At 42.2% G+C, this 236,254-nt stretch overlaps 10 protein-coding genes and 3 long non-coding RNA genes across 31 annotated transcripts; 7 read left to right on the top strand and 6 right to left on the bottom strand.

Annotated features, from left to right (window-relative positions):
* Positions 1-1,193: 1,193 nt before the first annotated feature.
* Positions 1,194-9,849, bottom strand: LOC111840376 (coenzyme Q-binding protein COQ10 homolog A, mitochondrial-like). Of its 2 annotated transcripts, none has more exons than XM_023805132.2 (5): positions 9,762-9,849; positions 6,295-6,441; positions 4,903-5,095; positions 4,257-4,358; positions 1,194-4,160 (listed from the first exon to the last, which is right to left on the bottom strand). In XM_023805132.2, coding segments are annotated over exons 1-5 (612 nt in total). In that variant the 5' UTR covers positions 9,764-9,849; the 3' UTR covers positions 1,194-3,992. The 2 variants fall into 2 exon arrangements, with proteins under 2 accessions (XP_023660900.1, XP_023660899.1); XM_023805131.1 differs by having other exon boundaries at positions 9,188-9,836.
* Positions 9,850-14,069: 4,220 nt separating this feature from the next.
* On the top strand, positions 14,070-45,884 carry ankrd52a (ankyrin repeat domain 52a). The gene is made up of 28 exons (XM_023804979.2): positions 14,070-14,227; positions 16,245-16,328; positions 23,862-23,940; positions 24,019-24,089; positions 24,400-24,600; positions 24,800-24,887; positions 25,339-25,481; positions 26,658-26,870; positions 26,970-27,048; positions 27,259-27,373; positions 27,536-27,618; positions 28,291-28,408; positions 28,504-28,572; positions 28,863-29,003; positions 29,142-29,204; positions 29,417-29,528; positions 30,064-30,135; positions 30,218-30,419; positions 30,518-30,605; positions 30,701-30,818; positions 30,952-31,171; positions 31,539-31,626; positions 31,730-31,813; positions 31,951-32,096; positions 32,239-32,321; positions 32,499-32,581; positions 32,691-32,782; positions 33,007-45,884. Exons 1-28 carry the CDS (start codon positions 14,201-14,203, stop codon positions 33,261-33,263), a joined length of 3,219 nt encoding a protein of 1,072 aa, XP_023660747.1. The 5' UTR covers positions 14,070-14,200; the 3' UTR covers positions 33,264-45,884.
* A 796-nt stretch (positions 45,885-46,680) lies between these two features.
* Positions 46,681-56,065, bottom strand: slc39a5 (solute carrier family 39 member 5). 8 transcript variants are annotated; one of them, XM_072713803.1, is made up of 12 exons: positions 55,607-56,064; positions 54,417-54,639; positions 53,553-53,767; positions 52,343-52,415; positions 51,784-51,961; positions 51,512-51,681; positions 50,635-50,760; positions 50,271-50,340; positions 49,952-50,116; positions 49,495-49,575; positions 47,408-47,598; positions 46,681-47,170 (listed from the first exon to the last, which is right to left on the bottom strand). In XM_072713803.1, the coding sequence occupies exons 2-12, from the start codon at positions 54,633-54,635 to the stop codon at positions 47,021-47,023; spliced, it is 1,638 nt and encodes a 545-aa protein (XP_072569904.1). In that variant the 5' UTR covers positions 54,636-54,639; positions 55,607-56,064; the 3' UTR covers positions 46,681-47,020. The 8 variants fall into 8 exon arrangements, with proteins under 8 accessions (XP_072569904.1, XP_023660852.1, XP_023660853.1 ...); XM_023805084.2 differs by having other exon boundaries at positions 52,343-52,547; positions 55,607-56,063; XM_023805085.2 differs by having other exon boundaries at positions 52,343-52,547; positions 55,780-56,063.
* Positions 56,066-61,450: 5,385 nt separating this feature from the next.
* rnf41 (ring finger protein 41) lies at positions 61,451-90,265 on the top strand. 2 transcript variants are annotated; one of them, XM_023805062.2, is made up of 7 exons: positions 61,451-61,600; positions 68,119-68,200; positions 81,728-81,826; positions 84,256-84,527; positions 84,674-84,809; positions 84,910-85,013; positions 85,141-90,265. In XM_023805062.2, the coding sequence occupies exons 3-7, from the start codon at positions 81,737-81,739 to the stop codon at positions 85,493-85,495; spliced, it is 957 nt and encodes a 318-aa protein (XP_023660830.1). In that variant the 5' UTR covers positions 61,451-61,600; positions 68,119-68,200; positions 81,728-81,736; the 3' UTR covers positions 85,496-90,265. The 2 variants fall into 2 exon arrangements, with proteins under 2 accessions (XP_023660830.1, XP_023660831.1); XM_023805063.2 differs by lacking the exon at positions 68,119-68,200.
* A 1,597-nt stretch (positions 90,266-91,862) lies between these two features.
* dgkaa (diacylglycerol kinase, alpha a) lies at positions 91,863-118,697 on the top strand. Of its 2 annotated transcripts, XM_023805072.2 has the most exons (24): positions 91,863-92,135; positions 100,894-100,974; positions 101,324-101,400; positions 103,747-103,891; positions 104,203-104,277; positions 104,483-104,532; positions 106,719-106,793; positions 106,916-107,032; positions 109,625-109,742; positions 109,847-109,935; positions 110,155-110,274; positions 110,556-110,654; positions 111,671-111,745; positions 111,878-111,951; positions 112,234-112,308; positions 112,947-113,032; positions 114,451-114,540; positions 114,683-114,843; positions 114,921-114,985; positions 116,145-116,235; positions 116,487-116,673; positions 116,757-116,877; positions 117,743-117,803; positions 117,923-118,697. In XM_023805072.2, exons 2-24 carry the CDS (start codon positions 100,899-100,901, stop codon positions 118,001-118,003), a joined length of 2,208 nt encoding a protein of 735 aa, XP_023660840.1. In that variant the 5' UTR covers positions 91,863-92,135; positions 100,894-100,898; the 3' UTR covers positions 118,004-118,697. The 2 variants fall into 2 exon arrangements, with proteins under 2 accessions (XP_023660840.1, XP_023660841.1); XM_023805073.2 differs by lacking the exons at positions 91,863-92,135; positions 100,894-100,974; positions 101,324-101,400; ... (3 more) ...; positions 106,719-106,793; positions 106,916-107,032 and adding an exon at positions 107,891-109,544.
* Positions 118,698-122,977: 4,280 nt separating this feature from the next.
* tamalin (trafficking regulator and scaffold protein tamalin) lies at positions 122,978-135,721 on the top strand. Its single transcript, XM_023805133.2, has 8 exons — positions 122,978-123,354; positions 126,278-126,327; positions 127,642-127,696; positions 129,786-129,888; positions 133,290-133,383; positions 134,241-134,307; positions 134,706-134,772; positions 134,886-135,721. Exons 1-8 carry the CDS (start codon positions 123,148-123,150, stop codon positions 135,401-135,403), a joined length of 1,161 nt encoding a protein of 386 aa, XP_023660901.2. The 5' UTR covers positions 122,978-123,147; the 3' UTR covers positions 135,404-135,721.
* A 2,122-nt stretch (positions 135,722-137,843) lies between these two features.
* LOC111840371 (uncharacterized) lies at positions 137,844-152,204 on the bottom strand. The gene is made up of 3 exons (XR_002837395.2): positions 151,924-152,204; positions 151,482-151,560; positions 137,844-138,377 (listed from the first exon to the last, which is right to left on the bottom strand). It is a non-coding gene; the product is annotated as an uncharacterized lncRNA (long non-coding RNA).
* A 42-nt stretch (positions 152,205-152,246) lies between these two features.
* On the top strand, positions 152,247-156,399 carry LOC111840370 (uncharacterized). 2 transcript variants are annotated; one of them, XR_002837394.2, is made up of 3 exons: positions 152,247-153,030; positions 153,500-153,588; positions 154,172-156,399. It is a non-coding gene; the product is annotated as an uncharacterized lncRNA (long non-coding RNA). The 2 variants fall into 2 exon arrangements; XR_002837393.2 differs by having other exon boundaries at positions 152,254-152,483.
* Positions 156,400-156,915: 516 nt separating this feature from the next.
* On the top strand, positions 156,916-163,869 carry nr4a1 (nuclear receptor subfamily 4, group A, member 1). Its single transcript, XM_023805142.2, has 7 exons — positions 156,916-157,021; positions 159,100-159,884; positions 160,142-160,271; positions 160,431-160,594; positions 160,728-160,930; positions 161,296-161,474; positions 161,793-163,869. Exons 2-7 carry the CDS (start codon positions 159,102-159,104, stop codon positions 162,047-162,049), a joined length of 1,716 nt encoding a protein of 571 aa, XP_023660910.1. The 5' UTR covers positions 156,916-157,021; positions 159,100-159,101; the 3' UTR covers positions 162,050-163,869.
* A 12,276-nt stretch (positions 163,870-176,145) lies between these two features.
* Positions 176,146-180,128, bottom strand: gtsf1 (gametocyte specific factor 1). Of its 5 annotated transcripts, none has more exons than XM_023804995.2 (8): positions 179,500-180,128; positions 178,052-178,153; positions 177,353-177,459; positions 177,106-177,232; positions 176,893-176,976; positions 176,581-176,641; positions 176,421-176,494; positions 176,146-176,329 (listed from the first exon to the last, which is right to left on the bottom strand). In XM_023804995.2, coding segments are annotated over exons 2-8 (540 nt in total). In that variant the 5' UTR covers positions 178,137-178,153; positions 179,500-180,128; the 3' UTR covers positions 176,146-176,327. The 5 variants fall into 5 exon arrangements, with proteins under 5 accessions (XP_023660763.1, XP_023660761.1, XP_023660762.1 ...); XM_023804993.2 differs by having other exon boundaries at positions 178,052-178,164; positions 179,500-180,103; XM_023804994.2 differs by lacking the exon at positions 179,500-180,128 and adding an exon at positions 178,489-179,452.
* A 2,860-nt stretch (positions 180,129-182,988) lies between these two features.
* LOC111840350 (5-aminolevulinate synthase, non-specific, mitochondrial-like) lies at positions 182,989-192,548 on the top strand. Of its 3 annotated transcripts, none has more exons than XM_023805076.2 (11): positions 182,989-183,173; positions 185,113-185,327; positions 185,524-185,700; positions 188,239-188,379; positions 188,689-188,911; positions 189,580-189,764; positions 189,841-190,020; positions 190,228-190,392; positions 190,813-191,081; positions 191,402-191,564; positions 191,647-192,548. In XM_023805076.2, the coding sequence occupies exons 2-11, from the start codon at positions 185,117-185,119 to the stop codon at positions 191,805-191,807; spliced, it is 1,875 nt and encodes a 624-aa protein (XP_023660844.2). In that variant the 5' UTR covers positions 182,989-183,173; positions 185,113-185,116; the 3' UTR covers positions 191,808-192,548. The 3 variants fall into 3 exon arrangements, with proteins under 3 accessions (XP_023660844.2, XP_023660845.2, XP_072569900.1); XM_023805077.2 differs by having other exon boundaries at positions 182,989-183,400; XM_072713799.1 differs by lacking the exon at positions 182,989-183,173 and having other exon boundaries at positions 184,716-185,365; positions 185,547-185,700.
* Positions 191,646-218,455, bottom strand: LOC111840351 (uncharacterized). The gene is made up of 3 exons (XR_002837389.2): positions 218,070-218,455; positions 217,604-217,686; positions 191,646-191,735 (listed from the first exon to the last, which is right to left on the bottom strand). It is a non-coding gene; the product is annotated as an uncharacterized lncRNA (long non-coding RNA).
* A 4,666-nt stretch (positions 218,456-223,121) lies between these two features.
* LOC111840358 (dual specificity protein phosphatase 7-like) lies at positions 223,122-233,186 on the bottom strand. Of its 2 annotated transcripts, XM_023805093.2 has the most exons (4): positions 232,819-233,186; positions 232,351-232,628; positions 229,762-230,190; positions 223,122-225,547 (listed from the first exon to the last, which is right to left on the bottom strand). In XM_023805093.2, exons 2-4 carry the CDS (start codon positions 232,562-232,564, stop codon positions 225,246-225,248), a joined length of 945 nt encoding a protein of 314 aa, XP_023660861.1. In that variant the 5' UTR covers positions 232,565-232,628; positions 232,819-233,186; the 3' UTR covers positions 223,122-225,245. The 2 variants fall into 2 exon arrangements, with proteins under 2 accessions (XP_023660861.1, XP_023660860.1); XM_023805092.2 differs by having other exon boundaries at positions 232,351-233,186.
* Between the last annotated feature and the right edge of the window lie 3,068 nt (positions 233,187-236,254).

Raw genomic sequence — 236,254 nt, 5'->3', positions numbered from 1 at the left:
GAGAACAGTAGTGTGTGTTCCAGCTCTGTCTTTCACAGACATACAGCACAGGCAGGTACAAATTCCCAGGGACCCTCCAACACTGTATTTGCTCTACACCTCCCAAGTACATCTGCTCTTTGTCACACTTAGCTATTTGTATACAGTTCTTGTCATCCGACCAAGCAAAACAATGTGAAAGCCACTGGCCAGAGGTCCGCAGAAGCTCCTTGCAGTCGCCCTCTTTCCATGGGTTCTGTTCGGCTCCCTCCAGCACCACAGCACTGTCAGATTCACGAGCGTCGTTCCCTTTTACAGGTACACCAACTTCACAACAATAGGCCTGACGTACCTCATAAAAGTGCCCATTTATTAATTGGAGGTATCCTAATGAGGTGTCGGGTATGTTAAAGGCTGCTATGTACACATATCCAGTACAAAGCAGCTTTTCATGGACCGCTCCCCTGTTATAAATAGCCCTGGATGCCGTTACTCTACTCCGGTTTCTCATTCCGCCGGTCTGCAAAGACCATTTTATACTTCCAGTCCCAGCCCTTGCTGTAGCACTGCTTTCCAGGGGATTGGAGTCTGAACCACCAACTGATATTGACAAGAAGCGGGGCTGATCTGGTGTGTCTAGGTCAATGAGAGATCACAAAGGCGGCAGACGTTCTGTCTTTAATCGTGATCATTGAGACTGTTAGGGGACTTTTCTGCATGGAGCAAGAGGAATGAAAAAATTTAAATCAGATTACCTGGTGTATTTTTTTTACGGAAGAGATTTAGGGCCGCCATGAAAATATTATTTGAATTCTGACTTTAATGTCAGAATTCTGAGTTTAGAAAAAAAGTCAGAATTCTGACAAAGTCAGAATTCAAATAATATTTTCACGGTGGCCCTAATCCTCTTCCGTATTTTTTTTTTTTCTTTTTACCTTGAACACTATATTTAAATGCACACTACAGTAGCTGCCCCTTCAAAACCTATAGAAAACCAACATTAACAAAATGTTGTTTTGTCTTATAGTTACACGTAGACCACATATTCAAAACAATACAGTCTGGGAGAAAAACAGGTGACGATAAAGGAGACATTTTAACTTGAAAATGAGTGAAATGATCCTGATTCTGGATACTGCCATCAGTCTGGGTTACATATTTATCCACGCGATAGTTTCCTGATGATCAGTGCACACAGCAACCAAAGTCTGTCCCACTTTTTCAGATTATTTTTTTATTGGTGACTTTCCTTGTACAGGACCTTCTCATGAAATTCATTTCTGAAACACCTGTCCCCTAAAACAATATAGTTTACAAGATGATAAAAGTAATGTCAATGTTCAATAACCATTTATTATTTTAACAAACTTTTAAAGAGAGTGTTCCCTCAGTCTTCCTGCTGTAACTGGTATGTCACAGCCCTGGATACTCTACATACTGTTACTGCAGAATCGCACCTCGTGGTAATAATCTGGCAGCCTGCTCACTGGGACCTGCACAGCAAGGTCAAGTCTTATTGGGCAAACAGTGGTAATAAGTTTAACAAATCCAGATAACATACACAAGTCCAAATGCCTAGTGGCACGTTAACAGAGGGGAGAATAAATAAATTAATTATATATATTTTTTGTGTGTGTGAATAGCCACAAACCATAGCATTTTCATTTGTTTTTAATCTTTGGGAGAATGACAGCAAGTGAACAAACACTGTTAAACGGGGACAAGCTGAATTTCCACAGGAGTGCAAATTAAATAGCTCTTAAAACCCTACATTTCATTAGCACCCCAAAGGCAAAACGCTTCAAACCTTCATTTTCGCCAACACAAAAATTACCTTGAAACTCCACCGAATAATTTAATAAATGTGTAACTGCAATAAAATGTATTTGTCGCCGAAGGAGGCAAATCAAAGTGTCGTGTATGACAAAGCAGTAAGTGGTCATTTCCACGTTAAATGTGAAAGCAACCAAATCTGCTGCCTTAGCAAACTCTGAATATCATCCTCAAATACTTCACAGTAAGCAAAACGGCGTTTGTTTAGTTTATCTGCAGACTGGTTACGCGGCCGCCCAGCATTACAAGCCCAAGATTCTCAATTTTTCCCTCTAAATACTGACACAGACATCAGGGATCCTGTGTCAGTAGGACTTGCGAGTTGCCGTTCAACCAGGAGCTTAACCTACACCTGGAGGATGAGGTCAGATGCTTAACAATGGAATAAAATAAAAGAGGTGAGGTAGATGGACAAGCAGAACACCCTGTCAGCGCCAAGACCCTCTCACACTAAGATCTTAACAAAAAGGACAGACTGGACAGTAATTCTGCTGAAAGCCTATATTGTGATTTAACTAAATTATTAGTGTAACTTTCAACACAAACCTGCTTGCAGTACGAAACTCTTATCTCGAGTAGTGAACCACAACAAAATAGCTACTAAGATGCTTCAAACGTACTTGCGCAAGCATCTTTTCAAGGCTTGGAGATTTTTAAAAAGTGGCTGGATTAAAATCCAATGCAAGCTAATGAAGAACAGCACACAGAGAAGCACGGCTCACGTTTCACTGATTTCAGTCTTTTTTGTGTCTCATTGGGGAAATGGACCAATAAACAAAACACTAGAGGCAAGACTCACCATTAAAAACAAGGCATGAACTAACGACTCCTTTCCATCTCACTATCAAACTCAGTAGCAATCTAGATAACATATTACATAAACAAAATTAGCAGAACCTTTTCTATGACATGACCTGTTCAAGGGCACATGAAGGTACCCAGGGATTTTTGTTTAGAAAACATCCAGGTTGCCAGAGGGCAAAGGTGAATTGGGAACTTCCCTGTCAGAACTTCACATCTCTGACCTCAAGGTGGTTGCTGGTTCCCATCCCTTTGACCAAAAGCTGCCGGTATAGTATAGAATGTGTATGAATTGGACTGGTGGAGCCTCAGGCCTGACTGCCTGCGACCCGAGAACATGACCTTGATAATACTTGTTTTTTCAGTCCAACTTTCCCGTGGTAGATTAGAATGTCAAATCTTGATTTAACAAGGAGCTATAGTATTAGCCAGCCAAGTAGCAATGAAAACAGAAATTCTCAAATCTAATTAATTGAAACTCATAGTATGGATAAAAAAATACCTTATGATAATGTGTATTACTGATAAAATAAAATATCAGATCATTCAGTTATTAACCTTAAACCAGGGACCTGAAATCCAATTAGTGACCGACATACAAAAACTGTTTTAACAGTACGGCCAGCATGATTTGAAGACAGTGGTTATGGATAAGAACAGAACTGACATCAAATATTACAAACTGAAGTGCTAGTGGGGATGCAAGGAGAAAGATATTCTTCAAACAAATACCTAAGAATTACACTGCATAACAGTGTAACATTAAAAACATTTTAAAAATAAATAAAACCTGTAGATTCTGACAGAGAAGAATAGATGAAAAGGTGCCAACAGAAGATACAGGAACAGAAAATAACAGATCAGCAGCCACATACATAGCTGTTGAACAAAAGCACCACCAACGGAAAACTCTCCCCCCCCCCAACCCCCACTAAACCCCCACTAAATGCCACAGGAATAACTACGGTTACAGCAGTTTGTTTCAAAATAGTAATCTGAGAGGTTTTCCCTTTTCCCCCATATTCATAATCATTGGAAGACCCCCAGATTAAAATCCATTCAGATAAATTTTCACTCTCTCCTGAGAGATTATTTATGTCACGATATGGAGTTCCTCTCCCTACGGCGAAGGAACCCCACACAGAGGTAGACGGCAGTAATTTATTCAGGAAATGCTACAGGGAGACCCTAGAACATCCAGTGCCATGAAGGAGAGCGCCAGGCTGGTCCACATTCAAGTTGTAACAGTGTAGCTGCTGGAGTTGTGGGTGGTATATGGCAGCTGGGAGCTGGAGGGGGGGTATTGTCCCATGGATAAAATGCAGGCAGTTCATCCTAGGGGTGCCAGAAGGATGGTGGGGGTACAAACGAATCCAGGATTACATCTGATGCACCTCATGGAACATGTGCTCCCGCGGTATTCGCGTCTCGGGGCCGTACAGCTTGCAAGCACGGCGCCCAAAGGCCGCTACCATCTGCTTGACCACCTCATCGAAGAAGACCGTGGCCAGCTGGGAGTGCAGCAGGGAGCGGAACTCGAAGGAGATCTGGAGGGGAGAGGAAGATGAAGCGGAGAGGTGAGTCAGCAAGCACCTGCCCGATGGGCCCTTTTCGGGGCGGCGGAACCGGACGCAGAAACATACTGAAAAGTCGACTGTGCAGGTCCTGGGATGGCCGGGGATACCAGGGCTGAAGCGCCATATTGTCTCCAGGTGGTTGAAGAGCTTGCCGTCGGTGCACACAGCCTAGGGCAAATGGGCCAAGCAGGAGACAGCACAGTAATAATCCTGGTCCCAGCTTGGAGGAGGGAGATCCAATGGTCGCCCAAAGTTTGTGCATTTAGGCGAACTGTGGTTTCTAAATCGCCCTCTATGCGTAACTGTAGCTCATGGGAGTTCAGGGGTTCAGGGAGTTAACCAATCAGATTGTAGAGTAGGTGGGTCCAACCTCTTCTACGATCTGATTGGTTCTCTCTCTGAACCGATCATTTTTCCTACTGCCCTCAGAACATGTTTGTGTAAGTAAAACTCCCACGAGTGTAACTATGTGTGACTATGTGCTCTTCGATGGACTGGCATCCTATCCAGGGTGACCTGTCCTTCCTGGCTTAGGTCCCAGGATCATCATGACCTTACAGATCTTACTTAAAACAACATCAGTATCAGCTGGATGGTCAATGTCCTTTTGAGCATATAAATTCACATTGCTGCCTGTTGTGTATAATTGTGACTGGAAGCCTTGTAATTGTATATCACAGGCAGTTGGAAGTGGGGTTGTGTCTCCTGTTACCTTAACAAGATGAGGACGCACGCTGGTGATCATCGATGTGTATCGCTCCACCACTGGTGGGAAGCCCACCTCAAGCTGGGCTTTGGAGTGACCTGTCCTCTTCATGACGGTCTGTGATTTCTTACACCAGGGCACGAACAGCTTGTAGTCATCAATGTTGGACACCACGTCATACATCTCCTGCATGGAGTACCTGATAATGTCCAGTGAAACAACCTTCAATCAACCATAACCCTGAGTTTGAGTCACTTTAATTATGACATTTCGCAAATCGAACCTGGAAAGGCTGGAAAATAGGGACGGGCCTATCCGTGTTTTCAGTTCCAATTCGATTCCAATACACAACTGCCGATACTGATTACAGATTCCGATACAAGAGCTCTTTTTATTTTTATATATTAGTATCATAAATGTATATAATATATAAATATTTATACATTCATATTTTTTTAAACTAGTAAATACAAATTTTAAAATCAATGCCAAAAAATTCTTTAATTAGGCTACTAGAAACATACATAACCTACTGTTCTACATCGTTTGTATATCTTGTTTTAAGCATTTTTGAGGCATTTGCAGTTCAGCTTGAATATATTCCTAGAGAGTATACGCAAGTGGCAAATGCCCCACAGTTTCTCTCCCACTGGCAGTAGCATCATAAGAGATGCTTGCACAGTCTTGTGGGAAGCCTTCCCAAAAGATTGGCAGCTGTTACAGAAGCGAAGAGGGAGACCAACTACATATTGACACTTATGGATTTAGAACGGAACGTCACAGAAGTTCCAGTAGTTGTAATGGCCAGGTGTCCCAATACTTTTGACCATACAGTGTGTCTTTTGTAATATAAACGCTAATATGTCCTGATGCATCCCCAACAAGGACATCATGATAACTATGTGTGGGGCCATTAAATCTTCTACCATAAGTGACATAGGCAGTAACGAAATCTTAACACAAGAGCTCAGCTGAATGCATGGCAGACACAGGTGTAAACAGCAATGTGTCTCAGCTGCCCACTTGTGATCCAGTCACCTAAGATGCATTTTAAAACCAAGTGTTAACAGAGCCATAGTCATATTCCTGAACATGTCAGTGAAATTAAAAATAAGTTTTGAATTTAATTCATCAAAACAACCCAATAATCGATTAATGAAATTAGATCAAGGTAAAAGTTAAATATTTTTCATGCATTGGATTGTAAATTGCAAAATAATAAATAATTGCAATAGAATCAAAAGGCCTTAAGGTCACTGACTTACACCCATGTCAGATACGACAAAAAAGTCAGAAACCAGGAAATCAACTCAGGTCTCATTCCACACATTCCTACACAAAGTGCTTCACGGCAAGTTTTGCAGGTTTCATCACAAAGAGCCCGGGCTCCACTCTTACCCCAGTATCCTGCGCTCGGAATACTCCTTCCGTTTGTTGGTGAGGCTAATGAAGCTGCGACTGCCGGTAATGGTCACATGCTCACTGCTCGTGTACTGAAGCATTCTGGGTGTCCGAGTCATCAGAATGCCACATGACGACAAGTACCTACCAAGGAAGGCAAAATAGTACGATGAAGTATGAAGACCATAGAAACTAAAGAGTACAATACCTCATTTTCACTATTTTCTAGTTCCATTATAGGCTATGCCGATTACACAAACTACCCCCCCCCCCCAACCGACAGCAGAAGGCACTTCTCAACACTAATTAACTCCATCCATTGATTAGTATTGACCAGCATCAGACACTTATGTCATTACAGGGTCTGGCATGCATGAAGAATGAGGACTTTTCATTGGCTGACCCGTTTCGGCTCATTATTCCCACTTCACAGAGGCAGTTCATACACACAAGAGTAGGGCTGCAAAAAATGATTTTTTTGCTAATCGGTTAATCATGTGATCAAGCGATCAATGGATCGATTAGTTAGACCAAAAAGTGCAAATGCTTTGTTTAAAATCATCAAGAGGAATTTTTTAAGTCACAGCTGTAATAAAAAAATCTATTTAAAGATTAAAATCAAATGTCTGCTGTCTGCGCTATAGTAAGCTTGCTATCGATAGCATTTTATCAAGGGCCACAACTTTACAAAGTAAATAAAATCAAATCTGATGCAAGCTAAATGTAACCTGCTGAGCTACGTCATATCAGATTATAATTAATCCCATAATACAATGGCCATTCATTCAAAACCTATTATTTCAACCTCTGGCAGAGTTATCCGACAAGAACAATTAATGCACATATGTTGCTATTTAAATATAGAAATGGTGTCTTATACACTTCAGTTGACAGCCAGTTTTCATACACAAGTGAGGCAGATCACAAGACCTGCGTATTTAGAGGGATAGTTGGCAGATCAGATGTCTGGCGGATGGGTCCTTTGGGAAGTCAACACAGGAAATTCACCCATCATATACTGAACACTTGGGACGTGGCAGCATTATCACTGCACTCTTGTGGGGAAGTCCCAAATGCTAACAGCAAGGGTTCTCAACAGCAGAATGAAGCTTGCATGAAAGGGCTATTACAGTGACTCCCCTTTGTCACTGTTAACATATGGAATCAAAGATGACAATTTTAATGTGTTCAGATAAGACATGAGTTGAATTTGTCAGCCACATTTAAAACATTTCCACCTGGAGTGGAAATATCAGAATATTTACTTTTCGATTTAAAGTTCCTGGGGTGAGGGGAGGGCCTGTACCGGGTAATGGATAATCAGCAGCTTATCAGTCTTAATAAGGAACAAACCAAACAGGCTGTCGTTTCCCTGGCATATAGGCATGCTGCCACCTTTATACCAGGAAGAAAGAAAGATTATCCTATAATATGTTGGGAAATGTATGTCTAACTCTCAATATCACCAATAATACTCACCCACTCCTGCCTATATGTATACCCCATGCACATAAAATCATATGAAAATCATAAAATCATATCACTCAACAGGCAGGCAGCACATGTAAAATGAGCAACGTGCAAATGTAGAAAATCTCAGTGCGTGCAAAAACCATCACCCTTACACATCCCCTGTTTTGATAAAGAGCACAAGGGTGACAATGAGAGTAATTGCCAGATAGACATCTACTCAAATTACCAAATGCGGCCTTAAACAGCAAAGAGGGACCAGATATTTCAGAATTCAGTGACTGCAGCTATACATTTTAAATTAAGCAAAAAATAAATGTGAAACATGCACAAACCCTATACACTACTGAATACTTATTGTCACAAACTGTTTTTGACGTAAATTTCTAATCATACCAGGTTCCTTTGCTTTCAGCAGTTAATTACCAATCAAACTCTACATAATAAAGCAATTTCAGATTAAAAAAAAAGTGGATTTTTTTTCCATTAATCACTCAGTGAACTCCCTGCTTTTCTTAAAAAAAGAGGACAGTTTTATCAAATGTAACCCAGCTGTAAGATGTACACCTCTGCAAGCCCAAACACATTCAATACAGCTAACAGAGGTAGGTACGGCTGTGCAAATAAATTTTGTCCAGTTTCTGGTCATAATGCGCTCGTTTTCTCTTAAGTTAAAATTAGCTAATTAAAACGAATCTACATGATTTCGTTAAAACGACAAATGTTCCTCGTTGTGACTTTACGTGTGTTATGTTATAAGGGGAAAAGAGCCAAACTGACGAGTCCTGACGACTCGCTTGCACGATTTTCACTTTGCCGGGTGACCCCACGTAGTCTGCCAGTGCGCGAATACTCCGTGAATTTTACGGTAACAGGTCCATCAATGTCCTTCTGTATCTGACAAGCAGCTACATTAAAATTCATCCAATTCTGCGGTGGAATTTAGGGGTTATGGTCATTCAAACCTATATACTGTAATAACAAATGCATGTGCAGTATATACCACTGAGCCTTATAAGGAGAAAATGGACAAATTTTATTTTGTCCTGGTAAGAAGGAGATTGAACCAGATAAAATTAAATGGTAACAGAACATGGTAATAGAAAAGAAGATTCCGGTATGTTATGCTAAATTTCTGCTGTTATTTTAATAAACGAATAACTTAGAGAAGTATATAAACCTAATATACTGTATTTCCTACGTATAGGACCCCGAGGACCAGAGTCTGGCTCCCCCTTATAGCATATGTTATGTAACTTATGTACATGTATTACTAATACTCAGTTGCACCTAAACATGTTGCCAATGGAAGGCTATAGTTTTAGTCACAGATACATACAGTTTGGCAGTCAGATCAAATGGTGTATCTATGCATCGCACCGTGGCCTTGGGAAGCTTCATTCCGACCGGTGTCGCTTACCTGATGCACGGTCTCGGCCGGACAGCGCACCGCGTATCGCGGCAGGCCTGCTCGGTGCCCAAGGTGGCCATCTCTAAAAAGGCGCTTAAGGTGCGCACGCCCATGGGCAGCGGCCGGGGCCCCGCAGAGACCGCCATCGTCTTCTGTACCACAACTTACTGCGCCGAGGACCTAATTAAAATTGTCATGCGCCTTGCTATTCCCTTCGGACCTAGAAAAATGGTGTCGGGTAAAACAGCCGACACCACTATAATTATATTCTACTTAACAATCTTAACCATCAAAAAACAACTTGTCCGTTCCTGTAGTCGATATCTTATCGCCAGTAACTTTTTATAGTTTTAAAATTCCGCTTTTTATTCCTGAGTCAACGCACTCCTGCCCGAACTGCAGGATATCTTCCAATACCGGTTCGAGGACACGCTGTTCCTACGTTTGGACTGCGATCCGATTCGAGCCACCAGCTGTATCGGAGGCCAGTAATTTGGTTGATTTTAAATTTGTACAATACCAAGACATTTCCAAATATTTAATTTAAGCTCATCCTGTATGCACGCAATGGTTAATCTATTACATCACATCATGCGACGCCAGGACTCTTCCAGGATGGGATGCTCCAGCCGCCGTGCGGAACTCCCACTACCCCCGTAAAGGCTCCAGTTGGTTCGCTCTCCCTGCTTATTGGTCAGTTATCCTACTTTTAAGGCTCCTAAACCAATCAAAAGCCGTATAGTCTTCCATTCTGACGAAACAGTGTACATGTAGCGCTTTAAACGGGGTGTTTCGCATTATTATCCCAGTAGTAGGAAGATAACCGCTTCTAGGTAATATAAGAAGTGATACATGTTTAAAGTGATGCTGTACATGAACACGCGTCAACATAATGGTGTATTTGTTTTGAAACCGCTTTAGTTTAATCATAAGATGTGCCTTTGCGCTGCGAGGAAATACAGTACAAAAACTAATCTTGACCTGAAGAGGGCATGCAAAATCTACATCAGAAGGGGCATATTCGGACACTAGATGTGTGTGGCCTGCGTCGCTACATCAGCAACATCTGTAGTGTTTATTTTTAAAACGTTGTTACTATGATATGTATTGTAAAGTCCCTGAAAATTTAGAGAATAAATCCTTTTACATGTAATTTTGATCATTTTATTAAGTAATATTCGAATTGATAGTTATATCACATTTATCTAGGCTTGAAGAAGCAGACCAGCTCATTTGTTACAAGGTCATTGTGATCTGTGTCTTTGAAGGGGATTTGTGGAATATGTTGATTTTTGTGTGTTATTACAAGGCTTATTACTGTGTGAGTGTAATCATTCTTATAAGCTTCAGCTAGGAATGCCAGACTAATTTTATTTTTCTAGTAATGTTGAAGGCTACCTGTACAAGAGTACTTTTTAAACACTATGTGTAATTGTTTTTAATTGGCATTGCTTAATTACTTTGGAAGTTTTGTTCAATAAATTTGAACGATATGTGTAAATTTTATGGCAAAGTGTATTACAGAAGAATGAAAGGTTGTTATTATGAGATAGATAATTATGGTGCCAATAAACTGGAACAGCTGATGGGTTGAAAATGTCTGGTCCTACCTAAGACTCCACTTCTGACCAACAAATCTTATGCAGCTGAACCAACTGTGACATTCATGTCAAATTGCAAAATCAACGCGGCCACCTGTCAAGAAAAAAAAATCAATGCAGGACTTTTGCTACTCATCTTTTTTTGTCCCATGACACTGACTCATTGCCTTTTTAAGGGGGAATTGTAATTTTAAAGCCTTAGGCTTTTAATATCACATATAATGAACGTCATCATGATGACCATCTGTATTTCAGGGAAAGGTCACACTTTCTTTTCAGACAACATATTCCAGCAACCACTTCATCATAATGTTTCCTTTCCGCTAAGTCTATCCAGGTTCAGAATGGTTCATTACAATGAACCATATTCATGTCCTTTACTGCCAATGCTTAAAAGGAAAGGGAGCCAAAAAAGCTTTTGGATAAAGTGTATTGAATGAGTTCCAATGACTGTACACTATAGTTTGATCACAGATTCCTGTTTAAGTGTCAAGTCAATAATATATGGGAAAAATGGCAGATAGCCAGGAACAGATTCAGGATGAACTTTTCAGTAAAACATATTGCTTTCCAGAAGCAAAAACTTTTAAGTGTTACTCTGAATGACAAAAGTATATCTCAGTCTGAATCATTTGCTTTATTTTTAATCAGAATGCTGTGAAGCTCAAAGTTTAAACAGCCAGAACTTCATAAATGCCCATTTTAAAATGGCAAAATACAAAAATGTTGCACAGTACAATGTCTTGTAATGAGTTTTTTTTTTTGTTTTCAGTCCCTACAAGACATAGCTGAGTTTTTTTGTGATTGCTGAGGCCAAAAACGCTTGATTTTGCAGCAGCTTTTCCAAAAATGATGACTCCTATGTGTTTCTTTTTTGCATCAATTGCATAAAAAAAAAGTTCAGGATTTTTTAAAGCTACTACCGGTGAAGAAAGAGATGTGTGTATTTCATTTTAAATCACACAATCTACGGATCCCACAAAGTCCCCAACCCTGTTACTGAAGATCTACTCTGTTCAACACCTTAGGTCTACTACCTGCTGCTTTGACACTCTGTCAAAGGTCTTTAAAGATGTTTTTAACTGTATGATATCATATGTGCTACAAATACATCAAGAGTCTTCTTCAATCAGGCCATTTTCCAATGGCTCTGAAGACCATTTATCAAACTTCTTTTTAAAGACGTCTCAGTAATAAGTAACTATAGGCTTATATCAAACTCATCCTTTTTAGGAAAGATTATGGAAAGGTTGTTTTTCTGCAACTTAGGTCTTTCATGGTCCAGAACCATGAACCAATATCTGGTTACAACTGAACTTTTCAGCCAATTTTCACAGCTAATCACAAAGTCAAACACAAGCAGTGAAGGAGATTCGACTGCTCAATCAAGACATGCCACTCTCCCGGTCATAGTGTTATGGTTATTAGTTCAACCTTACACTGCTGTGCTGACACTGCACACTGCACTTTAACTGGCTATAAACATTTTTTGCACAGTATTTCATTTCATCCTGTAAATTGTTCATCCTTTGTAAATTCATAGGTTTTCTTTTTTCTGCTTTGCACTCTCTATAATTTATTCACAGTATATTTTACAAATTATTTTCTAGTTTTCTTTATTTGCACAAAGTATGAGCGGTTCAGGATACATTTCACTGCATGTTGTACCTGTATAACTATGCATGTGACACATAAAGAACCTTGAATCTTCAAAGGGCTTGAATAGCAAAAATGATCGGTGTGCATTGCCGTCTGTGCACTGGATATCAAGAACCGCCTGGCTTGTTTTTCCGCTGGGGCGGATCTTGCCACCCCAAGTAAATGCACGGATACCCCTGCTGCCACACCACGTCAAAATAATAAACAACGGAAACATTAATTATTTTTTAAGCCAAATCATGTAATATGTACGATGCAGTGCGGCCACCGACAAAAATAAAACTGACCCCTGATGCCCCCCTTAATCAAAATGTTCTGCTAGCACCACTGGTTACAAGATATTACAGCCTGAAAGCTGAGCATCGAATATACCAGGCTTACTTTATCGCTGTGTAACAAAAATGTCTTTGTAAGACATTCCAAGATTGAAGTAGAATTGTATGTGCTGTGTTCGCCGCTCACGTGTTCACATAAGTGTGCTCAATTGGTTATCTAGCGTGCACAATACAATTTATTGTGCGCTGACCATAATATGTGTGCATAAGTTCAGTTTATTGATTACTTAAGATAATATCTAGTACACACAATATAATTTCGTCTGCACACAAGATAAAAATATTATTTTCGGGACTTAGTTTGCTCCATAACAATTATATTTCATTCCTCATTTTTATTTCTTCTTTCTTCTGAATTCAAGAACCATAGCCTACGTACACTGTTGTTAGGTTGTTTACGGTACAGATAACGCACCGCGGCACTTCCGCCTGCTCTCGCCTGGTATTTTTCCCCGAGCTATGAATATGTACGTGTCTGTGGTTAATGTCCTCGGCTATGAGTTAATTCCATTATCTGGCGCAGTCAAATACCTTGACAAAGTGCCAATTATTTGTTTTATGGCAGCTATGCTGATCTCTGCTCTATGTAATGCCTCAACAACTTAGAATGCCTCAACTTTTTGGTCAATGATTTGTTCTCTGCCATCATCTTCGCGCAGCCCAGCAAGAACACATAAATGCGCACCTGAAATGGGCTCATAAGGACGCGTCATGGTCTAAATGCAAGCTGTCGATTTGGCAATTTCTTAACGATAACATATGGCCAATTTGGAAAAAAATGGAAGCTCTTGGAAATATTGCGGAGTTTTCTTGATTTGGGTCAATATCTGGAATCAGAGAATCGCGAAGTCGTGATGAAGGGACTGATTGTTTTCATCCATTTCCAGTACTAAGTGGAGGCTCTAGATTAGAACATTGGTTGATTAAACAATTTTGCAGGAATTTTTAAACCCTCGGGATTAATATGTGTCATACGTTTTATCTTTAAATTAAACAAACAATCGAGAAACTTGTGATTAGAAAATACCTTTTTATGGATATCATACCGTCAAAATACATTTAAACCCGTGTGCCAGTGGTATTTACACAGATTCAGGCACAAATTAAATCTTTCCACAGGCCTTTCCATAACACAAAGATAAGAAAAGCAACAACGTTATCGACAGATGACTAACGCATCGATGGCGCTACGCACGCCGCCGCTAGATGGCAGTGGTGGGGGCGGCGCGCAGCTGCCGTAAGCCCGCCGCTCCTGTAGGGGGCCACCGTCTTTTCTCCGACAGTCTGCCACAGCAATAAACAACGACGAGCACAGTCAGACGCTAAGCGACTCAGTCCTTTAATAATAATCACAATAAAACACATCTACCGCCGGTTACCTCTGTCCTATCCTAATGAAGGACTTTCGCCCTGACTGACTTTGGGAGATGGGGATACTCAACATAACAGACCAGGTAACGAAACGATGCGGGGGATTTTATTTGAGCCGCGAAAACGAAAGACGGTCTCCGTCTTTCTCTTTTTATTCTTTTTTAATGGAGGAAATGGAGGCTTGGGCCGGGTTCGCTGGGAGAGGCTGGCGGTCTACGGCCTCTCTTTAACTGAATGGCTTGTGTACAATATATATCACGTATCATTAAAATATAGGCCTTAATTTTTATTTTGGATTTCGACCGTATATACATTGAAATATTTTCTTGCAAATGTCACAGTTATCCGTGTTGGGGCTGCAAGGAAGGCAAATACGACGCACCTCTGTGGAGGGTTAACTGCCTTGCAGGTTGTTTAACCTAAACGTCTTTGCTTTTTAAAAGCAATTTCTGACAGGCTTCCCATTTGCATTGTCAAGCATTTATATTTCACGCTTTGTGAAGTGGTATTTAGCTTATTAGCCCCAATGCTGACAAGGCTGCTGCACATCCAGCCCTGTACTGGCGTTAAAATGGTGTTCAGTTTCCTGCCGCCGAGTTGGTATTTTGCACATGCTTTTACAAACGCGTGAAGTTAATACTGCAGCTTCTTTTCTAAGAAATTGTAATTGAGCGTTAAAATCCTCCTACGGCTGGGCGGGGAGCTGCGCAGTTTCATTACAAGGCGCAACATACGCTCACTAGTAACCTAGCTAGTTGGGTAGTTAACTAGCTGTTAAATGACAGAATAGCCGTGCCCAATATGGGTGTACTATAGATGCTTTTTATGTTAACTTAGTCATCCGGGTGTTCGCGGCTGCGGTCTGTCATGCTGCATAATCGAAGTCCAGTGACCGTATAGTACGTAGTTAAAACATTATTCTAATGCCTCCATGTATGCATGTGCTAGTCTGTTTTTAACATTTTTAGTTTTATATCGCAGATGGTCGAATGTGTTAAGATTAGAAGTTATTTATTGCTGCAGCAATTTCGTTCGAAACGGCATACAGTTTTATACCCGTCCGGCTTCTTGAGGTTCGGTGCCTTTCAGAGGAGCACAGCATCCCGGTCCCCTTCTGCAAGATGCTTAACCCCAGTCGCTCCGGTGTATGTGCGCATCACTCGGGTGGAGTCAGGCAAATAAAATAGCCCTTCTGCTGTTTTTGAAGTTCTAAATTGTTCATATATATAGGTCCGATATGTACTGTGTGCCAGTAAACTTGTTCTTTAGGGAAAGAATATGGTTACCAGTAACTTGGGTTTCTGCTAATTCTCATGTGCATGTGCACCTGTTATGTTGCGTGTATATAATGTATATATTTATTTAGGTTTTGGAGACTATGAATGAATGTCACCACGTGCTGCCTGGAGACAGAAGAGCTTTTCAGTGCCGTTTGTGACTGTTAAATGGAGAAGAAAGCTTTAGTTTGTATTTGTTCAGCTGCAGTAATTAGTCATCTGTGGTTGTATTAAAACAAAGGGGTTAGCTGTTTGCCACGGCCCCCATGGCGCAAAAAATGCAACCGGGCAGCCCCTCCCTCATATTGTTTTATTTCATTCATCAGAACGCTCTGAGGACAGTCTGCCTAGTGTTTCTCATTCCAGTTTGGTGCCAGATTTGAGAATGTGTCTACTGTATTTTTCATTGCATCAGAGCATTTGGCTTCCTGTTCTGCTTATGTCAGGCTTTGATCTGTGACTGACTTAAGACTACATGCTAAGTTGCTAAGTCCTACAGCTATTTCCAAAAGGGTGATATTTCAGATTGGCGACTAAATCTGCTGAGCTGACCATCTTATCATGATTGCATTAATAACAGAATGCTATCCAATATGTACTGTGTGCCAGAGATGTCGTAAGTTTCATAAGGGGGATTAATGCACAGTCTAACTGAAAAGTGTGTGTGTGCGCGCCTAATGGTTGTTTCCTTAGTTCATTTGGCGTGTTAAGTGCTGGATGTGTATATTTTATAGGTGTGTTTTTATGAAGACCAAATGTGGGTGAACTACTAGCTAATACATCTGTCTCTGCATGCTCTTTAAACATCTCATCTTCTCCTCAGCCTCCACTGGTCCAGGCCATATTTAACCGAAATGCAGAAGAAGTTCAATTGTTGTTGCACAAAAAGGAAGAAGTCAATGCACTGGTGAGTAACAGAGCTGCATTTCCCTCAGCACCCATGTATGTTAACAGGCTGGAAAAGCAGGAACTGTTTGGATGCTGGTGAATTACCAGAAATTGGGCAAAGAACTCGAATCGTTGAATATCTTAGGAAAAAAAATCCCAGTAAAGCCCTGAATGAGTAGTTTTTTTAATCTTATTTTTTAAACTTAGGATTCCAGCTCTAGCCTCTGTGAAACATATCGGCAAACCCATACTGTATGTAATGTTGAGGGTGACAGCATGGAGTTGATACTCTAGCGCTGTGGTCAGACATGTGGGGTGTTACCAAAGGACAATTCTTATGTTAATGATCTTTTCCCTTGGTCTTCAAGAATCTTTCTTTCTTTCGTGATACCATTTATTCATTTTTTACACAGTAGCCAAAGCCTTCACGTCACATACTGTGTTTTTTTTAGGCCTGCCATGATTTCCTGCCTTACCTGTTCTTAGTAAGTCTGACAGTAGCTTTGCATTAGTCTTTCTCCCTTACTGGAACAGCTGATCACGTTACCACCTCGCATATCTGGGACTGTGTTGGGGGGTGTGTGTATGTATGTATGTATGTGTCAGAGCAGGGTTTGGAACCAGCCCAAACGGCTGGTAGCGTGATTCTGCTTTCTGTTTTGAACCCAGTGAGAATTTTAAAAGGCAGGAGTTTCCAGTTGTCTGAGCTAAACCTTGGTCATCAGTACCAAAGGGTCGTGAGTCAGTGTCATTGTCCTCTGTTAGGCCTTCCCCTCTGACCCCTGTCTGACCTTCCAGCCCCCAGCAGAGCAGCTTTTAGAGACTCACAAGCTGGTACAATTACCCAAAAGTGCACCTTCCATGCACTCTGTGCTTTGACAATGAATACTTCATGCTTAAGTGAAAATCTCAAGCTGTTACTGTATTTGGACTTTAACGTGTGTGTCGGTTTGCTTATGCATAGCTAAAAGCAGGCCTGGCCTGCCCTATAGGCCACATAGGCGATCGCCTAGGGTGCCGTTTGATAGGGGGTGCAAAAGGGCAAGTGGGAAACATCAGCAGAAGAACCTGTGGTTGCATTCCGTGACATTAGTTCTTTACCCTAGTTTTAATTTTTCACTGCTTGTCTTTGGAAATGGTAACTGGCTAGCTGGTTAGCAGCCAGATACCCTGTGCCACTGAAATGTTTTTAATATGAATAAACTGACAAAATTTTTCAGGTTGGGGGAGGGGTGCTCAGCATAATCTCGCATAGGGAGCCAGAAAACCCAGGGCCACCTCTGGCTAAAACTCCGTAATCGTTTGATGGCATGCTCCAGGAAGACATTTGTTAGGGAATATTAAGTAAAGTCTGATAGCCTTGATCAGCTGTTCCTTTTAAGGAGGTAATGGGGGAAATGAGAGAACCAGACTCTTCCTTCAACAGAAGACATTTGGTCAGGTTTGTGAGAAACTGGATGGTTGGGAAAAAGGCTGCAAAGGATTATCTGGGTACTGCGGAGAGAGAGAGAAATGGATATGGTTTGACGTCTCAGGCTGAGAACCTTCATAATATCAGCCGCAGTTGCGGCTGACGTTGCTGGACAGCACTGGGGATTTGGTCTTGATATTTGCTGCCTTTTTTGTTAAGATGTGACACTTTTTTTACCTTCTGTTTGTGGTGCACAGATATGGAAATTTTGTCTGATGCCGATATGTTTTAGTCTAATGTTAACCGGTGACGTTACTACTTAAGGTCTTGTGAATGTGTGTGTCGGCCTCGTCAGATAATGCAAGCAGTGAGACATCAGCAGAGTACTGCTGACTTAGGAGACTGGTGTGGTTCTAAATGGTGAATGAGCCACCAAAATCCTTAGTCCTCCACTGTGGAAAATGGCTGATTGCCCAGTGCAATCAGTTCCATAATATTAGTAGTTATCTATTTTGCTCTGGTGCTGCTAACATTGAATATTAACTAAAGTCTGAACATGAACTGGCAATGTCGACCAAGGTTGACACATGAGAACGACCCGGATGTCTTGATTTTTTAACAACTATCGGCTGATAGCTATATGATAACTGATGTATCAGGCTCAGAATCGCTCAGTAAAATTGTCTGCCTGTTTGTTCTGGCATGTTCTTAAGTGCCATTACGTTTGGGGCATGTTGGTGGAAACGTATTACATGCCCCCCTCCCCCCCAAAAAAAAATCCACCACTTTTGAGAGTCAGAGCATGCTGAGTAAATGTCATATTTAGCGGTGGCTGTTCGTCAGTTGTGACGTTGCAAACGTTTCCCCTGGCATTTTACTGCACTCTATGAACAACCTTTTTAAAGAACAGGGTTTTTGTACATTTCTTCAAGTCTGCTTTCTTTTCTTCCATTTTCCTCCCTCCTTACCCCAAGCACCACCTTTTTACGTAACATGGATATCTGACATTCTGACCAAGCCTTGTCAGTCTGGGAGGCAGGATCGTCACTTATCGCACCCTGTACTGCAGAGCCAGGGTGTTTGCTGGCCTGGATCTCATTCCTGGTAAAGCCTGGTGATCACTGGGCTGGGATAATGGATTTTTTTTTGCCAACTTCTTAATTTCTAGAATGACAAGTATCTAAGTCCAGTAAAATCCACTTATAACGGACTTCAAGGGACCTGGCAAAACAGTCCGTTATATCCAGAGTTGCCGTATGGCCGTAACACAACTACAGGACACCATTTACTCATGCCATACCCCAGCAGACACACTTGTGGTATAGATTATTATATTGTACATGTAGTAATCGAACTTTACCTGACCAGATGCGTGACTATTAATAATCCGACTACGTATCTGCACTGGATATCACCGGCACGCCATGCGCCTTGTAGGCGGAGCTGCATGTCTGTTATACAAAACTACAGCTAAAAGTGGCCCTGGGGACCAAATTGTTTGTCTGTTATAAGCGAAATTCCTTTATATGTGAGTCCGCTATATCCGATGCTTTTTCTGCATGTTCTTAAAGGCCCGTGGCCGGGACCAGCGGACCTCGTCCGTTCTAGACGATATTCCGTTGTAAGCTAGTCCACTTTAATGGGATTTTACTGTAGTAGCATATGTTATTTTAGGTTTCCTTTTGCTGTAGGAGTATAATGGTACATGTAATCATACCGAAAATTTTAGGTACAGCTCTTTTGGTTCAGTGCGCATATGTAGCTAATGAATGCAGCAAACGTGGAACCTTTGTATGTTTTATCAACTGTAGTTTACTCGAACGCTCTAAACAACAGTGTTTTTCATGGTATCGTCATCTTTTGTATGTTTCTTTTTTCAAGGTCAAAGTTCATCTCAAACTGCATTTTTCTTTTTTTCTTTACTACTTTTGGCTATTAAAAACAGTGAAGAGCTTGGAGTAAAATCTAAAATTTTATATATATATATATATTAGTGCTGTCAAACGATTAAAATTTTTAATCAGATTAATCACAGGGTTGCTGTGGATTAATTTCGATTAATCATGATTAAATATCATTCATTTTTAATCTATATTAATCACATTTAATTTTGCATGAGCAAACCGACTCAAGAAAAAGGGGAATATATATGCACTTAACATGTTTATTGAACATCTTGAACATGAGTCGGATGTATTCCATCTGCCACAGAAGTGCAATACCATGGACCCATATCAAAAAGCAAGATTTTTTGCTTAGCCGGTCAACTTGTAGGATTTAAGGTACCTCAGTTTAAATGGTCTTTATCTTCGTTCGCTTACAATTAGCACGAACTACCGTAAATCCGACAAATAATCCAACTACCGTATTTTTCGGACCATAAGACGCACCTTTTCCTCCCCCAAAAGAGGGGAGAAAAAGTCACTGCGTCTTATGGTCCGAATATTGCTCTGTTCACATGCTTTAACCCTCTGGGGTCGAGTGCATAGTTGGCGATGCAGCGTACTTCTCGCGTCTATTTCAGTTTATATCTCGCTGAAATCTTAATGTATAATCATGAAAAAACGCTGGCTAAATCCGTAATGTGTCTTCTTTTCAAAACGTCCATTGTCGGAAGTATTACAGTTTTTAAAATTAGGTTAAATCGGCAAAAAATTAAACTATGTCCCCTTACTTTGTTTTACCTGCATCGGGGGCGTGTAGTACCGCTGTCACCCGAAGATCGCTATTCACATTCTAAATAGCCGCATTAGTGCGTATTCAAATCGCATTCGCATGGTAATTTGGTGAACAACGCAACGGTGAAACACGATCCAAATACATCCCCATCAGCGCCATAAAAGGGGGGAGGGATGTGGCCAGGTGTCAATGGATCATTCATACACATGAAAGTTTTTTGTTACTGAAGTGTCTCTTTGTTTCTTTGTACTTTTATTGTTTTTTACTGACTTTATTTGTTAATAACAGTGATAATGGTTCTTAATGCTGCTGTTGACTACTGTTCACTGTACATGGTTGACGTAAAATATTGTAGGACACTATTTGGTTCAGAATCTTTTTTTTCTTCAAGTCCCTCCCCTACAACTAGGTGCGTTTTATGGTCCGGTGCGTCTTATGGTCCGAAAAATACGGTAATCATGAAGTCCAATTCTAGCCCGGTTAATTGCCATTGTTAGCAATATCAGTTGATAACACATTACGTGCGGTGCTTTACATATAAAACTCCGCAGCAACACATCCACAGATAACTTGGACGGTATAGCGTGTGCGACCGATTTAATGAGCCACAAATGAGAAGTAGTGTTTAAACAGTAAAACTACAAGGCGCAGCTATCTTGGATTCTGAACTCGGGATCCTCTGTGTTGCTCCGAGACATTTCTCGGATCTCCGAGAAACGGGAGCGTATGTCGTTACTTCTGGCTTCAAAACTCCGGAATCCGACTCGGAATACGAGTTCCGAGGGCAAATGGAACACACCAAAACTGCCCGAAATGGGTTGACAGAGACATTTCAGGGATTTTTAATCATTCTGCGTTGCACATGGGTTAATTGCGTTAAAAAATTTAATCAGATTAATCACGATGATGGATTAATCCACGTTAACGCGTTAATTTCGACAGCCCTAATATATATATATATATATATATATATATATATATATATATATATATATATATATATATATATATATATATATATATATATATATATATAATATATAAATTTATAAATATAAATAAGACACATTTTTGAGCTCTGAAAGATATGTATAATTCAGTGTTGTGTTCGAATCCACCTTAGTAGAGTCTGAGCCAAGACCGTGTCTGTAACAAATCGAGTCAAAACCATGTACCAGAAGGTGGGTGAGTCCAAGACGAGACGGAGTTCATTTCTGGACCTGGCTGAGTCAGAGACAGGGAAAACACAAGTTCAGTTCTGGACTATGAATTTGAATTTCAAAACTTTGAATTGAAAACTAAAGAAGTACCTCAAAATTTTACATTAAATTTTTTTTATAAATACTTATAAGCAAAGTTTAGAATTTTTTTCAGGTAAGAAATAAATGATTTATCGAACTCAAAAGTAACAAACATACCTCCACTGCATCCTGTAGTAATTATTTTATTGTAACATGACTGTCTTATGGAGAAGACATTTAAAATTGGCCTTTTCGTTTAACTAACTTTCTATTAAACATAGAGCGCTTCTCCACCGCACAAAGTACGGAAGTTTCGTACGGTACTTTCGATACTTTCGCTTTTCCATTGACTTCCGGTCGAGTACCAGTACCGAAATCTCGAGTACCGAAAGTGCCAAACCATTTGGGGTACTTTGGGGTGGGACTTGCAAACGTATTTGTTGGTTATGCAAATAGCCTGCCGCTGAAACACAAAATACAACCGCCATCTTTTGAAACACACAGCGAACAGAGCGATCGCAGCGAGAAACAAAATAAAAAGCAGTAGAAACAAAAATATTAAAGTAAAATGGAAGGATGGACGAACGAAGAAACACAGGCTTTAATCGCCATATGGTCAGATGAACAGATCCAGTGGGATTTGGATGGCATGACTCGAAATAAAAAAGAAACATAGGGAAACTGAATTGCCCGGAACACCGTAATACCAAGCCGCTTGGAAGAAATGGGGCACACGTGAAACACCGAACAATGCCGCTTGAAAATCAAAAAACATAATTAATTTGTAAACGTAATTGATGGCAGCATGATTTGGATTTTACTGAATCTTATACTGTGATAGAAGCTGACATAACAATAAACCGTATTTTCCAGCCTCAAGTGTTAGTTTTAATTTTGGGCTGTCAGTCAGGGGCGGTCACAGATGATGTTATTTGGCGCCGGTACCATTTTTTACGCCAGTGGAAAACCGACATGAAAGAAGTACCGAACTTTTGGAACTTTATGGAACTCTGGTAATTCACATTCCAAATCTCAAATTGATGCAAAAACTTTTTTTTTTAATTTGTTGAAATAAAATGGAACGACCCACCTTGGGCCTGAAGTTACTGGCTTTCAATAGTGAGACCACGTTCTTCCTCTGCAGAGGTTCCAGTGATCAGTATGTGGATATGCAGTCATGTCTCCGTGGTGACGCTGCATTTATTGTATTCCCCATACATATGGTTTTGGGACTGATCTGCCACTGAAGATGGTTTCTTGTTGACTTATTTTGGTCAGTGATGGTGCTAGAAAGAACAAGTCCAGATCAAGTGAGCCTGATTGCATTAATAAGTCAAAGAAAGTCAGGCTTTTATTAAGGATTTTTTTGGAGAGGTGGGAAATGTGTAGGGTATTCTTGGTCCGTGTTAGGATAACTTTGTCTGTATACTGCAGTATTTTGGTGAAATTTAACCCACTGCACCACATGACAAACCACCTCAGGGATGAGAACCTGAGTGCACCTGTGTGGCAGGTGATACTTCAGCACCACACTAGTCTGGATGGAACATTGTGAGTTTTTCCAGCGGCTGGAGTGCCAATTCAATTTTGATAAACACCATTCAAACAGTGTACCACAGATTAATGTACAGACGCTCCTCTACTTACGAACGAGATACGTTCTGAACGGCCGTTCGCAACTTGAAATTTTCGTAAGTGGTTATTCAACGTAATTTTACGAGTATTCGCAAGTACTAAGAACTAGGATGCTGGGAGTACACATGCTACACTGCTGTGCGGCGGGAGTAGCGGCCTGAAGTTGTACTAGGCGGAATTGGTGCGCAGAAAAAAACAAATGATGTTGCAGACAGGAAATGGGAGCCCAACAAACACAATTTGAACTTAGTCCTCTTAGTTCGTATGTCTGAAAGTTCGTAAGTAGAGGAGCGTCTGTATAGACAGTGTGATGGTATGAAAAATTTGATAGTGCCCAAACCTAGTGTAGGGGGGCTATAGATATAGGTTGGGGGTTTGGGAGAAGTAGGGATTCTATGAAGGGGTGGGGTTGATGGGACGGAATGGGGGATACTTGATTTTGTAGCTTGTTTCTGTGTAGCTACTTACTGTTGTGACAGATGATCAGTGTTTTCTAGAGGGATGTTTGATTTTGATGTCAGAGCTGACAGATAATCTTAAAGGAAAAAAGCAATTGACCTGTGACCTCCCCGGATCTCCCTTTTAGGACCATGAACGCCGTACGCCTCTGCACGCCGCTGCTTGTCTGGGCGACGTTCACATAATGGACCTCCTCATCAATTCAGGTATGCTGGGTCCCCCTGTCTGCCTCGGAGCACCCAGGGCTCCTCCGTCTCACTGCGTTTCTGTCTGAACCCTGCCAGGTGCTAGTGTTAATGCAAAGGACCATGTGTGGCTGACACCTCTGCACCGGGCAGCTGCCTCCCGCAATGAAGTAAGTTACAATAGTGTACCACTTACTAATAACACCATTAGCATCAATAATTATATCATTAATATCGGTAATATTCGCAGCAGTTATTATCTACAAGGTAATATTCATATTTTCCTTTGTAAGACTGCTGCTTATATAGTTTGGACTGATTTCCACCTGTTATTCAATGTGTGCGGGTCAAAAGTCTCATGCTTTCCAAGATATCTGAGAAACTGTTTATTAGAAAGATGTGGAGCTTTTACACCTGGCTGTGAAAATGGTTTTTGACGTGGAGATAATGATGCTGATATGGCGTGGTTCCGTTTCCCAGAGGGCTGTGGGGCTGCTGTTGCGGCAGGGTGCGGAGGTGAACGCTCGGGACAAGTACTGGCAGACGGCGCTGCACGTGGCAGCCGCCAACCGCGCCACCAGGTGCGCCGAGGCCCTGCTACCCCAGCTGAGCAGCCTGAACGTGGCGGACCGCATGGGCCGGACAGCGCTGCACCATGCCGCCCACAGCGGCTACCTGGAGGTCAGGCACTGTTCTGCCACACGTCTCGGTGGCTCATGGACACGCGTGTTCAAGATTCTGCCATTGGCTCAAAGTTGTCATTGTAGCTCGGAGCTCGGCTGCCTCTGTTAAATACTCCTGTAGTGAGTCTCGTCTCTGTTTTTCTGTTTAACTTTTGTGTTTGCATTTGTGGTCTCACTCCCGTGTGTTTTGTGCCCAGATGGTGAAGTTGCTGCTGAACAAAGGGGCCAATCTGAGTGCCAGCGATAAGAAAGAGAGGCAGCCCATCCACTGGGCAGCCTATCTGGGTAAAGAGCCATTTGTCATTGAGGCTGGTGTGGTGGGCCTTGCTGTCACCTGCTCAGCCTGTGTGTGTAGCATCGACATTTTATATTTAAATTGACATTTATTTAGCCGGATGTACCTAGTGTCCTTGGGTTAAGGGCCCGACAGTGATGTGATGCCACTCTGTCAGCCGTGCGACTTAAATCCATGACCTTCCAGAGAGAGGCACAGATTCCACGTGTTTGTGAGGGTTTCCTGTCCCATGTCCAAAAGGATGCAGTTTAGGTGTTTATGAATTGCCCGTAGTGTGTCATTCTTAGTGTGTGCCCTGGACTTTCTGGGCTAGGGCTCGGCGCTGACCTGTATTGGGTAAAAGGTTATGGGAAAACTTGGATGTCATTTACGCTATGAAAGCATATGCTTCGGACTCTGAAATAAGCGGAAACCCTGCTGTCTCTTGCCCGCCTCCTGCAGGGCATTTGGAGGTGGTGAAGCTCCTGGTGTCACGGAGTGCGGACACAGCCTGCAAGGACAAGCGGGGCTACACGCCCCTCCATGCCGCCGCTGCCAGCGGCCAGATAGACGTGGTCAAGTACCTCCTCCGACTGGGGGCTGAGGTGAGTCTGTGTGGGAGCTAACATGCACTCACTGACCACGTTATTAGCAACACCTGCTTATTCATGTAATTATCTAATCAGCCAATCATGTAGCAGCAGCACAATGTATAAAATCATGCAGATACAGATCAGGAGCTTCAGTTAATGTTCAAATCAAACACCCGAATGGGGGAAAAATGCAGAGTGAATGGTAGCTGCGTAGATGGAAATGCCTTGTTGATGAGAGAGGTCAGAGGAGAATGGGCAGACTGGTTCAAGCTGACTGAAAGGCTATGGTAACTCAGATAACCAGTCTGTACAACCAGAGTGAGCAGGAAAGCATCTCAGGATACACAACACAACAAACCTTGTGGCGGATGGGCTACAACAGCAGAAGACCTCGTTGGGTTCTTTTCCTCTCAACCAAAACCGGAAGGCTGAGGCTGCACTGGGCACAGGCTCACCAGAACTGGGCAGCTGACAATCAGGAAAACGTAGCCTGCTCTGATGAATCCTGATTTCTGCTGAGGCACACAGATGGTTGGGTCAGAATTTGACATCAACGGTATGAATCCATGGACCCAACCTGCCTTCTGTCAGCGGTCCAGGCTGCTGGTGGTGAAATGGTGTGAGGAATGTTTTCTTGGCACACATTGGACCAGTTCATACCAGTCGATCATCTCTTGAATGCCACAGCCCATTTGAGCATTGTCCTTTCATGACCACAACTTACCCATATTCTGATGGCTGCTTCCAGCAAGGTTTCATGAACATGACAATGAGTTCATTATTCTTCAGTGGCTTTCCCAGTCACCAGATCTGAATCTAATAGGACACCTTTGGGGTGAGGTAGAATTTGCAGGGATATGTAGCTGTCAAATCTGCAGGAATTGTGATGTAATCATGTCAGCACGAACCAGAATCTCAAAGGCATGTTTCCAACATCTTGTGATTAGTGCCATAAAGAATTGAGGCTGTTCTGAGAGCAAAGGGAGGCCCTGCCCAGTATTACTATGGTGTCCCTAAGAAAGTGATCAGTGAGTGTTTGTCTTGTGTGTATATGGTATGCCTACATATGGTAGTATTGAACTCACCTGCTTCCTTTTATAGGTCTGTCTGTCTTTTTCCTCCCATGGTGTCTACCCCCCTTGCTCATTCCCCCATAATCCATTGCCTGTTTTCCCTCTTCCCCCTCAGATTGATGAGCCCAACGCCTTTGGGAACACGGCGCTGCACGTGGCCTGTTACACCGGCCAGGAGGCGGTGGCCAACGAGCTGGTGAACCGCGGCGCCAACGTCAACCAGCCCAACCTGCGCGGATACACCCCGCTGCACCTGGCAGCCGTGTCCACCAACGGGGCGCTCTGCCTGGAGCTGCTGGTCAACAACGGGGCCGACGTCAACATGCAGGTGCGCTGCATACGTGCTTGTGTAGATCCAGCAGGACGTGCCAGGGCCTACTCGCACATTTAGCATATTTTGTCCTTTTTTTTTTCTCTCTCTTTCCAGAGCAAAGACGGGAAGAGCCCCCTGCACATGGCTGCCATTCACGGACGCTTCACTCGCTCCCAGATCCTCATCCAAAATGGTATAATGAGTAGTGAAGTGATGAACACACCCCAAAACAGTGATGTACAAACCAGTTCCCATGGATGCCCCTTCAGCTCTGTCGGAATAAGATGAACTCTCTGAAGGGAGATGTGTTTGTGAAGGACATTAGAATGTCTTCCTGACAGGTGGTACTGTAAACCCAGATATTTCGACACCAAGTCTCAACCCTGTTTCCTCTTGGTCACAGGTGGGGAGATCGACTGTGTGGATAAATATGGCAATACTCCTCTTCACGTTGCTGCTAAGTATGGCCATGAGCTGCTCATCAGCACCCTGATGACCAATGGCGCTGACACGGCCAGGTAGGGGCAACTTCTCAGGGCCGGTGGGGGGTGGGCTAATGAGCTATAACATGGATCATAGGTTCCCCCTTGCTTTTTGGAAAGAGCTGTTGTATGTGTGTGAGGTCCTTGGCTTGTGGTTGGTATCTTCTCGCGTTGATAGTACCTCTTTCCTGTCTTCAGGCAGGGGATCCATGGCATGTTCCCCCTGCACCTGGCAGTGCTCTACGGGTTCTCAGACTGTTGTCGCAAGTTACTCTCCTCAGGTGAGTCTGTTGGCCACCGTGCCCAAGCACACGCCTATGCTGTGATTGGCTCAAACTTAAGATTTTATGCTCTTTGATGCTGGAGTCCCCCTGTCCAGCAGCGCTTCTCAGATCCATATATACGTCATAAGTATAAGAGGACATCTGTGTTTTGCAGTTAGCTATAGAATTCTTTTCTTTGTGTCTACTGTTTGTCACTGGTCCAGCTTTTGTGGTATAGAAAACAAGAGGGCAGAGATTTGTTTTGTTGACTGCCTTTTCCTTTTCTAAATTTTCTATAGAGCAATGTACATGGGAATAATTTTAACAGACAGTCTCTAGGAGTAACATTAATGCAGAGTTTGACATATTTCTGTGCAAAGGATGTCAGGCAGATGGTAGATGTATTCCTTGAACACTAACAACATAAGTCTTGGGTTCAAATCTCAGGGAGCACACACAAATTGTAACCTTTCTTCTGCTGCAAGTCTTTTTGAATAAAAATGTCAGGCAAATGAATAAATTGTGAATGTACACCATGTTCGGTTGTAAATCTGCAGAGGCAGTCAGAACAGGCAGGTCCAGGCCCTGAAGTGTGCACCCCAACATCTTCCCTGACCAACTTTGAAAGTGTTCTAGTAGCTTTCTGGGGTGCTCCGATTTTAAACACCACCCCGCCCCCCTTCTCCTTAGGTCAGCTGTACAGCATTGTGTCGTCTCTGAGCAATGAGCACGTGCTCTCAGCTGGGTTTGACATAAACACCCCGGACAACCAGGGGAGGACCTGTCTACACGCTGCTGCTTCGGGAGGGTGAGTGCTGCTGCGTCTGTCCGTCTCTGTCCGTCTCTGTCCGTCTCTGTCGGTCTGCCTGCTATTTACCCTCCCATCTCCTGTCTGCTTCACAGAAACGTTGAATGTCTTAACCTGCTTTTGAGCAGTGGCGCCGACCTGAGTAAGAAGGACAAATTGGGAAGGTACGAGAGGGCTGGGCCCAAGGAACCTCCCCTTTCAGCGCCCTCCTCCCCGTTTACTAATGATGACTGAAACGATGCTTAATGAACCATTTGCCGTATTTTCTGACCCCACTAGATGGAGCACTCTGTTCAAGAAAGGCTTAAAGCATGTCCCAAAGTAAACCAAGAGCACCATCTAGTGGGGTTAGAAAGAACAGCAAATGGTTCATGGAGCATCATTTTGGCCATCATTACTGTTTAGCGCACCTGCTTTTTATCCACCTTGAATGAGCTTGTATGACCTTCCCCAGGACCCCCTTGCACTATGCGGCAGCCAATGGGGGCTACCAGTGCAGCGTGGCCTTGGTGCGCGCCGGGGCTGAGGTGAATGAGCCCGACGGCAAAGGCTGCTCCCCGCTGCACTACGCTGCTGCCTCCCAAGCCTTCCGCCGGTGAGTGCACATGCTAGTGTACAATAGGCGTGGCTAGTGTGTGCCATTATTGTTAAAATACTTTGCGTGTTCAGAAATGCCTTAATGGCTTTGAATAATAATATAATAATACTTTATTATAAACTGTGGCTCTTCCAGGGTGGACCGACATTACTCTGGGAGCCAGCCAACTGAGGAGGAGAAGGCAAAGGAGGCCTTTCTGTGAGTCTGACTCATACTTGATTAGCAGCTCTTTTGCTGCCGTGTGAGGCGCTGCATGGCTGGGCTGCAGGCAGCACTCCGGTTGTTTCTGCATTTCTCTGGAGGGGGGAGATGAGGTCTCGGCTTTGGCTTGACAGAACCCGAACAGGCCCCGTTTCGCGCAGCCTGGCTTTGGGGCCGCGGTTGATGCCTGTGTCTGTCTGTACGCACAGCTGCCTGGAGCATTTGCTGGACAATGGGGCGGACCCAGCTGTGCGCAACGCCAGTGGCTACACTGCAGTTCACTATGCAGCCGCGCATGGCAACAAGCAGAACCTGGAACTGGTGAGCCCCCCAATCCCGCTGGCTAGATTCAGAATGACTTTATGCAGCCTGGAATTATGGGTCATCTGAAGGCTTTTCAAAATGCGCTATAATCTGGGGGAAAAAAGCAAACTGCTTCTGTGCAGTAGTAGTGATAATAATTAATGACAATTTATTGATCCCCAGTGGGAAATTCTCTTCCTGTCTAGCCCATCTTGCTCTCTGACACACTGACGCACATGTAGGTGAGCGTTAGCTTGGCAGCCTCCTGTAGCAGCGCCCATGGAGCTGGGGGTTAAGGGCCTCGAGGGTCCATAGACATGTGACTATTCTCTCAAGGCCGGGCTCGAACCGGCGACCTTCTTGTCACAGAAGCTTAGTGTCGCCTGGTGTGGTGTATGCTGTCGTTCAGATGACCTGAGTTAGGTGAGCTCTCAGCTGCCGAAGTGCAGAAAGGAGAGTCTTTGTTCCCAGGGGGTGTTCATGGGGAGTCAGTGGAGGCTGACAGTCAGGGCACTGTAGCTCACCTCCCCAACACACCCCCTTCCTTTCTCAGCTCCTGGAAATGTCTTTCAACTGCCTGGGAGACGTGGAGAGCAGCGCCCCCGTCAGCCCGCTACACTTAGCTGTGAGTATGGCCCGGTGTGGGAGGGGGGGGGGGGGTTCTGGCGCAGCTGTAAGTGCCGCGCCTCTGAACCGTGACTCCGCAGGCCTACAACGGCCACTGTGAGGCGCTGCGCGTGCTGGCAGAGACCCTGGTGAACCTGGATGTGCGCGACTCTGGCGGACGCACCGCGCTGTACGTGGCCACACAGAGGGGACACGGCGCCTGCGTGGAGGTGCTGCTCGCCCACGGCGCCTCCCGCCTGCTGAAGGAGCGCCGCCGCAAGTGGAGCCCCGCCCATGTAGCAGGTACTGCCCCCCCCCCCGGCTGCCTGCATTGGAGAGACGCTCGGGTGCCGACTGACCTCAGATCTCATGCTTCACTCTGTGTGCCCTCCCCCCCCCAGCTGCTCACGGCCACATAGACTGTCTGCAGGCACTGATGGACAACGGGGAGCGGGACGACCTCCCTGATGTCATCGATGCCATGGGACAGTAAGTGGAGACCCCCCCCCCCCCGCCCATTTTTCCGGGAACTCCTCCACATTGGGCGTCGGGAGAAATGTCTGGCGGTTCTCCTCCCTCTGCAGAACCCCACTGATGTTGGCCGTCTTGGGTAGCCACACGAGCTGCGTGAGCCTCCTGCTGGAGCGGGACGCCACACCGGACGCGGGCGACAAGTGGGGCAGGACAGCCCTTCATCGGGCGGTGGGTGAATGGCCCCCTGACGGCCTCTGCCTTCCTAACTCGGCACTCGGCATCTGCTGCAGGCCCTGGCACCGTAGGCTTTGCTCGGTTCGTTGAGCTGGCGTGTGACTGGCCTCCTGGCTTGCCCTGACAGGCGGTGGTGGGCTGTGAGGACTGTGTGCTGGCCCTACTGGAGCACGAAGCCTATGTGCTGTGCCGGGACGTCCGGGGCCGTACCCCCCTGCACCTGGCAGCCTCCTGCGGCCACACGGAGCTCCTGAGCTGCCTGCTGCAGGCTGCCGCCCGCACTGACCCCCTGGACCCTCTGCTGGACTACAGCGGGTACAGCCCCCTGCACTGGGCTGCCTACCATGGTGAGCACCTCTGCTGGGCTGCATCTGCTGTCCTCTGTCCTCAGGAGGGAAATGGGTCTAGATGTAAATCCTTTGGCAGCCTTAGTAGCATAATTTGCGGCAAAGATACTTTTCCTTTGCTTGTAAGTCACTGCAAATCGCACATTTTTATATTCTTTATACTTTGTAACAGCACGTTGCAGCACCTGCTTTGTCACACTCATATCCATTATGTAAATATAAACTTACTTAAGTAATGTGGCTTCTCTAGGGTATTCCTGTCTCGCCACTGCTGTGTAAATCCGTGTAAATCCGTATTCCGTTTCATTGTGGCTTCACACTTTGCGGCCCTTTGTTTTATGTGACCTGACCTGTCTCATCTCTTCAGGGCATGAAGACTGTTTGGAAGTTTTACTTGAACACAAACCATTTAGTATCCAGGAAGGCAACCCTTTCACCCCACTGCACTGCGCTCTGTGAGTATCCCGTCTGTCAGCGGCGCCCTCGACGTGCCCCTTAACGACCTTCTCATTAAACACATCGTGCAGTCTGACGGACGTGTTCTCTGTTCTCATGCAGCATCCGTGGTCACGATGGCGTTGCTGAGCTCCTAGTCGAGACCTTGGGCTCCCAGCTGGTCAACATCCGCGATGCCAAAGGAAGGTGGGCTGGCCAAAGCGCTCTCCTCCTCTCTCCTCTCCTCCTCTCTCCTCTCTCCGCTCCCGGGCCGTGCCCTGCTGCCTCACACGCTCGCGCTGCATTACTCATAAGAGCTGCCCTCTGCCTTTGCCCGCCTCCAGATCCCCGCTGCATGCCGCTGCCTTTGCGGAGAGCCTGCCAGGGCTGCAGCTGGTGCTGCGCCGAGGCGCCGAGGTCGACGCCGTGGACCACGCCGGGCGCTCCGCCCTCATGGTGGCTGCCGACCGAGGCCAGACTGCAGCTGTGGGTCAGTTGGAGGCCAGCCAGGCCGTCTCTCCTTACAGGGCTCATATCATCATTAGTGGTTGCCATTCCTAAAATCCGTCATTAAATGCTGGACCCGGTTCTTATTTTTCTGCATCTTTGTATGGTTTTGTGGACTCCTGCAGAGTTTCTGTTGCACCGCGCCAAGGTTGACCTCTCCCTGCTGGACATGAACAAGAATACAGCCCTTCACCTGGCCTGCAGCAAGGTGAGACTGGCCGAGGGCTGCTCTCCCGGTCCAGGGAACTATGCCCTAGGATGGCAGTAATTCATTTTTATGCAGCAGGGTTGCGCCATAATGGAAGTCAGTAGTGTCTGCTTATGTGGGCAGGCGTTACTGCTGGTGCTTCTTTGACCTAGTGATAGCTGTCTCTCCTTGGCCCAGGGTCATGAGACGTGTGCCCTGCTGATCCTGGGCGAGATCCACAATCCGTCTCTCATCAATGCGACGAACAGCGCGCTGCAGATGTGAGTGTGCAGCCGTGGGTGACCCCCCCCCACTCCCGTCTCGCCGCGGTTAGCTGTGCGCGGAGCGTGTTGCCTGCATGTGCCTGACCGCCGCCTCTCTGCATGTCAGGCCCCTGCACATTGCTGCGCGGAATGGGCTCGCCGCTGTGGTGCAGGCGCTGCTCAGCCGCGGGGCCACGGTGCTGGCAGTGGACGGGGAGGGTGAGTCATGCACTTCTGTTAAAACCTTTTGCTGTTGCCTTAATGTCCTCTGGCTCAAAAGGCACTGAGGTCTGTGCATCACAGAAAAATCAGTCTCATTTTTGCCCCATGCAGATCTGGCTGTAATGCAGTTTCGGTTAGTTCTTCCTCATACTCGCCCACTTCTGGCTTGACCGCGAGCTCGCCTGACGGTCTGCCTATGTGTCCCCTGCATGCTCCCGCAGGCCACACCCCAGCCTTGGCCTGTGCCCCCAACAAGGACGTGGCTGACTGCCTGGCCCTGATCCTGTCCACCATGAAGCCTTTTCCTCCCAAAGAGCCCGCCGGCGCCACCATCAGCTTCAACCTGCTGAAGCACTGCGGCATCACTGCAGCCTGCAGTCCCATGCCCAACGGCAACCTGCGCCACGGCAACCTTCGCCACGGTTACGCCAAGGAGCGTCACGGTGCCGTCGGGGTGGACGGCTGCTTCTCCGAGTGAAGCCCTCTGCCCGCTGCCCTGTGCCCGCCGCATCCACCCTCCCGACCCCCGTCTGAAACCCGCCCCCGCCCCCCCCCCCGCCGCCCTTGGTGATGCCTGCTGACACTTGTTAGGTGTGTGTGTGTGTGTGATAGAGAGAGAGAGAGAGAGAGAGCGCAGAACCCTCAGTGGTGCAGCCAACCGGATGCCATTGCAGCCTCCCTCCGTCTCCCCATTCTCCCTTTCTTTGTGGGTCCTGCTCATCACGCAGCACTGTGGTCCCACCCAAAGCTCGGCAATGGGTCGACTCGGGCAGGAGAAGCAAAGGACAGCCCATGGTTCTTCAGCTCTGAGGGAGGTTCCTGGCAAATCCTGCTTTGGGGTTGGCTGCCCTCCTGTGGTCTTTGGGTCTCGAGCGGGCGATGTGTAAAGGGCCACACCCCTCCCGCCCAGCGGCATGTGTGGGGCAGGCAGCCCGCAGCCATGCTGTGAGTGCAGATGTGACCCATCACTGGCGAGGGGGGGGGGGGAGCTGTCACCCATGGGGGGAGGGATCCTGAGGAGCCTAAAAAGACCTGTGGTTTGCCTGCCTGTTAGACCCTTTTTGAAGTGTTGGGGGGGGGGGAGGGTGTGATGTCACATGGGCCACCTCGGTCCAGCTTAGACTGAAAGCGATCCAAAACTGTAAAGAGTTTTTTTCGGGTTTGAGTTGGGTGGGGGAGGGGGGAGGGTGCTCTTTAAGATGGACCCACTGCGTTGAACCACACCTTCTGTAATAATTCCTCTCCAAAAAGCCCCCCAGCCCCGCTCATATTCCCTTTGATAATCCTCCTTTTTTAAAGAGAACAATTCTAGTGTTTAGTACTGAAGCGAGTTGACATGCGTCAGACAGGAAGCGCACACTTTGAAACCAGGCCGGAGCGCAGGGACCCTTGGCTCCAGCGATCCGCAGCAGCACCTCGCAGCACTTGCCGACCATGATATGTTAGCAGTTAGCCTCAAATTTGTCTCTCTTTACGCATGAGACCTTTACAGTCTTGATGGCACTTTTAGAATTTGCACAAATTGTGGATAAGGGTTGTTTTATTTTTTTTTTCTTAAGCTTTTCCATGTAGCTGCTAAATTTCATCTTTCATTTCATAAATTTAAGCGCTTTTGCTCCACATTTTTGAATCGCAGTAACTCATCTTCATATTTTGCTTTTGTGGTGCCTTTTTAAGATATTAATTGATTTTTTTTTTTTTTTTTTTAATAAATTGTTTGCACTTTTTTCTTGTCAGAGGGTAAAACTAATTGTTTTGGTATGAGACTGTCACTTAGTCCGAAATCTAGTTGTTTTTGAAGCTGGATTGCTGATAAGTGTTTACATAACCAAAGGTTGTATTAGTACTAGGAAACTTGTTTTTAACTGGTGTACTGACCAGACAGCCATACTAAACTGAGATCAGCATGTTCTCCAAAGTTGCTTCGGGTAGTTTTATCAGGATAAACGTGTCCTCAGTCATCCATCACCTTGCACAAAACCCTCCACGTTTGCATTGAATTCTTAAACAAGAGTTTGTAAGTGTGATACTGGCCTAGAGCCTGTATTAGCAGCACATACAAGCTGCTTTAACTATATCGCCCTCTGCTGGTGAATGAATTCGGCCAAAGTGGAGTTGTGCCCATGAGGCTGCAGGCCCAAATCCCAGGAGGAATCGTTGACTGAGGTTTGCTGTCTGGCTTGTTCAGTTCATTTAAGAAAATAAGGGCATGTAGCTGCTTGGGAAATACATTCTGCAAAATGAAATGTGCTGCCTGTGGTAGGCAGCTTGAAGAGGAGCAATTAGTTCATATTTCATACCTCAGGGGCAAAGAGTCACTGTGCTATTTGCCCTTTTATTTAGCTATAACCTGCATCATATATACTTGATAGAAATATTTAATGACCTCTGTTACTACCATGCAACCTGTCTGCTGTGCATTCTGATGGCCTGACGCTTATCGATACCTCACAGGTACAGACTGAACTGGGGGAAAAATAAGTTTAAAAAAATATTTAAAAACACCCCCCCACACACACTCAGTCAAACTGGCCCATTGACTGATGCAGAGTGTGCTGTCCTGCCCCATCTTACGAGCTGCTGCTATCAGAACATGGGTCTGTAGATGTCCGCTTATTTTAGCTCTACGGCTCCACCTGCCAGCCGTTGCGCACAATTGTAGCTACATTTTGAAGTTTCTTAATGTAGAAATCTGCCGGTAGCAAAGGTACCATAGCATCTGCTTTGTATTACTTGAATTTTTTTCCCCAGTGTTGTTCATAGTCTTAATGATTGGATCACTGTCTGTCTATCTGTGCAAGCTTGTATCACCTAATTCTAGCTCTAATGAGGTGTTCACTAAAACAATAGGGTTTCCATATGCAATTTTGTTCAAGTCAGCAAATTATTGAAATTAAGTAGTGTTAAAGTACATTGGTATTAAACATCTAATTAGCATTATTAAATTGAATTAGTGTAATTAGCTCACTCAACCTTGTAGCTGTAAACTTTAAACATTTGCACTAAGTCTGCACGGTATATTGAGCCATCTTAAGCTGTATTCTCCATTTCTCAGCATGAATGGTTTTCTTGTATCTCGTCTAGTATGGCTGACCTCTGGCACTGAGCGCAGACAGAAATTTATCGTTAAATTGCTCCTTTGTTCCTGAATTTTGAAGCAGTTTTTTTTAAAAAAAAAAAAAAAAAAAAGAAAGAAAAAAGAAGACAATCAGTACTGTAAGGGCTTTTTGTTTTGTGGTTTTTTTTGTTGTTTGTTCCTATCCAAAAAAAAAAAAAAATCATTACATCATGGTATTCCACAAAAGTAACGGAGTGTTTCAGGCCTGTGATTCAAAGTGACTACGCTTGTTTGTTCCTTTAGCCAAAAACAAAGCAAACCACCTGTCGTAACTGTTTACACTAAAATGCTTTTGTTCAATCTGCTATTCCTTATGCTTAATTGGATTTTATAATCGCTCTTGGTATTCTTCAGTCGCATTACTTATTCAGCTCATACCTAGAATTGTTCTCTCTTAACCCTCGTACTGTTGTGGCAAAGACACAGCAGATGGCTTTTGAAAAAATAAATAAATACATGGTGAAACATGGTAATCACTGGGGAATTAGTGGTAGGTGGGCTGTTCAGGCTCCAATAGCACATGTCTTTGATTCTAAGTAATAAGTAGTAATAAGATGAGAAATCCTTTTTGCATCTTTATTAAAAATTTGTCACTTGACAATTTGGTTCCTAATCAGATTCAGAAGATGGACTGGGAAGGAACTGACTGGCGGGTGGGGGATTAGCAAAGCTTCTCATGCACCCAGGTGTGTGGCCAGTATTGCTGTTTGACGAGCTCTTTATTTAGCAGTTTGAAGCCTTTAAAGACAAGCTTAATATCTTTTACATTTTGGGGAGTAGCCAATGGCAGAAGCGTCATTGTTATTCCCCTTTCTGGATGGTACTACATGTGCTGAAAATGATTGTATTGAGCTACCTGACTTTTTATTTTTATTTTTATTTTTACTGAAGCCCCAACCCCCCCCTCACCGCCATTGTGATGATGACATCACATAATCAAGCCATTAGACAATGCTGATGTTAAGCTTTTCTCAAGCAGAACAAGGGTGATGTCGTCTCCCCCTTAGCTTAGTACCTTTGTAACCTTGCATTCTCAGTGGCTTTTTTTTAAATTTTTATTCTAAGTAATTTCCTCATAGGCTTGTTTGAGTGGAGGGGCAAAGAGCCGGCCTCCCCTTTAAAGAGCTGTTCCCTGTAGATGTTGACCGGGAACACAGGGGGTTGTAACGGGCTATATAGGGAAAGGCCGTCTTTGCCCTCTGCTCACACCCCCCCCCCCACCCCCACCCCCCGATTTCACTGACTTCGTTTACAAGTTTGGAGCATTGATCCATGCAGTTTCTGGGGCTATGGGAAGCCAGAGAGCTTTTTAGAGTAACCTATGAATAATAAAAAAAAATAAAAAATTAAAACACAAAAAAAAAAGTAAAATGCAAAAAAAAAATCTGTAAACATAATACAGTTCCACTCAGCCCTGATCCAAAGCACTTGTTTAAATGATTAAGCACTTTTATATGTTTAATATCTATATATATATTTACATGTACGTGCACACGTGTGCGTGACGTGTGTTACATATGTAGATATTAAAAATAGGAGCTTGAGCTGGTGACTTGTAACCGTTTGCGGGGGAGAAACTGGCGAAACTTACTGCTTCTCTTGTAATCGATCAACAAAGGGAACCGGCATGGACGACGCGCACAGTGGGGTGTGCACGTCCCAGATCGTGCGTGTGCGCACGTGTTTGCGTAGCACAAATACATTACACGGTGTATTTGCACTGCCATTCATTTCATGAGTTGCCAAAAAACAAAAGCAGAAAAGTGAACATGAATTAGATACTGTGGGTGAGACGTATAAATGGACAACTCTGCTGAGCCATGAAGTGAAACTCACTTAAACTGAATGTATAGTCCTTAATTTGTGCGTATTGAGTCGTTGACGGATGATCAGCTTTGTGGCCCCCCCACGGGATTGGCTGACTGGGAAAAGACAGAGATGGGGCTGGGCTTTTCATTATAACCATTCAAAGTTGACTGTCTCATGTGGAATACCGCACCTTGTCAAGCTATGGTGTGCGCGTGTGTGTGCGTGTGTGCTTCTAGATGCACATCCTCTGTGTTGAGTCACTGCAGGCTTTTATCAGAAGTTAGATGAATGAACAGTGTTATGCATGTAAAATATGGTCCAACTCGACCACCCCAATCCTGCGGATGCTGCGGTTTCTTTCCCCATCACTTTACGATCTGTACCAATGAACTATTGGAGGAAGCTACAGACTGGCTTCCTCTGCTGCCATTGTTGAAAATCAGCTTATTGTCCTAATATGGCATTACAATAGTCCCACACCTATCATTGGCTCTGTGAGAACTGGACACCATTTAAATTCTTCTACAAATTAAAGGCACCCTGCTGTAGGAGTTGTAAAATTCTTTTTTAAAGGAACTGCCTTCACAGTTTTAGTCATTGTGTTTGTCATGCCTTAACCTTTCTTGTGTTTTGAAATGCACCTTAAGGATTTGGCATTAATCAGATTATTATATTTGTCTGTAAATGAGTCCTGCATTGACTCAAACAGAATGGACAGTCTTTGTTGCTCCGAAGTGGACCAACAAAAATATGGGTTGGCGATGGACTCTTGGGGTTGGAGGAAGACTAACTGTTAGTGGGTGGTGCAACTTGACAGGTTTTGAATGCGTGTTTGGGGCACAACTGAGCGATTTGTTCATGTGTATTGTTCATGTGTGGGCCAAGGAAGCTTTCTATGAGTAAGGACCATAGAGTCAGAACAGTGCCCAGTGATGCAAGGTGGTAGCTTACGTGTCCAGGTTTTTATTGCACAAATGAATGGAGGACTGGGAATGAGAAGTAAGACCAGTGTCCAAAAGGCAATGCAGGAAAGCAGAAGATGGGAAGAAGCTGCCCTCAGTTAATGCACCCCCTTCAAATGAAGTTTGAGTTGATTCATTAGCACTGCTCACAGGATGTCCAAGCTAGGTATAAGAGGGGGGGGGGGAGGTTCTGCAGCTCACTGTTGTAGGAAAACGGGAACAGGTGGTCAGATGTAAATGAGCTGACATGCTTGGAAGAAGATGAATGTGGTGGAGAGGACAAAGTCTCTGGCACTTGTATGTTTTTATTGTAACTGTGGCTGTAGTATTTGTGTGTTGCTGGTGGCGTATTGATACCGGCCAAGGCGTCGGTCTGCTCGGAGAATGTTCCATTTACCTCCTTGGGCATACGTGTCCCTATTACTTGAAGCATCCATCTAAGGCAATAGTAAAAGTAATCCCATTTACGTTTTCATTCCCAGTGAACCTCTGCCTTAAATCGGGCGACACCGTGGAAGTTTACCACAGGCAGGAATGCCTAAGAGTATTGTTTTGTATGCTGAGTTGGACGTCTGCACTCGGCAGATCATGCATCAAATGGTAATGATCAGACAGTAGTGTCTGCGCTTAAACCTATTTGGTAGCACAGGACTGACAATTGCCTTGTAATATACTATCTGTAATATAATTGTACTCCAGACTTTTGTGAAATGTAAAATTTTAAAAACTCTATATTAACCTTCGGAAATGAGATGTCAGTGTTTCTAAGTGTGTTCAGCCGGTTCAAAACATCTCTCTGCGACATCTTTCCCTTTCCTTTACAACTGGTGCTGTTTTGCTGTGGCTGCCGGGTGGCTTTTAGCCTTCTTGTTATGATCATTTTAATTCTGTTAATCTCTGCGGCACTGCTGGGGTGGTCTCTCGGCTCTGAGGCCGGGTGCCCCTGTAGACGGCACTGCTGAGGTGGTCTCTGGGCTCTGAGGCCCATAGACGGCGTTCTCAGTGGGGCGGCTGGTGGGGTTACGCTCCGTCAGCTGGTGTTTGGGCAGTCAGGCCTCTGTCTACCCGAGCTGCCCACTCCGCCCTGGTCTAGCTTGGTCCAAAGCTCAATCTTTACGCTTACGCTCTTCTTCCTGTTCCTTCGGAATCTCTCTTCAAAAAACACAATCCCCCGAGCAGTTGGTCACCCACGCCGCTCGGGTAAATTGTGCTGGGTTCTACTTAAAGTTAACATGAGGGACAATTTAAAGTGTGTGTGCGCTTTCAAACATGTTCAGATGGCTTCACAATCGGAATGCTTTCATGTCCTTCATAGTTTTTCGGCAAGCAACACTCACTTTTTAACTTAAATTTTTGTGGATTGCTTAGGTAGTTGTATCACCAGTTTAATGATTTCATTGTGGACAGGCATGGTAGACTGGCAATCTTCCACAACCTCAGAGGAATGTCTGCACTGCTACAGCCTGACATAAGAGACCCTGATCTTACCTCAGTAACAGTCCGTTATTGTCAAGGGAGATGTCTCTGCCAGACTGAAAAAATTCACAGATGTTTGTGTGTAAAATGTACATGCGCATATATCTGACATAAATGCTAAAACGCGTATGCAGTAATACAGTACTATATAACTTTTGAGGATGAATCGTGACTAAGTGGATTACTAATGGCCATGTCTGTACCTTTTTGTTAATGCTGTTGAATCAAGGAAAGCCTTATTGGCCACTAAGTGAATAATCCATCGTAGAGTTCTAGTGTATGCCCTTTAAATGTAACCTTTTTAAAGAACTATGCAGGATTTTTTTCTGTTCTTCAAATTATCTAATTGGTTGTAACATCAGAGTTTTAAGAATAATTAGACCAATTAAAAACTAACTCAAATCTAACTGTGAGGTAAGTCCATTTACTAGTTCCCTATTTGACAGCCCCCCCCCCCCACTTGGTACTACATACTGTGTCTTTATAGGAAACGGCGCATCTCCCAGCAGCCTTTAATCCGTCTAAATTGTATTTTTAATACTACGTGAACCCATGTGATGGTGACGAACACATGGATTGGTGCCTTTTTATTTTTTACTCATTTTTGAATACATGCATCAGTGCATGGTCTTCCATTAATACCTCCCAAAAGCCTTATTAAAATAGACACACTTAAAAATGATGAAGGGCACATTTCAGAGTTATTGCTATTAAGAGTTGCGAACGACTGCTGTGAGACATTTCTTGGAAACACCCCCTCCCCTCCCCTCCCCCCCCCCCCCCCCCAAGTCTATGCCACACTGAGTTTAAAAGTGAAATCGAGACAAGCCCTCATTCTGTGATCACACGTTTAGCTTCCCGCTCTCCATTCCAGGCACCACGGTCCGTCGGATCTTGGGTGTCGTCATTCCGGGTGGAGATTTGAAAGCACAAACCCAGAGAGGCTCTCACCCACCTGCTTTCCCTTCAGTTTGTCCCTGATAGATCACTGCTGCTGTAATCCCTGCTGTCCTTTGCCATATCCCTCCTAAGTAGCTACTTATCCTCTCTCAGAACCGAATGACTAGCCTACAATAAGTGCTTTTGATATATTTCGTTTGACATTTCAAGTACACTGACCACACCGGAAGAGCAATATCTAACGGCGTATTACTGCAATGCTACGTGGAGAGGTTCATGATTTCTAAGGAAGGCTCGCCTAACGCCGCACTACTCTTGATAACCTTTCGTATCTTATACGTTATTGTTGGCCTTCATTCTGCGGTGAGGAAGAATATGAAAGCCAGTTACAAATAGGCGTGTGTCATTATCATAATCACTCTCCTTTGGTTGGACTATAGCATCCACAAGAGGGACCTACTGAAGTGAGGAGCAGCTCCTGTAGTACTTATCTGGGCCTGCTGGGCTAGTGAGCCAGTCTTGGGTGGAGTTACAGGGCACTGCCATGGGGGGGGGGGGGGGGGAGTGTAATTTAAGGCTATTTGATATGGGTGTCTGGGTCAGTGTTCCTTTTTTTAAAATTTCATGGTAAATTTCAGATAAGCCTAGCCCTAAGATAAACCTGGGGGGTGTTAATATTTTACGATGCATTTGTGCACTTGCATTGGAAGTGGTGTGTAAAGGTATGGGATGCTTGTTTTAGCCAAAAATATAATTGTAATGAGGATAATTTTGTTTAAGTTATGACTGGGATGCACTCCCGTTGTGAAGTTTGGCGCTGTGTTTGTTCTCGCTTGGTGCTGTAGCTGTGTCCTGTTCTGCATCTGTGTCCTTTGTAGTGTGTATCAGTGTAGTTAAATCTCGCGTCTTCTACAGAGTTGATGGCATGATCCACCACCCCTGTTTCCTCCAGATATCCCTTTGAATGGGTTTGAATGGCTAGTTGTGCAATAATTTCACACACTAACACACTGCGGGGCCCCTACAGATACGTGGCATTGTTTCGAGTGCTGAGAATCCCCTTCAAGAGAGGGCGCTGGGTCTGACGCACTGGAATGTAGGTGGCAGTTTGCAGCTGTCTCGGGTGTCGTAGCAGGATGTGTTAGGTGCCACTAATTTTAACTCTGATTTCATGCAAATGACTTGATTATTTGGTCCCTGTTGAAGCAGACAGTGTGTTGTTTAAACTGTATATTGGCCAGTGCTTAAGTGTTTAAAAGCCCAAGCATTTTGGCTCCAGCTAGGTGAACAAGAATACTCGCAATATATGCCCCCCCCCCCCCCCCAAAGAAGTAGTAGCTCTGATAATTTGTTTACTTAAAACACATGGTTTTGCTAATTCTCAAATGTAGCTGGCCTCTGAGAATAAAGTATAACTTTAGATACTGCTTTTCTCATGAGCCCTACACACACGCATATTTTATCATACCTCGCTTACAGTAGTGATATCACTGCACAGGGCACACGCTCAAGTCCAGGGAACAGTGGTGGCCCGGTGATGCTGTCCAATCAGCTTTGCCATAGCGTTCTGTGGCCCGTGCAGTGATGGCAGAATGTTCTATGCAGGTTCTGATCGCCCTGCCTTTTGCGTGGAATTTCACCTCCGCTCAATACCTCAGAGTGGCTGGGGTCTGTGTTTTTGTCGTTTATCGGGGGACGGGTCGAGGAGGTTGGTTGAGGCTGGAGCACAGAGCCGACCGGCAGAGATGTCGGTCTCGTCCTTTGGTGATCAGTGTTTCCCGTCCTGCCATGGTGTCCTTCACCTTGAGTTTCTGCAGTTAAGTTTCCCCCGTCTAAGCTTGGACTTCAAAGAGCAGGAGCTCCACTGAGGAGGATTGTTTATCATTTAATTGCCTTCCTTCTGTCTGCTCATGTGGCACACAGGGTCAGCAGAACTTCTGCATCTATGTTGTTGTTAACCTCTTGCTCTACTGACCTCAGTCAAGTTCTTTTGCAAATGGAACCATGTGGATTCTCATCAAAGTGGGTTACAATGCAAAGATTGCTGCATCATATATCTGAATAACCATTTTTTTTTGTGTAATTATTGAAAATGGTTTCCCTGTGTCCATTTCAAGTGCTTTAGAACATTGCTGTACTGTGTTGGGGGGTGGGGTGGGGGGGATGTGCGTGAATAATATTTCCTTGTGGAGGTGTGGGTGCATAAGTGTGTGAGTGTAGGGGCAGACGCCCCGTTGATGAAGACATATCATCTGGAACAGGGTGCACATTCAACCAAGGCAACTAAGCTGCTCTCTGAGTAGCGCAGTGACACAAGTCTCTCCCTCTTTCCAGAGGAGTGTCCATGCTTTCCCAGTTTACAGTATTGTCACGTGTCTGTACAGTCCCATGACTGTGGTTTCCATTTGGGAACAGGAACTACATTCCCTTTGAGAGGAAAAAAAAGCATTTGCTGTTTGCTTAGAATTGACAATAGATTAAAATTAGAATATCATTTGGGTTTTAAAATGTTTTAAGAGGTTAGTCAATTATTGCAGTTTTTCGGTGTGATTTTTATGTTGTAGTCTCAATGACCTAGTAATTTAAGTACTAAAACTTTTAGACTGAAGGGCTTTCATTAGCTTGAAACTAGGCAGATTTCCTTTTCAACTTTGTTTTTGCTTGTTCCATATTTGTAGCAGACCCATAAAATGACCTCTGACCTCCAGTGGCTTACTGGTCTGTATCATGAGCTTCATTGTGCACTGTGGCCTACACAACATACCGACTCTAACCAGCCTGCTCTCCTCACTCTACTGTCTCGGTATGGTGGCTTTTCTTCCCCCCCCCACTTTCTCATCTTTCCTCTCAACTTATCGTCTTTGTGTGCAAACAGGGTCGAAGGTCCAAAAAGGGAATTTGAATCGACGTTATGCTGCCTGCACAGTTACAGGGTGCAGTTTTTCATCATTGGCTGCGTAGGAGCCATTTAATTTTAATTGTGCAATGTGCAGGCCAGCCGAGGCCCTGCAGCTCTTACCCGCGCGGGGCTTACATGTGTTACAGTAGCATGTCGGTTTCTGGTCTGTAGTTGGACTGAAGTGAAATACTAGCTTGCATGAGCTGCTGGTTTTAATTGCTATTGGCCAGTAGCAATCCCATCAACCAATGCGGGGGATGAGAGGAATAAGGTCAGTGGCTTGTGTTGAACATCTTACCTGAGACGAGAAACGGACCTCATGTCCGTTTGGAAGAATACTTTCTCGGCTAAGTGCGGTTGGTACCGCCGTCGAGAAAAGGAGAGACGGGAATTTTTGCTTTTATTTTTTAACTCGCTTTATTTTCTTAGCACTAATCATTGTTATATATTTTTTGTAAATAAGAGGTTAAGTTTGGGGACATTGGGTATCTGAGAGCCTGAATTGCTACTGTAGAGCTGGTTAGAGGTAGCACCCAAAGCATATGTGTTTGTATGTTGAAAGCAGGGTGTCCTTTATCTACCCTGAATACCTCATAGACATATCTGCAAATACAAATGGTTTAAGTGTAGGAAATGCCATCACCAGCATGTATTCAGGCCCTGAGCGAACAGCAGGACCAATCACATCTCTCCTTTTCTAAACCACACCCATTAGATAAGATAAACGCCTTTCACTGTTCAGATGCTGTACACTTCATCCTATTAGTGATCATACTGATTATACTTAGTAGTTTTATTCTACCTCCATATATTACAGCTCAATGTATCTAGCAGATATACACCTGTGTGGTGACAAATCTATATATGGAAAGAAGTATATCATTTTACCATCTGCAATGAAAAGGTGTGTGTTTGTGTGTGTGTGAGAGTATATCATTTAAATATTTATAAATACATAAATATAACAATACCACTGGAATGTGAAGCCAAACTGTATTATGATTTCTCTATTATGGTTCAACAGTAGCACATACATAAAACTTACATCCATCTTGCACAATCTTTTGTCGAAACACCTGGTGTTTTCCTAACCTCCCATATTATATTATGTATTGGATAGGTACTAGACATTGGCTGTCTCCCCCCCCCCCCCCCTTTCCCTTAAGAAAAATGGGTGGGGGTAATAGTATGCCCCATAACTACTTCTATTGCACCTGAAAAAGTGTAGATGTGAAGTTGAGCCATACAGTTTGATTCAAGTTTACAACTCTCATGGCATATGACATTGTGTATGTGACACTTTGGCACAAAAGCAGCAAACGTGTGTGTCTGTGGTGCAGGGAGGTGTGCACAGCCGTGCAGTAGGAGGAGAGGTCATCTAATCCAGCCTTACGTCTTCAAAATGCCAGTCCAGCCATCGCGTTCTGTTCATTACAGCCCCAACCTCCTACCATGCCTACTTTGTTGTTGAAGCTAAGAACACTGGTGTTTGGGGGTCAGCGTTACAGGTGGGAGGGGTGGCCAAGACATTATCCTCCCCCCTCCCACCACCCCCAATTTCCTGAGAGAGAAGAGTGGTTTGGGACACCCTTCCCTCCCCATCCCATGGGGGAAAAACACAAACCCTAAAGCCATTCATGACTTTATGTGACAATGCAATCTTGAAAGCACTTTTGCCTTGTTAACTCATTGTGTGAACTAGTGAACGGTTGTTTGTTACAAAAGGATGTTACATACCTGTATTTAAAAAAAAAAAAAAAGTCATGATTTAAGGGAAAAAAATCTGCATTGTTCTTTGACATTAAAAGATACAAACTTACAGGCATTCAACCTTTATCTATTTTATACTCTGTATGCTTCGGCCAATGAGTCTTGTTATTCAGTATTGTGGCTTAGAATTGGTTATGTTTAAATAAAGTGCTATTGCTTAATATCTATTGTTGTCTGGCTTTCTGTTTGTAGTCCAGCCCCCCATCTAAAATTAAGTGAACACTGCGCATTAAGGGGAGAACCCTAAATTTCAGAGCACCTTCGCTGAAAAGTCAAGTGACCCCATAGCACCGGCCAAAGAGCATCTCTGGTGCTGTTCCCTGTGTTTCTAACCCAGGCATGCATGTTGTCGCGACCGGTGCGTGTGGACGGTAATAATATTCCACCAGACCAGTGCTGTGCAGATGTATTGCAACAAACAGAAACACAAATATTGTATCGTTAAACTTTTATGGGCAGTTTTAAGTTACTAGGCTTGGGTGGTAATACAGGAGCCCATCCAGTAATAATTGTAGTTCCCTATAGCCCTAAAACTAGTTCATGTATCCTACAGCAAGACAATTTATAAAATGCACCTCTGGAAAAAAAACAGGTGCTGGAAGTCAACTGTGTGAAGTACTGGGAAAACAAGCATCGGTTTCAAAAGATACAATTAAACTCTGGTAATAAAGTACTTGTAATTACAAAAATAAAATGAGGACAACATCTCTTATGGCCTAAACTGAATGCTTTGAGAGAAAATGATTCACATATTTGTCAGATACCATCAATTCATCTAGCTGCTTGTCACGGGAGGCTGGAGCTTATCCCAGGCAGCATAAGGATTGGGGCGCCTCAAATGGGGCGCCGAACAGAGGACACGCGCACACATACTTATATACTACAGGCAAATTAGAGAATTAAGTAGCATAACTGCTTATCTTTGAACTGCAGGAGAACATGCAAACTTCAGACACAGCAGAAATGTCACTGACGTTTACTGCTAAAACTGGGTGATACACATGGGACCTTCGACTCAAAGTTCAAATTCAACGCCATTCAAACTTGGGTTTCAGCCATGAGAAGGGTGCAGCACGCCTCACTGCAAATGCATGCTTTTAGGGCTCAGGCGTCTTTTCGGCGATTAAAAGTGTCTAAAAAGAGTACCCTGCCGTACAGTAAAAAACCAGCGAAGTTTCACTAGTTGAGTGCCAAGGAAACACAATGTTGTGTAATCCAAGATGATTCCTAGCGCTACCGTTTCCAAGTCCAGATCTCAAGTGTCAACTCGCCTGGCATCTTCGGGTGCAAACTCCTGGCTATCAGCCGTCCCCTAGGCTCAAAGCGATGTCGTCTTCAAAGAGGGCAATGCACAGCATGATGCCCACCCCAGCCACCAGGCCCACATTCTGCAGAAGGAAGCGGGTCAGCGGTGCCACTGGCCCACATTCTCCGTGCAGCATTTCAGGCATCTGCAAAGAAGGTGCTTTTCATAACTGCACACAGTGGCTAGAAGACATCTTCGCAGGTTCAGATTGTTGCCCCCCCCACCCCCACCAGTAAACACTTCTGACCAAATGGGTCTGCCCAAATTGCGTTAGCATGTGCATGCTAAAGTTTCTCTTCCTGTATCCTGAGGGCGGTTTGATAAGGCATCTACAGGCCAGATTCACACCTCAGGGTCCTCATCCCTGCCGCTCTGCACCTACCATGTCAGTGAGGGCCACGTGCAGGAAGATGCCAGCCGTGACTGCTAGGATCCAGGGGGAGAGCTGGGCCAAGTGGTGGCCCAGGACGGTGCCCGCCACCAGGCCCAGGAACCCCAGTGCCGCTGACATCCCACTGAAGAGAAGCAGCCTCCGAATGGGCCAGCCGGCCGCCAGCAGAACCGCAAAGTCTCCTGAGGAGCAGGTGAAAGACCCACCACCGTTCAGACAAACCAAAGAGGTGCTTCAACTGAATAAAATAAGTGAAGTCATTCCACACAGAATGGAATTTGAAATTAAAGTGCAAGCAGACTGAGGATTAGCATGAATGAGGGGGCGTGCATAATAATGCAGCTAAGGTCCCCTGGGCTGCTGTAACTGTAAATGTTATATTATGTAAATGGGTCATTCCATATCAAATCATCCAGTGGGTTCCAGGTCACCCTCTCCGATTCCCATGAAAAGAAAACAATCATAAACTCACGGACAAATCCCAAATATTAGGTCCGTATTAGTGTTGTCAAAAGTATTGAAAGTACCAAAAAGTATGGATTGTATCGTGTATACAATGGTTTCAATACTCATTTTTCATAGTATCGAATCTACAGCCTCCAATTTCCGGTTCACTCTGATCACTGGCCTGGGCTACCAATGCACATTCCTCAGTGCAGTCTCACATACGGCGTGTCAGAGCTTTCACCACTGCGCTTAACCGATAAAGAGCGTAGCTGGGGTGGAGTCTGGGGATACTTTGGCCTTGTGCCAAATGAAGACAGTAAACCACCAGACGTCCGCAAGCCTGTATGCAAGCTGTGCCACTACCAACACTGACAAAGGGGGCAACCACCACAAATATAGGTAAACATTTATAGGGTCAACGTGATGCAGTACAAAGTTTCGAGAGATAGGTATCGTATTTCTGAATTAGTGGAATATTAATCTGTATGAGCCGGTTACAGTTGAAGAGGACATGCGAGTGATGTTTTTCTACGACTTAAAACTTTCTTTGTAGTGTTAAATATTTCCACATTAAGAGAAAGGTCTGCAGCTATTCTTACCTCTGGGTCATGTTGATCAGTGTTGATCCTTCAGATATAAACTTAGTTTGACAGAAAAACTAAATTGTTAGAAGTGTTGGTGCTTTGAAACAGATGAAGATGGCATGTAAAAGTAATGTATATATGTCCTGTTATGCATTGTAATAATACAGTAATAATAATATAAACATCTAATTTTTAATAGTGTGTATTTATGACTAGTGAATATCTCTGAATGTGATTACAATGGCTATTGCTGTACTTAATTTTATTATGCTTTGACAATGCAATGCAGGTTTTTTTTAGATACAGTGACATGTTTACAAAAGGTAAAATTTCTACTGCAAACAATATTGCAATTGAAATAAATTTCGAGTTACATTGTATGCTATGTTGAGTATCAAAAAATGGTATCATGACAAAACTAGTCTCTCTAACAGTACTGAAACTACAGGAAAGAACTGAGTGTTGCACACTATTTTAAGTGACAAGCTGTCAAAGTGGGAGTTGTTTTAATTTTTTGGCCATTTACCGAAACTTGTAGGAGGAACAATACATAATGTATAGCTGACCTAATTATATTTTTAAATTATACAAAGTTAGCCCTATTCACAAAGTTTCAGAGCTGCACATGTCGAAGGAGCTATGAATGTTCAGAATTCGGACCGAAACGTTGGCAAAATCCATAAAGTTAAAAAAAATTTGAAAAGGCTGTAGTTTCAGAACTATTACTTTCAGATTCGCTTATTTTTCAGGAGAATCTGAGAGGGTGACCTGGGAATTTTTTCTCAAACTGTGTGATTTGATATGGAGTGATTCATATGCTGTTTTCACTGAGAGCTTGTGTATGTTACCCCATCAGCGCTCTGTGGGGACTGTAAAACTGACAGAGACTCCAGCTGTAAACATCAGCCTGGATTCTCAGTGCCTGCCTCAGTGAGGCAGCTCGTGGCACAACACGGCCACAGAGAAACGCTCGAGGATGAGTTACCCAGCTCGTGAGGCAGCTCGTGGCAGAACACGGCCACAGAGAAACGCTCGAGGATGAGTTACCCAGCTCGTGAGGCAGCTCGTGGCAGAACACGGCCACAGTGGTGCTGAGGCCCCCAGCCAGACTCCGTGTGAAAGCCGCTCCTGGTAAGAGGACAGCATCACAATGGTTTTTACCCCATAATCTTCACAACGTGATACGTTGTGCTCAGAAAACTTGGGAAAAGGGAGCATTATTCTGACTGGAAAAATAAAAATACTATTTATTGAAGAGGCACATAGTCCTGGAGGTTCTCCACCTAACTTCTCACTAATAAACTAACCTACCTGACTCAATGAGTAGCTAAAGTGGTTAACACAATGTACAACCTACACCTGCACAAGCAGGACTGAGCACCACAGACCTGCAGTCTGTACTGGACAAGGAACTGGATCAAACAGCCCTGATTTTACAAGTATCAAAAATTCATTCAGAAGTGAAGTGAAAAATAAATACATGTCGGAATCTCATTCCACCCACCAATAGCTAGTCCATCGGTAAAGTTGTGAATCCCATCCCCTGTGACCACCATCCACACCAGACTGGCCATCCCAGAATGCCTCGGGGCTGGGTGTTCGTGTCTGTTTTCAAAGTCAGCCTCATTTGAGCTTTCAGGGGGCCGGGATTCTTCCACGGAGCTCTTACCTGTCAGAGACGGATGAAAGGGACCAATAGAGAGTGCCGTGAGAAACGGCCTCCTCCAGAGGAGGAAACGGCCGCATAGGAGGCCAGGGCATGGGAGCCGCTCACTGCGCCGCTCACTGCAGCCAGGTCCTAATTCCCCAATTTAGAGGCTCACCCTGCAGTGGGACCAGCTCTCGTGCCCCTGTCACATTTTGGGCTGAACTATGCGGTTCCTTGTTTTCTTTCTAATTTGGGGAAAAAAAAGTAAAAAAAAAACAGAAGAAAAAGTTAATTTGCCGTTTAAATTACTACTGGTTCCTGCTTTAAAAGAAAATGAACAATTTATTCAATAATCAACATTAAAGGGAAAACAAGTAATGCTCTGACATATGCTGCCTCATTATCGACCATTGGCACTAGATTTCTGAATATTTATTCTATAGGAAAAAATTCACCCCATTCAAGCAATTTTTTAAGTGTGTAAAAAAGGGGGAAAAAAAAACTCTTTCATTTCTCCCACACGCAGTTCCCCATTTTACCTTATGGTGGCGGTGTAGCTCCATAATGCTCTCAACCAGGAAGAGCAGATAGAGCCCGGCCAACACGCACAGGCCCTTCAGTATTGAGTTCTGCATCCCGGAGTCAGAGTGAGACCCGGAGTTTGCCTGCACAGCAGAATGTCATGTTGCTGACAACAGAGCTTGTTTTTTAGGTGTTTTACTCTAAGATAAATGCAACCATTAAGTCAATGAACAACAACAATTCTAGGCAAATGTTACATTTTTTGTCACTAATAAATTCCAACCTGTAAACACTAATAAGGATAACTGAGTATCAGGGATGAAACGGTTCCACTGTAAACGGCAGTAGAATTCCCAACAGGTAGTATCGCCATTTGAAAATTTAATTATCATTAAGATCGTAATTGATTACCACACTTTGAAGAACTCACTGTAAATACCGCCCAACATCAGCCAGACGCAGGTGTGCAGATGGATGTTTTGCCTCAGTGAAAACATGGTGGAAGGCAGTGACAGCATTCCAGAATTTTTTATGTTAAATGTACATTTCATATGGTTTTCATATGTTTACATAAGGTATTACCTATGTTATTTTAATGCTTATGCAAATGAAAAATGCATAGTGCTGCTAATTTTATTTGTGGTTTACAATATAAAGCTTCAGTTATATTTCAGTTTGTGAATCAGTCCCTTTTGAACATCTGCAGCACATTTTAATAACGGCATGATTATAGTGATAACCATAATAATTTTGTTCACTATAATCATGATATTACATTTTCATTCCGTTTCATCTCTACTCTGCATGTGGTGGGAGGGTGTCAGAGGTCATTAGCAGATGACATCTGCCTGAGCCTGCCAATGTACCACTGCAGCATGACCTGAGGCTACTTACATGAGGAAGAAGGTGCAGCAGGGCATCCCCACACAGTGTGCCCACAGCCAAGGCCACCATCGGGCAAAGGAGGCTTTGGAGGAGGCCTGGGGTCAGCAGGGTCACCGTCCCCAGGGCCAGCAGGGACGGCAGACTAATCAGAGTTAGAGCCAGAGAGCCCCACCCCAGAGCTGAGGGAGAACCACAAGAGCAGAGAGATCAAGACCAGAATAATGAGTCTAGAAATCTATTAAGACAGAGGGGATCGATCATGTTTGTCCATGTGTATCTACCTATAAGGAAATGCATGCCACTCTGATCTTCTACAACATCCTCCTCTGTGTGCTGTAGACAGACCCCGCTGTCAATTTGGTACAGGAGAGCGGGGCACAGGAATGTAAAATGCGACGGGGTGATATGCGAGGCTTGTCCGAGGCCAAAATTCCACAGCAGCTGAGTGACATTCAAGCACTGAAACAACAAAGGCAGAGGAAGATGATAAGGTACAAGTGAATGCAAACATGCCGAAATTAATACAAGAGAAAACTCCTCACTAGCCGTGAGATTTTTTTGCTACCTCTGGGGTTTTAAAATTCAGGAAAAAATGTGTGGTGTTCTGAATAACATGTAAATAAAGACGAAATCACTTTGCTAACAAAAATATGCAATAAATAATGGGAATTTCCCACAAGAAACATGGTTGAAGTAAAAGTGGAGCAATCACATCATTTTAGAAAGGCCAGGTTTTTTAGGTTAAAGGTTAACTTGTAATTGTGATTTGGCAAAGGTATCAGTTATGGACTTTGTACATTTGGCATGCTGAAGACTCCCCAGTCTCCCATAGATACGCACATTTCCGTGAAGATGGTTTTTCGTGGGGTGATCTGGGGCAAAGTATGGGGTTTCAGACTGTGATCGTCCAGGGCTGGGAAGGACGACAGAGGACGGCCTAAAATGATCCTTCCTTTCATTTCCACTGTCCAAATGTTTTCCGCCAGTCAGGACATCGGAAGCAGCTCTGCCCTCCTCCTCCCACACAATCCCATCTGGGAAGCTACTTTCCGAGGACAGCAAAGTGATCAGCAGATGTGTTAGAATGGAAATCATTGCTTCAGGGCCGTTTAATTTAATTAACAACTAATACCACACACTGCTTCATCTGTATTAATGTAAATAAGGTCACACAATTTTGCTCAATAGTTCCAACAGCAGTTTTGATTCAAAGTGTCCCTGAACACTAACATATCTTCCTGGGATACATAATATCAATTAAGTGCCACATGAATGACTTTCTTCCCTGTTCAGAAAGATCTAGAACCAAGACACTATTTTGATCAAAACAGCTGAAGGAGTCCTTACATCATGAAAAAAATCTAATAATTAATTAATCCAAGAATACAGTGCACTATGCTGGCTCTTGTGCCAGAAGCCTAGTGTATCATCACCATGCGTCAGTTCTGTTCTGCTCATCATCATGACTGCATGTGAACTTGTGTTATAATGCAGTTGTCTGTAACGTTCCTCAGCTAATTCATGTTCTTGGCAAATGACCTGTTTTATAAACCACCTATATGTTATCTTGTGGTTATGAAAGACAAACTTCATTTAACAATCCAGGAAACTTTTTTTTTCCCCTCTAAATATCAATATCTTACTTGAGCAAAGTGCAGTATGCCTAGATATGCTCCAGTATGATTATGAGCCATTTTCAAATTCACCAGTTTGAAATACTGTTCCATTAAAATCGATGCTCCAGAACAGTATTTCCCAGACCGATCCTCAGGGGCCCCTAGACAGAACAGGTATTTTCTCCCTCTGATGTTTACAGCTGGAGTCTCTGTCAGTTTTACAGTCCCCACAGAGCGCTGATGGGGTAACATACACAAGCTCTCAGTGAAAACAGCATATGAATCACTCCATATCAAATCACACAGTTTGAGAGCAAAAACGTGGACTGTCTAGGGATCCCCGAGGACCGGGTTTGGAAACACCGATCTGGACAATTAAAAGGAGATTCTATTGGAAGTTTCTGGTTCTTACGATGGCCAGTTGCCCCTCTCACCTGTCCCTGTGCGATACTCTGCTGGAAGAGGCAGGTGGATGATGGAGGGAGTGGGCATACGAGGCGGCTGGGGGGGCATCCTTCACACCCTGATGCCTTATTTCCAGCACACTGACCTCCCCCAGGCCTAGGCTGCCCAGCAGCTTCTGGAGGCCCCTGTAGGAGAGGGTGCCGTTCTCGCCATACTGCAGGAACAGTCTCTGTAGGTAGTAGCCCTGGCCAGATAAGAGTGCAGCCAAAAGAAGGATGCTTGATGAAAGCGGACTAATATTCACCCACTTAACATTGCATTTTGATTATAGTAAAAAACTTACATTGAAAAAAGATACAGATGCTCCCCAGGTTATGATGGTCAATGTTACAATATTTCAGCTTTACGATGGGTAAATGTTTTTCATTTTCAGTACATTATTCAATAAATTAGATATTTAACATTTTATTATAAAATAGCCTTTGTGTTAATGATCTCACCCAACTGTAATCTAATGTAAGTGTTCTAAGCATGTTTACGGTAGCTAGGTTAGGCTGTGATGTTTGTTAGCTTAGGTGTACTGTATTAAAATGCATTTTCGCCTTACAATAGGTTTATCAGAATGTAACCGGATCGTAAGCCAGGGAGCGTCTGTATTTAAAGTGTAACTGCTTTGCATTTTGGGGTGCTTATGTGTTCTATATTATCCTGACTATTGTCCTGGAAAGCGTGGTAATGTTAGTAATGATCACAGAATACAAACCCAAACAACATTGTGTACCCTTAGGCAGATCTATTCTTCATGATAATATAATTCAGTTGGAAACAGCTAAGGAGGAACCTGTCTGCCAAACTCATGTTCATCCAACTCTCTAGCTGGCCACTATCCATACCTGCTCTTCAAAAGCTTCATCGAGGTATCCTGTTCCAGAGGCTTCTTCTTTGGTGTCATTAGAAACATAATCATATTCACGGCCGTGGTGTTTTTCTGTTGAAAGCACAGGCCCGCTCCATTCCATGTTCGAGGTAGAATTCACTTTGAAGCAGAAGATTTGTGTGTGTGGAACAACAGCCAGCCAGACACACATCCAGCATCTCAGCAAGAGCAACATTCTCCTTGGAAGAAATTACTATAAATTAAAGTCTTCTACACAAAAGCATAAACTTTTCAGAAAGCAGGTTGTGCACCACACTCTAAGAAAAACGGATAAAAACCTGTACCTTTGCTTGTCACTGGGGCTGTACCCTCAAGGGTCTGCCAATTTTACCCTTAGCTGTAGGTAATATACCATTTAAAGTATAGAAATGGAACACTGATGGTACATTAATGCTGTTTGTACCTTTGAGAAGTTCCTCAGAGTACAGCCTCAGTGACAAGCAAATTTAGGTACAAATTTTTACCCTTTTTTCTGAGAATGCAGGCTGCAGTATTACGACTCAGAGAATGCACTGGCTAAGGTGATTTGATGATGATGATGATGAATTTCCAAAAATAAGAACACATTGATCGGTATTATATTTAGTAGTATCGTATTTCGATACAATACAAACTTGAGAAAACGCACCTAAACATTGCTGCTTAAAATATAACTAGTTGACCCCTTACATTCACATGTAAGCTTTATGAAACGCGACACATTTTGATGTAGTTAACCTAACAAGCCTAATAATATTTTCAGTACCACAAAGTAGTTTACAATAACCATAACACTAAACGTCGCATAGAAAAATACACGTGTTCCACTAAATTGAAAGAAACAAGACAGACCAAGGAGATTTATGGAATACCATAAATATAACCTAAGCAGTACCTGATACCGAATACAGATTGTGCGGTAATTCCTCTTTGCACATTGCCGCAGAATTCAAGGACTCTGTTGTAACCTAGTTTAATTTAACCTGGTAATATTTTGCTACAAACACATGGATATGGCGGAACACCAGATTTCACTTAATTACATACAGAAATCAGGCACCACGTTTAATTTAATTTAATTCATTTCATGCATCTTTTGTCACTACGTCTGACACCCTTTAACTGGTTGCAGTTGCTTAAATGTGACAAAAGTGTACTACATCTTACCCGATGAGTAGATTTTTTTTCCGAGCTGTAAAAAGATTAATGGGTCGTACAGGTATGCTTTTAGACCTCCGTCTGTACGCGTGAGTAAAACCTGCTCCTATAGTTTAGTTAATATTTACACCGATCACTGGGCTAGCAAACATTTCCTCGCTGTTCCTTAAAACATTCAGTACCTTCCTGCCGAATAATTACCGCTGGGCTGCCTTCGCTGAAGTAATCAATTGGTATCACTCTTGCTTTGTATTTGTTGAGAAATTTTAAGTTCGACTGTTTAAACTGCTAGTAGCCTATATGCAAATAGATAAAACCTAAGACTGATGGGTCAGAATAATTTTACGCACAACAATCTAAAATAAAACTGAAAATCATACAGAAGTATAAAATAAATATTTCTAAAAATGCTGTAAAAATAAAGTAACATCGTATTTGGATTTAATGATGCGACGTTACATGCCTTTTTAAAGAATAACCTACTTCCGTAACTCCATGTTTGCCTGCAAGGCAGGTAAGTGTTTAGTAGCAGACTGGACTTAAGGCAAAGATAGGAGACGTAAGTGCTGGATATACATCCTGCGTGTTTTTTTGCAAAGATATGATATGGATAGCTATCCTGAAATTAAGCCTTTACATTTAACAGAATTATGCTCGTGAACTTAGTTCTGACATGGATAATTTAGTGTTTTTATTCCATATATAAATATGTGAATATCATGATAAAAAAAAATGAAATAATGACCCTTAGTTCATGTTTGTTTCTGCAACCTGGACCATCACTTCTACCAAGAGGGAGAAGTAACTACACACTTCAACAGTTTACTCAAGAGGTGTGTTGTGGTGCAAAACAGGTTATTGTGTGTCTCTCTGCTTCTGCAATCCTACAGCAGACGTTTGGAGTTTGGATCTTGTCTCCTTTGACTGTGGCTATGTACCTCACCCCTTGATTGGTAGTTCTTTTACTGGGCCTTTGGTCTGCAGTGCTCACCCCTTCCCTTTTGTAGTTTTTCCAACAATAAAGGGAAAAAAGCAGCACAGGAAAAAGTCAAAAGGTCACATGGCACTTTGGCCTCTCTGTGTCATCATATCTATGCTGATAACTTGCATTTCCATCATGTGACTGACACAAAGACCAGTGCCCAAGTGTAAAACTGATTACTGCTAAAGAGTAGCGTTTGCCTAAATCTTTCCCCCTCCGAATGGAGAGGTCCTGCTAGTTCTTTTACTTTGGAAAAGACCATAAAAGTCAGTAGACATGATAGCTCAAGAGCTGCTAATCTCTTTAAATCAGTGGTATTCAAACTTTTTTTACAGGGTCCCCCTACCATCAAATAATACGTACAGGCAAATAATGTGTTCACATTATTTTTAATATGCCTGAAGGTTGCAATTTCAAAATAAATGCAACACCAGCTCAACCCACCCCCCCTTTATCCCTCATCTACCCCACCAGAGGGCAATGCTCCAAAGTTTTAATAACTTTACTCTAAATCATCTTATTCTGTGAACCCACACAGCGTTTGAATCATGTCGAAATCATTAAAAACCCGCTCCTAAGACCATAAATTATTAGGTATGCCTTCAGTTATAATATATGCCTCAATGAAAATATTTTATAATATTCAGAATGGTTTGGTGGCCTGATGTTGCATTAGGTAAGACTAAGGATTTGTCAGCTGGGATACTAATGAGATTGTTTTTCAGAATCTCTTTCTTATTTGCAAAACTGGGAAGAACAGCACAAGAGTAGCCATACTCAATCTTCTCCTTCATCCAGACCAATTTGAATGCATTATGCAGTTAGTCTTGTGGTACATTAACTGCTAGGGTTTTAATATTGCTGCTATTATTCTTATGTGAAAAATATAACCCTTCACTCCACTGTAGAAAAAAAAAATCACTTGAATAAAGGGAATTTCTGTTTAATTATTTAATATATTATTAAAAGAAATCGAAGATTACAGAATCTGAAATCTCGTGCCACTTTGTCACTGCCGCCTAGAATCGATTCGCACCTGAGCTGTACCGCAAACTGACGTTTTTCCATTGTAAAGAATGCCAGCTGAACCCTTGCTGACATGGCCCTGCTTACTAGCAGGACCGAAAGCGAGACCAAACCAAACTGGCTGTGTCCCTACCATCTGATTGGTTAAAATGCAGGTAGATACTGGTCATCTGTGTCGTTATGTATGGATTATCTAAAGGAAAAAAGGGTATGTTCTATATATTATTGATTATTAGTAGTATGTCTCAGTGTGCTGTATTGGGGATAGCTTGTGGCTCAGCGGGATAAGGCTTTGTGCCTGTGATCTGTAGGTTGCTGGTTCCTGGCTTTGCCATGTCTGTGGGTTCTGGAGTAAGGCCCATAACCCCCAGCTTCCTGGGTGCCATAACAGGTGGCCGCCCTTCGCGGGCAGCTTTCTCTTTCCTGCACAGAGCAAGTCGGGGTGGGGGCATAAAGAGATTTCCCCCATGGGGACCAATAAAGTATCAGTTATTGTCTGATGCATTTGCAGCAACTCGGACCATGAAATTTTTCAACAACCTATTTAATGGAATGGATTCGTAATGCAAATTTACACAAGCGAAGCTAATTCTATTAGCATTTGATGCTAACATGAGACGAGGATTCTCATAGACTTGCTAGCTGGAATTAGCACATAGTAAATCATGATGTACACAGTGTGAACCATAAATAAGCATCTCTTCGGTTTTACATAACTGTCGCTCTCCAAATCTGGCAACACTTTTACCAAGCCGTATGTGAGGCTCTGGAGGAGCTAATGCCCTAAGGCCAGTAGATTATGAAATACCTCTATGAAAGTTATAACGTAACACTTGCACTTTACACATATACCACACACTATATTTAAGTAATGCTGCGCATCTTTTTTTCCTTTCCTTTTCAGTATCATTTTCTGTTCCTTATTGTATTCCCTGGATGGGGAATACATATGGTTTTGCGCCACTAATAACCATTACTTGTTAGAGTGATAACTCAGAATGTACTTGATGGATCTGTTTCATATTCTGCAGATTGTCTGGGTGATGGAACTGATTGAATTTTGAGACAGAAAGCATCAAAACAGAAGCAGCACAGCATAGTGATAGCAAACAAAAAGGCAGTTTTTACACGTGATATTGTTAAATGGGATAACTCAAAAAGTATTTGGCAGATCATTTTCAAACTTCGCGGACATGTTGTAAGCGTGAAGAACTCAAATTTTTAATTTTTTTAAGACAAATCACTCTGAAATTGAGGCAGCGCCACTTAGTGGTAGTAAAGGGAAGTGACTTTAAACAACATTTGACTTTGTCAGTGTGATAAGTCAAAATGTATTTGATGGATCTTATTACTATTTGACAAAACATTATATGAATGGAGATCTACACATGGTCTTATTTTGATACAAATGGCCCCATAACATAAGTAGCATCACTATGTGGCAGCAAAGAAAGGAAAGGGAGGTTATAGAACACAAGACACTTGGTCTTGTAAATGCATTAACCATTAACTATATCACACGAAAATTAAAGCAGTACTACAAATAGATATTAAAGAGAAGGGCAGCTTCAGACTCCTGGTCTTGTTAGCATGATGGGCGTGGGAGGAGTAGGGATTACATGGAGGGAGGGGTAGTGGGAAGGTCCAGGGAATACACTGTTGTTGTGCCGACAGACATCTAGTTTATTATGCATTTATTATATTGTTGTTTTTTATCATTCATTTTTTGATATTACTGTTTTTATTAGGGCAGAATTGATTACCTTTCATTTCTTTGCAGATTGACTGTATACCTATATGTGAATAAAAAAATCATTGAATCCTGGAATCTTCTTGGGGTGGCATAGACCGTCACTGCATAGCTTCACTGCATTTTCTTCCCCTATTGCACAGGTTTCCACTAGGAATTCCATTTTCCTGCCTCAGTCCAAAGTGCAGTTAGGTCAATTGTCTATAGTGTAAATGACCTATTATGTGTGCCCTTTATGACGACCTGTTCTGGGTAATCCCCTGTCATTTCCTCTATGCTGCCTGGAATAGGCTCCGGCTCAGTGGTTTGAAGATAGATGAATAAATAACTTTTAAAGCATAATGACCTCTTCCATGGGTTGGCACCGTATCCTGGGCTATTCCCTGCCTTGCGCCTGTAGCTTCCGGGATAGGCTCTGAACCCCCACAACTCTGCACAAGACAAGTGAAATGGATGATAACCTCATGGAGCTATACATTTAGCTCATTCTGTAAACAAAAATATTATTTTACATCTAAACAAAGAAAGTGTAAATTTGTGTGAGTGTATACACACACATATATATATATGTCCAGCTGACCCTTCTGTCTCCTCCCTGATGTGGCCCGGATCAGCCACGCCTGTTACTCGTTGCTCATCAGTCTTTCTGTTAAAATGCCTGTTTGTCTCGTCAGCCTCAGTTTGATTATTGATGTCTACCTTCCCGTTGACTGTGTCCATCCCAGTGCTTCTCTTCCCATTTGTAGTCTTGGTTTGTTTCCCTGCTCCTGTTTGATTTTCATCCCTTTTCAGTTCTCATTATGCCTGCCCTCAAGTCCTTCACTTGCGCATCGTGACAATGACCAGATTCCTCCAGAACTTCCAGTGGCTTACCCCTCCGCCGCAGTTATCAAGTGGCTCTGAATCCCGCAGACCACATGCCCTGCATCCCTAGCATCCTTGCGGAGGACCCTCACTCTACCAACGAGCGTTATGGACCCTGAAGCACATCTGCTTGCTGCCTCTCCGCAGCGTGAAACTCCTGCTCACCTCCAGGTGCCCCAGTTGTGTCCTACCCACCCAGTGGTTCCTTGGCTCTGTTTGTGCCTGTGGCATAAGACAGAGACACAGGAGACGGGCTAACTGAATCAGGTGGTGACACAAGGCCAGAACCGGCCACCCAGGCTCCCATCCACCTGACGTTGCCTTTCCGGTTCGCTCTCCGGGGACAGAATCAGCAGCACACTCCTCCTCCAGCCCCAGGACGAATCAGACAAAATGCATTTATAAATCAGAATTCAAACAATTAGGTGAGATTGATCTGTTGTGAGTTTGTAATGTAACCAATCAGATGTTATGTTATAATAATGGTTTATTAAATAATAATGGTTGCTGTTATCATTTAAATTGTCATTTAAACAATCAATTAAATAGCAATTAAAATCATTGCTTAAATAATCATATAAATGACATATCAATAGGCATTTAAATGACACTTTAAATTACAATTAATCATACAATTAAGTCGTCTTTTGTTTTCGTTGCATCACATGGCAATGTCTGCTAACAAAATTGGAAGGTGTTTCAATACCAGCCCCTCAAAGGTCTTCGTGATATATGAAGTGAAAGAAACTGGTCTTGTTTTGCACTATATGTTTATTTGTGTGCAGTTTATGTGCCTTGCTGCTGTACGCATAACAATTTCACCCTGGATTGAATGAAGTAATATTTGTACTGCATGCTGGGTGAACGAGGTGGTCTACAAGTGTATTGTAATTAGAATAAAAATCAAATGGAAAAACTGAAGCTAGAAATCCAAGCAAGGTACAACATATTGTAAATTTACTTTGTGTGCCAATAGAATGTTAATTTACTTTAACACACACTACGATGATCGCGCCTGCTCCCGTCCACAAAGCATATTCCCTCCAAGTCAGCTTCCTCGCATTCCTAATTCAGTCTGAGCCAATGACACTCACCAATAGAAGCAACAGATAAAACACTTTCATTGTGATTGGCGTAATTACTCTGTCAATCATATGTTCTCAAACCCGACTGGTGAAACCAACTGTCAATCATTTGCTGTGGGCAGCGCAGCAACTTCGTATTTGTCGTGGCGTAGATCGCAAGGCGGAGGATGGGTTTTAACGTGTGACAGGAACTGGAAGGCGTACAGGCGACCACCTAGCTGGCTCCCTCGGTTAGGGGAATTGGCTAGTTTCAGCTGAGACAGCAAGCTGCGTGTGGAGGTTACTCGTAAATTCAGGTATATACTAACTCAGGTTTACATTCCGTTGATGTGAAAATGTTTTTCTGTGTGAAGAATGAGCTGCTGTTGGATATCGCACGTAGATAGCTAGCCGCCTGTGGTGTGCTGCTGTGTGGTAAGAGTACAGTAGGGTAGCTTGCTGGGGTGGGTTAGCAGACATTTGGAGACTCTCTGGACGTTCGACAGGAGTTGGGCCGTTGTTTTCGTTTGGTAGTGATTTGTCAAAAATTAAATACAGTCTCATTTGCAGTCCAGTGGCTGTTTTGGTAGCAGCCTCTTTAGCTTCCGAGCGGCAGTATTTAGCTAGTAATAGAGAGAGCGTCCATAGCTTCCAGTTAGCATAGTTAGCACAACTGTCCACCAGCGTTTTATCCACATATTCGCCAATAAATATATCATAGCGTGACAGAGTCATATGTCTGTACCTACGTAAAGAACACTCTGAATTAAGTTATCTAGTGTATTAAGTCTAATGTCTAGTGTGTTTTAGGTCCAGTTGCTAAGAAGCTAACAGGCGTAGTTATAAAGTCAGGCGACGCTATACAATAACGAGCCGGCTAGGCTATGAGTGATCATTACAGGTATTACCTGTGTGGTTCGAATTTACAAAATTCTCAGTTTAAAAATGGTAGCTTGGCTTTCTAGAAAAGACTGGAGAATACAATTTCTCTTAAACTGTTTTGTGCTGAATGAGGGGAATTGGTCATGGTTTTTTTTTTTTGGCTGTAACAATTAGCAGACATGCCCTTTGGATTGCGAAGGGAAAGAAACTTGAACTCAAGTTCAACCCCCAAGTTCAGCATAATTTTGGGACATTATTAACTGCATATGTTTTGATAGGTAGTATGTGTACATTGATTCCTATTTGTTGAATATTTGTAGCCAGTAAGTTCAAGTGTCTGTCAGCCAACTCCTTCAAGGGCTTATGCATGCCAAAAGAAACCTTATCTTTATTCTGGGTAACAACATGATTCTTTGGAAAAGACAAACATTTCTTAGCTCAGAACACATTCCAGAAATGAAGTCTTGGGTTGGAGGGCCTACATTGAAATGATAAACACGGTGCTTTTTTTTTGTATTACTGCTTTTAGTGGCAGAGTGGGAAAACTGCTTTAACCCTGTAGTTGCTTAAGTGTGTCTTTCTGCATTGCATCCCAAAGTTTGGTCACTCAGACTGATTGGTCTGACCAAGGTCACTCAGACAGGAAATATCACAAACTGCAGTTATTTGTTGAATATGTCATGTTTTAGGTGGCGTCACAGTTGGCACTGTTGCCTTATGTCTTTAGGACCCAAGTCCATGGCTCCATATGTGTGAAGTCTGCATGTTCTCCTCTTGTCATCATGGGGTTTCCTCCAGGTGTTCCAGTTTTCCCCCACAGTTCAAAAACATGCCAAGGTGTGACTGTGAGTGAATGGTGGGCGTGTTCGTGTGCCCTGCGATGGGTTGGCCCAGTGTAAGAAATTTGAAAAATATTTTGGGGACAACTATTGCCCTCACTGTCTTAAAAAATGGAGCATTTACAAAGACTTGGGGGTACTATTGAAATTAGTAATTCACGCATAAAGTTTGTGTTTAATATGAAATGTGCCCAGATTAAAATGCAAACTACCTTATGCTAACATGAGTAAATGAAAAGCATCCTACAGCTGTTCCAAAGAGAAGTGTGTAATCATCTGTATGTGTGAGAGAAAGCAGGGGACAGTTCTAACTATTTATGCTTTTATTTGGCTCTTGAAAGCCTTATTATATGTATAATGCATTAGTTTATAGATCAAGTGAAAATTTCATCACTTTCGTCGTCTTTCAAATGAACTAGTTTACAGTCTTTTTTTAAACATCCCCTTTATAAACTGTTGAAGGTCCATTTAAAATATTTGGAAAAATAAAAGGCAGTGTTTAACAACTGTAAATGTAAACCGATCCCTTCAACAAAATAAAACAAATATTGCATATTGTGATATTTAACCTATGAGCTGTTCTGCAATGACTTAAAATTAAAGGAAGCAAGTAACAATTTTTCGTTGCCTCCATCAGCTACCCCGAGAAACAAGTGAATGGGGGTGAGTTTCCCAAAGCCGCCTTAATGCTACATCGTTTGTAACTTCTGTCTTTTAACGTAGAACTTACGAACGATGTAGCATTAAGAAGACTTTGGGAAACTCACCCCGGTTTGATTTTTTAGCTGCAAATTCAGGGAGTTTGTGCAACACCATGACTGAAGCTGCTTGTTTACGTCCAGGAAGGAATACTATGGTTTTAACACACAATAAAAGGTATATTGATATAAACGGTATTGTTATCCTATATCTCATTTTGAAAATACAGTGGTACCTCGGTTCCCGAACTCACTAGAACTCGAATTTCTTGAAAGTCGAACAAACCAGTTTGACCTAGAACTCGATCTGAATATCAGAAGTCGAACCGTGAACGCTGACCTAATATAAATTGTACGCGCCAGGAATTAGTCATAGTACAATGCAATTCTTACTTGAATGCCTTCTTCACAGACTGGACGATTAACCAAATAAAGCAGCACAATATTACAGTAACAATAAATAAACCACTAACTTGCGTGTACTATTAGAGTATTTATGTCATTTATTTAAACTTTATGTTACCAGGTAAATTAACTGAAAACCAGTTCTCACTGCTTTACGTGATATTCGAGAGAAATAGCAGATTACGCATCAGAACTGCCTAGGATACAAATGTCATGCGTGTAACTAAACTCTTCAGCCAATAAGGGCAAAGATGTGTTGTCACGGAGGCGGTTCCAGTTTGTGCAGCTGGGTGAGAGGTCGCAATGCATCTAACCGTAATGCATTGCGTCAGGATCAGAATGCGTTGCTTTAAGCTAGTGCTGTAAGCAAGTCGAACGCACCCAATGACCAGACTGGGGAAACAAACTGAAACGCGGACTTAATACAGAGGACTAATGACAACAACCAGAAACAGCTGATCACATGGGGATCCCACATGAGGTTAACGAGGGGGCGTAGCACACGGAAGGAGCGGACAATCGGGGCAGGACAGGGGTAATGTTGGGATAAGATCTTTATCGTTTATTTGGAAGAAAAAAATGCTCTCCTTGTTTTGTCCTGTTCATTTTGTGTTTAAATGCTAAAAAAAAAAAAACATATATAGCTGTAATTTTGGGGGGCCGGGAACCAATTAATTGGTTTTCCATTATTTCTTATGGGAAAAATTCGATCACAACTCGAACTTTCTAGGATTCCATCCGGAGTCTGGAACGGATGAAGTTCGAGGTACCACTGTATATCAATATTAGGGCTGCCACTAACGACTATTTTTCTATGGATTAATCTATTGAGACTTTTACGGATCGGTCGAGTAATCTAAATGAATTCGGTAAGCAAAACATGCCACATGTGACTGTTGTGGTAAATTATGGAAGCAATAAGCACTGAAGTCAAAAAATGGAAATCAAGTGAAATTAATAAAAGATGGCTTAAGGTAACTACATTTTTATTTATTTTTTGAAAACTTGGGGGCAGTTTTGCCCCCACAGTTATGGTTTTTAGGGGCATTTTGAGATTTCTTGAGACATTTTTGCCCTTTGCTCCTTTTAATTTCCAACATGCCCCGTCCTGAGTTATTCCTTTCCTTGCACCTGTACCTTCCAGGATAGGCTCCGTATCCCAGCGAACATGCATAGGTCAAGCAGGTATAGCAAATGGATGGCGGCATGTTTTCCATGGCGGCAGGACAGTCAGGTTGTTTTAATAGATTTAAAAGTCAGAAGTGTTAGCTAGAGCTGCACGGTATCTCGTCACAGTTATATGCCGCATGCGCAATAGTCATCAGGCCGTCAGATGACTGATGTAAGACATTTGTCCGAATGCCGGCTTTTTGGTATTGTACGAACATTTAATTACAGAGGTGGAGATTTCAGGTCCAGATAGTACAAATCCAGACCGGGATTTTGTTAGAGGCGACGAGTTGAGTACTCTGTGACACTTTATACTGGTTGGTTGAAACAAAATCATGGTCTGGATTTGTACTCTCTGGACCTGAAATCTTCACCTCTGTTTAATTACGCCTAAAATTTGGTAAGATTAATAGTGTGCGCAAAACATTAATGAAAGGCATATTGTGACACCCCTAACATGGTAATCTGTATAAATTTGGGGTGTTTTTTTTTTTTTTTTTTTTAAAAAAACCTTGTTTATCCACAATATCTCCTCTTTCAACAGATGATGTGGTTGCTGAGCTGCTTATCTTCAATGCTGATCTCCTCCATGATATACCAAAACACTAGTATGTGGCAAGCTCCGCTAACCAAATTTAATAAGCATAAAGAAATGCTAAACTTGTACAGCTTGCTAACTTATGGGCATATGCCTCTCATTAATGTGGGCAGTGGTGGCTTGATGGTTAAGGAAGCGCACTTGTAATTGAAAGATTGCTGGTTCGAATCCCCGACCAGCAAGGCACCACTGAGGTACCCTGAACAAGGTACCACCCCCAAGCACTGCTCCCCGGGCGCTGAATTAGCTGCCCCCTGCTATGTCACGAAAGTCACATATGGGTTAAATGCAGAGGACACATTTCTTTGTTGCGCACTGTGTGCTGTGGTGTGTTGATAATGACCACTGATCACCTAATTCTAATATTTTAGGTGTCCTGCTAATCTGCTTACCAAATTGTGGGTGTCAGTGAATGTCCGTATAGTACTGAAAAGCTGGCATCCATACAAATGCTTACACCAGCCCTAGTGATTACTGTGATTACCATTTAATTGTGGTGATTGAATGTGATATAATGCACCCAAGTTCGACTATATGGGGTGGGTGATTTTGAGACGTAGGACACAAGTATCAGAGATAGATGAAGCACTGGGGTTGCTGAGGTTTCTTCATGTCAGCCACATGTTCTCATAGGTGAGTGTGTTTCTGTGTATGTTTGTGTGTGTTGATGGTTGTCAGGGACCCTAGATTTGCATGACAAATCCATTCCATTCAGCTGTTCTATAGTACTCTTTTAAATGGGAGCTTGGAAGTTAAGTTCCAAGTTATCAGAATGCGTAAATACATCGCGATGTACGATACATCAAGTAAGGAATAATATATATATAGAATATGCCCTTTTTTCCTTCAGATAATCCATACATATTGATGCAGAACACCAGAATCTCCCTGCATTTCGATCAGTCAGATGATGGTAATGCAACCAGCTTGATTTAGTCACATTTTCAGCCCTCCTAGTAAGCAGGGCCATGTCAGCGTGGTTACGGCTCAGGTACGGCTTGCATAATTTACAATGGAAAACCGTCAGTTTGTGGTACGAGTCAGGTTCAGCTTGGTTCTTGGTGGCAGTGAAAAAGTGCCGTAATGCAACTTGCAGAAGTAACACTGTGGAGTCTCGGGAAATGGTTATTAAGAAGTGGTCTTCTTTAAAAAAAATTTTTATAACTAGGCTACTATGTTTTATTCCAACCTTTACAAATGTTTGTAAATAATTATTGTTAACAAAATGAAACAAAGGTATTTTTTTAATTTAACAAAAGGAATGGGAGGAAACGTTGCATTTTTGGTAATAAAATTTTCTTTTAAGTTTTTTTTTTTTTCCCTCCAAAAAATATCATGGGAAAATGAATCATGAGCCTAATATCACGAATCGAACCAAATCGTGAATTGGGCAAATCGTTACATGCCTGGTTTCCAAAGGTTCTTTCATGCCAAAGGGAGGGAAGGTGTGGAGTACTCTTAGTTTCAGTAGCCTGCTTTCAGTTGATCTGATTTCTGCAGCCCATGTGATGAATAAAGCCTAAAAATGGTGCTCTAAATTCCCTCGCCTATACCAGTGCTTCCAAGCTGGACAAGCCCAGGCCTGATACAGTGGGGCTTTTCTTTAAAAATAAATTTTGTCTCGGCATTCTTTTCAGAGCTCGTACATGTTCTTAATTTGCATAAGGTAGTGGGCAGGCACATATCAGTGCTCTGCTGTTCCATCTGCTGTGTTCTGGCAGCAGTGAGAAGGTGTGACTTGGGAAGTGCATGATACGAACAAAATCCCAAGGAAACTAGCCTGGAGTCATACCCTGAATGATGGTGTTTTTGCGGGATGTCACTGTTGTCATTGTGGATAGAAATTCCAGTCTGGGGTGATGAATACTAACCAGGCAATATCAGTTACTTCATTAATTAATTACCACACTTACTGAGGGGGGAGGGCAGTGTGGGGTGAGCATGACAGATTGGGATTGGACATTGGCAAGTGCTTAGAAAACACTGTAGCGCTTCTCTACCCTTCTTGACTTGTAAGTTGCTTGAGCACACGAGGAAACTGCAAACATCTGAGGCTTTGGTCAACACTGTTTTGTCAGTTTTTAAAGATTTAATCTAGCAGTTGTTCCATGTGTCTCTGAGTTGCTCACCATTTTAAGCTATTGTTTCTTGCCAGGCTTTGTCAGCACCCAAAAGCACATAACCAGTAGCATTTGTGTTTACCTTATCTAATCATTTGTTTGTTCCTACTGTCTGATTCCCAGCCAGAAGAGCTGGTCCATGTGATGTTCAGGAAAGACAGGAGAATTTGGCACAATAAAGAATCTGGAGCCATGTGTGACTGAGGTAAAGTTTAATTTTTCCCAAAGAACAAAGTTTCACATGATTCTTTATTATCCTATAATAAAGTGCATGCTTCATGTATACTTACTGATTTAGCTAACTGTCGTTTTCTAAGTTCAACTTATACAGCCTGAAGAGCTCCTTATTTTTAGCTTTTCTTTTCCAGGTTGTTGTGCATGGATGCTTGAAAATGTTTTCTTGCAGGCTAGGGCTAGGGGTTACGGCAAAGCATTTTATCATTTTTTTTTTTTTTAATTTCATATGAGTTAGTCGATAATTATCACAATATAATTCACTTCATAATATAATTTACTTCAGCGCTCACTTTTTTTTCTTAAAATTCCCTTAGGATTCCTCCCAAGCAGAATCAGAGCGTAAAAAATTGCCACAAATGAATGGGCCACAAGCTGAAATCTCATTTTAATATATTTATATATATTTCAGGTGTAATAATATACAACTGCAAATGTGTGGTTTGTTGCTGAGATTTTTCTCTGCTTGTCTCATAGTATTTCCAGTTTTAGTTGCACAAGTTCTCAGCAGAGTTTACGATTCACATCACCAGTCTGTTGTGTGTCAGACTTTAAATAGCCAAAGTGCCATCGCACCGCCAACGTATTTTTACCTTGTTTATCCACATTATCTCCTTCTTTAAAAATGTTGCCATGCTGTGCTGTCGCTTTCTCCACCAACATTTAAAGTTTCCTCTGAGCGAATGCTCATCTCTCCCATGACTCGCGGCATCATGTGCGGTGTTCCACTAACTCAGCCAACCTTTCTATGTGTTTGTTGGCAATTCCTAAAAGACTACCACGTGATTGGTTGGAATTGCATTCATTTTTGGCAAATGATAGGCTGATGTGTGCTGTCTATTAAAGTTGATAATTTTCTTATAGTTTTTATATTTTATATCACGATAAATGTATGTTGTTTATAGGGATGTTTTTTCAGTTCCTATTTCATTTCAATGTGCAACCACCGATACAGATACAGATTCTGAAACAAAAACTCTTTTTACTTGAATATTTTAATATAATAAAAATATAATATAAATATTTATATTATAATTTTTTTAAACTAGTAAATCCAAATGAAGAAAATGTGTGCCAAAAAATCTTTAATTAGGCTACTAGAAACATGCATAACATTCTGTATACACCTTGGGCCAAAACACAAGGTTTAAATAAAAATGCAAATGCTTTATTTAAAAAACATCGAGGTTTTTTTTTTTTTTTTTTAATCCAGTTGTAATAAAACCTTTCTGCAGTAGTGGATCTCTCTTTAAAGCGATATAGTGATATAGAAACAGAGATCTACTATCTTGCTAAAGATTGTTCTTTATACCATGGTATATAGTATTTTCAGCAGCAATGCTATCCTGGTATTTTGAAATTTGAGCGATTAAAAATTTATTGGGGGGGGGGGGGGGGGCGTGTGGTCCATAGCTGTCAAGTCTCCCGTTTTGGCCGGGAAACTACCGTATTTTACTCTTTCCCGCCGTCCTCCCGTATTAGTATTTTCCCGTAAATCTCCTGTATAAGATCATTTAAAAAAAAAAAAAAAGTCCAAACTGAACTGCCAGTAGGGTTGCAAAGGGGCGGAAAATTTCCGGTAAATTTCCGGAAAGTTTCCGGTAAATTTCCGGAAAGTTTCCGGTAAATTTCCGGAAAGTTTCCGGTAAATTTCCATGGTAAGTTAAGCTTGGGAATTTTGGAAATATTCCATATTGGAAACTTTCCATGGAAATAATGGGAATTATGGAAATTAATGGGAATTTAGGAGAACTAACTGGGAATATATTATTTCCAAGCATAAATATAAACAGAAATCATAAGAAAACCTCCATGCAAAATGTTTTCAACAGATTTATTTGTAAGTACAGTAGAATAGAACACGTTTCAATAACTTGTTTCATGGATGAATAAAAACAGAAATGTTGAGTTCAATATTACCATCCCCTAACCCCGCTCATTCAAAAATGCCCCCTGTCCAAAAATCTCCACAAAGTCCCATTCAAAAGGTTAACTGAGTTAGCGACGTACGAAGAACGAGCCCCTGGAATGATCTTCAAAACAAAACAGCCAAAAGCTAGCATCTTCTTTATGTTATACTAGCTATGGCTTATTTAGCATCTAACAGATGCTAGCATTTTATTTAGCATCTTATCAGATTGCTATCTACCAGATTAATACATTTTATGTGATATTCACAATTTAAACATTTAATGAATATATTTTCCCATAATATCATCAAAACTTACCTCACTTGTTAAGTCCACAGGCTCAAATGTGTGCCTTCAATACTCTTTGTCCTTCAGGCTCAAAAGTGTGGTCCATGTGTACATGTGATGGAGGCATGCACAGTGCCAGTAGGTGGTCTCAATAGCCATGCAGCAAGCATGTGCTCTGTACATGTGATTAAGGAATGGCATGGATATTCAAGTGTATTTGAATTGCATTTGTTTGTTTTTGTCAATATTATGCTAAAATATACTTTGCTCAACTATATTTAAGTTCCCTAAGAAGAGCCAACCTTCAATTTTGAAAATTCCCAGTTTATTCCCATAAATTCCCGTTAATTCCCGTTTATTCCCATTAATTCCCGTTAATTCCCATGGAAAGTTTCCATCTTTGAAAATTCCGGGAATTTTGCAACCCTAACTGCCAGTAGCCTCGCGAGAACTGCCACCTGCAGTAGTCTGCAGGTCATTTACAACATTAACCAGGTCATAAATGCGGAGGTTAAAATGGCAATGCTGTGTGCCAAAAACAACGTTACTTTCACCTTCTGTGATGACTTCAACAAGGATACAAAGTCTGCAACAAATCTGTATAATAAGTCATTAGTGAATGCCAGAGAGCCACATGAGTGAACATGTGAAAATGTGTAATGAAAATAAAATGTAAATGACAAGTGGTTATTTTAGATTTCTTGTACACCTGTCTTAAAATGTAAGGGATACTGGAGCTTGGTTGGGGTGATGGGACGGCTCTTGGTGGGTGCCTGTTATGCCGAAAAAGGCATCCCTGCCGTAGAATGCATGCCTGTCTCTAAATGACCAATTGGTCGCTGATCTGAAACGAGTTGAGCTACTTTGTCGAGTAAGGCTACCGTAGTGCTAATCAATAGCCCCAAAAAATCCGTAAAACTCTAACCCTAACCCCAAAAAAAACCTCTAAAACCCTAACCCCCAAAACCCCCCTAAAACCCTAACCCTAACCCCTAAAAAACTCCTGACCCCCAAAAAACCATTAAAAGCTCAACTCGTCGGAACACCGGCATGCATTCTAAGGCAGGGATGCGTTTTTCGGCATAACACCGGAAAATTTCCCTTATTTTCAAATCCAAAACTTGACAGGTATGGTGCGGTCCTATCTATTTATGTTGCTGAAACTTCAAAATACCATGGTCTACCATATTACTACAATTACCCAAGCCTAATAATGTTTAAACTGTTCATAAAAGTTTACCCATTTGAATACTTTGCTTGTATTTGTTTGTTGCTATACTTCTGCCCTCTGCTGGTCTGGTGGAATATTAATGCTGTACACATGCACCTACCTGCAACCATCTGTGTCCACGGACAAATATGGTACATACACAAGAGACCATGTGTGGACCATAACGGCACATAAAAGTGTAATATGAACTATTTTTAACACACCAGCATTAATGTTGCTAGTTGGTTACGCCACTACACACAATTTTATGCAACAAATTGCAAGAATGCAATCAATCTGACAAAATTCGTTGTCAATTTTGGCCGAACCATCCACATCTTGGGGATTAGGTGTGCAGGCCCCCTAAAATGGCAGAGAAAGATACAAGAACAGTGACATACAAAGATCACTGTGAGATCAACAAAAGACATCACATGAGGGGCTGCAATAAACACACTTGGGGCCTATTTTCCGCCAGTGCAAAGTGGTTTTGCTAGTTATGTACCAGCGCATTTTTTTTCCACACCATGTGTGCACCTCTTCAAAATAGCAAATGATTTTGCACCCACATTCTACTTGTAGGAGTGGTGTTTTTTAAATGGGGCATGGCTGGGCGCATTGTCAGCGCGTTGCTATTTTAAGGCAGCGCAATGTCATTGCGCTTTTAATCAACAAAAACTATGTCTAAAGTCAGTGGCGCATTGTTAAACGGTATTTAAGTGGCGCGTTTTAGAAACGTGTGGGTGCATGATGCTCATTATTGACATTGGTATGCGCTCGAGATGCACTAATGGTTTTTCATCTCATTTTTTCATTTATATATGTTTTTTTATAGAGTACATCTGGTCCTGTCATGTAATCATTCTGTTCAATAAAACACCAAAAGAAAATCAATATACAGACACTCCTCCTCTACTTACGAATGAGTTACGTTCCGAATGGCCGTTCGTAAGTCTTTATTCAACATCTGTTTAAGGGTATACGCAAGTACAAAGAACTAGGATTCTGGGAGTCAAAAAGTCGTGCTACCCGGAATTGGCGCGCAGAAAAAAATAATTGATGTTGCGGACAGGAAACGGGAGCCCAATGAACACAATTTGGACTTACAGTCCTCTTCGTTGGTATGTTTGAAAGTTAATAAGTTGAAAGTTCTTAAGTAGAGGAGCATCTATAGTAAGTAAGGAACAAACCGTATCATTTAAAAATCTTTCGATTTCATTATGAGAATTAAGCACGTACTATAATTGAAAGGACATTTGGATCGCTGAAAATGTGTTTCAGATGTTTAGATAAGTCAGATGGAACATTACTATATAGTCTCAGAAGGTCATGGCATTCTTTGTGGCATGTTGTATGTTGCGTAACATTGCCATGCATGATGGATGTCCGTTGGACGTAAATGAAGACACATTAGAGGACTTTAGAAGGCGTGTTGCTGAACTGCATGTGCCGATACCAACAACAGGGTGTAGCTGGCAGCAGGACGGGCAAGGAGGCACCACTGGCAGAAGAGCTGAATCGTCAAATTTCCAAACACCTTAAGAACTGTAGGTTGTGTTTTGTTTGAACAAAGCTTGCATTTTTATTTATATTTTGCAAACTGCAGACCCAAAACTAAAATAAAAAAACATACAAGCATAATAAAGTCCCTGTTCCCAGTTACATTTTGCACTTTACACTTTGCATTACATCGTTAAAGTAGAACCCTTGGTATTCTCCAAAGCAGCACTATAAATATATTTTACGCATTTATGAGTTACTAAACCATTTTATGTGCCGTCTGTTGCTTTTGCAAAACTCACCAAAAATTCCCATCTAATTTCTTATGCTAACCCCGTGATACTGAAACCGCGATGAGGAAAGTTGCGATGCAGAAGGGTTGGGTGTATTTTTATTACCCATTCGATTATTAACATTATTGATTAGTTCTTGTAGCTCTTGTAATATATAGTTTATGCTGCTCTTTTAACTCACTCAGTGGCCTCGTTATTCATTATATTTGCTCTTTAATGTTATTGCTTAGCATTAGTTCTAGCAGTTGGCTGAAGTGAAGTCACTGATTTTTACAAGACATAGCATTTTCTTATTTTCATTTGGTCAGAAAATGTAATTAAGCTAAAGCAATTCCAGTAATACTCCCTATCCCACATCCCAGCAAAACTGGAGTTTTACATGGTTGTGTCAAACCCAGCAGTTTTTTTTAAACATTTGACTTCAAAGATTTGTGAGAAGGATCTATTTTCTAAAAAGTATGGTAGTCGGTGCCATTTTGTACTCGCTACTTTCTTGGCAGTGGACATTACACACCTGTAGGATTGCAAAGGGATGGAATATTTCTGTAAACTTTTCAGAAATTTTCCATGGGAAGTTAAGATGGGAAATATTGAAATCCGTGGAACTCCATGTAAGCTGGCGGATATGGCAAATAAAGCAAGCTGTATGAATAATGCAACATAGAATATGACTTATAAGCATTGCGTTTTGATGCAGATGCTTATTTTGGGGTGTTTTTACGCATACATAATTATTCACAAGCACTTGGTTACACAATAATATCACTGTTGGTGCCATCAAGATTTTTTTCCCTGTCATAGGCTAACCTGCAGTTTTGCAAATTTTCAGTTTATTCCCATGTATTACCGTAATTTCTCATATATTTCTGTTAATTCTCATGGAAAGTTTCCATGACTTGCAAAATTCCCAGAATTTTGCAGGTCTAGTACAGAGCTTGTCAGATCACCTGAAGTAGGTGTACATTACATTTATAAGTGCGTATTAAGGTAACATCATTGTCAAGATTTTTTGTCAACAGGAGTTTCCTGGTATTGAATTTCTGGCTTCACTTTGGTTTGAAAGGGCATGTTCAATGGTGATCTGGGTAGGTGAAAGGCTTTCTCGTAAGTTTATGCAAGATGTGGTGATACAGGGAATGGTGCTGCATGTTTCTTGGTTTGGCAGTGTAGTTGTAAATAACAAGTAAATGTGAAAGCCTCAAACCCACTGTGAGCTCCCGTCAAGGGCTGCAAAACCAGCCTTCTGGCCTTGGGTTTGACAGGACGAGGCATCTGGGGGAAGCCCAGTACCAGTTGCTTTGATCCATATGTGAGGAGGCAACGGCTTGGGTCCAAGGTATGGCCATTGCTGCCCTGAAGTTTGTTTTGGCTTGGAGTTTGATTTGAAGTCCAGGAACAACTGAGTTTTGCAATTGGTTTTGAGAAACAGAAGTGGCACTATTAAGGGTGTCCTCACACTAGCTGATCCATATCATGCTCGAGCACGTTTGACCTCCAAAGTCCACTTTGGTTGACTAGTGTAATTGCTCCATACTATACCCAGGCATGGTATGCTTATCTGTGAGCATGGTTCGTTGGACTCGGACAAGGTATGTATTGAGTGTGATCGCTAACCGTGCCCTGGTACAGAACACAGACATGACGTCAGTGATGTGCATGTATGCATATCAAGACATTTTGGGCAATTCTGTGATTCCAACTCTGTGGGAATAGTTTGGGAAGGCCCTTTTCTATTCCAGTATGACTTGGCCCCAGTGCACAAAATAAGGTCCCTAAAGCCATAATTGGGTGAGTTTGTTGTGGAAGAACTTGAATGACCCACACAGAGCCCTGACATGAACCCCTTAGAAAGCTTTGGGATGAACCAGAATGGAAATAGAGAATCAGGCCTTCATGTCCAACATCAGTGCCTGACCTCACAAATGTTGTTCTGGATGAATGGGCAAAAATTCCCACAGACACACACTAAAGTCTTATGGGAAGTCTTCCCAGGAGAGTGGCAGCTGTTATAGCTGTAAAGTGGGGACCAACTCCATATTGATGTCTATGGATTTAGAATGGGATGTCATAAGGGTTCCTCTGGGTGTAATGGCCAGGTGTCCCAATGCCTTTGTCCATATGGTGTATCTCGCACATTCTTTGACACCAATGGGTATTCCTGTTAGCCTCCTGTTAGTCTAAAGTTTATTTCCACCGCTTTTGCATGAGCATTGCACGCGATCTCCAAGACAAACAGAATTATTTTCATCCTTGCTATTGGACTGAATGTGTGGCATATTTGTGAGAAATTAAAAAATGAGCGAAGAGAAGAAAAGCAAACAAGAACTGGTCACGAAAATACATTTGTATTGCGCTGAATGGAAGTATTTTGTATTCCATAGGGACAAGCACCTTGTCAGCACTGTTTTGTGTCTGTTGGCGCATCTCAAGGTAACATAAACAGCATATTTGACCCACTTCTGTTGGTAGATGATAAGTTCTATTTGGCTATATAGTTAATTTTCTACTCCTAAATATTGCAATGTAAATTTTTTCTGGTGTCGTTCAGCTCTACTCAAAGCACACAATACCTTAACAAATATTATTTGGTTACTATGTACTGTATTATGTAAAATTATGTGGCTAAGCAACAGGGCTAACCTTCGTTTTAGCAGTGATTATTTTGACATAAAGGAAACATAATAAGCAAAATAATTTCAGTCAAACTAATGACAAAGACAGGCTAGGCTACTTCAAGAAGCTAAATGGGACATGTCTATAGCTAACCTCGCATTATTGAGTCCATCAAACCTGAATGTCTTCTTTTAAGATGTTTTTGCACTGTAGTTGTGCTTTGGTGATATTTAAGTTCTGCTTTGCAATAATGACAGACAACTGCATTCTCATTCACTTTTAATGTGAAGTGCTTCCGCACAAATGATGCTTGCACTCTTTATTTGTACCCTAATCCTGCGTGTGGCGTCTTCCGTCTGCCATGTACTGCCGAGTGATTGGGAAGAAAAACTTATCAGTGCTTTATAATAATAAAGTAATCAAGTTTATTCACATAATTGTGACAGCTCCAGTCGATGTATTGATAATTATCAATTATCATCATTGTTTACATGAAGGCTCCATTTTTGCTTAAATTTCCTTCAGGATTCCCCTTAAATTCAAAGCATGAAAAGAGATGTCATATTGAATTGATTGTTGAGTTACTTGCTGGGTTTTCTTCTCTGATTGCTGGTCAAGTTGCCACCTGTCCCTTATTTTTACAGGGTCATTCCGTATTGGGGGGGGGGGGGGGATGTTTTGTTTTCTTTTGAACCAATCCAGAACATGATGTGTCCCACATTTCGCGATTTGCCCCTTCGATCAGCCCTACAGCAGATGGAACAGCAAATTTGCCCTTGGTAAATTTTATTACCAGGGTCAATAAGTCCATATATTGTTTATATTGCCCAGCACTACGCTACTGTATGCCGTGGGGGTCATCCAAATCAGATAACCCTATTAACTGATGAGCATGTTCCCATACACATAATAAGGCTCTTGTGCCATTTTATCAGAGCATATCATTGCTGTCCAATGAAAAGTGCATATATCCAAAAATTCATTCTTTTAAGGAGTGTGAGAAATGAAACGAACAAACTCCGAAACAGACTGAAATAAACATGAGTAGAAACGAAACTTCTTTCTTTCTGTTTTTGAGTTTAAAACCCTGCTTATAGGCTACTAGCTGCTAGACGTCCCTTCTCTAAATAATTGGTGGTGAACGTAGCCTTTGATAAGCATCTCAAATAGACCACCTTGAGATGTTTGTGTGCCTAGTGTCGCGTTTTGTAAGATATAATAATGTAATGTAATTAATTAAATTCAAAATTATTAAAGCGATCTAGAAATTCACCTGCATTTCAGGTGAAATAATTAGATTAGGAATGGGTGATATCACTGGAAAAGACTTCAGGCCAGATTTACTAACTGCTTGTAGAAGCCCCAATCCTCTTTTGTTACTAAAATAGTACTGTCAGGATTTACTAAAGACATGCAGTGAAAAGTTAGTGATGGAAGGGCATTGACACAGTTAATTTTGCGACTGATCATTTTGCATACGCATTTGTAGGAGTTCCCTTTCAAAGCGCCAAATTTGGGGGAGGACAGACATGAATCACGCAATGTGATTTATTTGGGTTTGCGGTAGGCAACTTTACTGCAAATTGAGCCTTTTTTTAATGCTGGGACACACGGCCAAGTGTACATGAGCATAAACCTTTGTTTAGTAATGGGCGATGTGACCAAAAATTTGTATTATGTTTATTTTTAAAGATTCTGGTGGTTTCATGATATATCATGTTTGTTTTTTCACCCAAGTTCACCCTAACCACAGCAGCAAGTGTTTACACCAATAAATTCTGCTTCCCAATGTTTTTAAACCGACATGTTTTTCTAGATTATTAATGTATATTCAGCTTGATGGCATTTTTTTTCATTTTTTTTAAGCTATTGTTAAACAGGGTTGTACCAGATTATATTGCAACACAGATTAAATGTCAGAGCTGTTGATTTGAAATATCTGCCCTCTGGTGCTCAGCCAATAGCAGCATCACTGCCCCTCATGTGCCATCGCTAGTTAATGTTACACCTGCTCTGTCAGCAGACACCTACCGTTAGCTAGTAGCTACCTTAAACTGTTAAAATGACCTCACCCACAACTATTTAGTACTAATGACAAAATAGCTTAAACCTGTTTTATGGTCACTCATTTGCCAAAAAATAGTAATTAATGCATAATGTTTCAGTTTTTAATGTGAAATGTGCCCAGATTCAAATGCAAACAGTAATCATCCACCTTGTGCCAACATGAGTAAATAAAAAGCATACTACTGCTGTTCCAGTGAGAGAAGTGTGTAATCATCTGTTTGTGAGAGAAAGCAGGAGACAGTTCTAACTATTCAGGCTTTTATTTAGCTGTTAATAGCATTTTTATATGTATCGCGCATCATTTTATAGATAAAGTAAAAGCTTCATCACAGTCTTTCAAATGAACTAGTTTACAGTCTTTTTTTAAACATCCCCTTTAGAAACTGTTGAAGGTCTCTTAAAAATATTTGGGGAAAATAAAGGCAGTGTTTTACAACTGTAAAAGCAAACTGGTCCTTTCAACAAAATATTGCAAATTACAATATCAACAATTAACATGTGAGCTGTTCTGCAGTGTTTTAAAACGAAATGAAACAAGTACAGATGATTCTTTGCCTCCATCAGCTACTCTGTGAGATGCTGTTGATGGGTGAGTGGCAAATCCATGAGTAAGCAGACGATCTACAGCAGGGGTGTCAAACTACAGTACTGGAGGGACGGAGCCCTGCACAGTTTTTGGTTTACCCTCAATTAACACACCTGATTCAACTCCTTGTGCTAATTACCACACAGCTCTTGAGCAGAATCATTTGTGATGGAACAGGGAAAGAACTAAGATACACTGGGCTCCGGCCCTCCTGGGCATTAATACGCCATCTATAGCCATCCCCTTAAGATATCAATTTGTTTTTTGGATAAATGCCTTTATTTAAAAAATTAAATTGGCCTCTGCCAAGCATCATTGCAGCATTACATACAGTAGTATTACGTAATTACCGTTACGTTACCTAAAGTTGTGTACGTATGTAGTGTGATAAACAGCGATATTATATAAGTGTGTTGAGACGAAAATGAAATAAAATGAAATGAATAAAAATAAAATTATTATTTTATTTTTTTTTTCTTTCTTTTTTTGAAAAGAGTTTTTGCCCCTCGATCATGGTGTTTAGGGGCATTCTGAGATTTTTTGAGCCATTTTATCTCTTCCACTGCTTCTCATTCCGCTGCTTCCCATTCTGATGCTGTGATTTATGCAATATCATTTGTATGTGTTTTTTCGATCGGAAAATTATTAAAGATGGATACAAACTATTGTGGTCTTATAATACTAAAATTATTTTAAAAGTATGTCAAATTACATTTGTTAAAGCGTTCTTAATGTTCAGGGAAGGGGTATTCAATAAAAGCGTGCACAGTTATGGTTATTTGTGACTTGAATTTCATATAGGTATGTAATAGTGTTTCCTGAAAGTCCCATGTACACAAGAGTTAAGGCATTAAGCCATATAGTTAACATATGACATATGTGTATAGCCATTTAACAAGACATCACCCAAATGTGCTGGTGCCATCCCTTCTGTCAAAGCATGCATGTGGGCCTTCTCCATGCAAAACAAGTACAAACTCCACTTACTTTATGTCTTGACATGTCTTTAACTTAGTCCTTCTGAGACATGAGTTTTAGGCTTGCCTGTTTTTGTTTTCATCTGTTTTTTTTCTTAGTCCTTTTTGTGTTTTGAAAAAGACAGGTTGGTTTTGTTTTTAAGGAGCTGTAACCCGATGTTCCTCAAAGAAAGATTTTGGTATACAAGCCTTTGGCCTTTTCTTAAGTGTTTTACACAATTTCTTTTCAGTGATTGCAGTTTTAAATTTGTGATCAATTTAGAGCTTTCGAAACATCTCTCATTATATGGAATGCTGCTATATTGTATTTCATATCTTATTCCTGTCGAATTGATACTGAATGGAATCGGATTGAACTGAATTGAATCGTTATCTACTGATTCAGAAGCAAATTGAATCGGGGCATCTGTGCCAATACCCAGCCCTAGTACCTGGCTTGACAGGAATTGTTTGATTAGATTAATATTGACAGCAACATGTTTTATGTTTTTGCTTAAATTTCCTAAATATACACCTGTATATTTAGCGCCATAGAGACATGTCTTATTGATTATTACCGTATATTTAGCTTGGTAACAACATGTTTGCTTAACTGGCATGATTTAAATATTTATTACCATGATTAATTGATAATAATAGGGATTTACCAATATGCATTGAATTGCAGGCCTAATCATAATACACAATTCAAATTATCAGGCACAGACTAGAGCAGTAGCTATAAGTACTATAATGCTGAACAGTTATATGGAAAATTGTTGCCATAAAGTTCTTGGTAAGAAACGTTCCCACAGTTAAGGGTCCACTCTTAATACACTCTACAGTTCTACATAGCACTGCTAGCAGCGAACAATATGATATTATTGGCAGAGACCAATTGAAGTGTTACAGCTGTTGTTTCAGCTATACGGTATGGCGGTTTATGAAAAATTCATACCATACGGGAGCTTAAAACCGGTATATCGGCCAAAATTATCTACGCTTATGTTTGTCTGATTGCAACAAGCTGTGTCTGTGTTGTTAGTAGATCACCAGCATCTTCACCAGATCTGCTTGTTTGCAACCCTACAATAATTTGTGCTGCCCTTGGTAGATTGAGGTGGTCATTATTTAAATGAACTGACTGAGTCTGTGTTTATAAATTTGTGTATTTTCAGTAGATCATTGGCAGAACTGGCCACTCACACTGGCACTTTTTTTTGATTGTGCTCGCATGCCAGTTTACCCTGTTTAGGAAATATGGCCCTTTAGAGATACACAATATATATCAATTAAAATATCGATAACCTGATTCCTAATGGATATCAGCTGATATCAGCATATGTCCGATGTGTCACTCTTGGCTAATATCTAAACTTTATGAATATTCAAAGTTTGCACCACCAGAGCTAAAAGCATAACTATAGTAATGGAGATGATTGCATTGGATGACCAGCCATTTTCAGTAATGGAGCATGAGGGATTATATCGGATCATTCACCACTTAAATGTCACAAGTACTGGCCGGCGGATCGATCTTTTGTTTTCCACAGAATTAAAAAAAAAACGATGTAAAGTCATTTCGTAAGCTCAACTAATTTCATCTCCAGCATTCGTAACCGTTAATACACACACATCTATAATGGGTAAAACACGATTTCTGTATTTATAAGCGCACCCTGCAAAGATCCCCCTTGATATATTTTTTTTACTCTGCCGCTAGGAATGACAAGCAGGTTGTGTAAATTGCTGGCCTTTTATACTGCTGGCTGCTGCTAAAATTAACAGTCTGTTCCTTGAACAGACGGACACTGCTACAACATGACTGAGAGAAGTGTTAGGATAACCGTAAAAATGTATTTCTGTAGGGCAGGGGTACTGAATTGGCATACAGGGCAAAATACAATGTAATCATTGACTGTAGAATGAGTGCACTTTTTCTTTTTGGCAAGAAAATTTGTGTGTAATTTTGCATTAGTTTATCCAATTTTACTGAAATCTTAATATACCTTATTTATAGTAGTTTGTTAATCTGAATATTTAACTTGTTTTTCTGGACACTTCAATCCTGTCAGGGATGTGCCATGGGCTACGACATCACCAGGTTCCAGGGTGAGGTGGATGAGGACCTGCTTTGCCCCATCTGTAGCGGGGTCCTAGAAGAGCCAGTGCAGGTCAGCCTGACTTCACCTTGTCCTTTTCACCTGGGATGAATCCTCTCTGTTGTTATAGCTCAAAATAATCAATAGGGCTGCAGGATAACGCATCCATGATTATGTGGCGCGTGTGCAATAATCCCCAGGGCTTCAGATGATGGGCATAAACATTTGTCCAGATGCCGGCTTTTTGGTATTTTGGTAACGGACGTTTACTTATGCCACAGTAATTTCGTCGGCTCATTCATCACTTAAAAGCTTGCTACAGTCTTCCAAGTTGGTGCTAATTTGCTGATGTCTCATCGCCAGCATTATGTGATGTGGTTGCTACACATATTTATGAGATCTTCAGAAGTAACGTCACCAGCATCAGGTTCACTATAGATTTGTGGAGCTCAAAGGTTATCCCGGTTATCTGTATCAGTAATATTAGTGAAAAATGTATCGTGTATCATATCAGCTTAAGGTGTGCTAAGGTTTTCTTTTGCACATTTTACACTTCTGTGATCATGTCATAGAAAAAGCTTCCTTCTGATTCCTCTGACAGACCAGTATTTTCTAAGTTGCACTGTACTGAGAACCTGTAAACCAACTACATTAATTTTTTGGCAGCTCTGCCAAATATTTATTGGTTCTCCTAATCATTTTAAATGTCCTCGACACTTTAAATGCTAACATTTATTCAGCTATTTTAGTATATTCCTGTTTTATACAAGTGAATTATTTGATCTCGGAGTCTTCATGTGACTGTTTAATTGGTTGAAACTTATTTTATTTAATGGTGCACTGATCTGAAAATTTTGACTGTGGTACTGTTATAGGATTATATTAAGTCAGTTTGTGAAATTTCTTCCCTGCTAGGTATTCCATGGTCAACTGTAAGTGGTATTGTTGCGAAGTGGAAATGTTTAGGAATAACAGAATCTCAGCCACTAAGTGGCAGACCATGTACTTGTGCTAGTAGTGAAGTTTGCTGAGTGGTGGTAGGGGAGCAGCAGATGGACCATCTTGCAGGCTTGATCTTGCCCATGAGCCAGTACTATGAGACCTCTGCTAAGTAATGAGTGAGTCCTCTACTACAGAAAATGGTTGATCATCCAATGAAATAATTCCTTTATTTTAGTAGTTATATTGTTCATGGGGGCTGACAATGATGAAACCATGAGTTGGTTTCTTCATGTCAAGTTTACCGTATTTTCAGTCTCTGATACTTGGTTGGTTATATTTTACTTGCAATTTCCAATTTAGAAAGACTGTTAAAGACTGCATTTTGGGGGTAGGTGGGGTGCCTGTATATGTAACTTTCATGTTCATTTGTGCGTCTGGCTTCCAACCACAAGGGTGACTGCAGTCTTCAGTGTTGTTCAAGGGTTTCGTACAGCGAGTGAGACTGAGCAAGTGCAGGAAGCCGCATGCAGTGTTACTATCGACTTCCTTTTTGTTTAATGTCTACAGACTTTTGTAAGTAGAGTCACGCACAGATCCCTGAATTCACAGAAATTGGCAAATGTCAGCCATCGCTGTAGACAGGAAAAGGGGGTAGTTTCATGAAGGCTCAAAGGCAGAAGAGCTGAGGTTTCGAATGGTAAAAAAATGGAGGAAGTAGGAAAATGGCTGTGAATATTCAATTCCACTCTTGCTTTTACCCCCCTCCCCCTCGGTCCATCTGCCCTTGCATTTCATTGCTGGAGGGGTTACATTCCTTCAGGGCTCCTAACGAACCACCACCCCAGCAAATAAAGGTGCTGAGTAAAGCGTAAGGCTTTGTTCTGGCCTTAGCCCTCTTGTTAGTGTGATTAAGCACTTACATCACTGCTATTTTCAGCCAACTGCCAGCAGGTTTAGCTAAAGCATGCCTCACAGGCTCTCTTCATTTGTTGATGGGTGAAATTAGATCATGCTTACATAAATGTTAGATCGGGAGGGTGCTTTTCTTTCATCATCATCATCATCATCGTCATTTTACGTGTCAGGAAATGACAGAAATCAGAGGGCAAACAAACCAGAACATGACTGTAGCATAAATAGTGCTAAGAAACTACAGTTAAAGAAACAAAAACGGCCTCTCGGCTGAAGTGCCTGAGCTGTGTGTGATTCTATTTTATTAAGTACAGCAGTGGTGTATTCAAGGGTTATTTATAAAGGACCGAACATGGGTCTGAAACTCAGGTCCCGGTGGGTGTGTTTTCTAGGGAGCGAAGTCTGGCAGTACTATTAAAGAGCTGCATTAATAGTACAGATAACTGGACCAGTTAAGCCAGAGGGACGGTTTAGAATGAAAACAAGGCCTGCAAGGAATTGAGTCTGGGGCCCCAGGTATACAGAGGAAGTTGCTGGTTGGGAGGGGACTTTTTGTAACGCTCATAAGGTGCTTTGTTTGGAGGAGTTGCACTCTTGCATGCTTTAAGGCAGAGCCTGCTGCTCCCTTACACCTCTTACTCCCGCAGGCTCCTCACTGCGAGCATGCCTTCTGCAATGCCTGCATCACCCAGTGGTTCACGCAGCAGCAGATCTGTCCTGTGGACCGCACCGTCGTCACATTGGCCCACCTGCGGCCCGTACCGCGCATCATGCGCAACATGCTGTCCAAGTTGCAGATCACCTGCGACAACGCCGGCTTCGGGTGCAAGGCTGTGCTACGGCTCGACCAGCTGCAGTCGCACCTCAAGGATTGCGAGCACAACCCCAAGAGGCCCGTCACCTGCGAAGAGGGTTGTGGGTGAGTTTTTTTCTGGAGGGTTGATGGTTCATGGTACATTTGTTCACAGGGACCTTAAACCCGTTTTAGACCATATATGAAAACACAAGGAACATTCTAGCTGTCTCTGTGAGCTTTCACTTCCACTAGTTTATCGACCCACACAGGCTTGAGATGCCGAAAGACGAGCTGCCCAACCACAACTGCATCAAGCACCTGCTCAGCATGGTGCAGCAGCAGCAGTCTAAGATCGCAGAGCTGGAGAAGACCGCGGCTGAGCACAAGCACCAGCTGGCAGAGCAGGTCAGCGACAAATGTGGCCACATGTGGGCTTGTCGTGATCATGTTGGTCCCCGTCCCTCGTCCTTTTGATGTATGTTTCTCATACTTATCTTTGGGGCAGAAACGGGACATCCAGTTGCTGAAGGCCTACATGAGGGCTATACGCAATGCCAACCCCAACCTGCAGAACCTGGAGGAGACTATAGAGTACAACGAGATCCTGGAGTGAGTAACGCCACTCTCGTAACAGTATATATTAGCGGGTGTTTTTATTCCTAACCCCAATCTGTGTGTGTGCATCCTGGTTCTCTAGCCCTGTTCACCCCGTAACCATCTTTTTTTCCAATCCAAGGTGGGTGAACTCGCTGCAGCCGGCCCGGGTGACACGTTGGGGTGGCATGATCTCCACGCCGGACGCCGTGCTGCAGGCAGTGATCAAGCGCTCCCTGATTGACAGTGGCTGCCCGCTGTCCATCGTCAACGACCTGATTGAGAACGCCCACGAGCGCAGTTGGCCGCAGGGCCTGGCCACGCTGGAGACGCGGCAGATGAACCGGCGCTACTACGAGAACTATGTGGCGAAGCGCATCCCGGGCAAGCAGGCGGTGGTGGTGATGGCCTGCGAGAACCAGCACATGGGCGAGGACATGATCCTGGAGCCAGGCCTGGTCATGATCTTCGCCCACGGGGTGGAGGAGATCCTATAGGGCAGAGAGGAGGAAGGTTTGGGAGAGGCACGTCAAGAACACAATGCTCCTCTCCCTCCTCTCCCCCATCAAACATTAACAGTCTCCCAGGTTCCGAATTTCTGTGGAGGTCAGCCGAATGAAGGATGAGGGTGGCAACTGGACAGCACTGATGGAAGTGCAACATTCCCCCCTCAGCCAGTAAACGTTCATAAAACTGGACTGAATATACAGCAATGTCTCTAGCGTTTGTCTATGCACATGCAATTTTAGTAAATGTGAACCAGAGTAATATGACTGACAGTGAAACCTACACTAAAGCTTGATCTGCTCTCTGTACCTCTCTAGAGCTGTCTCCAGCTACTGTCTACTCAGGCTTGCAATACTTATTTTTATGACCTACTTCCAGTTACATGGACAGGCTACAATAAAACATTACAATAAACGATAAGGGACTAAATGCATAGTACTGCTGTATCTACACTTGATGTTCAATATAATCTAATCGGTCTCTTATTCTGGCGTTGTTGTTTCTGAACACTAGTGCAACAGGACCTCTGGATGCTTTAAGCTGAAGGCTCAGGAGCTCTGTGTTCTCGGCTCGGCTCCACCGTAACGCAGAAACAGGCTGTTCACGGCTGGCAAACTGCAGGGCCTGCAATGCAGCAGAATGACGAGGAAGAGGCAATGAAAATGAGGAAATCGCACCACAGTGTGACCCCTCTCTCCCCAGCCCATTTTTTTATTGACCTGGCCTGTGGTGAGGTCTGTGTTGAACCAATTTCTCAAGAGACCACTGGGATTTTACCCACCTAGATCCGCCAGGAGGAATTTTATAGTAGTAATTCTGATCTCTTTTATCTTTCCTTATTTTTACCACATATCACAGACTCTGCCCCCATGTGTCGTCCGATATTCTATTTATTTCATATCAGAAAATACTTATTTAAGCAGCAGATGGGTAGTATGAACAGGGCTGGGGTCCATCCCCTCCAAGAGTGACTGTAGGGTGAAGAAGATTGCATTGTCACCCATAGCCATTTTGGAATCTTTGTGTTGGAAATGTGAAGCCTTTCAAAGAGAAGATGTGATTCTTGTTTTTTTCTTGTTCTCACCAAAGCTGTTGTGAAGGGTTTGGGAGAATGGCCACTGCATCTCTGTCTGCCACAGTTTGTCTCTCTGAGCCAACATGAAGTCTCTCAACATGTGATGTAAGCCAAGTGGAAAATGAGCCAAACCTAACATGCCTTTTACTCTGAGATGAAGCACTTTCCCCATTGTAATTCATGGTTAAAATGGGGAAACTTGACGTGAACTGAATTGTTAGTATGAAGTCTCTGGGAATCTGGAACCGGTGGACCCCCCCCCCCCCCCCCTCCCACCCCCCACCTCAGTCAGTGGAGTGTAGCTGGTCTTTGTATTGTTGTTCATTAAAATGTTATGGCCATTTGCCATGCTATATTTTTCCATGAACACTTATCAAGGTTGATTTTTGTGTATGAAGTTATTTTGTGTGCAGTTGATTCATCTTGCAGTAAACTAAGGTGTGTTTGTGTTTTTTCTTGGATTTTTCCTTGTAGTTAAGAAGAAATGGGTCAGGTTGCAACTGTTTGTGTTCTTTTGTACATCTTAACTCACATTGCTATTCTCCATTTTGTTTAAGCCTTCAATCAGTGTGGATGTATTCTTAAAGTATAGTACAAAAACATCCAACAGAATTTCCCCCTCTAAGCTAGGCAGGGAATAAGTCTTAAAACATTGTTTTACATTCAGTAAGGCCATGCTGCAGTCAATGTAGATGTTCTAGAGTAGTGGTTCTCAACCTTTTTTGACCCAATTTTTACCATGCCAGCTCGGTCATGGCCCTAAATCCAGTATAAGTTTAAATTAAAGCTATGATCAAGCATGCAGTGCACTCTGCAAATTATGCCAAACAATGCCTATCGCACAGATCTGATTGGTGTACCAGTGAATTTTAAATTAAGCATCTGTGGTTTGGTTTCTTGGATTGGCTGAGTTTTGTGGTAAGCGTTTGCAGATCAATTAATATGGGTTAATTCTAGGATTAGGGCTGGAAAATCTGATCGTGGGTCAGCATAGGAGCTTGGAGTGGTACCGCGGTATACGTCCGCTTTGGAATAAGTCCAACTTGGTATTCGTCCTGTTTGGATGCAAAAAATTTTGCTTGGTATACGACCTTTGTTTGGAATACGACTGCTAGCACTTGTATGGGTCAAAATGAGTCATGACACCATGCGCTACCCTTGTTTACCTCTCTTGAGACAAAGCCAGAACTGCCCACCAGCGTCAGTATGCCAGTTGCTACCATTAAGTGAACAACTCGCGATATAACTCTTTTAACTTATTTCATCTAATTGCTTTTGTATTTACGTATTTTAGTATTAAGCAGTGTTGAAATTATTTTATAAAACCCCATTAAATTATAATATGCCAATAACAATAGGATTTTTTTTTCATGGGAACGGATTAATCATTTTCCCTTTATTTCTTACAGGAAAAATTTGTTTGGTATACATCCTGTTTGGTATAAGTCCAAGGATCTGGAAATGATTAAGGACGTATACTAAGGTACCACTGTATTTACATTGCCAACTCTGCCTGGCAACCCTTTCAGAACTTGTTAAGAATCTCTGTTATAGAGCAGGGGTCCCCAACTATTTCCCCCAAGGGCCAAATTCCATCAACAACACTAAGCCAATTCTACTATGTCCAAAAAAATTTGCTGACTTAGGGTAGGGGGACGATCACATTAATTTCAGGTCAAGTATGATGAATAACAGTTCTTGATGCGGATAAAGCTTTGCTGTATGGTACTGTGGGAGCATCCTGATTCTCAGTCTTATCTCGATTTGGACTGCCACAGGGGCTGCGGCAGTTGATCATATATTTTTTTTTTCTTTGTGGAAACATTAATCGATTAGTAATATGAGTAACATCCTGACAGTTGTACAACCTAAGAGACTTTAAAACATTTGGGACGTGCTGTCTGATTATGCATTCAGTGAAGTGCTTTTCGTTTCCTGATGTTTGCCAGAATTTGGAGTTCTGCCATTGGATATAATCTTCCGATGGATTTAGATATTGGCTCGGAAATGAAAGAAACTGACTGTCATGAGACTGGCGAATCATGTCCATGCATTTGATTTGCCTTTGTGATAAGTTAGGGATAAACTCAGACCGGCCCGTTCTGGTTTTGCTGTCATGGTAGTTGCGTTTGGCAAGGCTGCTTTGGCAGTGACTGAAAGTTACAGCTGTGTGGGTGATGTTCTTATATATATATATTCACCATACCCTTAATCATTGTTCTTGTTGGTGGGAAAACCCAGAACAATTTTCCTATTGTCTGTATTAAGTTTTGTTGTACATAATCATTTTGTATTCAAAAGCACTTATATACATGTACCCATTGTAAAGTGTGTGTGTGTGAGAGAGAGAGTTTGCTTGCCTTTGTTGTGTGTTTCCACGGTTTCAGGTTCCATGCAGTTTCTAACCATACTTCATCATTTTTACCTATAAATTAGTCCTTTCAAATGCCTTTCACATGAAAGCAATAAATATATTGTTAGTGTATGTTTGTGGGTTAGTTAATGGGCATTTTATGGTTGTGTGCATTGACTTTTTCATGTTTGAACTGATCAGTTGGCTGTTATGTTGGTTTTTGAAATTAATATATATTACTGTGTGAAGCTTTGTGTGACCTTGAGTGGGGGGGAGTGTAGTTTTTGTCATAAAGGAGCCCCTCTTTTTCACTGAAATTTGACTTCAGATTTAGGGCTGGTATTTACACTGATGTAAGTCGTTAGTGTGAGGCATCAGAATGCCAATGGAGATGGTGGCGCACACTGGGTTCAGGTAAATATTATTTGGACCACATTTGTCTACATTTTTTTGTAAATTCCTACATGTAAATCTAATACAATTATATTGAAATATTTCCTGACATTATGGCTAAAAATGTGTTCCTTTTGTTTTTCTCGTTGGCAAGGGCAAGGGAATTGTTTACATGAAGCCTGACTCCATGTCAGAGTTAATTCCCTAATACAGTTTTAAGAACTTTATGGGATGCAGTTGTGATCAGAACTTTTGGCAGAGAAATAGCTCACAGATCTGTTAATACTATACTGATATTACATGAAGGTGACATAGACTACAGATAATTTGGTTTACCATTAGAGATGTTCACTCATACTACAAACCACTGTTGGTTTTCTTTTTTTAATTTTCTAATCTTTTATTTTTCTTCAGTATGGCTGTCTATGTGTTTCTCTCCTTATCCTGCTCCCCACACACAGATTTAATCCCTGGTTTGCCCTTTCTGCCAGCCCATGCTGTTTCACAAAGGACTTCCATTTTTATCCAGGCTTTTGTTGTCGGTGAAACGGAATGCACCTTTCTATACCAGCTCGCCATTGCTTTATGTCCCTCTGTAAGTTCTGTCACTTGTATGGAAGTGGTACATTGGTAATTTGAAAACTGCAGTCACTTTGCTTTATGTGTACATACCAGCAGCATGACTGACATAAAGGCCTTTTTTGGCATTTTCAAAATGTTAGTTAAATGAGCACTTAAGTATTTACCAAATTGTACGTTTATTACAAAGCAGATAACACCTCAAATAAAGTGTTTTATACCTAAAATTTGAAAGATCTTGTATTAATATATATTTAGATGTTTATGCAAACTAAAATGCATGTTTACACGGACTTGACTGATACAGACATAAATCTACATCAGTGCATGAAAGCAAGAATAAAGGCTCAATCTGAATCTTCTGTAGTTCTGGTGTTGAAGTTCATATGGTTTATTTTTGTTAATATCAAGGGCGTAGATTTGCGTATGAACGATACGACCATGACACACAACGCTCAACAAAATCTCACCTAGGCTGCCAAAACAGCCAGGGCCAACGCTGTGCTTAAAAATCACACTCAGTGTATTTTTCGTTAGTACACACGTTTATCTGTACTTTGATTTGCATTTTCCGTTTACGCCACGGTTTCCATTTACTTGACCTTTCTTTTGCTATTAATTTTTAAGAGCACGTATGGGCTTTCATTTCCCTGTTTTTAGGACAGTGAAAATCCTTGTTTTATGATATAAGATGAAATAACTTTATTGGCAGAACAAAGTAACTTGACAATCCTCTGATATTATTCCGATCTTCAATGCCGAACACCTTGGGAGCTTTCTTATTGTGTGATGTGAACCACATACAGGGTGAAAAGAATACATAAGGCAGTGAAAGTTTACGCCCTTAACTCCTTAAGGTAGAGTCAGTTTGCAGACTGAGTGGAATATGCGACAGATGGACGCCTGCATCGAAATTAAAAGATGCATATTTTTGGCTACAAAAATATACCGTGTACATAATTCATCGTGCTAGCATCCATATCCTAACCAATTATTAAAATAAACTGAAATCCAAATGCAAGTCTTTCTCCTGGAAAATTAGGTTACCCCCTCAAACTTAGATATTATGATGTATTTTATTTTTTCTTGCCATCACGGACTTCTGCGTCTAATGTTGCTGCTCCGAGCAATTAGCCTACTTTTTAATCGCGTTATCACGTCAAATAGATCATATTACGGAACTGGTTCAGCTATTGGCCTGTTTTTTTCCCTTGACTGATAAAAAAGGAAGAATAGTCTGACCGGGATTGTCCGGTCAATATCAATTTGGGAGGAATTGAGCTTCGCCTCGTACATGAATTTGATTACAAGATGAAGGGTATTTAATCGCTCCAGTTGTTTCAAATTAAACCACCAGAATAGACAAATGCAACTTCAGTTTCTTAGATTAGTTGTTCGAATAGCATGAAGAAGGACCATATACGACCAATTCTTCCTTACGGCAGTTGTTTAGGCTACATTAGAAACAACAAAGCCTAGAAAGTGCATTAAAAGTGATAATTCCTCTCCACTACTTTTAATTACTTAGTCGATTTTTTTTATCACCACTTCATACGACTGGAGTTTTCCTGGAAAAATTCAGGGTAGGTACCTACCTATCGTACAACAGCAGTGACCCCCGTGGAACTTCGCCTGGCAAACTCGCTTACAGTCGGATTATAAATCCGTGTTCTTATCCAGAGTAACTGAATTGGACAGAACTTGACTACACATCGAGTAGGTTAAATTGGCTGCATTATCATTACCACTTCATGCTTTATAAATGCACAAGAGAGAAGGACAAAATTCGCTTGTAAAACACGGAAATTACCCCGCTTCTCACGCACTGACGGGGCAAACGACACACTGACGGCGACATTCCGGAAAGGTCCCCGTGTTTTTCGTCTGCCGTGAGACTGCACGCGCTCCTTAGGGGTGGGGTGGGGGGGGCAATGGCTGGCTGCGCTTCAGATGCGCGCAGGGCTCGAGGCGGCGCTTCGCGGGCTGGGCTGGGCTCCTCGTCTCCGCTGGGCGTGTGCGACTGTCACTTTTTCTCTTCAGTTTCTTTCGGGCTTATAGTCCGACGGCAGCTTCTCACTTCAGCGGGCTGCGCCGCACGGCTGGGTATCAACGACACTTTTCTTTGTGCTGCTCTTTCCCCCACCGTTGTACCTCACATGTAAAAAAATTATCGACGCTCAACGGCGGCATCAGTATCAAGAGACTGCAGACGCACAACAGGAAATCAAAGGTAAATGAACTGTTAACGTTCCTGTCGCGCTCAGTTTGTTTCACTGCTTTGGGTTCGGAGCCGAACCGCATGCAATTGCCTTAAAATTAATTTCTTTCCTGTTTCGCGGCCCTGGTGGCAAGTTTTAGTACAGTGACAGTAGTGTGTTTGGCAGATGGGCACCGTTTAACCCTGCAAGTATCCGCTCTCTGTCTATGTTGTCCTCTTCCCTCAGCAGAGACTTGTTAGAAATTTCATTGAATTTTTAATAACTGTCACCAAGTTCTAAGGTGAGTATCATTTAACTCGTGTTGCCCACCTTAATCCACCGCGATTTACTAAAAGGCCTGTTTTTATTTTTAAAAATGTTCTGAGTATTTAAATGCATACTATTCTGAAGAAAACTGAGGGGAAAGTCTCTTTAAAATTATCAGAAAATAGGTTGAATTTATAATTCATTAGCCACGATCAGCGGGGACGGATGAGTACTTGCACCCCGCAATATTTCATTTGGTTTCATTCCCCCCCCCCCCCCCCCGCCTAAATACATAGACCTTTGTATTTAAATGACTGTGTCCTCCCACTTTCGCACTCCGTACTACACCGCTGTACGTTAGGAATGACAGCGCATCGCAGAGTAAACTCCGCGTAAGAACCTCCATGTGGTCATTTACCATCCGTAGCTTGTTCTTCACAGTTAGTTGTGAGTTACTTGCTGTCTTTAGTAGTTGGGGTTCTGTACTTTATTGGTAAAGGGTCCAATTGCACATGTAGACAGATACTCATACCCCGTCAAAAGAGATAATTATTAAGCTGTTAATCTTTTGTTTTTCACAACATTTACGTCCACTGTACGTTAACACAGCCGAAATCGCATTGTGTTATATCCATAAATGGACATCAAGGTCTTCCATGTATAACACATTTTCCATTGCAAGGAAATACTCATTTTGATGTCAATAACTTGGAGAAAAGTTTTTGAATTAAAAACAGACGATAACATAAGAAATCCTGGACGGATTTAACTAAATTAAGCAATCGATTATTTACTTACAAAGTTGTATTCTGACTTGCATTTCCCCCAAAGAACAATGAAGTGAGTTTTTAATAAAAGCCCACAGGGGTGCAGGCGGCGCCTTTCGGGTGGCTGCCTTCGGTATGACATGAGAAATCTGCCTTTTGACTGGCGTATGGCAGGATGCTCGTTACGGCTGTTAGCTGGCAGTGTGTTGAGGCGTAAAATCCTGCTGCTTTACTCGGAGGTTCGTGTTCCTTATCTTTTATCATTTTTATCTTTTCATAGTTTTACATTTGTGTGTCCTTGTAATTTAATCGAACTGAACTTAAAAGTATAATAAATAGCCGTCATTATTTGCCATAAGATGAAAAGTTCATTATTCAGTCTTATTTTGGGTTTCCATCAATTCGTTCTTTTTGGATGTGTGTAAAATAAACCTTCTCTCCGTGTGTCGTGTGTGATCAGAAAACAAACGACCAACACATCCTCTTTCATGCCATATGTACGAGGCTGCCACGGGTCTTATTGGAATAAACAGATTGATATATGAGTGCAGTAGATGTGTATTTTTCTTAAACCTTAGAAGCAACCTTCTCCGAATCTAACATAGACTGTCAGAGCATGATTTAAAGTGGAGTAGAAGAGCTTTTGAGAACACAAAATACAATTCTAGGTTACACACAACATGATTATGCAGTTGGAGTTAATATGACAGAGTGTGTTTCTTCTCTATCATGAATATACCTAGCATTATATGTTTGGTATCTGACATTGCCCTCTAGCAGGGATGACGTTGCCGCCCCTGTGACCAAGGGCGTAGGTTTGTTTCAAACATTGGTAGGAACCAAATCATCCCTGAACCCCCTAACCCCTATACACACAGGATATACCCAAAATATCGGTAGGGAGATGTCCCTATTGACCATACCCAAGTCTACGGCCTTTCCTGTAACGCGTGTTTTTGTCACAAACCAAGTATATTACCAGAAATGGATCGCTTCTTCTAAAATGGGCTGTATTAAGGTTCCTGTAAGGACAACCTCAGGATGGCTTGCCCAGTTATGTAAACATGACCTCATGTGTTTTGTTACGATGGGGTAGATTTATATTTGTGTGTGTGACTTTTGCCTATAAAGGCCAATGCATACAAAAAAATGCGATGACTTTATTTGGACGGCAGCCGTTTAGCCCAGGCTCTGCGAATGCTCCCTGCTGTCTCTATAAAGGCTGCCGAGAGAGGCCCCCCCCCAGGACACACCTCAAAGGCATGGCCGGTGACACATTAAAGGGCTGCAGCATGTGTTCTGTCTAGACTTCCTTTTGCACCGGTGCCTACTCAGTGCAAATCCGACAGAGTGAGCACTGGCACATAGGAAGGCCCGGGCAGAATTAGCAAGGGCTTCCTGTATAATGGGTGCCTTTGGTTACTGAGCGAACAGGGATTCTCCCTGCATACCCTAGAGTGAAGTAAAAGATTAAGTCTGGCCATTCTGACATTTGGCTAAAGTAGGATTGAGTATTTTGAGTAGGTTGGTCACTACAGTTTAGACTACAGAACTGTGATACGGTGAACTGGCTTAATTCCACTAAGAAAGAGAAGGTTTAAATCGCCAAGGCTGCTTGGCTGGCCTTTCTAAAAATGTTTAGCCTCATGTCAGGTGCTCATAAGTCTCTGGTTGCCAGTGGTGAGCCTTGAGTTGCATTTCCAGTCAGTGCGTTGGTCTTCTGCACCTCACAGTCCCATCACAGCACCTAACAGCACGGTTGCATCACAGAGTGCACGGTGAATTGGTGAGGCTATGCGTCGAAGGGCTGACGCCTGGTGCTTTCTGCCAAGCCAGCAGGGGCGCAAACACCCTCATCTGATACCGAATTGGAAACGGGTGAGAATGAGAGATAAAGGCCCCTTTACTGCAGCACCCTGCCGCTGGGATTGTCTGTGCTTGGAAAATCTCAGTCTGCAAACTTCCGTACAGCTACCTTCTCCTGTGGGCCATAGCCGGATCCTCCTGCTTTTTGCCGCACACTTGGCCTTAAGCCATTTCTCTCGCCGGATCAGTGATGTAACAGAGGACCACGTGGCAAATCGTGCCTCTCCCAGAGTGTCGTATATGTGACCCCCACCGCAGGACGCGCTTCCTGCGGCGGAGGCAGAGGCGCTGCTGTGACTCGGCTCGGCGCTCTACCTGTCCGCCTTCGCTCCCTCGTTTCAGAAACAACAAAGTCTCCTCTGCGTGGGTGGTGTCTGGCTGCAAAAAGAGTTTCCAGATGTGTGTGTATGCGTGCGTGCTCGCATTCAAAGCCCAGCAAGTCGGGGCACCGGGGCGGCGTGGGCCTGCAGAGCAAAAGGAGCACCCTTTGCAAGTGCAAATATGTCTGCTTCACTGCAGTTAGCGTCACGCTTTCCAATATGTTCTACTGCTGATTTCAACCTGAGTACAAGTTGCATAGGTCTGACATGGCGAACGGTATGTTATCAAAGAAATAAAGAGCTCCAGGCTACATAAAAACCTGTTATACTGATGTTGTGGGGACCATGTTTCAGGTCCCCACAAAGATCTGTGAATGCAGTCAAAAAAATAAGAATGCCAGTAGTGTCATATTTAGTTTGGTTACTTATGGTTAAGGTTAGGGCTGGGCAGGGGTTAAGGTCGTCATGTTGGGATTAGAGTTTCCCCCAGAGAAATGAGTGGAGAGTCCCCACAAAGATATTATTACGAACCTGTGTGTGTATGTGTGTCATTGTTCATTGTGTATCCTGCTGAACATGTCATATTACACATATTGCCTGTTTTGCTGACATTTTCCAAGCCCCTATAGCGATACAGAGATGCAACTACGAGTGTTGTGCTACAGCAGTAGTTCTTAAACCGGTTTTTGACTTATGTTCCAGGTGCCCTCTAAAATGAATAAAACAAAGACTTGAGTGGATGTTTTGTCTAGATGTTTGTTTTAAAGCTATGAAACACCAACACTTAAAAGCTACAAATCCTTTATACACATCCAACCATCTCCAAACTTCTTATCCTGGGTTATGACGGTTCGGGAGGGGGTGTGTGCTAGGACCTATCCCTGGCAGGACAATCTGTATACAGTGCACCAGGAGTATACTCCCCCCCAAAAGATAGATATCTGTGCATAGCCAGGTGTATCATGCTATTTGTATAACACATTTAGTGAAAGCACCTCACAGCAAGATAGTATGGGCTGCTGTTTTGACTGTTGACTGTTTTGACTGAAGGATAGGAGCTCATGACACTTGTAGGAATCGCAACCTCTGAATAAGAACAAGTGTCCACTGTTCTTCTGCAGGGTTCAGGACTAGGCTGTTTTCGGAATGTTGTGACATGCAGACCTGAGTGCTGATTAGCATCTGAGCTAAACAAAACATTTGGGGCTCGTTCAGATTCATTCGTGCTTCAGCACACAGTAATTTATTGTCACTTTTTATGTTGCACTGTCTTTGAATTGCACTGTCTTGTCTCTTATTTCACTGTTGCTTGTTCCATTTCCCCCCCCCTCCCGCGCCTGTCCCCTTCTCTGTAACTGTAATTTCACTGCTACTCAGAACAAAGGTGAAAATAAAACATTTGAAATTATTTATTGCCAGTTTATTATTTTATTAAACCATGGGAAAAAAATGTTTTCTTACCTGTATACCCAGACCTTCAGAATTTCCTAAAATAGATAAACCATAAGCAGAATTCAATCAACAGCAACCAGGCCAAATTAATTAAGAGTTTATATGGAACAAAACCCAGCATGCAGAGTTTTCATGCACAGAGTTCAGAAATCACTAGAGGTATTAGAGTTCTAGAATGTTTAGAAGCTGGACACTGTTAGTAACAGTGAGGGAGCTTCAGTCAGAATGCTAGAGGCAAATTAAGTCAGAACCTAAAAATGCAAACCTTATAAAAGAGGCGAATTGATGTTTAGAGAAGCATGTCCAATAACAGACAGCACTCCTTTGCTGCGATGAGTCACAGTAGCATCTGCGAAACTGGAATCTGAATCTCTCTCTCACTGTGTGTGTGTGTGTGTCTCTCTCTCTCTCTCTCTCTCTCACCCACAAGCTTGCTCATAGTGGAAAAGTGGACAGGGGAAGACCTGCAGCTGTAGCTGAGGCAAACCCTTCTGCGCCACACACACACACACACACACACACACACACACACACACACACTCACTCACGTCCATGTCCTCTGCTTCCCTTAGCAACGCTGAGCCAGACGTCATATTCTGGGGGAATCACTTTCTGTGGCGACCATTACATCTGGCCAACGGATGTTACAAACACGGGTTCAAAAGGTTAAACCGAACACAGGATGACTGTGAAATCATAAGAGAGCAGATGACGATGTTTTCCAACCACGGAATGAGGAGGGGGGATCTCCGTTTGTGTATATGCAGTGTTACAAAAGGCAACTTTCCATGACAGAGTACGTGGGCGTTAGAAGTGCCTGGACAAACAGGAGGCACTGTCACGAAAAACAAGCTGACATTCTGCAAACGTAACCTAATAACAGCTCATTTAAATAGCAGGCAGGTGCTGCCCGTCCCTGCTGACCGGCTCACCTGATTGCTAACGAGCTGAACGGGGCAGCTCTCACTTTTCGGCCGATCCCTTTCATGCTCCAGTTCAAACACTGAGATTTCTGCTGAACGCCATCTTGTATCTTATCTCCAGCAAAACAAGTGTGTTTGTATATGTGTGTTTTTGCATGTGGATGAAATAGTAGGGCATGAAAGTGAGACATTTCTAGTCGAGAAGGTCCACGAGAGTTTACAGGGGTTGGGTGAAAGGCGATGAACATTAGTGGGCTGAGTCACATCCACTGAAAGCTAACGAGGACGTTATTATGCGACTCCTGCTGGGCCTGGTGATGTAACCTGCTCAAAGTCCATTGAGCTGTCCGGAACAGAGCAGAACCAGAACAGAACCATGTGACATAGGAGTTGGGCCGTGAATGGCAGGTTTACTGGGGACAAAATATAATAAAAGCAGCAGGTAATGCTGTACATTTATTGTACATTCATAGTGCCTTTATAATGCATTCATAGAACATTTAGTGATAATCATATACGTTTTATTATTAAAATATAATAAAGCTGCAAAAGTATGTTAGGATGTATACTTAGATGCTACTTATGAATGTTCTATGAATGCATTATGCAGGTGCACTCTAATGTTCTATGAATGCGTTATGAAGGTGCAGTTAATGTAAAGCGTTACAAAACAGCCACTTTGGTATAAGGATTGTCAGTGCAGGTGTCAAGCAGGGGGAAGAGTACGCTCCTTAATTTACTGCTGTAAGCGAGAAGCGAGCTGTTTCATCATGACGATCACGGTCACCTGACTCACCCTCCTGAACTGGTCTCTCCTAACACACAGCTCCCGTCCTGCATGCTCTGGGAATATTTTACGAGAAGCAGAGCTGTTGAGCTAACGGTCTGACGTCTCGAATTCTCAGTGACCGGAGAGAACTGTAGCAGTGCGGGGGCTCACCACATGGGTCAACCGGCCCACGCCGGGCCGGCACGGGGCTTTTCGGTACAGAATGTTCCGGCAGACACCGCTGCTCGCATGCCTGGCGTGAAAGGGCCTGTATGCAAATGGACGACGAGGAAGCGGGGGTCAGATTACTCACGATGCATGCTTGTGAAACGGCGACCTAGGGTCTGTCGCCTTCCCCAGCTGCCTGCAGGCACACATGAGTCAGCCAAGGGCCCTCTGAAGCATCGCTGAAGAAAATGTCAAGAGGAAGGGTGGTTTCTCTGAAAAACACCATGGAACATCTAAGAAAAGGAAGAAACTTGCTGTTTATGAGGGATATTCTCCCCACACACACACACACAGATATATATATATATATGCGCATATATGCGCTGCTGAATTTGTTTGCATAGTTTTCATTTTATTGCATTACATTTGAAGGGGTCACTGCATGCAAAACCAGTCCTTGCACCTGCTTGTCTTACCTTCCCCCACTCCCCATCCCCATCCCCACTCTACCCTCTTGGCATGAACATCTGTTTGCATTTTGCCACCTTTCTGCCCATCAAGCCCCCCCCCCCCATCCCCCCCCCCCCCCCCCAAACTCACCCCACCTGCTAGGCTCCATAAACAGCGTAGCTAGGCAACGCTGCTAACCTTTGAAGGGAATTAAGCGGGGGCAGCCCGACCGTTTGTTAGTCCAGTCTGAGCCGGTGGGGGGTGGGGGGGGTTGGCTGGCATAGCAGGGAGTAGGTGGGCGGGTTTCCTTTGCCACGTACATGGCTGAGACCTTCTGCCTATGTGCACAGCATGCTTTTCAGATCTGCAAAATGCCGTGCTCCGCAAAGTTTTTAAGCCAGTAGGGTCTGCTCTTACTTTCTCAGAGGTAGTGTGCTCTGTACCTTAAGCCCACGCACAGCTAAAAAAAAATCAATTTGCTTCATCATGTGATGTGATCATATGACACTAAGCTGCTTGTGGTGTGGTTATTGGCCTGTCCCTAATCACACTGAAAGTAACCAAATGCAAGGCAAAGGGTGGTTTGTAGGCAGAAAGAGAAGCTATTTCACAGTTAATAAGTGCTGGGTTTCCCATAAATACGGGAAAGTGATTTTTCATTCAGAGATTTCCATCATTGTGTCCTGCCATGTTCGATAAGTGCTGGGGCTCCCTTAACAGCCGTCCCAGCAAGTTCTCGGTATCTGCACAGTTACGGGTTTGACTGGCTTCCTGTTCAGGGTGCACCTTGTGTCCCATGCTGCATGAGAGAGGCTCCAGTTTCCCCTACAACTGGGATCAGGATAAGTGGCTGGAAGATGGATGTATGGAGGGATGTACGGATAGATGGATGCATGTTAATGGTTTGCTTCTCCCCGGGGTCAGAATGTGCATGCTAAGCAACATTACCTGCAGGAATCGATCTCCGGTTGGTGCGTCTCGTAGTGATTGTAGTGAAATGCAGGCTGCCCTGCTGCTGCAGGATCAGTCCATAGAACCTCTCTGCAGAGTTGAATGTGCGGGCATCCGCTCTGCACTATGAAACAGGCGAAAACTCTCTCGATGTCAGAGGAGGAGATGGTGGTGAAGAGAGCTCAAGTGTGAAATGTCACTTATAGGTGTGGAAGTCCCAACGCATCACTGACGTGTGGTATAACACGGCCCCTGCCGCTTTCGGCGGCGCGCTCCAGACACGTCCGACACATCAGGGCAAATGAGACATTACAGTAAATTCACCTTCCGCTTCCCGCGTTGAGGGAGGACAGTGGGACACAGTTGGCCGCTTGTTCAAAATAAAACGGTTCTTCAGTTGGCATGGAAGCTGACTTTCTGATGGAGATGGTTCTCTTATTGCTTTTAGTAGCCTGTGTGAGGTAGGTATACTTAAACAAAATGAAGCTGGTTTTATTTATCAAATACACTAGAAGCTTCAGATGTATTTTATATCATGGAATGAAAAAGGTTTGTTGAATTCCCCCCAGTTTTTCTTTCATTTAAACCTGAAAAAAAAACATTTCGTTTTGTCAGTTCCTTTTTTGACCACATGCATTATAGGAAAGCACGTCAGAAATGTAGAACTTTGTGCTACTGTTTGAGCGATTTCCTGTGTCTGACTTGACGTTTGTAGTTTCTATTAGGTTTCCATGTTGCCACTTGTATCCAGGCAGTTGGAATGGATGCCTCACTTATATGCTTCTTTGGACAAATGTGTCTGCCAAATTAATAATTGCGAATGTGATGTAATCCCCCCCACCCCCACCCCCCTTCAGGAAGCATGTCCTCTCCAGCTAACATGGATGAAAAAGAGCTGAGTCCCGTGGACTTCATCCAGCTGCAGCAGTACATCGACTGTGAGTACAGCTCATCAGTACCAGGCGGCAGGATAACGGTTTGCAACCAGAAGTGCCTGGTCAATTTTCGTAAGGGCATGCCAACAGACATTGGGCATACGGTTGACACTTGTGCATTCTGTTGGTTACACAGCCAGATAAGGTTAGCAGTGTGCTACGTCCACAATGAGTTGTCATGCAGACAGGAATTGTTTTTGTTTTTTTCTGTAAAACCATGGGCATTGATGAGAACAGAGTTTGCTGCAGATGTGACCTCGGCCTGTGCTTACAGAAGGCGGCCCAAGCCCCCTGCTGTGTCTCTCTGAAGGCCTTCTTTCTTGATGATGGCGCTCTCTTCCTGTGCACACAGACTGCCGGCTGAAAGTAAAAGACGTGGTGAGGGAATTTGAAGCAGATGGCAGATTGGCCCAGCACAGACGTGGAGATGTGAGTCACGCCAATCTTGCTGCACGGCTCAACTCGTCATAGGGTTAAATGTTAGTTATATATAGTGCTTATTTCCATAAGGTCTGATGTATGTCGTGTCCGAATATTTTTCCCCCTCAACTTTTAATAACTCCTTCTAACTTCTAACAGCTTTTTGCAGACAGGGTCACTGGGGGGCCTAGAGCCTATTCCAGGCAGCCTAAGACACAAAGTTGTGGTGCACCCTGCATGGGATGCCAGCCCAGATGTATGCACTCACTACAGGCCATTTTGAGACACCAGTTAGCTTAATCACGTCACTGGATGGAAACCTGCATGATATAGGGAGAGCAAACTCCACGTGCAAAGCAGCCGTGGGATTTGAACCCCAAATCCTGGAGATGAGAGGCAGCTACCCACTGACCTACTCTATTGTACTTATTTAACCTTTTTAAAACACTGCGTGCCACCATCACAGATAATGAATATTTCTTGTGTCGCTGACCAACTCAACCAACACTAATCAGAGTTTGAACCTGGATGCCATATGTTCTTCTCAATAATGATCCACTATGACACTTTGCCTTTATTTAACCTTACAATATTTAGCAATATTTGTATTAACATATTGTGATTCACTCCAGAAGGAAAGTTCTGAAGATGAAGGAATGGGTTTCTAAAGGTTACTAATCCATACATCCATCTTCCTACCGCTTATACTGGACAGGGTAGTAGAATAACTATATTATTACTAATAGAGAGTATCTTCCATAAAATAAGTTACTGCGATGTCCATTGTTTTGTCTGATGTTTGCCATTAATTTTAATGAGTTAATATTAAGTTAATACACTGTTAATTATTCTGAATTATTCCAACTTAACTTGGTCAGTCACAGGGTACTCAGAATTCATTGATAGTTAATTACTCAAAGTATGTGAAAGACTGATTAATATTATTTAGTAATTTGTAATAACTTAAATGAATCAAACCATCCAGCCATCCATCCATTGTCCAACCTGCTTATCCTACTTGGTCGCGGGGGGTCTGGAGCCTATCCTGGAAGCAACGGGCACGAGGCAGGGAACAACCCTGGACAGGGGGCCAGCCCATCGCAGGGCACACTCACACACCAGTCACTCACACATGCACACCTAAGGGCAATTTAGCAACGCCAATTAGCCTCAGCATGTCTTTGGACTGTGGGGGGAAACCGGAGTACCCGGAGGAAACCCCACGACGACATGGGGAGAACATGCAAACTCCACACACGTGACCCAGGCGGAGACTCAAACCCAGGTCCCAGAGGTGTGAGGCAACAGTGCTAACCACTGCACCACCATGCCACCCCCTGAATCAAACCAAATATTTAAATATGTTAGCATGAATATCCCACTGTTTCACTCAATGAGTAATTCAGAACTTTTCAGGAATATGAAGAGACTGGTGTGAAAAGTCAGCTCTCCCCAGAACCAGGACTGAGAAACGTACTCTTGACGTCTTAGCCAGCAATGAATACTCAAATGGCACAGAAAACTTCACTGGGCAAAGGCATTCATTCTATGTGTTAATCACAAAAAAGAAAAACAGCAGATCTGTCAGACCATCGCACGCTGAAAGACCTGTTGCCATATTGTATTAGGATGAACTGTGTGAAACCTGAGACACTAATCTGATATACTATACTGAATGTATTCATTAAAAAAAAATCACTTTTTCATATGTTTTCCACTCCAAAAGCCAATGATCATTAATTTGATCATTTAAGTCATTTTTTCCTTCCGCTGGATTCTGGTTTTTCATTTAATTGTAATTGTTTTAACTGAAAATGTTCAGTGTTTAGGCCAGAGAGAATCTTTGGTAATACTGACTGCGATGTTCCTGGTGGAGTGGGGTGGTGAATCATCCGTTCTTCTATTGTGCTCTGGATACTCTCAATGGCAGAGAGGTTGTGAAGAGTGCTTTCACGTTCACCAGCACACGGGCCTTGTTCCAGGGCCACTCCATCAACAGGAAAGCTGTAGCCTTTATTGGGCTCGGGGGCAGTTTAGTCTGTCCTCCTGAGAGATGGGAGGATTTTTACCACGATATAGCCATACTGACATACTGGTTTGGACTTATAAGTGTCTTGATCTTATTCTCACTTTGTTTTCCTCCTTAGAGTCCGGTGTACCTAACTGGTGAACATTTGAATAAGAATGTTCTTAACCTAATTTATCGTCTTTCTTTGGTACCTACTAAGTGACATGTCCTGAATGTCATTATTATTCAAAGGAGCCCTGATCTGTATCCACCCGTCACCCAGACCAGAATGGACCTGCATGTGTCTCTCACCTTCTTCCCTCTCCTGGTCCCTCCCTCTCCCGCAGTGCATCACTGAGGAGGGTTTTCGACTCTTCCTCAAAACTCTGCTGGAAGTGGAGGATTTCCCAGCAGACCTCTGCCAGCGCCTCTTCCGCTCCTTTCAGAACGACGAGCATGAGCACCCTGATGGAACCAGGCCTGCCGTCGCCAGTAAGCCTCCTCAGGCCTCCTTTGATGCCTCATTTCAGCAGCTATGGTTGCCCCCTGCCTTACCCTGAGATGGAATCTTCCCAGCATGGTCAAAAGCCTCTATTGAACTTTCTTGTTCTGCTAGTTATATCTGTATTGGGGAGTGTACTGTAGGAAAAAAAAAACAGATAAAAATGGACAGACATTCAGATAACACCTTTAAATATTACCCAATATTGGGAAAAAAAATCTGATTACATAATGTATCACCTGTTCTCTATCTAATATAGAAACATATTTGGTCTTATTCTCATTCTCGCTCTCTCTCTAAGGGGAGGTCTGTCTTAAGGATGTGTCATGCTACTTCTCGTTGCTGGAGGACGGACAGCCTCGTGAAAAACTAGAATGTGAGTCCTGTATTGGCCTGGTTTCAAAGACAGGGCTGTTATCTTACTTGTGTGTGGCAGTATCTCTGTTAATCTCTCATTCGCATACCTGTGTATGCTCTGGTGGATTCCCAGGAGCATTCTGTCTATACTCCAGGCGTCTTTGTTGTTCCGTGGCTTAGCTAAGTGGCATACTTTCAATACACTGTTCCTCTTCCACTTCCAGTTACCTTTAAGCTGTACGACAAAGATGGCAACGGACTTCTGGACAGCTCGGTAATCTGGAAATTACTCGACAAACCAGGCATTTCACTCATTCAGTCATTCTGTTGATAGTCACATGCTAACAGAATTTTTAAAAGCTTAACAGTTTTCACCTTCACATTCTAAAATGCTGGAAATGTATGATACCCAAATTATCATGCACTTGTTTAATAGATTTGCCCAACATAACATTTAACAGTACAGAATATAAATTTTTACATTCATAATCAGTTATTTCTTCTATATTGAAAAGTTTGTTGGTCATTTATTGTTTTGTAGGGTTAGCATAGATTGCTTGGATAGGTTTCCTCACAGTAACCGTACTTACTATACACTATTTGGACAAAAGTATTGGGACACCTGGCCTTTATAAATACTGGAACTTTTATGACATCCCATTCTACATCCATAGGCATAAATATGGAGTTGGTCCCCCCTTTGCAGCTATAACAGCGGTCACTCTTCTGGGAAGGCTTCCCACAAGAGTTTAGAGTGTGTCTGTGGGAATTTTTGCCCGTTCATTAAGAAGAGCATTTGTGAGGTCAGGCATTTGTATTGGATGTGAAGGCCTTGTTCGCAGTCTCTTTTCTAGTTCATCCCAAAGGCGTTTGAAAGGGTTGAGGTCAGTGCTCTGTGGGCAAGGTCAAGTTCTTCCACACCAAACTCACCCAATCATGTCTTTATTGATCTAGTTTTATGAACTGAAGCACAGTCATGCTGGAACAGGCCTTCCTCAAACTGCTCCCACATTCTCTGGAAGCAGAGAATCATCCAAAATGTCTTGGTATGCTGTAGAATTAAGAGTTCCCTTCACTGATACTAAGGGGCCTAACCCAACCTCTGAAAAATAATTCCATACCATTACCCCTCCTCCACAAAACTTTACAGTTGGCAGAATGCAGTCAGGCAGGTAACATTCTCCTGGCACCTGCCAAACCAAGCCAGGCAGAGAAGTGTGATTCGTCACTCTACAGAACATGTTTCCACTGCTCCAGAGTCCAGTGGCAGCATGGTTTATACCACTTCATCCAACACTTGGCATTGTGCTTGATGATGTGAGGCTTGCATGCAGCTGCTCAGCCATGGAAGCCCATTCCTTTAAACTCCCGGCACACAGATTTTGTGCTGGGGTAAAATGCCAGAGGAAGTTTGGAATACTGCAGTTAATGAGTCAATGGAGTGTTGGCGACTTTTACTATCTATGCGCCTCAGCACTCGGCGACCCCACTCTGTTACTCTACATGGCCTGCCACTTTGGGGCTGAGTTTCTGATGTTCCTAAATGTTTCCACATTGCAATAAGACCACTTACAGTAGGCCGTGGAACATCGAGCACGGAAAATAATTCATGAACTGACTTATTGCAAAGGCAGCATCCTATGATAGTACCACACTTAAGAACATAACTATACAAACGAGAGGAGGCCATTCGGCCCATCGAGCTCGCTTGGGGAGAACTTAACTAATAGCTCAGAGTTGTTAAAATCTTATCTAGCTCTGATTTAAAGGAACCCAAGGATTCAGCTTGCACTACGTTATCAGGAAGACTATTCCATACTCTGACTACACGCTGTGTAAAGAAGTGCTTCCTTAAATCCAGTTTGAAATGTTCTCCCGCTAATTTCCACCTATGGCCACGAGTTCTTGTATTTGAACTAATGCTGAAGTAACTATTCGGTTGAACAGCATCCAAACCTGTTAGAATCTTATAGACCTGGATCATGTCCCCCCTCAGTCTCCCTTGAATTCACTGAGCTCTTCAGAATGACCCATTCTTTCACAAATGTTTGTAAACCTGACTGCATGACTAGGTGCTTGATTTTATACACCTGTGGCTATGGGTCTGAATAAAACCCCTGAATTCAATGATTAAGAGGTGCGTCCCAATATTTATGTCCATATAGTATAATTTCCTAAAAATATTTACCACAAACACATTGTGAGCATACTTAACCTCCTTTAATATCTAAAGATAATGCATCAGCTATGTTTACTGACTCGATGACACAAAGACCTTTTCACTCATTTGACATGAAATTCATGTGAATGTCTCTTGGGGAACAGTCCTGTAACCTACAACCTGCTGGTCCACACAGCTTGATTAACACTTCCTTAACATTCGCGGCTGAGGTGGAGGTTGGTAAACGTGTGAAACACTCAGCCAGCGATTCCACCTCATTCCGGTCCCCTGTCCCACAGGAAGTGGACCGGATCATTGCCCAGATGATGCATGCTGCGGACTACCTGGGCTGGGACGTGACTGAGCTCCGGCCGGTGAGTACACGAGCAGCACCCTGTGGACCGTGCTCAGAGAGCTGCGTCCAGGGGGCGCCAGCGAGCAAGCGGCGGAGTGCTGGGCTAAGCACGGCAGGTGACACGGCCTCGGCCTCACTCAGGTGCTGAAGGACATGATGACGGCCATCGACTCAGACGGCAACGGCACGGTCTCGCTGGATGAGTGGATTGAGGGTGGGATGAAGAACGCGCCACTACTGGTTCTGCTGGGCCTGAAGGTGAGCCTGGGAGGACCCCACACCCCACTGCCGCCTCCTTACTCCTGACTGCACCTCACACGCATGCATTCCTACACCCCGCAGTCAGTTTAAATCTGAGGGTTCAGCACAGCCGGTCTTCTGCTCATCAGGTTTGGGAACCATCTCAGGTGCCCTCTCCGGTTCCACATTAGTTGCCTGGTGCTTTATGTCCCTGGTGTCCATTCCTACTGTCTTCCACACAATGGTGCACACTCTATTCTACTTTAACTTCCCCTCCCAGTACAAAGGCACATTTCACTAATGGAACACAAGTAGATTCACTAATGAAGGTGCAGGAGCCGTCAGACTTTTTGCTAAGTATTCTACATTTTATTCCATTTCCGCTGGCACTCTGAGTCCTGGGGAAGGGTTAGATGATCTTTTGGCAGTTAGCCATTAGCAAAGGTAGCATTAGCTGTTAGCTCCCTGGATGATACCCCAAAGGGGGCATTTGCCTATAGCTGCGGTATTTTTTTTTTTTTCTTCACAGCTTCTAAAATGTTTACCACAGCATGTGAAAAATGTGAAATATGCAGATGGGGAACACAAGGGCCAGCTGTCCGTTCGGAGAGATTTCTCTCCATCTGTGCTCAGCCAGCGCAGGGGAGGACGGATTAATCACATCTCCATGACAGACAGAGAGAGTTACCGAAAAAGCGAGGCCTCGTCACTCAGTGCAGTCAGGGAGAAGCGGCCACATCCTCGTCCTGGCCCCCTGCCCCAGCGCCCACTGCGCAACTTGCTAAAATGCCAGGGACTTCCCCCCCCCACCCCTCGCTAAGCTATTTTCGGCTTGTGTGGTGCTGTGGGGGGAAGCAGGACCTGTGGTGGGGTCTCTGCACTCACTGTGGCGGAATAGTGAAGTCTGAGGCAAGGGCCCCCTGCCCCCCAACCCAGGGGCAGCAAAAGCTTGCATGAGGAACATCCAGTACATAGCAGTAAAACTTTGAAAAACAGGTTTTTCCACGATGTAGGTGAGGGTACTGTCCTTAATAGTGACATGTCAGAAAGATGCAGCATGTAATTAAACTGCGTGCCACAAGTCATTTCGTGAAATAAAGTATTGTGAAAAACCAGGTTAGGGATACACGAGATTTTTTAAAAACACAGTAAATGGGTCATTGCAACGCTAGCTGCAGCTTTGTAAGACCAATCCATTACTTCAATTGTATTACATTTATAGTTTTACTCGTCTCGCCCTTCAGGAAAGTTTTATGGAATGCATTTACTGTAACCTAAAAGAAGATCTGGAGCTCACACAGCGAAGCGAGTATACACTTTGCAAGGACGACGAGTTGATATATTAGATTTCGTTGGAACTCATATTTCCCAGGGACTCTAGCAAAACATTACATTTTAAGACGCGATTGAATTATTCGATCTTTCGTTACAGCTTATTCAACTTCTGCTTTCTTACATCAAAGGGCATGCTGAATACCGCAGTTTTATTTTAAAGACTTCGTTTGTTATGCATATAATCTGTTAGTTATAGTTCAGTAAGAACTGTAGTCCGTCATACCTATATTTTTCTGCTAGACAGCGGGCTAGTGTTTCGTTCTTTGTACTCTCCCTTCGTCTAAATTACTACAGGCGAGTGGGCGATTTTCATTTCCAAGACTGCATATAACAACGAAAGGCAGAGCACGAGTAAGCAGAGCAATTAAAATGCAATAGTTGCTTTCAGTCCTTCTGTAAGACAATGTACTATATGCCAATATATAAACTATAAACTATTTGTTTTAACGGAGTAAGTCAACTATAATTGTATTTTTGAGTAATTTGAACTACACAAAATAATCCCCAAGCACTAATTTATCACCTCCAATTTTTATTTATCACGCTAATTAGGGGATCTGGATTACGGAGTTTAGATTCACAGATAATCCCAAAAACATTATTTAGCGACCGATCGACGTATCCCTTTGAAGGGACGATTTTTAAACGCGTTTCGCATTTCACAAAACCACAGTAATATCTTTTCGGGTGCAACACTCCCCCCAGTGCAGTTCATTCCCAGTCCATGTCTTCCTTTATGCTAAAGCCGTCCGGGGGTGCTGATGCGGTCACTGTAAAGCTTTAAGATTTATCTAATCGCGCTACTTAACCCAGATCGAAAGTGATTCTCCTCGATTCTGAATTGCATACTTTGCCGCAGTCTAGAAAATCAGTGGACTTTACCACTGTGTTGTAAAATACAACCCTTGTAAAAAACAGCTGATCTTATCTCTTTAGGTCGTTCAGTTTTTTAATGCGGAGCAAGGGAATAACTGTTACTCAGCTGTAATAGAAATCAAAGGGCGGAAACGATCGTGCAATCGTGAACCGAAACAGCGCAACTAATAATGGCTTGTGAACACCAACAAGCTTAAGATGCATTCATGTGTGTAGATAGTTTGACAAGCAGCTTGACCGTTGAATCGACTAAACTACTCTTTGCAGATAGCTGGGGAGATTCTCAGCTGCTTTAAACAATTTCCTCACAATTTGAATGGTAAGGGTGCCTTCTGAAAAATTGTGTCTGTTTTCAAGCCCTAGTATACTCACTCAGTGTTGCCTTATGCATCATGTCAGATGACCCAGAGGGATGGACAGCACCTGTGGAGGATGAAGCATTTTAACAAGCCAGTTTATTGCAACGTGTGCCAAAGCATGCTGCTCGGACTCCGCAAACAGGGCCTCTGCTGCACTAGTGAGTTTATTTTTTGCCACTAGGTGGCGGACTTTGTAAACTTTGCCTTCGCTTTGTTGTAAATGTGTAAACTTGTTAAATTTTGGAATTCATCCTGTTGTCAGGTTGCAGGTACACTGTCCATGGGCGCTGTGCCAACAAAAATCCTGCCCCTTGCACCCGTACCTATGTCAAATCCAAAAAAGACACGGGGGTAGGTTGACAGAGACTTTTTGGGTTGCCTTTTCCCTGCTGTGATTGATTTAATCTCCATTAAGATGAGGGATAATGTCAGAAGGTGTGCCTTGTGAGTTAAGATGTAGCATTTGTTTATATGCTATTTATGCTTATGTGGTAGTTTCTCCTCGTTGAAATTTGAAATTTGTCACTGTCAATGTGTTTTTGTCTCACTGCGCATCTGTATCTGTCTTAGGTATCCTCTCATGACTGGGTCAGTGGGAACTGCGACTCGGGAAAGTGTGACAAGTGCCAGAAGAAGATTAAGAGCTCCCATGGCCTGACGGCCAAACACTGCGTTTGGTGCCACACTATGGTGAGAGCCACAAGACATGGCCAGTTGGCTTTTGCCTACCAGCCAACTGATTAAATGTCTCTCTGATTTGGGTAGCTGTCAGATGGAAACTTTGGGCTCAGAAAAGTGGGGTGGAAGAAATACATAAACCCAGCAAGCTTTTGTGACTTGGGAGACTCATGAATAGAGGAGTGCGGCAGTCATGCGCTGTTGAGTCTGTGGTCATATGTCTTATATATGGTTTATATGGTATGTGTATCTCCGTAAGTGTAATTCTAACTGACCCCACTGTTTTGTGCCAGCGCCACGGTGAGTGTGTTAACCTGGAGCCACTGGAGTGCAGCTGCGGGCTGCTGAGGGACCACATCCTCCCCCCCTGGGCCATATACCCAGTCATCAAGGTAGCTCAACAGTAGGGAGGATCTGGGTGCCATCACACAGCAGAATTTTAACGCAGGGCTGAGAAACATGGACTCAGTAGTCAATATTTGTGGTACTATATTGAGCTTTGTAGTGTATACCACTATTACCATCCTAGAATGGGCAGTATATTCCACTGGTTCTACCCTGAAATGTGCATTGTACGCCATTAGTACTATCCCGCAATGTGCAGCATATGCTACTGCTTTTATTACCCTGGAATGTGCAGTGTATACCATCTGTACTATTCTGGAACATTCAGTATATACAGCTGGTACTATCCTAGAATATACAGTGTATACCACTGGTACCATTCTGAGATGTGCAGTGTATACCTCTGGTACTATCCCTGATTGTGCAGTATATACCACTGGTACTATTCTAGAATTTCCAGTATATATCACTAGTGCTATGCTGGAGTGTTCAGCGTATAGCTGGTGTACCATCATACAACAGAAATGCTCCACTAGTCAAACATGCCACTGTGTAGATTGGATTGTTCTTCAGTCTTCAATGAAATATTTAATGTATTTAGGCCAAGTAAAACATTTGACAAATGAATAGTGCATTTGTGTGTAATCATTCCTAGTGTGAGATAATATTTACTATGTTGTTCATTGTCATAAGTGTCTTTAAATCTCTGAAGGTTGTTTCATTGCTGGCCAATCAACAGCACAGGGACCTCTGTGTATGATGGTATTTTCATATATGCACATGTTCTTCACTGCATTTCTTAATTGCTAAATTAAACTATGTTCTGATCATTTAAAAAGAGATTTTAAATAGGGACTTTCAAAGAAAATCATAAACTGATTTATTTTCTCTTTTTTAAAAGCGGTATCAATGTTGGCCATGCCTGTTGGTATAATTAATCTGCTTGTGCATCTCTGTTTTTTAGCCCATCTGATTGGTCTTTTTCAGTGATAATTGTCTTTCTTGAGCACTGTCCTACTTAAACCCCATGAGCCCAGACTTTGCTGTCGTTCTCCTTCCCTAGGAGCGGCCAAACGGGTCTGCTGGCATGGTGGATGATTCGGAGCCAAACACCACTCCGGACGGCCAGGTCCTGCAGGTACAGTCTTGGGCAACTTGCTTTGATTAGACAGTTTTATGCAGATGCATGTGTAATGAGTGTGTTTTTCTGACCACCGTCATGCTTGTTATGGGAAACCTTACGGGCCGTTGAATCTCTCTCTGCTGTCAGATCAGCCCCATTCCGGACACACACCCCCTGCTGGTGTTCGTCAATCCGAAAAGTGGGGGAAAGCAGGGCGAGAGGTGAGGTTGTTGTCAGGAACAAGATGGAGGGCAGACTGGCCCTCACATTTCAGTTCCTCTGATTGTGCATGTCCATGGTTAGGGTTTGGGTTTGGTTTGGTTTGACTTTTGGGCAGAATTGTACAAACTGAAAAACAGCCTGTTTTTGTTGCTATATCATGAATTAGTCATATTTGGGGAACCAGAACCAGAAACTCTTCTAAAATGAAGCATTGCTACCTTTGTGTACACAAATTTCACATGTTAATCAATTGATAATTTCCACTTGTTTTTATCCAAAAGGGTCCTCCGCAAATTCCAGTACCTCTTGAACCCACGACAAGTTTATAATCTCTCCAGTGGAGGCCCAGGACCAGGGTAAGATCTGCAGCAATACACCACTTTCACACTGATGTCATAGGAACTACAAGCATTATACCTTGATTTTCCTTCCTGGCTGCTTGCTGATCATAGTTATTCGTATATTCAGAAATTAGCCTACATTCTTACCTTTGCATCTATTTATTTGGCAGATGCTTTTCATCACTGTAGCTTACAGGTCAATGCAAATAATAATTGCATCCAAGAGCATCGTCAGTAGCACATAATATGTGCAGTACATCTGGTACAGTGTTGGTAACGGTGTGAACTACTGAAAATTTACTTTATGTTAGTAGGTTTTATACTAATTACATGGAAAAACACCTGGTGTGACGACAAAAAAAGAGGTACCTCAGAGAAAAGGCCCAAAAACAACCAATAGCTGTACTTTGAGGTTTCTTGGATCTGCCAAACATTCAGTTTTAAAATGGGGAGATGAGAAAATTAAACAAATGGAGCAAACGAATCTGCAGACTTGTTTGCCCTCATTTTGTCTTGGACTTCCTTCCTGAGTTTAACATGGTTTTGCCTGTCCCAGAAAGGGGATGCGAAAAGGTGTAGTAGGTGGTACCTCGTTATGTGACTCATGTAATGTAACCTCGCTGTGGTGTTCATGCTGTCTGTGCTCCTGCCAGTCTACACTTCTTCAGAAACCTGCTGGACTACCGGATTTTGGTGTGTGGAGGGGACGGCACTGTCGGCTGGATCTTGGACGCTATAGGTGTGAGGCTTTCTTCATGTTCCACAGTGACCTTAAAGGTGGCTGTAGACTTCAAATGACATCTGGAAAAAACAAAATTGAACGCATAGTCGCGAACAATGTGTCACATACTTAAAACGACACCTTGTTCATTTTATGGCACACCATAACCCGAGAGGACGCAGAATGTTTTTGATGCAGCAGACCCACATATAGAGCGCAAATAAATGTATCATGGCAAGTGTGTGAGTCATTTTAATAAAGGAGATGACAGCTCTTTTAAAATGGAAGTTGCTCTCTTTATTAACAGCCTCTATTGGTTTAATACTAGCAGCGGCATGGACAGGGAAGCCAAAATTTACACAGCACTCATGCTTACTCACGTTCCACAGCAAACACTGCATGGTTACGATTATTACTATTAACAGAAATACACAAATTAATTTAAATGGCAAAGCATGCCGGTAACTGCATAATCAGTGCTGACCAACCCTGCAGCGTCACATTTACGCTAGCCAATCATGGACAGTGGGTGGGATCTGAACGAATCTTCGGGGATCCTGCGCAGGCAGTGCACTGAAACGATAATCACCACAGTGATTATAGCTCAAACAACATTGTATTGCTAAAACAACGTCAATTCTGTTGATTTTGTTTGAAGTGCATGGCCACCTTAACAGTGTTGATTATCTAATGATTAATTTCTGATACTTCCTTTCTATTCTCTCCAGACTGGAGAATTTACCACATGGATCTGTTTTTTTATAGCATGATTTGTTAAACAGCTCGTGTTGGTTCAGCACTTGCTTTTGATGTATGACTAGTAGGTGTCACTATGTACTGTTTTAAAATTCACAGTAATTATTGTGAAATAATGATAAAAAAAAAAACAAACAACGTCAGCTATTGATGACACATATGTGTTACATTCTTGCCACTCTTCTCATTGTGCCATGGTGATGCTTTATTTGGCAGCTGGGATGGAGAGCAATGGTCTAGTTAGTTATGCCCAGAATGCAAACACAAATGCCATCACCACCATGGCTTATTGCCTTAAGGGTTTAAGCTCTGTAAATATCTATCAAAACCTGAGACAAGACAGACAAGTTCCAGTCTTCAGCAGACATTGGTCTAGCATAAACTTACTTCAAGCGATTACGTACCTCTTTAACATCTGTACCTTTTTGGAGGAGGTCTTAATATTTGCTAGGTAGTGTTACTAAGTAACTGTGGATAAAGAACTGTTAATATAAGTTATGCAAGTCCTGATCATGTGCAGTTAAAGCATTATGTACAGTCATGTATATTTCTTACAGAATGATGGCTTCGTTGGGTACAGCAGGAGAATAAGAGGAGAACATTATGAACGTTGTAGTAATAAGGCATTCTGATATATCTGATATATCCACATGCTCATTTCCTACCCTGGGTGCTTTCAGACAAAGCCAATCTCGTGGTGCGCCCCCCAGTGGCTGTACTACCTCTGGGCACAGGAAATGACCTGGCCCGCTGCCTCCGGTGGGGCGGAGGTAAGACCCAACTTCACCAAAATTCATAAACGACAGCTTGATGATTAAAGTTAACTAGTGAGTGTTTGGATTACACCGGTGTTAGTGTTAAAAAAAATGGTCAGTGTGCCTATCTGTCTGCCATGGTCCCCCCGGTGTGCAGGCTATGATGGAGAGGATCTGGGTCGGATCCTGAAGGAAATTGATGGAAGCTGCCAAGTACTGATGGACCGCTGGAGCGTGCAAGTGATCCCAGAGGATAGCCAGGAGAAGGGGGACCCTGTGCCATATGAAATCATCAATAATTACTTCTCCATCGGCGTGGTTAGTATAGGGCTGGGCTGGCGAGGGGGGCTGCAGCTGTCTGTCTGATGACATCTCTTTCACTGGTGCACGTACAGGACGCTTCCATTGCCCACCGCTTCCACATGATGAGGGAGAAGCATCCTCAGAAATTCAACAGCAGGTGAGGAGAGGCATGCTGACCGCAGCAGACCAGTGGGCAGGGCCATCTCGGTTTCTACATTATGTTCCTCTACAGAAAACTCAGAAGCACATGTTCCCTGGGAGGTAACACCCAGCCATCTTCTGTTCAAGCCTCTAGAACAGGGGTGTCAAACTCCAGTCCTGGGGGGCCGGAGCCCTGCACAGTTTTTGGTTTACCCTCATTTAACACACCTGAATCATTTGTGGTGGAACAGGGAAAGAACTAAGCTACACAGGGCTCTGGCCCCCCAGGACTGGAGATTGACACCCCTGCTTTAGAAATTCAAACAATTATGTAATCAGGGATGGACTGAGATTGAAACTCAGCAGGGGGGCGGGGGGTGTCCCCACCATAATGCCTAGTATGCCAGATGGTCGATCCACCCCTGTATGGAACATATAAAGAATGAATCTGTGGTGGCCTCCCATCTCTAGTGGTGGGGGCCTGAATCCTGCCTCCCCTCTGCATGTGGAATTTGCATGCAGGTTGTTGGTTTGAATGCCAGGAATGACTCTACTCCATTGGGCCCTTGAGCAAAGCCCTTAACCTGCAATTGCTTCATCCTGGGTATGATGTTAATCTACACCCAGCCCTGCATGCAGGTCCTCCAACTTACAGGGAAATTTGGCGGTTAGTGGCAGGATTGGCACTCCAACCACTGGAAAAAACTCACACTGTTCCAGTCGGACTAGTGTGGTGCTGAGGTATCACCCGCCGCATGGCTGCACTCAGGTTCTCGTTGTTGTCTTGTGCTGGGTGCAGCAACGCACTGTAATCAGCGCAAGCTCCTTACCTCCGTCGGGCAGGTTTCTTCCTAGTACTTTGGTTTCTCCCCACAGCTTAGAGACATGCAATAAGAGTAACTGGTGTCTTTAAATTGCTCATTTTTAATGAATATGTAAGTGTCCTATGATGGAGGGACTTCCCAGTCATGACGCAGATGTACCTTGTGCCCTGAGCTGCCAGCTATTGGCAGAAAAAACTAAATTAGTGTTAGTCCAGGTAAATGCAATCAGAAAGATTTACTTTATTTTCCTCCTTGATAATTCAAGTGTAATTATTTCCTTTGAGTTTTACTTCACGTCTGTCCTTTATTCGCTTGGCTTTCTGATGTGTTTTTTTTGTATTATTGTACCAGAATGAAGAATAAGCTGTGGTATTTTGAATTCGCCACCACTGAGACGATTTCAGCTTCCTGTAAGAAGCTGAAAGAGTGTCTCACTATTGAGGTGAGCAACTAAACTTGTAACATTCACTTGGTCCAAGTGTTACATCTCCTACCAGAACACTGTAGGGGCTCTGCAGCCTGCTGCATGTGTAGTATATATCGAGAAGAACTGAGAAGACCAGCCCCAATTGTTAATCACTGAATGATTCTTCTGAACTAATTAATTGCTTGCATTCTGTTGCTTGAAGTGCTATAAGGTCTCATGTCAGGCTGAATGGTAATTCTATTAGTAATTTTTTTTTTGCTTTCTAGTGCTGTGGAACACCTCTTGACTTGAGTAGCCTCTCTTTAGAAGGAATTGCCATCCTTAATATTCCCAGCATGCATGGTGGCTCAAATTTGTGGGGTGACCCCAAAAAGGTCGACAGCAAGAGCTCTGCTGAACGGGAGTTGCCAGAGGTCATCGTTGACCCCGATATCCTTAAAACAAGCCACCAAGGTATGCAGACACCTCTGCAGATCACTTTGAATAAGTCTCATCAACATGGTGCTTCTCTCACAGTATATCCTGCTCTCCCCAAGATCTGAGTGACAAGCGTCTGGAGGTGGTGGGGCTGGAGGGGGCGATGGAGATGGGCCAGATCTATACAGGCCTGAAAAGCGCTGGCCGTAGGCTAGCCAAGACCTCACAGATCACTATCAGGTACACTGTGTAATAAGCTGTACTGATATCCAACCGTGCCGACGCCCACTTGCTGGACCTCAACCACGGAGCCCAGATGGAGCATGTGCGCTCTGCCATTTCGATTTTTGTTATCATTTTTTGAAAATAGTTGTACGAACACCAAGCAAGGAAGAGCAGATAGTGGACTGTCACTTTGTAAGCGCTATTCGAACATTCGTTCGAACATGATGTGACAAATTCATTAACCCATTTGAATTTTAAGTGTCGCTGTAGCCTACAATCGCATTAGACAGTTTGTTGTAATTTTGTTGCTTGCCATCGAAAGTTGCCACTAAAAGGTCAGGGTGGGAAAATATTGTTTGAAATGGTTTTGTGTTCTCTCGCCATACTTTTGCGTTCCCTCGCAATAGATTTGCGATCCCACTAAATTTGGCCATTTGCTATTTGCTGCAACGTGACCGCAGGGATAAACCTAAATAATACAGACATGCCCTGTAAAGTGTGCTTTAAGAATTAAACTGTGGGAACAATGTAAACCATGTAACTTTAATATTATGTGGTTTTATACGTATTTATTAATAACTGCAGTGTGTCCGTTCACCGCCAGTGGCTTTAAGCAAGACAGGTGGGCTATTGAACATGAAGTGCACAAACAAACACTGAAATGTATTACAAACACTGTAAAAACAGCCGGAAAACGACATATAAAGCTAACTTTACCATAGTTTTGGAGTTAAGGTTTAAACTCGAACCCACTTTGCGGAATATTTCAGTATGTATCCTGTATAGATAGTTTGATGACTTCTGATCCATTTTGATGCCTCATATATTCAAGCAGCCGTGTTGCCAGTCGTCTAACTCCAAAGGCCCCCTCCTCTTGCAGGACAAAGAAGGCTTTGCCCATGCAGATTGACGGGGAGCCGTGGATGCAGCCGCCCTGCACGGTGAGTGTCAGGTGCATGGCCGAGCCGCGGCCGTACGCTGCCTGCTCTGACCTACCAAGGGAAGCGGCACAGTGTGTCATTCTCTTTTCAACCCCCCCCCCCCCCCTGCATAATTTCAGATACACATCACACACAAGAACCAGGCCCGCATGCTAATGGCCCCACCTGCCAGATCATCTAGTTTCTTCAACCTCAAGTAGATCTTTCAACAGAAATGGAAGCCTGGGATCATGCCTCAGTTGAGTCTTCACCCTGTACAGTATTGCTGGGATATTAAGCTGCCTCATTTTGTGAAGTCTGTCCTTGTGCATGTGAGACAAACCGCGAGCGGTTGAAATACAAGCAAATAAAAATGTGCCATTAACCAGTCAAGCGCCCCTTCGTCACGGGCTAAGAGACGCCGCGCTTTGGCCAGCCTGGAACTCGCTTCTGAACGCCATATGCAGCCTTCAGCTCAACCTCAAAAGGTTGTCGAGCACCGAGTGCCACTTTATTGCATGTGACGCACATGCTTGTTAGGGCTGTGAGGCTAATTGAGCTCAGTCTTCTGTTTTTAGGGACGGTGTTACAGTCTTAAGCTATGCTGTGTAATGAGCTTTTATGCGGAAGAGGTTTGCAATCCTGCTGACTGTGTATGTAAAACAACTTAATCTTTAGCAATTTCCCATTTACAACAGCAGATGTTTAAAAGTTTTAGTGCATTTTAGTGTTTGATCTTTATCTTAAAATTACACCTGTATGTTTGATCTGGACTGTAGTAGTAAGGCATCCGTTAATTTATTTGCTTTTCTGTATATTTTGGAAAATGGCCCTTTGCAAATCCTGAGAATGATTGTGGTGTAACCTTTCTCACTAAAAGGTCTTCATTTAGAATTAAAGGATTATGAAATGTTTTATTGGTTTGTCGTTTTTCTAGTCCCTTGTGACAATGTTAACACTGAGCTAGGCAAAGCTTTCATAAAGAAGCCTTGTCCATAACATTACCCCTGTTTTCTTTAAATGACCTCCTTCTCAATTATTCTTCAAATATTAAACTGCAAGCACAAAACTATTGTTTTGCTTATTGGAGCTGTGACACATAAACTTTTCACTGGCAGAGCCTTTTACAAAAGTACGAAGAATCATCACAGTCAATACAGTGACTGTGACATCCACATCAGAGACACAATTATTTGATTGAAGTAAAAATATCTTCCAACCTCCTATCCTGATTAGGATTGTTTTGAGTCTGCAGCCTATCCCAAGTACCATAGGCCACAAGCCTGGGGTACAGCCTTGATGGAATCGCAGGGTATCAATACATACAAGGCAGTAGAATTCACTTTTAATAATCTTACATGTAAAATACTCTTGTGGGCTATAATTAGGTATATTTCCATTTATAAATACTAATGAAACAACTAAGGATTTGATACACACCCACTGTGCCAGTGGCCAGTGATCAGTTGCTAGTTGAATCCCCAGGCAGGCACACCGATGCCGCGCTGTGCCCTTCATCAGGGCCTTTAACCTCCGATTGGTACGGGGGCATGGCATGCTGCCGGCTGCCCATGACCCTGCACTGTGTTCCTTCAAGCTTGCTCTCACCCAAGACCGTGCAGAGACTTCTCAAGGGGCAGGCTCAATGAAGGGGTTGGGCTCCCCCACCCCCCCTGTAAATTTGCATGACTGAACAAGGATGCTTAGGACCTCAAAAGGGGGCTTTTTCAATCGCAAAATGGGAAGGTTCTCAGCCGCTCCTCCAAGTCCCTAATCTCACCTGCATATGTGTGTCACATGGAGAACAAGATGGCCAAAAGACAATTTCCCCATGGGGACTTATAAAGTATCTGTGTTCTGTTATTAGAAACACCATTCTAATACTGGGTAGGACCCATCTTTGCTCTCAGAACAGCCAGAATGCGTCATTGTATGGAGACCACAAGGAACTGGATACATTGCTTACAGATTCTGGTCCATGTTGACATAATTTCATCATGTAATTGCTACAGATTTGCTGACTGCGCAGTCATGCTGAGAATCTCCCATTCCATGCCGTTTCAAAGCTGCTCTTTTGGATTCAAATCTGGTGACTGAGGAAGCCAGTGAAGCACAATTAACTCATTGTCATGTTCATGGAATCAGTTTGAAATGGCAAGTTATCCTGCTATGGATTCATGTTGCTTACACCAAATTCAGACCAGCAAAAATCGAGATTTATCAGACCAGGTGACATTTTTCCGGTCTTCAGCTGTGGTGAGCCTGTGCACAGTGTGGTCTCAGTTTCCTGATCTTAGCTGACAGGAGAGCAACCCAGTGTAGTCTTTTGTAACTTATCCACCTCATGGATCAAAGTCTTGTGCATTCTGACACACTTCTCTGTTTACCACTGTTCCAAAGAGTGGTTATTTGACTCGCTGTTGTCTTCTTGGTAGTTCAGACCAGTCTATGCATTCTCTTCTGAGCTCTCTCATCACAAATGAGTTTCTGCCCCCACAGCTGCCGCTCGTTGGATGTTTTTTGTACCATTCTGTGTAAATTCCAGAGACTGTTGTGTATAAAAATCCCAGGAGATATAATCAAACCACCCTGTCTGGCACCAACAACCATGTCACTGTCAAAGTCACTTAGACTACACTGAACATCTGCCACACGATTGAACGATTAGATATGCATGAATGAGCAGCTGTAAAGTAATACAGTATCATATACTTGAAAGTTAACTTCTAACATAGATTTGTCACTGAGTTTTATCAAATACAGTGGTACCTCGGTTCTCGAACTTAATCCGTTCCAGACTCCGGATCGAATCCTAAAAAGTTCGAGTTCTGATCAAATTTGTCCCATAAGAAATAATGGAAAACCAATTAATTGGTTCCCGGCCAACCAAAATTACACCTAAATATGTTTTTTTTTTTTTTTTTAAGCATTTAAACACAAAATGAACAGGATAAAACAAGAAGAGCATTTTTTTCTTAATGACTTCCAAATAAACGATAAAGATCTTATCCCAACATTACCCCTGTCCTGCCCCGATTGTCCGCTCCTTCCGTGTGCTACGCCCCCTCGTTAACCTCGTGTGGGATCCCCATGTGATCAGCTGTTTCTGGTTGTTGTCATTAGTCCTCTGTATTAAGTCAGCGTTTCAGTTTGTTTCCCCAGTCTGGTCGTTGGGTGCGTTCGACTTGCTTACAGCGCTGGCTTAAAGCAACGCATTCTGATCCTGACGCAATGCATTACGGTTAGATGCATTGCGACCTCTCACCCGGCTGCACAAACTGGAACCGCCTCCGTGACGACACACCTTTGCCCTTATTGGCTGAAGAGTTTAGTTACACGCATGATAGCAGATTACACATGCGTAATATGCTATTTCTCCGGAATATCACGTAAGGCAGTGAGAACTAGTTTTCAGTTAATTTACCTGGTAAAATAAAGTTTAAATAAATGACATAAATGCTCTAATAGTACACGTAAGCTAGTGGTTTATTTATTGTTAGTTACTGTAATGTTGCGCTGCTTTATTTGGTTAATCGTCCAGTCTGTGAAGAAGGCATTCAAGTAAGAATTGCATTGTAGTATGACTCATTTCCTGGCGCGTACAATTTATATTAGGTCAGCGTTCACGGTTCGACTTCTGAAATTCAGATCCAGTTCTAGGTCAAACTGGTTTATTCGACTTTCAAGAAATTCAACTTTCAAGTTCGAGAACCGAGGTACCACTCATCAAACTCATCAAAGTATTGAACTGATATGTGGAATTGACATAAATGTAATAAATATTTTTAAAATGCAACAAATTTCCGTTGGCTTTACAGAATGTCGTTTAAAAGTGCCTTTAATTTCCACAATTTTCGGAATTGTTTTACTTACCTACTTATTAGCACGTAATTTAATTTAATTGTCTAAACAACAGATGGCGCTAGCCCAACACAAACCGTACAAGGTAATATAAGTATAGATTGAAAGCGTTATTCCTTTAGGTGAATCGACTGTTTTGAGTTGGTTCAATAAAAGATTCGATGAGGAGTTTTTTATTGATTCGTTCACTTCCGACACGGTAGACCGCTGTTATGGGTTCATCGGTGATCAAGGGTGTTGCTATTTTTCTATCCGTAGTGGTTATTATTATCCGTAGTGTTATATTTTTCATAATGACACATCATATTTTCTACTTACTGTCCGTGCATCACTACACCAGTGGGTGGCGAAAGAGATGGCCTATTGGCCGTGAGCGAATAAAATAATTAATCTCATTCATATAACCCAACGAAAAGAACGAACTTATCAACAAATCAGCGGAGCAACCGAGATCATTTTGTTCACTTAAAATATTAATTTAAAAATAACCGATACAGGATTACAAGTCTAGATTAATTAGGGTCTTACACACTGAAAGCAAAACGGCAAAAGAACTTCAGTATTTATTTTACTTATTTGGCAGACGCCTTTCCTAACGCGACATACAGTTTTGAGAAGGCAATTGGTTAAGGACTGCAACTGGCCCAAGACCCCAGTAGTGAAGCTGGCTTTAGGCTTTGGACCAGTGACCTTTCGATCACAGGCACGCCGCTCCCCAGCCTACGTGGGGAGACCCCAGTAGTTTTCCAGTCCGCATTCAATCATCTTCATGATCTTGCGAGCTGCATTTATCACTTGCGAGCTGCTGCTACACGGTCGACCCATCACCGTAGGGTTTCCTCCAGGTACTCCGTAACCCCCCCACCCACACTCACACTCATACTCACACAAACAATCCAAAATTAGAGCTACCAAACTTATACGGGTGTGAATGGCGTGTGTGCCCCGCCATGGGTTGGCGCCCCATCCTCAGTTGTTCCCTGTCTTGCACTCATAGGCTCCCGGCCCCTTGCGACCCTCAGTACTATAAATGGTTACAGAAAATGGATTGAAATCTATACTTCATCTTTATTCATTTGATCCTCACGGTAAATTGCATCTTTCTTCTCCTAATGATACACGCGGAATTTTCAGTGCAGTTTCCAATTTACTCTTAAATATTAACTATTGTGATAGACGCAATTCATCATGAAGCCTACACGCACGCATTCGTCGGCAGCCATCCAAAAGTGGGCGGTATTACACTAATTCGGACCAATGAGCAAAAAGAATGGGGGAAAAACGCCAATTAAAATGCTTACTCCCTTGGCCCCGCCCACGAGGGTCATTCAATGTCTATCCGCGGCAAGTCACATTTTTAGTAAACTAGTTGTAGCGGTTGGAAGCGAGAGTAAGTTACACGCGAAGCGTGGTCACAGCGATAGCGACGTGCTTGATGTGAGCTGTTTCATTATCAGTGAGTCCGTCCCACGCACATCCTTATCATCTGCTATTTGTGATTAAAATGAAGAATATGACTTTCAGAAAGCTAAAAAAGTTTAGTTCAAATGACACGGACTGTGGAACTGCGCGCTCGGACAGCGGCGAGATCTACTTTTCCTCTTCAAAGTCGGACAGTTTAGTTATGGACCGGCCGACTAGTTCCTCAGATATTTACAACTACAAGACCCTCGCTTATTCTGGAGGAACGTTACCCCGGAATTATAGAAAGGTATTTCGAACATTTCTTTATTATTGAATGTTTATTCAGATGAGTTTGCAACTTTTCTTGTTCTATTATAGTTAATAAGTACCATCGTTAAAATTAGATTTTGTCCAGAATACCGCGAGCTGTATTAAATGTAGAATGTTCATTTAACATTTCGGACTTGTCTATTCCGTTAAACAGTAATTGCTGGCCGTAGATACGGATGACTCCACTGGAGTGCATAACAATGGCAGGCTACAATTTTTAAAAAAATACATCCTCTTTGCTAGAGGTGGCCAGTCGTTTATGGAAAACATTGTTCAGTGAGACCACTTCCTCCCCACTAAATTACTTCGGCGACCAGCGTTTTGGTTTGACTTTGACAGCCGTCAGCGGGTCCGTTCTATACGCGCGTTCTGTCCCGCGAGCTGGACGCACGTGTGAAGCAGCGGCGCGTGCAGCCCGTTATGATTATAGACGATGATCCCGTGGCGAATGCGGTTAGTCTATGTTTAAGATTCTATGACAGATATAATCTGTGCGAGAGCGAGTAACACTGCTGAACTTTTACATTTTTAATTTTACAGCCAAGCCTGGTTGGATTTTGTAAACACGAGAAACAGTTGCAGCAGTGAACCCGGAGCAGGCTAAAGTCAATGTAATTTATAAAATCGCCTTTGAAACGTGTGTTGATGTATGAAATTTGTGCCGATTTTACGTCAAAGGTGGACACGTCCAGCACACACCTCTCGAATCATTTCTCACTTCGTATAAGACGAAGCGGTACCGCCGGGGTGTGAACTGAACGGTCAATAGTGCGATTTGCATGTAGAACAGCAACGCGTTGCATTTGCATGTAACTGCTTTTTTGCATTTACATTTTGGCAGGTGATCGGTGTGCGAACAGACGAGCAGTTGTTAAAGTCTATGACTGACTAATCACACGTCCGCAGTTAGGGCAGTTTGTGACATCTGTGGGTGATGTTACTTTGTAGATGCGTGTGTGTGGTCTGCTGGTAAATATTCTGATAAAAGTACATGAGGTTTATTTCCATTAAAAGGGTTTTGCAGTTAAGTTAGTGCTACCACGGGCTTTTAACATTTATCTTTTAAGATTTTAAAGTAAACTACAGACCACGCACACATTCAGATTTGGGACAGAAGAGCGAATCCCCACTCCGTTCTTTCTGAGCCGTCAACTACGTCGTATGCAAATAATTCATTTTGCAGCTGTTTTAAATGAGACCAATATGTAGGCACTGCATTTTTAAATGAACACACAGCAATGCTTACCGATATTAGCCTGGGGTGACGTCAAATGGATTAACGTATGCACGCTACAGGCTGATTAAGATGTGGAGTTTCTGTTTAATGAGTGTGAATTTAGCAGACGAAGTTCCTGTTTTTTCACACGTCATGTTTTATTTTAAACTGTTTCTTGATGGTACCAAAACCACTATAGTGGTTCAGTTAATAAACATAGAAAACTGTAATTATCAGGGTGCACTCAGGGCAAATTCAGAGACCTTTTAGGTGTCTTTAAAATACGAACAAAGGTTTTGGTGACACTTGTTGGACTCCTGTGGTCCTGTTGGAGTCCTGTGGTCTATGAAGAGTGCTGTCTCAGGAGCCCTGCTACCAGAGGTGGAAATTTCAGGTCCAGAAAGTAAAAATCCAGACCATGATTTTGTTTCAGCCTTCCAGCAAGGTATAAAGAGCCACAGTCACAGAGAACTCATGTGGATTGTGGAAACAACATCTTGATCTGGATTTTTGCTTTCTGAACCTGAAATTTCCACCTTTGCCTGCTACAGAGTGGACAGGGGCAGCCGTCCCATGCAACGTCCTACACTTGCTCCCCCAGTTGAGCCATACGGCCACAAAAGACCATTGTGAGGGGGGCACACTCTCAATTTGCCCGCCCCCGTGGGACTCCAGAGGTATTCGGGAAATAAATGCAGTCATTCAAAGTGCTTTGTGGATAATTTTGTATGTGCAAGTAAGTAGAGAAAGGCAACATTTTATTATGCCTGGCTATGACACAAAGTTCACTTTCAGAGAACAACACTGGAAATCATTGAGGTAGAATTGGATTGAATTGGCTGGTTGTAAAAGGGAAAAAAAAGAAACGTCATAATCTGAACCATGTTGATCGGCAGTGGTGTTTCACTGGGCTCTTCTGTTATGTTCCTCATGGGTTTTCTATTGGGATGGCACGGTGGTGCAGTGGTTAGCACTGTTGCTTCACACCTCTGGGACCCGGGTTTGAGTGTCCGCCTGGGCTCCACATGTGTGTGGAGTTTGCATGTTCTCCCCATGTCATCGTGGGGTTTCCTCCGAAGACTCCGGTATCCCCCCACAGTCCATAGACATGCTGAGACTAATTGCAGTTACAAAAACTGCCCATAGGTGTGCATGTGTGAGTGAATGGTGTATCAGTGTGCCCTGCAACGGAGTGGCCCCCCATCCTGGGTTGTTCCCCACCTCGTGCCTGTAGCTTCCGGGATAGGCTCCAGACCCCCCAGCGACCCAGAAGGATAAGCAATTTGGAAAATGGATGGATGGATGGGTTTTCTATTGATGAAAGAAATATTCAGTGCTTAAAATTGAGATTCCTGGGTCACAGTGTAAAAGGGAAAACTTAGTTTTCACATGTGAGGTGTCATGCAACAGGGACAGAAGGAGATGTCCCTGACGTGCCTCAAACTCACATCAAGGGGACTTGTGTGATGTACCGGCAGCACCCACCCCTGCTAACAGCCCCCTGCTTTGCTGCCCCAGCTCGTGTTTGGCTTGAACCATTTAACCACTACTATGTAAACAACCTTCAGAGTTGTTAGTTGTAGGAGGTGTTGGGCGTAGGGGCGTGAGCCAGGTAGCACAGAGGTGCATTGTGCAGATTTTTTGTGTGCCTATGGCACTAATGTGTGTCTCCTGTCCCCTGTAGGGGGCGCAGCACAAGTGGAAGCCTCAGAATCAGTCACCGGAGCAGTGCAGGTGAGCCTCCTCGTGTCTCTGCATGGCCCCTTCCTATACCCAGCCAGCCCGCTGCTCCTCACCATAACCAGGCCTAACCTAGGTCATGCCTAGGTTTTAAAAACGGGTCTGCAAGAACTCCAGTTGCACCAGCCTTTTCTGCTGAGACCCTCAGAGCAGTGTTTCCTAACGCAGCACTGGGAGACCCCCAGAATGTCGAGCTGGGAGGGAACAAAACGTGGACCATCTGGGGGTTCCTGAAGACCGGGCTGGGAAACATTGGCTTAGGGCACCAAGGAAAGATTCCTATAACGAACCAGACAATACAGTCTTCACCAAAAAGCTTAAGTGATGTGGTCTTTTAAATATAATAAACCAGAGCACATTATGAAGTCCTGTGTGTCTGTTTTCAGTAACAGGACTTTGATCATTTCTCCTGACATGTTTGCAGTATCAGAATGAGATTGACAGTAATTGGACACTGCTACTGTTTTGTATGTTTCTTTGTTGTTTGATAGGGGATTTCTTTTCCTGCTGTGTTTGTGGTGACATAACTATTCATGAATTGTGGCGGCAAAGGAATTACCCTGAGAGGTATTTGCACAGATACATCATTGATGTCAGAGGCTTCTCTGTGCATGTGCCCCACGGGCCTTAGGTGCTGCCTTGTCTTGAAGAAACAATAGTGCAAGAACAACACATGTTGAGGGACACTCCTGTGTTTGGGTTGGTGCACAATAAGTGCCACGCGATGTTGTGTTGAAGCTTGTGGCGGATTATCCCCCCCCCCCCCCCAAGCAGGGTGTGCGGGCAGGCTGCGTGTCTTTCGACTTTCACCTGGTTATTTTTCTGAAATACTGGAACAACTTCTGGAATGTGACAGCATGTGTTTTAGTTCCTTTATTGAAAAGTTGCCCTTTATGCTCCTTTTGTTTCCTAATTTCATTCTATTCAAAGCTTGACCAATTTCCTAATGATGTATTAGGGTTGACTGGTTCATCGGTGACAGGTTTCTATAAATAGTAAATGGCGTGATGACAGTGATTCATTTGTTTCTTTTTTCCAGCTTGATGTAATGAGTTATATCTCACTTTGTGCACAGGGAGGCTCAGTGCTATCACCTCTGAGACATCATTGTTCTTTTGAGTATAACATCCTCATTCTTGAATCAGTCGTACTGGGCACTAATATACTTGACCTGAGCCCAGGGGGCTTCACAGCACACCTGCAAAGACCTAACCCTGCCCTCAGTCATCAGATACTTCACCAGAACCAGGTCTTTGTCATAAGGTCAATTCAATACATTTAGAAGCTAATACGTCACTTTCATTGCAGGAAAGTCATTACCCTGGAGAAAGGACAAGAGGAGAGTTTTGGATTTGAGATTCAGGTAAGAATGTTGCTTCATTAAAGCATGGCCGGGGGTGTTTGCAGACAAATCCTTCAAGGACAAATAATCCTGTGAGGACAAAGTGTATGTTGTGGGGATATTCACCAATTTTCATGATTTTTAAAAATATTTTGGTTTATTATGGGAGTCGGTGTGAAATCCTGACTCGCAATGGTAGGCAAGTGTGTATGTGTGTGTGTGGGGGGGATGTATATGATGTATATATTACATCGTGGGGACCACATGTCGGTTAAGTTTAGGGCTGGGTAGGGGTTAAGGCACCTTAGTTTGAGTTGGGCTGGACCCACAACCTCTCTTTCTGCAACAAGCGACTTATTTCTCTCCATTTATTGAAAAAGCACATATGATGGCAGCAATAACTGTCAGCATTATTGTGTCGTGGGATCGCAAAGCAGTGCTGCTGTACTGGCCAGATAGCTGCTTATTTTTAGGAACAAAGTGTCTCTAAGTAGTGTTTGAAGGGGACCCTTCCTTTCCTGCCCTGTCTGGGCTACAGGACGTGAGATCCGCTGCATGTTCTGGAAAATGTATGACTTTCGGAATCCTGCTCTCCTCCCTGTCTCTCCCCTTGATGTGGTCTTGGCAATTTTCGCCAGTGGTTTGCCAAGCTTCGTTTGCGGCCGTTTTTGTTTTGCCGTGTTGTGGACTTTCCCTTTATGTCAGTATCATTCTAGAGGGTGAGCTCATGAAATGTTCATTGTCATGCTGAGCTTTCATTAAAACGCCAGTGTCCTCGATGACATTGCTTATTATACACACCTGCAGTGACTGGTGTTTGTGGTCCGCAAAGAGAGAATAAATGAAACGGCTGTGGAAACTCGGCAGAGAATCTCAGTAGAGAACAACCCTGGAACACCATATAGCCCATATTCTATGGGCAGGGGGCATGTTTGTAAACACTTTAACATTTTAAAGACATGGGCTGCAGAAATGAGCAAGTGCTAGACAGGGAACTGTAACCCCCCCCACACACACACACACACACACACACACACACACACACACACACACACTCATACCCCTGCTGTCAGAATGTCCTCCTGTCAGACGTGGTTGTGTTCCATTGTGTCATTGTCCTGTATATAGCTGACACACCCACCTGGATTTGCAAGGTATCTTTTCTAAGTCTTCCCAGACCCACGGAGTTCTCTCAGCTCTTGTTTGTCAACCTTCACATGGAAGGAAACACTGACCATGGCAATGATAAATGTAGCTCGCAAACAGGAAGTCCTCTAGCAGTTAATGGGAGGATTCACCTCTTTCACCTGGCTTTTTAAAAGACTCCATAAGCTAATTCAGAACATGTGTAATTCTTTATGCTGTTTTGAGGAAATGTATCAGGAATTTTTGCTCATTTCCACACTAAAGCATAGATGTACAAATCGATAAGGCCAAGCCAAAGTTACATTGTACTGATAATTTCTCTGACAATTGCAGGTAATTTTAGATTTTAATTCTTGTTCATTCTTGCGTCAAAGCTGCCCCCCCCCCATTAAAAATATATAACCTAGTGTTTGAAAATGTGTGAATGACAAAACTGAAGAGAGCAGTAAACCATATCAGTGTGTTTGCGAGGAGTCTTAGGCCTTAATAATGAAAAGTTTCACTGACGTTGTTTGCGTGACCACATTCCTTGCATTCGCTATATTTTTGTCATGTTTTCTAAGCTGACAAAACCTCACTTCCGGCCTGCTTCCAGTTAGAAGGATTTAGGAACACCCAAGATTATATTTCCTTTCGCCAAATCGCACACGTCTGCTGCGACATTCTTTCTATAGACCATCATATGATCCTGTTTCCAAATGCCCCTGAGTGACCTCCTCTGAGAGAGGGTGGGGCTCAGGCAGGTCCTGTTTTTCATGTTTTTCAGCCCCCATCCAGCAAGTCTTGTGTCAAATATGTAGTTTGATCCTAACCAAGAGCTCAGATGTGTTGATCTTGGGTGTAACATCCTCTTTCTTGTGCTGCTAAACAGATAAGGCTGTGCAAACACGAGCCCTTCAGGTTTGTGTTTTGGTGTCTGGTGGTGGAGGTTGGAGGAGCTGATTCCTACGTTTTCCACTTTCAGACCTACGGCCTGCATCATCAGGATGAGAACTCTGTGGAGATGTGCACGTTCATCTGCAAGGTGCATGAAGACAGTCCTGCCCAGCGGGCTGGCCTCAGAGTTGGTAAGACGCAGGGGTCCCCAACTATTTGCTGATGGGGGGGGGTGGGGACAGTTCAAGACCAGTGCTCTAGCACTTCTGGACCTGCTGACTTCGTCGTACTGAATGTTTTTAGTCTCTTGTTCAGAAGCTGGGGGGGGAAGTGACTTAGGACATACTTGCCGATCTAGATCATGAACAGTTAGCCTCATTGTATTCTGGATGCCCTCCAACTACACAGTTTACATAACTTCACTTTAGTCGAATGGCATCGCTGAGCATCCGATGTCAATGAGATCAAGCCACACGCAGCATGAAAGGTACATCTGACAGACAGATACCATGTATCACCGAAGATCTATCTGCAGAAACCAGCCACCTTCAGACAGAAGCTACTGTCTGTCAGCAGAGAGTTCTGCCCTTATTGAGATAACGTACACTATACACTAACATGCACTATACAAACTAGTTTCTGCCGTTGGCGAAACGATGAAAATGAGGACTGTGACTCAGTTTTTGCTGAAATAGTTGTTTTTCAAACTTTCCTGATTGCCTCTTCTGTTGGAGAAAACAGCAGGCATGACTGATAGGGGACTTGCAGTGAAAAAGGGTGACCGTAATTTGCATGGAAACACGTGCTTTATTTAAATCTGCTTCCTGTAACTGCTACCTGAGTCTCTTTATCTGCCAGTTACATGTCAGCATATGAAAAAACATTAACATCTTAAACAAATAGGCCTATTGACTCCACCTGCAAGGATGGCTTCAGTGAGTGTCTGCACGGCAGACTTGTTTTAATGCTCAACACATCACTGGATCTGTTTGATGCAGTTAATTGATGTGTTTGCTTCTCATTTGCCTCTGTGATGTGCTGCTTTTGCCTGCCTTTAGAAACATTCTGCGTATGTAAGATACAGCCCACTTACTGACCACTGAAACATTCACTGTGAGACCAGCTGTGCCTCCTAATTTAATTAAACGGACTCTATACAAGTCCTTTAGAGATTTTATTGGTTGCTTTATTCTTTTATGACCCATTACTTTATTCTGTCCAAATTAAACCTTATTTCCAGTTTTATTATGGCTGGTACCCTTTCCTATTTCTCTTTATTGCATAATGAAATTAATTAAAATGGAAATAATATAGCCTGTGTTATTAAATGTGGTAAATTTCACTTTTCCTGAATTTGACAGCAGAGTGGAGAGTATTTTAGTATTGAAACCTTCCAGTTTGAGCAATGAATGAACTGCTCATACCCTTTGGTGTCAGGCAGATGGAGCCTGGTTTTCCATCTCTGTCATCTCTCTCCATCTCTCCCTCCATCTTTCCCTCAATCTCTCTCTCTCTCTTTCTCGCTCTCTGCATCTGTCATGCATTTGTCAGTTTCACTTCCTGCATTCTTTGCGTGCTTTTTATTTCATTGTGCTCTGCTATGAAACAACATGGCCTCATTCTGTTCTTGTGCCAAGAAGAAAGCATAGAATTCCAGAAAGGGGAGATCGCTTTTTAATTTCAATAAGTAGTCAAAGTGTTTAGTTATATGGTCCTGATGTCATGAGACTACACCTAAAACTGAGGCACACAAAATATACTGGCTAATTGAGCAGCATAGTCTGTGATCTTTGCATTCATTTTTGGGGTATGTGGGTAGGGTAGCAGTGTGTGAACAAGAAGAGGCTAATAGTGGCCGAGTACAGACTGGTACTCTATAAACCACAGTGATCTGAAAGAGAGGCTAATGATGGAGTACAGCCTGTTACTCTATAGACCACAGGGATCTGGAAGAGAGGCTAATGATGATCGAGTACAGCCTGTTACTCTATAAGCCACAGTGATCTGAAAGAGAGGCTAATGATGGAGTACAGCCTGTTACTCTATAGACCACAGGGATCTGGAAGAGAGGCTAATGGTGATCAAGTACATCCTGGTACTCAATAAACCACAGTGATCTGGAAGAGCGGCTAATGATGATCGAGTACAGCCTGGTACTCTACAAACCACAGTGATCTGAAAGAGAGGCTAATGATGATCGAGTACAGCCTGGTACTCTATAAACCACAGTGATCTGAAAGAGAGGCTAATGATGATCGAGTACAGCCTGGTACTCTATAAACCACAGGGATCTGGAAGAGAGGCTAATGATGATCGAGTACAGCCTGGTACTCTATAAACCACAGGGATCTGGAAGAGAGGCTAATGGTGATCGAGTACGGCCTGTTACCCTATAAAACACAGGGGTCTGGAAGAGAGGCTAATGGTGATCGAGTACGGTCTGTTAGCCTATAAACCACCGGGGTCTGGAAGAGAGGCTAATGGTGATCGAGTACGGCCTGTTACCCTATAAACCACAGGGGTCTGGAAGAGAGGCTAATGGTGATCGAGTACGGTCTGTTAGCCTATAAACCACAGGGGTCTGGAAGAGAGGCTAATGGTGATCGAGTACAGCCTGGTACTCTATAAACCACAGTGATCTGAAAGAGAGGCTAATGATGGAGTACAGCCTGTTACTCTATAGACCACAGGGATCTGGAAGAGAGGCTAATGGTGATCAAGTACATCCTGGTACTCAATAAACCACAGTGATCTGGAAGAGCGGCTAATGATGATCGAGTACAGCCTGGTACTCTACAAACCACAGTGATCTGAAAGAGAGGCTAATGATGATCGAGTACAGCCTGGTACTCTATAAACCACAGTGATCTGAAAGAGAGGCTAATGATGATCGAGTACAGCCTGGTACTCTATAAACCACAGGGATCTGGAAGAGAGGCTAATGATGATCGAGTACAGCCTGGTACTCTATAAACCACAGGGATCTGGAAGAGAGGCTAATGGTGATCGAGTACGGCCTGTTACCCTATAAAACACAGGGGTCTGGAAGAGAGGCTAATGGTGATCGAGTACGGTCTGTTAGCCTATAAACCACAGGGGTCTGGAAGAGAGGCTAATGGTGATCGAGTACGGCCTGTTACCCTATAAACCACAGGGGTCTGGAAGAGAGGCTAATGGTGATCGAGTACGGCCTGTTACCCTATAAACTACAGGGGTCTGGAAGAGAGGCTAATGGTGATCGAGTACGGCCTGTTACCCTATAAACTACAGGGGTCTGGAAGAGAGGCTAATGGTGATCGAGTACGGCCTGTTACCCTATAAACTACAGGGGTCTGGAAGAGAGGCTAATGGTGATCGAGTACGGTCTGTTACCCTATAAAACACAGGGGTCTGGAAGAGAGGCTAATGGTGATCGAGTACGGTCTGTTAGCCTATAAAACACAGGGGTCTCGAAATGAGAAAAACCATTAGTACCGGAACTGGAACTGTCTGTGGCTAGCAGTAGCAGCATGAATGGTGGGCACTGGGAAAGCATGAGATCATGGACGTCTGTTTTTCCAGCTTGTCTTCATTTGTGGTCTGCTACCCCTAGGGGATACCATAGCAAGTGTGAACGAGTCCAGCGTGGATAGATGCCGACACAAAGACATCGTTCAGCTCATCAGGTCGTCTGGTAACTGCGTCAGGTGAGTGACCCGAGTACCCGGAATTCGGGGCGGGTGATCAGCCCCCTTTTTCACTTTATCAGACCTTTCCTATAGCTTTGGGGGCACCGTAGCCAGCTGAGGTTTGTGAGCAGGCAGAATTAATTCTTCAGTTAATCTAGCGGCTGCCCTTTCTGCCCAACATGCTGGAATGATTACAAACATACTTTCTCTCCTATTTATTTTCCCCAGTCAGTGACTGTACCCAAGAATACCTCTGATCTCTGGAAAGAGCATAGTCTGTTTCCTGTTCTCTCAGCGCCATGCCATCCGGGGCAGTCACTCGTCTTGTTTTGTGGAACAAACAGTCCCCCCCCCCCCCCCCCCCAGGGACATATTTGTAAATTGTTTACGTTGTTCCAGTATTTCCCAATACCAGCCGGTATGGCTGTGCTTATCCACATGCCGGTGCTCCAGTGAAGCAGGAGAGTGTAAAGACAAACCAGCTGTCAGCTGCAGAATGAGTCTACAGATGCTCCTTTTTTGTCACATGGCAGTGACACAGGGGATGAGAGAGTGTCCATAAACTATAAAGAGCTACCGCTAAAGCTGATTAGCCTTTCGAAGAAGGGAGCAGTGCCCGGCTCGAAATGTTTGCATATGGATGGTGAGGGGGTGCTTCTGCCAAAACCCCTAATTTCTTGAATTCTTAAGATCACACGTCATGTGCCGGGATCCCACACAAAGAGAGCCTTTGTAACGTGGCCCCTGAGGTCAGCAGAATGCCCCCCCCCCCCCGCCCCCACCTCCGCCACCCGTGACAGGTTCCACTGTGGCGTGCCGCATGCGGCTCTGAGAAAGCGTCTCAATGTTCCCCCCATGTATCCCGGCTTCCACAGGCTGGAGACTGTGTACAGTGACGCCATTCGGAAAGCGGAGCTGGAGGCTCGGCTGCAGTACCTGAAGGTAGGACACCCCCCGCCACTCCCTACACAGGCCTGGGCCACAACTGCCCGCACTGAAGTGAGGGATTCAGCTCTCCTTTGGAGTTGTGTGGGGCCCCATTTCGGGGAGCTAACATGCTGATTTCGTCATGTCACACACTGTAAATAAACCCTGCAGTGGGACTTCACTCCGACAGCACAGAACACTCATGTGGCCTGCGGCTGCACACGCAGCATCTTTGGAAGGGAAGGGGTCACGCGTCTTCACAGAAACCATGTCTGTTTCCTGTTTTCTGGCCCGTTGGCACGCATTCTGCGTGGGCAGCTCTCTTGTGGACGCTGCCCAGTGATAAACAAACAGTTCTGCAGAGGGGAAAGGGATCCTCGGTCTGACTGGTTGTCTTTTTTTGCCCTTATCAGCAAACCCTGCATGAAAAATGGGATGAATACCGGTCCCTGATGATGCAGGAACAGAGGCTGGCGCACGGTGAGTTCTTAATTTTTTCAGGTCGTGTTGTGTTTTGAGAGACTTTTGGGCCAGGCCTGTGCGGGTCCCCCTAGAGGTCACGCTCTCACACTGCAACCTCCGGTTTCAATCAGGCCTCATGATGAGCGACGCCGCCATGTACGAGTCACTGGAGTCGGTCAGGGCCCTGGTGTACAGTAGCCTGGGAACCTCCAGCCCCGCCTCTCTGCGTGCCGTCCGCTGCATGAGCAGTGCCAGCAGCAGCACCAGCCAGCTGAGCGGCACCACGGAGGATGACGCGCTTTACCAGACCTGCCTGTACCCAGGGGAGCAGTCGACCAGCATCAACAATACCGCTGCAGGCTCCGGCTCCGCCCAGGAGGAAGATGGAGGGAGGGAGCAGCTGGGAAACAGAGCCCTGCACCGCTGCACCACAGTGGCCTCCAGCCTTCTCTCCACCACCAAGAGCCAGCTGACCCGCAGCGCCAGCACCCGCAGCTACCTGCGCGCGGCTCCTCCGCTCGCCGGGGAAAGGCCGACCGGATCCGGCTCCCTGCCACGGAAACCCAAGCAGATGAGTTTCAGGAGGCGTCTGCTAAAGTTTATCCCGGGACTGAATCGAGCCCTAGAAGAAGAGGAGAGCAAGCTGTGACAGCCACACCAAAGAGGGCGCTAGAGAGTCCGAACCCTGTACATAGCGCTGTTCAGGTTTTGTTAAGGTCGTTTTGTTTAACTTATTTATTTATTTTGTTATTTGTACAGATTTTTTTAACAAAAGTTTGTGACATTGTCTTTTTTCAATCTGTGAGCTAAACAATTCCTTGCCAACTTCCAAAGACTATCCTTATGTCCACTTTGTACTGATATTTTTCATAAATGCATTTTTTAATTTATTTATGAAATGTAACTTCTTTTTCAGTGGACCCTTTTTGCATCTTAAAAAAATTAAAAATAAAACATTGGCAATGTCTGTTTTGTATGGTAGTTTATTTTCATTTTCCTTTTACCCACATGACTCCTCTCCTTTTGTTGAAACTGACAGTGTTTTCAATTATCGGGCACATGGGGGGGGGGGGCACATTGGGGGGGGGGGGGGCTGAGCACCTGCCCATTTTACCCGAACTATTTAAAGTACCCCCAAAGTAATAGAGTGCCCCTTTCAGGTTTATGCCAAAGGCATTGAGCACATGTTCCTCAAGAAGCCCATGCCACAGTGCTGTTAATCCCCCGGGGGGGTTTATAATTAAGTGAAAACAGAATTCTGCATACTTAAAAACACTTTTTCATTATTTTTCACAGCCTTTGTGCCTTTACAAAATGTAAGGGGGGGTGTGGGAGGTGGCAGCTGAATTCCTTTGATTCTGTGGAGCAGGCTCCCATGGGAGCCTGGGAAGGAGACAGTTGTAGGTTGGGCTCTCCTGTTCAGTAAGGTCACCGCTTCTGCCTTTTGGCTGGTGCTTGGAATGTGCAGAGAGAGAGTGGCGTGGCATTCCTCAGGATTCCTCAGCCCCTGCTGCTCTATTTAAGTAGCGTGCAGCACCCGCCGGCTCCACGTGGCGATGCATTCCCATGGTGTGCAGCGATTCCGAAAGGGAAAGCCGGTGCCAAGGCACGTTTTAGTCGGAGTCGGGAGGAATCGGGGAGGTCATTGGAGACCTTTAATCTCGTTCTCAGGAGACAAAATAAGATACTATTTCTAGGATTCAGATCAGGAAGGCCTGAATGACAACTGAGTGGCAAGTGTCAAAGGCTGTGAGCTGAAGATTACATTACTGAGGCCTCATGATTGAAAAGAACAGTTTTTTAAAGGATGGTAAAAAAAATTAAAATGGTGTTTCAAAAAAGGATGCATTGGGCGCATAGCAGTCCTCTTTTGCAGTTCTTGCAGTGACAAAAAATGTGTCTGCGGCCCAATGCAGTGTGTTGCAGATCATGGGTTCAGTCTGGTCTCGGTGCTTTCATGTATAACCCGGAGCTAGAGTCAGAGTCCACCACTTTGTGGGACCATTATGGTATGTAGTGTGGGGGTTGGGGGAGCATTCAAAGAAAGAAAGAGTCCACAATATGCTTGGCACACAAAGGTCTTTGTCTTTGCACTGTCACAATGGTTGATTGAGTCTTTTAAAAGGAACGTCCAGCCTTTGGCTACTCACTGTATCCCTGCTTCAGCTGTATCAGTAGCGGCTGTTCAGTAGTAACCCTTAATCCCATTTCCCAAACACAGCTGAAGAGTATAGGCATGTTAGCTAATTACCAGCTGTCTGAGTTTAAATAATGAGTCTTACATTCAGAAGCCTTGATTCACACTATGGCCTCTTACCCAGAGACAGGATTCAGGTTCACTGTATGCATTGCTATGCCGAATAAGTGGTTATGGAAGGTCAGTGGCTGGTGTCTCCTGTTGTGGTTATGCTAGCAGTTCCTTAAATTGCAATCAGGTCATGTGCATGGTAATGACAGCAATGTGACATTTGGCTACTGAAGCTAGCAGGAAAGAGTTGTACTGCAGTAAACTTTGGTCAGTGGACTGTGACTTTGACTGCTAGGCACTTCTCTTTTTAAGTATTAATAAAGGCGTATTTATTGCATTTGTACTTGTTCTCCATTGTCTCTGTCATCACAAATAGAGCGCAGCGAGTATCGACACTTGGGGAACTGAAAATGGCTGCGCACTCAAAGCTACGGCATCGCAGTATGTCATGGACTGAAAAGAGACAGGGAGGGAGGCCGATTTTGAGAGGAACTGAGCAAATGGCACAAGCAAATGGAAACAGAGTGTTCTTGTGCTTAGGTCTTAATTTGGGAAGTTGAAAATGACACAAGCCCACTCACCACACGTGCATATGTACTGCGAGCACTCTACCCTGAAGTATATAAGTACATGTCAAGTTTTACTCCTTTCTAGTTCAGGAAGAAAATGAGGGCACTCTCAGAGCTGCTAGCGCATAAGAAAGGATGTGTGGGCACCAGTAGGGAGGATGTGGTCATATAATTGTGCTCTGTAAAGGAAATGCATCATGGACCTCCAGCAGAGAATAAGAAAATTACCATGACTTTCTATAACTGACAGAACTCTTATTTCCCCATTTAGATTACCTCATAGGTTACTGTTTATTCGTCTTATAGGATGCTTTTACAATTAGGTTTCAGTTGGGAAAATGATCAACATATTTTTAGACACAGGGTGGGATTACAGTTAAAAATGTCCAAATTACACAGAAGTGTTAATCTTGGCAGAAGAGGCAGTAGGCGATGTTTGGTTTTAGGGTCATAATTATTTTACACTCTCCAGATTAAAAGGTTTTCCAGGTAACACCTGTTCTGCAAGATCATTGTTTACACATAAAAGGGCGGAGTCTATTGTCATTCAGGTCAAAAAAGAACCGAAATGCTACTTGAGTTTGTAATACCCACGAACTGTACTTCCCCATGACTACCCCCACCCCCGCCTTTGCGATTACTGTACTTTTTCAAACAGATATTTCACTACAGAGGGTTCACTGGATGCCAAGCGTGCTTTTGGTTGCCCTCTGTGTTGTGGTGACCCTGTGATCTTTCCTCTGAACGTCGTGTTGTTGCTGTGACCGTGTGCAGAAGGGGAATGCACAGCAGATGCTGGTTGGTGCCTGCGGGTACAGAAAATGACACCAGTGTAATTAATGTAACAGGTGCTGGTGACATGGAGGAAGGGACAAAGATATCCAAAGAAAAAGCACATCGTTCGTCTCATGGGACCACCCACCGAGGGATGTTCCCACAGACGCTCTGTAGTAATGTGCTTCATCCACAATTGCAACAATGTAGCATAAGAAACTATGGATTCCAGAGGTCGTCCAGCAACTTCCCACTATCCACTTTACAATTATGTGTTATTTCTTTTTTCTGTTCTTTGCTCCGTTATTTTACATCTGATTCATTGGCCATCATCTACGCATTTCATTGGTTAGAGACAAAGACAGTTTTGTGCCATCAGATTCAATAATAAAGCCATACACTTGGGAAAAGGCACTTGGGGAATTTTGGCGTGCATCATAACCAACCCTGGGAGACGGAATCACCATTTTCTGGCAATAACAATGAATATTCATTGTTACACACTTGTTACAGGATTGACACTAAGACATAATCACGTCTTATTCTTCAAACTACTAATTGTTTTATTTAACAAGCATGACAATTTTTATGTAAAGGTATTCAAATAAAGTGAGTTCAGATGTCCCATCCATCTCTTGTTATACACATGACAGGTGGAAAGGAGTGAGTTTTTACACTGTTTACCAATGAAATGTTCTAAAACTAGAGGTGTGGAACAGATGTTCATTTGTCTTTTTTACAAGTCCCACCTCCTGGTCGCCACTCAAACGAAACTGTGTATTGTAGCCCACATCTCTGGCCCATGCACCTCCTGGAGACACACACTGCGTGCATATCCTGAGTTGAGTCATCGGGCTGAAGGTACCATGAAAGACAAATATTGACCATCACCAACAAACATAACGACATTTGTTAATGTTCTTACATCTTTGAAACACAAGTGTATGTGTACATTATTCTTTAATTATTACGACATTGCAGCAGGATCTAATCAGACTCATCTGGGCACCTCTCAGTATTAATGTATTATCTGTGTAACAGGGGAGTTTATAGCTATTGAAGAGATCAGGAGCTAAGTTAAGTTTACCTGGGGCTTGAGGTTCTTTTTTTTTGAGTGTAATGTATATTATTTGTTATTAAGCAATTATTCATCAGTAAATGAATGATAGATGAGGGACAATTAACCATGCAGCATGGTAACTATTTCGGAAAAAAAAAAGACTTGATTGAGTATTTTTGGTTACACCTGGATCCATTTAACCGTGCCATTAGCCACATTGTCCTGAAGTGTGCTCTGCGATGACATTTCAGGGTGTCCCTGAGCTTTCCCAAGGTCTCCCTCAGGTGGCACTCAGACGCCTATCCGAGGTCCCTCTGAGTAAAGCAGTCAGAATATTGCTTTATGGTTGCTCCTTTTAACATTAGATCCCGAGAGGTATGTCAGGGCTGGACGCTCGTGAGAAAGTAGGATTTGAGCTGCCAGTTCTGACTCAAACGAGGATTAGGGAGCCTGGACTCCTTTCCATCATGCTGTGTTGGGTCGATCGGCTAAAGCACTGACAGTCCCTCAATATCGCTTCAACAGGAAATTCTTTGTAATATCTCTAGCAGCAGTAATATCTGTAACTCAGCTGTTAACTTTCCTTGACCTTTTGTTTGGGGGGGGGGGGGGGTAAAGGTTTACCTTTCTGATTTTACAGTGTTTGCCGTTGTAACGGCTAACGAACAAGGTGCATGGTTACATATTATTATTCAAATGACGCTTTCCAGCTGTCGGCTTCACAGTCCCCACCCACTCACTTTCCCTCCGATTCCTTGACGCACGTTGGCTTTTTTAAAACGTGCACTTGTCAGGAACCCGATATGAAAATCCCCACAGCTGGCATTCCCCATTCTGGCTGTATCTTACCCGATGTCTTAGTAATATGTTTTACCAGGATCGCTAACCATGTAGCTCCCTCTTGAATTAATGCCTTTGAATTCTGTAATTGAGTCATTCACTAAAAAGCAAGATGCATAAAGAACCTGCTTACAGCTACCGGAAACTGAAAAGGGTAAGCATACGAATGAAATAGGCAAAGTAAACTCAAATGTAACACTGTAAAAACAACCTAGGGGCAGGAATATCCTTGTTTATTTTGTTTCCAGATAATTTTTTTCAGACAAGCTTTTACGTCTATCTATCTATCTATCTATCTATCTATCTATCTATCTATCTATCTATCTATCTGTCTGTCTGTCTGTCTGTCTGTCTGTCTGTCTGTCTGTCTGTCTGTCTGTCTGTCTGTCTGTGTTTGTCATAGAGGAAAGTGACATTTCAGTGAAACTCCACTGTGGGACGTCTTTCCTGCACAGTGAAGGGGCAGACATTTTGCATGAATACGGGAAATACCTAAGGTGCAGCACCTTTCTCACAAACTTCCATGCACAGATGATGAGCAGAAAAACCAAGTTTGTGGCTGAGACAAAAAGGCACGTGAGTAGCTTACATGCCGAAATTGATAACAGTGGGGATCTTTGGTACAGTTTTTATAATGGACAATAGGAGGTTTCTATGTCAATAATTCATCACACGCTGAACACTTCTACCTTTATACAGCAGATAAAAATCTGAGATGAGTGTCTTTCTGTTAAGTCCATGACTGACTGATGTCACGACCTTCCTTCTGGGGGAAAAAGAGGCTTTTCTGAGAACTACCATTGGCAAGGTTGAGTGCTTTAGCAGATGTTTGGTGTCCTTATTGAAATACAAACACTTGAGTAATGATAATGAGGTGATTATTATCAAGGGGATTTCCAGCTCTGACACCAATGCATCTCATTCCAAAAAATACCTAGAACATGGATAAGCAGGCAATGAAATATCCAGGTGCAAGCTGAGGCTCAATCTATGCTTTTCTTGGATTCACGCAATGACATTCATCTGCCAACTATTCATACATCCTTGTTGCTATTAATGGGAGAAAGCTTTGGTTGGTTAGCTTAGGATTGCCATGCTAGTATACAGTACCATTTAACCTAATAGTAATTAATGGGGAGTGGATTCAGCTGACCAGTACTTGACATCAGACCGTAATCACACCCAACTTCAGGTTTGCAGCTTATTTCCATAAGTGCACTGTCTAGTGGACATTCATCACATTGGTTAACAGTTGTGCATATTTGTGGGTGCTTGTTTTTGCTGCTTCCCTGCACCTAGCACAACTGGTGTGTTTGCAGTAGCTGTAGCAGATCTCACTATATGGGTTGGGGTGGTGTGTGGTCCAGCGAGCTAAGCCTGGGCAGAACAGTCACACGTTCCCCCATCCCCCCCAGTCTAAAATAGCTTTTATTTTAAAGACATATTTCTATTTAGTTTTTATATATTTTAGCTAGTAGTAATTTCTATTTAAGTTTTAGTCATTTTATTTCTATGGATAGAGTGAAAGCTGAATGTATCTTTAAATAATCCTATTTGAAAATACACTGCACATTATGTATTAATTAGCAAAATATGTTCCAGATATTATTAATGGTGATTCAAGATAACAAATCAATACTTTAGCTCAATAGTATTAAACATTGCAATGGAAAGTGCTTGACATTTGTTTTTATTTTATTTCAGTTAGTTTCAGAAACAATATGTATTTTTTTTCCGTATGTTGCGTAAATATTTCTTTATAGTTTTAGTTTTTCCTTAACTTTCCGCATTCATTGTCCTCGTATAGCAAAATTAAAATTTTCTCAAAAGCTGTGTATTTATGATACATGTTGTATCGTCCATGAATTGTAAACTAATATTTATAGCACAAGGCACAAGAATGGGAGCAGCCTGTACAGGATACCAGTGAGATATATATGCATGACTAATAAATCCATCATTACTTAGAGATTTATAATGAGACACATTCTTGGATGAAATGTTATAATATTTTCCTCATAATTCCAGGAACTTTTATTGGCTTCATGCCCTTATCCTCATGTGAAATATGGACTGACCAAAATAGAGACAAGACTGCAATGTGACAAACACTGTCCACTGGGCAGAATGTGAGATGCGGACCAGGTAGCATGTCACGAGGGGTGTCCCAATGTGTCCAATGCACAACAGACCATCTGACGGGGGGGGTGTTTGAGTCACTAGCAGGAGTGAGCTGTTGGGGGGTGTTGGGCGCAGTTGTGGCAATGGAAGTGAGAATGACGCAGTTGAAACCAGGCAGAGTGAAGCATGACTAGTGGTCCATCAAGAAATGCGTAAGTCTTTTGCACATGTGGCCAAAGGGGAAGTTAGAGCAGTCTGCACATTTGTGAGAAGTTCAGGCTACATCGTGTTAATTTTAAGAGGTATAGTTGCCATACTGTCATATCTCAGTTTTGTTTTGCGGACTGTTGTTTTAGTAGGTGGCTTTGAAGTTAGGGGGACCTTCAAGTGATGGGCTTACAGTTACAGTTTAAAAGAGGGGTTTAGGAGATGGGGCTACGAGAGTGTAATGACCTGGAGAAAAATCCATTAAATCCAGTAATAAACAAGGCAAAATAATGCCAAGATAAATATAGGGAAGTGATTGTAATTCATGAAAAATGGGGCCAAGCTAATGAAAGATCCCTGATCTCAGTAAAAAAAGAATAGTTCAACAAAGGTGAAAAAAACATATTGCTCAGACCCAAAACTTTTTACCTTATTCAGATGGAAATGTTCAGTGGAACAATTCAAGCAAGTCGTTCAAAAGCGCAATGGCCTGACTTGAACACTACTTGCCCTCACGACCAGCTGAGACTCGATCATACTACATGAATAAAAATAACGGAGACATCCCCCAAACGTCCTGCATAAAAACACTCAGTCCTCAGCACTGCCACGAGTGGTGTGACCTTTTTTTAAAAAAAAAAAACGCAGGAAACTGTGAGACAATGATATCGCTGTGCTGTCCGTGAGCTGTACTTCGGTGGAGGAAAAAGAGGAAATGCCTTGTGAGGCTACAGCCGACAGCCAACACGCATGAGTCAGAGATGGCGTTCGTCCTGACCCTGGATAGAAATCAAACCGAAAGCACAGTGCTGGCCCCTCGAAGGAGCAGCCGTGAGCAGACACCTCTGCAATGCCTTCGCTCCCCAACTCCCGCAGTACTCGGGCCCCTTGTGATATTTCCTGCCTCCCTTCCTGTGGGACCATGGGAAAGGGCTCAAGAAGAGCCCCACACCCTACTTGACACTTCCTGCTCTGAGACGTGGGCACACCACATAGCAACCACTGAAAAGGGAGCCGATGGTGAAATAGCTTCCTAAATCATCTTCCTGTTTAACTACTGTGAGCTCTTACCTCTCACAACATCCATGGAATGTTTTTATAAATAAATTTATATAATATACTATATTGTACTAATATGCATACTGTGCCTCTTATTTCAGGGTATACATTACATTTTTACTGTGGGTATTTCATATCTTGCTTCCTTGCATATTATCATGCTGACTCTCCATTTTGAAATAATGGCAAAAGGAACCATTCTGTTACTATGTGTATTTTTTTTAACAAACCCGGTTTAACCTAAACCTAAAACTAAACCCGAGAGGAAAAAAGGAAACACCACATTTATGGGTAACGCTGCAGCTTTCTAAATAAATACAGGGGCCCTTGAGGACCCCGTTGTTCACTCTTGAACCTCAAATTGTATAAGTCGTGAACAGTTAAGAATGTTCTGGTTCCAAAACCGTTGTCTCGGATTCCCTAGGGTGTTGGCCGCCTGTTGTTGTTGCTGTTTCTTTCGTTTTGACCCTTCCTGTACTCTTAAATGTGCTTCCTAGGTGCACCGGAGGGTTGTGAGGGTTTAAATGGAGCTATTTGCTCTCATGTGACAACAGTGGCAGTGGACTTTTCATGCCCACGTCCCCAAGACCAACCAGAAACAGGAAGAGAGAAGGAGTAGATCTCTAGATCTTCAATGTAGTATTTCATAAAGAAACAAGCTAGTCTTATACATATAATGAACACGGAATGTTACTGGTTTTATCATCTGTGTTACAGCACAAAAAAGCAACCTTCATTTTCTGAAAGCTTTAGAAAAACTGTAAATAGTTTGAGAGAATGAACACAACTGTTGAAACCACACAAAAGTTCTTTATAAAGTACACTACTGAATGACGTCACTCTAGTTCTAAGTCATTAAATGAATATACATTCAAAGTGGGTTCATTCAAAGAATATCATTGTAACATTCCTGCTAACATCCTAACTGGCTGCATATACAATGGATTCCACTGGGTCCATTCCTCAGTTTGTAGAGATGCAGAAATAAGAGGTCATGCTTAACTAAAGACTGCTGACTTTTAAATGGGTCTTTAAATGGCTACTTAAATAGCCAAAGTCCTTCATCTGTTGAACTAAAATGAATAGGAGAAGGAGGCCAGATAAAATTTGACCCCACTCATCACTCAAGGGAACAGCACCACCCCTGGTGAACACCATGCGTCCATCAATTTTTTTTTCTTGAAAAATTGATAGCTACAGTATACCCAGAACCATTGATATATTAATTTAGTTTTTGTTAATGCATGAGTGTCAGATTGAATTCCTGGTAGACTGGGAATCTGCTGGTCTTCATTCCATCCCATGCCCCCAATTTAATTGGTTTGAAAAGTAGACACTTGTGAGCGCTAATTATATTGATGTTTTCCTTCTAAAAATAGAGAATTTAAATTATCTTGAAAAAAGGCAACAAACCCTCATACTCCCTCCAACATGTCTGAGGGTGTTGTTCCATAAGTGCCAGGATTGTCTGAGAAATTTAGAAGAATCTTCTCCAAGCACAATATCCCAGTGCCCTTCAGACCCAGCAACACTCCCAGACAGAGGCTGGTTCATCCCAAGTTCAAAACTCCTAAGTACAAGCTGAGCAATGTGCTGTCTGCTGTGCAATGCAGTGAGGAACGTTCGGCTTATACATAGGAGAGAATAAGCAACCACTCCACAGACGTATGACACAACACAGGAGAGCCAGCATGTCAGGACAAAACTCAGCTGCACATCTGCACTGAAGGAGTAGGGACACTCTTTTGAGGATACAAATGTGCACATTTTGGACAGAGAAGACAGGTGGTTTGAGAGGGGAGTAAAACAGGCCACATGCAGTTGGAACGACCATCACTGAACAGAGGTGGAGGCTTAAGACACCAATTATCAGCCACCTATAACGCAGTCTTGAGATCCCTTCCCTGGTGTTTTAAATGTGAAGGGCAACCGCATTGGCACATTGGCTCAGGTGGAACCAAGGTTTCACATCATGATCCACACCTTGCCCCAAGTGACCCTAACGACCCGTTGGACAGCAGGGTGTATCAACAACCACTTTCAAGGTGACGACCCTACTAGAGGATAAATACCTGGAACTTCCCATCAGACTTTTAGAACTGAATTAGCCTTTCGGATGAGAGGTGGAATGTCGTCAAGAAATTGATAAAGAATTCCAGTTGCCTTAAATTCACCCCGTTAAGATGATCATGTCATGGATGACTGAGAACCTACACAGACTCCAGAGAGACTCCACATAGTCTCTTGTACGCTGTTATGGTCTTTAGACCTTCCGATGTTTCAAAACCAAAAACATGCATTATAACATCTCTCTTGCCTGGTTTTGCAAGAATCCCAAGATTATTTTGCAAGAAAGATGATTCAATCTGTCTAGACTAGTTTCCTTAAATAAAATGTTGCAGTAACATATGTGGAAATTCATTAGTTTATTTATTTATTCAAAATTTATCTATTTGGAAATCAGCATTTGATCCACATTAGAGAGAGAGAGAGAGAGAGAGAGATATAAATAATCTCTAATATTCTCTGGCACAGCCACCACGCATCCACACTTCTTTGCTTATACTGCCCCCTGGTAACAGAAGGTTTCCTCTTTTAAAGAGCCACATTATTCATCCACATTCTACAGCTGTCTATCCAGTAAAGGGTATCAGAATGCCTGGAGTCTACCTTGGAAGCATAGGGGCAATGTGAGAGATCCCCTAAATCAGATCCCAGCCTATTGCAGGGCATTCGTTACAGGAAATTTAGAGACACCAGCAGGAAATGCATCCAAGCCTGGGAGAACATAAAAATGTGATAGCCAGGGGATTCCACTGCCCAGTCCTGAAGCTGTATGGCTGCAGTGACACCCTCCTTCGCTTCAAACTGTGGTGAAATCATTGACTTTTGGCATCACTTTTTAAATTCCAGCACTCTAAATTGCCATTTTCAAATATGCCTAGCATACTATCACGAGGGTAATAAAGTCCTTGTAGATGTCCATGTTTGGGAAAGCAATTTACAAATAAACATGTCTCCTCTTATTGAAAGTAAATATTCAAGAAATATTTAAATAACTTGAAGGTAACACTACTCATACTCAGTTGTCCAGGAATCTCCCGGAATCTCTCGTAAGTTAATACATCTTGAACCTGCATTTTATGTTGTGTATATACTCTAATCGTCTGGTTTAAATACAACAGAATATGCGGTGCTGTGTGTTCAGTGAACCTGAACTGTCATGGTCAGTTTTGGGTGTAAACTATTAATATCAGACATTCAAATGCTCACCCTCAAAAAGCAGCACAACTGCATAAACAGTACCAGCCCAAACCATGCCTATTTACTATTTAAGTATTCCTTGTTTTCTATCATTAGTTTCGGATTGCCCATTTATTTTTGACAAAAAAAAGCTAAGCACAGTATGGGGTCACAGTGACCTGGAAGGCTACCCCGAGACGGATATAAGTACAAGGCAAGATACACTCTAGACACACTTTCATTCACCAAAAGTGATTCAAAGGGTTGTATTTTTAACCGGAGTGCCGAGACGAAATCCATACAAGGATGTGGTGAACATACCAGACGGGGCAGCGCGAGGCAACGACACCACCTGCTGAGTGCTCAGTGTAAAATAAACTGACGGAGTGACAGTGTGACGCTCATCGTCCAAGGCAAAATGAAAGACACCTACATGCGTAAAATACGAAAATAAAGCATCCGGTATTTGCTCATTGTTAAGCGGGGTACTCATCTTATCCCCGCAGGCGGTCAACGCGTTCGCTCCGCGCGGTGCGCGCGTGGGAGGGTGAGAGCGCGTGAGGAGAGGGCAATGATCGTCTGAGCGGAGCCACGTGGGCTGACAGGCTGCTTTCTAAGAGTTACGGTGATTGTGGTAAATCGTGTACGTGTGGCTGTATTTATTTAAGGCGGGAGCTCCTCAAAAGCCAGCAGAGTATATCCTTTATATTTTCAAAATTTTGCTGCATAGTGAACGTGACCGCGGGTGTTAACCAGGAAGCTGCACGTCACTTCGATCCTGGAGGTGCAGAGGAAGCTCCACTGTGCTACCCGACTACGCTGTGGAAGCCGAAGCAGGAAAGGTTAGCGACACGGTAACGGAGCCCGGGGAAGATTCCACAAAGCTGGATTCATTAGCCAGATAACTTAAACCAAATGTAAGGATTGTCCAATAGAAATGTGTCTTGCCTCTCATCCTATTGGACAGTTTTTACGTTTGGCTTAAGTTATCAAACTAATACCCCCCAGGAGTGTAAGGTGACAGCCAGGTCACACGTTTTGGCAAAACATCCTCGTGTACTGGCAAACATTTGCAGCATTTCAAAAAGAAGGCACCAAACATATATTTCGTAAATTATAACACAGTGGAACAAGGGTAGGCAACCCTGAAGTAGAATACATGCTAAGATGTATACGTTCCCGGTAATGTACTTGTTATTCTTTAATTTAATCTATAAATAAGCGCGCGTTATAAAACCGAAACGGCTCGCCTGTAAATAATATCGGTCTGTAATTTAATTTCTTATTTTTCTCTCCACAAGAGTGCGCCAATGTGCTCCTCTAGACTCACATTTGCGTGGACGAGGAATTAAGAAAATGTCAAGGTGATCTAAAGGGTATATTTTAAAAGGTCTTTCTATACTCGAGGTTTGCTAGTACTAAATCATTTCAATGGCAAGCGTTACCTTGACATTCCTGTTCATGACTGTGAGATTTGTGTATGTTATTAATAATAAACTTATTGATTTATGCTTAAAAAAGAAAATTCTATGTACATCCCTGAAACTAATATCTGTTGTTTTAATCTGTTTATGTTATTCAGATCGTTTATGTAAAAGAAATACAACGATTAATATTATTCAAGCACAGTTCTAGTTTGAAGTGTAAACTTGAATAATGTGCATATATTTTAATTTTCAAAAAGACATTTTAGAGGATCTGCCTTCAAAAGCTATAAGTATTACAAGTACATTGCCTGGCTAAAGGATCAATAAAATATTTAGCCAGGGAAAAAAAATCAGTTAATGTTGGAAAACATGCCAGTAAATGTAATAAGGTTATGTAATACTTTGTTATGTAATACCTCTCATTTACATATATTATTATTGACATGCAAAGCAGCTTTGAGACCATATAAGAGGTGTCTAGCTGTTGAATGGCACTGGAAAGGACTGACTGAGTTATTCTGTGTGTGTGTGTAATGAACTGCTTTCAGCGATGCACAAGTTTCCATTAGACCAATTCGCTGAAATTTTGTAGCCGTGACACGGTAGGGGTACCCATGCTGCCATTATAAAATTTAGGCTTTCTAAAATTATGCCACCTATCTGCTTATTATTTCTTAACTGGAGCTCCAAAGGTGAAACTGGAGAAGGACTGTGGTGACTTATCCTCCTGAAGGCATGGGGCAGAAAACACTGCGACACCAGCTCAAGTGTCTGGCAGTCAGATTTGCCAAGATGTCTAGGGGTGGCAGTATGGGGAAATCTTTCAGGCCATCCTGTCTCGCAGGTGGTCCTTCAGATAAGCCTATGCTGTCCCTCCTAACAATATCAGTGCGCGGATGGAAGGTGGACAGTGATCCGTCAATTCAAAATATCTACCTAGATATAGCATAACTTTGCCAGAATATGTTGCATAAGTGAAAGCAGTAATAAAATTATAGTGTATGGTCAAAAATGGAGAGCCTTCAGCTGTCTAAGGAAATGAAAATCATGGACCCATTTAATAATAATAGAAAACCTTACAATGTTTATTATGGCAAAGGCAGTTCTAGGGGGGGGGAGCAGTGGCCCTCCTAAGTACATATGCTACTTGGGTCTGAAATAAATGCATTATTATTATTACTATTATTTACATTCATACACATTCATATTTACATTCAGTTTTGTGCACTGGGAACAGGTGAAACACGAATGTAAACACATTTTTATGATGGCCTCTTAACATAGGTGCGCTGGGTGCATGAGTCACTTCGGTTGGTGAAAAGCGAAGTGAATGACAGAAATAAATAAATCAAGCTTGTGGACGTAAGACAGTCTAAACAAGAAATCGGAGTGTATTACATATTGATAAAAGCTGTAAAATGTGACTCCGAAGCATTACATAAATAACTGGTTGTTAATTGGTTTTCAAAATTGTATTTTGATCCTTAGTGATGGCAATCCAGTGTAAGTAATTCTTTGAGGACATTAAGGTCAAATGTATCTGTCCCCTAACAGAACAACTCTCCCCAGATTGGTCGTCCCCCCCCCACTGAATTGGGCTACACCTCCACTGCTTCTGGCTATGAATCCAAGCTCCTAAATCTGCAAACTGTGTTGGATTCTGGCTCTCAGGGACCAGAACTGGGAAACCCTGTCCTAAAGCCTATTCCTAAGCCCAAGAGTTGTAAACAACAAGGTGGTTCTTTCAACAAACCACCTTTCCCCCCAGACAAAGGGTTTGCACCTGTTATCCAGTGTAAACAGAGTGCCATGCATAGGTTGCAGGCGATTGGCCATCAATAGTCACGGCTCTCTGGGAACTCTGGGGCACCAGCTTGGCCTGGCAGCCCATAAAACTGCTGCCTAGGGGAAGTGGATGAGCCTGTGGCAGAAGATGGTGGTCAGCAGCTGCTGGGTGCAGCAGTAAATCACTCAGGCAGGTCCACAGATGGTGAAGTGTGATGTCCAAAGCGAAACATGTAATGGCTATATGTGCTGGTGCAGGTACATAATGTCATTTTAAATGCACCTTATACATCTTCTGAACTCTTTACCTGAGATAACAAACTATTATAAGGAGGCAAAATTCCTTGGCCTCATGGTACAAATAATATATTTATTGTGTTGTGTGTATGTGTGTGTGCATGTAATGTATGTATGTGAGTGTTTGTGTGTGTGTATATATATATATATATATTGATTAATTAACCTAATTAGTTTTTAAAAGTCAGTGAGATTATTGATCAGCTATACGAGGTGAGCTAGTGGTTGAGTCAAAAAGTACATGGCTGGACTGATGGAAATAATGGGGTGATTTTAGCAGAGGTTTTGAAATGGCTAAGCTAACACACTCTGACAGGCATAATAGTTTTACACCAACATAAAGATCAATTAAACATAATTTTCTTTGGCTGCCTAAGACTTTTGCACAGTACTGTGTGTGTGTGTATATATATATATATATATATATATATATTATATATATGTGTGTGTGTGTGTGTGTGTGTGTGTGTCTGTCTGTGTTTGTTTATATATATATATATATATGGTTTCATGCTAATGGTACTGTCATATCGTATCACAGCTGATAATTTCTTTACTTTGCTAAAACTGCCAAAGGAACTGAAACAGGAAACACCACCCAAGCTAGTTATGGGACCATAACTAAACCAGGAAATAATAGCAGTGTTTTAAAGAATGGATTTTAGATTGTACACATCCTAAATATTGAAACACGATTGGTTGCGGTGTTGCAGTATAAAAATCAATACACTGAGTACACCTGTATCAACTGGAAGAATTAAACGAAACATGAATACACTCAGTCTTTCAGCTTGACATTTGAAGTGAATTTTGTAGGTGACATGGCATGTAAAAAAGTCATATCACACTAGCTGTACTATGCACTTAATCCAAAGAATGTTACCTCTAAGTGTGACAAAGTAAGCAAATCAGTTGTGCACAGGCTTCTACCTGCACTTTGACATATGAAGGAAGAAGAACAGAGTATTATTAATTGCACTGAATACTATGTGTAACTATTTTTCCCATTTAAGACTCTTATGTGACGTATATCACCCCTTGAGAAAATCCCTGAACCCCAACTATTCCAGGAGTGCTGCACACTGGCTTGCGCTCACCTTTGACCCCAGAAAAAGTTGCTCTTTGTCTTCAGCGGAGAGCAGCCGAGTATGCATAAACTAAAGAATGTCTATGTACCTGTAATAGAAAAAAAAGCTTTAAAAATGCAAAAATGTTAATTTCACAGTTAGTTGTTCATTGATGTTTTACTTAATTTCGCCATGATAATTTATCAAATATACACGTTTGGTATTATCCGGTCTAAATATGTAACAAATTGGATTTTACATAAATAGCTCTAGCGATCATACGTACAGCTCAAGTACATGGAACGAATTGTGGTAAGTTTTATTAGGTTCCTATTGCAAACGTGAATTTGCTTGTAGACGTTTTTATCCCTCGAATTTACAGGTTAAAATTTGTTAATTTGTATTTCCATTTTGCCACGCGATAAGGCTAAATTCAACCGGAAATTAAAAATTTAAGTGAAAGTCATACAACCGTGGTTCTCCGAAGCTGCAGTGGCAGACCCCGATCTACCGCGCGTTTCCGACCACGCAGGAAAATCTGAGAATGATGTTAGCCGTAATTATCGCTGTTAACGTTTATTATTGATGTGCAGAAAGAATGGCAGGTTATCCACAGTGAAAGACGCAGGATTACGGCCTCCGCAGCTTTTTATTTCAGGAACTGACTTTTCCCCTTGTTTTACAGGCAGCCTTATGGGCGTACTGACGTCATGCACCGGGATTCCAAAAGCGTCAGTAAGGATCCGTATTGACGTAATCGGAGAGACAACCCCCAGTGTTTTGACCAAGATCAACGTCTCAATGGGTTTTTTCTCTTACGAGGGAGGAAGAGTCGTCCGGTGTAACAGGGTGGAAAAGTGGCGTACTTTCAGAGGAAAAGCGCCAAAGCATTAGGATCAGATTTCAAGTGGAGCGCAGTGTTTATTCCCTCTGCGCTCCGCTCCCTTTTAAGGATGCCAATAACATATAAAGTGAAAAAAAAGAAAGAGGAGTATTCAGGGGAAAAGGATGAGTGATGCGGGGGCTGGTGCGGTAGGTTCCGGTCTCGTCTGCGTTTGCCGTGTTAGTTTTTACAGGCAAGTAAGTTGACTTGCTGTGTATAAACATTTAATCTACAACTTACATGTTATATAAGACCATTATTTTATAATACGACATATATATGGACAAAAGCGTCTGCTAAATAAAAGTAATCTAACAAACGTAGCATGCGGATGTTGTGTGGGGGCGTCATTAGTTCCTCTTTTGAGCAACGATTATTTATTGAATATTAATAATGAATGTTTCTGGATCTATGGTATTTTTAGGAAGCCGTTGTAAAATCTCATAATCCTGACTTCGGATATTTTGGTTCCATCTAGTATTTATATGCCTTGGTAGCTACCGCGCTGCTGTCGGAAACTGGCGTCGGTCTTTGACAGCTGCGTCTGTTCTCGTGCGGCGGAGCCTGTGAGGGCGGCCGCCTCTGCCCCGTCTGGCCGAGCTGATATGCCTGCATGAGCTGCAAACCCCAAAGACCAACCTAGCCCGTAGCTTTGGGAGAAAAAAAGCAGGATTTTGTTCTCCCATTCACTATGGGGTAATTAAAACACTTTAATTTCACCAGACCTATCTTATTTTTTGGTATTTTCACTGAAAAGTGTAGCTTTACTAAACGTGGGCGGTCATACAACGTTTTTAAAATTCACTCGTGTGCCTTTCTGTGTGTGGATTCTTAGTCTCTTGCAGTCCCACTTGCATTTAGTATTGGGTAGTTAACTTGCTTTTCCTTTGTCAGCATCGAAATTCTCCCTAGTTAAGATGAATGTGCTCAATACACAAGTAGGAGCTGGAACCTTGAATTGCATCAGTGATTATGTTTTGCTTGTTTTCCAAGAGTTTAGTTGGCTCAGGGAATCACTGGGAGAGAGGCATTGTCTGGCTTTCTAAACTAATCTGATAAAGGGAGTTAAACTGGGATGTGGCACAGCAGGCTTGAGATTCCCCCGGGGACACAAGTGTGTTGATTGATGCTGTTGCACTCTCTGAAATGTCACCAACAATTGCAGAGCCGATACTGACAGGCGTGGATGACATGGACCCCATGGCCTGGGTGCTGAAGAGTGGACAGCAGTCATGGACAGGAACATGATCGCAGGTCTGTTTACTCTTCATAAAGTAAGATGGGGAGCTTGGGGATCTGTAAATACTGGCTGTAGGATGTCAGGTTTCTGAAGGATCACAAATAAAATGGCAAGTCAAACCTAATAAATAGGCAGGGATCTGTGGGTCAGTAGGTGAAACGCTTCTCCTAATCACTAACCATCCATCTTCTACCAGCTTATCCTGGCTAGGTTTGGGGGGCTGGAGCCTATAGCAGGCAGCTTCAAACTGGGGTACACCCTGTCCAGTCCATGGCAGAGCATATTCTCATAACCACACATTATGGTTAATTCAGAGGCTCCAGTTAGCCTGTTAGCATTTAGCTATGGTGGAAATCCGTGTGATAAGGGAATCATGATGAAAATTCCACGCACACAAAGCGGGGATGGGAATCAAATCCCCAGTCCCTGCGGTGCTGTTCACTGAGTCACCACGCTGCTCCTGCTGATAAGTAAATCAGTTAAAATCAGGTGCATGTTGTGCAGCACTGTAATCATCGTTGCCATAAGTCACATTTTTGTGTACACCAACAATCCACTTTTCTGCAACTCTAACATTATTGCATTTTTTTTTTTCAGGAAATTACTCTTTCATCGCAGTAAGGTGTCAGCCATGTGTCCTACATGCCGTCCCCTGCAAATATGGAGGGTGTATGTAACATTAGACAGGCATGCAGTGTTTCAGTATTCTGGACCTTTTGCACAATTTTAAAGAATGTTGAAAATATTTTCAAATATGCAATGAAATTTTGTCAGTAATTATGAAGTAAACCATGCATTGTATTGGTAAATTTGATTGCAATCGGTGACTGACCTGGGCTTCAAACTTGGTTGTATTTTTTTGAATGTGGATTCTTTAGAAATAAACAAATTTGTATTTGCTTTTTACATGTATATTGAAAAAACGTCACCTGTGTTAGTGCTTTCAAGTGACACTAAACTAATGGCACTAATCACAATACTACTGTTATTACAGACATTACAGACAAAAATCCCCCTATAGCCTACTGTGGAATGTTTCCATCTTTGAAGCTTAATAAACAATGAGCATTAGAATACGTCTAATCTACAGTGTGCATTGTCGATATGGATATTTCTTGTCTGTATATATTTTGAGTATTTATTATTATGTAGTAAAGGTATCATAAAATATACCTTTATTATATATATATATATATATGTATATATATATGTGTATATATATATATGTATATGTATGTATGTATGTATGTATGTATATATATATGTAACCCCAAGTTAAGTTATGTCAAAGTGAATACTGTTGTCTATTTTGTAAAATGTATTAGACAGTATCCTAATGCTCAGAAGTCGTTTTCAACATGTTGAATGCAGAAGTAAGCAGGAATAAAGATCTGATTGGCTCTGATGCGAGATGTGAATGAGGGCTATCCTGTGTGGTACAAACCAATAGAAGAGCTACTATGGCACGAATTGCAGATAATCCTGATCATCATGGGAGTAATGTGCCACAGTCAGACTTGTCGGTCCTGCCCATCCCACAGACACGTATGCAACCGCCCACGTGATGCAACAGAAAACAGGATTTATTGGACCAGGAGACCTTCCCATGCTCTAAGGTTGGCACTTTTGTGCTGATCTCCGCGGTAGACAGGGGTCAGCACAGACATTCTGACTGGCCTGCTCATGCGAATCAGGGCTCTGTGTGTTCATGGTTATCTCCTCCTTGCACCACTTTTAGTAGCTTCTCATCATCATGACCATGAGCACCATAAGCTTCGCCATTTTCTAAATACTCTGGCCCAATTGTCTGGCCATAGTGATTTTGTCCTTGTCAAAGTTACTCAAATCTTAAATCCCTGCCCCATGTCTCCTGCCTTCAACATGTTGACTACGAGTACTGAATATTATTTTACCAGCTAATTTATCCCAGACCATGACACACATCATTTTAACTAGATGGTCGACATTATAGCGATCACCACCAGCACATGGCCAAATATTGACTTCTAATGCTTTTTAAAATATTGGCATAGCCAGTGAGGAAGAAATTCAAATAACTTATATTGCTTAAGTTCCATAGCTCTGCAGTCAGGATATGGATGGGTGAATGTAGCATGTACAAAGAATTATGTGATAATTTGGGGATATTTATGCCGTGTTTTCCCATAGGCAAAGTTTTGAGAGGTTTTCATTCCCAGTTCTCGAACTCTTCACTGTGTACATACTGTCCAGCTCATTTTCACCTGTTAATAATTCTGACTAAGTGCTTAAGCGCTTAGTCAGAAGGAATATATGGACAGACAGCTGACTAGAACTAGGAATGAAGACTTCTGAAACAAATGGTAACTGATGGCATACAAAAATATCAAGCAAAAGAAATTATGAATTCGATCATAACTCTCATAGTGAAGTCAATTTTGACGACTGTATTCTGTTATCAGGAGAGTAAATTGAGTGATTGCGGACTCAGTACGTGGACAAAAGATATGTCCTAACAGAAGTATATATGTCCCCATTTGGACTTCTGTGTTAAATATAATGTTTCAATATTTTTGTTTTAACAGTAAATGAAGGCAGCCTGTAAATGTCAACCATCTCTAGTCAAGCCTTTGATGATACTGAAAGCTAAAACATATACTGTCAATTGAGTTTTGAATGTGCAAGGACAGCATTGTAACTGTGAAATATGGTGTTAATAGATGAGTATTAAAACGGATCTCAGAATTTTGAGACACACTGCCCTCGTCCTCCAGCTTAAGTTGTTGAATATTAAACATATAAATTACGACCATGAAAATGTCCCAGAAATAAAACCTTACCATTTACTCATGTGCCTTTTTGCGTGTGGATTCTTAGTTTCTTGCATTTCCACTTGCATTTATTATTGGGTAGTTAACCTTTATCAGTATTGAAAGGATGTATCCTGTTCCTACTTTGGACGAAACTTTCGTGGTTTAGTTCAAGTACTGTACTTTGAGCTACCTTTGTAATTAAACATATTTTGTATTACTAAGAAACAAGTTACGAACTCTGCACGTGAGGACTGATAATTTAAAAAATATATTTCTGTTAGTTTCAATGTGAACCTATTTTTAACTGATTTGTTGCAGCCTAATACTAGTAGTCGGGAGGCTAATTTTAGAACAGTCTATCGACCGTTCTCTTACGTCAATGGAATCCCACGTTTGCGTCAGCCACGAGGACTTCTGACTGAGAGCGACCCCATTGGCTCGCCACTGGAAACTTCTCCGCCCCGGCACTGCCATCTATGGCTCGTGGAACACCTGACGTCACGGGAAAAATAAATTGACTATAAATTGTCATGAAGCACTGTACTGGGCGCCACTAAACAGGTTGCGTGAAGGAGTTTGCCGACGATCGCATAGATTCTTTGTTATTTGGAATACAGACATATGGCTTAAAATCCGTTCTAAGAGAATAAAGCAGGTGGGTAACTTCGACAGCGTTTCCATGTGTAACTAGCTGCTGCAATCATTCATGCTAGCAATCTGTAAATGCGATGTCATATATATATATATATATATGAATCGCAATGTTTTCAAAGGAAAAGTGAAATGATATAATAATAGTATGGGTTATCAGTATATGTTCTGCAAATTGTCGATTTTTACCGTACTTTTAAACGATGTTTATGTCATTTAACTTTCCATGCACGCCGCATCAGAGTGAATGAATCTCCAGTTTGAATATGTATAGCTTACAAGTGGGAGGCTCACACAACTTACAATTGACTTTAGCAAGTTTGTTACCGAGTTGAATAACCAAAAACATAATTCTGAGTCGGACCATTGAAAATTACGAACTGTCACTGTCACCATGAAAACGATTTCCCTTTACCGAGTTCTAATAATATGTACGTCTTCTTTTGACAAGTGATAGCTTTGTTACATTTTGGATGGATGAATCCCAAGCAACGTAGAAATCCAAACTTGTTTACGTTGTTCTAAGTCAAACAATCAATGAATCGCTCTTACTTTAGTAAACTCAGCTTTAGTTTTCCACCTCAGACCAGCGTCGAACTGTCAGTCTGTTCGCTCCCCTTCACGTTAATGGTTGCAGTGCCTCGCGGATTGTAGTGTGCACGATAAAACGTGCTAATAACTTCCAGCGCTTTGGAAGCAACGCAAAATTCGTTTCTTTAATGAGAGAGTTGTCAACTTTTATGAGTGATGCATCCGAATATTTCATTTTTAAAATACGTATTAAGTAGCGAAATAAATTACACACTTATATCCAGTATTATAAAATCACGTTAAGTTTTAAATTTGCAATTGAACTATTTAATTGAAATGAACGTGCACTGGAGAAATTTGGAACGCTAACATTTGACCTCAGATCGCACATGGATCTGCAGTGGGAAGATCTGCAGGTCCCTCGGTTACTGAGCTTCATGGAATGCGCCCAGAGAATTTCTCGTGTCACATAGTAGGTCATTATATTCGCACCACCTTCCTAGGTCACTGTTATTTTTATCTTTGGGTTGTGTTCAGAACTGGTGTGGATGATCAGATTCAGGTTTAAAATAGCTTCTGTAGTATTGGTAACTGAAAGGGTAGGCGTTCGGATTTTGGATTGTGTGCGCTTTGAGGAAAATGGGAAACAATTAAGTCGTGTAGGTGAGGTGAAAGTAAAATTTCTCGGGATCTCTAGATAAGGGTGTTGCCGAGTAATTTTGTCCTTTAATTTGACTTCTAGGCATGGGGTTTTAACCTGGGTATGTAGAGCAGTTGCAAGGGACATGCTTTTGGGGCAATCATCTGCCGATGTAATAAAAGGGGAGAGAAAATCTTGAGGAGAAAATTTTGAATCTTGAGCCTTAGTTCTTAGTTACTTATGTGATCATGCATTCATGGTAAGGGGTCCTTAACTCTAGTGTATTTACGATTGAAGATCCGCTTAAAATTCAAACATGCATGCATTTCTGAAGTCATATCACCTGCATCTTCAGTTTTTTAAAGGGGAAGCTTTATATTTAGCTATGCTTATGGTGTGCGCAAATTTGAAATTCATATCCACAATTATGAAATTTAGTAAAGAAAACGGCAGATAATTTTAGTGATTTATTGAAATGTCTACTTTTGCAGTTTTGCGGTTTTAAGTTCAGTGGTTAATTAGATTGCTCTGAAACAAAATAATGTGACCAACATTAACTCTTGAATCAAGCGTACAGTTTGTTAAATAATTGAACAGTTTTACAGAAGACTGCTCTTATAACACGTCTGAGAATCAAAAATAAATTTTTGGCTCGGTCATGGATGAGATAAGGATTTTGATTGGGTCATATTAGGTGAAGCACGGAGTTTTGGCCAGAGTGCTGAAGCGGCTGATGCAGCAGACGTCTGCGGGAGGTTCTTTCTGGAGCCTTTAATGTATGGTGCAGTGCTGATCCTCGATTTCCTTGCATTTCATCGCGGTGATGGGAAATGTTGTTGGTAGCGGGGAGTGTTCTTTCTTGTGTAAAAAAATGTGTAAATAAAAACAAAAAACTTCTACTTATTTTGTAGAAATGACCTGTGTTGAAGCTCAGTATGGAACTCTGCCCTATGAGAACAACTACTACATCTCTGAATTCCTGAGTACCGACATCACTGCCAAGCTGGCCATGGACATAGGTGGCCAGCAGGATCAACCTTCCACACCCTCCTTGCCAAGCATTAACTCCTTGGTGGGCAGCTACGCGGGCGAATTTGATGCCTACCCATGCCAAATTTCCTCCCCCGTGGCTTCCACTAATGTTACCGCTAGTCAGCCATCACCATTCAAGATGGATGACTTCCAGGTCTATGGCTGCTACCCTGGCACATTTTCCCTGAGTTACCTGGATGAGACTCACTCCTCCTGTGGTTCAGATTACTATGGCAGCCCTGCCTCCGCACCCTCTCCTTCCACTCCCAGCTTCCAGAGCCAGCCGGTGTCGGCCTGGGATTCTCCTTTTAGTTCTTACTCCCCTGGTGCTGCCTGTTGGGTGCCTGACAAGACGACGCTGACCCAGCCACCATCGTTCTTCACGTTCAGTCCTCCGGTGGAGCAGCCATCCCCTGTGGGCCAGCAGCAGCCTTCTCTAACGGACCGGGAGCCATTCTCCCATCCTCAGCAGCACGCCTCGGCCCTGCCCTTCGCTCCCATGGGTCCAGGTTCCCTGGATGGCTCTGCTCTGATGGAGGAGCCTGTATCCCCGAAAGTGCGCAGCCCCAGTGGGAATGAGGGCCGTTGTGCTGTGTGTGGAGACAGTGCATCCTGCCAGCATTATGGAGTGCGCACTTGTGAAGGCTGCAAGGGATTTTTTAAGGTAAGAAGTCTGACTTCCTTTTTCAAGATCTCTTTTTCATAGATATTCTCAAAAAGTCACTTATTTCTTCTCAAATGTATTTGATACCATACTGAATGTTGGTATATGAAACACATTTGAAGGAATTTTTGCAGTTCACCCACAAAATATCTTTTGAGGCTTCTGTGTGGTGCAACGTTTTGGCAATATTACCATTTTATCGTTGAATAAGGCAGAAACAGCCAATGGTAGATCAAACCCCTCCTCTTTGTTTTTAGCGCACAGTACAGAAAAATGCCAAATATGTGTGCCTTGCCAACAAGGACTGCCCTGTGGACAAACGGCGACGGAATCGCTGTCAGTTCTGCCGTTTCCAGAAGTGCCTGGCTGTAGGCATGGTGAAAGAAGGTACAGATTTTGTATTCTGAGTTAGTTTTTTGACTTTGATATTAACAGTGCACGCTCCTCAACCTGACCTGACCCAATATGGCTTAAGGCACTTTTAGGCACTCTCAGGGATGCTCAATGTTTTCCATTTTCCCCCATTATTGCACCTCTTCTCTACAGTGGTCCGAACAGACAGTTTGAAAGGACGTAGGGGTCGCCTTCCCTCCAAACCGAAGAACGTCAATGACAGTTCATCAGCAGCTCCTACAGTCAATATCATTGCCTCCCTTGTCAAGGCGCACAATGACTCTGATCCTGCCACTGGGAAGCTAGACTACTCCAAGGTGAGATGCATGCTTGTGCTGATGCAGTTAGGTCGTGATGGCTAAGATCTAGAGTTATTAGAAGTAACTTAATTTAAAACTAATTGTTGAAGAATATCAGACTTAATTTTATTTTTTGTTGACCGATTACCAGTACAAAGAGACCATTGCCAATCTCTCAGAAAAGGAGGATGCCAGCGACATTCAGCAGCTGTATGACCTGCTAACGGACTCTATGGACGTGATTCGCAAATGGGCGGAGACGATACCAGGCTTCACTGCCTTCTGCCCCGAAGACCAGCAGCTTCTCCTGGACTCTGCTTTTGTGGAACTCTTCATACTCCGTCTAGCATATAGGTGCGACCTCACAAATGCTCCAAACTAGCACTGCTTTGTATGTTCATCCGATAAACAACAAATGAACAGAAATATGTGCAATACAGCTCATTGGACATGAGAGCTCACTTTTAATGAAACCTATATTCAACGACATCATTAGTCCTGGTTAAACTATGGAAAAGTTAAACGTTACATTTTAAAATGCATTTATACATCATAACTGACTAATACTTATACTTCATCTTCTTATTATAAGGTTCCTGATGCTTAATTGAAGACATGAAATATTTTCTTTCAACTTAAGACATAAAAAGATCTACAATTATTCTCGTTGGTGATGGTGGCCCTTGAAATTAATTTGTGTTTTTTTTTCCTCTCTGTAGATCGATCCCTGAGAAGGACAAGCTGATCTTCTGTAACGGTGTGGTTCTTCACCGGATGCAGTGTGTAAGAGGCTTTGGAGACTGGATTGACTCCATCATAGACTTTTCGCAGAGTCTTCACCGCATGAACCTGGATGTGGCCTCGTTCTCTTGCCTCGCTGCCCTTGTCATCATAATAGGTAGGACTGGACTCAGATTCAATATACACGTGGCCTGAACTTTTAAGGCAACATTGCCTGATCAAGCTGTCACAGTTGAATATTAAATAACTACCTAGGGCAAGAGCAACTCGATATTATTTTCTAAATTACTGCTAGTTGTACGTTGCTTGGATACCCATCTATCAAGGTAAAATCTGATTACAGCACAGCACTTTTTGCAATGATGACAGTGTTGCTCTGTAACACCAAAAGCAAAAGGGCCTCCCACATTAACCCCTCCCCCACCTCAATGCTCCTCTTTGTGGTTTAAACCCTCACTTCTCTCATCGCTTTCAGATCGCCACGGCCTCAAGGAGCCTAAGCGCGTGGAGGAGTTCCAAAGTCGCCTGATTTCTTGCCTTAAGGACCACGTTAGCGGCAGCTGCACCGAGTCGAGTCGGCCGAACTACCTGTCCCGGCTGCTGAGCAAGCTGCCGGAGCTGCGGACTCTGGGCACGCAGGGTCTCCAGCGCATCTTTTACCTGAAACTGGAGGATCTGGTCCCTCCACCTCCAATACTGGACAGAATCTTTATGGACACGTTGCCTTTCTGAGGCAGTGAAGGGGTAATGGAATACCACTCCCCACCTTTAGTGGCACTGAACAGAAGCAGAAATAAAAGCACTGGATAGGTAAACCAATTTGGAAGAATCTAGATTTTTCTCTGGCCATAGCCATGTTTGTCTGGAATACCCTGTCTCTTTGGACCACGTTAGCCGATTGATGAGGAATCCAGCTTCTACTCACCCACTCGAAACCCCAAAGGGGATGGCGACACGTTCTTACTTATATGTTGTCCTCTGGATTTCTACTGCAGATCTTGGTGGAGATCTAACTATGTGATGACCATTTCAAACTTTTGAAGCACAGTTGTTTGGTCAGTTTGTGTTTTATATTATGACTACAGCCGTGAAAAGACGAGCACTGCCAGTACGAAGTATGGTTCTTCTGGTGAAGTGACAAAATAGGTAACAGGTGCTCATTTGCATAATACATGCGCAGGTCAAAATGGCCGGAGAGAACCATCTGCTGGTATGTCCATTATCAACAGTATTAAAGTTGAATCTGAATGATAAGAACCCCCCTGGCCAGGAGCAAAACCCTGAATGATTCCTGGTTCCCAGACATGGACGGGGGCCTTGGGCTATACCACAGTGAGCTTTTGCCAGGGGGCACAGGATATCTAGCAGGGTTGGGGTCATTCCGGAATGCATTTGTCAATTCCAATCCAAATCAGGAAATGCAACTGGAACTGGGATTGGGGGAAAAAAAAACTATGGGGAACAGAACTGGAATTGAATTCAAATTTCAGGGAGATTTAAATTCCAACTCCAGTTCCCTATCCTGATTTGGATTGGAATTGAAAAATGCATTCCGGAATGACCCCAACTCTGATATCAACCACTGACCCTGCCATTGGCACTACCAGTTCATATAAAAGGGGAATTTGTTAAACTAGCATCAGGTGATTTTTTCTTTTTGATGTTTATGCAAACAAGTCGAGGGTCTTTTATTTCCATAAACCTTTTACATATGCCTGAGTCAAAATGTGCTTTATCCTGCAAGTTATTCTCCCAGCTGGTAAGAAAAATCAAAAACTGTGGCAGATTACTTTGTGGGATTTAGGCCTTAGCATAATACAAAGCCTTAATTTAGTCTCCAGGGTATTCAGGTCTTTGTATGTTGCATACCCAGGGTTCATGACCCTACACACTATAAAACGGTTTGGGTGACGGTGCTTTACAGAAACTAGCTGAACATGTTATTTATGACATCTTTTGGAGGCCAGTGAAAATCTTGGATTCCCCCATGATCATTTTTAAAATAGGAATATTCTACTGTTTGTCAATTATTGTTACATCTTACAAATGATGCCTTATGGAGAATATTGAAAAATATTCTCACTAGATAGTTTTTTTTTTTTTCCAGAACTTTCAGTGATGTCGATGTTGTATGTGACAGAACCACGAGCAGCTATGAGCACTTTGTACAGCATTTTAACAGATAGTACTTTTATTATTATCTTTAGTATAGGTCTGTTGTGTGTGTATATATATCAAGAAATGTACACATAAATAGGTAAGCACACATGCAAATATACTTTATTTCAATAGTGTTATGGCAAAACCTGCATTTTTTAGGGTATTTTTCTTCCATATCCACATTGTCAGGTTAATATCTTGAGGCTTACCAGTGAATAAAACTGAACTCAAATACTGCATTAAAATATATCACTATTTTTGCAAAAGTATTTTTAAGACAATATCTTGTCAGTAAATCAATAAGAATAAAATGTATTCATATGTGGTTATGTGGCACACATGGTATATATGCAGAAAATTACATTTTAAAATAAACATACGTGTACCTGAAATGTTGTGATGTAATGATTTCCAGGGTGTCTAGTGCCACACAAACATGTACAAACGTGGTAAACAGGCGCAGGGCCTCGAAGGTGCATCTTGAAATAAAATATTACATTATGCAAAATCAGTGAGGAAAGCATTCAGGCAAATGGGTCGTGTCATTAACCTGAAGTCATATTCTTGTCCTGGTGAAGGTTAGGCATCACTGATCAGACACAGCAGGGCACACTGGGGTGGAAGGGGGGATACTGAGGAACAAATGTGATCAAATTATCAGCAAAACAGGCATCTTATCCAGAACAAGGATGAAGTTTCACCAAGTTAGGCCCTACCCAGCCCTAACCTTAACCATAAGTAACCAATAAATATGACTTGGCATATTTATTTTTTTGATTACATTCACAGATCTTTGTAGAGACCCGAAAAATGGTCCCAACAACATCTGGACCCCACAAAGTAATATAAACCTAATCCACACACACACACACACACACACACACACACATGTATACATACATGTCAAGATGTCTTGTGCAAATGTCTGACTATACAGCCTATAAGAGTGCATTAATATTACATAGCGACAAGTATGACTGTTTGGCTGCAGTTTCACTGTATTTACATTCAAAATCATTAATTGGCTTTTATGCAAAAAAAGCATAAAGAGGAACTACAGGAAGTCATTGATGAGATAACATTAATTCCAACATTAAACGACTAAGCAGGCAGTATAGAAAAGGCATAAACTTTGATGAACCTCGGGGGGTAGAGCGCTGCAGATCCCCGGATGGCTCAGCTTGCTAGCACCAGATACAGATCCAACTGAAATCGAGTGCATGGGGGCCAGAGGGGGCGTGAAATGAATAATTTTGGAGGCGATGAACATGACATTCACTGGTGTTCTAATGAGCTGAAGTGTCCAGCTCGGTGCAAGCTGGGGTAGAGTGACTAAGAGCTGTCATGGAGCAGCAGGTGCTGTAATCAGTGCTGGGAGGTTGGAGTGTGCCCAGTGAAAGTTGTACAGAAATTGTGGGTTTAGGTCGACTCCGTACAGTTGTGATTCAAAATTTCCTTTGTAGTGCCCCTTATACAGTATATTAATGTTATCATGCACATCATGGTGGGTGACATTAGTCTATGCCCTTCACAAAGCAGCCAGACACCACTAAGCCTTACCCTGGCTTTGCTACCTTAAAGCAATGAGTAATTAAAGAAAAAGATACTGCGTACAGATTGATCCATGGCAATGCCAAGACAACAGAATGGATGCATTAAGCAAATAAATATTCAGATCAATAGAGGAAAACTTAAACTTTCTAAGGGGGAAAACTGTAGTCTGCAGAGGTCAATGAGAAAGTTGACACTAATGAAATATCATTATGGAAGTTATATTAAGATCATAGGGGGAGCCGGACAACCCAGGGATAGCTTGGCTCAGCTGGTGAACAGAGAGGAAATTGCCCAATACCGTGGGGAGGTAAGCACCACTATGTCTTTTGGGTCAGCATTTGCCAAGTGTTGACGGACTGCTCTAGAAATAACAGAGGGTTTGGCCTAGGCCCAGGAAACAGGGTAATGCCGACTGAGTCCTGCATTCCTGACACTTTTCTGTACCAAGTGTTTCTGCTTCTGCAAGTGTCATTTACAGTAACAGTGACAAGGGTATGAAGGTAAGTGATCAATAGCTACGCATTGACCAAGGTCAACTGTCTAAACATTGCTGGGCCTGAGCACGAAAATAATAATTCGCTGTACCGCATTGCGTAGCTTGTTGCAGTCTATATTTATGTTTGCCTTTAAAAAAGTTAAAAAAGATATCGCACCTGTTCTAAGTGCACTATGTAAACATAATTTCTATGGCTATCAAAGGTTCAGGAGGAATTATAGATTTTTAATGACTTTGGTTATAAAGTCCTTTTTGGTTACAAAGTCCTTTAGCATTCATAGAACATTCATAAGCAGCATGTAAGTATACCTTAACATCCTAACATACTTTAACAGCTGCAGTATACATTAACAACAAACATCATATGATAGCAAACATTATAATCACATAATCAAGTAATATCTGACATTAATGTATAATAACATACACACACACATGCACACACACACACACACACACGCACACACACACATACCTTATGTAAACACAGAAACCCCCATACATTGACTTTAAGTCAGCAGCTATGAGGCATTGGAAATGGCTACAGTCTGGTGATGCATTGTCTCAAAGCTGCTAGGATGACCAGCCTGGCAGAGAGAAGTAATCTGTGTTTTTACCCGCATATGACCACTTGCCAGTACATGGTAGTCAGTTGCATCACAGCTGGGTGTCCTACCTCACTTATACAAAGACTACAGTGGAAGTACAAGTTTTACAAGTCCATGGAAATTCATTGCATATGTTCAGTTCTTGCAGTTGTTTTTTTAGTATAAGAAACAAAGCAATTTTGGTATGTGCATTTTTTTCTCTTCTGAAGTTGGAGTCCACCTTCGCAAATGACTCCACGCTCACAAACATCGTGGCCAGCTTACTCTCACCTACTGAGAGCTAGGTGGGGGATGCACAGAGAGAATTTCCCCACGGGATCAAAAAAATATCTATTATCATTAAACCTGCTGATAAAATACCTCACACAATTCTGGGAGGGGCCTGATATGAATAATAGCAGTAGAACACTCATCTTGAAGGAAGCAATTCTGACCCATCAATTATAAAGCTCTGTGTCAGTAATATCAGGGGTGCAATTGGATTCACACATTGGCAGAATATCCAGAATTGGTCCCTAGAAAAATAATGTGTCTCCGTCAAGATGTGGCACTGAAGATATTTCCAGCATGATCATTCCACTGACTCCTTACTTTCTGAAAAGAGTAACAGCTGATTACCCAGCCAACTCCAGGGGCGAAAAAGTGTCGTATACTGCAAAACCTACAGTTGCAAGAACATGGGAATTCAACCAATAAAACACACACACACACACACACACAAAGATCGGGTTCTGCTTGCGGTGAAGCCTTGAATCTGGGCCAAAGCTGAGCCATGTCCTCAGGGAAAGCAGGCCTGTAGCAGGGACAAGAACGATCCAGAACAAATCCACAAATTCACAGCCCAACCATGTAGCTAATTTTGATTCACATTATATTAAATCTGAGATGTGATAAATAGAGTTAAGCGAGTAAAATGGAGACACTGGTATATCCATACATACTCCAAAGCCAAACATATTGCGTAATACCACTGAAAAAGCGGAATGCAGAGGCTGGCCTGTATTGGGGGGGCAGCTTTCTTGCAGCATGCCAAGTCTTCTGCCATGGGATTGTGTCCTCCATTGTGTACATACCTCGTGGGACAGAGAGTGCTCTGCTATTTTCAAACAAGCCCCCCCCCCCCCACTAATATTTAGCATGGGTGTTAAATGACTCCGTAGGTGCAGACCCGGTGGCGAACTTCAGGCAAAGGATGCTGGGATGCCACGGAAGCTCGATCCACATGGACCGTGGAACATGAAAGAAACAGCAACAGGCATTCTCTGCTGAGTGATGGGTTTTATATGTCAGACAGTATATCCATATCAGCTGACGGCACATGGGCTAAAGAGCACACGGCTCGTCAGCAAACAATTACAGAGGGTCTTACTGCTTCCCGCTGGAGTAGGAAGTTGTAGTATAAAACATATGCCAAAACAAAATAATTTTAATGATTAATAATATCTGTCTCCAATATATTTCCCTAATAATTCGGGTTGCTATATTTGGTCATTTTTTGGATTGTGTGATATAAAAATGCATTTGTTAAAAGTGGGAATAGTATTCCTCAGATGGTTTGTTATCTGCTTTGGTCTTTTATGAACCTGGACCTAAAATGTTGTCATCTTCAAAGACTGTGTGAAACAGAAAGTGTCAGAGAGGGAAGAGGAACCCGCTGTTGTATGTTCCTTCCTGACAAGAAACGTCTGGGACAACAGTGCTATTCAATACAGGAGGACTCTGGACCAGCTTCGGGGCACAGATACACAGAGGAACCCTTGAGTTAAACAATAATCATCTGTACAAATTCATGATGGTTCCAGTTGCCAATCTGACGTAAAACCAGAGAGAGGAATCTCATTCTCTTTTTTTCTGGAATCATAAGGGATTTTTTTGCATGCGTGGGCTTTGGAAGTACTGAATCATAAAACATTTTTTAGTTCTCTTTGAGTTTTCCTGATGGGAAAAGAAAGATTCTCTCAGAGCAAAAACCAAGATACTAACAAGAGCTGCTGTTTGGGGGGGCACAGCAATGCGACTGAGGAAATACTCACCAAACATGGCCTGTTGACTTCCTCATTGTTCTGTTTCAATTCTGTTCCTTTTATTCATGCAGTTTTCCACAGGATAACTGTTCACTAGACTCACAAGATAAAAAGGACCCTATTGCAAATTTGGTTACCAAATCTAAATACAGTCACAGATATACTTCTCCCCAGGATTTCATTAATGTCAAGTCAAGTTTATTTATATAGCACATTTAAACACAGCAATAGTTAATCCAAAGTGCTGTACAATTTAACAGACCCAACTGCTATTTAATAAAACAAACAAGTTGTAAGAAGCAATACATCTGTAACACTTTCTTTAAGGCCATGTTTTTAGTAATTTATAAACACATTCATAATACATTATAATGCATTCATATAGCATAAACATGACTATAAATATTTATAAAAAAGGCATATCACGTTATAGTGTTTATAAGGTATCTATAATGCATTATAGGTGAGAGCTTCATAAAGAATTTATAATGCACAATACACGACTATAAAGTGTTATGCCTTTTCATAAATACAGCACCTATACTGATGTTTAACGCTTTATGAATGCATTATTATTTGTGATTAATGTATTTATAAATTACTAAAATCATGTGTTACGAGCCCCAGTCTAGGGTTGGGGCGTAACAGAGTGAAAGGGGAAGTGGAATAAGGGAATAACAGGGTGTGGTGGACAAGGGACCACACGTAGACAAAGGGGTGTTTTTAAAAATATGTTTCTGTTTTTTATTTACAGGCCACGGGCACAGAACAAATAAACCCGGTGCAGAAGGACTCAGGAGTGATTATAGCCAAAACCCCAGCTTCCGAACGCAACCTAAATCTAACTTATCTAAGTGCAAAGAAATCAAAGAACAAAACGACAAATACTACGCCTAACTTCCTAACTAAACAACAACAAAAACTCGCAAACAAAAATGGCAATCACTCCCTATGCACCTCACACACACACACACACACACACACACACACACACACACACACACACACACACACACACACACACACACACACACACACACACACACAACGCGCGAAGAAAAAAGCAAATAAACAAAAGCGAAAGTACAGAGAGGGTCAAGGCGAAAAATCAGAAACCAATAACCAAAAACCGTCATACACAATAAATCAAAGAAAAGTAAACCAACAATAACAAGAAAAATGAGCAGAGCTCCCCCGCTGTCGGCTTTTCACTTCGGGGGGACGGAAGTGACGGAGGGTGCATACGGCGAGTCATGGGCGGGGTCTGGGCGGGGAGGCGTAACAAAGGTCGAATGGAGGGCGCGCTGCCGACGACGAGGTCTGTGGGCGGTGCTGAGCTTGCAACGGCGCATAACACATGGCCTTAAGTAAAGTGTTACCCAAACAACAAAGAATATTACTACTATGGAAAGAGTAACAGCTTGCTTGTTTTGCCATAAGCTATCCAGCTCTTGCTCCTGTATACTAGCTAAGGTCCGGGTTTACTTGTTTATAGACATAGCTATTACGATTGTCGTGCCTCAAGCCAACTGACCAGCAGAGGGCAGAGTGGAGCAGTTCTTCCATTCACCCCAAAGCAGCCTAACCAGTTTCTGGTAGCACTCCTGCAACCCATGACCAGTTCCCTCTGTATATTTCAGCCCGTTGCTGCTTATAACCTGGGTTCGGTCATCGAGCCTCTGCCCAAGCACTTACCTGCATGTTCTAGCCCACAGGTGTCGAACTCCAGTCCTGGGGGGTCAGAGCCCTGCACATTTTTGGGTCTCCCCTCGTTTAACACACCTGATTCAACTTCTTGGGCTAATTACCACATAGCTGTTGAGCTGAATCATTTGTGGTGGAACAGGGAAAGAACTAAGCTACACAGGGCTCCGCCCCCCCAGGGCTGCAGTTTGACACCCCTGCTCTAGCCCTAGTGCTTGCCTAGCTATGTTTGTTCAGAGAATGTCCAGTCAGCTAAGTCCTCTAGGCTGCTATGCTGGTCCCAATCCAGGTTTGAATCCTGGAACTTTAGTTTAGTAGAATGTTTATCTAATGAACCAAAACAGCGTCCTATGCCAGCTTGTAAAGGCAGAATTTTTACAATAAACACATTTTATTGTACATATAGATACATGGCATTATAGATGAACACTTGCATTTGGAGTGTCCGCGGTTAGTTTTGGTGTAAATCCGGCTCCATGAATTACCATGAACCTTAGTGATGATGGATCTTTGTAACCAGTAGTCTAACTCACTTTCAATGTCGAGGAAATTAAAAACTAATAGCAGTGACTACAGACAGTGTTATAAACCAGCCAATGGCACACTTTGTCTGACATGGCACCATCCATGGTACCAAACACAACTTTCGGCTTTGCGGGTAGATTATTGATAATTAGGATAGCATTTATGTCATGGTTGCAAGGTTTTGTGTCATTCTTTCTCCTTATTTTTACATGCTTAATTAGGTGTCCTCTGTACCTTTGTATAGGTTATTATTGCTTGTATAGTTTGGGAAGATTGTCTTTTGTTTCTTTAATTGCTTGTAACTCTGCCATGGTGGGACTTGCAAGAGGGTGGGGCGATGAGAGGCAATGAGGCAGTTAATGAGGCAATGAGGCAGTTAATTTCAGTTTGGCTGCCTCAAGGACAGTAGTCTTATTTCCTTTTTTGTTGATTTGCTGACATTCATTTTCCCCGTTTTTTTTTTACTTAGTTACACCAGTTCTTTTTTTAGCACTTTATGTATGGAAGTATGTTAATTTCACCTCTCATAAGTACCAGAAGGAAACCCGCAAAAGATAGAGGAGAATATGCAAACTTCACACACATCCTGGAACCAGGATCCAAACCCCCCGCCTGGAAATGTGATGCAACAGCACTACTGACTGCAAGTGCAGTTTTTACATAGACTTATTTGTCAATGCTGCCACCTGCCAGTCAGTAAATGAATTGCAATTAGGTCAGACGTACAGCCTTTAGTACAGACAGAGTTGCCAGGTCCGAATACAGTTGCGAGTTCATATTAGGATGTTGCGGGTTGCGGGTTTTTGGACTGCTTTCATAATGTTCCGCGGCATTGGACTGTAAGAGAAATTAATTATAATGAATACAAGCCGTTCCTAATCCTGAGTAATACTGGATCATTTTACGGAAAATCTATTTTATTCCATTAAAACCCAAAATTAGCTACATCAGAAGCGTTATGGTAGTTTGCAGACCCTACAGACTATTGACAAGGTAATAAAACTGTTACATACATGTAAATGAATGTGCAGACTTGACTCACTCCACCCAGCTGACTAAAGTTGGCAGCCCAGGGAAAAGAGATTTCGTCCATCTACGTCATTAACTGTGGTTTTAAAATGTTGAACATTTGCATATGATCTGCATGCAAAATACTGATTTTTCCTGGACCTGGCAACACTGAGTACAGACGGTTTCAGTTTTAACTGTAGTTTACCACCATTATTCTCTGCAGAGAATTAGAGAATTAGGTGGAAGTGATTTTTAAAGTTACAGATTAAGACCTTAATCAGTATTAATCCTGTTAATTCATCCTATAATAAGAATATTGTAATCAACAGTTAAAATTATGCATGTGTATTAAATTGACTAAGAATTACAGATAAGAATAGATGATTGTCTGAAGCAAGAATGTGAGAAAGATATGTGGCTGAGGACAGGAGGCCTTGTAACAATGTGTTATGTAAGAATATAGCATTATGTAATAACTTGACAAAATGTAACAAATTTTCACTTCGTTATGTAATAACACCTGCATTTTGTAACAGTACGTCGCATTTTGCAATAGAATGCAATATGTAATAAATTTTCCAACATTTTGTTATAAATTATTACATATTGCTGTAGTTATTACAAAATGCAGGAGTTGCACTTTTTAATGATGAAAATGTGATACTGTGCATTATGTAATAAACAATAAAGATGGATGTCTTCTTTGACACTTTGTCGAGTTACTACAGCATGTGTTATTACAGGCTACCTCCCCTAATAATGCTTAGCGACAGGTGGAGTATGAACCTGATATGATGAGATCTGGGGGGCGTTAGGGGCTCCCTAGCCAGGAACCAGGGCAATTCTGAGCAGGTATATGGTAAGGAGACAAACCTCACCTTGAGAAACAGCCTGAGGGACGAAAGAGGACAGAGAAAAATATCGAGGAGTCCAAGAAGAAATATTGAAGTTGATGGTATATGAGCCTCCCTTGATCGATCAAGTACTGTAGTGCTGTATTGGAAGCCTTCTCTTGCCTCTGTGTCTCAGTTTTGTAAAGACACATCAAATATAGTGCATATCATTGTCATGTGTACAAGTACGAGTACCACGTACAATGAAATGCCTGCTTGCATGTGCTCCTGCAGACAGTGAACATAGACAAGATGGACAGACAAGACAATGAGTAAATAAATAAATAAATAAGACCAGAATCCCAGGAATAAATAGAGACAGTGGCAGAAGTATATGTGCAGGTAGCAGTGGAGGTGACACAAGGTTACTGATTGTTCATGAGTCTGATTGCAGTTGGGTATAAACTGTCTCTGAACCTGGAGGTGAACATCTGAATGGACTGTAGTCGCTTCCCAGATGGGAGGAGGGTGAGAAGTGACAGTGCAGGGTGGCTGGGGTCCCGCCTGATACAGTTCACCTTCCTGAGACAGCGTGTAGTCTGGATGTCGCGGATCGCAGGGAGCTGTGTGCCCATGATCTTCTGTGCTGATTTCTCCACCCGCTGCAGAGCTCTGTTGTCCTGAGCTGAGCAGTTGCCGTACCAGGAGGTGATGCGTCCTGTCAGGATGGATTCCACAGTACACCTGTAGAATCTGCACAGGGTTCTGGGGGACATCCGGACTTTCCTCAGTTTTAAGACATTTTAAGACCATTATGAGTAAAATTTAAGACCAACACGATGCATTACTAGAAACATTCGAATGATAGGCCTACCAGAATTTCTCATATTTTATGTCACTCATATCCTTAGCCCAACATCCACATATCATATGTGTTTACAAAGTGCGTTTTAATAAGTTCACATGTGTTTAAAGCATGTGGGAGTGGTATTTTAAGGCTTAAACTATAAAAAGTTTATGTATATGGTCTTTCTACACTCACCTAAAGGATTATTAGGAACACCATACTAATACGGTGTTTGACCCCCTTTCGCCTTCAGAACTGCCTTAATTCTACGTGGCATTGATTCAACAAGGTGCTGAAAGCATTCTTTAGAAATGTTGGCCCATATTGATAGGATAGCATCTTGCAGTTGATGGAGATTTGTGGGATGCACATCCAGGGCACGAAGCTCCCGTTCCACCACATCCCAAAGATGCTCTATTGGGTTGAGATCTGGTGACTGTGGGGGCCATTTTAGTACAGTGAACTCATTGTCATGTTCAAGAAACCAATTTGAAATGATTCGAACTTTGTGACATGGTGCTTTATCCTGCTGGAAGTAGCCATCAGAGGATGGGTACAAGGTGGTCATAAAGGGATGGACATGGTCAGAAACAATGCTCAGGTAGGCCGTGGCATTTAAACGATGCCCAATTGGCACTAAGGGGCCTAAAGTGTGCCAAGAAAACATCCCCCACACCATTACACCACCACCACCAGCCTGCACAGTGGTAACAAGGCATGATGGATCCATGTTCTCATTCTGTTTACGCCAAATTCTGACTCTACCATTTGAATGTCTCAACAGAAATCGAGACTCATCAGACCAGGCAACATTTTTCCAGACTTCAACTGTCCAATTTTGGTGAGCTCGTGCAAATTGTAGCCTCTTTTTTCTATTTGTAATGGAGATGAGCGGTACCCGGTGGGGTCTTCTGCTGTTGTAGCCCATCCGCCTCAAGGTTGTGCGTGTTGTGGCTTCACAAATGCTTTGCTGCATACCTCGGTTGTAACGAGTGGTTATTTCAGTCAAAGTTGCTCTTCTATCAGCTTGAATCAGTCGGCCCATTCTCCTCTGACCTCTAGCATCAACAAGGCATTTTCGCCCACAGGACTGCCGCATGCTGGATGTTTTTCCCTTTGCACACCATTCTTTATAAATCCTAGAAATGGTTGTGCGTGAAAATCCCAGTAACTGAGCAGATTGTGAAATACTCAGACCGGCCTGTCTGGCACCAACAACCATGCCACGCTCAAAATTGCTTAAATCACCATTCTTTCCCATTCTGACATTCAGTTTGGAGTTCAGGAGATTGTCTTGACCAGGACCACATCCCTAAATGCATTGAAGCAAGTGCCATGTGATTGGTTGATTAGATAATTGCATTAATGAGAAATTGAACAGGTGTTCCTAATAATCCTTTAGGTGAGTGTATATCGCGTATTTTCACCTATCGCTGATGGGTCTGGAACGTAACTTCCGCGATAGGCGGGGGATCCAGACCCATCAGCCATAGGTGAAAATCCGCGAAATAGAAAGACCATATACATAAACTTTTTTATAGTTTAAGCCTTAAAATATATAGTGATCCCCCGCCTATGGCGGAAGTTACGTTCCAGACCCATCAACGATAATGAAAACAACTGGAAACAGCTGATAAACACGGGGAATCCACACGGGGTTAATGAGGGGGCGTGGCACACGGGAGGAGCGGACGAGCGGGGCAGGACATACATGCTGGAAAATAAGACATTCACAAGGTAACTCCATGAAAAGCTCTGTAAAAGTAGAAATGTGTTTATTTTATGATAAGATAACGTGAGGCAACTGGCTAGTAGTTGCCTTTTAACTGAAAAAATTCACTCCAGTCATCAGAGAAAAAAGTTACATCAAAACATTTACATTGCAATAATGTATGGCTTGAAACAAACTTGTAACTATGTCATTCAGTAATACAAATAATAAAACAAACATACCGTTCACATTGGCCTCAAGAACTGTTAGCGCTTGATTCCCCTGCACTTCCTGTTGTGGCTGAACGTGCACCTGACGGCAGTGGCTGAAAGTGCACGTTCTGCAGCCAGGCCCTTCTCAAACTGTTTGCCTAGCTGCAGTAATCACGCAATGGGATTTGTAGTTTTATTACGACGCCGACTCCGGTGCAGACCAGAAAACACCAACGGATTAGTTTTACAGCGATTTAATATTTTATTTTCTCCGGACAACGCTTTTTGGGAATGAACGGAGGTAAGAATTTTAAGACTTGGGTAAATTAAATTTAAGACCTAGGATGTAAATCTGGCCATTTTAAGACCTTGAATTTAACTTTCTGAATTTTAGACTTTTTAAGACCCTGCGGGAACCCTGCATGATGAAGTCCATTTCAGCTGGGGCACCTTAAATCTGACAAGTTATCCAGCTGAGCAAGAATTCTAACTTAATGATACAGACCCCAGGACAGGTCTGCAGAAATGCTGACCCCTCAGGAACCTGAAGCAACCAACTCTCTCCATCATTGATACATTGGGGTTCATGTACCTGCTTTGAGCAGAAAACCACAACCATCTCCATAGTCTTGCTGATGTTTTGGGAGAAGCTGTTCTCCTGGTACCACGATGTAAGGAGTTAACCTCATCCCAGTAAGCAGCCTCATTACCAGTGCTGATCAGCACCAGTAGTGATGGAATGACGACACAGTCATGTGTGAATAAGGAGTAGAAGCATGGACCCAAAGCACATTCACAAGGGGCTCCAATTTAGAGGTAGGGTGGAGGTAAAGCTGTTGCCATTTACCACATATGGGCATCCTGCAAGGATGTCAAAGATCCAATTATAGAGATGGGTGTTCAGCCCTAGGTTCTGGAGCTCAATGGTGAGGCTGAAACCAAATGAAAATGCCTATTCAGGTTTTTAAGCTTTTATAAAGATAAAGAAACACTTTATTTATATCCAATACTTGCCACCAAAGTAATAGTACCAGTTTTCCTAATCCTACCCATCAAATTCCAGCTGCTATTCACACTGGAAAGTACTAAACAGTCCCAATAACAGTGGATGATTTCATGCAGTAAAAAGAACCAGACACAAGATTACTATAGAAACTTTAATGCGTGTCGATGAAATTCAAAACGTGTGCTTAAGTGAAAGGGGGGGGAAATTAAAAGCATTGTAATTATTGGAAAGCAAAGGCTTAAAAAGCAAAACTTTAAAAGAAAATTAAAAGAATCACTTTGCTTCTCCTCTGAGGTGAACAGGGGGCCCACAAAACTGCCTCTAAAGGAATGAGAGAGAGAAAAAAAAAAAAAAGTTTAAGGATTTTACAGAAAGTTTAGTGAATTCATGTGTGCACAAGTCAAATACTCACACATCTGCCAGGGCAGAGTCCTCGGAGCACGGAGGCCCACTGGCTTGTCTGATTGAGCTGGAATTGGCCTCGTACTACGGAGAAAGAATCAATTATTTGTAAAGAAAAGTACATAACCTGGTATATAACCCAGTGAAGTGTGCTCCCCCAGGTAACTAACCTGTCAGGTTGACAGTTTGACACCCCCCAGATAAAAGGGGTTTCAGGCATCTCTTCACTTTCTGTGAGAACACAAATGCATATTATTACCATGCACAAAAAAAAAGACCACTTTCAGTCTGTACTTGGCCCATTTCAGACCCCTAACCCAAACAGAAGGGCAAGTGTACATCCACACCATTCAGCAACTGAACACTTGGAATTCCTAACCATCGTATTCATTAAGCAAACTGTTCCTTTAACTGTGTAGGGAACATCTTGGAGGGCAGCATGTGGCCAGTGAGGTTAAGGCCACTGCCCCAGCGTGACTCACCTTTCTCCCAGTCCTCCCCATTGTCAGGGTTTGTCCACGTGCTGACAGGAACGTGCCACTTTCGCTGCATTTCAGCACTGCCAGCTAAACAAACATACAAACAGCAAGTGTTTGCAATACGAAAGCTAGACACGAAATACAATAATATAGACTGATTCACACGCCCCCTACAATCAGACAAGCTTGGGCTTAAAATATCAAACATAGCCTTACAGTTATCAGCATTGACTGCCTGCTTGTTCACACAGTTGGCAATATGGTGCGAAAACTCATGTGGGGCAATTAGGTGCTTCGCATTGAAGGGACACGTTTTCAGCTCGCTGGCCAGCTTGGGGTGATTCTGCAAGGTGACCGGGAGGAAGCGTTAGAGCATAAAAACCTCCATTTCCAGAAGACTGCTTACACCATCTGTTAAAATCATTTCTTGACGAAAAACCATAATGGATAATACAGGACTAACCTTACGACATTTGATGATGTGATAGGGAAAGCGACTGGCACGGATCTGGTGGTTCTTATCATACGGACACTGGAGCAGCCTGTTTGGGTCTGCAGCATCTTCCTCACCTGTGTAATGAGGGGAAAAAAAAAAAAAACAGAAAAAATGGCCATGAAAAATTATCTTATCGAAGCTTTTGGTAAAGATGACAAACACCAGGTTCTAAACAGGTTGATAGATGCGTGCATAAATATTCAGTCTTTCATTACAAAAGTCTACTACTATGCAGCTTGTCTTTCATGGACATCATAAGGCCACTTGAAACATTTTCACATCAGGTAGTGACCTGGGACCTGTTTTTTTTTAGATTAAAAAATGTACACGAGTGACAACAGGCAACGATACCACAGCACATACACAACTCTGCAGCAAATAAATTATATACTTTATTGGCAACATCTAAAGAATTAGTGCATGGTTTATAGCAGGGTTATTCAACTCACAGTCCTCGAGGTCCGAGCACTGTTGGTTTTCCAGCCTTCCTTTAACTGTCAGTCAGGTGTGAAGCCTCTGACCAATCAGAATCAGTAATTATTAAACAACTACCTGGGAGAACTGAAAACACGGCCTGGATTTGGAATCGAGGTCTAGAGTTGAAGAACCCTGGTTTATAGGGAAAATCAATTGGTGCGTACGTTTCTTGGGCTAACGATAACCTACCGTGCTCCAGCACGTCGTAGTGCTGCTCAGGGACGCTGGCAATTCCGCGTGGGGAGCAGCTAGAGCCGAAGCGAAAGGTGGCCATCTTTCCTCTGCTGGAAGCTGAAAGCGGTCTGCATGATGCAAAGTCTGCCCCTCAGTCACACAGTTTAGCCAACATATCAGTATTTAGCTGACTATCTAAAAAGTTCAACCATTCAGACATTCAAATGTCAGACATCAAGAATAATTGCCTTCGCCCGACGTCTGACCGGTGAAGCCGGTTTTAAATGTTCCTTTTCCAATACGGCGTACGTAAACAACACTTATAGTTACGTATTGCAAGTACCAATGGCCTCAACTAATTGGATAAGTACAATACAGACGTTTTAATCCCAAACTGTCCTATTTAGCTGTTTTGTCCAGATCCATTAACTAGCTTTAAAAAAACACATTACCTGGGAGAGCCGCAAAAGCTTCCTGCACATGCGCCCTTGGTGAGTAAATAATGACCAACGGAATACACTTAAAAACTTTTATACCAGAGCGCTGATGAATTCTTGAATCTGATTGGTCAGAAGGGTGTTGATTAATTTTTTGTAGTAAATAAATGCGGTAGTATAATAAAACTAACGTTACTTAAAATTCCAGAAAGACATCATTCTGAATGACTAAACCGATATGTTTAATCATTACCGTAAGAAAATAATTCTAATACGTTCTTGGCTCATAAGCCAAATGCAAGCGGAACCAGAGAAGAGAGACGGCACTGCGTGGTCACGCCCATAAATAAAACTGGCCTATGAAAGCCACCCAATCGAAATCTCTAAATTTTACGCAGGCGCCATTGGACAGCCCGGCAAACAATACCGTTTCTCGTCACAGTTCAAAATTTAGTGAAGAAACTTCCTCTGGGATCAATATATTTTATATTATCTGTCCGCAAAGACTACTGCATATTATTGTCTTTCCCCCCAGACATAAACCTTTGAGAATAATTAAAGGATAGTCCTACCAAATTACAGGTTTTCAATTTATTGCACAAATGTTTAGTGATGGCGGCACTGAACGATTTATGGCTAAGAAAAAATCTCATGTAATATTTATTTTCTAATTAAAAGTTTTATATCCCAATGTGTGGCAACTTAGTTGTACCTTCCTGTGTCCACTATCAAGGATACGATGCTGAAATATCGATTCAATCGATGTTAATCTTTCATTTTTGAGAATCGATTCTAACGTTCAAGTATCGATTTTATGGTTTTAAAATGTTTTAAACGTTTTTATTGCATGCATCCAGGCATGAACTAATGCCAGTGATGTGGCTGAAGAGACATTTGCTTTGATATAACCGCTCCAGGGCCCATTAGGGCAGGGGGCACCTATCCCGGCCTACAAACTTTACCGAGTGTTCCGTTTAATAACAATCAAGCAAAATAAACAGCAACGTATCAAGAACCGGATCTTACCCGTGACGGTGAACCTTGTGAGACACCTCCTTCACCCCTGACTACCAGGACCTAAATGTTAGGATCAAGAAGGTTGGTCTGCATACTACTGGCGACAGGAAACACGTGACCTCCACTGGAACCGCTTGTTGCGAAGTTTAATGCAGGCGCATATGGACGGTGTATTGTGTTTCAATTAGCCTAGGCCAGATAGCTACCTAGCTGAAAACATGGCAGTCTGACCCAGGCTAATTTCAGTGTTTCCTTACAATGGCATACCTGCCATTATATCGCACTACATAATATTTAATTTCGTATTTTCAAAATGTCTTAACTAAAAACTGTACCGCATGTGCAGCTGCGAACACTCCCCTATAAGGAAGCTGGAAGTAACTTAAGCCCCGAAATAAGACGCTATGAATAAGAAGCTAAATGAATCGGAAGCTGCAAATAAGTAGCTAACTTCGTGTGACTTTGCCATTAGTTTGGGCGACACGGGCAAGAAACACAAGAAGAAAGGAATCGGCAAACGCACTGAGAAGCGCAGCAGTGATCGGTAGCTCCGCCCACCGCCCCGCTCCGATTAACATATATTTCCATGTAGCGAACTTGAAAATGAAAAGCCAAAGTAGGAAATGAAAAGTCAAATTGGAAAATGAAAAGACAAAAAGGGTTTTTCGTTTTATTTTTCAATTTTACACATCTGACTCATACATGAGTGGAAAATTAAAATGCAAATGGTGCTATTTCATCATAATTTTAATTTTTGCAGGATTTTTGCGCACATACTTTGGAAAGTAAATGGCAAAGTGGAGATTGTATTTTCTTTTTATCATTTTCATTTTAATTTTATTTTTTGCAGAAAATACATCAGATAAATCAGTACCTCATTGACTTTTTAAAACGAATTAATGAATTAAATGAGCTGGATGTGAAATGTAACAAATACATGGATGGATACCCCCGAGGAGAGGTTTGAGAACTTAATCAGTATTAAACTAGCCATCCAACAAAATATCAGTATTTTTTTGGAGAAATTAGGAAATTCTTGTTAGTTTTTGTTGTGTTATTTTTAATTTTTATATGTTGTAATATTAAATTGTTTTAATTTCTGAGCATATATGTAACGTTACAACTCAGATAAATACAACTCTGTTTCCAAAAAATTGGGACGCTGTGTAAAATGTAAATAAAAACAGAATTCAATAATTTGCAAACCATATAAACCCATATTTAATTGAAAATGCACGTCTGCGTTGCATTAGCGGTGTCCGGTGGAAACCACATGATGACAGGAGGAGAGCATGCAAAATACGTTATTATGAACTGTATTCAGGAAATATATAAGCAAACCGAACAGGAAAAGATTTACAATGTTACAAGCGAATTATATACAGCTACTTCTCGACCTTACGAGCTATTTCGTTCCAAATTATCGCTCGATCGTTAGTCGAGATCTCGTAAGGAGGGAGGTATTTTCCACATAGGAATGATATAAAAACGATGACTTTGGGACCAGCCAATTTTTGTTATAAAGGAAACACAAACGTATTATTAGAATTATCATTTAATCAAAAATATACGTACATCTTTAAAAAAAAACTCCTTGGAAAAATACAAAAACACTTCTTTGCTAAAATTGTAACAATGATCACTTCAGCAGATTTGGTGTTCTTTCATGTATCCCATTCTGAGCTGAGGGAGCTCGCTCACAAACACTACGTAAAATTAACTTAGTGTATTAACGGCATTAGAATGGGTCATTAAATAAATAGGTACAAATCGGTTATGCACGGTCAAATCTTTCATAAAGCAAAGTTATCTGAAAACTGCGTTAGGCCATGGACGGCGTTTTTGGGCAACGCGGACTGAGTTTTATTAATTATGAAAAATTAAACTTTTATTTTTGCCTTAGAAAATTCTCGTAAATATATATAAACTCGTAAACCGAGAACCCGGAAAGCGAGAACTACCCGTATACTGCATTTTTGTCCAGCAGAGGATGCTAGAGTCCAACCGTTCTCTTTTGCGGCCAAGAACCGTGAAGTTAACATAGACCTACTGTGTAACAAACATGCATTGTCAGAAACAGGTAGCAGGTTGTAACTTTGAGGGAACGATCATTTGTCACTGGGGCTGTACCCTCAAGGGCCTGCCAGCTGTAGCTTAGCTGCAGGTACATGTAGGCTACCTTTTAACATGCTACATGTACTTTTTAACAGGCACAGAATTTGACTCTGAGGAATTTCACTTGTAGCCTACCTTGGGATACAAAATTCATCAGGGTTGTATCCTTTTTTTTTTTTTTTCTTTGAGAGGACTTTGCAAAATATTAAAAATACATTTATTATCTGCAACAAATTATGGAATGTCATCTTTCAGAAAATGTGTAATAATCATTGTTTTCTTTCTGGCCATTAATGTTGATATGAAACTTTTCAGTCCTTTAATGGGTTCAGTATTTTAAGTTGATACACACTGTTAGAAAAAAGGGTAGCAATTTGTACCTTTGCCTGTCACTGGGACTGTACCCTCAAGGGTCTGCCACCTGTACCCTTAGCTGGAGGTAATTGTACAGAAATGGACTTTGAGGAACATTTTTTGTACCATTACGGGTACATTAATGTTGTTTGTATACATTGGGAATGTTACCCAGATTCCATTTCTTTATCTTAAATTATACTACAAGGTACATTTACGTACAGGGTACAACTGGCAGACTCTAAACGGGGGAACAGACCCACTGACAAGCAAAGGTACAAATTGGAACTCTTTTTTTCTGATAATGCACATACTACGCTAATATGAAAAATACTTTTAAGGGGTCGAAAATGGGTGACTCATTCTTGTGAGTCTTATGAGACAATATGGTCTGTATGCACTGTGGCATCATGAAAGTGGAATTCCAAAAAGTGTTATGATGTCATTTTTGTTGAAAAATAAAAGCCCATTGACTGTTGGCGGAATTTATATGGTATATGGTTAACATTCCTGTAATGCTCACCAAACTATTGTGCAATTGTATGTGTTCACTGCATGTGAGTATTGTCATTTAGAAAAACACCCTTCCCAGCAGAAATGAAATGGGAAGATGATGGCATATAATCACGCAGTTACGTCTGGGAAGTTCTCCTCCTTTTAAAGTTCAGACCACTCATGGGCTAACCAACCGTTTTCAGTAGGTTTTCTTTGATTAAACCGGCTTACAAATCAGGTTTACCTTTGAATTTGATTGGCTCATGGAATTTGTGCATTGTGAAGCATAATTATACTAACCATTTTCATTGTATTCAAAAAACAAATGCTAGTTCAATTTACATAATTTAGTTTAATATTACACTTGAGGATCAGTGAGCAGGATCAGTCTGTCAGGGTTAGGGTCTTACTCAGTCTTGGTGAAATCAGTGACACAAAATAAATAAAATATTATTACAAAATATGTGATCTGTTTTTTTCTGGCTTTTAAGTACGGTTTCTTCAAATAAATTGTGAATAAACGGACAAATATGTGGACATTTGCTCCTCATACTTGAGTGACATTAGGTGGAGCTTAAAGGTTAGGTGGAGCTTAGATGTTCTAAATCAGTCGATGAGGTTTGAACCGTTACTTAGCGTTCAGCACCGGTACTCAGCAAACGACCAGTAAAGGAGCTGTTTATCACCTGCTTCAGCCTGGAATTCATACAACAAGACTGGTAACTATATATTTTTTTCAGAATACCAAAATACTAATTCATCAGTCGAATGTACAAAGCTCATGTATAATTGTTCTTGATCTGTAACTTTCCTATTGAATGACTTGATTTCTGATATTGATTGTGTTGCGAGCCCCAGTCTAGGGTTGGGGCGTAACAGTGAAAGGGAAAGTGGAGTAAAGAAATAACCGGGTATGGTGGACAAGGGACCGCACGTGGACGAAGGGGTATATTTTTTAAATACTTTTCTGTTTTTTTTTTACACGATTTACACAGAACAAATAAACCCTGTGCGAAAGCACTCAGGAGTGAATATAGCCAAAACAATAAACAAAATCCAGCTTCCGAACGCAACCCAGATCTAACTTATCTAGAAATAAATAACAAAACAACAAATAGCCTACTACGCCTCACTCCCCATCCAAACAACAGTATACAACATAAGCTCGCAAAACAACAATGGCAATCACTCCTTACGTACCTGACACACACAGACAGAATACACACAATGATCAAAGCCTCAAAGTCCGGGGGCCGCGCGAAGACGTAAAGCAAAAACCGGGCGAGAGATCGAAACCAAACAGCGAAAGTACAGGCAGGGGCGAACTGAAAAACTAGAAATCCAATAACCAAAAACTGTCATACACAATAGATCAAAGATAGAAACGAAAAGAGCTCCCGAAGTATCCTGCTTACAGCATTTCGGGGAACAGAAGTGACGGATGGTTCCCGCTGCTTGTTTGGGGGCGGGGAGTCGGGGCGAAGGATGACTGTGCAGAGCTGACCGTACAGCGACATGTAACAAGTAGCCTATTACAGGCTGGTGTTACACTGAAGCAAAATGTTCATTTTTCTATTAAATTTTCATTGCAAATTTTCCATATTAGATCTTTTAGTATTATATACGTATTTATAATGCATTTATAAGCAGTTGGATGGTGGATGGATGAATATAGCATGTCATAGTCCATAAATAAACCAATACCTTCCGAACTTAACCGGCACATTTTTAAAAGTTTGTGGGCTTCTTCTTAGATCAAAACTTTTGTGGGTGTCTTTGGTACCAATACACGGCGCTGTTTAAAACGATCTGAAAATTACTGTTTTTTCTACGATAAAAAAGCGTGAACTAAACACCATACATATCTATGCACAATTAATAACTTGCAATACCAATAACTATATATTCTCAAATCCATAAACAATCCATAATCGCACCAATTGCCAGGGGAAACCCACGGGAACGTGGTGATATCGTGTGAACGCCGCATGCGGAGCAAAAAATAGGACTCTAGTGATAGCTGACTGCCCCTTTGGAACTTGTGTATATAGAAATTTAATTATTTTTTGGGTGGGGGAGCTTTCGGTTTTGGCAATGTGGTTACAAATTGTAATTGTTGTGACCACCTGTTCACGACACCGATGTAATCATGCAGTAAATCTCTAGCTTGAACAGATTGTCTTTTTTTTTTTTAACATATTACATACATCCAGGCGAAGCTGTTGTAGCTTTTGCATATTTCCCCCCTGAAGAGCCTTTGAAATGGAGTTCTGCGGTAGTTAAGGTAGTGTCACAAGCAGCTGACGCTGCCCTGGGGGGAAGGGAGTGAGAGGCGTTTTCTGTGTTTTCTGTGCTCTATAAGAAAAGAATGGGGAGTTTAAAGTTACACAATGATGTGTACCAACCCCCCCCCACCGTTTTGGGGATGCGTATTTTGTGGGTGTCTTTTCATGGATGCTGGCTGTGTGCACTTCACTGGAAAAAAGTGGCTGATATTCTTTGCTTCTTATGTTTTGATATTATTTACTTAAAAAAAAAATAATCTTGCCATAATGTTATTGCTGATGGGTGAACGTCAAGGAGTCCATAAAATTAGTTACATTTTTCCTCACTGGTTGGGGAATCTCCAGGTGACCATTTCCCCATTGCGGTTTTTAGATACATGCAGTCAGCGATGGACATTGTGATCCGGTGCTGCCCCTCCCTGTCCCGGATGCCCCAGGGCCTGCTCCAGCAGGCAGGGAGGACCTTAGTGGTCTATGCTCAGAGGTGTCCCATGATGGTAAAGCTGCCATCCAGGGCTCCTGCTTGTGCTTTCACTTCCTCAACCACCAGCCTGCAGAAGAAAGAGGAGACTCCATCCAACAGTTATGGTGAGCAGATTCCAACCATCCCAGAAAGAATTTTCCATGTAGCTGGATCATTTTCAGAAAGTTTTGCATTCCATAAGGGTATTATATTCAATAAGCTTTATCTCAAAATCATTTTATGTGATTTGAGGTTAATATAATGATAAGCCTGTGCAACTTTGTCTATTTTAAATTTGTAATGGCGAAAAACCATGCGTAGGTCCAGAGCCCGTCATAGAGCAGCTTGCTGGGCACCCTGCCACTCCTCTGGATGAGGCTATGGCCTCCAAGTGCCCATTTCTGGTGTCAGAGATGGAGGAGAGGAAGAGCAGTGTGGTGAGGAAGGCCAGGATTGAGCTTCAGGAAGACGTACAGGAGATTCAAGCTGTTCGCACAGGTAATTCTATCCTCATAGCCCTGTATCCTGAACTCTGAATCATTCATAAATAGCCATGAAAGCTGGAATACACATATGTGATTGGCTAAAGCATTTCCGCTGGCCTACATTAGCCAACGGTTTTAGTTTTAATTGCCCATATTTCTGCAACATTTGCACAATTCTGCAACAAGTCAGAGCAGTGCAGAAATGGTTGGATGGTTACAATTTAAAAATATATTGATGATTTAATGACTATAATTTTAAGAGCATAAGACTGACTCTGGAACCTGTGACCCTGAACTGCTTTGGGCCTATCTCATGTCTCCCCTCAAGGGTAACTGTCAGGTTGGCTCTAACCAGACGGGAATTACAAATTCACTCTGGTATATCCAACCAAACCCACCACGATTCCCACCGAGTTACAAGCGGCTCACAAGCCTGTTCTCACCAGCCTCCCCTCCCTTCCTCCCTCCCTTCCTCCCTCTCATCTTAACTTTTTGCTAGAATGCTAGACACGAGAAACATTGTTTTATGTCCATGCTTTTCTGTCTCACTTGAATGCTCTCATTGTGACTAGCAACCAATATCAGTCTTATTTTTTAAATGTTACGGAACTTTGGAAAGTTTTGCCCGGTTGGAAAGCTGCGCCTGCATGTTGTTCAAAGAACCTCAATGGGGCTCTTTGACTTGGTGTGTTATTTAAGGATTCCATAAGAAGAAAGATCTGCAATCTGAACTCCCCCATACTTATCGTATCTTACCTTGGATATTACTCTATATTGTTTTGCATCTTTGCTATAGTTATTTCATGTAGTGAAGTTGCCACTTTATATTTTGCTTTGAATTGTAACTGATGTGTGATATGACTGCCTAGCAAGTAAATTACTTTGAGTAATTCTTGCTTCTCTGAAATGACTGTCTCTGGGAGAGTCATAGGAGTGAAGCTGCCACAATGTCTGGCCAGGATCAGTACACATTACCGCATTAGCCTAGGAGTCAGGGGCAATAACATGGCTTTCTGACTAACCACCTGGATCGGTTAAACTGGAGCTGAGTGGCTGCATAACATTGTACAGTGATAAACTGCCTTGCAGACTCTGAGTCAAGTTATTCCGACACACTGAACTATGTTTGTCCCTGATCTGACTTGATCATATTGACACTATAATAATTTTAAACTACCCTGTGGTCCACAAGCTGCAATAAAACTGGTTTAATTTTGTATCCGATTATTGCTTGATTGGTGAAAGCGAATCCCAAGCGAGTTTACTTAAAAGAAATGTTTGTAAGTAATCAAGATAACCCTAAATTACACCAGTCAGCCATAACATTAAAACCACTGACAGGTGAAGTGAATACTGTAACACTGATTATCTCATTACAATGGCATCTGTTATGTGAACAGTCAGTTCTTGAAGTTGATGTGTTGGAAGCAGGAAAAGTGGGCAAGCGTGAGGATCTGAGCGACTTTGTGAAAGTACTGATGCATTGATGCGCATGGGGAGCGAAGGTCTAATGCCACAGAAGAGCTACTGTAGCACAAATCTCTGAAAAGGTTAATGCTGGCTCTGATGGAAAGGTGTCAGAACACACAGTGCGTCACAGCTTGCTGAGTGTAGGACTGCGTAGCTGCAGACCGCTCAGCAGACCGCTCTGCAGACCGCTCAGGTGCCCATGCTGACCCCTGCCCAGTGTTGAAAGCGTCATGAGCGTCAGACCATGGAGCGCTGGAAGAAGGCGGCCCTGTCCTGATAAGTCACCTTTTCTGTTACATCCTGTGGACGGCCAGGTGCATGTGTGTCGTTTACCTGGGGAGGAGATGGAACCAGGATGCACTATGGGAAGAAGGCAAGCCGGCGGACGCAGTGTGATGCTCTGGGAAATGTTCTGTCCTGGCATTCATGTGGATGTTACTTTGATATGTACCACCTACCTCAACATTGTTGGAGACCAAGTCCATTCCTTCATGGTAGCAGTTTTTCCAGATGGCAGTGGCCATTTTCAGCAGGATAATGCACCCTGCCACACTGCAAAAAGTGTTCAAGAATGGTCTGAGGAACATGAAAAAGAGTTCAAGGTGAGGTTTGTCTGAGGGACAAATCCAATCCATGGAGCCCCCACCTTGCAATTTACAGGACTTAAAGGATCTGCTGCTTATGTCTTGGTGCCAGATTCCTTAAGACACCTTCAGAGGTCTTGTGGAGGTCATGCTTCGATGGATCTGTGCTGTTTTGGTACCATCATTATATTATGCACATGGTTTTAATGTTATGGCTAGTCGGTGTATATTGTAATAAAATGTACATGCCTTAAAAATACCTAAATTTAAATAATTTGGAATCAGATTCATTTGAAGTCTAAGCAATATTTTTAAAGAAAGGCTAGGAGATACCTAAACACCTGCACAATTAGTGAAAAAAACCAGTGGGTGGTTTTCTTTGAATCATCAGGTGATGACTGGAAAAAGTCAGCCGAAAAACTTTTTTCGGGCATGACATGAAGGAACCACACGGTTCTTACCAGCAGCCAGTGGATGACATCATTGTTGTTCTACAGAACTGGCTGAATCCTCTCTGAATCCCAGTGTGGTCAACATCACCAAGGAAGATGGAGTGGTGCAACAGAGTCTTTTAAGAAAATTGCTAAGGCAGCACCCCCAAGGACTGCCTCACCTACTGCAGAACAACATGCCCAAGAGTGAGAGTCGTGCTCGTAATTGCAGTGACATTATCTTTGTGGTAATCATTTTGAAAGCTTCAACTGTAGTTGCTCATTATTTATTGATTTAGTACAAAATTTTGCCAGTTTTCTCTTGCATATAGATATTTTAACATCTATGCAGTGCTGTGTTTATTGATGCCATATACTTTTATGCTGAAAATGAGTTAACAGGCACAGTAAAACCTTGGTAAAATCAAGGTCTTTAAATTAGCTAAATGTTTGTTGATGCCATGTTTTACTGTTATTCATAATATATTTTATCCAAACCATCTCAATCTTTTGCAGCGCTCTGTAATTTTTCTTATGACAAATTCTTTGAGAAGAAAATTGAAGATAAAAAGAAGGATCACAGCTACCGGGTCTTTAAGACTGTGAACAGGAAAGCCGACCATTTCCCCATGGCGTATGACTATTCGGATTCTCTCTCCCTGCCACGTGAGGTGTCTGTGTGGTGCAGCAATGACTACCTGGGAATGAGCCGACACCCACGGGTTGTCCGTTCTATCATGTATGTCCTTAAGTTGTCCCTGAGTTTCCCCTGCTCATTACTATGGGTGTTTCAACATTAGAGGTTATTTTTGATCAATCCAAATTATTTCACTTTCACTTGGAAAGTTTTGTGATATTTATTGAGTTCATGTGTAACATTGTTAACTCACAACTTCAGAGCAGAGGGCTGGAACAGGTCAGAACAGGGGTGGGCAATCTTATCCGCAAAGGACCGCTGTGTATGCGGTTTTTTGGGATAACCAGTAGGTCAGCTGTTCAAACCCAGGTGTGAGGACTCCTCAGCCAATCAGTCCTCTAATTAGTAATCTACCAAACAAAAACCTGCATACACAGCGGTCCTTTGCGATAAGATTGCCCACCCCTGGATTAGAACATACAGCACTAGGCCACAGAATTCCCTTGGGACCTACAGGATATGTTTGTCATTATCCTAATTAAGATAATCATTACCAAAATGTAGTACTACCTTCAGTACTACAGAATTTTATTTATCCTCAGCTGTTCTCAGTTCTTTTACTGAAGTAATCATTTATACAGAAAGTCATCCCAGGTTTGTGTGTTATTTAGATGCTAATTAAAATGTTTTTCTGAAAAGGGCCTTGGATTGCAAAAACAGTTTATACACGTATAGACATTCAGACCATGTGTGCTGTCCTTTGTCGTTAGGGAGGCTTTGCGGAATCATGGCGCCGGAGCCGGAGGCACCAGGAATATCTCTGGGACAAGTAAACTGCACGTGGAACTTGAACGCGATTTGGCAGACCTGCATGGCAAAGATGCTGCACTGGTCTTCTCATCCTGCTTTGTGGCTAATGATTCCACTCTGTTCACTCTAGCGAGATTGCTGCCAGGTACCGTAGCAAAATTAGGTTAATAACCGAAGGCTAAAGGTCTTTGTATGTATTTGCTAAAAAATATTTCTACCAGGGTGTGAGATCTACTCCGATGCTGGCAATCATGCTTCTATGATCCAGGGAATCAGGAATAGTCGAGTATGCAAGTTCATCTTCCGTCATAATGATGTTGCTCACTTGCGTGAGCTCCTGGAGAAATCCAACCCATCCACCCCAAAGATTGTCGCTTTTGAGACAGTACATTCAATGGATGGTAGGTATACTTTGTGTCTTTCATGGTCAATGCAATTGCAAATGCCCAGACAATAGAAGATGGTACCATTTCTGTTGTTTGAAGTACTCACTGAAGTAACTTCATTAAGAACTTGCTGCAGTGTACCTAGGAAACACAGATGTGTTTCAATTGGATGTGAATGCAAGTAACAACCTTTGGATGCATGACACCTTGGGTATTTTTTAGGGAGTGTGTGTCCGCTTGAGGATATATGTGATCTTGCCCATGAGTTTGGCGCCATGACTTTCGTCGATGAAGTTCATGCTGTTGGCCTGTACGGAGGGCGAGGAGGTGGAATTGGAGACCGAGATAAGATCATGCTCAAAATGGATATAATTTCTGGGACACTTGGTAAGGAACTAGAACTTCAATTGGCCTTTTTGTTGGAGACAATCTTAAACAGCTTTCATTGTTTCATTGTTTTGTTATTCATTGGGAATATCTCTTAAGTAAATGTACCTAAAAAGAAGAGATGTAGATTTGGATAGACAGTAGGGAAATGTCCCTACCAATATTGTGGAAGTAACGTGTGTTTGTGAGCAGTTCAGGCCTGATTTGGTCTCTATCAATGTTGAAACCAAACCTACACCCTTGCCAAAAAGTTTCAAATTATCATATTATCATTGAATATTGTAGTGGGCCGTGGTACTATTACAAACGTGACATGTTGGGATTGATAGGAATTGGAAGATTTATTGAGAGATCACATTTAGTCTGGTGAATGAACATCGGGCACAGGAACCAATGGAAGCCATTCTGCCGTCCATGTAGGGAAAGCCTTTGGTTGTGTGGGTGGTTACATCGCCAGCACTCGTGCACTGGTGGACACGGTGCGGTCCTACGCCCCAGGCTTCATCTTCACCACCTCATTGCCACCGATGCTGCTGGCCGGTGCAAGGGAATCCATACAGACCCTGATGGGCGACGAGGGCCGTGTGCTCAGGCTGCGGCACCAGCGTAACGTCAAGCTGATTCGCCAGATGCTCATGGATGCAGGCCTGCCTGTGATCCAGAGTCCCAGTCACATTATACCTATAAGGGTGAGTACTCTTTGGACTCTGGTTAGTTGCACCCATCCTTGTTCCAACTGCTTATCCTGAGCAGCGTCGCAGGAGGGCACAAGGAAGGAATACGACCTAGTTATTGATCCATCAAGTACACAAGCACACATACTACATACCTTTAGATTATAGCAAGAAACCTGCATGAGATGGGGAGAACCTGCAAACTCCACACAGGAGAGCAGAGCAGATGCAGAATTTGAAACATAAACCCTAGATATGCAAGATAAAAGTGCTATTCACTTGGTTAATTGTAACGCTGTTCAGATGTTTTTAAATCATTCTTCTACCACTTCAAGGTTTCAGATGCACCGAAGAACACTGAGATCTGTGACATCATGATGAGCCGATACAATATCTATGTCCAAGCAATCAATTACCCAACAGTGTCCCGGGGGGAGGAGCTTCTCCGCATTGCCCCCACCCCCCACCACACTCCTCAGATGATGGAATTTTTTGTTGGTAAGGTGTTGTCACGTGTTTTTAGTTTTAGCTGTCAGTAGGTTTCTTGGTACCTTTTCCCACTCTCTTCTATATCCCACAGAGAAACTGGTGAGCACCTGGAAGGAGGTTGGCCTCCAGCTGAAGACACGGTCGTCCGCAGCGTGTAAACTCTGCCAGCAACCACTGCACCTGGAGGAGATGACCGAGAAAGAGAAGTCCTACTTTAGTGGACACACCCTCCTCATCTCAGCCATGGGCTGATTATTGACCTCAACAACCTCATAATATGATTATTCAAAGGTCTAATTAACATCAAATATGTATCTTTGTATGGTGAGTGCTGGTCAGTTAAGATTAATTATTAAAGTTATTGGCATACCTTGTGCTACAGTGCTAGCATGTGTTAACATGGTAATTTAGAATTAGAATTGGAATTAAAAGCCTTTAAATGTCATTATACCATATATAATGAAATTGCAGAGCAGCTACTCCTTCAGATACAACAAAAAACAAACATTCAATCATTTACACAGTAACTACAGAGGGTAATACAAATAAATACTACTGAATAAAAAGTATATAAATATGTGTACATGATATGCGTATTGCACAGTGAGCAAATATTGCACTTGTGAGGCAGAGAGAGAGAGACAGAGAGAGAGATGGTCAGTTCAGGTTAAAGGTCACTGCTGTTATGACTCTGAGAATTAAGCTGTCCCTGAGTCTGTATGTCCTTAGTTTGATGGGGCTGAAGCGCCTATTAGAGTGTAACAGGTCAAACAGGTGAAAACCAGGATGTAAGGGGTCCTTCAAAATGTTTCTGGCCCTGCCAAATTTACTTCGGGTATTCATGTATTTACATTGTCAGTAGATGTTTTCTTATGAACTGTGTGTGTTTTCCTTAGCATCTGACCTCAAATGCCAGTTCTTTAACTGCTGGCTTCCCTGTGTGTTCCGCTGCTTGTTTAACGGTGGCAGTGATAGGCTAAATAAACGTCAGGACTTGCATTTCAATGAGCTGTCATTTCCCTTATTAAAAACAACACAACCCCATGAACTTTCCACAATGGCGTTAGAAGTGGGATCTCAGGTTGGCAATGAAATCAGTGAGCAGAAAATCCAGGAAATCATGGCAGCAGGAGTCATTGAGCCATAAGTTGCATCAGCAGGCATGGTAAAGAAGATCGAAGGGTGGTGGCATTTTTGTGTAGACATCGAGCATCTGAACGCCATGACTCAGAAGGACTTGTACTTGCTGCACCAGATTGAAAATGCACTGAATCACATCACTAGATCGACATGGTACAACTGCTTGGATATTGAAAGTGGATAATAGTAGGTCAAACTTGCCCCAGATGCCCAACCCAAGACTGCATTTATTGGTGGTTAGAGTCTGTGGCACTTCTGGGTTATGCTGTTTGGCCTGTGTAATGCCCCATTCATGTTCAAATTGCTGATGGAGAGAGCCCTGGCCCACATCTTATGCAGCCAGTGCGTCGTCTACTTGGACAATCTGTTTGCTCATTCTGCCGACTGTGATAGAGCGATCGATAATTTGTGCACTGTGTTAATTCCATGATTCCTATGAGGAATTGGTTTATTGGTTTATTGGAAGAGAAGGTGTGGCTAATCAAACACCGAATGCTTTTATTGGCTCCATTACAGCTCCATTCAAGGAAATGCGCCCTCAGTGAAGTTAAAAGAGGTTAGCGGAACTGAATCTGTTTAGTCTTGAGCAAAGGAGACTAAGGGGGGATATGATTCAGGTCTATAAGATTCTAACGGGTCTGGATGCTGTTCAGCCAAATGACTATTTCAATATTAGTCTAAATACTAGAACTCGTGGCCATAAGTGGAAATTAGCGGGAGAACATTTTAAAACAAATTTGAGGAAGCACTTCTTTACACAGTGTGTAGTTAGAGTATGGAATAGTCTTCCTGCTAGTGTAGTGGAAGCTAAAACCATGGGTTCCTTTAAATCAGAGCTAGATAAGATTTTAACAACTCTGAGCTATTAAGTTCTCCCCAAACGAGCTTGATGGGCCGAATGGCCTCCTCTCGTTTGTAAATTTCTTATGTTCTTATTGATGTTAATTTATCCTGTCTTGCTGTCACTTGGTTGTGTTTTTCTCCTAATTGCTTTTAATCTAATAGTAATTTCTTTTACCTTCTGTTTTAAATTAGTTTTAGGTTTGGCTTTTACTCTTAGTTTAACTGACCTATAGTTCTGTTTTCTTATCCTGGGAATATTCAGTAGAGAAGGTGTGGCTAATCAAACACTGAATGCTTTTATTGGCTCCATTACAGCTCCATTTAAGGAAATGCGCCCTCAGTGAAGTTACAACAGAACCATAGGAACATTGTGCGAAAGGCAGAACTAACTTCTGAGAATTTCATCTTACTGTAATGAGGAAACCATGATTATCTATTTCAAAGGGCACTTCCTCTTTAGCGTACATACTTAGGTCTTTTGATAGTAAAACATTCAAAGAAGATCATTTTCTTTATTATCAGCTTTACTAATTAAATTTTTGATCCTGAGCTAAAGGAGTATGTAATATAATTATATAAGTAAATGGAATTTTAGATCGACAGGTGGATCGGTGCGGCGTCCGCAGTGATGCAGGCACTGCATCGGTCTGTCGTGATGAAGAAGGAGCTGAGCCAAAAGGCAAAGCTCTCGATTTACCAGTCGATCTACGTTCCTACCCTCACCTATGGTCACGAGCTGTGGGTAGTGACCGAAAGAAGGAGATCGCGAGTGCAAGCGGCCGAAATGAGTTTCCTCCGCAGGGTGGCTGGGCTCTCCCTTAGAGATAGGGTGAGGAGCTCGGTCATTCGGGAGGGACTCAGAGTAGAGCCGCTGCTCCTCCGCATTGAGAGGAGTCAGATGAGGTGGCTTGGGCATCTGATTAGGATGCCTCCTGGACGCCTCCCTGGTGAGGTGTTCCGGGCATGTCCCACTGGGAGGAGGCCTCGGGGGAGACCCAGGACACGCTGGAGGGACTATGTCTCTCGGCTGGCCTGGGAACGTCTTGGGATTCCCCCAGAGGAGCTGGATGAAGTAGCCGGGGAGAGGGAAGTCTGGGTTTCCCTTCTGAGACTGCTGCCCCCGCGACCCGACCTCGGATAAGCGGAAGTAAATGGATGGATGGATGGAATTTTAAGGTCACACCAACAAACTGTCACACCAACAAAATGTGAATCTTGAAGAACAGGAAATTTCTGTATTTAACAATGTTTTTTCTTTTGAATAATACTTAGTTTTCTACATACATTTGCAGTTCCTGGAATGGGGTAAATTCTATCCATTAGCCTTATCAGGGTGTCCTCCTCGAAGGCTACAATGTGACCTTCTCCTCTGGAGAAACCTTGAGAGGGAAACACATTGTGTACAATTTTTTTAAATCTCTGGGTTGTTCCCTGCCTTGCGCCCATAGATTTCAGACCCCTGTGCCCCTGAATAGGATAAGCGGGTACAGAAAATGGATGGATGGATGGATCCCATTCACAATATTAATTCCATGATTGTAAATTTCTTGGAAACATTGCATTCCTAAATATAAATTTCTCAGTTTTCCAGCAAGTAACAGTCCGAGGCAAATTTACACTTTAGCTGCTAGATTTCCCTGCGAAATGTCTTGCTGTGGGTCTGGTGGCACCTAGATCTTTTTACGCAATACAAAAACATACAAAGGTTAATGGGAGTTACTGAATTGCCCCTAAGTGTGTGAGTGTGGGGGACTGGTGTGTGAGTGTCTCCTGTGATGGGTTGGTGCCCCATCCTGGGTTGTTCCCTGTCTTGCACCCATATCCTCTGGAATAAGTTCCGGACTCCACACAACCATGAGTAGGATAAGCGGTTACAGGAGATGGAATGATAGATGTTGTGAGCTGTGAAGAGAAACACAGCCTTTCCGTGATGATCACAGGAATGTTCCAGAATAGATGATGATGATCACAGGAGCTGAAGTGGAGTAATTTTTTTTGGCTCTTTTTCAGATTTTATGTGGGAGTTGGAGTTGTTTGATGTGCAATGGGAGCAGGCTTCTGATGAGGAGAACTTATTCATGTGGTCTCCAGCCCAGACTTTCTTGATGTTAACATTTGTGTGGTTGTTGACCAGGACAATTGACTATTTATTAGAATGGTGAGACACACAACCCTCTACTCCTACATTCTGGCCCAAAGCTTTGAAGGTCCTGATCTGGTGTTCTTCAAACGGTTCTCCAACTCAGTCTACAGCTCAACAAGTATGTTGCGAAGTGAAAATTCTATTTCAATGAATGTGCCTTCTAAGGTGGCCAACACTGACTGATGTTGGTGGTATACGAGATCACAGTTATTGTAATAGATGAGAATGTGACTTCTTATTGTAGGCTACATTATATATAATCTATAATACATTTGGAGTTAGTTTGTTGTCATGTTGCACAATTCATTTCTCTCTCCATGGTAAGTTTTATCTAGTCAGTGAAACATTTACTCTATCTTTACAGCTGATATATTTCAAAGAACAAGGAAGTACAATTTGTCTTCCATCTGTCTTGGTTCACACATTTACTTATTTTCGCAACAACAGTAATGCAGTCTTCTTTCATTTCCTAGTGATTTTTGTAATTTCTTAATTATATGTCTTAATATCCTTTCTGCTGTCCTCAAAGTTAAATGACTAATTTAATACATTTACTGAGTAGTATCTATTTCATTATGGTCTAGCTAACAAGAAGCAGCATGTAGTTCTTATTGCTTTTTGCTGGGTTTGTCAAGTGAATGTTATGATCTTTAGCAGGAAATAATAAATATATATTTTAAATTACGTTTTATATTTTAATACACAATTTACAATACAGGCTCTGCTCAGACAAAAGATATGTATTCCTTCCCCTGATAATAAATGTGATAACACTTCCTATATATGAATCTCAACCAGCATCACAGTAGCTTGATATCTCAGCAAGAGGACCGTCCTCTTAAACAAAAGATGTATTTAATCAAAACAAAACTCCCCCCCGTTTTTTTTCAGTGAAGCTACAAAAAAAAAAACAATTAACAATAATAATAATTATTATTCTGAACAAATATAGATGCAAATTAGTCTTTCTTATTGTATTTTTTTATTAATTCTTCCATAAAAAGATTCTACTAATATATCTTAATTTATCCCATTCAAATTGTCTCAACTAATCATTATTGTGCCAAATTTTTCTCAAAGTAGCAGGAAAATCGCCCCATTTCATTGTTTCTGGTCTGTCTTTAGTTTTTCTTTTGTACACCAGAAGCTTTTCACATCAGGTGTGTTCCATTCTGCTACTGGAACTCAACTAGTGCACCCTGAAGTCTTTCTAGATCATGTATTGAAACACATTCCATACACTGAACACACATACCCTTACAACTGTTTGAAAGCACTGACAGAACTTTCGATCAATGAAAAAGCAGAACACAACGGAGCACGGTAGGGCACCGTAAAACCTAACGGGGATCTACTGGCCTCTTGTGTCCAACAGTAAAATTACATTTTCATATCTCCGTTCACAGAAGTCCACAGAATAGATATGCAATTTGTTCAGCTCATATCTTCGTATTATTCGATCTATATACTCATTGAACTGGGTGGGGTTATGGTCAAAGTTCTCTTGGGGAGCCCAGGTGTTAGTTAGCACCAGATCATATATGTGGTTACTGATGCAGACATACTGTGGTGGGTTGGTGAGGTAATCTGTGATGCAGACACCGTGGCGTACGTCTTCGATCTGAATTATTTTGAGCTTTTCCCTCAAAAGAGAGGACTGGATGGTGTTAAATGTGCAGGAAAGGTGAGAATCCCTGTGATGTAACTTAACTTGTCCAGTAGTGAGTAGGTCCTGTGAAAGACATCCAGGATAGCATCGTCACACCGACATGTGCCGTGCATGCAGACTCTTCTTGGTCTAGGAAAGTCTGTCAATACCCCCCTGGGATTCACCAGCACAGCAAGTGCTGCCATATACTTCCAAATGTCCTTCAAAGACCTCTCTTGGCAAAACATTAGACTTTGAATTTTTGAACAGCCAAGTCCTGTGATTAAGAGGTACGTCACATCAGGTTGCATGCATGCTGTGCTGTTGTGCAGGGATATAGCACTGCTGTTTTTCTTTGTCTCACAGTGAATGATCAGGAATTTTGGTTTAAGACTCTCCAGTTACTGCAGATGGCCGGAAACAAAGTCCAGTGGATGTGTAGTGTAGCATACAGTCTGGTTACATACCAGTGCATATTATATATATTCTCGTTGGCTTTAATTAAAAGACACCCCCATTGTTTTATTTTATATTGGTGTGTTAGTGTGGAATATGTTATATACGTGTTGTATAGGAGGAGGGAGAATATTGTCAATAAGGGCACTACCTCGCGAGGCGGAGAGCGATTTGGGGGGAGGAGCACCGCGGTGAGCGCAATACTCCAGGGACGCTCAATAGAGAGCAAGCTAAGAGAGTGAGCGTGCAGCAGCCAGTTCGGTCTCCTTGTGAAACTGTATTAAACTCCTTTTTCCATCTCCCTACTTGCAGACCTCTGCATCTTTATTCAAATGTGTTGCACCGGGGTGGGCAGCCGTGTCACACCCTGTGTCCGTAACATATTTTGGCGAGCCAGCCAGGAGGGGTCAAAATGGAGAGAACTGAATCCCCTTTTCTAGAGACGAGCCTGGAAGAAGTTCAGGATCTTCATGACGAGATAAGTGCCACATTGTGGCGGTTGAATGGAAGTCAGCTTGCTGAGGTTTGTGCCTTTCTACACTGCGACCGAAGCACTGAGGGTGTCCCATCCTATGCAGAAAAACAAGCTCGTATTGAGAGGGTTGAGAGTGCCCTCGAGGCAATGAGAGAGGAGAAAGAAGTGGAGGAGGTTTGCCGGGACTTCAGCCGTCTGCTGTCTGTTATGAATGAGGCAAGGGGCACAATACCACATAGGGCAATGTTTAGGCCTGGATTAGGGAAAAAGTACTTCCAGCCGCGGTCGTATGAAGATGAGATGAATGAAAGCCCTGCTGGGGTAGGATCCAGGGGCAAGACAGGTCGAGGTGACGACATTGGCCGACCCAAAGTACCGGATCGGCAAATACCGGAAGTAACCATTCGGCGTGAATTCAAGATTTGTGGCCAAGTCAAAGACAACGGACAAAAAGATCGATTGCCTTATCCCAGTTTGATGCGGCAGATTGACGTTGGGCTAGAAAGAGGACATTCCGAGACTGAAATATTGGAGGCAGTTGTCAAAGCAGTTGACCCAAGCTTACCCCTCCGAGGACTCCTCGAAATCAAGCGTGGACTCACACTGGACACATTAAAGGCTATCCTGAGGGGCCATTACAGAGAGGAGAGTGCCTCAGACTTGTATCACCAGCTGGCAAACTTGTCACAGGAGCCCAAAGAGACTGCTCAGAATTTTATCTTCCGAGCAATAGTACTGAAAGAAAAACTGTTGATGAAGTCAACCGGTGGAGATGATGAAGAATACTACAGCCCAGATGTGGTCCAGAAAAAATTCTTGCGCACCATAGAAACTGGACTACTCAGTGATTCCGTAAAGTTCCAGCTAAAACCTCTGCTGGATCTCACTGACATCGCAGATGAAGAACTGATTGAGAGAGTGAGTGAGGCTGCCAAGTTAGAAGGTGAGAGACAGGAAAAACTGAGACGACAAGCAACTAAGAACCCCAGAGTTAGTGAGCTCCACACTGACACCTTGACTGAGAATTATATTCAGCCTACAGTATTTGCCCCACCAACAGAACAAACAAGGGCAAACGCCCGGAAGAAAGAAAAGGAGGAAAAAAAAAATTGTGACAAACTCAGCCCAGAGCGGATGATGGAAGAGCTGCGGACTGAAATGAGGCAGATGGTCCTGTCTATATTGGAGGCGAACCGCCCGAGGCCACCAATTGGGGTTCTAAGGGGGTGCCAGCAGTGCCGAGATGAAGGAAGATCTGAGACCTGCCATCACTGCTTTAAATGTGGTCAGTGGGGACATTTGGCCAGGGGTTGTAGGGGTCAGAATCGGAATCTGGGAAACGAGGAGGGGCTGCTGGAGGGGGACACTCAGCAGCCCAGAATGCAGCGTCCCACAGTTTAACAACCAGTTTAAGGACCCCAAAGAATGTACCTCCTGACCAGTACATTCAGAAGCACCAGACTCTGCATACCATTGATGCACTCGAGGATCCGCCGCTAGTGTTGCCCACAGTCTCAGCTCAGTGCTGTCCAGTTAACCACTTACCTCCCCGAGTACAGTCAAAACTCATCTCACTGATTGGAAGAAGATGTTTAGTTAACTGTTGGATTGATGGTCAACTAGTGGAAGGTTTATGGGACACGGGAGCGCAGGCAAGCATTATCAATGAAAATTGGCGCAGGCAGTACCTACCTCACACAAAAATCAGGCCCCTTGAAGATTTGCTGGGACAGGCAGTTCTGACCGGCAGAGCAGCAAATAATACAACAATTCCTTTCATCGGGTGGGTCGAGGTAAATTTCCAACTGGTAGGGGAAGGGCGACAACCAGCGCTCAGAGTGCCAATACTGGTGTCCAGTGATGATGATGTTGCAGAAGAGCCAATCTTGGGATTCAACATAATTGATGAAATAATCAGAAGGCCAGAACACCAGCCCCAGGATGGCAGGAGGGAAATTATTTCATCTGTGACCAAGGCTTTTGCAGTTGAGGGTGGGACAGCACGAGCAATTTTCAGTTTGATTCAGAATTCCCGCAGGGAGGAGGAAGGAAGAACAGTTAGGGTGGGCCGGAATGGAGTGATGCTAGCAGCGAACCAAGTAACCACAGTGTTCTTGCACTCCCTTTTGGACCCACAGCTACAGGGACAAGACCTGCTGTTCTCCCCTACAGATGACCACCCACTCCCAGAGGGACTGGCTGTTGGCGAAGTCTTGGTCAGAACTCCAATACAACGAATCATGAGGATTCCAGTCCCAATAGCGAACACCACTAATCAGTGCATTCGCTTAGAGAAGCGTACTATTGTGGGTCGTATTCAACCTATCAAGACTCTATACCCTGCTGCCACAAAGTCAAGTGAAGTGCCTTCAGCTACAACTGAGGTTTGGGACCTTCCAGAGTACCTGAACAGCCCCAATGAGGGAGGGCGTGGGGCAGTGTGGGATCCACCAGTGGATCTCAGCCACCTCAGTGAAAGAGAAAAGAGAGCTACGAAAGAAGTGCTGAAAGAAGAATGTCAAGCATTTGCCTATGATGACCAGGATGTGGGACGCATTCCATCATTACAGATGCACATCACATTGCATGATCCAAGCCCAGTTCAGAAGACCTATGTGTCAATCCCAAAACCATTGCACCAAGAGGTAAAGGAGTATCTTCAAGACCTTCTCAATAGGGGATGGATAACACCATCGCGCTCGTCATATTCATCTCCAGTGGTGTGTGTCCGAAAGAAAGATGGAAGCCTGCGACTGTGCTGTGACTACAGGGAGCTAAATCGGAAATCGGTGCCTGACCATCATCCTATTCCGAGGATGCAAGACTTGTTTGATTCCCTTGGTGGAAGCAGCTGGTTCTCTGTCTTGGATCAGGGGAAGGCGTACCACCAGGGATTTCTGGATGAAGCCAGTCGGCCACTCACTGCCTTCATTACCCCCTGGGGGCTTTATGAATGGGTAAGGATCCCTTTTGGGTTAAGTGCAGCCCCAGCTGAATTTCAGAGGAGCATGGAGGCATGCATGGTGGGCTTGAGGGACACCATTTGTCAACCATATCTTGATGACAACCTGGTGCACAGTGGCAGCTTTGAAGACCATTTGACACATGTGAAAATAGTCCTTCAACGCTATCAACAGCATGGTGTCAAACTAACCCCCAGAAAGTGTGAGCTGTTTAAACGGGAGGTGAGGTTCCTTGGAAAAATTGTCTCCGGAGAAGGGTATACGATGGACCCTGCAGAGATTGCTCCAGTTCAGGCCTTAAAGCAGAAAACACCGGCTACAGTGGGTGATATGAGGAAGCTAATGGGATTCCTGTCATATTATCGGGCTTATATTCCCAATTTCTCTCGCATCGCCCAGCCACTTTATGCACTGCTGAAAACACCAAAAGAGGCACCTGACTTGAGGGGGGCAAAATTAGAGGCCAGGGGTCAAGTGGGGAAGAAACCTTCAGAAAAACGAGAGACCCTGTTGTCCCGCACACCAATCCAGTGGCAGAGCAAACATCAAGACGTCCTGAACCACCTAGTTGACTGTTTGTCCAGCCCTCCAATTCTTGGCTACCCCGACTTCGAACACCCCTTCACCTTGCACTGTGATGCTTCACAGGAGGGGCTTGGTGCTGTCCTATATCAAAGGCAGAATGGGAAAATGGTGGTCATTGCCTATGGGTCCAGGACATTAAGTCCACCAGAGAAGAACTACCACTTACACTCTGGGAAGTTGGAGTTTTTGGCATTAAAGTGGGCGGTGTGTGAACGTTTCCGTGATTACCTGTACCATGCCAAGTCCTTTGTGGTCTACACGGACAACAACCCTTTAACATACATCCTCACCACAGCCAAATTAAATGCTACAGGACACAGGTGGGTCGCTCAGTTGGCGGACTACATCTTTGTAATTAAGTACAGACCAGGTAAGAGCAACAGTGATGCAGATGGACTGTCCCGAATGCCACTGGACATCCATAAGTATATGCAGGAGTGCTCAGAGACTGTGGAACAGTCAGTGATCAGTGCGTCTATGGCGGGTGCTACAGTTGCAATTGAGGAACCAGCACAGATGCTGGGTCATCTTGAGGTGAAAACTTTGGAGTTGGTGCAGGACAGCAGTTTCCCACAGAGCCGCCCTTTCAAACCGGAAGAAATCAAGATGGCACAAGAGAGGGATGAGATCATTGGGAAGGTTCTGAAATACAAAAGAGGAAACAGCCAACCAGACAAACGAGAAGTCAGAAAAGAACACCCAGCTGTTGCTGCGCTATTGCGACAGTGGGCGAAACTCCTTATACGAGAGGATGGTGTCCTGTGCAGAAGAACGTGCAGGGGAGAACAACTGCTCCTGCCAAAGGTTTACCACCCTCTTGTCTTTCGTGAGCTCCATCAAGAAATGGGACACCTTGGGGTCGGCCGAACACTGAGCCTCATTCGAGACCGGTTTTATTGGCCCCGAATGCGCAGCGAGGTGGAACACTTTGTAATGAATGAATGTGAGTGTCTAAAGAGGAAGAGACCCAGTAGACCCACACGTGCACCGTTGTCACCCATTCAAACCACTTATCCTTTTGAACTAGTGTCCATTGACTTTCTTCACCTGGAGGCATGCAAGCAAGGTTATGAGTACATCTTAGTGGTCATGGACCACTTCACCCGCTTTGCACAGGCCTATCCAACGAAGAACAAATCTGCAAAAACGGTGGCAGAAAAGTTGTTTAATGACTATATCTTGAGATTTGGGTTTCCAAGTAAAATTCATCATGACCTGGGGAGAGAGTTTGAGAATCGCCTCCTGGGTGAACTAAAGGGGTTGAGTGGAGTGCAAGGCTGTCATATGACAGCGTACCACCCACAAGGAAACGGCCAAGTGGAGAGGTACAACCGAACATTGTTGTCAATGCTCCGCACCTTGTCCGACGAGGAAAAGGCAGATTGGAAGAGCTCGCTGAACAAGGTGGTCCATGCATACAATTGCACCAGGAGCGAGGCCACAGGATTTTCCCCATACTATCTACTTTTCGGTAGATCCCCACGCCTACCAGTTGATCTTCTGTTTGCCACCAAGACAGCCGAGGCACCAACCACTTACCCAGAGTATGTAGCTGCATGGAAAAGCCGGATGGAAGAAGCATACAAGATAGCAGTTTTGACAGCCCGGAAAGAGGCAGCTCGGGGAAAACGCCAGTATGACCAGCGAGTGTTTGGAAGGGACCTAATGTCTGGAGACAGGGTACTTGTTCGCAACCTGACCCCCAGAGCAGGCCCTGGAAAGCTGCGGTCGTACTGGGAGGACAGAGTCCATGTTGTGATCGAAAGGAAACATCCTGAGATTCCGGTCTATGAGGTGAAACCAGAAAATGGGAAGGGGCGCATAAGGATTCTGCACCGGAACCACCTCTTGCCATGTGATTTCCTTCCTTTGGAGCGACCAGACCCCAGAAGCAGAGGCGAACCGTCCTCAATGCGCCAGCACAGACGCGTCCAGAAGAGAGCAGGATGGAGGAAAGAACCATCGTGGGTAGAGGTACCTGATTCTGACAGCAGTTGGGAGGATGACTGTGCAGTCACACTGAGATGGAACGCTCCAGATGGCAGTCAGGGACCAGTTTCGCAGTCTCAACAAAGTCAAGCTCAACCTCATGTGCCGCTACAGAGCAAAGAGGATGTGCAACTCCAGAGCGAAGAGGATGTGCAACTCCAGAGCGAAGAGGATGTGCCACTACAGAAACAAGCTGCGCTTGCTGAGCATCCTGATGTGCAAAACAGTGAGGAGACTGACACAGATGACTCAGTAACGGAAGCTAGACAGAATCCTAAAAGACAAACACGCAAACCTGCAGTGCTCTCATACGATACTCTGGGCAACCCTGCCTGGGTTCGTGCTACACGTTTCCTTTCTAAGACCATGCCAGGCCAGATTGTGCTGTGGAGACCCTGGATCGGAGATTAAAAGGGATAATAGATTGGACAATATATGATATACTTCTGACATGAATGGAACCCAGTACATGGGATTTTGAGAAATGTCGGGTGACATTTACTTTTGTGGGGGAGAGTGTAGTGTAGCATACAGTCTGGTTACATACCAGTGCATATTATATATATTCTCGTTGGCTTTAATTAAAAGACACCCCCATTGTTTTATTTTATATTGGTGTGTTAGTGTGGAATATGTTATATACGTGTTGTATAGGAGGAGGGAGAATATTGTCAATAAGGGCACTACCTCGCGAGGCGGAGAGCGATTTGGGGGGAGGAGCACCGCGGTGAGCGCAATACTCCAGGGACGCTCAATAGAGAGCAAGCTAAGAGAGTGAGCGTGCAGCAGCCAGTTCGGTCTCCTTGTGAAACTGTATTAAACTCCTTTTTCCATCTCCCTACTTGCAGACCTCTGCATCTTTATTCAAATGTGTTGCACCGGGGTGGGCAGCCGTGTCACACCCTGTGTCCGTAACAGATGCTGTGCTGCAATCAGTGGCGTTTAACTTAACAATTATTTTGTTGTGACGTTGTGGAGTGGCAGCGACGTCTCTTGTCATGAAGCCTGCTTGTTGCATCATTGAACTTCACCCAATCTTCACTCATTCTGTTTGTTATGTAGCCAGAACTGTGGCTGATATGTGTGTTTAGCAGTACCATAGATAGATCATGCTAGTGAAGAGCTTTCTGCGATAGTCTGATGAATTGTTTATAAATAAGGCTTTCTGTTCTTTTTATACATATTTACACACAAACATACTGTATAGAACATTTATGCTATCTTGTGATATTGATTCTCACTTTTTTTATTATATTCTGCGAAATTAAAAATGTACTAATTGAATATTTTAATTGACTGGGTTACATGTGTGTGGAGTTTGCATGTTCTCCCCATGTCGTCGTGGGGTTTCCTCCAGTTTACTCCACGGTTTACTCCAGTTTCCCCCCACAGCCCAAAGACATGCTGAGGCTAATTGGCCATAGGTGTGAATGGTGTGTGAGTGAACGGTGTGTGAGTGTGAGTGAATGGTGTGTGAGTGTGAGTGAATGGTGTGTGTGTGCCCTGTGATGGGCTGGCCCCCCATCCTCGGTTGTTCCCCACCTCGTGCCCGTAGCTTCCAGGATAGGCTCCAGACCCCCCCGCGATTAAAGGTTTGGAAAATGGATGAATTTAGGATTGCTAAAAGTCTCTTAATTTTTTAATGGGATGCATACGATTCAACCTTTACTTTATTTAGGTGAGTGAGTTGAAAGAAAGCAGAAGAGAACCAGAAAATGATTAATGGTGCCTTGACTGTCTGTGATCTGTGCCATGGATCAGGCAGTCCTCCATAATGGACTTGCTATTTCAAGAATAGGCACAGAGGTACAGAACTGAATAGATAAGAGGTAAATGGGTGAGAGATGTGAAAGTAGAAGCAGGCTCTGTGTCTGCATACTGAGGGTAACATTTGGCCAGTTTCAGCCTGGCCAACTTTCACAAGTGAAGAAGTAAACTCTGTGTAAGTCAACATCTCAAAAAAGATATTTTCAAGTACAGAACAAAAGGTGTATTAATAGACATGATCTATCTATGACTGATATTTTACTTCACAGTCATCAAGTTTATATTAAAGTTAATCAGCTTTCCATCAAAGAGTAAGAGTAAACACACACCTTCACACAATGAATCACAGACATCACATTAACCGGGCAGCAACAAATGAGGACTTGAAAATGGGCCAGAGCAAAGAGACAGTTTCAGACTTTCACAGCTATGGCTGACTTGTTTTGCTCATGTGGCTATAATTGCATACAGTTTGTGTGCATGTATTTGGAAAGGAGTCCTATTGTCATACTTCATAGATCAAATACAATTGTTAACTATTTGCTCTCATAATATATTATAAACAATAATAATACATTATGAGCAATAATAAAATATTATTGTTTAATATAATCAAATATATTATATTTATAATATATCATAAACAGTCAGTCATTATCTATCTATCTATCTATCTGTAATCATGTGTTTTTAATTAGTGTCATTTCGATCAAAAATGTAAGTGGATTTATGGCAGACATACACGTGTCAATGAAAGGGGCAGTAGTTATTTGTCTTGTGTTATCTCACAATCATTTGTTCATATATTTGATATATTGCATTTTTATACATGCACATGTATGGGTAAATAAGCTATATGTACTTTATTTTTCTTTGTACTCGATGTTGTCTGGTTTTTGACCTGTTTTTGTAATTTTATTGTTGTATGTTTGATGTTCTTGTTGTTTGTACTTTAATGAGAAATAAAAAAATAAAGAGTAAGCTTATCAAATATTCATTTCTTTAGTATACTATGTGTTTAGACTGGAAGACATAAGGTTTTTTTTTTCCAAAAAATACTAAGGTATGTTAATCGATTCCTTTTGGGCCTGAACTATAAAGGCTGTCGTCTAATTAAAGTCCCCTGCAGGGGGAGCACGTGAGCTTCGAGATGCGAAATCACCATGACTTGGGCACCAAAAATAAAACATTGCGTGGGTGGTTTTGCAAGACTTAAATTTCAGATATGTAAAGTGGGATTATTTAAGCATTGTCACAGTGCTGTCCATTTTAATACCAGAAAAGTAAAGTGCTTAGATATGTAAAAGATTGACTTTAAAACAGTAAAATTTGATCTGTTCTGGTTTGGATACATAGATACATTTTTGTTATGTATGTCTTTTTGTTAAAATACATTTAGCTGTCTGAACAATACTTTAATCTTTCCATAGAAAATTAACTGAGGGGGACTTTCCTTATAGTGACAATTAACTAAATTTCAGCACCTGTCCCTCAATAAAGTCTGTGCACATCAGTGATTACATTACCTTTATATTCTTTTAAAAACATTTTTTCCATCAAAAATTATATCAATATCTTGTTTTAATGGGCCAATCATTGGTATCACCCTTCTGCCTTCCATATATACGCTTCACAATGTCCAAGATAACGTTCATGTGACTTCAGCTATCCTCCAAAAACTCCAGATACTGAAAACCCAAGAAAGAAACCAGATGATAAAATTCTCCAGAATATCACAGAAATCTTAAGAACAAGTGCTTTCACTTGATGTCAAATAGTTGGCTGTGGACAGATATTTTGAGCATAAACGATTTTAATGAGGGAGTTGAAGCTTGTGAGGTTGAAACATCCTCAGGAAAACAAACACCATTGCTGCCACGTCACACATCATCTGTAATTCAAGCAAACACCATTGCTGTCACGTTACACATCGTCTGTAATTCAAACAAACACCATTGTTGCCACATCGTCTGTAATTCAAACAAACACCATTGCTGCCACGTCACACATCATCTGTAATTCAAACACCATTGCTGCCACGTCACACATTGTCTGTAATTCAAACACCATTGCTGCCACGTCAAACATTGTCTGTAATTCAAACAAACACCATTGCTGCCACGTCACACATCGTCTGTAATTCAAACAAACACCATTGCTGCCACGTCACACATCGTCCGTAATTCAAACAAACACCATTGCTGCCACTTCGTCTGTAATTCAAACAAACACCATTGCTGCCACGTCACACATTGTCTGTAATTCAAACACCATTGCTGCCACGTTAAACATTGTCTGTAATTCAAACAAACACCATTGCTGCCACTTCGTCTGTAATTCAAACAAACACCATTGCTGCCACGTCACACATCGTCTGTAATTCAAACACCATTGCTGCCACGTTAAACATTGTCTGTAATTCAAACAAACACCATTGCTGCCACGTCACACATCGTCTGTAATTCAAACAAACACCATTGCTGCCACGTCACACATCGTCTGTAATTCAAACAAACACCATTGCTGCCACGTCACACATCGTCTGTAATTCATTTCTATGCCTGCTTTTTATGACTAACCACATAATGTAAATGCAAGCAATGGATGACAGCACACTAATGGATGTTAGCCTGAGGTGGCAGTATGAAAGTGTGAATATGTCGCATCTTGAGAGGCTATATTCTGTGAAGCACCATGGTGCTCTGGTGGTCTGCGACGTTAAGATGCAGACAGGGAGGTTAGCAAAACCCCTCACCATGTCTTTTCTTCATAGAGCAAGGGGAGCACCGCAGCAGTTTCGGGTTAAGTACTGTACTGAAGGACACAAGCTTGGCGCTCAGGGTACTCTTTCTCATTACGTCCCGCTGTCTTCCTATGTGTAAAGTTAAAAGGCTGCTTACTGCAGTGCATACAGACTACTTGCCATCTCGGGTGGTTCAGGGTTGAGCGAGAAAGCTGCAGCCCTGGATGAGTGGGCGGCAGCAGCTACGTACGTCAAAGCCGCACTGTTACATAAAAGCTCCACGGCTTCGGTGTCACCCCGAGTGCCGCGTGTTCTTTTAAACCCGACGTTACACTTCTGTGCCTGTGCCTTCTGTATCGCTAATTTGTCCAGCGCATTCTCCCTCTGCCCTAAAGGACCAAAAAGAGAGCTTAGGAAGACCATTAACAGGACTGAACGGAAAGAACAGATTATTATCATACTCACTATCCCACGCCAGGCCTAACAAACACTGCCACTGTGTGCCTCTCGCTCCAGATCGCTTACTGTAATGGGCTACGCAGTACAAAGGGATCCACACAAAGAGAACCAGAACTCCAGCATAATAGAGTGTCTGTTGTACAGCCACTCTATTTATGGGTGTCTATGAATGGAATTATGCAGTTGCTGCAACCAAACATTCTTACAAATTCATATTTTGTTTCATTTCGTAATACTCAACATGATTATCAGCTAAAGCTGTTTTGACCTTTTGGTTTCTATTTTTTACCAATGTTGATTCGAAAACGTTTTTGAACTTGAGGTGATTTTATGATAGAACCAAAACAGAAGCAAATGGTTTACCACAATAACAAAGCTTTGAATCCATAAAGAGACGTTACACACAACTATATTTTCTACAAGTCTTTACGGCGCTATAATATCGCATTTACACATTTACCTGTTTAACTCAAGCGCCCAAATGTGGCATCACTCTGGCACAGGATTTGAAGTGGCTAGCTTCTGATCACACGTCCTACCGCAGAGCCACACCCTGTTCCATTATACAGCAGCACATTCACTTTAAAATTAAAATTTAAAGTCTCAGCTACATCATCGATAATTGTTTAAGAGACCTCAAACTTCTGTCCTCACACAGAACTGCATGAATTCAAAAAATTTCTATCATTTACATGTCACTGAAGCTTGCGGTGTTCCTAAAAGTGTCTCAGAAGAGGTAGTTTATTTCAGAATTCGGTAAAAGGTAAATGTAGACAGAGTTCACAACCCCTGACTTCCCCTCACTGTTCTGACCATAATCTTCAGGTAACTGTAACATAGCACCTGATACCCTAGACCCAGTGGTTGCAGTATTCCTGTGAGGTCTGCCAAGTACTTAGAGTGGTGGAATCTGAGATGTGTGACCCAAGCCTGACTCTCTGGCCTGAGAAAGCACTTCCATGATGTGACATAATCAACCCCACCCTCTAATCCTGGACGTTCTCTTATCACTGTACCGCTGCCCCTCCTTCTGCCCCCCTGAAGTGTCCAATGGCATTTGTGGCCAGTCAAGCAGATGGAGCATAGAGCTCCTATGGAAATTATTGATATGTGATCTGTTTTCATCTGATGCAAAAAAAAAAAAAAAATCCTGATTAAAATGCCAGGAGAAGGATTTCTGGTTCCTACACACTAGATGGGGCTTGGGTTACCTGGAACAGCAGCAGAAGACCAGGGTTTAATTTAGGCAGGATAATGTGGCTGCCCCCGTGTTTGCATCTGCTACGTAGCATTTATCACATCCTGGCATTAGCTGCGAATCACTAGGGAATTATTAACATCCACACTGATATATATAGGTTGCCACAAAGGATTATATTTCGTACTGTATCTATTACATACACGTCAAATTAAGACTTTCTGACTGCAGCAAAACAACTTGGAAAATAACTCATGCACTCCAAAATAATCTGAAAATAATTCTGAATAAAGAATAAATTTCATTTTAACTGAATGTGCTCAGATATCCAATAAAATAATAACCAGGCTTCAGGAATCTGATTATCTCTAAGGAAACCATCCGTGGTGTTTGAGATTCAGGTAAAATATATTTTTCTCACCCTGTCACATCAGTTATGGCTGCAGCAGGACAAAAGTAAAATGCAGTGAGGGTGTAATATTAGGCTAAAACTGAACCAAATGAGTACTGGGAATCTTTAATGTTCCCCTAAAACCAGAGAAATCACTATTTTTGTAATTTATCATCATATTGATACACTGCTAAAGATTTGTTAGAGGGTTATTGAAAAAATACTTGCGAAATATTAAGAGCTGAAAACAAGCCAATCACGACTTGGCTATAGGCTTCTGATAAAGAGCCTCCTGGAAGAAGAGGAAAAGCTAACTGTTAGCTTGTCAGTTTCTCCCACAATAAGAGAATCTCTTTTGGCAGTGCAGGTTTATCACAGGGACACACAAATCAGACTCCAGTTCCTGTTTGGTGAAGAGTCAAAATGTGATACAAAAAAATGGTTCACTTCAAGAAAATGCAATAACTATCATTGTGTGCTCAGTGTGCTGGACAGAAAAAAAATATAAACCAGCTTGTCCAGCCAATTCAAATTTTTCAGACTATTACCATAATGTATGCAGTGATAATTTCCCATAACTGGCATTTTGCTTGTAGTAAAGTGAAAAAATTGTGCTTCAGAATTCATATGTGGCATCCCTGTGCATTATCAGTAACTGCTTGGTTTAGCTAGTAAAAGAGCCAGTGGAATATGCAGTAAACAGGTTAGTGAGGAGTGGAAATAGTCCCTCGGCGTATCAATGTACACATTTCAAAGGCTCATTTCCTTCCTGCTAGATGTCTGGTCATCACAGTTCAGCTCATTTAATCTGTTTCCATGTGGAATGTGCCGTTTGCCTTCTGTACAATATATTTAGATCCGGGTTCTATTTTTCTATGAGCTCTGAATTCCATCAGCAACACGAAGCGAGGGCCCACTAGCCACTGGGCATATTTTACCGAACGGCAGGGGAAGTCGGACCCATTAAACTAGATGGTTATGGTTTAACCAATCTAAAGATAGCTATGGCTGGTAGAAGAAGGAAGAATGCAAGGATGCCATCAGGTGAGGCTATAGTCCTGCTTCAGGTCTAGCTGTTGTGGGTTAGACCTCATTTCCTAATTCTGCCTTAAACACATTGAGGAGAGCTATCTGAATACAGATTCTACTCACCTGATAGTGTTCTGGACCATAAGGAGCTATAAGGAGAAGCTCTTTTCACTCCCATTACTTGTGTAAGTATTAATCATGTATCAACACATTGTCTAAGGATTGCTTAGTAGAGTATGGTTAGTACAGTTCAGAAAATTTAAGAGATCGCCCTGGAATTTCTATAATACTATGCTTGCTAATTCTGACTTATAATAAAAATTCTATTATGAAATTTGCAGGGAAAGTTTGTATAAGGCTGTGATAATACAGTATGTCTATTTTCAGACTTTCTTCAGGGCTAGTGGCACTGGTCAGAGAAAGACAATATAGTGGGTATTCAATTACAACGTCACCAAACTTTACGAAGCGCCCCTACTCTTAATCACATTCAACATTTAATTACATGAGGTCAAAAATTTAACCCAAAGGTACAAGATTTGGACCTGCATTCCATTATTAACATGTGGTCTTAAAAACAATAAATGACTCTGTTGTCATGACAGTCTCCACAGGCATCCAGTCAAAGATGATGATGAAAATGCCTGATGTCCAATTAATTTCTTTACTCAACTATCTTTAGTTATCTCTCTTTTCTTAGAAAACAGTGCTGTTAATTTACACACCTGCCGAACTACTGAAAATGGGGAGATATTGGCTCACTTTCATTCAAACCAGCTCTGACTACAGCAGCAATAATACTGCATTCCATGTGAACTGGGGTGTCGGAATCTCCAAGTTCCTAGTCAGAAATTTCAACTGGAACAACCCCTGAAGTCAGAGTTCCAACTCGGAAAGTCGGAGGAACCTCAGCGACCCGGACCTCCAATTAACAGGAGAAAAGCCTGTAGTTTTATACCACGTAATGCCTTGTTATCAACTGGTATTGTTAACAGTGGCTAACAATGAACTTGGCTAGAACTGGTATTGCCGAATGGCTTTCCGACTTGTTGAACTGGAATGCGATTAACTCAGGTGTGACATCATTCCCATCTCTGACTTCCGGCCTCTCAGGTAAATGGAACGCAGCATAATAGCAGCTATTGATTGTCCCGATAACATAGTCATAAAGCATAACCCCTTTAAGGAGCCTTTTCAACAACAAGCCTACCTTTGCTTCCAGATGCCGTCAGCAGTGTACTTAAAATTCCTCATTTTAGAAGCAATAGATCAAGCCAGATTTTACAGCATCTTTACTTCAAATTTATTTAAATCAATTTTCTGCCCCTTCTTAGATTATTTCACTGCATGCTAGTAGGATGCTCTATCAAACAAAACCAGTGCTGCAGAGGGTGAGCTCCAGTAATCCAAGAACACTATTTTATACTGGAAATTGAACTGTCCAGTTTAAATGCTGTGGTTATTTTTAGCTTCAGGGATGCAACTCCATCCCTCATACCTTCTACATCCAGGAAACTGGAGTGTGATGTCAATAAATCTGATATCTTGAGAATCTGCTGCCATCGGTATCATAAACTGTGCAGTGCTGTGGGATGTTTGCCCTGTCCTTGGATAAGGCTGATGAAGGTCTGGTCATGTTTTCATATTTGCCATGTGACTTTGATATGCAAGTATTTTTATCCAGCGTCTACACATGTGCATTTTGATTACCTGAAACTGGAACTTTCCTGCCTTGCGGTTATTTTTAAAATGAGGGGGAAAATACTGAAATTCTTTCACTGTTTTTGAGAATTCATGTCTCGAGACTAAAACTTCCACATAATAATGCCTGCGATTTTAGATATCGGATGGGCTATTCATTACGCATCACAATGCCTGGCTCTCCTCTGTGTATCCAACTTCACACACTCCTCCGTAACCTGTAGTTGGTGGACAGGTGACCTTTAGGGACAAAAGGGTATGAGCACATGATGAACCAGACTGGGTTATTATGTGTAAATTGCAAAGTTCAATCTTTTTTTAGACTTCTCTTTATTGATGACTGCTTCACATAATTCCTAGGAACCATGTGCTGCTTCATTCATGCCCTTGATCTCTGTCCATTGAAAATCAATGCTAGTGAATGCTAAGAGATGACCAGATGAGTGACAGCAGATGGCAGTTTACAAATCATCTTCTCGCTTTGTATGTCATAAGCTAATTATATTGAATGTGATGTAGAATGGAAATGACAGTGTGAAAGGGAGACAAAAACTAATCAAGGCAGTTAATTAAGTTTCACAATGCTTTCACTTGGGATTGCAGGGTAGCTCTAAGAACTGACACATATTCTCAGACTTACAGTACATACGCCTGGTTGGACATGAATCAAAGGACAAATTGCTTTTGGTTAATTATTTTAGCCTTAAAAGAAACATGGGACGAGCCGCTCAGATCACGAAACGATGAGGGCATGTTCAATCTTGTGTCTTAACAGCTGTATTGTGGCAATTAATGAGATTTCTCAATGGCTAGTCAATGGATGATCTCATCTATTGCTGTATAAAATCAGGCGTTCCTTTAAATCTGTTATTTGACAAGATGTAGTGCAGAGAGAATAGGGTTAGGTCGCACGGATGTTGCTATGAAATGGATGTTTTTAAGACCAGCAGTTCTAGCACCAGGAGGCACCTACTCAGACAGCTTTATTGAAGCTGAGTAATTAGCCTCAATGGGCAGTGAGCATTAATGAATCAGGGCTTGACATTCATAAATGCATCTCATAAATCCTGCCAGGAACCAGGCCGTGTGTGTGAATGTGATGGAGAATTGAAAAGACACAGTGTGAAAGGGAGACAAAGACCAATAATGACAGTTAATTAAGTTCCATGAGATGCCCTGTGGCTGAAAAGCACACTGACACTCTTTCACAAATGGATGTGTCATATCCGGCACAAATCCTGCTTCTCACATTACCTGCTGCAGGTGTGCTTGTTCCACACCACCTACATGAGCCTATGTTTATTCATTGTTTCTTCTTCCTTTGAGGGATTTAAAAAGCATGTAAGAATTCCTTTCATTCCAGAGAGTACAGGACTGTACAGTACTGTATAATAATGTACAATACACTTTATTATTACTGTAATACTGTACTGTTGCTAATACCATACTGTGTATAATTTTTAAATGAAACTTTACCATATGTGTGTACACAAAAATCACGTTATTGGGGTCCGCAGATGGTTTGCGGTTCTGTGGTTCTTTGTGGTTCTGTGGTTGTAGGTCTTGGAATGTATCACTTATGGACACGGGGGAACTAATGTACTCATAATTTTCTCAGTTTAGATGTGAAGCTGGCTTAAAACTTTACAATAAACTTTTTAATTTTCAAATTACGTTTCTAAGCTAATTTATTTTTGTGGTAACTGTGTTCCGCCTTCTCCCCCAGTGTCCACTCTGGGAACTTGCTGTATGTCACATCTGTCCTCACCAAATGCATGCACTGCCTTCGGTAAGATGACTGGTGCATTTCAGACACAATTTGTTTACTGGTGAAAGAGAACCAAGAAACATTTTTCAGCCTCACAAGGTTTTACAATGAGAGACGACCCCATTCATCTTCACAATGTACACTTTGCTTGCTGTTTTCTTTACTTTATTGATCTAATATAATATGAATATAGCATATATAGTACACATTACTCACAATGCAATTAGAAATTTTTTTAAATTATAGCTGTATTAATCAAATGCATTTAACATAAATTACCGTCTGCATTAAAGTGTACAAAAGGTTTTCAGGAAAGCTAGTGTTTTCTTCACTGTACAATATTCATGACTGTTAAGTGCATATTATGATGTTTTTAACAGTATAATCAGGTCATGCTCATACAGATTAGATGATGTACAAATAAGTGAGAAGCAAAGACTGTTTCTACACGATCGACTTTCCAGCAGAATGACTGCACAGGGATGTCCACCCACATCCTGAGTCTAGATATGATTGCAACAGATGTGTGTCCTGAAGTGACCTAAGCAACATGGATTTTTTTCCTCTCAGAAATGACACTCCTCTTCTTTTGGCTTACCCCCCCCAATTTTACTGCAGCGAAGAATTTACTTAGCATTAAATAAATACAGGAACAATCTTTAAAAAAATGTAACCAGCAGTAGACCCTAATAACTCCACTTAACTTGAGTTACATACTGATAATAGAGTTTAGGTTTCTCAAAAGGACGTCACTGATCGGAATGTATTTAAGTCTCAGTCTCACTTTATAATAATTTAAAATTTTATAAGAATTTGTATTTAACCTGCTTACTTGACTGTATACTTGACAATAAAAATAATGTGCAAATGTTTAGCTACAAATCATTTAATATACATCTTGATTGAAGTATTAATACTATATTTCCTGTTGGTACTGGTTACAAGGCCAAACACCGCCTCCCCCAGATCTTTTCCCCATAATTAAATTACTCAGAATTTGATAACAGATTAGATATCAGAGCAGGATGGTGGATACGTTCCTCAGGGTTGAGTCACCCTGGCAGCTTCTCAGCCCACACTTCACTCACACAGCCCATTACTCTTGTTGTCCTCACGTCCCTAGAACAACTGATATGCCAATCGCGCCCCTTCAAGTTCTGCTACAACAAGGAAACAGTTTTAGTTCATTCTTTGGTGTACTCCGGCGTTGTTGCTAGGCAACTCAAATACTGTGTTGATTCTTCATTCGTTTAGTTATCTCTTCCTTAACGACAGGAAATGCCGATGCACATTAAAAAAATATTTAGTTCATAACTGATATAATTGTACAGGTATGTAATTGTTTTTTTTTATATGTGTGTATGAGTATATGTGTGTATGAGTATATGTGTGTATGAGTATATGTGTGTCAAGGGGCTGTTTTGTAACAGTGTTTCCTAGCACGTTAGCAGATTTATGCAAGTATTTTACTGGGACACCATGGTTATATAACATGGCGTATCTTAAATGTGATCCAGTCGTATTTTCATGTGCACTTCGTATTGATAATTGGAGCTAATTGGAGAGGGATGACGAGGCTGGTTATTCTTACAGGCCACTCTCCAGTCACTATCAGTGCCACGTCAACCATTTAAAGGCAGAAAAAATGACGGGAAACGCATGTCTTACGGAGAAAAACTGCAGCCTTCTTTTACTGTGGCATATAGAGAGGTGACACTGAAGATCCTTAATTAAATGATTTCTGTCCAGCTAAGTGCACTTCAGTTTTCATCTATTCAGTGATTGTTTGTAGCATAATGCTTTTTCAATGTTAGATATTTACCTGCTGACATGGATTGAGGTGAAATTATGGTCGTATTTCACAATTTTTTTTTTACTTATAATGCCACGTACTGGCTCATCATCTCACATATGATATTTTGGGGGCTTTCAAATAAAGAGAAATATACTCATAAAAACTCTCTATCACTGAAACCATTATAAAACCATAACACTTCACATTAAAACATCAATCTGTTAGAAAGTTCTAAATGCTTTAAAGAAATAAAGATCGATCAAGAGTTTGATCATTATAAATTGATTTATATAATATAACCATAAACACAAATCCTGGAACATATGTATACTTGATACAAATCCTAAAAAATATGCTAAGAATAATTTATTGATTTTTTAGCTAGGATTTTTGCAAAACACCACCTTTTATTTTTCTTCGTTAAAGAAATAACATGCTATGATAGACATACAAAAAGTACATATTCTTATCTGATATCATGTTTAATATTAGTTAAATGGTGTGGAGAATTTACTGATTTGATGTCAAAGTAAATTTCAAAATAAATTCACATAAATTTAGTCTTGCCTTATTTAATGTACACTACAGCACATAAAAATTGACATTCAACATATTTTTAAAATAAAAAACCAGTCTAGAACATCAACATAACAAATTGATTATTATAATCATAAATTGCAATTACTGCTTTGTGCATGAAATTTGAACTAAAACCTTTTGAACTAAGGTCTTTAAGTTCTAATCTTAAAGAGCCTTTTAAAATGTTAGTTTAATTCATTCGGAACATTAGCTAGATAACATCATTAAATGGTGGTAGCCAACACAGGCTTATAAATTCATAATGGTTTCTAATTCATAATCTTAACAAATATAAGTTACTAATAAACAAAGAGTGTGCCACGTAAACCATGTTAATATGTGGGTATATTTGTAGCACGACTGCATTGTGACTCACTTGAAGGTCTCAGCAGAACACGGAACAGCCTTCAGCTCTGCTGGCTCTGTTAGCCTTGCTGCTGCCCACACATGTAGGAGGGTCTGTCATGCACGAGTTACACAAACAACAGATTTAAAAAACATTGTATGTCTCCACAAGTTCTTATTAAAGGACGTATACCTATATACAGTGTCCTTTCTGTTTATTGAAGGTCAACGACAACGTGGGGTTTAAAAATAGAGAAAGCGCTGCGTCATAGCGTTCAGATTATCACACTTGAAAATAAATACCTCATGAAAGCTTTCAAAACTATCATGTTGCTCTACATACATGAGCGATAATGGCTCTTTTAATTAGCTTGAGTTTAAAGGCTACCCTTTAAAGTCAGTTCATATGGGAGTTTTGACCAGACCCATGTTTACAGTAGGACAAGACTATAATTTAGTCACAGAAGAAAAAAAACAGCTCTCTTGTGTTTACTTACCTGAAAGTGATAACAGGAATTTCCCCTTTACTAATGTATTACTTCTTACAGTTGATGAGAATGTAGAATTTAGCATCTTTCTCGGAGTATTTAATTTATCGCGGCATTTCAATGACAGCACATTTACCAGTTTTACCTTTCAAACACAAAATAAATACATAAACTGACCAAATGTCAGTAGATAAAGGCAGCGTATGTCAGACGGCGTTCGTGTGCATATTTTATTTACCTAAGGCTAAGTCTTCAATAAACAAACCTCTCTAAAACAGATTGTATGACCGGCCAGTATCTCTGGCCACATTTATTGTGGCACCGCTGTTGTTCAAAGGCTTTTCAATGCATGTTTGGAAACAGTGTCCGGTTAGTTGCACTTGATTCATGGTTGGTGACCGGCTTCCATCTGCTAAAAATAGCCTGAAAATGGCCAATTATAGGTGGCACAGTGGAGGCTGGTTGCCATGCTGAACTCGAGTCTGTGCCACTCACAGCAGGAGAGAGATATTTATAGCCTTTCATAGTGGAGATATTTATAACCAGCCTGGATACGGAGGTAATATCTCTCTCTCTCTATTTCCTTTCCTGCAAATGAAAAATGAAGCCACAGAGCCATTTTCACTAACGGGACAAAAACTGGGCTTGTAAATAGCTGACACGTCCTGATGGTTTTGAGTACAATCAATCAAAAATGAATAAAAGTGAAAACAGTTTACTGGCTTTAACATATATTTGATACTTGGTCAATTTTAACCATTGCTTCTCTTAAACAATAAGGTTTCATAACCTTAGGCAATACACAGCATGTAATAATTTTCACTTCATGCACATATGACCAGACTAAAGGTACGGCAGGAGACCCCATCATGCTTGGAAAAGCTGTTATTTGTTAAGTGTTCTCTTGTCCTTTGTACACATTGCTGAACATGGAAATGTAGCATAGCTACTAAACACACTGTGACTGCCTCTGACAGTCAAACCCCGTTTGTTATATACATTGTAAGGGACACTCCCTGTGCTCCCCCTGTGGAACAATGCAGCATGTAATATAAATATTTAGCCTTGCACAGTCTTAATTCAATAAAAATGAAGTCACACAAAACCTGCAGATCACAGTGCATTTGAAACTGGATTTCCTCCACAAGCAGACTGCTGATGGTCACTGGCTATTTCGCTGAGAAACGCAGAACAAGAGAGCCGTCTCCAGTCATGTCAAAAAGGGGCCATTATTTAAGGAGCTGTTTGGATTAAGTGAAGAAATAGGCAGCTCCAGCTTCACTTATTCAGCATACGGGCGACAAACCAGAAAAGAAGCAGGTCTGTTACTAACTTACTATGCAGAACACATACACTGTCGATCGCTTTGCCGACCTTTAACCCCTGAGTGGGAAGCGTGTGGCCAGCAGGCGGGGGCTCGGAGACCTCCGCAGTGATACCGATACTCATAGAAAGAAGCAGACAGGAAGTTGGGCCTATAGTAGATGGGTCACCGTGCCTCACTTGGGCCTGTACAGCAAGCTGTGAGATAGCCCGGGTGTGGGCTATCTCGCACGTGTCACATGACCTGCTCCGGAGGTCGACTGTGCGGAGGGTGGGCACATGGCCTTCCCTTGCTGAAACATGCTCTCTGCATCGTGCAGCATGTAAACGGCTGATTATCTGCGGTCAAACACCTCACCCTCCCTTTCACAGGCCAGATAGGCTTCTTTTTTCATTTTCACACACACACATACACACACACAGGTTTGTAGTTACATCTTAGTGGGGACTCGCCATTCACTTCTATGGGGAAAACTCTAATCCCAACATGACAACCTTAACCCCTACCCAGCCCTAACCTTAACCATAAGTAACCAAACAAAATACAAGACATTTGGCATTTTTAGTTTTTTACACTCACAGATTTTTATAAATCGAGGATTATATTGTAAGGACCTGAAAAATGTCCCCACAAGGTCAAAACAATAGGTTTTTACCATGCCCCCCCCAATGTAATGTATACATGATCACACACACACTTTGGCTTGGACCTTGTGGCAGGCAGTATTTCAGGACTTTGGGAAGGACTGAAAAGTTCTTTAGACTATGCTGTTGTTTGCAGAGAGTGCATTAATGAGATGGTTCCTGTGGATACTGGTGGTAGCTGGAGGAGATGTTCGGCAAAGTGCCATATGGGGAAGCAGCGTGTAGATGTGAAAAAGAGATTGGATGGCTGGACTTATTACATCTGCAGAGCCATATCTGTAGAGTAAGACGATAGATGCATGACAGAAATGGGCCAAGTCTTTGGATTAAGATGATTAACAGATATGTTTCTTTGTGGAAGAGCAGAACGGTGCACGATGTCTGTGATGTGATCTGTACAGCCATGCAGTAACTGTGATGAACCTGCCTGTGTTTTTGTACGAGAAGATTCAGCTTCTGATAAAGAACAGTACAGCAGGTTTTTTTGTTGACAACTGTTTCTTTACTAGGACAGTTCATTTAGGAAAGTATTCTGAAAGTTTAACTTGAAAATAGATTGTTACGTGTATTTGTGATCACATGAATTTGTATCGGTGGTTGATTTTAGTGACTAGTTTTTAGAGTTAGAACAGAAAGTTCGAGACGAGACACAGTGTACTGGGGTGATAAAGTGGTTTATGACTTAGTTGGTTTATGGTATGTTGGTTTCTGAATTAGTTCAGTGTTTGTCGTTGGGCAGATGCTCCTGAGGTATGTGAAGAAAGTCTGGGGGGGGGGGCGGTCTTTATCAGAACCCTCCTTTCAGCACAGAGTCAATGTTGAAATGCCGATAAATAGCTTAGGTCACTGACTTTTAAGCTTAAGTATTAGGAAAGAACAGAAAACGGCAACAGCAATAGCGTTCGACGGGAAAGGACAGCCAGGCCTAGGAACGCTGAAACAATTATTATAAAAAACAACAACAAAGGGTGGAGAAAATAACAATAAATCATAACAAATGAAAAAGAGAGAGAAACGGTCTAAAAAAATAACGTGAGGCAGCACTGGGCGGTACGACCTAAAATTTTATTTTATTTATTTTTAAATGTTGACCCTTACTGCAAAACAAGCGTTTACATCAATAAAAAGTTTAGTAATATTTTAAAATTATTATAAAAAAGTTTACATTTAGCTTGATAGTATAACTGACATGTTTTATTACATTATTAATATGTCTTCCACTCCACAGCAATATGATTATCGATAACAGTGTACTTAATGATAAAAATTGTTTTACTAACAAATTTTATTAGATAAGATTAGACGTGTTTTATTGTTTATAACCGTATATTTATTTCCATAGAGGCATGTTTTATTATTACTGTACGTTTAACTTGGTAACCTGCATGATTATAATTACTACCATGATAAATAGATGATATTGAAGACTTTGCTTTACTAACAAATTTAATTGCAAACTTAATTATATTACACTAAAAGCAGTAGCAATAAATATTATGTACTGCTGAACAGCTATATATGGAGAATTGTTGTGTAATATGCACAATAAAATCACAACGATTAGTAAGAAGCGCACACACAGGTAATAGGGGTCCCCTGTCAATACACTCTACACAGTGATACATAGCACTTCTAGCACGAACAATTTTATACAACTTGCTGACAATTAAAGCATTAAAGCTTTCGGCTATGGTCTGGTATGACGGTATATGCAGAATTCATACCATACAGGAAATTAAAAGCAGTGTATACTGCCCAGCGTTGCATGAGGGATCTGATTAATCAAAAGTAAAGAATTTGGGAATAATTAGCAGGATAGAGAGTGGAAAGCAAGATGGGAAGATATTAAAAGAAGGCAGCAAGCATACAGCAGATAAGCAGGAAGAAACTTGAAGGATGTTATTGGAAAGTGGCTGAGAGCATAGATCGTAGAGCATGGTGCCTATGGGTAGCTGTGGTTCAGTTAGCTACTCCTCAAAAGAAAACAAGACACGCCATCCAGAGTGAATAATAATAATAATAATAAAAAGTGAAGCCTTTGGGGCAAAGATATACAACAAAAACAAAGGATAAAACAACGTGGGAGGAGAGACGTCCAGAAAACAATCAAAAAAAAAAAAAGAGCGAGGTCAGGTCAAACATGCCTGCAAGTGAAAAGCAGTGAAAAGAAAACAAAATCATGAATAAAATCCAACGAACAGTAGAAGCAGAGGACAGCTGGACCATAGACATCATAGCGAGTGTGGAACGAGTGCTGGAAAGCTGTGGAATAAACACAATGTGCAAAGTGGGTTAGGGGGCCATAGCAAAAGAAGGACCAGGGGCCTGTACTACGAAGCGGGATTATTGGCTTATCGGGGTAACTTGTCAGATTTAAGGTAGTCTGGGCAAAATGTAAGTGAATGAATATGAAGTCCATTTAAACTGTGGTACCTTAAATCCGACAAGTTACCCCGATAAGCCAGTAACCCCGCTTCGCAGTACAGGCCACTGCTCTGTAGATAGTTTAAACTAAGCTGAAGAAAGTGTGTGACTGCTAATTATATACTTTATGCTCTTGGAATAAACTGGTTTGACTAGTTTTGACAGGTTGCATAAGGTTAGTCCATAAACAGCCTTCTCAGATCCGAGTTGAAAAGTTCAATAATTATTCAGGTAACCACATAGGTTTCCTTGCTAATGATGAAGAATGCATCAAATATTGCAAGAGTATATAAGGCGGAAATATGTTATGGTATTACAAAGGTATTCCTGAGCATAGTCAGATAGGCAAGAATGAAATATGAGGCGTCACCAGCAAGGGATACGTTCCCCCTCCCCGTCAGCCTGGCAGGTTCCGGCCCCCACGTGCTCCAGGCGATGCCACAAGCCACCCGTGACCCCGCTGCCACCAAATGGCCGACAAGCCAATGATGAGGCTGCATGAGGTCTCACTACATCTCCTCAGACTGCCACTAAACTTTAGTGTTTGCAAGTAAGAGAAAAAAAGTTATGAGACGGTGAACGTGTACCTGGTGACATTTAGTGTTTGTACCTAAACTTTTTAGCAAAGTGGGTGGTGAAAAGGAGAAAAAAGAATCACAATGGAAGACATTTAAAGAAAAAATAATTCAATATTTATTTGTAATATAAACAAGTCTCGTCTTGGTATTAAGGTACTATACAATATATATTTTCTATATTCATAAATCAGTAAGAACTGCCCAATTAGCAAGCTCAGTTATACATAAACATTTATTTTACACAGCACAAACCAATCAGCCAATGGACATTTGAAGGTGATACACATTGCTGATCAAGCGCTGCCAGAATCCCTGATACTGTCCTTGTGAGGTAAGAAGACGTTTTTAAAAATCACTCATTTTTTGGTCACAACTGGACTCCCACACACTTTCTTCCTTATTGCCCAAGTCACTTGTACCAGTCGTGTTCTGTTGGTGCAAGATATAAGAGACAATCCATCTTGTGCTTGGTATATATACACACACGGGTTAATTTTAACGTGATCACTTAAGACTTGTTTAAAAGACAGCAGGTGATGATGCCTCAAAAGGAAAATTTTTTTAAAAATATATAAAAAATACATAAATGCAATTCTGGGAACAAAATTATTGGTTTGTGATTTGAATCACGAATACTACTATCATCTATATTACAGTATCATGTAACATCTCATAATGAATGAATAGAATAAGAATATTTTAAGGTGGCTATTATAGCATCAGACAGAAAAAGATTTTGAACGAACGGATTCCGTAGAATCAGACAGATGTTGATAGCATTACCTGAAGCATAATACACCTTTTGAAAATACATTAGTAGCCCTGTGCTTTCTCAGTTACCTCACATACACTACAAATCGGATACAAAAGTTAACAGATAGGAAAACTGAGGCTATTTGTAATCGGAAAAATACTAAGAACGTTGGTGCATTTCAGAGAATAAGAAAGTCAACAGCGCTATACCCATAACATACTTGGGTGTCCAATATGAAAATTTTATTTAAAAAAATTAAAGCTAAAAACAAAAGTTCTCCAATGAAATATAAAGTTTGTCATCCTTTTTTGATCAAAGTTTAAAAATTCCCTTTTGACTATTACACCCAATTTCCTCCCATGGTGTCCTGTTACCCAGAAACCAGTTTATGGTGTATATGCTCTAGAGCAGGGATGGCCAATCTTACCCGCAAAGGACTGCTGTGTATGCAGGTTTTTCGGATAACCTTTAGGTCAGCTGTTCAAACCCAGGTGTGAGGAGGACTCAGCCAATCAGTCCTCTAATTAGTGATCTGATTAGAGAGTTGCAGTGAAAACCTGCAAACACACCTTCCCTTTGCGGATAAGATTGGCCATGCCTGCTCTAGAGTAGCAGTGACTACAAGCAGACTGATGATATCCACATTCTTCTCCCAATTCTGAATAAACCCACATAATTCACAACCTCTGATCTCCCCCAGCCAACACGCTCTGAACCACCATGCAAAAAAAAAAAAAAAAAAAAAGGAGAAAGAGAAAATGACAGTATTAATCATGGTTAAAACACCAAACTCACATGTATACGTCTTACCCAACATGAGAGTTGAGAGAATTGAGCTTGAGAGAATTGAGCTTATTAGAGACAGGAGGTCCATGTTTTAGAAACAAAGAGTTCGTATGTTCAGTAAGTGCTGGTCTTTCCTGCATCTGTGAATAGGCCTTTATCTGAACAAAGTACCACTCTAAAGTGGTAAGATGCAAAAAGCTTTTCCACTGTGGAGTCAGCACAAAAAAAAAGTAATATGTAAAGTACACTAATGGGGTGTAATCATCACATTCTTCTGAAAAACTGAAAGTTCCAATTCAATACATAAATTTAAATGTATGTACCGTCTTCTTACTAAGTGGACACTGAACACCAACAGCCTGTCCTCTACGACAGATACCTTCCTCATGCAAAGCAGTAAGGCCACAACTATAGGCGAGAAGTGCTTTTTCTTTCCCTCTTTGCATGAAGTTCATTATTCCTTCAGCTTATTCCTTATTTTACAAACAAAAATAAAATGTTCTTACGAAGGCAAAAAGTCACAAACTTAAGTGGCAGCAGAGCAATCAAAGGTGGTACGGTCTCTCTGATTTCGCTGGTCTCTCTGATTTCGCTGGTCTCGGGCTCCAGGAGATTTGCACAACCTTAAGCAGAGAGAGAGAAACAAACAAACAGCTGCCCTTCTGGAGTCAGGCTTCAAGTGGATTCCAGCGTGTCGAGCTGGAAGACGTTGTGATTGGTTGGCGTACTGAAGTACAGCGGGCCACTGGATGACCGATTGTCACATGGGCTCTTCAGGGTCCTCTCAAAGTCCAGCAGCTGGCCCATGAAGTTGAAGTTGGGGGAAATGTTGGACTTCTTCCGCTTGACAAAGTCGTAGGCATCGTTGAGCGACATATGGCGCTTCTGCATCAGGTAGGCCACGGTCACGGTGACGGAACGACTAATCCCGGCCAGGCAGTGCACCAGGACACCGCATTTCTTGGAACAAGCTTCTTCTGTGGGACAAGTGCGAGAATGAACAAGATCCTTAGTCATATTGGCCTCACTTGGCCTACCAGTTATTCAGCGACCTTATATTCAGAACGAACCCTCAAATCTAATTATAGAGCGAAATGTGAAGCTTCACCAGCAAAGACACGCAACTCAAACATAAGAATCCATCTGTTTAGAGCAGCGGTCACCAGCACATCGACTGCAAGCTACTAATAGCTTCAGACAACCAATGATGTATTTTGCATATGTATTTCACTTTGTCTCAGACAATGAGTGCCACACTGTCATGGCAGCAGACTGGACGGATAATTTAAGCCCCTCCTAGCTTATTTAAAAAAAAAAAATAAAAATTCAATGTAAATAAGGCTGAAGACCCCTGATTTAGAGGTTTAGAGTCTTGCATCTGGGTTTCAGGAACACCTGGTCCAGTAAGTGGCAGGCATATACCTCATCACCGAGAGCAGCAACTGCACCATGAAGCCACCTAAGCAGAATGGCTAAGGTAGCGTGACCAGACAATCCATGTCAGGGGGGACCCTGAGCTACTTCAGGTTTTACAAAACTACTTTAAAACTGAAAGGCTTCTGTGCTTGGCTAAACGGTTCAGTCCCTCTTGTGCTTTGACTGGTTTATTTCCTTGATTGAAAGACTTGTCCACCCATTTTACATTAACGTTAGTGACATTAGTCAGTCAGTCATGTATTGTCATGCCTATCAGCACATGGCAAAAACTCAATGTTTAACTGAAATCCAGGTCCTTCTAATTGAAATGCAAGTTTACAAATCCTGCTGTAGCTTAAAATGTACTCCCTGGCATGGATTATCTTGTCACCACTAGTGAAGGGGGGAAGAAAAAAAACAAAAAAACACAACACTACCTTATGTTGACACATTGCAGACATGGAAATCGGATTAAAATGGCTTCCAACCAAGAAATACAGTGACACAGAAATGATTATTACCCCAAGAAATGAATGGATGATGTGTCCACTGATTACAAACTGAATCTAGACTGGCTTGGGGCTTGCCGTACAGCACAGGCCCCACTATTATATTCAGATACAAAATGGTAATAAAAGTAGCCTCCTGCTGTCCCTTTGAACATAAAAGGCAGTTGTGGTTGCCCCCAGCCCAGGGGTGTACAGTTTGTTTGATTCCTCCCGTTTATGCAATTCAAAACAACAGATCTTTTGAGCGGACATGACAGAAACAGCCCTCTGGTGTGCTTAACTTAAACACGGAGGATGGAGGGTTAGACTAAAACTATCCATGTCGGCATTTCAGTCCAGCTGAAGGAGAGGGCTTTACACCTTATACATAGGCAGGGCCTGCTGACTTCGGGACCAGGTACCAGATTAATAAGGCAAGGATAGGACACAAAACGCAGCACAAAGGATAAGGGCTGCACTAATTTTATGAATGTGATGTGATAGAAGCACTGGATCATGATCGAAAAAGATGGAGCCAACTAGAGATAAACCCTAACCAGTACTGCATTCTTTACTGTGTGATTACAGTTACTGTGCAAAAAAAAAAAAAAGTCACCAGCTATACATGCTGGGAGCTATGAAGCTTAGTGAAAGCTGACACAGAGCCCTGAGGTAGTTGAGAGACAAACAAGAATCGTCAACATTGAAGAGGCACTGCGGTATTGTAGTAAAATAATAAAATAATAGTCACTGCGGTGCAATTAGTGCCCATTCCCTGCTGGAAAAATAACTTTCCCTTGTATTCAGTCATTCTGGCAAAACAATTTAGAGCTTGATTTTAATCATTTTTATGGGTGAGTTTTGGAACAGGTGGCCCCACTAGAATAATGAGAAAGACGGCTATGATGCCCTGACAAGTGGAGGGAGGCTTGCTAATGGCAGTGCAGAATGGGTGTCAGGCTTCAGACAGGATGTTTTCACATCATCAGGAAACTCTGTCCCACTCAGTCTAGGATAAGTCTCGCAGGCACTTTTACTTTCAGACTGATGTAGCTGCCATGGTTATTGAGAAAAAAAAAGAGCTGGCTTTGGCAGGGAAGGAAATCCCCCATTTCCACTTATAACAGCAAAAACATGAATGCACAGCCCTGCAACAATAATGCCCGGACCCTGCTATGCAGAGCACAAAGATCGGAATCACATCAGACAGTATCTGATCAAAGCAGTACAGCTCTGGCAGGAGACCCATCAGAAATGCCAGCCTCTGGGTTTTCTTCAAACTGAAACTCTGACCGCCCAATGACCAGTGTGAAAGGGAAACTGGCATATTCACCGAGCAAGCTGAAAACAGAGCTGACCCTTTCACTCTGTAACTCTCCACTCACGCAGTTTAAGTTCTCTCGTTCTTTCACGGTTTTTCTCAATGTGGCCCCGTCTTGATAACCTGGGTCCCCTGCCAGAATCGATGCCTGTAACCTACTTGAACTATTAAAAACAGCAATTTCAGTGTATTTTTTTTTTATTAATCCTGCCTGTTTAATTCAGAAAACACAAACAGTTCTTGGAGGATTACTTCCATCTGATAAGGACATTACTAGAAATAACTAGATGTACAAACCATAACTTTTACCATTCTAAAATATGCCATTTATAATATCAGAAAATACTTCAAAATGGTCCCTCAATAAAGGAATAATTAACCTTAGCTTGTTTCCATCTAGGCAGGCAGTAGATCCAAACATAACCCCCAAGGTTAATAACCTATCCTGTCACAAAACCTTTATCGGTGGCGATACCTCAGTCTTCAGCACCCACACCTGAACAAGAAACTGGCATTTGATTTCTTCATCTGCTGCTTTTAGTTTAAAACGCTTCTTAAACACTCATGCTCACATTGGTCAAGTGGAGATGTCTGCCAGTGCACAGTCATCAAGGAACGCAAAGATTTGCCAAGGTTTTTTTCCCCCTGACCTTTCTAGCCATTGTTAGTCTGTCCAACAGAGACCCTTTGTCAAAACAAACTGCTTGAATATTCTCTCGAACCAAATAAACATTCTGATTCTCCAAGTACATCGGTATAATTAGAAACAGCCAGAGAGGGCGATAATGACAGCGCTGAGAGACGCCCCGATTACGGCGAGTGGAAAAATGGCAAGAGGCAGAGCAGTATCTAGCTGCCCCTGCACTGCTCCTAAACTAGGATTCAGCATAAATAAAATTAAAATTAGACTTTTTCTGAAGAGGTTAGTGTTAAAATAATGTGACAAAAACAAAACAGGTCTATTGCACAAATGATGCCGTTACTGCAGAAAGACCATGACAAGACAGATGTTCACAATCAGACCTCAGAGCCATGAAATTGCTTGCAAAAACATACATTAAAAGACAACCAACACATTTTTCTAATACTCACCCAAATTAATTTTACAAAATACATAAACTTGTACAAACGGAGTTACTTTGTGGAAACAACCTTAAAATCTGAAATCTAATCCATTCTGTTGCGTGTTTATAATGTAGCAGTTATTTTAAAAATGTCTTGAAAACCAAGGAGTTTTCAATGTGACTCGGGCTTTGAAATGAATGTCTTGGAGGATCGACCCCATACACGACCAAACCTCACGTTTTTCACAAAACGGCACTCAGAAGAGCCACTGAGCCCACTTATAGCCAAACAGCCTGTGACACAGTCATCCTGGTCACTTTTCATTCTCTGTACCAAAAGCCTCTTTCCTAAAATAAATAAATAAGTCAGTTGACTTCACTCTTCCAAGATATCCCAGAGGAAAAGGGAGTACGTGCATTTAATGTTCTCAGTATCTGTTTCCAGAACAATTCAGTTAATTACTTGGTCCATTTGAAAGTACTTGGTATTGACGTTAGTCAACAATTTTTCTATATGCCCCAAATTACCCCATACCATTTTATCATTAACAAAGTACCACTATTAATTCAGTAGAAGGCTTCATTTCACAACATTTTGCCCAGGTCACTTGTGTAAGAGGATGCCTCTTATGAGACAACAAAGCGGATGCCTCACACATTATTGCTACTACAGCTCAGGAAATCCCTAGTTCTTTATCAGAACATTATTATATTATTGTAACAGGTAACATTATTTCTGTTGTGTAATATACCTGATTCATGGATTTCCCATTCACTACTGCACTTCAAAAAAAAAAAAAAAAAAAAGATTAAAATGAAAAAATAAAAAAAAATAAAAAATTTAAAAAGTGAAAGGAGTTCTCATAACCTCAAAACAGTGAAAAAAATAACTGAATACCTACCAATGAAAGATATAGCCTCTGGGAAAAATTGCGAGAGGTTTTGGCTCCAGTGATCTGAGATGGGGATCTGCTTGTACTTGAAATCTCCGTCATGTTCAAACGTGTTGGGCAGGTTAGGAGTCACATTCAGGATGTATTTTATATTGTTTTTGCTCAATACATCCAGATTGCTGGAGTCTTTGGCACAACCCAGGTAAAGGTAGGGCAGGATCTGGACAGGAAAGGCGGGCTGGCTGCTGGGCAACGGACTTTCTTCCGATTCGGTGGCGCTACTGGGCTCTCGGTCCGACTCGTTGTCCGAACAGTCAGTACTGATCCGCAGCCCGCCTAAACCCAGTACCGCTGCAGGAGGGGAGCCGGTGGAGCAAGAAACATCCAGGCTTGTCTCACAGTGCTCAGGACACTCAGTCTGAAACCTGCTGAATCCTCCTAAGAATAAAAATAATGATAGCAATAGGAATAAGGCAGAAAATGGTACATACAATACAGTAAGATGGTACATACAATACAGTAAGATGGTACATACAATACAGTGAAATAAGAAATGGATTGCAAAAAAAAAAAAAAGTCATGTTACCCAATGATATGTAATAATATAATAAAGAAAAACTGCCTTTTTCTGTGGCATCTCCCAATATTAAAGTCGATGTATAGTGTCCCAAACTACTTTTAAGACCAGATAAAATGTGTAATTGTAGCAGCTACCAATATGTGCATTAGCAATCTGGCTTTGCTAATTACGGAAGTTTATTACGACCTCTATCGCAAGCCTAAAGGTAGCTCAGTGGTTGAATCACAGTCATTACTGGTCTTTAGAATTCTCACTTTTTAAATCAAGATATGTTATTTTCCCCTTCTTATGCGAGTGAAATTCATGATGGAAATTACCCATAATCAGTAAATCAGTCGGGAAATAATTTGTAGACAGTAAATTAGCAGTGCTGTTAAATTAGTTGTATAATTTGCATACTCTTAGGCAACTTTGTAAAATAATTTAAGCAGAATTTAATAACAGTCCTTAAGAATGCGATACAGTGTTAAAATAATGTAATATCTTTGTCACAGAACTGGTAAGTTTTTCTAAAATCAAAAAGAAACAAAACCAAATAACCATGAATATCAATGTGAAAAGTTCCGGTATTAAAACATACAGAACTGTTTGCTAAAGCAACCCACTACCAGTCCAGCTAGTTTTCAAGCCACAGATGGCAGGTTAGGTTGGTTCAAAAACGCCTAAAAGGGAAAGTCCGCGTCGCCAAAGCTCATATCAACGACTTTATATGTTAAGAATCACTGTGTTATATGACGGTGCGCATTTAAGGGGAGGAAGATCCCGAAACATATATATGAGTGTGAGTGTGATTGTTTAATCCTATTTAGATGCATAACTATCTTCAACCTCTGATTGTATCCTAATTGTAAATCATTACTTGTAACCATTACTGACCTTCCCCGATTCTTACAGCACGTTTCATTGACTGCATTATTTTTTAGCCACACTGTCCATTCAGCATGTAAACATCTTACCCAACCGACATTTCTTAGTATCTCTGTGAAAAATACGCATTTTTCATTTATCAGAGGAAAAAATGATAAATAAGCAATTTAAAATCTACTTTCTCAACCCAAGTCTACTATGGAGAAAACTATGAAAACAATCCTTATCTGGTTTCGCCAACATCCCACATTTCACTCGAATATCCAATATTAACAGCACCCTCCCGCAATTTCGTTTCATTTTTCATTAGAGATTGAAAACAATGAGCACGAATTTTACGGTAATATTACATGCCTGTCTGCATTTTAACCTTTATCGTTAACTAATTTTAAAGTTACCAAAAACCGCATCCGTTTTCTCTTCCTGTCCATTCATTAAAAACGGCTTTTCCTAAAAGAACAGCAACATGGCGGAGCCATTTTGGAATTTTAATTGAGAACATTCTTATCTTCGTCACATTCCTTCAGTTTCAAGTATAAAAAGTGGCGATATATTTACACTCCGACCAGGTTAAAGACACGCTTCGGGTGTGTAATGGTTTATTCTAAATTATACATGCAGTCCTGTAAACCACTTTCAGTCCTGATCAGAACGAAAACGTTAAATGCGCTTAATATGTAACTAGCTGGTGATCTCACTTAGTAAATGAAGAGCAGAGAATGGACTTAAGTTTAAAGATATAGTCTATCGAATAATTTCCACATACTATAAACTGCCTTAAACTTTTTTGGCCTTTTGGGGTAAAGCTACGAAATCTAGTTGACTAGTTAGACAAGTTTTATTAACTCTTAAGAGAACAATAAACTTAAAGGTACCTACGGACATTTCAAAACTGACCATTTCGCCACGCAATGTCGAGGCGGTTACTTTTTCATTTTAGTTAGATATTTAACTATAGTTTCTATCATACTGTAGCCTACATATAAATTAATTATATCTTTAAGATTTCGCGCTAAAATAATGTCCAGAAATACAAAGTTAATTATCCCATTATTTAACATTCATTTATCCAAGTCATCGGGTGCGAGGAGTAAGTACTTCAAATTCAGGTAATCTCACTTTAGCGACATTTCTGTGAATAACCATCTTACCCTCCAGGTAATAGGCTTTACATCCGTCGTCTCTGAGCTTGTTAAGCAGAAGCCCAAGAACTGAAGTCGTCGTTCCATCTTGCCAGTCCAAAGTGGCCTCGTCGTACAATATCAAGGTGTCCGTTTTACACCGTTTCGCAAACTTTTCCTTATCCTCGTTATTTGGGATAATCGATCGGATGGACAGATTCCCCTTCCTGAGTCTCCGTAACATCAGTCCCGGTATTGCCAAGTTGATGGCCGTCTCGATGTGAGAGGATCCGAAGAGTTCGTGCGATCTGCAGTCCAACAGAAGCAGCGAGTTCCCACCGGATTCCAGCGCATCTTGTAGCCATTCCACGCTTTTACTCACCATCATATTAGTTATGTCCAGATAATCATTAGAACTGGTAATTTTCATGAGGAACATGTGAATTGACAGTCATATGCAATAAAAACCGAGAGACATTTCCGTGCTGGTTTACCTACCAAAACAACCAAGCGCCGTGAAGGTACTTCATCGCAAGAATTGTAACTATCCTGGAATGTGAAGAATCGCTGTTAAAATTCATTCCAAATCGCTAGTAATATGTTGATTTTTATAGCATCGAGGAACTACATTCACTTTTGCGAGTTTTCCGACTACGCCAGCCTTATCAGATCAAGGAACCTAACTGGAAAGATAACGTACGACCCACAGTAAAACAACTTACTGTTTAGGGTCCTAACAACTGCATTATAGTAGCGAGTCCTAAAAGGTATAATAGACAGACACTTAGTTAGCCGTGATAACCGTCCCACAGCGCCTACCTTCCGTTTGTCATTTCCTGCAACCACACTGACAGTCCCAATTAAATGTGTGTTACTGACAGCAGTGTCACAGGGGAGGTGGAGTCTGAGCGCCCGGCTTTAAAGACACAGGGATGTTGTAGTGATTGGAAACTGCAGCCAGACACTCGTGAAGTTTTTAACTACATTCTCCATACTTACACCGCACTTTATCAGTTCTGTTACTGGTATAATGTGTAGCGTTTCTTCAATGCACATTGTATCAGTTAAGTGTTTTTGTTTACTTGTTTTACTCTTGATCTTTGTGAAAACATGTATCGCCTATTGAATTTGGCACGATGTTCCAAATTTTCAGTCGTAACTTTATAGTTATTTTACGAGTACGCTGTAGTCATAATTTGACCTGTTTTTGAAAAGATTTTAATTTTTTTGATGTGTTAAGTCACACGTCTCAAATTTGAATTTTTGGCGCCTTTTCTCATAATTTTCATATATATTTGAGAATTCACCGACTATATGTCAACTCTGTGGTGGATTTTCATGTTAAAAGTATGGCAATGTTGTAAAGCGTATGTCTGAAGATTGCGAGCTTTTGAAACTGGACATTGACGTTTTGTTAAGAAAGTGCGTTTGACATTGGACGAATTTATACAATCGGCAATTATGCTTCACATGGTTTGCATTCCACCTAAAATAACCGCTAGCCACTCATACGCGCAATTGCAAATGAACGGAAACTTTTTGTTTAGTAACTATGCTCCTTGTTACGACCCCTATAGGCCTGCCTTTCAACAAATGAGACACCATCAGATAGTGATGGTTAGTGCTTCGAGTTAATGCACGAATTATATTAATAGATATAGCCTAAATCTCGTAACTGTACAACAGGCTACAAAAACTGTTTAACCACTTGATTATTGATATTGTAAAACTGATAGCCAGCCAGCAAATGTATTTGACTGTAAATGTTGATATGTAAAGCACTGTGGTCTAAAACGGCCCTTGGTAGGACAGTGGCAACATAAACTGAATCATAAAAACAAGCAAGCAAAAGATATGCAGATGACAAATATCAATAATAAACTTTATATGAACTGTATCAGAAAGGTGTGCTATGCAATAGGGTTAATATGTACTCACATTTGGGTGGTTTAAGTAGGTGACTCTGCTCTTTGAAAACATCTCGATATTGCATTAACATTTGTGAAGGGCCCTTCATTCCTGATGTCTGAATTTCCTTGTGTAAATTCTACAGGCTGAGAACAGAAAGGCTGGTGCTTCAACACATTAAGCTGTACTACATTCGCTACATCCATAAAATACAATTTAGTGTGCTTACAGGATGGGGCAACGAAATGGTTCATTAAGGAACAAAGTGATTCCCTCTGCCTCTGTGCGGAGTTTGTGTGGGTTATCTCGTACAAATACTACGGCTTACCTGAATTATCCATCCATCCATCCATCCATCCATCCATTTTCAGCATTTTCAAATTGCCCTTATCAGTGCCCTGGCATTCATTGCGCTTCCTGCCCCGTGTTTTATGCCATTTGCTTCTGAACAGTTATTTTTTTATGGTACACGGATGGATAGATGGATGGGTGACTCAATATTAATTTAGCTAACACAACGTTAAAAATGCTAGGCTTTGTGTATTTTAAAAAATCGCTAAACATCATTTTTAGAAATGAAATTAAATAGCGAGATATATGCTTATGCTCCACAAATGAACATCCATGAAATGCAGTCTTACCAATGCTTTAGGTAGAAGAAGCAGGTACTTCCCTTGTTATTCAGTACCAGAAATGTTCCTGGTACTCTGAAGAGAAAAATAAAGAGGTACTGCATACTGATGAGTACCCACTTTAAGTCTAAGCATAGGTTACAAGTCATTATTATCATTTTCAAATAAAATATCATAGAATTAATCATTTGTTTTTACTTGCTTTGGGCTATAACCAGAATCTACTGTGTGTACTATAGGCAACTCTTTTGCAATCTCGATTTATCGATTCAGTTTCCCACGCGCAAGTCTGTTTACCGTCAGCAGAAGGCATTATTCAGCAGTACCAACAAACAATTGTTACTATAGGCAGAGGTTACGTAAACCAATGATACACTGTATCCCTGTGTTCCTTTGTCAGATTTTACTGAATTAAACTTGTCATGAGCACTAGTGAGCAGAGGTTCGGGTCGGGTATAGCTTTCATACTTTACACTGGAAAACCACCAGTTTGCGGTATGGGTTAGGTATGGCTCAGTTCCTGGTGGCAGTGGAAATGCACCATTGCAGTACAGGGAAGGGCCACAATTTATGTGTTTCCCCTGGGATCTGAACCCACAAGCTTTGCATTGTTAGCAGGTTTGAGCTGCTGGAGCACTGTTGATGTTACACTAAATTGTACTTTAGTTTAATGTGCCCATGAAATACTAAATCAATCAGATTAGGTCAGAAAATATGACACAAATTGCATCCAATATTGGTTCAAAATAGGACACAGCATTTTATTTTTCAGTACTGGCCATCCTGCAATATATAGGGTGGGTGCAAACTCATTCCCAAAAGCCGTAATTGCACTGCTTCACAAAAACTTTGTATGATGAAGATCTACACCTGAAATAAAGCAGCAGCTCTGTGTGGCAGCAAAGGAAGGAAATGGCAGCTGTAGAAGACACTTGGTCTTGTGAACACAGTAATTCTAAAAGTTCAAAAACTGGAAGTTGTGAAATTTTGAGACATATCACTCCAAAATTGAAGCAACGCCACATTGTGATAGCAAAAATATGGTAGTTTCAGACATTTGATCCTGTTTTCACAGTAACTTAAAACGGCTGATCTTCTTCAGACTTTGTGGGTGTGAAGGTCTGGACGTGTTTAAATTTTGAGACACTTTGCACCAAAAATGATTAGGGGCTTATCCTTGTGAAAACAATCACTTTATTTGTTATTATTGCTGTATTTGATCTTTGACAGATATTAGCCTTCCCGTTTTATCCATAGCAGTCCAGTAGATGGTTAACGAAAGGTATCGTGGGGAACTCTGCAAAAATTATTGTGGGACGTTGTCATGTTTTTTTTTTTTTGGAGAGGTGGGGAGTCGTGTAAGGTAGAGGCTCGTAATAATATTTTCTTTAGAC

Source organism: Paramormyrops kingsleyae, chromosome 6 (genome assembly GCF_048594095.1).
Source record: "Paramormyrops kingsleyae isolate MSU_618 chromosome 6, PKINGS_0.4, whole genome shotgun sequence".
NCBI classification, from domain to species: domain Eukaryota; kingdom Metazoa; phylum Chordata; class Actinopteri; order Osteoglossiformes; family Mormyridae; genus Paramormyrops; species Paramormyrops kingsleyae.
The sequence above is the reverse complement of the archived record's forward strand: the minus strand, read 5'-3'. Positions and strand labels throughout refer to the sequence as shown.

What these genes read in the sequence shown, in the direction of transcription:
- LOC111840376 (XM_023805131.1), bottom strand. Translation starts at nt 9,324, where the DNA reads ATGGCGGTCTCTGCGGGGCCCCGGCCGCTGCCCATGGGCGTGCGCACC. An exon ending in CGGCCGAGACCGTGCATCAG is followed by an intron (nt 6,442 to 9,187) that starts GTAAGCGACACC and finishes CTTCCTTGGTAG; the next exon opens with GTACTTGTCGTCATGTGGCA. An exon ending in CCTGCACAGTCGACTTTTCA is followed by an intron (nt 4,161 to 4,256) that starts GTATGTTTCTGC and finishes TCTCCCCTCCAG; the next exon opens with ATCTCCTTCGAGTTCCGCTC.
- ankrd52a (XM_023804979.2), top strand. Translation starts at nt 14,201, where the DNA reads ATGGGGATACTCAACATAACAGACCAG. An exon ending in AGGAAGAAGTCAATGCACTG is followed by an intron (nt 16,329 to 23,861) that starts GTGAGTAACAGA and finishes TCTCCCTTTTAG; the next exon opens with GACCATGAACGCCGTACGCC. An exon ending in CAGCTGCCTCCCGCAATGAA is followed by an intron (nt 24,090 to 24,399) that starts GTAAGTTACAAT and finishes TCCGTTTCCCAG; the next exon opens with AGGGCTGTGGGGCTGCTGTT.
- slc39a5 (XM_023805084.2), bottom strand. Translation starts at nt 54,635, where the DNA reads ATGTTGCTCTTGCTGAGATGCTGGATGTGTGTCTGGCTGGCTGTTGTT. An exon ending in ATGAAGCTTTTGAAGAGCAG is followed by an intron (nt 53,768 to 54,416) that starts GTATGGATAGTG and finishes TTATCTGGCCAG; the next exon opens with GGCTACTACCTACAGAGACT. An exon ending in TACCGATGGACTAGCTATTG is followed by an intron (nt 49,576 to 49,951) that starts GTGGGTGGAATG and finishes TCCTCTTACCAG; the next exon opens with GAGCGGCTTTCACACGGAGT.
- rnf41 (XM_023805063.2), top strand. Translation starts at nt 81,737, where the DNA reads ATGGGCTACGACATCACCAGGTTCCAGGGTGAGGTGGATGAGGACCTG. An exon ending in AGCACCAGCTGGCAGAGCAG is followed by an intron (nt 84,810 to 84,909) that starts GTCAGCGACAAA and finishes TCTTTGGGGCAG; the next exon opens with AAACGGGACATCCAGTTGCT. An exon ending in GAGTACAACGAGATCCTGGA is followed by an intron (nt 85,014 to 85,140) that starts GTGAGTAACGCC and finishes TTCCAATCCAAG; the next exon opens with GTGGGTGAACTCGCTGCAGC.
- dgkaa (XM_023805072.2), top strand. Translation starts at nt 100,899, where the DNA reads ATGTCCTCTCCAGCTAACATGGATGAAAAAGAGCTGAGTCCCGTGGAC. An exon ending in CGGACGGCCAGGTCCTGCAG is followed by an intron (nt 111,746 to 111,877) that starts GTACAGTCTTGG and finishes CTCTGCTGTCAG; the next exon opens with ATCAGCCCCATTCCGGACAC. An exon ending in CTGCCTCCGGTGGGGCGGAG is followed by an intron (nt 114,541 to 114,682) that starts GTAAGACCCAAC and finishes CCCGGTGTGCAG; the next exon opens with GCTATGATGGAGAGGATCTG.
- tamalin (XM_023805133.2), top strand. Translation starts at nt 123,148, where the DNA reads ATGAAGAATATGACTTTCAGAAAGCTAAAAAAGTTTAGTTCAAATGAC. An exon ending in GCGGGCTGGCCTCAGAGTTG is followed by an intron (nt 129,889 to 133,289) that starts GTAAGACGCAGG and finishes TGCTACCCCTAG; the next exon opens with GGGATACCATAGCAAGTGTG. An exon ending in GGAACAGAGGCTGGCGCACG is followed by an intron (nt 134,773 to 134,885) that starts GTGAGTTCTTAA and finishes GGTTTCAATCAG; the next exon opens with GCCTCATGATGAGCGACGCC.
- nr4a1 (XM_023805142.2), top strand. Translation starts at nt 159,102, where the DNA reads ATGACCTGTGTTGAAGCTCAGTATGGAACTCTGCCCTATGAGAACAAC. An exon ending in TGTAGGCATGGTGAAAGAAG is followed by an intron (nt 160,272 to 160,430) that starts GTACAGATTTTG and finishes TCTTCTCTACAG; the next exon opens with TGGTCCGAACAGACAGTTTG. An exon ending in TGCCCTTGTCATCATAATAG is followed by an intron (nt 161,475 to 161,792) that starts GTAGGACTGGAC and finishes CATCGCTTTCAG; the next exon opens with ATCGCCACGGCCTCAAGGAG.
- gtsf1 (XM_023804995.2), bottom strand. Translation starts at nt 178,136, where the DNA reads ATGGCCACCTTTCGCTTCGGCTCTAGCTGCTCCCCACGCGGAATTGCC. An exon ending in GGCAGTCAATGCTGATAACT is followed by an intron (nt 176,977 to 177,105) that starts GTAAGGCTATGT and finishes ATGTTTGTTTAG; the next exon opens with CTGGCAGTGCTGAAATGCAG. An exon ending in TCAAACTGTCAACCTGACAG is followed by an intron (nt 176,495 to 176,580) that starts GTTAGTTACCTG and finishes CTTTCTCCGTAG; the next exon opens with TACGAGGCCAATTCCAGCTC.
- LOC111840350 (XM_072713799.1), top strand. Translation starts at nt 185,117, where the DNA reads ATGCAGTCAGCGATGGACATTGTGATCCGGTGCTGCCCCTCCCTGTCC. An exon ending in TCTAGCGAGATTGCTGCCAG is followed by an intron (nt 189,765 to 189,840) that starts GTACCGTAGCAA and finishes TATTTCTACCAG; the next exon opens with GGTGTGAGATCTACTCCGAT. An exon ending in TATAATTTCTGGGACACTTG is followed by an intron (nt 190,393 to 190,812) that starts GTAAGGAACTAG and finishes CCGTCCATGTAG; the next exon opens with GGAAAGCCTTTGGTTGTGTG.
- LOC111840358 (XM_023805092.2), bottom strand. Translation starts at nt 232,759, where the DNA reads ATGTTCCTCATGAAAATTACCAGTTCTAATGATTATCTGGACATAACT. An exon ending in TAAAGCCTATTACCTGGAGG is followed by an intron (nt 230,191 to 232,350) that starts GTAAGATGGTTA and finishes TTTTATTCTTAG; the next exon opens with GAGGATTCAGCAGGTTTCAG. An exon ending in AGAGGCTATATCTTTCATTG is followed by an intron (nt 225,548 to 229,761) that starts GTAGGTATTCAG and finishes CTTGTCCCACAG; the next exon opens with AAGAAGCTTGTTCCAAGAAA.